General features: G+C 37.3%; 46 protein-coding genes, 1 long non-coding RNA gene, 1 other non-coding gene and 1 pseudogene across 66 annotated transcripts; 37 read left to right on the forward strand and 12 right to left on the reverse strand.

The window, feature by feature from the left end:
* LOC18766942 lies at positions 489–4,815 on the reverse strand (annotated as a pseudogene). The gene is made up of 7 exons (XR_002269501.1): positions 4,631–4,815; positions 4,471–4,547; positions 3,955–4,044; positions 3,196–3,288; positions 1,405–2,328; positions 1,177–1,320; positions 489–935 (listed from the first exon to the last, which is right to left on the reverse strand). The product of XR_002269501.1 is annotated as an FBD-associated F-box protein At2g26860 (transcript).
* On the forward strand, positions 10,137–13,077 carry LOC18768830 (COBRA-like protein 1; the record flags this gene model as incomplete). The annotated part of the gene is made up of 5 exons (XM_020553570.1): positions 10,137–10,232; positions 10,756–11,212; positions 11,535–11,697; positions 11,821–12,107; positions 12,491–13,077. Coding segments are annotated over 5 exons (1,308 nt in total), but the record flags the coding sequence as incomplete, so codon positions are not given.
* LOC18767211 (5'-methylthioadenosine/S-adenosylhomocysteine nucleosidase 1) lies at positions 13,704–16,944 on the forward strand. Its single transcript, XM_007201274.2, has 8 exons — positions 13,704–13,941; positions 14,052–14,115; positions 14,522–14,613; positions 15,052–15,158; positions 15,503–15,577; positions 15,833–15,907; positions 16,175–16,267; positions 16,490–16,944. Exons 1-8 carry the CDS (start codon positions 13,848–13,850, stop codon positions 16,685–16,687), a joined length of 798 nt encoding a protein of 265 aa, XP_007201336.1. The 5' UTR covers positions 13,704–13,847; the 3' UTR covers positions 16,688–16,944.
* LOC18767338 (5'-methylthioadenosine/S-adenosylhomocysteine nucleosidase 2) lies at positions 17,044–20,501 on the forward strand. The gene is made up of 9 exons (XM_007199334.2): positions 17,044–17,606; positions 17,751–17,892; positions 18,017–18,080; positions 18,342–18,433; positions 18,636–18,742; positions 19,035–19,109; positions 19,546–19,620; positions 19,865–19,957; positions 20,103–20,501. Exons 2-9 carry the CDS (start codon positions 17,799–17,801, stop codon positions 20,286–20,288), a joined length of 786 nt encoding a protein of 261 aa, XP_007199396.1. The 5' UTR covers positions 17,044–17,606; positions 17,751–17,798; the 3' UTR covers positions 20,289–20,501.
* LOC18768390 (type III polyketide synthase B) lies at positions 20,769–23,142 on the forward strand. Its single transcript, XM_007199852.2, has 2 exons — positions 20,769–21,576; positions 21,908–23,142. Exons 1-2 carry the CDS (start codon positions 21,393–21,395, stop codon positions 22,903–22,905), a joined length of 1,182 nt encoding a protein of 393 aa, XP_007199914.1. The 5' UTR covers positions 20,769–21,392; the 3' UTR covers positions 22,906–23,142.
* LOC18767124 (putative ER lumen protein-retaining receptor C28H8.4) lies at positions 23,638–26,258 on the reverse strand. The gene is made up of 6 exons (XM_007201240.2): positions 25,851–26,258; positions 25,177–25,376; positions 24,697–24,837; positions 24,512–24,592; positions 24,045–24,169; positions 23,638–23,926 (listed from the first exon to the last, which is right to left on the reverse strand). Exons 1-6 carry the CDS (start codon positions 26,071–26,073, stop codon positions 23,878–23,880), a joined length of 819 nt encoding a protein of 272 aa, XP_007201302.1. The 5' UTR covers positions 26,074–26,258; the 3' UTR covers positions 23,638–23,877.
* On the reverse strand, positions 27,579–32,655 carry LOC18767304 (probable alkaline/neutral invertase B). 2 transcript variants are annotated; one of them, XM_007201657.2, is made up of 5 exons: positions 32,338–32,655; positions 31,180–31,664; positions 30,074–30,505; positions 28,785–29,343; positions 27,579–28,063 (listed from the first exon to the last, which is right to left on the reverse strand). In XM_007201657.2, exons 2-5 carry the CDS (start codon positions 31,606–31,608, stop codon positions 27,768–27,770), a joined length of 1,716 nt encoding a protein of 571 aa, XP_007201719.1. In that variant the 5' UTR covers positions 31,609–31,664; positions 32,338–32,655; the 3' UTR covers positions 27,579–27,767. The 2 variants fall into 2 exon arrangements, with proteins under 2 accessions (XP_007201719.1, XP_020409264.1); XM_020553675.1 differs by having other exon boundaries at positions 31,180–31,700.
* Positions 36,701–48,213, forward strand: LOC18766781. 2 transcript variants are annotated; one of them, XR_002272873.1, is made up of 11 exons: positions 36,701–37,123; positions 37,738–39,403; positions 39,635–41,089; positions 41,316–41,701; positions 42,230–43,965; positions 44,263–44,704; positions 45,010–45,172; positions 46,154–46,257; positions 46,684–46,775; positions 46,862–47,009; positions 47,141–48,213. XR_002272873.1 is itself a non-coding variant. In XM_007200886.2 (10 exons), exons 1-10 carry the CDS (start codon positions 36,858–36,860, stop codon positions 46,936–46,938), a joined length of 6,387 nt encoding a protein of 2,128 aa, XP_007200948.1. In that variant the 5' UTR covers positions 36,701–36,857; the 3' UTR covers positions 46,939–48,213. The 2 variants fall into 2 exon arrangements, 1 of the variants encoding a protein (XP_007200948.1); XM_007200886.2 differs by having other exon boundaries at positions 46,862–48,213.
* LOC18767016 lies at positions 49,793–56,176 on the forward strand. Its single transcript, XM_007201849.2, has 2 exons — positions 49,793–50,547; positions 56,015–56,176. The coding sequence occupies exons 1-2, from the start codon at positions 50,180–50,182 to the stop codon at positions 56,031–56,033; spliced, it is 387 nt and encodes a 128-aa protein (XP_007201911.2). The 5' UTR covers positions 49,793–50,179; the 3' UTR covers positions 56,034–56,176.
* On the forward strand, positions 55,589–56,322 carry LOC18768125. The gene has a single exon (XM_007201472.2). The coding sequence runs from the start codon at positions 55,647–55,649 to the stop codon at positions 56,031–56,033; it is 387 nt and encodes a 128-aa protein (XP_007201534.1). The 5' UTR covers positions 55,589–55,646; the 3' UTR covers positions 56,034–56,322.
* Positions 56,429–58,583, forward strand: LOC18766439. Of its 2 annotated transcripts, XM_020570696.1 has the most exons (2): positions 56,429–57,432; positions 57,622–58,583. In XM_020570696.1, the coding sequence occupies exons 1-2, from the start codon at positions 57,394–57,396 to the stop codon at positions 58,552–58,554; spliced, it is 972 nt and encodes a 323-aa protein (XP_020426285.1). In that variant the 5' UTR covers positions 56,429–57,393; the 3' UTR covers positions 58,555–58,583. The 2 variants fall into 2 exon arrangements, with proteins under 2 accessions (XP_020426285.1, XP_007201489.2); XM_007201427.2 differs by having other exon boundaries at positions 56,429–58,583.
* Positions 60,581–68,364, reverse strand: LOC18767286 (triosephosphate isomerase, chloroplastic). 2 transcript variants are annotated; one of them, XM_020570165.1, is made up of 9 exons: positions 68,146–68,364; positions 63,624–63,650; positions 63,099–63,168; positions 62,563–62,686; positions 62,017–62,101; positions 61,769–61,901; positions 61,482–61,655; positions 61,074–61,156; positions 60,581–60,960 (listed from the first exon to the last, which is right to left on the reverse strand). In XM_020570165.1, exons 1-9 carry the CDS (start codon positions 68,347–68,349, stop codon positions 60,904–60,906), a joined length of 957 nt encoding a protein of 318 aa, XP_020425754.1. In that variant the 5' UTR covers positions 68,350–68,364; the 3' UTR covers positions 60,581–60,903. The 2 variants fall into 2 exon arrangements, with proteins under 2 accessions (XP_020425754.1, XP_020425753.1); XM_020570164.1 differs by lacking the exon at positions 68,146–68,364 and adding an exon at positions 63,924–64,272.
* LOC18767376 (4-coumarate--CoA ligase-like 6) lies at positions 65,751–68,146 on the forward strand. The gene is given in 2 exon segments (XM_020570163.1): positions 65,751–67,910; positions 67,912–68,146. Coding segments are annotated over 2 exon segments (1,704 nt in total). The 5' UTR covers positions 65,751–66,327; the 3' UTR covers positions 68,033–68,146.
* Positions 70,135–73,597, reverse strand: LOC18768884 (transcription factor bHLH121). Its single transcript, XM_007200315.2, has 6 exons — positions 72,784–73,597; positions 72,262–72,383; positions 71,663–71,790; positions 71,078–71,557; positions 70,764–70,928; positions 70,135–70,567 (listed from the first exon to the last, which is right to left on the reverse strand). Exons 1-5 carry the CDS (start codon positions 72,909–72,911, stop codon positions 70,776–70,778), a joined length of 1,011 nt encoding a protein of 336 aa, XP_007200377.1. The 5' UTR covers positions 72,912–73,597; the 3' UTR covers positions 70,135–70,567; positions 70,764–70,775.
* LOC18766607 (translocon-associated protein subunit alpha) lies at positions 75,095–79,111 on the forward strand. The gene is made up of 8 exons (XM_007201306.2): positions 75,095–75,322; positions 75,962–76,126; positions 76,214–76,264; positions 76,486–76,574; positions 77,498–77,575; positions 77,730–77,933; positions 78,168–78,239; positions 78,700–79,111. The coding sequence occupies exons 1-8, from the start codon at positions 75,256–75,258 to the stop codon at positions 78,748–78,750; spliced, it is 777 nt and encodes a 258-aa protein (XP_007201368.1). The 5' UTR covers positions 75,095–75,255; the 3' UTR covers positions 78,751–79,111.
* On the forward strand, positions 81,014–83,213 carry LOC18767369 (proline-rich protein 4). The gene is given in 4 exon segments (XM_020553667.1): positions 81,014–81,251; positions 81,738–82,321; positions 82,323–82,478; positions 82,480–83,213. Coding segments are annotated over 4 exon segments (1,407 nt in total). The 5' UTR covers positions 81,014–81,082; the 3' UTR covers positions 82,978–83,213.
* On the forward strand, positions 85,383–104,028 carry LOC18766158. 2 transcript variants are annotated; one of them, XM_020570490.1, is made up of 32 exons: positions 85,383–85,647; positions 85,794–85,967; positions 86,474–86,569; positions 86,816–86,885; positions 86,984–87,117; positions 87,821–87,961; positions 88,043–88,200; positions 89,075–89,243; positions 89,334–89,432; positions 89,681–89,758; positions 89,844–89,903; positions 90,044–90,201; positions 90,975–91,176; positions 91,692–91,811; positions 92,045–92,130; positions 92,228–92,332; positions 92,828–92,905; positions 93,759–93,847; positions 94,131–94,279; positions 95,560–95,703; positions 95,794–95,895; positions 96,140–96,250; positions 96,810–96,914; positions 97,022–97,132; positions 98,239–98,417; positions 98,540–99,002; positions 99,416–99,523; positions 99,714–99,772; positions 100,550–100,934; positions 101,663–103,219; positions 103,403–103,610; positions 103,713–104,028. In XM_020570490.1, exons 1-32 carry the CDS (start codon positions 85,540–85,542, stop codon positions 103,811–103,813), a joined length of 5,907 nt encoding a protein of 1,968 aa, XP_020426079.1. In that variant the 5' UTR covers positions 85,383–85,539; the 3' UTR covers positions 103,814–104,028. The 2 variants fall into 2 exon arrangements, with proteins under 2 accessions (XP_020426079.1, XP_020426080.1); XM_020570491.1 differs by lacking the exons at positions 101,663–103,219; positions 103,403–103,610; positions 103,713–104,028 and having other exon boundaries at positions 100,555–100,685.
* On the forward strand, positions 105,104–106,164 carry LOC18767091 (peptidyl-prolyl cis-trans isomerase). Its single transcript, XM_020570492.1, has one exon. The coding sequence runs from the start codon at positions 105,371–105,373 to the stop codon at positions 105,890–105,892; it is 522 nt and encodes a 173-aa protein (XP_020426081.1). The 5' UTR covers positions 105,104–105,370; the 3' UTR covers positions 105,893–106,164.
* LOC18767752 (probable magnesium transporter NIPA6) lies at positions 108,425–113,057 on the forward strand. 4 transcript variants are annotated; one of them, XR_002272824.1, is made up of 10 exons: positions 108,425–109,483; positions 109,796–109,852; positions 109,955–110,045; positions 110,153–110,313; positions 110,432–110,559; positions 110,671–110,808; positions 111,323–111,415; positions 111,532–111,646; positions 111,961–112,128; positions 112,349–113,057. XR_002272824.1 is itself a non-coding variant. In XM_020569824.1 (9 exons), the coding sequence occupies exons 1-9, from the start codon at positions 109,360–109,362 to the stop codon at positions 112,053–112,055; spliced, it is 999 nt and encodes a 332-aa protein (XP_020425413.1). In that variant the 5' UTR covers positions 108,425–109,359; the 3' UTR covers positions 112,056–113,057. The 4 variants fall into 4 exon arrangements, 1 of the variants encoding a protein (XP_020425413.1); XR_002272825.1 differs by having other exon boundaries at positions 112,355–113,057; XR_002272826.1 differs by having other exon boundaries at positions 111,964–112,128; positions 112,349–113,043.
* LOC18766614 (eukaryotic translation initiation factor 4B3) lies at positions 113,562–116,416 on the forward strand. Its single transcript, XM_020569823.1, has 2 exons — positions 113,562–115,078; positions 116,028–116,416. Exons 1-2 carry the CDS (start codon positions 113,895–113,897, stop codon positions 116,080–116,082), a joined length of 1,239 nt encoding a protein of 412 aa, XP_020425412.1. The 5' UTR covers positions 113,562–113,894; the 3' UTR covers positions 116,083–116,416.
* On the forward strand, positions 117,932–119,612 carry LOC18767101. The gene is made up of 3 exons (XM_007201203.2): positions 117,932–118,192; positions 118,283–118,772; positions 119,034–119,612. Exons 1-3 carry the CDS (start codon positions 118,036–118,038, stop codon positions 119,383–119,385), a joined length of 999 nt encoding a protein of 332 aa, XP_007201265.2. The 5' UTR covers positions 117,932–118,035; the 3' UTR covers positions 119,386–119,612.
* On the forward strand, positions 126,113–128,510 carry LOC18766342 (putative amidase C869.01). Its single transcript, XM_007201637.2, has 5 exons — positions 126,113–126,822; positions 126,997–127,211; positions 127,309–127,545; positions 127,642–127,837; positions 127,928–128,510. The coding sequence occupies exons 1-5, from the start codon at positions 126,277–126,279 to the stop codon at positions 128,291–128,293; spliced, it is 1,560 nt and encodes a 519-aa protein (XP_007201699.1). The 5' UTR covers positions 126,113–126,276; the 3' UTR covers positions 128,294–128,510.
* LOC18766761 (putative amidase C869.01) lies at positions 131,818–134,241 on the forward strand. The gene is made up of 5 exons (XM_007200235.2): positions 131,818–132,534; positions 132,780–132,994; positions 133,092–133,328; positions 133,421–133,616; positions 133,705–134,241. The coding sequence occupies exons 1-5, from the start codon at positions 131,989–131,991 to the stop codon at positions 134,116–134,118; spliced, it is 1,608 nt and encodes a 535-aa protein (XP_007200297.1). The 5' UTR covers positions 131,818–131,988; the 3' UTR covers positions 134,119–134,241.
* LOC18768316 (putative amidase C869.01) lies at positions 136,084–139,110 on the forward strand. The gene is made up of 6 exons (XM_020570436.1): positions 136,084–136,387; positions 136,477–137,127; positions 137,344–137,558; positions 137,640–137,876; positions 137,974–138,172; positions 138,380–139,110. The coding sequence occupies exons 2-6, from the start codon at positions 136,585–136,587 to the stop codon at positions 138,737–138,739; spliced, it is 1,554 nt and encodes a 517-aa protein (XP_020426025.1). The 5' UTR covers positions 136,084–136,387; positions 136,477–136,584; the 3' UTR covers positions 138,740–139,110.
* On the forward strand, positions 139,243–141,686 carry LOC18766845 (putative amidase C869.01). The gene is made up of 5 exons (XM_007201095.2): positions 139,243–140,087; positions 140,184–140,398; positions 140,587–140,826; positions 140,923–141,121; positions 141,204–141,686. Exons 1-5 carry the CDS (start codon positions 139,539–139,541, stop codon positions 141,558–141,560), a joined length of 1,560 nt encoding a protein of 519 aa, XP_007201157.1. The 5' UTR covers positions 139,243–139,538; the 3' UTR covers positions 141,561–141,686.
* On the forward strand, positions 142,129–143,003 carry LOC18767670 (dirigent protein 15). The gene has a single exon (XM_007199349.2). It carries the CDS (start codon positions 142,409–142,411, stop codon positions 142,976–142,978), a length of 570 nt encoding a protein of 189 aa, XP_007199411.1. The 5' UTR covers positions 142,129–142,408; the 3' UTR covers positions 142,979–143,003.
* Positions 144,049–144,976, forward strand: LOC18767082 (dirigent protein 23). Its single transcript, XM_007201595.2, has one exon. The coding sequence runs from the start codon at positions 144,178–144,180 to the stop codon at positions 144,754–144,756; it is 579 nt and encodes a 192-aa protein (XP_007201657.2). The 5' UTR covers positions 144,049–144,177; the 3' UTR covers positions 144,757–144,976.
* On the forward strand, positions 148,114–149,099 carry LOC18766719 (dirigent protein 21). Its single transcript, XM_007200746.2, has one exon. The coding sequence runs from the start codon at positions 148,391–148,393 to the stop codon at positions 148,982–148,984; it is 594 nt and encodes a 197-aa protein (XP_007200808.2). The 5' UTR covers positions 148,114–148,390; the 3' UTR covers positions 148,985–149,099.
* LOC18766878 (translocase of chloroplast 120, chloroplastic) lies at positions 150,367–155,249 on the reverse strand. Its single transcript, XM_020570877.1, has 2 exons — positions 155,107–155,249; positions 150,367–154,747 (listed from the first exon to the last, which is right to left on the reverse strand). Exon 2 carries the CDS (start codon positions 154,715–154,717, stop codon positions 150,758–150,760), a length of 3,960 nt encoding a protein of 1,319 aa, XP_020426466.1. The 5' UTR covers positions 154,718–154,747; positions 155,107–155,249; the 3' UTR covers positions 150,367–150,757.
* Positions 158,872–161,209, forward strand: LOC18766826 (pentatricopeptide repeat-containing protein At2g21090). Its single transcript, XM_007201529.2, has one exon. The coding sequence runs from the start codon at positions 159,180–159,182 to the stop codon at positions 161,010–161,012; it is 1,833 nt and encodes a 610-aa protein (XP_007201591.1). The 5' UTR covers positions 158,872–159,179; the 3' UTR covers positions 161,013–161,209.
* Positions 162,338–163,756, forward strand: LOC18766496 (PI-PLC X-box domain-containing protein DDB_G0293730). The gene has a single exon (XM_020570805.1). It carries the CDS (start codon positions 162,644–162,646, stop codon positions 163,598–163,600), a length of 957 nt encoding a protein of 318 aa, XP_020426394.1. The 5' UTR covers positions 162,338–162,643; the 3' UTR covers positions 163,601–163,756.
* LOC18767317 (methyltransferase-like protein 16 homolog) lies at positions 164,936–168,493 on the reverse strand. The gene is made up of 8 exons (XM_020553817.1): positions 167,910–168,493; positions 167,246–167,454; positions 166,677–167,142; positions 166,375–166,582; positions 165,638–165,745; positions 165,402–165,551; positions 165,249–165,318; positions 164,936–165,062 (listed from the first exon to the last, which is right to left on the reverse strand). Exons 1-8 carry the CDS (start codon positions 168,329–168,331, stop codon positions 164,995–164,997), a joined length of 1,701 nt encoding a protein of 566 aa, XP_020409406.1. The 5' UTR covers positions 168,332–168,493; the 3' UTR covers positions 164,936–164,994.
* On the forward strand, positions 171,733–172,086 carry LOC18767602 (chaperone protein dnaJ 11, chloroplastic). The gene has a single exon (XM_007200150.1). The coding sequence runs from the start codon at positions 171,733–171,735 to the stop codon at positions 172,084–172,086; it is 354 nt and encodes a 117-aa protein (XP_007200212.1).
* LOC18768231 lies at positions 183,115–185,759 on the forward strand. 4 transcript variants are annotated; one of them, XM_020570779.1, is made up of 2 exons: positions 183,115–184,319; positions 184,404–185,759. In XM_020570779.1, the coding sequence occupies exons 1-2, from the start codon at positions 183,152–183,154 to the stop codon at positions 185,192–185,194; spliced, it is 1,959 nt and encodes a 652-aa protein (XP_020426368.1). In that variant the 5' UTR covers positions 183,115–183,151; the 3' UTR covers positions 185,195–185,759. The 4 variants fall into 4 exon arrangements, with proteins under 4 accessions (XP_020426368.1, XP_020426369.1, XP_020426367.1 ...); XM_020570780.1 differs by having other exon boundaries at positions 183,115–184,217; positions 184,344–185,759; XM_020570778.1 differs by having other exon boundaries at positions 183,115–184,204; positions 184,277–185,759.
* Positions 190,821–191,856, forward strand: LOC109950727 (glycine-rich protein 2). Its single transcript, XM_020570702.1, has one exon. It carries the CDS (start codon positions 190,923–190,925, stop codon positions 191,541–191,543), a length of 621 nt encoding a protein of 206 aa, XP_020426291.1. The 5' UTR covers positions 190,821–190,922; the 3' UTR covers positions 191,544–191,856.
* On the reverse strand, positions 195,889–199,956 carry LOC18768192 (auxin transporter-like protein 2). Its single transcript, XM_007200924.2, has 8 exons — positions 199,599–199,956; positions 199,315–199,500; positions 199,078–199,190; positions 198,768–198,951; positions 198,464–198,561; positions 197,631–197,838; positions 197,245–197,502; positions 195,889–196,481 (listed from the first exon to the last, which is right to left on the reverse strand). The coding sequence occupies exons 1-8, from the start codon at positions 199,758–199,760 to the stop codon at positions 196,224–196,226; spliced, it is 1,467 nt and encodes a 488-aa protein (XP_007200986.1). The 5' UTR covers positions 199,761–199,956; the 3' UTR covers positions 195,889–196,223.
* LOC18767476 (thaumatin-like protein 1b) lies at positions 205,839–209,597 on the forward strand. 4 transcript variants are annotated; one of them, XR_002272989.1, is made up of 4 exons: positions 205,839–206,483; positions 206,644–207,337; positions 208,470–208,600; positions 209,164–209,597. XR_002272989.1 is itself a non-coding variant. In XM_007200508.2 (3 exons), the coding sequence occupies exons 1-3, from the start codon at positions 206,423–206,425 to the stop codon at positions 208,540–208,542; spliced, it is 828 nt and encodes a 275-aa protein (XP_007200570.1). In that variant the 5' UTR covers positions 205,839–206,422; the 3' UTR covers positions 208,543–209,154. The 4 variants fall into 4 exon arrangements, 1 of the variants encoding a protein (XP_007200570.1); XR_002272988.1 differs by lacking the exon at positions 209,164–209,597 and adding an exon at positions 208,676–209,154; XR_002272990.1 differs by lacking the exon at positions 209,164–209,597 and having other exon boundaries at positions 206,644–208,272; positions 208,470–208,637.
* LOC18768579 (thaumatin-like protein 1b) lies at positions 213,811–216,187 on the forward strand. The gene is made up of 3 exons (XM_007201345.2): positions 213,811–214,296; positions 214,519–215,188; positions 215,502–216,187. Exons 1-3 carry the CDS (start codon positions 214,224–214,226, stop codon positions 215,803–215,805), a joined length of 1,047 nt encoding a protein of 348 aa, XP_007201407.1. The 5' UTR covers positions 213,811–214,223; the 3' UTR covers positions 215,806–216,187.
* LOC18767405 (anti-sigma-I factor RsgI6) lies at positions 217,687–220,747 on the reverse strand. Its single transcript, XM_007201098.2, has 8 exons — positions 220,531–220,747; positions 220,415–220,449; positions 220,149–220,314; positions 219,534–219,706; positions 219,317–219,418; positions 219,041–219,187; positions 218,323–218,961; positions 217,687–218,088 (listed from the first exon to the last, which is right to left on the reverse strand). Exons 1-8 carry the CDS (start codon positions 220,601–220,603, stop codon positions 217,753–217,755), a joined length of 1,671 nt encoding a protein of 556 aa, XP_007201160.2. The 5' UTR covers positions 220,604–220,747; the 3' UTR covers positions 217,687–217,752.
* TRNAE-CUC lies at positions 219,947–220,019 on the forward strand. The gene has a single exon. It is a non-coding gene; the product is annotated as a tRNA-Glu (tRNA).
* On the reverse strand, positions 224,241–226,455 carry LOC109950676. Of its 2 annotated transcripts, XR_002272962.1 has the most exons (6): positions 226,009–226,455; positions 225,439–225,548; positions 225,248–225,342; positions 225,083–225,168; positions 224,871–224,985; positions 224,241–224,708 (listed from the first exon to the last, which is right to left on the reverse strand). It is a non-coding gene; the product is annotated as an uncharacterized LOC109950676 (long non-coding RNA). The 2 variants fall into 2 exon arrangements; XR_002272960.1 differs by having other exon boundaries at positions 224,241–224,985; positions 226,009–226,452.
* On the reverse strand, positions 227,870–231,810 carry LOC18767673 (protein NUCLEAR FUSION DEFECTIVE 4). The gene is made up of 3 exons (XM_007199713.2): positions 231,121–231,810; positions 230,179–231,032; positions 227,870–228,678 (listed from the first exon to the last, which is right to left on the reverse strand). Exons 1-3 carry the CDS (start codon positions 231,460–231,462, stop codon positions 228,207–228,209), a joined length of 1,668 nt encoding a protein of 555 aa, XP_007199775.1. The 5' UTR covers positions 231,463–231,810; the 3' UTR covers positions 227,870–228,206.
* Positions 240,822–244,628, forward strand: LOC18766337 (peptidyl-prolyl cis-trans isomerase CYP21-1). The gene is made up of 7 exons (XM_007201235.2): positions 240,822–241,187; positions 242,104–242,182; positions 242,284–242,331; positions 242,716–242,739; positions 242,825–243,007; positions 243,143–243,218; positions 243,944–244,628. The coding sequence occupies exons 1-7, from the start codon at positions 241,086–241,088 to the stop codon at positions 244,104–244,106; spliced, it is 675 nt and encodes a 224-aa protein (XP_007201297.1). The 5' UTR covers positions 240,822–241,085; the 3' UTR covers positions 244,107–244,628.
* LOC18767299 (CTL-like protein DDB_G0288717) lies at positions 245,069–248,046 on the forward strand. Its single transcript, XM_020570461.1, has 3 exons — positions 245,069–246,312; positions 247,022–247,367; positions 247,680–248,046. Exons 1-3 carry the CDS (start codon positions 245,243–245,245, stop codon positions 247,941–247,943), a joined length of 1,680 nt encoding a protein of 559 aa, XP_020426050.1. The 5' UTR covers positions 245,069–245,242; the 3' UTR covers positions 247,944–248,046.
* LOC18767667 (26S proteasome non-ATPase regulatory subunit 4 homolog) lies at positions 248,691–252,732 on the forward strand. 3 transcript variants are annotated; one of them, XM_007200995.2, is made up of 11 exons: positions 248,691–248,827; positions 248,918–249,031; positions 249,120–249,225; positions 249,663–249,777; positions 249,866–250,075; positions 250,479–250,800; positions 250,927–251,050; positions 251,786–251,889; positions 251,972–252,040; positions 252,203–252,280; positions 252,381–252,732. In XM_007200995.2, exons 1-10 carry the CDS (start codon positions 248,816–248,818, stop codon positions 252,245–252,247), a joined length of 1,221 nt encoding a protein of 406 aa, XP_007201057.1. In that variant the 5' UTR covers positions 248,691–248,815; the 3' UTR covers positions 252,248–252,280; positions 252,381–252,732. The 3 variants fall into 3 exon arrangements, with proteins under 3 accessions (XP_007201057.1, XP_020426439.1, XP_007201058.1); XM_020570850.1 differs by having other exon boundaries at positions 248,703–248,827; positions 252,357–252,732; XM_007200996.2 differs by having other exon boundaries at positions 248,703–248,827; positions 252,360–252,732.
* On the forward strand, positions 254,802–256,094 carry LOC18767544 (actin-depolymerizing factor 5). The gene is made up of 3 exons (XM_007200511.2): positions 254,802–254,928; positions 255,048–255,307; positions 255,592–256,094. Exons 1-3 carry the CDS (start codon positions 254,908–254,910, stop codon positions 255,740–255,742), a joined length of 432 nt encoding a protein of 143 aa, XP_007200573.1. The 5' UTR covers positions 254,802–254,907; the 3' UTR covers positions 255,743–256,094.
* Positions 260,759–263,586, forward strand: LOC18768581 (subtilisin-like protease SBT1.6). The gene has a single exon (XM_007199567.2). It carries the CDS (start codon positions 261,014–261,016, stop codon positions 263,324–263,326), a length of 2,313 nt encoding a protein of 770 aa, XP_007199629.1. The 5' UTR covers positions 260,759–261,013; the 3' UTR covers positions 263,327–263,586.
* On the forward strand, positions 267,718–271,053 carry LOC18768661 (protein EARLY-RESPONSIVE TO DEHYDRATION 7, chloroplastic). The gene is made up of 4 exons (XM_007200971.2): positions 267,718–268,908; positions 269,406–269,572; positions 270,055–270,139; positions 270,558–271,053. The coding sequence occupies exons 1-4, from the start codon at positions 268,088–268,090 to the stop codon at positions 270,742–270,744; spliced, it is 1,260 nt and encodes a 419-aa protein (XP_007201033.1). The 5' UTR covers positions 267,718–268,087; the 3' UTR covers positions 270,745–271,053.
* LOC18767521 (amino acid permease 3) lies at positions 271,051–274,498 on the reverse strand. The gene is made up of 8 exons (XM_007198924.2): positions 274,369–274,498; positions 274,139–274,271; positions 273,459–273,692; positions 273,279–273,372; positions 272,962–273,176; positions 272,637–272,794; positions 272,304–272,531; positions 271,051–271,815 (listed from the first exon to the last, which is right to left on the reverse strand). Exons 1-8 carry the CDS (start codon positions 274,414–274,416, stop codon positions 271,390–271,392), a joined length of 1,536 nt encoding a protein of 511 aa, XP_007198986.1. The 5' UTR covers positions 274,417–274,498; the 3' UTR covers positions 271,051–271,389.

The following is a 276,395-nucleotide window of genomic DNA, read 5'->3' on the forward strand; positions in this document are numbered from 1 at the left end:
ATTGCTGATATTTGTTGTCAATGATTATTTTCTGTTGTTTCATGATCTCCCTTGCAGGTTTGATATGCTGGAAATTAGAATTCTTTGATGAAATGTTGATGTTTTGAAAGTTTTAAATTGATAGGAATGCTTAGTACAATGGGTTAAGCTAGAAAATGAAGAAAAACTTGTAATTTAGTATCTAGAGATCTTAGTGATTCAACGAAAATCTATAAACAAAGGCTAATTAAGCCTCAAGCAATGTATGTTCTTCTGGTTTCCTGCCAAAATGGTAATGAAAGAATCATGGTTTCTTTGAAAGTATAGAACAAGGAAGACAATATTACAATGTCAGTGTCACAGTCAGTGCCATGAATTACATGTCACTATTAGTTAATGACATGATCATTACACGTCATTGTTAATCTGTAACAAGAATTATATATGTTGAATTACACATCACTGCCTGGTAGTGACATGAATTATACATATTGAATTGCACGTGTTAGTGACATGTGAATTACGTAGTGTAGTTATATATAGAATTATGTTTGAACCAGGTGTAAACAAAATGATATATAGAGTTTGCAATGCAATAGCAACTAGAAAGGAATTAAACATATTCTATATCATGCACAAGGCCCATGTAACTACAGACGTACAAATTCAACAGTTGAAGGCAATTTTGTTTTGATGAGTTGCACAGCGTGCTCTCTTGCCTCTGCCTCATCAGCGAGTTCTTCACTACCCGGTTCATAGGGATACGCCCAACGTCGGAGAGGATCAATAACAATTTTCTCTAATGCAGTAGCACTCTTTATTAAGAACAAGATATGATCAACAGCAAATGCACGCACACGATACCCGACTATTTCTACTACCTTGAGGTAATGATGGGGGCATTTCGCAGCCTTCTTTATTTTTTCTATGCCCTCCAGGGATACAATGAAATCCAACTGCGCCAAGAAAAAATAAATAAAGTGTAAGACAAAACAAGAACCAGAAGGAATGTGAAATCTATTAGCATGTTTCATCACCCAGCATAATTTAACCTTTTTTGTTTTTGTTGTACTTTTCATTCTTCAGAATTGTTAATGGAACCAAAAGAAGATGAACAAAATCACCAAAACTGCCCATACAAAGACTTACATATAGTTTTAACTTTTACTATGTAATCTATTGAGTACAAGCATATACCTTCAACACAAGTCTTTGCAAGAAAGGAGATGCTTTTAGAAGAGAAGTTAAATGATGAAGAGCCAGACGGTAATCCGCATGAACTATTAATTCCAAATGCTTGAGATTTGCCAGCATAGGAAACACATGTTTCGGATTATAATCCTGAAAACCAAACAAGGAACAATGAGCTACATAATCCATAAAAGAAGAAAAGAAAACCAACACACCATAATTACATATACTAACCGCTCTAGTGATTTTCAGCATGAGAATCTCCAGTTGCGAAAGACAGCATGAAAGTTTGCTAGAGAAAAGCTCTATGAATGCATGGGGGTTGGAAATATAGGAAATGGACACCTCTACAAGCAATGGTACATTAGTGAGAAGCAGGTTTATCACATTTCCATTATATTTAAATGAAACAAGGTTTGCCTCACAAATCTCTATGCCTTGAAGGCCAAGACAAGCTCCTATAGCTAAATGCTTCAATGCAGCCGATGGACGAACAACTCTTAAATTAACTAGACTTTTTGTTCCGTACACGGTTACTCGTTCAAGAACTGCACAGTTGGAAAAGAAGTATTCAAGAACTTCATCAGTCACATCAACCCATTGGAAATGAAGAACTTTGAGGAACTGAAATCCAACTTTGTATCCACAGGGGCGTAGACTTGGAATGTAAGAATACAAGCATAGAAATTTATGAAGCACTGTCCTATTGGTAAAAAAACTTCAACACGAATGTTGTAACTCCCTTTTCAATTGCAAACTGAATCCATTTGTAAACCGATCATTTAGTTGAAAGCAAGCCCTGAATTCCTCGATGTTTGGGCCTCTATGTTGTTCCACCACACGATTCACCCAATTGACATATCTACCACTTTCCAGGTCTCTTAATTTTCGTTTGAGGGCTCCAAAGTGGCAGATATTGCTACCAACATCAAAGTTAGCATCAAAGTTGAGAACCATAGTGGACATCCACACATACTGCCAACGTCTAGAAAGTATACTAGTAGCTGCGGCTTCCTTTAGCGGCAAGAGAGCCAATATACTGACAAGAATTTCATCTGGCAATGCACTAATTCTGTCCAACAAGTTGTACACACCTTTTTTTCCCTCATTGTTTCCTTCACAACATCTGCGTTGATTTCCCAAGTTGCACTCAAACTTCTAATTTCATGATTCAATCACATTGTTATATTCAATTTACATAAAGAATAATAAACAAAACAATAATAATAACAATAATACCCACCAAAACACACCTATATACAAGAGAAAGAACAACGCATTAAAATTATATGGAGAAATAAAAAAGGATCCTACTTTTAAACCATTTAGATACCAGCGTAACTGGAAGGAGAAAAGAAAAACGGGTTCCAATTTATACAAGTTTAATATCTGGGAAATGAAAAGGATCAAACTTTCAAACCAATTAGATATTCCAGATGTAGAGAATGTGCAAGGATTGGATTAGTTCGGTTTTTCCCCAAAACCACAGCTCAACCGATTACATTGGTTTGGTTTGGTTTTGACTAGCACCTCAAGGGTAACCAAACCAAACAAAACCATTGTCGGTGGGTTTGATTTTGCAGGTTTGGGCCTAACCCAAATCCATTGTTTCCACCTCCTGTTACATTTACAGACCCTGCTACTGACTTTCAAAACCTAAAAAGTCCAGTCAAACCCAACCTGCTTACAAGCACTAAGCACTCTATAAATTTAAAACTTTCAAAACATCAACATTTCATCAAACAATCCTAATTTCCAGCATATCAAACCTTCAATGACTCATCTAAGTTCACAAATTTCCAACACATTAAACATTCACCAAGCATATCCAGCATATTCACAATTCAGCAAGCAGGAAACAGAAAATTAATTAAGAGTGTGAGAGAGTATTAAAGCATGAAACAGCATAAATAAAGACAAAATCTATAAGAGAGATAATGAAACAACAGAAAATAATCATTGACAACAAATATCATCAATTTTATGAGACTAATGCTAACGATACCCCAAGTTATCAGAACTCACCCCCAAGTTGTATACACCCTTTTCCCCCTCATTCTTCTCCAAGTTCTTTCCTTCACTACGTTTGCATTGCTTTCCCAAGTTGCGATTGTACTTCTAATGGAAGAATCAGACCAGAAAAACAAACAAATTTTAAATTAAAAAAAACATGAAAAGAGTAAAGACAGGAATTTTACCGGTTGATCATCTCTCTTTAATTTCATGGTTTCATCACATTGTTAAATTTAACTTACATAAAGAATAATGAAAAGAAAACAAGGATAACAACAATAAAACCAACCAACACGCACCCATATACAAGAGAGAGAACAAAGTATGGAAATTTTCTACAAGATAGATACGGAGAAATAAAAAGGATGTAACTTTTAAACCATTTAGAAATCTGGGTAACCAAAAAAAACAGGTGCCAACTTTATACCGGTTTAATATCTTGGAAATCAAAAGGATGCAACCTTCAAACCAATTAGATATCCAAGATATACAGAATGTGCAATTTCTGGGTCATCTAAGTTCACTGATTTCCAACACATTAAAGATTCAGCAAGCATAGCCAGCGTATTCACTTTTGACAATTCAGTGAGCATGAAACAGCAAATTAATTAGAGTATGAGAGAAAATTAAAGCATGAAACAGGAGAAATAAAGACATAGTCTATAAGAGAGATCATGAAACAACAAAAAAAAAATCATTGACAACAAAGATCGGCAATTTTATGAGACTAAATGCTAACAGATACACAAGTCATCAGTCAGAACTCACTACCGAGTTGCATACTCCCTTTTCCCTTTCATTCTTTCCCAAGTACTTTCCTTCACTACGCCTGTGTCGCTTTCCCAAGTTGCGTTCATACTTCTAATAGAAGAATCAGCCCAGAAAAACAAACAAATTACAAATTTTTATTTTAAAAAAAATGAAAAAAGCAAGGACAGGAATTTTACTGGTTAATCATCTCTCTTCAACTTCATGGTTTCATCACATTGTTAAATTTAACTTACACATAGAATAATCAAAATAAAACAATCATAATAACTACAATAAAACCAACCATAACGCACCTATATACAAGAGAAAGAACAAAGGATGAAAATTTTCTACAAGTTAGATACGGAGAAATAAAAATGATGTAAATTTTAAACCATTTAGAAATCTGGGTAATTAAAAAAAAAAAAGGTGCCAACTTTATACCGGTTTAATATCTGGGACATCAAAAGCATTTCAAACCAATTAGCAATTTTATGAGACTAAATGCTAACAAATACCCAAGTTATAAGAACTCACCACCATTGGGACTGAGTCAGATTGATCCAAAATCACCACGAAAGCAGCAAGCACACCACCGGTTAGCAATTCGAGGCCTAGTTAAATTCAAATATAAATTTTAAAACAAATTATGTGAAGAAAGATTAAAATTAATTTAAAAATTGTTGAACAGGCTTACGAAATTTCTGAGACTGAGACACTGATCAATTAGAGTGTGAGGGAGAGGACTGAGAAGATCGGCTGACTTGGTTCGGAAGGGTTAGGCGAGGGACTGAGAGTGAGGCATCGCGGCAGAAAGAAGAGAGAGAGAGAGAGAGAGAGAGAGAGAGAGAGCCTGGGATGCTGACTGAGGAAGAGGATTCGAATGAGTTATCGGAAATATCGATAATTTAAAAATACGAAAATTTCAATGGAAATATCTGGATATCAATATCGATAAAAATTAAATAAAAATTACGGAAATTGTAAGAAAAACTTGGAAATTTTTATTGAAACTTTGGAGGATGTTTATTTAGTCAATTATCTATTAGTTTGTCACAAAAAATTGGAATGAAATGCATTGCATAATGGATTTAATTTAAGTTGATTATATAGCGAGCTGACAAACACTATGAGTGTAGAAAATATGTAGTAATTAATGAAAGAAGATTAAACACACCACAATCATTTATATATAATGATTTACTACATTATTTTACATTTTATACATTTTATACATTGCATGGTAAGATACATAAGTGACTTAATACCACATAGGGTTCCTATAAGGTTCAAATTTTTCACTATCTTCATCATCTAGAATAAGTGTATTGTGAAGAGTAGTCATCAAATGATAAATTCCCAAAATAGTTTTGCATGTAATTGTTAACATGTCACCCATATGGATCCGAGATTGGTTGACGTAGTCCATGAGCAAAATCATTTAAAGATTGAGTCAGATTCTTTTCATGAGCTGCTCAATTCCTTCCCAAAAGGAATGGGATATGAAGGGTAGGGAAATGATTGGTTATGAGTATAATCATAATTACTACTTCCCATTCCAACAGAGTCCGAAGTTATAGATAACGAATCATCTTCTTGACTTGACAAAATTGCCTCGCCTCTTTCTCTACGAGTATAGTCCTTCCCTATGGCACCAATTCCTGGTCATTCCCGCCTACTCTCATGGTCCTCATCTTGTGAACTTTGTTAAAGTAAGAAATGTAAGGTCCATCATTCCTTATCTGTCCATGTCTCAATATTTAGAAGAAAAAAGAACTTACCACTTGGACGCCACAATACAAAGCAAACCAAGGATGACTAATTTTACAAGAGGAAACACCTTGAATCCCCTTTGTGTTTTTTTCCCTTTTTTTTTTCTTCATCACATCGATATTTTTGATATTTTCAATATTATAGCGATATTGTAACAAAATATTGCTAAAGTGTGAGCGAAATTATCGACGTCGATATTTTTTGATATTATTGTCGATATTCTCGATATTTATATGATATGTGCATGGATACGTTTCGAAATATCCGTGATTCGAAAAAACGATAATATCCTCGATATTTCATCGATATTATCGATATTTTAGACTATGGATAGGAGGGACAAACCTCAAAAAGAAAACAACTAACTAAAACAGATCAAGCGAGGCCTAACAACTCTTAAAAAATCATCTTCTAAAAAAGAGTTAACTCAAAACAGGGCCTTATCCAAATAACTAACCCCCAAATCCAAGTTAAAGTTCCAATTAGCTATACGATCAGCAACAACATTCATTTCTCTGTAAACATGAACAAAATGACAGTTGCCAATACACCTCATAAAAACACAACAGCTCTGAATTAATGCAGCAAGAAGATGACAACACAAAATACCAACATGCTGAACAAGGAAACGGTCCACTCTTCTACCACTTCCAATCCAAATACGGTAGAATTATGGGTTATGTGGAAAAATAGGGTTGGACCTACAGGAGAACTGAGGTGTGCTTCCCATCTAAAATATATATATACTTTTTTTTTAGTTGTTCACATATTAGGGAACAGTTAAAATGTAGCACGATACTATGTCTTGTAAAATTATTTATTAGAGGTCTAAATATAGACCTCTCCACCTACAGATAGTCTAAACATAGTCCATCATAAAATTTAGCCCACCATTTATATTTTTAACTTCATGGGTCTCAAGGTCATGTGCAAGGCATGTGATCACTTTTAATTATGATTATAATACATATGGATATGTCCTTACTAAAACACACCACTTGTAATAATGGTCAAAGTTCATGGACCATCGGCATAAAAATTTTCAAAATTAAAATTAAAGAAACCATCACCATTTTTTTTCCCCCTAAAAAAAATTGGTTTTATAGTGTTGTTAAATTGTTTAATTGATCTCCAACTAAATCTCTTTGTCTTTCCCAATCTTTCACTATTTTCCTACTATATCTCAAATTATCTCCTCGTCTTTGCACGTGCCCCAACCTGTCTCAAATGGAAACCAGAGTTTTAGAATTGTTGAGACTTGACGAGCACATCTCATGTCTGATGGCTTGCTTGCGCCAGGCGAACAAGGTAAAGTGAGATCAATATCGCGAAATCAACAACGACATCGCCATTACCATTACCTGTCACTTGGACCTAGAAACTGTGATTTTTCTCAAGAAATCGAAGGGGGATTGGAATCCAAAATAGTTTTTGGTTCGATCTGAAGAACCTGACCATGCTGATCGTGCTCTGAAACGAACAAAGGAAAAGAGGGAGGAGATAGCTCGATTCTGGTTATCCTCCAACATCCCTTCACCACAACCATCCACATCCCCAAAACCATCCACATATAATAGAGGGAAGAACTATGGCAATAGTACTTAAAAAATTGAAATAGACGATGGTTGCAGGTTGAACTATATATATATATATATATATATATATATATTATATCTGTTATCTTTGCTTATGGCACCAGATAAGCGTGACTTACAAACTAACATGCGATATACATTTTGTACAAGACTAAAAATCCCACTGTTCGTCGACCACGATGTTGCATTGGTTATCACCAGTGTTGCTGATTCTGGTGGACTGGAGGTCGTTGAGTAAGTCCATTTGCTTGGGCCTTTTTTTTGGTGGAATTGCAGTCCAACTAGTGAGTGAGACAAACCGAAAATGTTCAAGAATTCAATTGCAGTTGATCAAGAATTACTTAATGTGTTTGTGATTAGACTTGTTTTGGGGTTTAGGGTTTAGAGGGGTCAATAGATTGTGTAAAAGAAAAGGAAATACTTGTTTTGGGGTCATTAAGATTGTGCAGTTCATGCAAAAGACAACCGAAAGTTACTTGTGTTTTGTTAAGCGTTCCTATTATATGTAAATGATCCCACTGGAAATTCAGCAATGTGAAGTGTACCCAGATGTACTTGAATTGTATTTCTTGCAATATGTTACAGTATGCAGTCCAACAAAATCATCAGCACAAGTGCAACCTAATTACAAGAATAGGTTTTTAACTTTTGTTATCCAGTAAAAATGATCACCTGCCTTGGAGATAATATTAAGCTAAGGACAATTCCATCTCTCAAGATCATAAGAAATTCTTACAGTCGATTTGGGGAAGTAATTCAAAGCCCAATCAAACACTTGGAGAGCTGGTGACAAAATGGAGGGAAGGATCGGGGTTTAATTGGCTAATTTAGTGGTGATGTGCAAGGCAGGTGATCATTTTTAATTATGATTTTAATACATGGATATGTCCTGCTACTAAGAAAACTAATGGACCCATACGTGTGTGAGTAATCTCCTCCCTTATAGTTTAAATTATCGCTTGTATTAAAAATAAAAAGAACCAAACCAAGGGACCCAAATGTAAAAACAACTTTTATGGTGGTTTATCTAAAAAACCTCAAACCCCTCTCTCTCAAGAAACACTTCTAAAGCTGTTTTCACTTTGAGGGGGGGAGGAAGTCACTGTTCTTCCTCCCTTCTCCCCTCTTCTTTTCCTCCCTTCTCCTCTTCCCCCACTTTTAGAGACAAAAGATTTCCCCTATTTTGTCTTTTTTGTCTTCGTTTTGTTATGATTTTCCTCCAACCATCACAGCCAGCTACATCTCGACGTCGAATCTCCACATGGGTTTCGGCATCGAATCTCTACCACCATCTATATTACAGTTTCTTTATGTTTGGAATAAGTCACAAAGACTCGTTGGGTTCTTTGTGTGGTTTTCACCTCTCCTTTTGTGAGAGCTTTTCACCTCTCATTTGTGAGAGCTTTTCATCTCTCCTTTGTAAGAGTTTTATTTGTATTGTTATAGCTTGGTTTTTTCAAGCTTTATCTCTTTTTTATTATTCTTAGTTTACAATCTTAGTTGGGATGCTTATGGCAGAGTTTCTTCGATCCTGCGTGATCATTAGTAGAGCCACATCAGATTGTCTTAATTTTGATGTTAGATTGCTCCGTTATTGTAATGCCCTTTTGTGGCTAGTTTATAATGGTATTTTGTGGCTAATGACTTTATTGACTGAATTATAAATGCAATCCTAAAATTTCTCAACAACAAAAAAAGGACCCAAATGTAACAATGGTCTGCTTTGTCCATCGGCATAAATTTTTTCAAAATTAAAAGACTATTTTTATGAAGGAAGCTAAGATTGGGCCATTAATTTTTTCTTTACCAGAAAAAATAAGACCTTGTTTGTTCTTTTGACCTCTTTACCCTTTCCACTATGTTGTGGAGGTATTATGATGGGTTGAAAAAGTATTTTGGTTTCTTCATTATATGAGGTTGGGTTGAAAACTTGGCATGGATGCTGCAATATGTGAATAATTTTTGTTTTTCAAGTAACTATGAACAATCGAATACAAACCAGGGCACTCATGTGGGAATTTGGAAATAACATATGAAATCTTGACCCCATCCTTATTATAAATAAAAAACCATGCCTCTGCATCATATATGACGACAGCACCTTTGGCATCTATCCATATATCATAAGTTTCCCTTCATAGTTACATGAATTTAATATTGGTGTGCAATATATGATTGTTTAAGCAAATAGTAGAAGAAGAGAATGAGAAAATGCGTTTCAACATTCAAGAACAGAAAGCTTTCTCGGCCACATACATGGATATCCATTAAAAGGTCACCATTGCTTCAATTAATTATATGATTAACAGAAACAGTTTGAGCTTTTTTTCATTAATTAAATGGGAATTTGAATGTGACAAGAGGAATGTGTTCTGTAGCATAGGATAAATGTGTCAGCATGGGATCTTCTGTTTTCATCTCCAAGGAACCAGGTCATTTGGATTTGTCTGCTCATATCCAGTTGATATTTCCAATGTTTCTTGTTTGATTCGAGCAACTGAAAGACTGAATGAGCAGAAATTTGGGTTTTTTGCCTTTTTTTTCCGAGATTGATTCTGAGCATTTCTTTCTTGTTTATAAAGTCGAGTTTGGGGAACAGGTTTGTCTCATTGCACTATAACAAGCTCTATCTATCTATGCCTTGCTTCTCATTCCCAAACCCTAAAATGACTTGCATCTATTCTTGTTTGTGGCCTTTTGCACTGGTGTCCATGTTGTTAGTTGCTATGTGCAGTTTCTCAGGCATGAACATGAGCCATCATCGTATTGATAGTCATATGTTGCTTCTTGTTTCTGGTTTTGGGAGAGAATGTTTGTTGCTAAATTGGATGCTGCTTTCTTTGCTTTGCAGATTGCTATGATCCTTTGGACCCAAATGGAAACTTTACGATTATTTTCGACACTTATGGTTGGACAGATGACGGCTATTTGGTTAGCATGCTGTGATTCTGCTCAAACCTTGATGTTGTTTGGTTCAATTATATCACCAGGAACAGATTTTTAAAAACAACTAGAAATTTTTTTGAAGCTGCACTTTTAACATCCACAACTTTATGACTGCCAAATATTCTGAGGCAATTGGAATCCTGTGAAGCTCATACTTTCATCATTTTAGTGTACATTTGTGTAAACTGTTATCTCCAAAACCCCTATTTTCTTAGTACAAGGCCTTTATAAACTCTGTTTTTTTTATTACAGAAACACAATTTTTTTTGGGACTTCTAAAAAACTTGCACCTTCAACATCCCATTGAAGATTTCATCATTTTAATCTTCTTAGTTAGACTTTGTTTGCACACTCCTGCCTGTCCAACGACATTTATAGTTGTTCTGCACAAGGCTGAATGTGTGAACAAACTTTGGAGTGTCACTTGTATGTTTTTTATTATGAAATCTTGAAATATTTGTGAGCAAGCCTATACACAATATGCAACTACTAACAGAAACTTTTGCAGGCAAAAGTAACCATCCAAAATTTATTTCAGTATCGTCACGTGGACAAGCCTGGTTGGCAGATTGGGTGGATATGGCAGCAGAATGAAGTCATTTGGTCAATGAATGGTGCCTTTGCCACAGAACAAGGAAACTGCTCAAACTACAAGACTGATATACCACACTCCTGCAAGAAAGATCCTGAAATACTTGATCTCATGCCTGATGCTTCTTCAGATAACAAATCCGAAGACTGCTGCCGCAGTGGTGTTCTTGATGCCCTGGCTATCAATCCCTCCAAGTCTTTCTCTTCCTTTGGAATTAAAGTTGGCAACTTGGGAGGAGCTCCTTTTTCAGGACATCCACCTCTGAATCTTACTCTGAATGCACCAGGTCCTGGTTACACTTGTGGGCCACTTAAGAGTGTTGATCCCACAGTTTCTTTAGATTTTGGGGGTAGAAGACAGCGCCAAGTTTTCAGTAAGCACTTTAACCAATTCATATATGCGGAAATGTTCTCTTGTCATACCATTTGGTAACATAAAACCATTTTTTCAGACCACAAGCAACAGAAGTCTGTTAACAAAACATTACCCTACGTATGCATACGTATAAAATTGAGATTTTCTCCTAACAGTTTGTGAATCATAACCATTGATTATATACAGTTATGTATGAATGTGGTTCAGATTCACAGTTCTGACATACAATTAACGTATGCTACTTCGGGATTCTTTTTCTTACTTTGTTGGATGATAGGAAAACCTTTGATGTTAGCATTTCATCATTTACTTGTTTGCAGGAACATGGAAAGCAATATGCACTTATTCCAGTTATTTAGCTAGTGAGACTCCAGTCTGTTGCGTTTCACTCTCTTCATTTTACAATCCTGAGATCACATCATGCCCCAAGTGTAGCTGTGGATGCAGAGAAGTAACAGACAAAAACTTCGGTACATGTTTAAGGTTGGGTTGCTTTTTTTTTTTTTTGCTGCATCCATAACAGTGAGAGCTGCTGCTTATGCAAGTTAATTTGAACTCAGCTAATCCTCTCTTTCTTTCTCTGTCTCTTCCTCTTTGTGATAACAGGCCAGCTTACCCCTTCCCAGCAATGTCACTAACAGGGGATAATTCAGGAGCTAATTTTATGGGTGCTCAAGACCCGGTGAAATGCACAGATCATATGTGCCCTATTCGAGTTCATTGGCATGTCAAGACCAGCTATGTGGATCACTGGAGAATTAAACTTACAATTACTAACTACAACTATCAGAGGAACTTCTCAAACTGGAATGTACTGGTCCAGCACCCTGGTCTCTCCATGAATCCAATAACGTATAGTTTCAACAGCAAATTGCTTCAGCCTAGCTTTAGAGGTACTTACTCTATTTCGTATCTGTTGTTCAATAACGTGGGAAGTACATAGAATAAATGTTGAACATAATCAACTTGGTTGTGTAGATTAATCTGTAGTAGAAAGGATAATGTAACTTTAACTGTTACAATCCAGTGACGTGACCCAATAAACCCTTACAACTCTTTGTACGTACAAAACTAGATTGTCTGGTGACATAAGCTCGTGAATTCATACGTACCATTAGGTTAATTGTATATGTGATTGTGATTCACAGTATGACAACATAAACACACATGTCCGGGTAGTCTAGCAACACGAGTCTGAAATGGAACAATACCCTTTATTCTATTACCACTGTGATTAAATAAGTTCTAGTTTCTCAAACATTGGAAACTGTTGCAGACGCAGTTGCCCTCTTCTGGGGTATAGCCTTTGTTAATGAAGAGCTGATTGCTACTGATGAGGATGGAGTGGGTTCAGTGTCAACAGAGATACTTTTGGAAAAAGACTCAGAATCATTCACATTCAAAAATGGATGGGCTTTTCCAAGAAGGGTATATTTCAATGGAGAAAACTGTGAGATGCCCTTACCAGACACTTTCCCAATGTTACCAAATGGCACCTCCAAAACACAACCACCAACACATTGGCTCTTCCATCTTCTCATCTTTTTGATTTCCCATCTTCTCATCTTACATGCCCTTTGAATTTGAAATCTGATAAACTCACCCCACAAGCTTGCTTTGAGTGTTTTCCCCACAATTTTTAAGCCATTTTATTCCCCTGTGGTCTTGAACTTGATGGTTCTTATTGAGTACAAATTCTTAACTTTCTATATACATTGTTTGCAGAGTATATACATGAATTGTAATGTATTTGCAAAATTTGATTTTGTTTTTGTTTTTTGGGCAGATGTACAATAATTATGTAACTGTTTGATGCGAATTGGTGTTGATAATTACAATGTTGATCATACAAATTTGTCATAATCTGTTGAAAGTCTTCATTAAGATGATATTGATTTGATAAACTTGGTCTTTATTTTACTCCATATGATCTAATTAGTGTCTACCTCAACTAGTCTTTCCCCTTCATTATCAAAGACCCGTATCGTATCAAATTTGTTTGTGTGTAAGTTATCATAATATCTTTTGACAAAAAATTTGACAATGCCAAATTTATGTTAACAATTGAGGCATCACTTTGGGGACTTCTCATACAAAATTTTTGTGACATCGACACTCTTGAAAATCATTTGCCACTCAAACCGTCGGCAATTTAGATTGCCACGCAAACTATATATGATATTATAGTTGACTTGTAAATCCAATGTTCTACATTGTAAAGTAGTATTTGATTCCATCATGAAACATGGCTTGTCTTAATTTGTTTGATCTACAAACCAAGCAGACAATAATAATAATTATTATTATTATTACTTTGTTTATTTTAACAACAACAGAAGAACCCCACAAAGAAATATCCCTGAAAAGTTGAAACCGTGCTGATTAGAACACGTGGACCAATGCTCTCTAATCATAGATCAGCGTCACCAATCAACGGTCAGCGATCCAATTCGATGCAATGCCTTCTAACTCATTAATTACGGAATTGTCCTCACCCTCTGCCTCGTCTTCTCTGGTCTCTCAGCTGTAAAACAAAGTCACACTCTGTTTGATTCAGAACTTAAATTCTGTTTGGTTGACAAGAAAGAAAATCGGAGAGAAAACAAAGGAAAATAATCCAAAAAGAAAAAATTATGTCTCCTCACGGCGACAAATCGGACGCTGCAGAGGAAGCCTTGGTTGCTGAAACTGAGAAGCGCCCCATTTCCACCATCCTCATCGTCATCGGTACTTTTTCTCTTTTTCTTTTCCAATTTTGATATTTCCACTCTCTATTTTTCAGATATTATTACGATGTTTTTGAATAAAAATAGTGATATTTCCAAGTAACTTAACAGCTATGCAGACTGAAGCTCTTCCTGTGGTGAACAAGTTCAACCTCACAGAGGACCCTGACTCCGTGTGAGTTCATCTTCTTCTTTCATCCTCAAGCTTGAATCTTTTTATGGGCTACTTTCAATTTTTGGAAAATGGTTCCTTTTTTTGGTTTTGTTTGTGAACTGCCCCCATTACCAAACACGACCTTGGTTCAAAGTTCAAAGTTCTTGCTTTGCAAACTATATTCTACGTCTTAACTGTGGCTGGACATGGCCTTGTTGTGCCTAATACACATGTTTTGTTGTGGCATGCTCTTTGTGATTGTTACATTTTTTTGTTTCCTTCCATAGGCTATCATCTTGTGTGCAAATATGGTTTATTTCTTTGAAATGTGGAGATCATCGTTTAGAATTTTGAGCATTATATATCGGTTCAAAGATTTTAATCAGTTGGTTTCAATTTTTGATATGTCAATGTATGAATGATGCAGGTTCCCAAAAGGGGTCCCTTGGGTCCGGTATCATGGGTTTTACAAAGATCTTCATATTAATTTAGTTTGGCCTGGAAAAGATTCATCTTTAGGTGAGTTTTTGACTCTCACGGGTTTTGGTTTCTCTTGTCAGGAGAGATAGAAATAATTTGTTATTATACTTCCCTTCATTGTCTATGACCTTGTCATATCTCACCAGGACATTATTGAAAGGGTTTACATGGTTATCAGACTTAAATGTGATATAGGATCTTTAAGATTCTAGAACTAGGCTGCATGAACTTAAGGATATTTGTGGCTGGTTTAGTGTAAAAGGTTTGAACTTTTCTGTTTCAACGGGTATATAAAAGAATAGGCTTTCAGTATATGCTAGGGATGGAAAACTGCTTGTGTTTGAATTGCCGCTCCTCCTTCAAAAGCCTCATATGTTATGGTTGTTTCTTCTTTTTGGTCACTATTGTTTAATTAGAGCACAAAAAAAGTGGTTTTTGTTTCATGGTCGTGTACCTCATCCTCAAATTTTCTTTCAGGAGTTGATTGTGTAGGCACAGTTTCTGCGTCTCTTGTGGCCTATGCTGCCATTCAAGCGTTACAGCCAGACCTAATTATCAATGCAGGCACTGCTGGTGGCTTTAAGGTATTACCAACTTTTCTCTTGTTCTTGTACAAGAAGAGTTCAGCTCCGTTTTCATTTTTCTCTCTCATTTGAATATTAATTGGAGAAGTTGTTAGTATAAGGAAAATGTGGAATCCTCTTCTTACAAAGGACAGTGAAAAGTTTGAGGATTGAACTATTTGCGTTGCAGGGACCATGATATTAATAAGGAACTATTTATGTACACATGCGAACTATTATTTATGTATGCATTCTTGTGCACGCTCACACACACACACGAACTAATTGAGTATGAAGTATGTGGACGTGCAGGTGTGTGAAGCATCTTGACATATTGCGTATAACTAATTAATGTATATTTTCAGGCCAAAGGAGCAGGCATCGGTGATGTGTATCTCGCATGTGATGTTGCTTACCATGATAGAAGGATACCCATTCCTGTGAGTGTTCCTTTGTCTTTCCATTAAGTACGTTTCATGCTTGGTCTACAATTTATTGGAAGATCTTAACAGTTTAGCCATACCCCTTCTGATACTTCAAACATAGAATTGAAAGTTGACGCCACTAGAATTGAAGATACAATATATTTTGCTAGCTGATGGAAATAATGTTTCTTTAACAACCACTTTCCTGCTTCCTGCTTCCGCTTAGAAAATTTCTAATCAATTATTCTCTATCTTGTATGCCTTCTACAGGTGTTTGATCTATATGGAGTTGGTTTACGACAAGCCTGTGTATCACCCAATCTTCAAAAGGAACTTAACCTAAAGGTAATTATCATGCAGCAAAAAGCTTGGACTTATTTAAACACTTAAACCCTTCTTAAATTGAATAGCGTCCGAACCATTTGATATAATGTTGGTCACTTTTAAGTTTTGAAATTGGAGTTCTCCATTATCTAGACCAATGCACTTAGGCATGAGTGTGTAACCTATGGTACGGATGTGCATTACTATGATACTTGGGTTTCCTTTTCTTTGTATTTGATAGCTTCACAAGTATTGGCAATGTCATTTATGGTTTCCCTCATGCTTCAGGTTGGTAAACTGTCTACCGGCAACTCTCTAGATATGTCCCCGCAGGATGAAGCATCGATCATTGCAAATGATGCTACAATTAAAGACATGGAGGTAACCTTAGCATTCTTCTTAGCATTGATCAGAGTATCCCTGCTTTTTCCTGCAAAGAGTATTGAACCTATTTGCATCTCTTAGACCTAATATTGGATAGCTGCAAATTTGGACGACTTTATACATTGCCCAACAGTCATTTTTACTTTTATCCAATAGTCAATTTTACTTTTTACTTCTATTAAAGCAAATTTCTTTTGCTGAATTTTTTTTGGCTTTCAGGGTGCTGCTGTTGCCTATGTGGCAGATCTGTTGAAAGTCCCAATCATATTTGTTAAAGCTGTGACTGATGTAGTAGATGGTGAAAAACCAACTGCAGAAGAATTCTTGCAAAATTTGTCTGCAGTAACTGCTGCTCTTGAAGAGAAGATCACCCAAGTTATCGAGTTTATTAACGGAAAGTGCCTCTCTGATCTTTGAAGCATTGCATCCAAACTTAATGAAACATTTATGTGATATTAGCATGTCCCTGGACCGCGGTTGATTAGATATCTACAGATTTTGGTAATACCTTATTTGAAAGGTCCAACAGCAACAGTTCATAGTTTGTGTAACTATATTTAAACAGTATATTCGGTGGTTTAATCACGTGTTCTCTTTTTTAATTTAAAAATATTTCGTGATAATGTGTCGATAACATTCTCGCCAATTAAATATACCTACATGTTATCAATACATTTTCGAAGATGCGCATTCGCTCTTTAAAGAACGCATCTTGCACAGAGAATTTCTAGTTTGTTACCTTTCAAAAACTCAATGCAAGGAATAACGGAATAATTTTCTCATATGCTTTTTTCAGTATCCTAGCTGCATGCTTGCTATTATACAATTATATTAGAGAGTATGAGTAGAATATTGCTATGGATCATATTGAAAGACATCATGTCAACCTTTAGTGCATACTCCATACTCCATACGTACTCAATGACCTTAATGAGCATGTGAGTGACCCCAAGGAGAGCAAAGAGAATAGACCAAAATTAAAGAAAAAATTTTAGATTAAAAGAGAATAGATTTGGTTGTCAAAGAAAAATTTTTAAGGTGAAAGTGAGGATGTATGAATTGATATATGAAATTTTAAGCAGAAATAACTTGTTAAAAATACAAAAATCAAAACTATAACTATTCAAAAATCAAAAAATAAAAATATATACATGAATCAAACTCTTATTTATTTACAAGAAGGAACTTAATATAAACAAAAATGATTGGCACCAAACAATATGATGTGGCATTTGGCTGATGTGTAGTACTACGGACTTGCCATGTGGCACTGAAGAGTTCAGTGAAGGACACGTGGCAAGGGTAGAGTAAGAAGGGATTGACACATAAGCTCCAGGTACACTTGGCTGCTTGCCACCAAACCAAAGGCCTCTTCTTCTCTCTCTATCCTCTCAGCAGTAAAACAAAGTCACAGACTCACGCGCTTCTCTCTTGGTTTGATTGCGAGGGGGAGCATAACATTTTGTGTTTGGTTGGCAAGAAAACAGAAAACCCAGAGAGAAATCAAAAGGAAAACAATAAAATAAAAATGGCTCCTCATGGCGACAAATCGGACGCTGCAGACGAAACCATGGTTGCTAAAGCTGAGAAGCGCCCCATTTCCACCATCCTCATCGTATTGGGTACGTTTTTTATCTTTCCCATTTTGATATTTCCACTGTCTCTGGTTTATAAATTGCACTCTTCTTCAGCTACTATAACTAGTTTTCTTGGATAAAGTAATGATCTTTGCAAGTAACTTAACAGCTATGCAGAGTGAAGCTCTTCCTGTGGTGAACAAGCTTAACCTCTCAGAGGATCTTCAGTCTGTGTGAGTTCATCTTCATTCATTTTCAGTTTATAATCACTTTATCTGACTTCGATTAGCAAAGTAACACATCAAATAGGAAATGCCCTCATGAATTACCAAACACAATCTTCAGCTGAAAGTACTTGCATTGCAAACTATACACCACATGTTTAATTTAATTTTTAGAATTATAGGAGGAGTGTATGATCTGCTTAAAAAAATTTAATTAATTTACTTGGGTGGTTTTCATTTGTTTGATATGTCAATACGTTAACAATGCAGATTCCCAAAAGGGGTGCCTTGGGTCCGGTATCGCGGTTTTTACAAGGATCTTAACATTAATCTAGTTTGGCCTGGAAAAGATTCATCTTTAGGTGAGTTTTTGAGTCTTCTGAGTTGGGAGTTTTCTTATCAGTACAGTATATTTTGAAATAATTGATTATTTGTTTCGGCTATTGCAAAATCACTCCTTCAAAAGCATAATATGTTATGGTTGTTTTTTTCCCTTTTGGTCTATTTTAATCAGACATAAAAAATGTAGTTGCTTCGTTTCAATGTCATCAATTTTTCTTTCAGGGGTTGATTGTGTAGGCACGGTTCCTGCATCTCTTGTGACCTATGCTTCCATTCAAGCATTGCAGCCAGACCTAATTATCAATGCAGGCACTGCTGGTGGCTTTAAGGTATTTTGTTTTTCTACCAACTTTGCTCTTCTTCTTATAATAAAATTTCATTTCTGTCCCTTTGTGAGATGTTAATAGGAGAATCTGCATTACTGAAAAATTAGGATCCTCTTCTTAGAATGGATATTGAAAAGATTGAAGATTCAAATAGTGAATTGTATATAAATGAAACAAATGCACAAGGGGACTTGCACACAAAACATTTATGTATAAAGTATGTTGAGATGTAAAGATATTGTGTGAAGCATCTGGCATTAATTATTATGTATGACTGATTAATGGATGTTTTCAGGCCAAAGGAGCATGCATTGGTGATGTGTATGTCGCATCTGATGTTGCTTTCTGTGATAGAAGGATACCTATTCCTGTGAGTGCTCCTTAGTTTCTTCATTCAAACACTTGTCAATGTTTTCACGCTTGATTAATTGGATATATAGCCTACGGAACTTGTTTTCTTAACTGGAAAATAGGAATTCCTGTTCGCAATATTGCTGATAATGACCAATCTTTTATCAAATATGTTACGGCAGAGGTTCCAAAACAATTGCATCTTTTTCCAGTGTCTTTAGTCATTGTTTCTGGTAGGGAGAATTGAACGTTTGTTGCTATTATGTGGCCTAGAATGGTTAAAAACATCAAACGTTGGAATGGAATGGATTAAAATACTCATTATTCATTAGAAGATAAACACTTGCCAATACCCCTTCATTCTTTTGATATCTACTTTTCTGATACTCAAACATATGTGATTACTTTGAAATTTTCTACTCAATATTTATCTGTGGCATGTATGTCTTCTACAGGTTTTTGATCTATATGGACTTGGCTTGCGACAAGCCCTCTCAACACCCAATCTTCAAAAGGAACTTAACCTAAAGGTAATTACCATGCAGCAAAATTCTTGGACTCAGAAGCTTCCAAATCATTTGATAAATTCTGGTCAGTAAATTTTTTTAATTTGGAGTTGTCCATTATCTAGAGCAAATGCAGTTAGGCATCTGTCTGTAATTTATGGTAGAGATTTGCATTATCATGATTCATGATACTTGGCTTTCATTTTCTTTCTATTTTATAGCATCACAAATATCCACAACGGGATTTATAGTTTCCTGCATGCTACAGGTTGGCAAACTGTCGACTGGTGACTCTCTACATATGTCCACACAGGATGAAGCATCAATGGTTGCGAATGACGCTGTAGTTAAAGACATGGAGGTAACCTTGTAAATAAATCATAGCTTTCTTCATAGCATATAAGATAAGGGTATCCCTACTTAGTTCTGTTGTATTCCAGAGTCATTTTTACATTGCATTAAAGCTTTTTTTTTTTCTTTCCGAAAAAACAAAAATTGGGTTTCAGGCTGCAGCTGTTGCCTACGTGGCAGATCTGTTGAAAGTACCCTCAGTATTTCTTAAAGTTGTGATTGATATAAAAGATGGTGAGGAAACAACTGCAGAAGAATCTTCGCAACGCTTCGCAGCTCTTGAACGTGCGGTCACCCAAGTTACTGATTTTATTAATGGAAAGTGCCTCTCAGATCTTTGACACATTTCATTGAAACCTATTGTAGTGATGAAATTTGACATGAAAAAAATGTCCCCTGGACTGCAATTATTAGATATCTGCAGATTTTGGTAAGTTGTTATTCTAAGTCCAACAGAAACAGTTCGTAGTTGTGTCTCTATATATTATAAACTCTATTGTGCTGACTTAATAACAAGTAATCTTCTGCTTTTTTATAAGTTGGCATATTCTTGGTGAACCGTCTGTTACCTGCTCGGAAGCAGTTTGAAGGTTTAATCCTTGTTTAGATGGTCATTTTCTGAGTTCTGGTTGTCTGAGGCTGTTCTTCCACGGTACAATGTGACTTGAAATGTGACTTGAATAAGCTCTATTTTCTTAACAATGCCTGGCTTCTGAAAATTAAAAATCAAAACTAACTTCAAATGGATTTTTAGTTTTAAGAACAAAAGTATCAAAATTTAACAGTAAATATTGACCTGAAATATTCTGCTCAACCAAATTGGTCATTGGTCCTTGAGGCCGGTCGATGTTTTTCAGCTTCACACTACGCTACATGTGTGGTGACCAAAAACAAAATGTTAAATATATAGGTTTTGTATTTGTAACATCAATTGCAGACATTCACACATTGAGGGGTCATGCAGATTCAATTTTAATTACTTCTCTCAGCCAGGACATGCCAAACCAGTGGGTTTTAGTTTTATGATTCTGTGAACAGAATAGAAGTGATCTCGGGACCAAAAGTATATATAGAGAAAATAAATATTTGATTTCAAATGTAAAACACCACCAGTGCAACAAATCTACATGAACAACTTGCTTCTCAACCTCAGACCAACCCTTTATCTGCACCCTGAAACATAATCTACATGAACACCTTACTTCTCAACTAAACCACTAACCTATGTATAAGAATTGCACACCGCATGATGTTTCTCCCTATATGAAAATGTTTAACACCATATGTCCCTTGAGTTTAATCTAATGTCATAAGTATGCGGTGGAACTGTATATATATTAGCAGCCCAATAGTTGTTTTACTGCAAGGTTCAGAAGTTACAAGACCTCTTATGCTAGAGACATATCACCAAGTGTTTTGAAAGACAGACAAGCGAACTACGAGACATGGGGAGTGAGCATGTTGGGCAGGGAGGTTCCATAATGAAGGCCAACGGCGGCAGAGCGACGATTTTGGCTCTTGGCAAGGCCTTCCCTCATCAGCTTGTCATGCAGGATTTTCTGGTTGATGGGTATTTCAGAGATACCAACTGTGATGATCCTGAACTTAAGCAGAAGCTGGCTCGACTCTGTAAGTCCATCAACTAAAGTTCTTTTTATTTTTCTATTTACAACATTGACACACCAATAATTGCGCACAGCCATTAACCAAAATATGATCATACATTGTAAAATCAAGCTACTACACATATAGACTGCGCATGTGGATCTTGTGAAGGGAAATATTCTCTTGCCAAACCTTTTATCTGTATCATTAATCAGGTGAATTTTTTTTGGAACGTATGATCTATAGTAACAATCTAACAACATAACATACTAGATATCTTGATAGAGCATAGTGTCCTATGTAATTTAAAGGCAACATTATATGGTTTTAGTAATTCTTATATGGCAATTCACAGGCAAGACAACAACAGTCAAAACTAGGTATGTTGTCATGTCAGATGAGATTCTAGAGAAGTACCCAGAGCTTACAACTGAAGGCACACCCACTATAAAGCAAAGACTGCATATTTGTAACGAAGCTGTAACACAGATGGCAATTGAAGCTTCAGGAGCTTGCATCAAGAACTGGGGGAGACCTATTTCAGATATAACACACTTGGTCTATGTCTCATCCAGTGAAGCTCGACTACCCGGTGGTGACATTTACCTAGCAAAAGGACTTGGCCTCCGTCCCGAGACTCAAAGGGTCTTGCTTTACTTCTCAGGCTGCTCGGGTGGTGTGGCTGGCCTTCGTGTTGCCAAGGACATTGCTGAGAACAATCCAGGAAGCAGAGTACTACTTGCTACTTCTGAAACCACTATTATTGGCTACAAACCACCAAGTGCACATAGACCGTATGATCTGGTTGGTGTTGCACTATTTGGGGATGGTGCTGGAGCCATGTTGATTGGCTCAGACCCTGACTTAATCTCTGAAAAGCCTCTGTTTGAGCTTCACACTGCCATACAAGAGTTCCTGCCAGACACCGAGAAGACCATTGATGGAAGGGTCACAGAAGAGGGGATTAGTTTCAAGCTAGGAAGAGAGCTTCCTCAGATAATTGAAGATCACATTGAAGGGTTCTGTGGGAGGTTGATGGGAGTTCTTGGATATGATAACAAGGAGTACAATAAGATGTTTTGGGCTGTTCATCCAGGAGGTCCTGCAATCTTGAACCGGTTGGAGAAGCGTCTTGATTTGTTCCCAGAGAAGTTAAATGCCAGCCGACGAGCTCTGACAGATTATGGCAATGCTAGCAGTAATACCATAGTGTATGTGCTGGAGTACATGATAGAAGAGAGCAAGAAGATCAAGAAGGAACAGCAAGAAGGAGATGGTGAATGGGGATTGATACTGGCTTTTGGACCTGGAATTACTTTTGAGGGAATTCTAGCAAGGAACCTTGCTGTCTAAGCATAAAGCCAAATCTTAGATAGCTCACTAGAACTTTTATATCTGCTGTCATTAGGCCACATGAGGTGCGCTTATGTTTATGTAATTGTCTTTCCATTGATTTCAATTGAATATATAAGACTGAAGTTCTTAAAGTCTAACAATCCTTAAAATCAGTCCAAGTTTATTATTTTGTTTTCGTTCCAACCAAATGACCCAAAATCAATTTGTGATAATTGTTGTTTACCCTATAATCTAGAAATTCTTGCTTACAACAAGGTTGTTATACACGTGAGGTTAGATGCGAGGGTGTTGTATTCAAACCGTCCTACGCAGGAATTTTCCCCTACAATCCTTGATAGATACGAATTTTCTTGGGATTATTAGCTGAAGTGTCACAGGACAAGTGGGATTAGTAACCTTAATTTAAGGTAGGACCAAGAAAAAAGACCCAAAAGTCGGACATAAAAAATGCAACAAAGACCTAAAAATTGTGGTGGAGCCGGTGAAGTAGGCACTTGGTAGAAACAGGAAAGCAGTTTGTGGTTTGATAGTGCTGTAGGAAATTGAATATTGAACCAATGAAATGAAGCAATGTGAATCCACTCAAGTTGGTGGGCAGATGGCAGACAAGTGCTTTACACTTTGTCCTGCATCCATTGTTAAATATATGCTTGAACAAATTAACTGGATGTAGAAAGAAACGATTCTGTAGTAGTGAACTTTAGCAAATGTTAGCACCTAGTAAGAAAAGATGAAGCAATTCAGAAAAGTCATGTCTAAATTATAAATATAAATTAAATTCACTCCATCTCCAACTTTACAAACAACCCACTTCATCCCCAGTCATGATTTTTTTTTCATTAAAAAAGCGAACTAGAACCTTGTGGAGAGCAAAAAGGGAAACTTAAACAACAATGACCAGCCACATGCCTAGCTAAGTTAAGTCTTGATGGCAGTGCGCTTGCAAATCACAGCAGAACTGGAGTGAACTCATACAACTCCAGAAGGGAGACGGAGGACTAGCTGCCCTCCAAAAACACTGCCAAACAAAAACATCCATAATAGGTAAGGGTTGAATGAAATAAAATATACATTTGGGGGAAGATAATTGCGATGCAAGTAAACTTGGCAAAGAATATAATGGATTGAGGCCCAACCTTTTGACATAGTAGTAACAGAAGTCTGCTAATATGAAAGTCTGAACAATTTCTGAAATAAGAACCATAGAAGGCCATAACCCGTAGCCCAAGGCTACAAGCAAGTGTCCGCGAGTATCTAATACCTGTCGGAGCAATAGATAAAAATTTATTAGCAGCAGAATGCAAAGAACTCATACCCTTTAACAAAACTAAAATAATCGCAGCAACATACTCGTCTAAGATTTTGACCATTTAAGCGCCCATATACAGTACTACATAATTAGTACAAGTGCCAAAGCTTGGACAGATGGACTACAAAAATCAAAATATGAAAATTTGTTCTATACTGTTCATCTCATCATCAAGATGCCACTTCCAAATATGACACTAAAGCAACTCATCTTGAAACATGCAGAATGACCATTTTTTAAAATGCCACAAATAAATCAATCTAAAATAAAAGCAAACATATACAAAAATCAAACCTGGAGAACCCAATGGGCACAACTGAGGAACCTTGCGACACCCAGTGCAAACACATAATGAGCTGTGAATGGCTCAACAATCTGAAAAGTACAAAAAGAAGATGAATCATAGGGGAAACTAGTAGTATGCAGTCAAATTCGTCAAACCCATAAAAATACAAGTTTTTCATTCTATGAAATTAGACCTTTGTGTTCTGCATGACACGCAACTGGGGCAGTACAGAAACAGCTTCCAGATACACACAAAATGCCCAGGAAATCCTGTTCAATAAATGATGAGACGTCGATGGATGAATGAACAAAGCTAAAAGAGCACATGGTACCACCTGCATCAAATAAAATAAAAAGTAAGGATATTACTACTAGAAAGAAAGCAACTTCATTAATAGCAATAGCAAGCAACAATATAACTTCGGTCCAGAATAAACTTCACAATGCATCATGACTGAAAGAGGAAGTCAATCAATTTGCCCCCAATAATTGTTCAAGATGTAATAATGCAAACTGACAAGATCGCACACCCCAATAAGCATTAATTTTTCCTTATCACTTTGATCAGAGACTCGAGCAACGAAAAAAGATAATGCTTTTATAATCTGTGAGAATTCTCCTTCACATACACACTCTTATTTGAAAAGAAAACAGTGATGAAGAGAGAAACTCACGACATAGTATATTGCAAAATTGTCTTTGTCCTCCATGTAACTAGACTTTAAGTTGAAGCGGATCATATAAATAACCCAGAGGGTCGTCACCAGCGTAGCTAAATCAAGCAGGGTGTGTATATCATATTCCATCACAAAACTGCAATACAATCTCACAGCTAAAAACATAGCTGTTAACTCCTGGGATTTGAGTGATAACCCTGCAAACAATTCCAGTATTTCCCAATCAAAACATGAGTTTCATAGCATAGAACATATTCAACAGGTTGGTGAAAATAAAGGGAGGAAAATTTAAAACAGAAAAGAAAAACATACCGGAGATAAAACATGTAAAAATTAAAAATAAAACTAAAACTTTAGCCTTATTAATCTTCTTTTTTTTGAAGGATAAGCTTATGAATTTCTGTTCTAACAATTATATTGTCAAGCCAATAAATCCCAGATTTTTCCACCGTTCATAACAATTTCTCATCAAACAAACAAAACCCAATAAAGGATTTGCATGTGAAATTCCAGTCATCCTAATATTGAAGAACCCCCATTCGCCGCAATAGAAAAGTTTGTACCAAAATCGAATCAACACTTTCCAGCATTCCTAAAAATTGTTGGGAAAGCCAAACAAAACCAACAAAGGGAAAACAAACAAAAAAACCCTAAAAAGGTCAATACTTTACCAGCACAAGTCTTCTCCTTCGTGAGCTTGTAGATTAGGACCATGATTCCAATTGAGTGCACAGCCTCAGCTGCAACAAAGAGGTTATCGTGATCGTGAACGATAAATCGGAGCACGACCAGAGCCGCCATGCCCGTTACGACGGCCAGAAAGGCCTTCACTTTCGGCGGCTGGCGTCGAACCCATGTCGATACGGTGTGGATCGGCCTCTTCGGAGCCCTCATGAGGTTTTCCGTTGTTTTTCTTTCACTTTTTTTCCTTCTCTGATTTTCTCGGGCTCTTGATTTTCCCGGAAAGTGTGATGAGGGGGAGAGAAAGTGAGGTAACTTAGTCGTTGTGGTGCGGAACAGCCTCTGTTGAGAGAGAGAGAGAGAGAGAGAGATTAGGACTGTTTTGCAAGGGAAAAAAGGATTTTGCGAAGGCAAACATTTTCTTCTGTGATTTCGGGTGGGTTATCCGGGCACCCGAATTAGATATCCGGACCCAAGTTTAATAAAAGAAGACGTACTACACCCGTTGCATGTCGTTTTTAGCATGCTTCTGAATTCTGATGTGTCGTTTGCACTGAACGTGAGAATGTGGCGTGTGGATTGGATGACAAGGCAAGGCACCGTTCTATATTTTTTTATTTTTTTTAGAAACAACTTTTACGTTTCGTTGCTTACCACAGACCATTGCGTACGTATATACATAATCTATATATATAAAGTAAAAGATAGGGGATGGTGAAACATTCAAAATACCAGAAAATATTTTTGGTTAATTCAAACATTAATAATTGAAATTATTAATTAAATTAGGATAATATGGTAAATTCATATTTTTTATACTAAAAACATTTAAATTAAAAACAAAATCAAATAATATGTACTATTTTTATGGAACATAACTACCTATATTATCTTTTCTTAATTTTAAAAATAAATTTTTTTTTTTTTAAACAATTGGCACATGCTAGGACTACTATAATAAATAATTATAAAACTATAAGTGAAAAAAATTTCCGTATCCAACACAAGTTGGAATTTGGAAATTCTATTTCTTGTGTTGTTTTGTCCAGAATCATATTTCAAAAAGAATTCTGCATGTCCAATAATTATAAATAAATAATAAAGAATTCTATATGTACAACATTTTATCACAGAGGTAATTGGTTTAAGCCATTTATGATTGAAAAAGTATCAACTCTCTCGTTCACTCATATTATAATACGTTGATAATATATCTGATAAATACATATATTATAAGTATATTATTAATGAATAAATACATGTATCATAAGGGGACTGTAACACCACTTTTTTAAAATTTATAATTATAATGAGGATTTCTAGATTGACAACCAGAATTACCAAATAGGCAACAACCGATGATATATCACACACCAATCAGAATATGACACCTTGACCTTGTGGAAGGTTATCTTCCCAAAATTTGGTGAACTAAATTCTTACTTTCCCAGCAGTTCTGAATGAAGGCTTTTTGGGGCTGACTAGTGCTCAAAAGTCTTCCAATGAACAATAACAACTCCAACACAAAAACAGGCAGCAAACAAATTGCTCTTTTTCATTAGTGTTTTAACCAAAATATGACTTTGGGCTTAAGTCTTTGTTAAGGGAAAGTCCCTGCATCAATCTCATCTCTTCAAGGTGGTATGACATAATATGGTTTTCACCACAAACACGCACAGATTTTTTTGGGGGGGGAGGGGGAGAGATAGAGAGATAGAGAGAGAGAGCTATAAAAAAAGGGTTTTGTACTAGGAAAAGACATATTACAAGCATACTACAAACAAGTAGCTTATTTAAAATGAAGAAGCAAGAAGCTAATACTTCATTGTAGTTGGTCCCCTTCAACTCCACCTAACCACTAAACCGACAACCCTTGTGCTGAGTAGGTCATAGGTTGACCAATCGAATTAGCAAGTCCACGAATTTGATCTCTTCATTGCCGGCTTCATCTGTTTGTCTTCCTCGAGCGCTATCATACCCAAATGAGACGGGTCTTCCAACAACATCTTTGCTACCAAGTACCCCGCTACTGACCAGGTCTGGAATTTACGGGCCTGCTTCCCAATGTAACGGCCAAGTTTCCCATCATAGTATTCAGGCCAATTGTCTTTCAGCAATCTGCTCTCAGCAAGTTCAATGGCACGTCGAGCAATCTGGGGCCGCCCAGTCTTGATGCATGCAGCAGTGAGAAGCCATAACAGCACTGTATCAACCACAATGACAACATGTAATTGGCAGGAAAATAAGGGAACACACTAAAAATAATTTATCATTACCGCAAAATTTAATTATCATGGCACGAAGTATAGGCAGGTATATATGTAGAGTAATCAAGCTTTAGGCAGGGTAAAAAGACTAACACTTTTTATTTCAATCCATCGCTAATAACTCATGATCAAAACCTTCAAAACCTTTCTAGTGAGAAAAATGATAACTTCTCAAAAAATTTATGGAGTAAAATAGTTATGAAACTTCCTACTGTACTTGCATCTGTTGCTCTGTCCTATTAAACTCCCATATTCTCTCATCTTGTCTGCAATTAATTTGCAGACATTCAGTCCATGCCGAGATAGCGTTGATGCAGTCTTGAAAATTTTCAAGCACTGAATTATAGGGAAAAAGAAATTTGCACCATGGATAGAGAAATGCGGACAAAGGAGGATGAAAGGGAAATCTACAAAGTAGTGCATAATAAGGGTAGGTTGACTAAGGCTTCAATATGCTTTTATGGACTTGCAGAATGGCCATGGCACTGGCCTAGGCCAAAGGAGGGGTGGAGGAGGCGGCATGGGAGGAGAATGGGGAGCAGGGGAGGCATTCTCCTTTTCCAATCTTTTTCTACTGATCGATTGTGCAGTTTCCATAACGCCATCAGTAGTTACGGTATAATTTTGTGCAGAGAAGGCTAAAGTGAGCAAGCATACCTGGCCAAGACCCTCCGTTGTGGTAGCTCCATCTCGTATTTTTCGGGTCGCAGCCTGTTACAATCCTCCATTCATGACTTTCTATAGCTGGATAACAAACCTTTAGTGGCATTTCTCCTGCCAATTCCTCCCATCGTGATTCTATGAGATCCATTATTGCCATGGATTGTTCTGGGGTTGCCAAGGATGAAAGAATTGCTATACAATTACCCAAGCAAAACCAACGGAAATCCATTCTGGCGGGACTGATATTCCCAATAAAGTAACCACCACGAGTTGGCATAAAATCAAAGACCCATTCTGGAAGAGAATCTGGTATCACATTGAACTTGTTGACTGCTGTATGTGAGTACTCTTCAGTTTTATATCGATATATGTCATTTAACTGCTTGAAGTCTAGCCAAAAGTAACTTCTCATGTGATAGCTCAAGGCATGAAGGCGTTTTACTATGCGCTCTACAAACTCCTTCCCCTCATCATCATGCTTAAGCAAAAGCAAAGCACATCTTAAAGCCATGAAAAAAAGAGCCTGAATTTCGATGGGGTACCCATAGACACCCTAAAAACACAAATCCAATACAAAAGTGAGCTTAAGGAATTGAAAAGATAGGCAACACATAACCAAAATATTAAAAAGCAGCATATCTATCTTAAAACGCAAAATTGAAAGCAGCTAGTAGTGATGACTGATGAAGATCAATAAATGCTCTAACAAGAGAGTGCCCACGGTGCCTCATATTACATAAAAAGTTCTCAACAGTCTCTGCACCAAAACATCACCATGGGTTTAGTTGCATGAATTGACCTCTGCCAGGGTCATAAGAACCTAAAACAATCCTTCAGGTAGAGATATCTTGGGGTTAACATGGCAAGTAAGTGACTTAGCTCATAAGCCTTTACAACAAACCTGAGTTACAATATAATTTCGAATGCTGCACTCAGATCATGAGGAAGAAGGCACTAACTGGGAGATTCTTTTGTTTTGGCAGGCAAGAAAATATCGACTCAAATTAGAATATGTTAGATCCAAGTTCCATCCTCTTTGATAATTAAACAAATGAGAAGGCTGACCAGGTTGACAGGAAATTCAATATTAGAGTTACTCACAGAAGGATAATTTGAGTTTTCTGAATGTCGTAGACTTAAATTACTAGCTCCAAAACTAACAACTTATGCATATGCTAGTATTTCAAGGGCTTTGACAGTGGATTCGTGATATCAGGCATATATGGCCTGCTTCATACCAGACGATAAAAAAACAGAAGTCAACATAATTATGAAAAGCTTACCATTCTACGATCAATCATGCAGCATCCATCAGCACAAAGAAGTGTTGGAAATGTGTCGAACCCTTCCGATAGACATAAACTTAGAATAAGCCGCATACCCTTCTGGCATTCAGGAAGTTCCGCCAATGAAGAGTCTCCAGTGGATTTTGTGTATGCCCGAAGCAATATGATCCACCAAAATCCAGAATCAACAGGAGCAACTCTTCCTATCGCACTCTCGCCAAAATCTGCTATTAAAGTCTCACTGTTCCTGACTGGATCATGGAGTACTTTGAAACTAGCTGGCATTACTCCTTCTCCAAGCTGGAACCTATCAATCTTTTTCTCCCATGACTGAAGACGAAGAGTCTTCAAGATAAAATTTTTAACTATTTCAGGTTCACCATTCATCAGAAAAGCCAATCCACTGGGGACAAAGTCTCTGACAAACACCTTCACAGATTCATAAGAAGAAAAAAAAAAGGATAAAATTTGTGATTGCCAACTTCATGGAACAGAACTCTGTCTAGTAAAACTGAGTTAAAGAAAAGCACAAATGGAGAAATGGATAAGTTGAATCTATATAGTTTGTTCAACATATACAAAAATACGTCCTGCATAAAGAATATTCAAGGCAGCGCAGCACTTTAGACAGCACATATCCCACAGATTGAAACATAGTATTGGAACATTAAATCAGCAACTTAATTGTAAAGCTTGGAAACTCGGGTGCCCTGCCCCCGGGCAGACAATGTGCCAAAAGCCTGTTTGTATGCATGTATCAAAAGTCCTAAGACATGTATGCATATAAACATGGTGGTCATCAGAAACGGAACATGTGGCTCCCCAATACGACTAAGGGATTGATAAGAAGGATAACACAATGCCTTTGAAATTTGTTTACTATATGGATGTATCGCAGTACATCTTGCCTTCGTTGCAAAGCATCATAAATGTTCCTCATGTGTGTGAGTATTTGTAGGGTGATACTATAACCAAAAGACTGAAAACAAAAACAAAATGGAGATGTACAAACAATGAAGTTTTAGGTTCTCTCTATTATTACAGATGCAAAATTCCAAGAATATGTACATCTAATAGGACGAACAAGGACAGAAGGTCTCTACCTGATCATAGTTAAGTTTTTCTTCAGAGGTATCTGTTGCAGCAATTGTCCCAACTGGCTGACCACGGAAAAACACCAACGAACGCCTCAAAGTTTCCCAAGCTTCAGCAACCATTGGATGTGGCTCAAAGCCAGTCAGTGACCTAGGGGTGCCAATGAGTGACCTTCTACTGGGCGAAAATACATATTCAGGATGGTCAAAAAATTTGAAAGAATTATCAGCATTTCTTGATGAGTGACGTGGGGACAATGCAACAGATAGTTCACTGAGTGACCTCTCATCAAATGATCGTTTTCTCTCCATATTCAGAAGGCTTGGTCTGTCTAATAACTTTGAAAAATCAATTTCTTCAATTTCTGCCACACTACATAAGGAATCAACATGCCTTATATTTCCATTCTGAGACATGTCTGAATTGGGTATTGACATTTCCACAGATTTCAGCACTTGACACTGACCCAATGGTTAGTTTAGTGCTCAACACCCTGCAATTCAACCACCAGATCTGAACCATTCATCATCTGCAAAAAGGCAGTAATCATCTATTTCCACCTCTCCCGGGTGACCAATAACAGATAAGAAGAACCCATTTACTTTACTACTCTATCCAATGAAACCAAATAGAAATATTCCAACCACCCAAATAAAGAACTGTAAATGAGGTCAACTTACAGAATGATAATTGACAATTAAGAAGTGGTTTAAAAATCAAGTTTGTTGTATACAGTTTCCCAATTACAATTAATAATACATATCATTATAACAATGCTCCAAAGAATATAGTAAACCAAATATATTACTATGTTTCCAATCCTTCAAAATTCAGCAGTTGGGTATCTCAATAATTTACCAAACAAAATGAAAGGTGGATTTTCGATTTCTGAAAGGCAAATAAAAAGTAATATTCAATGTATTCAATTTGATTCTCATTCCCACTTCTTTCTTCAGCAACCAAACAGATGTGAGACTAGCATGTAAGAAAATACTCGAATCTGTTCGCCGCAAGAAGAGCAATTCCCGGAAAACAAATCCAAGAACTGACGGAGGATGCTTCAAGATCCAATCAAGTTGAATTTTTTGATAATCCAAACCCATCAAAACATGCATGCATTATGGAATGGACATTAATTAATTGGTTTTCAAGAACAGAGAACTAACCTCAAAGGAGTCACCAAAGGCCAAGCTTGAGATATAAAATCAGTTGAAAGAAAGAAAGAAAGAACCAAGCTCACTACTGAGAGTGTATTCTTATAAAATCTTTGTTGGGTACCATGAGGCAGTGGTGGGCCATTCAGTACTCAACCGGGCAAGCCGGTGAAGGCTTCCTGTGAAATGGTAGAGATGACTGGCAGATGGGTTTGGGGTTGGAATGCCTAAACATCACTGCTACATCATATAAATGAGATGAGACCTCTTCAGCTTAACATATGAGGCTCTGTAATGTACGGAAGATGTTGACGCTTTGGTGCAACGTGGATGATTTTGATTGACTGTGATGGACAACTTGGTATGCGTTACATGCCGAAATAGTGTTACCAATGCGTATTAATATTATACCATAAAAGTATAAATCAGTTGCATATTGAGATGATTTTCACGAAAGTTTGAATTTTTCTCCTTATTAATAAAAATTATTATATTTAAACATGTCACGAGATATTACTGGAAGAAAGCATGATATGGTTTCTTTGGAGAGTGATGTCTGAGAACATGATTGCATGGCATGAAATGTGAATGTGTTGATATTATGATGTGGGGGGCTTTGGGACTTGGACCTTATAAAACAACAAGAACATGCCAACTGGGTCTTGGCCTGTGCAGCAATTGAAAATAATGCGATGGCAAATGCAGAGAAGATGTCTTTCAGTCTTTGTCTTTGAGCGGTAGATCCAAAGTGGCTGGTGAATGCTGAAACGGTGATCCTTTGTTGATCCTGTTCCTCCTTTTGGCAGCAAGTCAAAAAGTGGGCACTTTACCAACGACAAAGAGAAAAACACACTTTTCGACCAAAAAAAAGAGAGAAAAGCACACTCACAAATTCACATGAGGAACCCTGGACATCTTGTGATTGTGTACAATCAAAACAAAATTGCAAAAGCTCAGCCAAACTTTTGACATTTCTAAGATTAATCAGAAAATTGACATCATAAAACCTTGTGTGACGTTGACCTAATTGTTGTACGTGTGTGGATTGATCACCACGTGCAAGCTACTTGGCATGGTTAAGTAGTGCATGCCTACCTCATGCACAAATGCTGTATGTGTGACTTCAAATAAAATGAAAGCATGGATACCTAAGGCTAGTGTGTGTCGGTCGAAGATCTTCCGACTGATATATATTTGGTATTGGTTTGGTGGGATATTTATAGTAAGTATGTTCTTCCTTTTTCTGCGCACATTTGGTGAGGTCGTATGATGTGAGTTTGGACTAGAAAGGTGGTCTCCAATGCAACTACCCAAATTCTATAGGGAGACTTTGGAAAAGCCTAAAGGAGAGAGAAAATTTTTAAAAGAAGCCAAAATGGACAAAATTGCCCTTATTTATTTTTTGATTTCCTAAGGAATCCTTTACATTTGCATGTCTTTTGTTTGAAAGTTGAGAGGTTTTTCTGTCTTTTTTGAAAAAGCTTTGGCTTTTTTCAAAAGTGAAAGTTTTTTTATGGGTAAAAAGTATAGGCCTTGCAAAGGAAAATTTAAATCCAAAACTACACCTATAATTGAGTTTGGTGTAACTCAAAACTCAAATTGTGGGCCTCAAAGGGAAGAGAAGAAAGAGAGAGTGTGAGTTACTATATGAAAATAGTGTTAAACCCATATTTGAGTTTGGGTCCAACCATATTTAATTAGGGATCTAGACTCAAAACTAAAACTAAATTATTTATATTTGGGGTAAGAATTCGGGTCTCACATTTGGACTCAAATATAAGAAATTGAATATAGAATTTGTATCTTTCCATTTAAAGATGTATGAGAAATATATATATATATATATATATATATATAGTCCCCTTTGAATGAGAGATTTTTTAAATAATTTTATTTGAGGGACACCATTTAAGGTACTCAATGATTTTTTTTTTTTTCAACTATCCAAACCATCTAATTTTTAGGTCTTCATTCATAGTTCATCCTTGCAAAAAATTAGATAGATCGAAAGTCGTTTAGACATCTAATTGTGTCTTACAAAATCAATAGACATAGTGCTTCAAGAAAGTACTAAAATTTAATTGAGTGGTCAACTGATATCGGATTTAAGTGATATTTTACAGAGATGATCTTTGAATTAATATCTACAAAATAGAGGATTTGCATTAATGAAATACAAGTGATGATCCAAATTACAATGGGAAGCATGATTTCACACACACACACACACACACTAATAAGGTGTCATAGAGTTTCGAACATGAAACCACTGACTTGTAGTCAAAGGGGTCTAAATTACAATGAAAATGAGACTCAGAGTTTTTCATACACACACATTAATAAAGTACCCTGGAGGTTCAAAATAAAGTTTAATAAATTAAAATAATAATAATTATAATATGTAGAGGCGTCGGGTAGTTGAGGTAGGCCGCTGTGCTATTTTGATGCATTAGTCCATCGTATTGATTTATTGCACTGGGCTTTGCCCAAAACTTTTGGAGGTAAGGCCCAACAGTGCCTTTGAGGTTTCGCCCCATGAATGAAACACAAAGTCAAAATTATTTGGCCTACGTCATTTTTGTGAGCCCTAAAATAAAACGTTAATTATACGACGACGTTCCGCCCTTTTGTTATTTTGCTGGTATCAAGGGAGCCGAAGTTCAGAAAAAAATACATAAACAAACTTCTGGGTCAAGCAACTCCACTCAAATCATCCAATAGATAATGTCCAAACCCTTCAGGCACATCCTTTCAAAAACTACATCAAAAATCTAGTTTTGAGCTAAGAGCTGCCAATTTATCCGCAAAACAATTCCCTTCTCTATATTTATGAGAAAGGCAATTTCCGCCATTTCTTCATCCCTCCGTCCTGCACTACATTGCATCTACTAAACCCTACAATTTACAATAAAAAATTTAAGAGGAGCGGATCCGCTTTCCCCAAATTATGTGTCCCTCATGTCCCCCCAATAGTTTTTAAATTGCTAAATAAAATGTTAACAGTGTTAACCCTTTGTTAAGTTAGTTGAATGTAGTAATACAACCGAGTATAGCCGCGCGGCTATACTATTTTTAAGTATAACCGATCCGCTATACTCTTCATATATATATATTGGGATCCTTTTTATCTTTTAAATTTTTTCCCCGATTTTCTTTTATCGATAAGAGTAGTTTAGAGCATTATCTATTACTATTAGGCCATTACCCGAGTCTCTGTTGTCCCCTTTTTATTTTTTTACTTATTACCCGTATAAAGAATTTACCACTTTCAAGTTTAATACACGTAATTTTTATAAAATTTTCAATAATACCCAGAAAAATCACGTATTATACACATAATTTTCACATATTATTGAATAAAAATAATATATATTTAAATATTTAAATATATTATATTAAAATATTTAAATATATTATATTAAAATATTATATAGTGACCAAACTTTTCAATTGTAATTTTCCAAAATTGTTAATGATTACTAAACAATTTAGTACGCAACTACTTTTTACTAGTTTGTAGAGTTGAAATAGCAAATTAATATCCATAAAGTATAAACTAATGCAACTAGGAGGTCCTTTTATATATATATATATATATATATTAAATAGTCTCGCCGCGAGACAATACTTATTTTGACACGTGGGAGCCTAATTGACTAGGTCCTCTCTTTAAAACATAAAATAAACTAGTATAGCAGTACGGCTATACTCAGTTTTTTAATTTCTTTTAAAAATAGTATAGTCGGGCGGTTTTACTTATTTGGACACATGGGCTCCAAATCGCGAGGCAGGTCCTTTTTTTTATAATATAAATACTAATAGCATAGCCGGCCGGCTATACTCGCTTTTTTATATTTTTTTTAAATAGTATAGCCAGGCGACTATACATATTTCACACGGGGGCGCCTAACCGTTGGGGTGCTCTCCTTTTTTTTTTTAATTATAAATCGGGCGGCTATACTTTGGTTTTACATTTTTTTTATAAATAGTATAGCCGATAGGCTATACTCTGTTTTTCTTATTTTTTATAAAAAATAGTATAGCCGTCTGGCTATACGCCGTTTTATTAATATTTCTTCAAAAATAGTACAGTACCCGCCCGGCTATACTCGGTTTTCCGCTTTTTTTTAATAAATAGTATAGCCGTGCGGGTATACCCAGTTTTTAATTTTTTTTGTTTGCATAGTATAGCCGCGCAGCTATACACTGGTTTTCTCTTTTTTATAAATAGTATCTCGGTTTTTAAATATTTTAAAAATAATATACCCGATCAGCTATACTTATTTTTGGACACGTGGACGTCTAATCACAAGGCAGTCCTTTTTTTAATATAAATAGTATAGCCGCTGATTTTAACACGTCGGCAGCAGCGTACGCAAGAGAAGAGAGCGTACCTGCGTCTTCTCCCTTTCTCAACCCTTCCTCAAACTCAAAAACCCTTGCAAAACCCAGCCATACAACTACAAGAACTCCAAATCCCAGAAACCATTTTTCCCAAACAAAAACGAGACAGGGACTGAAGGAGTTCAACAATGGCCGGCTCCGAAGCTACGCCTAAAGAGAAGCGGACGAAGAAGAACAAAAAGAGAAAGCAAAGGAGCCTTGGAGAATCTGAAAGGCCTTCCAAAACGCACCGGCTTAGGGTCTCGGAGAAAGAGAGTGAACCACAAGAAGTGGAAGTAAAACGAGCTGAAAAGCCCCAGCTCAGAGAACCCAATCAGGAGCTCGAACAAGGTGGTCCATGGAGGAACCTGGAGTTAGTTTTGTCCATTCAGAACAAAGAACTTGATCTTCAGAAGTGAGTGCCTTCCTCTTCTTTCTCCCTGTTTTCTACTTTTTCGTTGTTTTCATTTGCTTAAGTTTGTTTGGCTTCCGAGAAAGTTATTCAATCAATTGATTATTCCGAAGGAAGATTAGAGAGCTCAATAGGCTTGAAGGCGCAAAAAGTTGATTACATTGAGCTTAATAAATTTGATATTTTTTTCCCATACATGTTTCTCAGAACCCAAAATGGAGCATTTAGTTTTAAATTTTTGTAAATGAAGTGAGTTTAATTCAAAATGTTGTGATCAAAGGCTGGTTCCTGGCTAAAATATTTCGATATTTACAAGTTGATAAAAAAAATAATGAAATGGAAAGGTGACAAGGTTAGAGTCTTTGTCTTTCAAAGGAAACCAAGGGACTATAACCCCATTTAAGCCAAATTGGTTGAGTTAGACTCAATGTATTAGATTTGATTTTGTACTTGAGTTCTTGTGTGTCTGTTTCTGTAAAAACAAAGATTCAAAATTTCATCTTGTCTTCATTTCCTCATTAAGTGATCAAAAGGAGGGTTAAGCTTTAATTCTGATGAATGTAATTTCTAATCTAAAAGAAGATTTAATTCTGATGAACGAGGGAATGCAAATGCAGGAAGGTGGAACTAGCTTATGGCTTTGTCATATTGAGAGTGAAAGAAGAAGGCAGCAAGAGTGATCAGGATAATCAAGCAGTGAATATGTCACGTTTAATAATTTTTGTTAATGATTGGATCCAGTCATTATTGATTTCTTCAGGAAAGAAAATTCAGAGTGGCGGAGAGATGCATCAAGCTGAAGTGATTGAGACATATTTGGATTTTAGATGCTGGGAGATTTTCAAATTCTGTTTGGAGGAGTCTTTGAAATTGAATGTTTCTCTAAGTTTCTCCCGGAACCTTTTACGCTCTATTTGTTTGATTGCAAGAAATGCACTGTCCTTACTGAACAAAACATCTTCACATCAAACAGATTTATTTTCCATTGGCGAAGGGTTACCATTGTACAATACCATGCTTGATTGCATTTCTTTGGTATTTTCATCCCATGGAGGCTTGTCGAATGAAAATTTAGACCTGTGGGTTTCAACTGTAGGTGCAGTGCTTGATCTTGTACACACATTTTACATGGAAAATCTTGTTAGTGGCAATGAGGGTGACTTTGTTTTCCGGTTTTTGTGCTTGGTTCTTGAGCCATTTGCCAAGTTTTTTAGGGCCCACCCAGCTCGGAAGAATGGATTTCGTGATTTCATCGATAAACTCCTTGAGCCTCTGTTGCATCTCTTAGGTCTCTTGCATCTTCAGATTGATGTAAGTAATCCTGGTAGAGCAAGAAACTTACTGAAGCTAGTTGAAGAAGTACTATCTCATGGGCTGTATCACCCAGTCCACATTGATGGATTTTTGAACTTATGCAGCAGTGAAAGATATTCCACCTTCAATTATGGGAAGTCAAAAGACTCAAAAACAATGCTGAAGAGTTATCACAGACATTTATTTGATAAGCTGGAAAAAATTTTGGCTGCAAAGAATGCTTTGGCAGTGGAAAGCATGGGAGAACTTTTTCACTTGCTTATTGATCAAGTTCAAAAGCTAAAAAGGGCTTCAGTGCCGGCCGAAAATACAAAAATGATGGGGAAGACTGAAGCTTCAAAGCAAATAGAACATAGTTTAATGGGTCATACTTCAAAGATGTCTTCTGGGAGTAGTACTGCACTAGTTGAAAATAATTACTGCTCAACTAGTTTCAGTGCAGAAACACGAAAGTCACTTCTTGATTTTTTTGTACTGATTATGGAGCCTCTTCTGCTTGAGATTAATGGCTATCTTGAAAGTAAGCTGGAAGTGGGACCCATGTTGTCGGATGTTCATTGCACACTTAAATCTATTAATAATTTACTTTCTGGCTTTATGCATGAAAAGGTTTATGTGAGAACAGAGGACACGTCAGAGGGAGCTTGCCTTAATTTCTTGAAGAAGGTCTATAATATGATTATATCATTGTCCTCCAATTTAATTCAGTCGTCAAAATATGGTGTAGTTAACAGGACACACATGGATACGTTAACTTTAATAGCCAATGAGGTACTTTCTGCTGTAGGGTATCTTTTGGAAATTGAATATGAGGTTATAGAGAATGATTTGGTAACCTTGTGGCTTCTGATGCTTTCTTACTTAGCCATTGGTCTTTCCCTGATGGAAGTTCCGGATCGGTGCTCATTATCTTTGAAGATAACAGATATTGGATGCCAATTAGTTATTCTCTATAGTCAACTTCGCCAGGTTAGCATAATGCTCTTTGATCAAGCATTTGGCTGCGTTTTCACTTCTGCATGCATATAAATATGCATGATTATATATGTGTAAGCTGTTTCCAAAATCAACTCTTTTACTAATTCCACTCATGAGTTTTAAGGTGCAGGTAGTGAATTGCATCATTTCTAGAAATGATATTCTGCTTTGTTCTTTACTTGTGGTTTTAATCCCATCGTTTTTACTTTTGCACAAATGCAGGTGAATAATACTATTTTTGCATTGTGTAAAGCAATAAGGCTTCTAAATTCACGTAATGGTGCTGGTGAACTGAAATATACTAGATTTGTGATTTCTTTACATGGTGAAGCTTATGCAAGATCAGTGGAAATGCTATTATGTACGCAAGAGTTTAAGATTGCAATACAACAAGCTATTAAGTCCATACCAGAAGGACAAGCAAGTGGGTGTATTGGGCAGTTAACATTGGATATATCAGAATCTCTAGAGTGGCTGAAAATTAGTTGTTTGAAAGCTGATGAAAAAGAATTTGGCAAACGGGATGGACGAAGTAGCTTGCAGAACTTTAATCTAGAAGCTGAACTTTTGGGGAGAGGGTTGTCTGAAGGGTATGCACTAGTGCTAGACTCGTTGTTTGTTACACCTGGAAACTGTAACCTCCTTGGAGTTTCTGTAAAGGATCTTATAGCAGTAATTTGTGCTTGCATGAGTAGTCTGGTAGGACTACAGCCAGATGCTGTAAATGAGTTCCTCTTTACTGTCACAGGAAAAGGATTTGACAATGAGACAGACGAAAACAAAAATAATCTTCAGATATTTGGATTGTCCACTCATTGGGTGTTTGTGTTCTTCTTTCGATTGTATATGTCCTGCCGAAGCTTATATAGGTCAGCAACGAGCCTTATGCCTCCAGATTTATCAAGAAAGATGTCAGCAGCAATGGGAGATTCATTCACATCATACTCTGGTAGCGATTGGATTGATATGACTGACTGGATCAATGGGGAATATTTTTCTTGGATCGTTCAACCTTCAGCTTCTCTTCCTGTTGTTATTCAATCCATTTCAAACATCTATTGTAAGGACAGTGCAGCCGATTCTTCTCCTTTGACTTATGTGATGCATGCTATGGCTGTTAGACGGCTTGTCGATTTGAATAGGCATATAAAGTCTTTTGAATATTTGATGCAAAATAATGAAAATCTGGTGCAAGTCAGGTTGCTTGAGGATGCTGGCTTGTCAAGGTGTCGTAAAAGAAGCAAAAAGTTGGAAAGGCACATCTCTGTTTTGAGGGAAGAGGCTTCAGGTCTTGCTGGTTTTATGATGGAGCACCTATCATTAGTGCCCGAAGATCAACAGCCAATGTCCATTTCTGGTGATACAACTTGTAATAAGATGATTTCCCATGAAAGTGATGAATGGGATTTCAGTGTTTGTGCTTTGAACAAGAAGTCATTGCCAACTGCAATATGGTGGATTCTTTGCCAGAATATTGATACTTGGTGCACTCATGCCACTAAAAAGAATTTGAAGAAATTCCTTTCTCTTTTAATCCATACTTCCCTTTCCCGTGTAAGAAGCAGCTTTGGGGTGGTTAGAGAGTACAATAACCATGCAGCTGACAGGCTGAAGAAAGTAACCTTGCATCAAATCTCATCACAATGCTTCATTGACTCCATTCTGTATGAGCAAAGAGTAAGATGCTATCAAACATAACATGGTGCTTCCCCCCATCCTCACATGCACACGTAACACACATAGACACAACTCATACCCCTGCTCACTATTTGACTTTGTCTGAGTGGTTGTGTTAGTTCTTGTTCGTTACAATTTTTCTTCTCTTATTGATGTCAATAAACTGTTCTTAGAGCCTTTATAGAGACTGTTTCAACCCAGGTATTTATTCTATCTCTTCTATTAGTTTTTCTGCAGGTATTTTGCATCAACGTTTTGCCGTGCATTGGAGAAATCTACATTACCATTGATCAGTGACTTTTCATCTGGCAATTTTGATTTCAAATCATCACCTGATTGGCCGAAGGTTTTAAATTCCCTGGAGAACTCATCAGTGGTTGTTTCATGTAAGAATCACTACATATTTGATTGTTCCTCAGCAGCAAGCCCGGTCACTCATTCTTCTGATGAGCTGCGTAAAGGAAGTTTCAAGGAACAAAAAGATCTCCAATCGACCATCATGAAATTTATAGCTTGCCAGAGTTTACTTAATCTTTTGTGTTGTATGCCAAAAAGTCATTTCAACTCAAGAGCATTTTCACTTTATGTCACTTCTATTCTCAACCTTGAAAGGTACGAGCTTTGTTCTTTCAACATTTGATTTTATGGTGTGATGTAGTAGCATAGTTCTTGTTGCTTTCTATTTTTTCAATAAAATAAAAAAACAACATACAAATTCTTCTGGTGAGCAATTAGGTTCTCAAATTTGAATATTCAATAAGATGAGATTAATTGAGTTGAGCTCTAAGGTGAAAAGCTATCTCAGATAGTATATTATGGTTGTTGTCCTGTTTTTTCTTGCACATAAAATTTAGAGTGAAGTGTCTGAAGTCTTGTTCGTTGTAGAATTGTTTAAGAAAGTGTTGTGCGCAGAACTATTTATCATTGACAAACTAGTTTTGCTTCAGAACTTTCTTTCTGTCTGACAATAATGGTAACTCATTACTTCTGTTTGCACCTGAGGTTCCCAGCAGCCTCAAGAATTCATATCTCATTATGAAAAAATTATTGTGTGCATAATAATTGAAGTTCTCTGATTATGCGTAATCTTTGAAGCCTTTTAATCAAGTTTATTAATATTATCCGTTCTGCGTTTTTCAGGCTTGTTGTTGGCGGCTTATTAGATTATCAGAATGCATTATACTCGCATCACTATCACGAGCTCTTCAGATTGTTTGTGTCTTGTCGGAAGGCCTTGAAATATATAATTCTGGCTTGTGAGGGGAAGACAGCAGATAGTCAAACCTCACATACTTTAGTGTTCTTTGAGGATTCGTTTCCTATTTTATGGCTTTACAAGTCAGTGTATGCGGTTGTTGGGCTTGAAGAGTCATTGCCAAAAGATAATTGCCGTCCAGTCAGTGATATGATCTTGTCCTTGATGGATCACACATTTTATGTGTTTCTCACATTAAGTAAATATCAGTCTAATCATGCTGTTCATTTCTCTAAAGTTGCTGAACTGAATGCCGGACTTGTCCATGAACATAGTAGTTTAAGTGAATCTGATATGTGCTTGGATTCTTCCGACTATATTGAAGCTTGGAAAAGTGTAACCATTATTGCTAAGAGTTTGAAGGAACAGATGCAAAGCTTACTGGTAAATTTGAAGGATGCCCTTTGTAATGGAAAAGTGGGGATTGGTGTTGATGGTTTAAATTTGAACAAGTTCTCATCCTTAATTTCTTGCATTAGTGGGTTTTTATGGGGCCTAGCATGTTTTGTGAACCATACAGATTCGAGAAGTAGTGATCATAAAGTAAACTCATCAAGGCAGAAACTTGAACCCATCTCTGAACTTCACCTCTGTATAGATGTTTTTGCAGAATTCTGTAGTCTGCTCTTACCAATGTTAGTTTGTGACAGTAGTCAACAGTCCAGAACTCTATGTGACTCTCAAAATCTTCAAAAGTCAGACTTCAATGCAGATTTGTTGGGTGTGCCTGAAGGCACTGATGTTGAGACTGATATTGCAGGTGTTGAACTGCATGATGAATCTGGTGCTGCAATGACAGCATCATCTGACATCCATGCTTACTCTGGGTCTGGTAGTGTTCGTAGAAGAAGGTTGCACTTGGAAGGTGCAAATTGTGCTGCCAGTGCACTGAATGACATTGATTCATTTATATTGCAGTCTTTGAATAGGCCTTTGTTGAGACGCCTGCTAAATGGTGATTACCCTGGTGCAGCATTTTTGCTCAGGCAGTTGTTAATTGCATCTTCAGCTATTTTAAGGCTAAGTTTGCATATGAATAGTCCTCCCCTGTCTTCAAGCTTGGTGCATACTTTTACTAGCATTACACAAGTCTTGTTATTGGAATCAACGGACATGAATCATGTGCCATGCTTTTTTTATTTTGTGTGTTTAGATGGTGTTCTGAAGTATTTGGAAGAAATAGCGAATCATTTTCCTCTGACAAATCCTACCTTATCCAGAAGTTTGTATGACAAGATGGTTCAGCTACAGTTAAGGGCTTTAGGAAAATGCATAACTTTACAGGGGAAACGAGCCACCCTAGTATCTCATGAGACAGAGTCAAGCACCAAAATGCTCCATTCTCCTATGGAATTTTCTGAAGCATCTCTGTCTGGCCGGCCATACTTATTGGATGAACTTAAAGCTAGGTTGAGGTCATCGTTCACGGTGTTTATAAAGAAACCATCAGAGTTGCATCTTTTATCTGCTGTACAAGCTATAGAGAGAGCACTAGTTGGTGTGCGGGATGGGTGCACCATGAGTTATGACATACATACTGGAAGCGTAGATGGGGGAAAAGTTTCTTCAGTTGTTGCAGCTGGCATTGATTGCTTGGATTTGATTCTAGAACATGTTTCAGGTAATATTGTGATAATTTTGGATGAAATGGTTCTACTGCATTCTCGATAGTGTCTATAGTGATTGAAAACTTCACCAGCTTTTAGAAACTTTTGTGCAATAGGAAGATACTTCTCTCAAAAGGTTCAGCTACTGCATGCATACTGTATGTTTTTAGGAATTTTTTCACATAATTGATCGATGTTATCTTACTCGTCTTATAACGTATTATTATCCACTTCAGCTATTACATGGATTCAAGTGCATATGATTGAAGTTTGTTAGAACTTGCTTTTCTGACCATTTATTTGCCTTTCAGGACGCAAACGTTTGAATGTGGTTAAAAGACACATTCAGAGCTTTATTTCTAGCTTGTTCAATGTTATTCTGAACTTGCAGAGTCCAGTAATCTTTTATGAGAGATCGATCCAGAATAAAGGGGATACTGATCCAGATCCAGGAACAATCATTCTTATGTGTGTTGACGTACTGGCAAGAATTTCCGGCAAGCATGCTCTGTACCAAATGGAGGCCTGGCATGTAGCACAATCTTTACGTATACCGTCAGCACTTTTTCAAGACTTCCATCTTTTAAAACTTTCTGAAGCTCCTGTTCCCGATGATTCTTCAACAGTTCCAAATAACCAAATCTCTAATTCAGTAGCAAGTAAACATTTCTCTGGCGTAGATAGGCAATACTCAATCGACCTATTTGCTGCTTGCTGCCGGTTATTGCATAATGTTCTGAAGCATCACAAAACGTGAGTGTATTCTTTTTGTATGAAAATCCTCATAATAAGTATATGTAAGGTGTTTCAACCAAAAAAAAGAAGAAAAGATTTTTAGTGTGCACTTAACCTTGGGCCAAAGTTGAAAACATAACAGTAAAAAGGTATAGATATGGTATGAAGAGGAGGTTTAATATTTTTATGTTCAGTTTTTGCGAAATTGATTGAAGAGGCTTCAGATGCTTATATTCCTCTGAGTTATTTTTCGCTTTTCAGCTTTCCTTCCTCATTAAGTAGACTCCACATATGATTGCAACTTCTTTTTTTCGTAATTCTAGTGAATGTGAACGGTGCATTGCCGTACTTCAAGCTTCTGTTGGTGTTCTTCTTCATTGTTTGGAGACAGTGGATGCTAATGCAGTCGTCAGGAAAGGTTTCTTTTCATGGGAAGTGGAAGAGGGAGTCAAATGTGCAGGTTGTCTCCGAAGAATTTATGAAGAGGTAGGTGACTTTTCGTAAATATGCCTCATTAAAATATCATTATTATCTTAGATTTTGGGTATCTTCCATTATATCCAAAGTCTTATATTTTAATTTTCTGTAGGCCTTTTATTTTTACTGGTAGGACCAAAGGCCCCCAACTATTTCTCCTCCTTAGAGCATCCACAATGATGCTCTCTATTTCTTAGCTAAAATTTAGCTAAAAATATAAGAAAGCTATTTTAAGAGCTCTCTAAAAAATTTCAACTCCAACAATACTCCCTAATTTGGAGAGTCATAAATGCTATAACTCTTTTTTGATTGGTCCATCTCTATTAAAAAAATAAAATAAAAAATAATTAGCATTAACTAAAGGTTTGAAATACTCATTAAATAAAGCAGCATTAAATTATAGGGAGCCACTAGGAGTCCTTTCTCTCTCCTCAGATTTAGGAGCTCCTAGAGGACTCCCTATTTTAGGAGGTGGATAGGGAGCATGGTTGGAGTTGCATTTTTATGATTCCTCCCTAAAAATTGTCTAAGGAGGTGGTTTAGAGAGCCCATTGTGGATGCTCTTAAACAATCAAGTTTCAGCATGATATGTATAATATATAAATGTATATATTTATATGTATTCCTTTGACAATGATAGAGCTCACCTGAACCCAGTTACCATAGAGAACATATCGTTAATATTTATATATATACTTCATGTTTATTTTTTTCTCTTGGCCAAGGAACTGATTTTAAATATCTTCTTGGGAATGGGAGTTATTTAAGGCTTCTTTTCAAATTTAATGAAGGGTTGGTGCTTAGTGCATGGGCACCTTTTGGCTCACCAGATCAGCTTTCATGTTAAAGAAAATCATTGCATTTAGAAAACGTATTTGTAGGATAATTGATACATCATCTGCTTACAATTTTTGGCTTGTCCATTGCTGAAAACCAAAAGGAGAAAAAAAGAGATCTTTCTCACCTGGTTTTATCATATCTATTTTGCAGATAAGACATCAAAAAGATGTCTTTGGTCCGCACTGTTCCCAATTTTTATCCAATTACATATGGGTTTATTCAGGACATGGGCCCCGTAAAACAGGCATCAAAAGGTAATTTCTGGTACCTTGGACTATTTGTTGTTATGATGTTCATGAGTTTCCTAGTGAACTCAAATAGGCAACAGATTAATGAACAATGGTGCATCAATTGTATTTGTTAGAAATAATACAATCCAAATTACTTTGGTACATCAATTCCCGCTGGCCTTTAGTTAAGATGGAAAAGGGGCGAGGTTGGTGTAGATCCTATGTTCATAAGTCACTTTCTCCTTCTCATTTTCTCCCCTTAAAAAGTTTTCTGGAAACCTTGAATTTGTAATTATGCCATCACCTTCCAATTTTTATACAATAAGAGGGTAATATTACATATAAAAAAGTACCTATTACAATCTCCAAAAGTGTTACCTTTTGGCATGGACAATCTTGGGGTGACAGAAATGCATTGGTTAGCTGAATTATTGTATGTTTAATTTTCAGGGAAATAGACGAAGCTCTAAGACCAGGTGTATATGCTTTAATAGATACTTGCTCAGCAGATGATCTTCAACGCCTTCATACCTTATTTGGAGGTAAATAATATTGACTTTGTCAGGGCTACAAGGTGTGGCTGGAAGGAATTTCGACTCAGTCTCACATTTTCTTCTTGTTTGTGCAGAGGGTCCTTGCAGAAACACTCTAGCCACATTGAAACATGATTACGAACTAAATTTCCAATACCAGGGAAAAGTCTAAGGGAAGCTTATTCCTATGTGGGCTGTACCGGCATCGTCATTTTGATGCGACTTATACAACTCTTCTAACATGTAAGTTGTAACAAATATTACATGTAATGTATGTGATAATAAATTTTGTAGTCATATCTTTCCCATTTTCGAAGCTACAAATGGTAGCATCCTCATGGAATGGAAGTAACAAAGCTGTCTGTTGGTAATAGGGACTCGGGTCTAACAGAACAGATGTGATGTGAAGCGGGTAATTTTTGTGTAGCTCTATTTTGAGTGACTTGAGCCTAACGTACGTACCTTCCTTGGTTTTGCATTGTTCCGTGTTAATTTATGCATTCAAATGTAAATGGATTTACATTACTTATAAAGTGCAAGTTCTAATGTTTCTTATCAAACAGGTTAATTCTTTTTTTTTTTCTTCTTTTTAATGTGCATTATATCTAATTGTGGGCTATTAAATAAGGTCTCCAAAGATGACCATGATAGATTTTCAAGTAAAATGCCCTATCCACCCACCACCTTATTCGGCTGGTCCCATGTAATTTGGACCATTTTGTGGTGTTATATTCTAAACGGAATAATTAGGCTGGTATGACAAAGATTGATAGAACTACCAAAAGCCGAGTCCAAAAGCAAACACCAATACTTGTGCGGTTGAGATTAGACTAGGATATATAGAAGTCTTCGTTCATACGTCAACTGGATTTTCAGTTTCCATCTACATTTTTTCCCTGTAAAACAACTACTCCCATTGACAAAGCCCCTTGAATCGTGATGGGCTGTCACTGTTGTAGAAGAGAAGCCCCCTCATCCTACCCAGTTCTGCTTTTCTTGGCGGTGGTCGCTCTACTTCTTCTTCTGTCATCTTTGATCTCTTTCGAGATCGAAGCCCCCAGTTTGAAGATAAATTGGGGGCTTATTGCAGTGCCGTTGCTTTTGTTAGCGGTTGTGCATTGGTTGTCATCAATGGAACCTCCCAAGAGGCCCTGTATGATGCCTCGGCCGTGTTGCAAGTGTCCGTATGCTTGCAAGTGTGCCTACTTCTGAACTGATTGTGCTGGTGTTATTCACCATGGTTGGTGCTGTTATATTGTCAGACTGAAAATCTGGTTTGTCTAACACCTCTTTAAGATACGAGGATCAGTGTGTTTCTTGGTTTATTTATTGTATGTAATGAGTTGAAGTTGTTCTTACAACATCAAATATGGGCAATCCAAGAAATAATATGATTGTTGTAACATGATCGACAATATCATTGTAAATATTGTGTGTTTTTGTCTCTTGTATTCTTCTCTATCCTTAGTAGCACAACCCAATCAACATACCAATTTTTCTGTCTTTATGAGAGCCCAGGAGAGTTCAGAACCTCATAAAAACTACCCTATGATTTTCTAATGAACCCACATTTTTTTTAGTTAGGGATTTAGGTGGGATGACTCTGATTAAATATCAAATTGATAAGAAGGAAAGAGAGATTGCTCAAAGTTGCAGAGCTTCAATGCAGAAAAGTATTTATCGGCTGCAAACTTTCCATTCGATTTCTAAAAAGGATTACTAATCCTTAACTTTTTGAGGAATTCTTCATCTCCACTGAAGATTTGTTTTTTTGTTTTTTTTCCCTTATAACAAGCGATATACAAGAGAGGGAAAATTTAAATACAAGACCTCGAGTACAGAGATAACTGCTCTTAAACTACAAGCTCTCACTTCTGAAGTTTAATAAAACATTGTAAAACTTTTATATTGGAGACAAATAGTTTAATCGAAATTGTTTCCTATTAGGAATTTTTTATCTTCCATTACCGACAAATCACACAGGCTCAGTTAATGTCGACACCACACCACGTTGTTTTTCAATATTAAAATTTCACGTCGGGTGGAGGGTTGGGATTGTAATTATTATTTTGGCTGAGTGGATGATGCTTTAAAGTTGCACTACTGACAGTTGTTAAGGCTATAAGTGTACGGACCGCCCACCTCTGATGTGGATGCATGCCCCAATAGAAAAGTGACCATTCGCGCTTTGGTCGACATACAAAACCAAAGGGATGTCGATGCAAATATCTTTAACATAAAACGAATGTTTTTCTACTTAGCCCTAATTACACTAGTGCATCTGAAAATTCTGGTCAAATATCACATGATATATCACCCTTGCAAATGGCATAGATTGAGTGGATTAGGCAGATTGCATTGAATCTTCAACATCCCTACGTGGTATACATTTCAATAAACTTGTTTAAATCGTTCGTGCCACATCAACGATTTTAACAAAACAACAAACTTAATGAGAGACAAAACGTAAAAAGTCAATTAAGGGGGCAATGTGATCATTGTAACTTCATGGGGTATTGTCAGATTTGATTCAAGTGACACTAAATAATAGTTATATAAATTATTTAAAAAGGATTTTTACCAAAGCTATTCTTATTGATTCACTATTGTTTTAAAATATGCAGAGTCTTATATCTTTTCTTACATTTGATTGTCAAAGAAAATTTGAAGTGAGTGAAACTACAAATCCTCCTTTATATAACAATTAAAAACTAGACCAACCTTAGTGTTGAACATGTGGTTTCGATTCTATTTTAAATCTTAAATAAAATCTTTAGTATTAAAAATACCACGTAGTTTCCATAGATGAATCCATTAAACAAAGTTATTTAAAGGGACAGTTCACTCTACACTATAGTTCAATGATTCGAACACTATAATTTTGTTCAATAAAAATCTATTAGGAAATAATAATTCAAATGGTAAAAGCTTAAAAGTAAGTACATAAATAAATGGATCAGTCGTTGGGTTTTTATCTTAGAATAGTCTAAACTACAAGGGTAAGGGGGTTTCTCACACATACACTACCAAGATATCATGGAAGTTCGAACCTGAGACCACTTATCAGCAAATTAAACTCTTTTTCATTGGACTAGATGCACAAATATCCTTGTTTTTGGATAATTACAAGTACAATTCTTTTTGGCCGGTGTAGATATCTTATCAAAGTACCTGATCAAACACATATGCATAAGTTAAGAGCTCTTCTTCTTATCTTATGTGCCTTGATTTTTTCTTGTACTTGGCCGCATGCATCACCCTTCAGTGCATAGATGAAACTCCACAAAGCAGACACTTACCTGTTTCTTGGCTATAAAACACAAGCCCTTCAATTCCGAACCACCTCTTGAACTTGTCCATTTGAACACTAGAACTTCTCTTCATAATCAAGAAAAACCATCCAACCAATATCCATGGCCTATGGACGAAGCCCAACCAGCTCTTTCATAGAAGGGTTCTCTCTAAGTCCTCTGCCATATCCAGTTCTGCTAATTCTTGCAGTAATCTCAATCTTTTTTGGCATATCCTGGTACTCATCCCATGACTCAGTTGTGGAAGAAGCTGAAACGCAATTCAGTTGGCTGCTTTTGTTTACAGCAATAGCACTTCTGCTTCTTGTTAAGTTGCTGTCTTTTCTGGATCCTGATTGGTTCTTCTCCTTGTTTCCATGGGGAAGCCGCAGGATAGCCTACCATGAACCTTCAGAGGGAAGCTCACCATGGGGTGTTGCTGCTTTCATTGTGCTCCTGCTAGTTTTGCTGCAATACCAGTCTATTTTCCGGGACAGCTGGCTCATTAAAAAATAAAAAATAAAAAATAAAAAAAGGTTGTGTGTATATGTAGTAGTTGTTGTATATAATGGAATATGATCTTCTACTTTATAATTTCTGTACTGATATTGTGAAATAGATTATACTCGTGTTTTATTTTCATATCAAGAGCCATATGTTGAGTTGAAATTGAATCTTCAATGATTTTCCATGTGGGTTTTGAATCCTCTATTTGATGTTTCTTTTTTCCTAGTGGTTTCATTAGGCTAATTTGATTGCTTGGAAGTAATAATTCTATTATGGAGTTACAATAGTATTTCAGTTACAATAGTTAATCCTACTAATGATAGGAAATGGTCAGTTGTCAGTTACGTTGTTATTGGGCCATAACTCCATATTTATGTTTGTGATAATGACTTGTTGTAATTGTAGATTATTCTCTACAGACTTTATATATATTGTATAATAATCATATGAATAATATTTATGGAAAATCAGTTTCTTCATGGTATCAGAGCTAATGGCTAACGCTGACTAGCGATCCTCCAGTTGCCAACATTGAGAGTCGTTGGCGCTCCTCACTCTTCACCCATAAGGGTGTTTGTATGTATAGTGTTTTTTCCTTTCTTCTTCTCAAAGATGAATATGTTTTTTCTTTCCACCTTAGCTGTAGCCGCACCTTTATTTTACCACTACAACCCTTTCTTCTGTTAGCTCGTTATTTTTGTGTCTTCGCTGCGCCGTCTTCATTGTGGACCGTCTCCTCCATTGAGCTCTCTCGTGGCAACCCATGGCAGCTCCATTTATGTCCCTTGGCCATGATGGCGAGATTTCTGTTTCCTCTGCTAGCCTTGTCACCGCTCACCGAGTCTTCTCCTCGCCGGCTTTTATCTCTCTCATGTCATGCTATCCTGCCGTTGTTGTTCTCTTACACAGCCACTGCCTGTCCCTCTTTTGGCTCGCTAGCCCCTTGTTATCCATCAATGTTGGGCCACTGCTCTCTGTTGAAACCGAGCAAAAAAAAAAAAACTTTTCCTTTCCCTCAAAGATCACACCTCTCTATCGTTGGTTTCTCCACTTGAAATCTCTCTCCACTTCTTCGTCTCTCTCGCCGAGCTATCTCTCTTCCCTCCACGAGCCTTATCCTAGTCTGCAATCGTGGGTTCTCTCTCTCATGTATTTCTGATGGTTTCTCTATCGTGGTTTCCATACTTTCCCTTTGTTTGTTGATGCTGCCTGTCATCGCTCATCGAGTAGTCTCTTTTTCTCCGCGAGCCTCGTCAACGCTTGCCGAGCCTTAATGTCCAAAGCTACAAGTTACACAAACTTGAGATTCAAGCTAAGTGGTCATTGTAACTTCTAGATATATAAATTCTTTAAAAATGTTTTTATTACCAAAGCTATTCTTATTGATTCACTATTGTTTTAACATTTGTAAAGTCTTAAAGATTTATTTGTTTCTTTTCTTACTTTTGATTGCCAAAGAAAATTCGTAGTCTCCGATCAAAAGTAATATATACCAAGGTATATCGAGAGGTCTAAGAAGAAAAAGATAACTCTTTGTAAACCCTAGCATCTCCCTTCTCTCTCAACCCTTTTTGCGATGTGTGTTCTTGGAGGGAGGAAGAAGGCCACTCCTCCTCTCTCCCTCTCTCCCCCCTTAGAGCATCACTAGTGGTTGGGTGTATAATGGGGTATATAGCACATTTACACCTCATTTGACCATAATCAACTGCAATGCAAGGATGTATCCCGCTGCAAATATAGCAAGCCACTGTGAGATGAGAAAATAGATGGAAGTGTCCATCTTTTTTTTTATATATAGAAATTTAGTTATATACCCAATCTTAGACATAGTCTTATAAAGAAACCCTATATCATTTAAAAACTATAGCTATCAAATTTTTTAATTTAATAGTTACTTTTTAGTTTATTTTTGTGTGTTAAATACCTATATTGTCCTTGTACTATGGATTTGAGAGAGGAATATCAAATCTGCCAAAAAACTAAATTTTCCATAAAACCAAATATGCCCAGATCTGCCAAAAAAACCAAATTTGCCAAAAAAACCAAATTAGATTTATTTTCTCCTTTCTTGCTGGTGTTGGAGCAAAATGAGCTTCCATTGAAGCTCAGTCTCAGGTCCAACTATATTCTTCATCTTTAATATACAATTTTCAATATTTCCCCTTCGATTTTTTGTTCTAAAATTGTGCTTCTATAGATTTTTTTTTTCCGGATTGTTCAAGACCTCAAACAAACCTTGATCAGATGCTCTTAGCTCTACTCCTCATCTTCGAGCTCTACTCCTCTTTCGCCACATCATCGTTGTCGTTGTCGTTGTCGTCGTCGTCGTCGTCGTCGTTTGGTTTGGACTTGAGATTTTTGATCTTTTGCTTCAATTATGTGTTTCTCTTCGGGTTTTAGTTGATTTTCGAAATGTATTTTAAGCTTTGATGATCGATTTATCTTTTGTTACTATTTCAGTTATGAATCTCATTTTTGTTTAACAATGTAATTCTATGACAGAGTATTAACAATATACTTCTATGACATAATATTATTAACAATCTGGGCTCGGCTTGTTTTGAGTTGGTCTGGTTTGTTCTTTCTTCATCTTTTCTTTGGTGGACATGTATTAAAAATAGCAACAATCAACATGACAGTAAACTAGCAGTGTTATTACCCTAAACTGGAACATTACAGGGGTAAACATGCATTATAAATAGGATGTCATAGGAAATAGCAGTGTTATTACCTTAGACTAGAACATTACAATGGTAGATATGCATTAGAAATAGAATGTCATAGGAAACTAGCAGTGTTATTACCCTATACTGGAACATTACAAGAGTACACATGCATTAGAAATAGGATGTCATCTGAAACTAGTATTGTTATTACCCTAAACTGGAACATTACAACCATTAATCAACATGACAGTAAACTAGCAATGTCATTACCCTAGATTGGAACATTACAGCAATTAATTAACATGACAGTAAACTAGCAATGTTATTACCCTAGACTGGATCATTACAGGGGTAGACATACATTAGAAATAAGATATCATAGGAAACTAGCAGTGTTATTACCCTAGACTAGAACATTACAGGGTAAACATGCATTAGAAATAGGATGTCATAGGAAATTAGCAGTGTTATTACCCTAGACTGAAACATTACAACCATTAATCAACATGATAGAATAGTGAACATTACAACAATTAATCAACATGACAATAAAGGTGTGGAACATTACAGTCATTAATTAACATGACACGTTAATGAAGCTACGATTTTCAAGACGTTTTGTTTGTAATAAATTATTTGGGTGTTTTTTTTATAAAATTGGGCTGGGCTTGTTTTGGGTGCTATTTAAGTTTTTTGTGTTGGGTTTCTTTTTAAGTTGATCAATGACAGTCATGTAATTTATAAGAACTTAAACACTAATTTCTTATGTAGTAAATGAGTTTTGGGTGTGTTTCTAAAGTGCATTTCATGTGAGTTTTTTTATTTATAATTTCAGCCCCTATTTTGGGTATATTAGTGAAGCTCCTTTTTTTTTTTTTTTTTTTTATATATATCCAGCTAAATGGGCCCCGTTGTTGAAAAAGCATGAGAGAGAATAAGCTTTCAGCGTGGAAAAATGGGAGAAGCAGAAGAAAATGTGATGTGACATCAATGCACTAATGGGGGTTGTATGATCCAACGGTGCTGGTGCTTCCATATTTGATTCTAACGGTGCTGATGCTTCCATCTTCTGATTTGCATCTCCACCCAATGGAGTAAAAAACACATTCACACGTCCCGAATGTGTAAAGGGGATGTAAAGGTAACTTTATACCTTCGAAAATTCACCATTTCACAGGTGATGCTCTTATCTCTCTATTTATTTTTCCCATTCCCCATATATTGGATTTGAGGTTTTAATTGTGGGGAGATTATTTGTGCCTAGATCTATTTTGGATCTTGGTTTTTTACCCAGATCTACTTGGATCTGTAGTTTTGTTGGTTGGTTTTTCGTTGTACGGTGAGTGACTGCTATCTAGGTGGTGTTCTCTGTCTCAAAGGCGGTAATGATGGTTATGGTGGCGAAGGCAACAACGGTGGTGGTGGCTCAATTAGTTTTTGGTTATTGTTTTCTTATATTTTGTAATAATTGCATAAACTCTTTGTGAGTTGGGTGTTTGATTGTTTTCTAGTATCTACTTGTGTTTTGTACTTGTGAGAATTTAAAAGTTGTAGTTGTATTAAAAGATTTGGGCAATGTAATTCATGTCTGATTTGTTCAGGCATGCGATTTTTATGTCGAAATTTCTTTGCCCTTTTGTGGTTACTATGCTTCCATATTTGTATTATCCCCTTGCGCATATTTGCCCTTATAATTGATGATATTTATCCCTAATTTATAAATACAATTATCACTTTTCTCTATTTAAAAAAAAAAAACTATAACCTAGTGTTGGAACATGTGGTTTCGATTCAGCTTTAAAACTTAAATAAAATCTTTCAGTATTGAAAATAAAACCTTGTTTCCATAAATGGATCCATTAAACAAAGTTATTTAAAGGGATGTACATTATAGAGTTCAATATTTCAAACACATATGTTAAATAAAAAGCTACTAAGAAATTCCTAGTTATGAAAAACAAAAACAAAACAATTTAAATGGTCAAAAGTTTTTGTTTTTCCAATTTTGCAGAAGAGATGGTAAAACTTAAAATATTTTTTGCCAATCACTGGATTTTTATCTTAGAATCTTAAAAGTATCCTCCGTTTTTTTATTTTTTATTTATTTTAAAGAACTAAGTTACATTTCTTTTTGGCCGGTGTAGATATCTTATTAAGAGCTCTTCTTCGAAAATCTTATCTTCTGTGCCTTCTTTTTCTTGTGGCCCCACCCATGCATCACACCTCCTCCATTCCATTGCATAAATGAAACCCCACAAAGACATTAAGCAATAAAAATCCAAGCAAATAAGATTAATTTATTAGTTGGCTTGTAAAAAGTAAAGCAGACACTTCCTGTTTTTTGGCTATAAAAACACAAGCCCTTCAATGCCTAACAACCTCTTGAGCTTGTCCATTTGAGCACTAAACCTCTCTTCATGGCCTATGGAAGAAGCCAAACCAGCTCTTTCCTAGAAGGGTTCTCTCTAAGTCCTCTGCCATATCCAGTTCTGCTAATTCTTGCAGTAATCTCAATCTTTCTTGGCATATCCTGGTACTCATCCTATGACTCAGTTGTGGAAGAAGCTGAAACGCAATTCAATTGGTTGCTTTTTGTTACACCAATAGCACTTCTGCTTCTTGTTAAGTTGCTGTCTTCTATGGATCCTGATTGGCTCTTCTCCATGTCTCCACTGGGAAACCGCAGGAGAACCTACTATCCACCTTCGGAGGGAAGCTCACCATGGGGTGTTGCTGCTTTCATTGTGCTCCTGCTAGTTTTGCTGCAATACCAGTCTATTTTCAGGGACAGCTGGCTCATATAGTATGTTCAGTATTCTGTTTAAAAATTTAAAAAAATTATGTAAAAAAAGTTGTGTGTTTATGCAGTAGTTGTTGTATGTAATGGAATATGATCTTCTACTCATATTGTGAAAATAGATTATGGTCTGTTTATGTTGAGTTGAAACTGAATCTTCAATGGTTTTCCATGTGATTTTTGTTTTTGTTTTTATGTCTAATGGTTTCATTAGGCTAATTTGATTGCTGTTGTAACTTGTAAGTGAACATATTTAGTGAAATTAATATGAAGTAGGTAAGCATGAATTGCTCTGATCAGAAGTAACTCCTTCCTTGAAGGTTTACTTAGAGAGTTTCAAATATATATAAGTTATATTATATATGAAAAGGTGGAGCTGCCCAGTCTGTTTGTACTTCATACATATAGACAGGAACATCCCGGTAATCAGGGGATTTACAATCTCCAAATTGTATTTTAGCTGATTGTCTGTGTCTGGTTTCTTGCACAACTGTAATCAAAGTTTGACAACACCCCTCACCATATCCAAACCTACCACCTGCCCTTTTGACCCAGTGCTAACTAAGCATGTCAAGCAAGTTCGATAGGGCTCGTTTGGTGCGTATGATATCTTACCATTTTGCGAGGATTAGATGGGATAAGTTTTCTTCATGAGTAATCCATCTTCTACCTTCAACATAGTAAAAAAAAAAATTCATTTCTTCATTTAACATGCTAATGTAGGAAGTTATCTTATTCAATTCAATTCTAATCACGAAAAGAACTTATAATTTATTTTAGATTGAGATTACAAGAATTCAGGTGGCATTATTTTCATGGTAGGCCCTACCAATGAAACTTCGTGGTCTGAAGTCAGTGACAATTTTCATGCGTTTCTTGTTGATTAGGTTATATGACATCCAATGTGTACCATTGAATTGTTCAAATGACTCAATTCTCAGCCATACAACTTTCATTTCTCCAAACTTCTGAAAGCACTTAATGGAACAATAGAGAAACTACTTGGTCTTTTGGGGGGCAGGAAAAGTTCAACATGTCATCACTAGTTTTGGTAGCATCTCTGGTGGTAGGTAGTCTGTATTGATCAGATGAGGAAAAAAATCACTGTTAAAAATTCTACTGTCAATTTCATTCATGTGCAAATCCATAATTTCTGTCACTCAAACCATGTAATTTCAGCATGAATTTTGGAAATATTATGAAGAGAAAAAAATTAATTTAAAAAGATATCAAAACCAACAAGTCATATAAGTGTGGAGAGCCACACAAGTGGACCAATCAGAAGAATGAATACAAGTGGATCAACTACAGAGAAGCATCGATTGTAGCTCTCCACCAATTATTGCATCAAATGGCGACCTACCAAGATGAAAAACACATTTGAAGATAATTATAACTTATTGACAGTAAGTCTTGCCACAATAGAATCTATTGTCTAAAACGTTACAATGCTTCCTTTTATATCTTATAAACATAACATTTCTCTGCACAGCCTACTCCATTTGCATCCAGACAAGGAAGTAGAGGAAGAGGAAAGAACCAACTCTTCTTCTTCTTCCTTCTTATTAACAATGGGTTCCTGTTTCCCTAAACAGATAGAACGCCGTAAGGCGATCTCAACGGAGAGGAAAACAATGCGTGATCTTCATCAAAGCTGTGGTGAGGACTTTCCAGCTTGTGCCCTTAGGCCTACAGATAGAAAAAATTGGATGGCAGGCCTCAACCCTGAGAAGATTCACATACACAAGATTTTATGGCCAGGAACACATGACTCTGCAACCAACAAGATTGGATTTCCATGCATAACTAGGCCTTTTGCACAATGCCAAACTCTGTCCATCTACCAACAGCTTGTCATAGGCACCAGAGTGCTTGACATTCGGGTTCAAAAGGATCGTCGCGTCTGCCATGGAATTCTTGTCACATACAGCATTGATGTTGTGATCAGAGACATCAAGAAGTTTCTGTCTGAAACAAAGTCAGAGATCATACTCCTTGAAATCAGGACTGAATATGGTCATGATGACCCTCCTGATTTTGAGCAGTATTTGGTGCATCAATTTGGGGAGGTTCTCATCCACCAGGATGACAATGTGTTCAACAAGACCATTGCAGAATTGTTTCCGAAGCGAATAATATGCGTGTGGAAGCCAAGGAATTCACCTCCGCCTAAGGCAGGGGGCGTTCTATGGAGTTCTGGGCACTTGAAGGATGACTGGATCAACACGGATTTGCCATCGACAAAATTCGAAAGCAACTTGAAGTGTTTGAGTGAGCAGCCTCCAATTTCAACAAGAACATTCTTTTACAGGGTGGAGAACACAGTGACACCTCAGCCTGATTACCCTATTGTGTGTGTGAAACCAGTGACCGGTCGGATTCATGAGTATGCAAGGCTGTTTATAACTCAGTGCTTCTCTAGAGGTATTGAAAATAGGTTGCAAATCTTCTCTACTGATTTTATAGATGAGGATTTTGTTGATGCATGTGTTGCTGTTACATATTCAAGAATTGAACGGAAAGCCTGAATTTCCATTTTTGAGTAATGTCTTGTTCGTCTTCTTGGTTTTCTTGTGGATTTGCTAGAGAAACATAATGCAACAGAAACAAAATATTGGGATGAATTTGAATTAAAAACTTACAAAAAATGGTTTTCATACTAAATATGTGATAAAAAAATTTATCATTAATAGCACCGAAACCCGGCACACTTCGTTAAACACTATTTGTATGATGTTCCATATCACGAAAACAAATTTAAGACATTTGCATGATTTCAGAATTTAAATGCGCCTCATTTTTCTTATTTTAATGATTATTGATTGAAACTTATAAGCTTCTCTGAGGGTTTTTAGCATTTTTTTTTTTTCCACTCTTTTTGTTTGATAAAAACACACAAATAATTAGGTGTTACAACTTTAATAATATGATTGAACTTTCAGGTGTGATTCTCATGAAAAGAAGGAAAAAAAACTCACATTTTATAAACAAAATAACGAGATATTGGAGGAAACTTGTGTGTGTCCTATTAGAAAAGTTCAAGGATTTGTGCTTGAATATTCTAGAGGAATCCGATTTTGTTTTGGATCTGAGAGTGTGAAATTTGGAAAATTAGGCTTATTATGTGAGAGTTATCAGTGAGGTTGGGTTTATCTGCGGACCCAAAAAATTCAAAAGTTGTGAAATTTTCAAAAAGAACTAGAATTATTGGATTTGATAGGAAGGCAAACGCACAAACAGATGCGTAAACAATGGCTGCAACCATATCGAATTCTTCATTATGATTCATTGATTGTCTAACCTGGTTAGAGTGTACGTAGTCTGTGATTGCTAATACTCCCTACACATATTTGAAATGTAAGCTGGACTTGATATTTATTTTATCTTTTTTTTGAAATAGAATATATATTATGTGCAGGGTGTGATAAAACAAATATGCATGTGAATTAATAACCAAAACACACAAGAATCATGAGTTTATTTACAAATAATTAAGCCGGTCGGAACTTAGATCTAAAATAATTAACCCAGCTCGAGCTTGATAGTAAGCACAATCATCAGAGTTGGCTCAATCTTGTAGTAGCAAGTCTACTGTGATTGATGACATTGCATGGTTAAAGCCAAATGGAGAGACATTCGTTTATCCAATCCACTACATCTTAACAAAGCACAATTCTCTCAACAACAAAAAAAACAAAACAAAACAAAGCACAATTAATCTGACATCCCAAGAGGTCCAAGCCACTTGGAATGAAAGGATGATTGGTAAGATAGCAAGACCAAAATCAGCACCAACAAGAAGGCAACACCCCACGGTGAGCCTGAGCCACCACCGCCCCTGGCCGGGTGAGCTGGCACACGCTGTGGATGTTGGGACCAAAAGCTGAACCATCCACTAGAAGGGACTGAAGAACATGAAGCTACCACAAAAATCAACAAAACAGGCAACACCATTAGGAAGAGCTGGAAATTAAAGGCTGTGTGTTGCATTTGGGCCTTGTACTCTGTGTATTGAGAAAGCCATAGCAAGCCAATGACAATGGCAAAGATGGTGAGCAAATGCAGAGGTGGTGCAGAGATGGAGGCCAAGGTCTGGCAAGTCCACCCTTGTTTCCACTCTGGACCCCTCCTCCTCTTAGGGTAGAACCACTCCATCTTTGTCCTCTTAATTCTCCTTACAACAACAAGGTTTATATAAATAAGAATGAAAGGTGATTAGGGTTTGGCTTGCTCTTCACAGTAGGTTAGGCTGGCTTTGGCATATATGCTTTGAGTGTAGGCTTTGCCTGCCTCACAAACTTTTTACTTTGTACTAATATGCTCTCATCAAACTTTTTACTTTGTACTCATATGCTCTCATTCATGTGATTGATAGCAAATTAGCTTCTTAATTAAGGATGAGTCCATGGAATTCTTTTTTATCTTCCTTTATTCTTCAATTTTAGTTTTTAGCTTTCCATTTGCCAAAGATATAATTTATTTATTCAATTATTTTCGAGTATTATGGCGAAGGCAGTTATTTTCAATTACCAAATTCACTATGAGATATGAGAATTGAGAAAATGAGAGGACCCCTTGATGTTGATTTCATTATGAGAGAGGACCCTTTTGTTCAAAATGTTTTAAGCTTAAAATGACTCGTATTGCTCTAGCGTCCACCAGACAATAAGTGGCCCATGGAAAATGGATAGAAGATATTTCCTATCTTTATGAGGGGAGGAAAACCTCAAAAATGACCACACAAAAAGAAGGAAAAATAAAGAAGAGGAAAAAAATCCGTATGATAGGCTGGCTCATACATTTGTTACAACAAAGCTTCAAACTCAAAGTACCTTCGCATGGCCCTTTATTTGATCCTGGTGCCAAAACAACCATAATCAAGCTGCAACTTTCTTGGCTGTTACGGAATTGATGATGGTAGCGAATTCAGGACCCTAGGTGATGAAAACTCAACTTGTTAGTGTCATTTGCAAAAAAATTACAAACGGAAAACAAAAAGGATCTAAACCACATAGTACTCTCAAGGCAAATATTTGCAGTACTATACCTTTAAGGAAGCACCACCAACAAGAAAACCATCAATATCTTCCTTCTTTGCAAGCTCAGCAGAATTGCCTCCATTTACAGACCCTGAAATTGGATCCCAATTTAGTTACAACACTACCGGAAGTCGGATATTCACTGAGAGCTAAGACTAGAATATCCCAACTAGCTGAGCACTGAGCAGAATCATTATGTTCAAATGATTCTACGACAAGGGTCCAGGTTGGATGTTTCTAAAGTTGTCTACATCTTACAGTATAGATGATACCATTATTGCCAATATATTAACATGAATTGGTCTCCCTTGACCTATTTTAAGAACATGCATAAGTGCTTTCTATTGCTTAATCACAGAGGTGAAAGTTGTAAGAAACTGACGACCAATCAAAAAGAGTTGAAGGAAACAAGCTACCTCCATAAATAATTCTTGTTTTGGATGCAACTTCTGGTGACACATTCTTTTTGAGCCAATCACGAACAGCTACATGTACTTCCTGAGCTTGTTCTGGACTGGCCACCTTACCAGTTCCAATGGCCCATACAGGCTCATAAGCAATAACTATATTATCCCAGCTGGGTACTGCATCTGCACATAATAGACAAATTAGTGTTATACACAACGGACAAGCTATTCATTTTGAAACAGGACTCCAAAATTGGCTGCACAATCATGAAAAAGAAAAAGCATTTAGAAGTTACCTGCAAAAGCCTTCAGTTGCTGAAAGCAGATGTCAAAAGTTTTCCCTGCTTCCCTTTCTTCTAGCTTCTCACCAATGCAAGCAATAACTCCAAGACCCTCGTTCAAGGCATAGGCAGCTTTCTTTCCTATAAACTGCAATTAATAAATTTCAGTTACATTTTGAAAACTTATCATAGATCAGAATATACACTAATCATTTTCTCTAGAGACCTTCATAAAAATTTAAAGAAATATTTGGAACATTCACCTGATCGTCTTCCCCAATTACATGCCTCCGTTCCGAGTGTCCAAGAATAACCCATGTGGCCCCAATATCCTTCAATTGTTCAACGCTGCAAAATGGAAATGGTAATTGTAGTAATTATATGAGTTCATTAAGCTGAAAATGCAACCATAATAGAACTATGAGAGGCATATGTCAACTCAGAGCTTATATATACTACTATTACAAGATCTGTTTCAGATGTTTAAGCCAGAATCTTAAAAGGACCACTCATTGTCCTTGCAGTACAATGAACAAATAACCTTTTTGAAATTGATGCCAAATTCAAACAGGATTCTTACAATGTTTAGAAACAGTTTTCAAGATATAATTCTAGAGGAGCTTCAAAAGGGAGGGGGGAGCACAGAAATATAAACTATGAACCTACTACCCAGCAAGTTTAAGATAAGTCGTGATGCGAATAGTCTCCAATCAAGACAACCAAAGATAAATTTGTAATAGCAAGATGAAAATGTATGTCTCTGTGAAGGACAAACTACTAAGAAATTTAACAGGGCAGAGTAAACTAACCTGATTTCTCCCGTGAAAGCGCCACCTTTTCCAACCCAAGAATTTTGACCAGATATTTCAATACGATCTGTTAATGAGTTCTTCACCTGATCGATGTAAAGAAATGGTGGTGCAACAATAACATCTGTACATATCATAAGAAAATCAAAAGTTAAAACCACTACAAATTCATATTCTTAAATGATATATAAATGAGATCAATACAAACTGACTTTTACACAAATGACTCTATTCTGTACCTACAAAGTAACGTAGTGGACGTGCCACCCTTAACCACCTATGCCCAACACCTTTTCGCACGTTGCATACAGTTCCAAGTTTCTTCCCTAGCTACAATTATATCACTGCCTTATTTTCTAAATAAGACACATACACTCAAACTTATTGATCATCAATTCCAGTCACGCAGAGTTTCCTTCTCACTAGATTTTGGTCATTCATCATGTATAATGTACTGGCAAGACTAAAGCAATCTAGTAAACCTACTGCAAATTGAAAAAGGCATATACTGAAGATCAAACGTAACATTATCTCACCAACATCTGCTTCCAATTTGGCACTGTTCAAGTCAGAGACTAGCTTGCTGATAGAGTCTTTTGTGCCATTCTGAATGAAACAGCAAAGATGAAAACGTCACAAGAAGAACTGAGCCATCTTAAGAGTTCGAATGCGTATAAATCTTCAATATCCAACAAAAGCAGGCTAAGAAAATACATTAGAGAAAACAGACTCTACAGAGTTTAAAATACTTACTTGTAAATTATGTACCATTGGAAGTAACACTAGATTAACAACAAATTTGAAATTCGAAATAGAATTGAAATTTCAAGGGCAGTGGTGCGCTGGATTTATGTTTGAAAAAAAAAAAAATTGGTTGAAAGGTGGTAGCTTTCGAAAGATGATATAATGAAACTTCAAAATTGAGAATGTGTTTGAGTGGAAATGTTCTGAGCATTTCAGCCCCTTTGCTCTATGAAGGAAGCATAAAAATTCTTTCAACACAAAGAGAACAATTTACTAGAGGTAGTGCAAACAGACATTGCAGTCAAAAGAGTACTTACACACTTCCAGTTTCCACCAACAAAGAACTGCAAACACAACAAAAGATACAATTAATTACAAATATATATATATATATATATCCAAAGAGGAGAGAATCTATAAGAGTAGAGAATCCAAAAATATCCAGAAATTTCTAGTGAAGAACAATCGCATTCTGAAACTAAGGATAATTTCACCATTTTCTTAATACCTTTAATCAATTGAGATCCAAGATTTTTCCTTTCATTTCCACATTTTCTCGGGAAACCAAACAAAAACAAGGAGAGATAAAAACAAGGAAGTTCGAATAAATAACAGACCTTTCCAGTGCCGGCCATGGCGACGATGCCTCTGGAGGCTTTGCGGGAGGAGGAAGAGAGGCGGAGCTGGGAGTGAAGATGTTGGAAGAGGGAGAGAGACTGGGTGTGGTCCAACTTGGAGCACGATCGTCGCAGACCGGAGTAAGAGGAGACGGATTTAGGGCCAGAGAGTTGGGAAGCGAGAGATGTGGAGGCCACCGACATGCCTAACTCAGTGAGTTGGAGCTTTCGAGTTTGGGTTTGCTTCCTCTGTGTTTTTACTTGTATTTCACGAGTGAGAGAGTGAGTCACTGAGAGAAAGAGGGTGGTTGGGTTTTATGGTAACCAGAAGGATTGTTAGGATAGGAGGGATGGATGGTTCACGCTGTTATTTAGAACGTCAAATGCACGCGATTTTTTCCCCTTTTTTTTCTTTTTTCTTTTTTAAAAACTTTACCAACCAACAATCTAGGGTTTGGTTTTTTTACTGGTTGTTTGTTTGTCAGGTACCAACCAAACGATCACCTACCCTATTCCTACCAAAAATTTGCCAACGGCTACGATTCCCTCATTGTTGGTTGCCCTCGTGGCTTTTCCTTGTAATTTTTACTTTAATACAAAAAATATACATAATTCTATTCAAATTTACTTGATACATGAAATTTATAAACCGAAACGTATCTAAAACTAATCTTGAAACATTCTACTCAAATTATTTCCTCAACAAGTGAGTGAGACATGATATTTTCCTTCGTTGTCAATAAATAAATAATTTTATTCTTATGTGTAAGAAAATTATTGTGAAAACCTACCGCCTTGTATAAAAACCAAGAATTAACATAGGTTTCATCCGAAAAGAACATAGGTCTCATCTATGATGACATTCTTTGGCTGTTCAAACCTATATAGGAACAGTCCACCATTAGTGAATTATTATAATAATAAGTAGAGCAACTGTTGCCCATTCATTTTCTATGTTTTTACTTCAGAAATGATGACACAAAATAATAAGATAATATTATATTAAGGGTCGATGAAAATTGATTTCTGTCTTTATTAGAAACATCCCTTGTTGAAGTTGATTCATTAGAAACATAATTAACCAATTCCTACAACTGAACTCTTTGGCTCACTAGAACGCAAAGACAAACGTTTATTTTGATTTTAAAACCTAGTAAGAATGGCTGGGAGAGTCTTGAGGTTTCAGTACAAACTAAGAAACGGTTAAGAAAACAGTTGAGATAATAAGGTCAAGTTAGCCGCTTTATTTTGTCTTTCATTAAGCATTTGTTGGTCAAGCATGCCAAAGAGACAAAAAAGCATATTCATTTTGGATCAATTTCGGTATGGTTGCATCATATTAGACATGCACTCAAAATACACATACATGTATATACACGAGCTTTGGTTCAATGACGAACAACATATGGTCTCCACTCTTCCGAAGTCCATCTTGAGTTCGAATCTTATAAACGAGAACGACAGTAGTTGAATTAGTAAAGATTCCGCTTAATGAAGCAACTGCAATTATATTGAGAAATCTACGGCATAGAAGGCTCTCTGGCCAATTTTCATCATTCACTCCTAGTGTCGGGTTGGATGCTAATCATTTTATCCGTTTATCTAATTTGTGGCTTTCATTGGACATTTCCTTTCTATTCATGCCCATGAAATGAAAGCAACCCCCACTCAAAATCCCTTTCCAGCAATTTAGTCCAAAAGTTTTCACCAATCACAGCCCGTGACATCATCACGTATTGGCCTTTTTGGACCTTCAGGATTATGACATGGTTCGTTTTTATACGAAAAGATCTTCAGATTCGTCTGGAGAAAATGCCACACTTTTTAACTACAGACGGTCATCTGGCTTCTATGCCAAGAGATCTCACAGACTCTCACCTTACTAAGACGTGGTAAGTCTTAATCTCTTATACACCATACAGTCTACAATTTCATGTCCGTGTACAGTCGGACGTATTTTTATACTCAGATCAGATGCACTTTCAGTGAAGAATTGATTGGTGAGAAGGAACAGAAATGAACATTGTATTATTTCATCTGAGTCATCTCCATGACTCATGTGTAGCCCAACATTTCCCCTTATGCACCTTCTCCCTCAATACAAAAGAATCCCTAAAAATCCTAGTCAGCAAATGCCATTGAACTAAGTATCGCGGGTTCCACACCAAAGGTTGAGGCCCGGGTCACACAAAATTTCAAAGGATTTGGAATTGGCAAGCATGTTTTCTCATGGTAACCTTTTCGAACCCTAGTCAGCACTTCTGATCTCTTGCTCACTTACTATTGACCGTTGAAATTTGTGGCCACCAACTGTTTGATCAAATGAGCCTTAGACTCCTATGGGATACAAAACAACAGAAACCTACCTGATCCAATCTTTTCTAGCACTCTCTAGCTAGCTACAATGGCCCCACCCTCAAACACCAACTTTAACTCCCATATATCAGGAAAACAGAGCATTAACCAGAAAGCTTTAGCTGCAGAACAGTTTCCTTGGTGGTTTTCACCAGAAACAGGAATTTACCAGAGCAAACACCTTTCCATTGACCTCCCATCAGACCCTTTTCTTGATATTGTCTCCTTCATTTTCTCACACCAGCATGATGGGGTTTCCTCAGCTCTCATTGGTTCCTCTTGTGGGTCTGCAATATCTTACTCACAGCTCTACTCTTCTGTCAAGTCCATGGCCTCTGGCCTCCAGCAAATGGGAATCTCACAAGGTGATGTTGTTTTGCTTCTTTTGCCAAATTCCATTTACTATCCCATTGCTTTCTTGGGTGTTATGTACCTTGGTGCTATTGTCACAACCATGAATCCCCTCAGCAGTGTAGCAGAAATCAAGAAACAGATTGCTGATACCAAAGCATGTCATGCTTTTACTGGACCTGAGAATGCCGATAAATTACAAGCATTGGGCATTCCTGCAATTCTGGTTCCAGAAAATGCACTTCCGGGTTCTTCGAAGGACATTTTTTCGGTTTTTTATAAGCTTATTTATAGTAGGTGTTATTTGGCTCTAAGGCCAGTGATTAAGCAGCAAGACACTGCTGCAATAATGTATTCGTCCGGGACTACTGGTGTAAGCAAAGGTGTTATGATAACACATAGGAATTTCATAGCTACAGTTGCCCATTTTGTGCGTTTTGAGGCTTCACAGTACGAGGGTTCAAGCTTGGATAATGTGTATTTAGCTGTTCTGCCATTGTTTCATATCTACGGGTTGTCGCTTTTCATGATGGGTTTGTTGTCTTTAGGATCCAGAGTTGTTGTGATGAAGAGATTTGATGTCAATGAGGTGATCAGGGCAATTGATAGGTATAAAGTTACCCACTTCCCAGTTGTTCCACCAGTATTGACAGCATTGACAAAAAGAGCCAATGATGGCTTGGCCCCTCATAGCCTCAAGAGTTTAAAGCAGGTTTCTTGTGGTGCAGCTCTGTTGAGCATGAAAACCATAGAGAACTTTGTTCAAACCTTTCCTCACATTGATCTCATTCAGGGCTACGGCATGACTGAGACCACCGCGGTAGGAACTCGTGGTTTCAACACCCAAAAACTTAGGAAACCTTCTTCAATAGGGCTTTTAGCTCCAAACATGCAAGCTAAAGTGGTGGACTGGAACACTAGATCCCCTCTGCCTCCAACAAGTACCGGTGAGCTATGGCTACACGGACCGGGGATTATGAAGGGCTACTTGAACAATGCCAAGGCAACATTGTCAACAATTGATGAAGGGGGCTGGCTACACACTGGAGACATTGTGTTTTTTGATGAAGATGGATACTTACATCTACAAGACCGCTTAAAAGACGCGATCAAATACAAGGGCTTTCAGATTGCTCCTGCAGATTTAGAATGTGTGCTGATCAACCATGCTGAGATACTTGATGTTGCTGTGGCAGGTGCCATGGATGAAGAAAGTGGAGAGGTGCCTGTGGCTTTTGTGGTGAGGAAGCACAGAAGTGAACTAAACCATGATGCTGTCATGGACACAAGTTGCTCCATACAAGAAGGTCAGGAAGGTGGTGTTTGTAGATTCAATTCCAAAGTCTCCAGCTGGGAAGATCCTAAGAAGGGAGCTTAGGAAGTTTTTGAATTCTAGACTCTAGGACAAGTTTAGATTGTCTTCAGGTTTTTGGAGTGGGGTTTTATCACATTTTCTCGGGAAACCAAAAAAAAACAAGGAGAGATAAAAACAAGGAAGTTCGAATAAATAACAGACCTTTCCAGTGCCGGCCATGGCGACGATGCCTCTGGAGGCTTTGCGGGAGGAGGAAGAGAGGCGGAGCTGGGAGTGAAGGTGTTGGAAGAGGGAGAGGGACTGGGTGTGGTCCAACTTGGGTCCCGATCGTCGCAGACCGGAGTAAGAGGAGACGGATTTAGGGCCAGAGAGTTGGGAAGCGAGAGATGAGGAGGCCACCGCCATGACTGACTCAGTGAGTTGGAGCTTCCGAGTTTGGGTTTGCTTGCTCTGTGTTTTTACTCGTTTTTCACGAGTGAGAGAGTGAGAGAGTGAGTCAGAGAGAGAGAGAGGGTGGCGGGTTGGGTTTTACGGTAACCAGAAGGGTTGTTAGGATAGGAGGGATGGATCACGTTGTTATTTAGGACGTCAGATGCACCCGATTTTTTCCTCTTTTTTTTTCTTTTTTTTTTTAAAAAAAATTTTACAAACCAACAATCTAGGGTTTTGTTTTTTCACTGGTTGTACCAAACGATCACCTACCCTACTCCTACCAAAAATTTGCCAACGGCTAGGATTCCCTCATTGTTGGTTGCCCTCGTTGTTTTTCTTTGTAATTTTTGCTTTACCCCAAAAATATATATATCATTATGTTCAAATTTACTTGACATATGAGGTTTATAAATCGAAACGCATCTAAAACTAATCTCGAAACAGTATATTCAATTTTTTTCCTCAACAAGTGAGTAAGATATGATATTTTCCTTCGTTGCCAATAAATAAATAATTTTATTCTTGTGTAAAAACCAAGAATTAACATAGGTTTCATCTTAAAAGAACATAGGTCTCATCTATGATGTCAATCTTTGGCTATTCAAACCTATATAGGAATCCGCCATTAGTGAATTATTAATAACAAGTAGAGCAACTGTTGCCCATCATTTTCTATGTTTTTACTTCAGAAATGATGACACAAAATAATAAGATAATATTGAAAATTGATTTCCGACTTTATGCACCACCAAATACGTACGTAGAATTGGGGTAAATGAAAAACCCCTAGTTGAAGTTGATTAATTAGAAACATAATTAACCAATTCCTACAACTGAACTCTTTGGCTCACTAGAACACAAAGACAAAAGTTTATTTTGATTTGAAAGTGGTTTAAAACCTAGTAAGAAAGGGCTGGGAAAGTCTTGAGATTTCAGTACAAACTAAGAAACAGTTGAGATAATAGTTAGCCGCTTTAATTTGTCTTTCATTAAGCATTTTTTGATCAAGCATGCCAAACAAACAAAAAAGCATATTCATTTTGGATAAATTTCAGTATGGTTGCATCATATCATGCATCCAATAGACACATACATGTATATACACGAGCTTCGGTTGAATGGTGAATGACATATGGTCTCCTCCTTTTTGAAGTCCATCCTGAGTTCAAATCTCATAAATGAGAACGACAGTAGTTGAATCAGTAAGGATACCGCTTAATGAAGCAACTGTAATTATATTGAGAAATATAAGGCATAGAAGGCTCTCTGGCCAATTTTCACCGTTAATTCCTAGTCTTGGGTTGGATGCTAATCATTTTATCCGTTTATCGAATTTGTGGCTTTCATTGGACATTTCTCATGCCTATGAAATGAAAGCACCCCACTCAAAATCCCCTTCAGCAATTAAGTCCTTCAAATGTTTTCACCAATCACAGCCCGTGCCATCACGTATTGGCCTTTTTGGACCTCAACTCAAAGATTCAGGATTATGACATAGTTCGTTTTTATACGAAAAGATCTTCAGATTCGTCTGGAGAAAATGCAACACTTTTAACTACAGCAGCTCATCTGGCTTCTATGCCAAGAGATCTCACAGGCTCTCACTTTACTAAGACGTGATAAGTCTTAGTCTCTTACACTATACAGTCTAAAATTTCGTGCTTAAAAATTATGTCCGAAGTCATATCCGTGTACAGTCGGACGTATTTTTATACTCGGATCAGATGCACTGTCAGTGAAAAATTGATTGGTGAGAAGGAACAGAAATGAACATTGTATTATTTCATCCGAGTCATCTCCATGACTCATGAGTAGATTTCCCCTTATTCACCTTATTCATGACAATATTTCCCCTTATTCACCTTCACCCTCAATACAAAAGAATCCCTAAAAATCCCTGCAGCTTCTCCTATCCGCTACAGCTAGATGCAAAAGCCACAATAAACCACATACACTGTTGTTTTCACATTTTCACTGAATAAAATAATGTCTTTCTTGAATATCAAGACTGCTATTTACAACAAAAAATACATATTCCTGTGGACTAGATAACCCTATCTTGTACATTTCCCTGCTGCAATATCAGTGTCTAAACATGCTAACAAAGAGAATATGGAGATCCATTCAACGCCCCATACCTTGCTAATGAAAACCAACCAACATCCTTTGCCACCTTCATGCAAGAAGACACCTGCAGAAAACAAAATCTTTATATTTAGTACTAACACCATAAGCATTCTGCCACAGTATATACAATAGTTTAGTTCAGAGCTATGTCGCATGTTCAAGCAACCTTAAAAAACAGTTCACTAAAATCAAACAAATGGAGCACTTTGTTGACGTTATTGAAGAACAAAATGACCCTGCCTTGTTCTGTTCTTTGTTACCTTTTCTCTTTTTCAGTCATCAGCTTTTGTGCCACCAACTACGCTATTAGATGAGCTATCCTGTACACTACGAGAAGAAGAACATCTGCTTGAAGAACTCCCTTCTGTAACCTTGATTTCCTTCCTCGCTGACTTCTGAGATTTTCTTCGTACTGATGATAAATCCTACAAAACAATCAAATTACGTCAATGAGGACTGAACTGTCATAGCCCCAAAAGGTAAGATATAGCCAATAAGCTCCATTATAATTTTCTTAAACATGGTTGAAAAGCTTTATATCATTCTTTAAACAACTTAGAAGGCTACAACTGACCTGATCAGTCATAGATCCAGGAGTTTTCAATTCTAGTTCTGTCGTAACATCATTTGAATCCTCACTTCTGTCAATTTTACTCTCCCCGGATAATTTGTTTCTGGAATCTTGTTTGCCTGAAACATGAGACCGACTTCCTGGATGCACTACTGGCGACACATATTGGGTGGACTGCTGTTCAACCAGAGTATTAGGAGTAACATATGGAACAAAAGTTGAACAGGGGTTAGGAATGACCCCAGGATTCTGATTTGGGAAATAATGGTATGGCTGCATATGTGGATGCATGGGAATTGGACCTGGAGGCATTGGCATTGGCATTGGATATGGATATGAAGGTGGGGCCATTACAACTGAGTGATCCATAGCACCCCAAGGGAACATAGCCCTGAGTCTCTGCTGATACTGAGCATTAAGGTTCTCAATGTCAGATTTAAGAGATGCCTTCTCTTCTCTGAGATCATTTTTCTCATGTGTCAACTGTTTATAAACAAAATAGTGATTAGATGCCCTATAAAAGAATCCAGCATTGGGCATAGTTCACCAGGATATAAAAATAAATAAATAAATAAAACACTAAATCACCTCACGAGACTCTTCGGTTAGTGAAGCACAATCAGCTTTAAGTTTGTCTACTTCCGATGTCAAATCCTTCAGCACTTGAATTGTATCAGCTAAAATGGTTGCTTTATCATTTTTGGGTCTGTCTGGATCTGCGTTTTACCGTAACAAATGTAAATCAATACAAAAGTGTGGGATATTCATGCATCCAGCAGTAATACAGGAAAATCCATAAACGTGCACCATAATGAAAGTTGCAAGCAGTTATACAGGAAGAATACTACACATTAGTAAGTTGAAGTAAGTCCCATAAACCAAAAGAAGGAACTTGTGCAAATATGCAGTGGCGCAATGAATTTTCAAATGCAACTCTATATAACGTAGTGGCAGATAAATCGTGTCATATGGCACTCAGTTCCATAAGGACATTCAAACATAAACAATCTACTCATGCACAGTACTATAATGAAATGATACAAACATAAGACAATAGAAATAGTTGTAGATGCCAACATCTCTATCTATGATATCTATGCCAAAGAGGTAGCCAAAGCCCATATGATAAATGGAGTACCTAAAAGATATAAAATCCAAAAAGAATAGAGTATAAACAATAATTGTACCTAAAACATTCCCCAACTCAAGAAACTGCTCGTTCAGTCGATCCCTCCTCAACTTCTCCCGGTCAGCCTTCTGAATCTTTCTAGCCGTTAGACAATCCTTAGTTTCCCCTTCAGGCCTTTGGCTGCAAACAGTAATCCATCACAGATTGACTAGAGGGTAACCACCAATTCGGTGTGCAAGAAAGTCAACTATTGAAAAGGCATTGTGCACACATTGATTCTGATTGTGCACACAACAAAACATACAATGTCCCATTAAACCATTCTCTAAATTAAACTTTTAAATGTGTTTAGCCACAGTTCTCAATTTGATTGTAAGCCCATTTACACTGAAAAATGCATATGAACCTTGAGACAAAACAAAAATTATTCATAATTAGCTCAATCAGAAACAAACCCAGAAAAGATAACACCATAAATCCAAGACTCAATCGTTTTAATTGGACCCCCAGGTGATAAAATGCCAAAATATACAAAATTTAACAAACAAAAAAAACCAGAGATAGAAAGAGCACAACGAACCTTGAATTGGGTTGGGAGCGGCCGGAGGGAGCGCGGGAATCAGGAGGGGGCTGAGGAAATTCTATGGCGGAAGGAAATGGAGGTGGCGCAGATTGGATGAAGCCTTCGTGTTTGAACTGCTGATCCATGAGAGCCTACACGAATTATCTGGTGGAAGAAGATGAACATGTAGCCATCTACGACCTGCGAATTGCACCAGCGATGGGTTTCTCAAGTGTCGTAGAAGTGGTTACGAAGCGCGAATCTTATCTGCGCTTACAACCAGAGGGCGTCGTTTTGTGTTTCCTTGGTGACGGACTCGCTGTCGTTCGGAGTTAGAGTTGCCGGTATTTTGACCCTTTTTCGCTTTTTTGTTTTTGTTTTTGTCCAAATGTATTTTATTTTGACTATTGGATGATGGTAGGTATTTTATTTTGACTGATTTATAGGTATTTTTATATACAATCATCCTTTTTTTTGTCCAAAAAAAAACTTTATTTCAGTGATTTTTTTACTTTTTGTTTCTTTTTATAAGCATATTTCATTTTATGAATTGTAATGCAGACAGTGTAATGTACCTAATTTGATACCATAAACGTATTTAATTAGTATTTAACAAGAGTTATTTTTTTCTGTAGCTAATATCGATGGAAGTACGCTCAAAAGTAGGGATTCTTGATATGTCGATTGCTTAATTAAAAAAACTTAAAATAACAAAAAACGTTTGTTTATGGAAATAACTAGGTATGTTTGGGATTGCCACCAAAATATTAAATTATATTTTTTAATAATAAAAGTGTTTTTAAAGAGTATAGTTGTGTGGTTATACTTTAAAAAAAAAAAAAAAGAGCCTAGTCGCTAGGTGGGACCTTTCTTTTTTTTTAATAAATATTTTCATGTATTATACACTTATTTTTTTAATAAATAATAAATATAATATATTTAAAGAGTATAGTCGTACAAATATACTATAGTGGTTTTTTAAACAATAATATAGTCGCGCGGATATACTCTTAAAAAAAATCAGCCACGTAGTGCTAGGCGAGTCGTTTTAAATTTTTTTAAAAAATAGTATAGCCGCTCTACTATTTTGGGGCCCTTTTTAATTTTTATTTATTTTCAAATAGTATAGCTATGCATGTACATATAATATTTATAAAAAAAATTATGTATTCTAGACATTATTAGGTGGGTCCCTTTTTTTAATAAATAGAACAGCTGTGCGGCTATACTGGGCTCTTTTTTTCTTAATTTTTTTTTTATAATAGTAAATATAATATATTTAAATAATATACTCTTCATGTAAAGTGTTGTTTGAAAAGCGAAGTAATTACCAAGAACACTCCAACTCAACATACAATTATGGACGACAAATAATATGTATAGTAACATCTATAATAATGTTGTTTGGCTATTCAAACATATAGGTCTCATAGACTTTCTAACAACCAACAGTGTTTTCAAGAAGCACATGGTACCTTAATAAAAATTTGAATACATTTGATACTTGTTTTGTTCATGAATTGACTTCCTCGTATAGTTAGATTTCACTAAGTTATATTTTTTTTATTAGAGCAATAATTTAAAATATTTAAAATTAATCTAATTTACAGTATTAGGGTTCAAACTTGAGTACAAGAAAGTTTACTCATTGCTCTGATTAATTGGCTTAACCCATTTATGTAGCTAGCTACTATCTCTAATATTCTATTTTGGGATAGGTAGATAAATTAAAATGTTATGTATCAAAACTAAATAATTAAGATCTAGTTACCTCACACAATTAATTAAGATACTAGCCTCTCTGCACGCGCTTCTGCGCCTGCGAGAGGTTTTTTTTTTAAAAATTTAAATTTATTTTAGAATTAAAAAAGATAATGGATAGTTGTGTTCCATAAAAATAGGATCCTTATCTAAATTTTCTTTTAATTTTAATTTTTTTAATATGAAAAATTGTGAATTTACCATATTATCCTCATTTAATTAATAATTTGAATTCTTAATGTTTGCATTAACCAAGGGCATTTTCTGGTATTTTGAATGTTTCACCGTTCTCTGCCTTTTGCTATAGATTAAAAAAAAAAACAATTGAGTATATCAAATTTAATTTAATTATTTTTGTTGGTCAAATAATTTAATTAGTATTCAATAAAAAAAACCAATTAACACGATCCGAAACTCCGAATACATCTCACAGACAATTCCATACTCACTTTTTATACGAGACTTGTCGTCCTAAGATTAACGCGAAAGAAAATCAAAACGACGACGTCACGTCAATTTGTGTCCTAAACACAATTTCCAGTATTTTTATTTATTTATTATTCCTATTAATTAATTTAGAACCACGATAAATACTGAATATCGTCGTCATTTTTGACCCATAAACAGAAGCTTAATAAGTCCCTGCTTTGGCACTGTGTCGAAACCCACGCGTTCCTCACTACAAACAATCCACACCAACTCCACCTAAAATAACCAAAGCTCGCACCCATGGAGACCAAGGCGATTAGGGTTTTTCTCTTCGCTCTCCTCCTCATCGCAGCGCCTTTCCTCCAAGGTATCTTTCTCAATTCCCAGATCTAGATCTATTTTCTTTTTGTATTGTCTCATTCATTTCGTCTGCTGAAATATGATTTTATACATCGAAACAATTTACTGGCTAGTCTATGGTCGTTGCATGCTGGGTTTGACTTTGTTGATCCATGCAAATGAGATCTGATTCGATTGCCTTTCGTTTTGATTGATAATGCGCGTTCAATTCGATGTTACATTGTTTTATTGGTTTATGCTCGAATTTAAAATTTATTATTGATGTGCAGCTTTGGGATGGCTTAGTTGAGTTTATTGTTAACAATTTAATTAGTTGAAAGCGAAAAATCACTTTAAGTCGCCTTTTCAGCTAACATGCAATCGCTTTCGTGAGTTTTCTGAAAGCAACTTTATATTTGTTAATGAACTTTTTTTTCCCATGCCTTTTCTGCCAAAACATATGTAATGCGTGCATGCTGGGTTAGATAAGCATACGTTGGGTCTTGAGTTCAATTGGCAGTTTTGAAGCGTGATTTACGTGTTTGATGAGGCCTTGCTGATTAAGATTAAGGATATTGGTAATGGTGGAATGCATGATGGTATTTACATGTATTTGATGTGAATTCGAAGCTGGTTGTACTGAATTTATGGTTCTTCCTCTTTATAGTCGCCAGGGGTCAGTCTGATTCGGAAGTGGATACTTCTGAAACCGTAGAAGAAAGCAGTGATCTTGGGATTGTTGGTGAGGATGTCCAAGATTTTGGAGATGGAAATTTTAGCCCAGCTCCCGGTGTTGATACGATCTGTGTCTTCCCCAAAAACAGCGCTAAATGTGAGAATCTCATCAATATTGTACATAGAAAATTTGCCCCTTTTGTTTGGTTTTGAGAAGTGTTTTACTTTGATCTCGTTTTTGCAGCGGTGAATGCAGGGGAAGAGACTGAACTACTGGTTGGACTGAAAAATGATGGTAATAAACATAAATTTTCTTATGTGATTGGACTCTATCATTCTCTGAGTGCAATGCAATGCTTTGTTCAAAATGTCTTTGTACCTTTATGGTGGGTTCTGTGTTGCCGCATCCCTTTGAAAGAGCAAATTCTTGTTTGTGGTTGTGTTAGTGTACTTTTTTACTTAATTTTTCACAAATGTTTAGAGCATAGCTTAGTTGCTGTTTTGATGAAAAACCAGGGGAGTCAAGCTTGAATGTGATTGCAATCAAAGCCAGTGTCCATCTCCCTTTTGATCACAATCTACTGGTTCAGAATCTTACTGCACAGGTAATTTTTGTTGTGCTTAGTTTACATATCATTATATAATGATCTCTGGATTTGCTTTTGTATAGGTGTGCTTCATTAGGATTTTTTGTTTGCTTTTTAAACATGTTTTTAGAATGTAGCAACATTTTATGACGATTTGTCTTTTCTATTAACTATTGAAGATAATTTGATTTCCATATTGCAGTATAATATCTTTTTATTGGCTTGCTTCTTGAAATATTGCTCTCTAGTTACATGTAATTTATTTTACAAGTGAAGGATGTGTATGTTTAGCAAATAATAGTTTGTTAGTGTCACTATTTTCAACATTGGCTGGATATGCATGTGCAGCATAAGTTTGTTATACGAATATCTTATGGATCTTAATGAAATATCTTTTCATAACTGACTTGATAAAGATCATACCCGTCAATGCCTATTTTTTAGCACCTGACATCGGGCCTGAGATGTGGCGTCCATTCATCTAATTTTATAAAAATTCTTATCCTTCATTTGAATCTTAAGCGGATGAGGGCTGATGATCAGATTGAATAGATGTTCAATATTGCAAATATATTTTGAAGCTCAATCAAGAACATTGTGAGTGATGAGAGGGCAGTTTTGGTCTTTAAGTAGAAGATTCATGTTTTGCCCTATATGAGGCGTTGAACTGATTCATTTGAAAGTATGGGTGCTTTATTACTTTGAGTTGTTTCGACATGTTTCATAACCAAAAGTTTATTCATTCATTTGTTTGTAAAGGGCATTACAATTGGGTTGGTTTTGTATTTTTCCTGCACCATTCTATGCTTTCTAGGTTGTAAACCCCGTCTCTTTAGTTTCATCTTGTGAATTTTGTGTTATGCTTTGCATTAAAATTGCTTCTTGCTAATTATTTTTGGTTATTTGGTCAGTTGTATTTAACAGTGTTGGTTTAATTGTAGACTTTTAACAATGGGTCAGTTCCAGCTTCGGCTCAGGCTACTTTCCCATACATATTTGCTGTCAGCAAGTTCTTGCAGGTACTTGCGTTCCTATGGAAGTTCTATGCATTGCTATTTATTAACATCTGAAATTGCTCGCATTTGCAGTCATCTTTACTTTCAAACGCATTTAAATATATGGAGAGGTTTAAAAGTTATGGTTGGCCTGAAGCAATTTATTTGTATTGTGCAGCCTGGAACTTTTGATCTTGTGGGTACCGTATATTATGAGATAGACCAGCAACCATACCAGAGCACCTTCTACAATGGTACCATTGAAGTTGTTGAGGCTGGTGCTTTCCTGAGCATTGAGTCTGTTTTTCTTGTCACACTTGGATTTGCCCTTCTTGTCCTGCTGGGTCTATGGATTCATGGCCAAATACAACACCTTTCCAAGGTATTGAAACTTATTTGTGAGATAGTTTTATTGCTAACACACTCTTGAGATAAATATAAGAATACACGTATAATATCCCATGGGTATATATGCAATGATGAGAAAAGACAGGAAAGCTCGTCAAATTTTATCCTTTCATCTCCTCATGGCCCTTAGTTCTCATAGTTATGTGTTTATTATAAACTTTGTTTGTTTTTCTCATAGTTCTGTTTTTTTTTGTGTGTTTATGTTTAGAAAACTAAGAGGGCTCCCAAGGTGGAAGTTGGAACCAGGGCTACAGATGCCTCAATGGATGAATGGCTTCAGGTATGCAGTTGATGCTGAATCATTGTACTAAAAAGTTTCCCACAATTTCTTTTCTGTTCACTTGTTTCACTAATTTTCGGATTTTGTGTTTCCAACTGTTCAAACGTGGGCTCTTACAATTCAAAACATTTTTTTTTATAAAGATTTAGATCTCTCATTGACCAAGCAATGCCCTCATATAAACTTTAAAAGTTGTTATTCAAAACAAAAATATGCGTGTTTTAAATGAGTTGCTTCTTGGAGAGCTTCAAACATGTGTTTATAACCTTAGTCTACATTTTGAATGGGGGGATTCGACTAAATTTTTTCATGTTGAGCTACAAGCATCTGTTCTTGTAATTTAGTATATGTTTAGAGCAAGTGGTTCAGCTGAGTGGCTTTAAGTTTACCTTCTATCTTGCTCATTATAAATCCAAGAATCAATCCTGATATGTTTCTCTTTGCTGCTTTTGATGGTCAGGGAACTGCATATACTCAGTCACTCAACAAATCATCAAAGAAGAAGAAATAGATTACAGAATTTGGCGCAGTTCATCTGCACAAGACATTACAGTGAAGTGCAGACTCTTGTAACTCATGCTAGGGATGTGGAGATATTTAAGAGAGGCGGAAAACTCGAGCTAGTTATGGAAATTAGACCAGAAAAAACGGAGAAAAAAAAAACCATGCCTTGGTGTTGTAGACTTGAAAGGATTTTTTACATTTCATTTTTAGAGATGAAGTTGAGAAGTAAAACTAACGCAGATTTTATGTTAGGAATCATACAATTTTGTTGAAGCTATACAATTTTCTTTGAGATCTCTCATTTTGTTCCAAAATTTGCATGGATTTGGCTTACTTGTGGATGAAATTAAAGTTGGTTTTCTGCTTCATATATCTTTGATGATATGTAAGACCGAATGAGGTTTTCTGGTGAGACTGCTGCAGCATGGAAGCTGAAATACGTGCAGCTACCTTCTGTTTTTCAACTATGGAATTTATGCAATGGTGGCAATACTTTGTCGTGAGAAATTTTATTCAATTTTTCTTTTTACAAAGCGGTATTCAACATGATCGAGATTTTATAGATGATTTTTATAAAATTAGCGTCAGATTATGCCAGCTGTGTTTTAAGACAACATCCGATACATTGTCTGAAGTGGTGGTAAATTAGATCAATTAACGTTAGTTGGCCTGCCAAATATTAGGAACAATTGAGTTGAGTTGTCCTGACTGATGTATCAGGATCATGATTTTATGTTGCTCACCTATCTTGTCCTGACTGAACGAATGAACATTTTATTGCATTAGTACTGAGGACTGTAAAAAAATTTCACGTTTCAAACTTCAGGGCATAAAATGATGATGTAGGTTTAGGATTTAGGTTTACTTGATACGTGTGGTTTACAAATGATCACAGGCGAATAGGGTTCAACAGTCTTGTCACCTATTAAATTGTTCTAGCAACCAATTTGTTGTATTTTTTGGGGCCTTAAAAAAATTAAGGTGGGGACGTTCCTTTGAGAACTTCTTCCATCTTGTTTTCACAAAGTAAAATTTATGGATCTGCCACTCCCGATAATTGTAGGAATTCGAATTTGATCTTAAAAGCTGTGTTTGTGTAAAACTTTGTTATATCAGTTATGATATAACTTTTTGGCAAGTTTTCTGGTGGTGGTCCTTTACCTTCTGTAACCTCATAATTGGCAAGTTTTCTGTTTTTGACCTTCGAAGTTAATGACTTAATATTGTAAGATACCCACCAACTTACCTTTCCCACTGGTCTGATTGCTCTACTTTGAGCAGCCCCCTACTTTTTCCCCATCTGCCCTATGCTTCCACAGTTTTGGAACCCCACCATCATGCACATATGCAGTAAGTAACCTAATTTTTTTTTATAAAAAAAGACAAGCGATATTGGGGATAGGAAATTGTACCTAGTACGACCTCAGGTACAAGGGTGAATGTTCTTAACCACATGAGCTACAAGTCCCTCTACAGTAACCAATTTTAAATTCGACAAAGAGAAAAATGGGGTAGGCCGCAGGCTTCAATTCCAATTTCCAACTGCACCAGTCTCCCATTTTAATTCATTTTAATAGGCATATGACGAATGTGTGCACATTTAATAAACATGGACTTGTGATATGATGAACTCGGCTGGTTTTTGTAGTTTGAAATGATCACGTGAAGTAGATATGTGCCTCAGATCAATTATGCAAATGCCACAATTTTTTTCTCCTTTTAGGCTTCCCAACTGCGAGAAATTAAAGCAACCCAATAAAACAAAATATGGGAGCAACAATCATATACACGAAATACTTGTCTTTCTTCTTTCGAAAATAGAAACTCATACTTTCTTATCAATTATAGTTTGACGCGTGTGCCGAAATCTTTTTTAATGTGTTTTTTATAAACTACTTTTGCATATATGTGACTTGTACTACCGTGGCCAAATTATCAGGGGCAGTAAAGGGTACGGATTATTTTGGTAATTTAAACATCGGTTTGTGTAAAAAGGAGGGTATTAATGTGAGCTGAATGAGTAGGTTTAGACAGATAAGAACACAAAACTCATTGAGCTTTGCAGTTGGGAGGTCATTGAATGAAAGATAATGGCATATTGGGGGATGAAGCCGCTCTGCACGTTACTGTCATTTTCTTCTCCCTTAAACGTAAGGTCATCTAAAAAGGGAGGGTCCCTAACCTCATGTGAAGCCCTTAACTTCAGTGTCGGTGTGCCTTTAAATCAAAACCTTAAGGACACTATATATAATAATGCTTGTAAGCTTTGTAATACCACAAGCTTATAGAATTAAGCTGTTTTCTTTTCCTTCCTATTCTTTGTTGGGGTGTGGTTCCCAATGAAGATTTTTCCTCTCAGTCAAGAAGCACTTCTGCAGAAGTGCTTCTTGTTGTCTTTGCTTTTTGTGAGCTTTTGTTATGCTGAACATAAGACAGTTGAGGTAGTTGGGGTTGGAGAATGTAGTGACTGTGCTAAGAATAGTATTAAGACTAGCCAGGCCTTTTCAGGTACTATAATTTCTGGTTGCATTTTTCTGTCTAAGTTGCTTAATACTCTGATGAATTTTTCATTTGCCATGCATTTCAAAATTTGATAGTGTTAAAAATTAACATGTATTAAATTGCTGTGTCTGTGTGAAACTTGCAAAAGGGTCAAACAAGGTGACTGGTCCAGCTGGTTTGATACTGGGGAACAATTTTCCTTTTTATTAGGGATTTCTTGGGGTTACTTGTTTGGCTCAGATGGTCCCTGATCATCAAGAGTTTGATCCCAAGTAACACAATTCTTGTAGCATCAAGGTTTTATTTCTGCAGGACATATCATGCGGTAGAACACTTACACTAAACTCTCGTCTTCTCTCTTGAATAAAGAAAACAATAACTGTTTATTCACAATTAGCATTGTTATTAACTTATTTATAATCAAAAGCACCTCTTTCAAAAATCTTTTGATGAAGAAATACAATAAGTGACCTTTGTTAATTTCTTTTGCAGGTCTTCATGTGACAATTGACTGCAAGCCAGCAAATGGGCACTTCAAAACAAGAGGGTTTGGGGAGCTCAATGAAGAGGGAAAGTTCAAAGTGTCCCTTCCCAAGGAGATTGTAAAAGAAGGAGATGATGAACTAAAAGAGGAATGTTATGCCCAACTTCACAGTGCATTGGCTGCACCTTGTACTGCCCATGATGGCCTAGAATCTTCCAAGATAGTCTTCAAGTCCAAGACCAGTGAAGGAAAACAAACCTTTGGAGTGGCTGGTGGCAAACTTAAATTCTCACCAGTAACATGCACTTCTGCCTTCCTTTGGCCTCACCCACTTCCCAAATTGCCACCTTTAAATTTGCCTCCATTTCCCAAATCACACCCACTCTTTGGTCACCCATTCCCTCCATTCCCACACAAGGTCTTCCCTCCTTTCCCACCTAAAGTCTTCCCTCCAAAAGTACCAATCTTTAAGAAGCCTCTTCCCCCACCAGTCCCAATTTACAAGCCTCTTCCCCCACCAGTCCCAATTTACAAGCCTCTTCCTCCACCAGTCCCAATTTACAAGAAACCTCTTCCTCCACCAGTTCCAGTTTTACAAGAAGCCTCTTCCTCCACCAGTTCCAGTTTACAAGAAGCCTTTGCCTCCTCCAGTGCCAATCTACAAGAAACCACTTCCACCAAAGCCACCGAAAAAAGTTTGTCCACCAGTTCCTGTGTTCAAAAAGCCACTTCCACCACCAGTCCCCACTATACAAGAAGCCACTTCCACCACCAGTTCCCATATACAAGAAGCCACTTCCACCACCTGTCCCCATATACAAGAAGCCACTTCCACCACCAGTTCCCATATACAAAAAGCCACTTCCACCACCTGTCCCCATATACAAGAAGCCACTTCCACCACCAGTCCCCATATACAAAAAGCCACTTCCACCACCAGTCCCAACTTTCCAAAAGCCACTTCCACCTCCCATCCCATTTTACAAGCCAAAGCCACATCCATTCTTTAAGCCTCACCCTCCATTGCCAAAGATTCCTCCATTCTTCAAGAAACCACCACTCCCACCATTCATTCCAAAACACCCTCTTCTTCCCAAGCTTCCTCCTATCACCAAAATCCACCCAAAATATTACCCCCACCCAAAGCCCAAGTTTCCTCATATTCCAAAAACCCACCCAAAATACTTCCCCCACCCAAAGATTGGCAAGTTACCACACCTGCCACCTTTGGTTCCTCAATATCCTTAGGCTGTTGCAGACTTGCAGTACTATTTTTTTCAGTTGTAAGTAGGATCATGGATGTTGTGTGGTGAAAATAAGTTAAACCTTCAAGCCTTATAGAGAAGCCAAGACCAGAGAGGGAACTCAGAGAGTGGAACTGAAACATTGTTTCCCTTATTCTATTTATTTACGAAATCGACTTGTGTGGTAATCCCAGTGTTAATAAATTTTCAGATGCTAATTAATCGTGTCATTTGGGTTCATATCGAATGCTAGTTAATCATGAGCTGACATGATTAATCACTCATAATTAACACTAAATCGAAGTTTGTTTACTAATCGGGGTCATTATCGATGTAATGTCTCATAAATTAGAAACTTCATACTCAAATTTGTGTCAAGTAAGATGAATTCTAGTCTCATGCTATTGCACGTGCCTTCTAACTAAATCACCATGCACCTACATAAACAAACACATAATTATATATAAGTGATTTTGCATCTCCATTAGCTTGTGCTAGTAACTGGTAACCAAGAACCCTCATGTGCATCATTGCATGCATAGTTAAGAAACCAACAACCTCAAAAGGATCTGCCTCTCTCTGACAAAATGAAGCACAGTTCTCATTTATTGAAGATGTTCTCTTTCCTACGAAGGAAGTACATTTGTTTTCAAAGAAACCCCTCAAGCAATTGTGAAAACTTTTATGATATGTCCGCATAGTATTACAAATTCACTCAAATTATAATATATACTGTTAAAACCCTAAAACTATAAATCCTATAATAAAAGCATCCTGTATATGCTAATTAATCTACCTTTCATTTTCATTTGCTCTTAAGTTTCTTCTCCATTGACGAACAATGCACAAGATCCAAATATCAGATATTGTGGTCGTTTTCAAAGAGGCTCATTTTGCGGAGCTTTATTTGTAGCCGACATGTTGCGTGTCTCAACTCAAACCAATTATTTATGGGTCGTTTTCCATACTCCATAAAGAAGTAGCTAGATAGGATAGTGACCATGCAACATAATTTATATTTGTAGACTATCAATTATGGAACCATCGAATGACATAAGTTAACCATCTCTGCGCACATGGGGTGGTACCACACTGAAAAAGTGAGCGAAACTCTCTTCCTAGCTTTAAGTGCATCCAATTCAATTCACGTATGAGACAATTTTGAGGCAATCCTATATAAAACTCTCCCCCCTCTACCTCCCTAATGAATGACAAAAAAACCCATCTCTTGCCATATTTTTTTTCCCTTAATGAGAATACATATAGACAATTAATCAGCACTGTAATATACAAAGAAGTTGTTATCGGCAATTCAAAAATGTTTACTCCTCTCATGAAAACAAGTAGTAAACATTGATTACAATGAAAAAATGTATCTTTTAAAGAGTTATTTACACGAACACACCCTCAAGTTTTCGGCTTTTTCACAAAACCCCCTGAGGTTTCGAAAATTACACGAACACCCCCCGAGGTTTTAAATTGTTTCCACAAAACCAATTTTCATTGATTTTTCGTCCACAGATTGATGATTTTTTATTAAAATTTTTATATCCAAAAGACAGAATTAACCTTTGAGATTAGATTGCACATACATTCACTAAGGTTGTTTTTTTTCATTTGCACATATTTAAAAAAAAATGAAATCATCAAGTTTAGGAAGAACAATCAACGAAAAGGGGTTTTGTGAAAACAATTTGAAACTTCAGTGGGTGTTCGTGTAATTATGAAACCTTAAAGGATTTTGTAAAAAAGTCGAAAACCTGAGGGGGTGTTAGTTCAAATAACTCTCTTTTAAAATGTTTTGTAATAAATTTTGTGCATCATGTACGACTGTGCTTTTATACATGATAATAAAATGATTTTATAGTAAAACTACAAATGATAACATTTTTACACACCCACACAAAGAAACACGAAAATAACAAATTTATTTCTATAATACTTCAATCAACAAAATTTTATTATTAAAGATCATTCTCCTAAAAATTGACATGGTTGTCAAGAAAAAAAAAATTTTGACAGATAGAAAAATATGTAACGTTACTGGTATATTTCTTGATATGTTAAAAAAAACAGTTATTGAACATTATCAACTAGCTATTAGTCTGTATTTCTCTTCCGAATATTGTAATATGTCTCAAATTCGAATTATCTTCTCACATTGATTTGAAAAAAAAAAACTCAACACTTTCCAAATTATATTAAAAAGTTCAAAAAGCAACGAAAAACATTAGAAAATTATAGTTTAACTCGGGCTAGTTAGACTAACCCAAACTCAACCCAACAGAGCCCAACAGACTTGGACTGAACCGAAGGCTAGTCAAGTTCGAGCCCAAATGAAAATCTGCAGTTCTTCTTCTTCTGACCCCAAAAAAATAAAGTCCAAATTATTGCCAAATTCAGGTATATTTTTAATTTTATTTCTTCAATCGCAGGAAGCGCGAAAAGAATCAAAATTCGTAAAGTAAAAAACCCATAATTTCTGTGTTTCTGCTTCTGAAACTAAAAAACTGAAAAACCCTCTTCTAGGGTTTAAGTTCAACGGTCAGAGCTTTCAGGCTCTTCAATGGCCAGCCCTAAGTCCGTCGACGCCTCTCTGTGGTGGGACCCTTTCTCTGTTTTACTCACTGAGCTCGAAAATGCGTCTCTCTCGTCCGACCTCCCTCCCAATTTGGTAAGCTCTCCTTCTCTCTCTCTCTCTCTCTCTCTCTCTCTCTCTCTATATATATATATATATATGTATATCTCTATCCCTCTATTCATGCATGCATTTGTGCGAAAGTAAGTAAGTGTTTGGAATTTGGTTGGTGTTTTGTTTAGGTAAAGAAATTGAAGGACAATCATGCTTGGTTTGTGGACACATTGTCTCACTTCAAGCCGCCCAATGAGAATTCAAGAGAGGCTTTGAATTCACAGCAAGTGAAAATCGGGTCTCACCAGTTGGATATAAAACCTGAATTGAAAGATAAGGCTTTGAAAATCAGCTCTTATTTGGTGAGTTTGTACTACTGCTTTCATGCCATTTTCACAATTGAAATATGCATGCGTGTAGTGTTTATATATGTACGGATATTGGATTTTTTATATTGTAAATATTATTTTCAGAAATTGTGTGAATCTATAAATTTGTGGCAATTTTTGTTTCTTGCTTTTGGGCTCTCTGTGAACTTTTATTTGGTTTTGGATTCTCAATTAGTGACTTGTAAAACTAATCATATGAATTATAAAGTTGATTCTGAAGAAACTTATTATGGGTTTGGCAAGTTCCGCATGCAAATTTTCAACCGAAGTTACTGCTTGGTTGATTTAATAGTATGTTATTTTCTTCATGTTATGTGAAACAGATAGATAATGATGTTCCCCATAACATAAAGCAGATGCTACTGATGGTCTTATTGATTGCCCTAGATAATGATGTTCTCTATAACATAAAGCAGATGCTACTGATGGTCTTATTGATTGCCCATTTGCTACAAAACTTACTTTTTTGTTTGTTTCAGTGTCTAGATGAGGTGCAATCGTACATTCTTGTTGAGAGGTCTTTCAAGAACAACAACGTAGCTCTTGACTCTATAGTTCACGAGTATTTTCACGCGGTTAGTTTCTCACTCATATTGTCTGACTGGTACGTATGTTGAATGCTATAGTTCTTATGTTAACGTACCTGGTGTAAGGGGTGGATGAGTTGAGTGTAAATGTCAAATTTTTGCTGCTTGCAGAAAGTGGACATTTTTCGATCAAACAGAAAAAGAAATTGGACATTTACTTTGTTGCATTTAGTGTTAGTGTATCATTCTCAGTTTTTTCTTCTGTTTTTCCCACTTCCCTTCCCTCTTATGCAGGTATGTATTGACTATTACATTGAGCGACAGTACCTGCTGAAATGTACCAGGAGAATTCTCGCACATGCTTGTAAGTCAATCATGAGTCCCTCCCTCCTTCTGTTGGCATCATGTTTTTTTCGCTAAGGCTGAACTTCAACAACGTTTGAGAATTGATCATTAATGCAGTGTCTTTAGGAAGTGTCTCTGGAGAAGGTAATGCTATGAAGGAGGAGGCGCTAAAGTTGATTTCTGATGGATTGGAGAGGAAGCTGTTATCCGTGCTGCAAGACCTTTTATCCTCTAATCACCCTGAACAAATGGTATGTTCAAATGCCAATTAGGCGTAATAATTACCCCTTTAAGTTTATAGATCCTTGCTCCGTAGTAGACCAATTAGGTTATTTTTGTCCTCTTCAGGCGTCCTTTTGCATTCTTATGGGTTGTGCTGTGCTAAATTATGAAGTTAATTGATGTTGAAATTACATCTCACTGCATGCTTGACCATCTTTGGCTACAATGTGGATACTGGGGATTTGGAAGCTGACGAAAAACTCTTTAGTATATTATCATTTACCAGGTTGCGTATTTATATTTGATAGTGTGTTGAAGGAGGTAATGTTAAGCAAAATTGAGGTAGTAGTGGCCTAGTGAGAGTGGTTGCTATAACAACTGCTGGAGGAAGTTTTAAACCAGTTATTGACAAATAACAAGTCCCTGCGGCTGTGCGATGTGCTATTAAGAAACATGTATTTGGGTGTGGAATATCTATTTGGCCGTCCCTGTATTACATTCATATGATGCTTTAGGACAGAATAGGTGAAATTATCATCGTTTATTCTGCTGAATTGCAATCTTATGTTTCCTTAATTACATTTGAGATTGTATGTCGATGCCCATGTAAAGGGATGTTATTGACATAGGTGTACGCATCTCCATGCATGCTTTTATTTGAAGAATATAGAATTGAATCATTTTGTATTTGTTACAACGCCCTAATGTTAACTTGTCTGGGTACTTTATTAGGATATTGACCTTTTCACTTTGTGGGCTGAGGAGACACTAGTTGAAGACAATTTAGTTTTGGACATTCTTTTCCTTGTTTATAATGAGTCAGTTTGTACTTGTAATGGTGAAAGGTGGAAAACATTGTGCTGGCTATATAAGGTATTTTGTTATCTTTCTTGCAGAATTTGTTTATAAAGTACTATCTTATCCTATTCCAAGCTCAAAAGCTTTCTCCTGCAGGGAATTCTATCTGGGTCTTATAACTTTGGAAAGTTGGCAGTATCAACTGAAGCACTACGTTCTGCTTATCAAGCCAAAGTTCAGCTGCTTCTAATCCTTATAGAAACCTTGGACCTGGAAAATATTCTCCAAATGGTTCACGATGAAATCCCTTTCAGGTTTTTATCTAGTTAGGATGCATCTGCATATTTATTCTGCAATTCATAAACTATCAAGAGCAAGCATCTTAGGCCATATCAATGATTTATGCATTTAAATTTCCAGATCATGAAGTTCACATTTGTTGCGCAATACAGTGCAGCATTTCTTATGTCATTACTCAATGAAGATGCCTTTTGGTGTATGCTAAGGGACGAACTGCCTTTAGGTGGAATCCACTTGAGAGGCAGATATGGCGTGCCTTTAGTTAGGATATGTGTTGTAAATTAGACAAGACAAAATTAAAATAACAAAATTGAACTTAAGTATTGGTTTCTATTGGATCAGAAAATTCTACTAACTATGAAAAGCAAGAGAAACTGCGATTGCTTTTTTTCTTTCTTCTTATTTATTATTATTTAATTAATGTGAATGCAGTACGATCAATACTCTTATATAAATGAAAACCACTCAGACTCATTACAAGCAGGCCTAGAGATCTTGAAATAATATGGGCGTTTAGGTCTAACATTTCCACACCCAGAAAACTGCAGATTCCCAATTCGCTCGAAGCTTGAGTACTATCTCTAAGCATGCTGTTAGCCAAGCTATTTATCTGCGAATTTAGGACCTTAAGATAATTTGATTTGCAATTTTAAAATGCCGTGATTGCAACTATGGATATAATATGCTTGTTAATGCTATGGTAACTTCCCTTTTATATATTTAAATGAAAAGTGTTAAGCTTCATCAGTATAATTCTAATCAATGATTGATTCCTTAAGGTTAATATGGTGTTGTTGGTTCTGTTCTTTGTGTCCATTGTTAAAATTTTCCATGGTTATATATCCTTACCTCCATCATCTTTATTTGCCTTTTTCTGCTATTCCTTAGGGAAGGCAAATCCGTTTTTACTTTGGCTGATGTCCAAGAGATGGAAGCAATAATTTCAACTTTCAATGTTTTTGAAACAAAAGAAGCAGGCCCATTAATTCTAGGATGGGCTGTGTTTCTTTGTCTGATTTCATCACTTCCAGGCAAAGAAGAAAACAATGTAGTAATGGTAGGTGGTTCCGTGCAGATGTTATCTCCCATCCAGGCTGTATGAATGATACGAATGATTATTGTGCTCAGTTTTTCTCTCATTTTCCAGGAAATTGACCATGGTGGTTATGTTCGTCAAGCCTTCGAGGCTGCATCTTTGACTTATCTTGTAGAATTCCTTCAAAGTGATGTATTGAAGGAATCTGATGTAAGTTATTCACAGTTTATAAGTGTATGTGTTTAGAGAAAGTAGTTTCTCGTGTTGCCCAATATGCTCAAATTTGCCGATTGGTTTCCCCTCTTTACTCATTAGAAGGCTTGGGGTCCATCCCGAGGTTTTAACAAGTTTTTATTTACATTGCTTTGGCCATTTAAAGTCTTTTTTTTGTTGTCTTTTTTCCCCCAAATTATTTTCATTTTCAAACGGGTGACCTTTTTTTCTTTCTTTTTCTTTAGGGGCCTGTTGCTGGTTATCGAAGTGTGTTGAGAACCTTTATTTCTACATTTATTGCATCTTATGAGATTGGTCCTCAGGTAAATGCATAATGGATCTCTGCAAATTCCTTATTGGCATTTGTTGGATGCATTTCTCATTTCTTCTGCTCCTTATACTGTGCAGCTGGAAGATAGTGCTCTTAAGTTAATAGTGGATATTCTTTGCAAAATTTATCAGGGAGAGGTTTGGACACTCTTGTTATCTTTCAGCATCTGTTGCTATGAGAAAAATATTTTATAATTATAAATATGAAATTGCTATTATCATTTTTATTAGTGTATTTGTTACTCATTTTTAAAGGGAAGTTCCGCTGAATTTTGCAGGAGTCACTTTGTATCCAGTTTTGGGATCGTGAAAGTTTTATTGATGAGCCTATCCGGTGTCTTCTTCGCAGCTTAGAGGGTGAATTTCCTTTCAGGACTGTGGAACTAGTTCGCCTTTTATCATCTTTTTGTGAAGGAACTTGGCCTGCAGAATGTGTGTGAGTATACTTATTTGGCAAGGCTGTTTCTTATTCTGGTTTTTGATAAGCCGAATGAGTTGTAGACCTGATCAGTATGTGGGTGTTGGGTTCAACTTTAATTTGGTTATGGAAATTCTCAGGCCAGACTTGTTTGCTGTATTAGTTGATAATAAGAAGAGTCTTTGTAAAATTGTATTTATAAGCGGGTAGAAAGCCTAACAACAATTAATCATAAAAGCTTATGTAAACTTTGTCTCAGTTATCCTTTTCAATTTGTGCAACATAACTGTCCTCAAAATCCTATATTAAAAGGGCTACAGTACTTTTACTGTTTTTATACAGTAAGCCAAAACTTTTTATTTTTATTTCGCCTGGTCCTCTGCATCAAATACTTACAGTCTTGGTGCTGTGATTAAAGCTAATGTATATATTTGTGGTAAATAAGTAAAGCAAAGTTTGTGCTAAGTAAATGTGTGTGAAAAGATATGATCAACTCCATCTACTTGGTTAAGCATGCTTATATCTAGTTGTAAACATGTGTGAATTTTTTCCTATATATATTTATATAGTTAGTGTAGCTATTGGTTGTAATTTTTGTATATTTTCTGGTGTTTCTCAAGCTTCTTTTTGTAAGATGATATTGATTCATTATTTCTTTTCTATATTCCCTCTGCCCAAGGGAATGCTCAAAATAAGTTATATTATCTTTTAATTGGTTCCCATGCAAAACATGCTGCTTATTCAATTATTATGTTGTTCTCTCATTTGTCGTGTGTTCATCCTGTCAACAGGTTTAACTTTCTAGATAAGTCTGTTAAGATATCATCCTTGGTTGAGATTAATCATAGTTCCTCTGTGGATGACATCTCCACAATTGTTGAGACGCACGTCCCATTGCATGTTCCTGGATTTGAAGGTTTAGTCATTCCCAGTAGAACTTGTGGACATGTTTTAAGATCAGTAGGTGGAAATGCTGCTGTTGTCCAATGGGAGGTAAGCGAATTACTTTTAACTATATTGGTAATTGGTTTGTATTGATGAATTTTACATATTCCTGACAAAGATCACTAGAGTTTCAACTGCTTATAAGGGCACGGGTATTTGGTGATACTTTAAAAAGCATGTTCCAATGTTACTGCATTTGTCTCTGTGTGCTGTTTGTGAATACTCTATCCTTCTCGTGTATTTTGAAATTTGAATACGCATTTTTAGAGATTACCATGTGACAAATTATTACCTCAATTATACGTGAGGCATTAAAATGCAAAAACATGTATTATTTAATATTATCTTGTCTTACTTTCGTTTTTGATGCCATCTTCCTTTACGCTCTACATTATTAACAAAGCCATGATTTTTTCTGCTATAATTCAAGTGACATGTCTAGTATCATTTAGTGCATTGTGAACAATATATTCGAGGAGAGTAATATAAGAAATCCAATTTAATATTCAATTTAATTTTTTATTGGTTGCTGTTTTGTGCTAATTCATGCTTCTTTTGTACAGTACACACAATCTGAGGTGCTAGTATTGCTCATGCGCCTGGCTGAGGAGCTGTATTTTGAGAGAAATGATGAAGTTCTTCTTATCCTTGATCTGATTAGCCGGATGGTTACCTTTAACACGGTATTTTTTTTTCATCATTCATTGCTAGAGTCTTTATGGATTTAGAAAAGTATTTGACAATTTATTGTAGTCGTTGGGTTGTTGCTAAGAAACTTGGTGGCCAGGCCTTCATGCTCTATTTGAATAATCTTGATTAAGCTGTTAAATGCTTATGGGTGCAATTCATGATTTCTTACCATTTCTGTAACTATCTCTTTTTTACCAACATTTTCATACTGGTGTTTTATGTTTAGGCTGTATGTTTTGCTTTGATGGACATTGGGAGCTCATTGCATTTCCAATCAACTGGCATGAGTTGGCAGATAGGAAGTAATATGTGGTATATAGCAACCTTTTGTTTGTGCTTATGTGTTTTGTTTCCTCTTTCTCGCCTGTCTCAGTGTGTCTTGTAATTTGCACTTTTGTTATTCGTTCAGGTTGGTTGAGATCATTTGCACTTTAATCAGAAAATCATCTCCTACTTCTGATGGTGCCACTCTGATGTCATTGGGTATAAATATTTTGGCAAAAATGTTAAAATGGTAACTTCATCCTTTATCCTCTTGAGTTCTCTATGTCTTGCGTACATATCTTTGTCTTTTCAATTGTGGGTGGTCTAATATTCTTATTATTAAGATGATGTCAATTGGAAAGCTGTTCTTAGCCAGGGATTCGGTCTGAGTTTTGTTCGCTTTATTGTGGAATTGTTATTACGATCTGATGTTTGGTGGCGCATTGTTGTAGGTTTGTTTTGCTTTGGCAGATACTTGTCTGCTGTGTTTGTAGTTTGCCTTTATATCAATATAGTTCTGTTTCCACATTAAAAAATATGGTGTCAATGAGAATGACTTCCCTCACAATGACAGCAGTCGTAGTTGTACATGATATAATTCTTTAAATTAATAGTGCAGTCCTGAATGTGATGTATCTTGAACTTCAGAGTGTTATATTAGCCTATAATTTTTGCTTTAAATTGATTTCGGCATATGCCAGACCTGAGCAAAACCTCTGTGTTTAACATGCATTTATTGTGGCAGTTACCCTTCTCATGTTGCTGAGGTGGCTTTAAAGGCAAATATATTTGATTTCAGCAATGGTCACGATGATTCATCAAGGTGAATCCTTTGAGAAAAGACTTATTTTCTTCGTTCTGCTGTTATCGTGCATACATATAAGTGTGCGGTTTATATTCTTGCCTGAAGTTAGTTGAAGTATATCTGAAGTGGAGCTGTATGTCACTTCCTCTTTTTTGTTTTTTTGTTTTTTTGTTTTTCTTTCTCGGGCTTATGTCTGGATCCTTTCTTTATAAGACCTTTTTTTCCCCACTGTATATTGTTGGCCACATTAATTTCCTGTTATTCTTGTTCATCTCATACATATTTCCTCCTGAGGGTGCTCTACTTGTTACACAGTTGTCTTGTAGAAGATTAATTTCTCTTTATGGCTTTGTTCTCCTCTTTCTTCGGTTTTGCAATTTCCTTTAACTAATTGTTAAAATGAATTTGTTACTGATAAAGTGAAGCATTGGTTGGGTGGAAGAGTGCATTATGAGTATGTGGGAGGTTGTGGGTTCAACCCCCCACAACAACATTTCATTTCCCTTTTTTTCGTTTAAAAAAAAAAAGAAATTGTTACTGACCCAGAAAGGCCTTGTGTTGAAATTGATGAGGGTAGAAATAAAACATGTTCATCAACATGCCTCAATGCTACATTTCTAGACAGAAATGAAGTTCTACATACCGTGATGCTCCAATGAAGTCCATTCTTGTATTGTGCTGCACATGAGGCAAGCCTTATACTGTATTTTTTTTGGTGGGGGGCACAGTGGAAGTTGGTTATAAATAATAATCTAACATTTATCTTGGCTTTCTTGTTTGTGTTGGCAATGTTGATGCCTCATGTGAGGCTGGGGGAGTTTTTGGTCTAATCCTTGATATTACTTTTTGGCTTTTTTTTTTCTTTTTCTAGTGGATCATGGTTGCTTTCTGGAAAAATGGCAAAGATGCTATTAATTGACTGTGAGCAGAATGATGGTGACTGCTCATTGACTATATCAGGTATATTTTGTTGTATGATTCTTTTTGCTTTCTTACGTTCTCTTTGTAATTTTGTTTTAAAGTCTTACAATTTGTTAATGTACTTTTGCTGGTATAACATCATCTAGTTTGTTGGGCTTTTTTTACTTTGTACTAAATTATGTCTATATACACAATAATATAGGAAACACTGATGTTTCGTTGTTTTTCATTTTTTTATCTTAGTTTTCTGCCTAGTTGTGTTTCAAAATTTCAAAATTTCTGTGATCTATTCCATGACATGGATGGTTTTAAAACCTTGCAGTGCTGGACTTCACTGTACATCTCATGGACACAGGACTGAAAAATGATGCTGTCTTGGCTTTAATTGTTTTCTGTATTCAGTATGTTCTTGTTAACCATGAATACTGGAAATACAAGGTGAAACATACTCGTTGGAGAGTAACATTGAAGGTACATCCTTTGGTTTCTCTTATGCTGCTATTGTGACAAAAGTTGGTTCTATTTTTGTTTTACTTTAAGTTTACAACAAACTTGATTCCTGTTGGGGGGTAAGCTTTTTGTTTTTTGTATAACTAGCTTAAATTCTGAGCTGGTCCTAATTAATAGGATTGCCCTATAAACCATCAGAAACAGAGAAAAGTTGATAGTTCCATACAAGGTACATACAGGAGAGTAACTTTATATTTTCTTGGCAAATTATATTTTCTTAGCAATTATTATACTACCATATGAGATCAAGTCCTTTTGCTCTGCATGCAGTTGCTGTCTTATGTGCTGTGTCCTATTGGGATGACGAGTCTGGATATGAGTCATGTGTCTTTTAAATATCTTTCTGAAAATTATGAATGAGAGCACAGTTAAATAGGAACTCGGCTTTGTTAGGGAAGTTGTTGTGGAGCTTTCCTTTGGAAAGAGAATCTCTTTGGTATGTTGTCATTCAAGTTAGGTTTGGCATTGATGCCAATGTGTGAGGCTTTAATGTGGTGGCTGGAGGTTCCAATTGAAGTCCTTGGAATGACATTTCATTGGGAATTAGGTATTTTCTTCATAATCTTCAGTTATTTGTGGGAAAGGGAGAAAATTAGTTCTTAGGGAGATAATTAGGTTGGGGTTCTTCCTTTGTGCTTTTTATATCTGTGTCTACTACATGATGTGCAAATTACCAATCTTCGGCCTCCTATATTCCAATGAGCTGGAATTTCAATTACTGGAGAAATTTGAATGATTTTCAAATGGGTAAGCTTTGTTCATTAGTATCTGCGGTAGAGATTATCTCCTTGTGTCCGTTCTGATAAAAGGTCTTTGGCCAATTGAATCTTCCAGAACTGTTGAGTAGATAGCAAGCTGATATAGAATTTTTGTACCTTCAGTGGATTACTTGTTTGCTGTAACTGTAGTACTAGTTTCACGTCATTTTAATAGTGTTATTCTGTTTCTTATCAAAGAAAGGAAAAGAAAAGAAGTTTAATTGAAAGCATCATTTTCAAGACTATTTCTAGGATGATACAACAAATGAGCCCAAATAGGCAAGCTTGTAAAGAATTCATATCCAAAATTTTGTCTGCTTCAGTGCTTGGTAGGGAATCAAAATGTGTGCATGTTTGGCTTCTTGTGGCTAGTTAATATTCTCTATTAATTGGTTGTCTAATTTATTATATACTTGGCCTAACTGGTATTGTAAATGTAGATTATGCTGGGAAGGTGAATTTTAATATCCTTTACTGTGTCAGGTGCTTGAAGTGATGAAAAAATGTATTACATCAATATCATGCTCTGAAAAGTTGGATGAAGTCATCTTGGATAGGTTACTGTCTGATTCTTCCATCCATAGTACTCTCTTTCGGATTGTTTGTACAACTACAGAAGCATTAGAGGTGGGCTATGCTGTGTATCTTATGATCTTGTTTAGTCACAACCTGTTGTGATTTTGTTCTAATCACTAATTTGGGGACATTTTTCTGCAGAGACTTTATATCAGCTGGCATCCGACAGAGATTGAAGGTTTTGAGATGGCTATATGTTCTGTTTTAGATATTCTTTTCATAATCCTCTCCAAATTTTCTAAGGTATGCTTGGAAGTAAGCATGTGGAATTGGCATTTTGATTGGCATGGTATATGTTACAATTTTTTTATAATGCTAAATGTAGTGATCTACTTCTGTTTAAAAGTGAGTTTTCTGGAGTCTGTGTAGAGACCAACTTTATGTATCTGTGATGGATATTTTCCTTTATTTGTAATATGGTGGTTGGTTTTAAGCGTTGTATTTTTATTTAATACAAAAGTTGATGTTCAGCTTTGTGTATTTCCAGGATATATCTTCCAGCCCTCCATTTTTTCACCAAGCAGTCTTCTCATCTGCAACAAAACCAATTCCTGTAGTTGCAGCACTTGTCTCCTTGATATCTTACTTTCGCAATCCTGTATGGCCTTTCTCCATTCTCAATTGTTATTGACTTTATTCTTTGCTTTACATTTGTAAACAGTACAGTTACAGGGTTCTCCCTTTTTGGTTATTGTGTATCTACATGTATATCATCAAAGTATTATTGGGATAGTTCCTCATTGCTTGCCTCAATTGTCTAATTGTCCATATAATTATTGTTTTTTGGTGAATTGCAATGCCAATTTGTTTCTTTTTTTATACTTATTACAACACTTCGATTCATAAGAAACTTATAGTTGCATTCAATGGTTTTTAAGCCTTACTCTAAGCTTTGGGCATGATAGGCGTAATGTTATTTCGTTTAACCGTCGAACTAGCATGCCCTACAGGATAGAATATGGCATTGTGCACATCTTATGTACATTTAATTACACAGAATTGTATAGACACTAAATAAGTCGGGAATGTTAATCCTTTGTCACTACCAAATAATTCTAAGTGGTATTCTTTTTGTCTTGGTTTTATTGACGGTATGTCGGATAATATTTCCATAATTGTTGAGTATCTTTATTAAGGTTCTTGAGTTTTCTGTGCAGGGAATACAAGTTGGTGCTGCTAGGGTTTTATCAGCGTTCTTGATGATGGCAGATTTAATGCAACCATATTTGTTTGGTAGCAGCTTCGGTCTGGATGATAAGCAGGTTTGGTGTGTTTACATTTATTTTTTAGTTCCGTGTTAATTTCTTGTAATTTCAGTTGAATAAATCAACTGCTTCTAAATCTGTTTGTTGCTGCTACACTGTTGTAGATTGGAGATCTGAGGCAGTGTGTTAGTTACATACTACTTGAGCAGTCGGAATGGAATGAAGATCTCTTTGTTGCTGTAGTCAATCTCCTCACTTCTGCTGCTCGTTATCAGGTTTGTTATTGTATGGTATCAAGTTCTGTATTTTATTGTTTGAGTTTCACTCACAAAGTTAGGAAGTAATGTTTGAATGCTAGTGGTGTTCAGTTCCAAAAAAGAAAAAGAAAAGAAAGAATGCTAATGGTCCATTTCTTCCAATTTTAATTTAAGCCATCTTGACAATTGTTTGATTAACGGCTCCAAATTTTTTTCCTTTTTCATTTTCTTGGAAATGAAACACTTTTAAATTCTGTAATTAGGTGCTTATATTTCACAGATATTTGGTTAGATTGGCGAGCACAATGTATTTGTTGTGTTTTCTGTTGGGTCTGTTTTAGCACTAGATTGTCCACATATTTTTGTTCTGTTTCTATGAAGTGAATGTCTTGTCCATTATACTTGTACTTTTGTCATTTAATCCTTAAAAATCTCTCTTTTAAAAAAAGAAAACATTGTATGTGTGTGTGTGTATACATATGGTGGCAATTTTAGTGCCTTTCATTCTCAAGGCAAACTTTGTGTGGTTATATTGCTAGTCTTTCATTGGAGTTTTGTGATCTATACAGATAACATTTCCTCCACTTATTAAAGCGTTTGACTTCAAAGTAGTAGAACTAGTAGCGTTATTAGCTGTTGAAAAAGCCAAGTTTAGCTGGGTACTTCCACAGACCTGTTACTCATTGTTAAGCCAAGGGTTAGGTTTTGGTCTTCTATGTAGGCATCTGTGTCATCTGAGTTCAGGGGTATTTCTCTGTCTGATATTCTTCTAGATAGAAGGGCAGTTGTTAATAACTCAGCTGTTAGATTTGTCTGGATCAGTGGTACTGTAGTTTCTTATGTTGTTTGAGGTGGACACCTTCACAGTAATGTATTGTTGATTCTGATAAGTCGAAGTATCTTCTTAAAAATTAGCACTTTGGGCATCTAGTACAAATATACTTTTTGATGCAGTCAAGGCAACTGAGCCTAAGCTACTCCTTAATGAAAACAGGAACAAAGCTCTGGCATTCAAGCCAAAGTTGTCTGGTTTACTAGATCTTAGGTCGTCAGTGACCTGGTTATGGCCTTTTTGAAAATGATTTGGTTTAGCTTTTTCTGATTGATTGTTTATTCATATACAGCCTGCTTTTCTTGTTGCTGTATTATCCACCGAAGTGAAAAGGGATGTTCAACAGAGTAATGCTGGTCATGTGAAGCTGCCAACAAATGATGTTACCTTCAGGTCATCTGAGTGTGAAAAAACAAGTATTGTGGATGCAGTTCTGTATCAAATTGAAAGATCTAATGATCTTATCAACAGGTATTTTGTGCTCAATGGATCCTTAATTTGGTTTCTTAGTTAGTTCTTTCATCATTATCCTGCAGTCTTGAAATTTATGCCTTTTTCTCTCATTTTCTTAGTTCCTTTTTTTAAATCTGCAGCAATCCCCGAATACTGCTGAATGTTCTTAACTTTCTAAGGGCACTGTGGCAAGGTGCTGCTCAGTACACTAATATTTTGGAATGCCTGAAAAGCTCCGAAAATTTCTGGAAAAAATTGTCCAGTTTTATTTCAGTAATTTCTAGTGTAGAAGCTCCTTCACCTGAAAATATAACTGAGACAGAAGCTCAAGATTTGGCTTTCAGATATCAGTGTCAATCTGCCATATTGGAAATAATGGCACATGACATGTTTCTGCACAAAAAGCTATTACATTTGGAGACACTTGCAAAAGAAGTGCCTGAATCACAAGACAGGATACAAAATACAGTAAGATTAGAAAAATCAAAAGCTTCAGATCTGGTGGATATTTTATCAGCCTGGTGTAGGAGCTCTGTTTTGGATAATCTTACCAAGTCACTTTCTTATTGTGAATATGACCTCAAGTTGTATTTACGGGCAAAGGTGACTTCTATTCTGGAAATTTTTACTTCCTCTTACATGTGGATTATGTCTGTTGTTTCGGTCGCTGGTTTTTTCTTCAATTTGGTTGGTTAGTTGTCACGTATCATCTCATCTTCACTCATTCTTTGATTTTTGTTGGTTGTTTAATGTTATGTAAGTTCACTGCTCAATTTGGTTGGTTTCATCTCATTTAGTTTCTGCTTAAGTTCACTGTTCAAAGAAACAATCATCCTCTGTATAAGAACGTTTCTCACCTATACGTTACTCTGTTCAATCTGTGCTTTATGACATACATTAGTATTAAACTATTAATAAAGCGGTTCCTTGATAGGATGTGTACTGTAGACCTTTCCCAATAGTTTCTTAATTTTTAGAATTTTTAGAATGCAATAATCGTAGCTGTAACTTCACAGGTTGCTGCGAGTGTAATCACTGCCCATGTGATGGTGAACTTAGCAAATGGTGATGCAGGAAGTGTGTCTGTGTCATTACTTGAGAAGTCCAGCATCCTGTCAAATAAGGTTTGATCCTTTCTTGATTGTATTACTTAATTCGTAACTAAATATGATTGTATGCTGATAAACCCATTAAGAGCTCAGTTTAATTTCTAATTTCATCAATTCTCTAATTTAATACTTTCCTTATAGTATTGAGATTGTAAAGTTTGCATCATATCTGATTGTTATCTTTTTTCTTTCCCTTCATTGGCAGTTCAGAAGTCTTCCTGCTTTTTCTGAATTGTTAGCTCAATACTCACAGCATGGTTACAGGTAATATGTGTGTTATTGTTAATTTCTGTTGGAATTTCTATGTTTAACTGTGCACTTCTTGTGCGAAGCATTTGTATGTCTGGAAACTGATATTATACCCTTCCCTGAAGATTCTGGATTTTTACAAGTGCTCCTTCCAGTAAATGTATTCTTATAGTGAGAAAACAGTTCTTCCTATGATATGATTGATATGTGAAACTTTAGTTTCGAGTCCTGGAAGTTACCAGAGTATAAAGTAAGGATTTAAATACAGAACCTTGGAAGAGGTATCTGATGCTTTGGTCAAGCAGTACTCTTGTCTCTTGCCTGTGTTCATATTCCCTGTATGTCGGTTGACTACTGATTACCAGTCCATTTTCTGGTTTCAAGAGTCATGTTTGGCTCTTTTTGTGTGTGTGTGGTCACCTCCGTCCATGTGCATGTAAGTTGTAACAGTGATTCTTCATGTTGTTATCACCTTATATGATGGGCATCCCCCATGACGTGCTGTTGCTTGCCTTATTTCCATTGACCTTGAAGTTGATCTGTTTTCTAGCCTTTGACAGACCATCTAAGTGGTGACATGTAACCATTAGTTTGGGTGGATTCAATTTGCATAGGGTTTAACAGATAATTTGATCTGTAGTTTATTCTGTTTCACATATTGATCTTTTAATTACATATGTTATCTCTCATATGAATTTGTTGAGAGTTTTATCCCACATCGGGAAATGGAAGCAATAAATGACACATGTTGTGCATTTGGCTGCATATGAAGAATTTATTATCTTTTTCCAGTGCAGGGAAGGAGCCAAACTATTTGATTCTCAGTGATCTTTATTATCATCTACAAGGAGAGCTTGAAGGCCGTGAAGTCAGTGCTGGACCATTCAAAGAACTCTCTCTGTTCCTTATAGAATCAAATGTTTTTCAGATTTACCAACATAAATATGATGCTGATCTTTTTGTAACCGGAAAAGATGCATACTTGTTTGATCTTAAACGTGTACGAGCTGATTTGGGGTTAGATCTTTGGGATTATTCAAAGTGGAAGGCATCAAAGGCGACTGCAGAAACAATGTTGAATCACATGAAGGCTGCAAACTCAATGGCGTTGCTTACAAGTTCAAAGCTTTCTGCACTAAGAGCATTAAGAAGTGTCTTGACTGTGTACGCGGATGATGTGAGTTCTCTCTTAGACTTTGTAATTGCTTTAAGTTGCGTTTTCATAGTTAGAAATTCGATATCTGTAGCTGCTTTTTATGGTTCAAGATATTTTAAGGATCATGTAGATGTATATAATGGTTTAAAATACTTTAAATTTAATGTTAGTTATAAAAAAAAAAAAGTTGATGTCTAATATTTCAAATATCTGATTTCTCATTTCAAAGTTTTTGAAAGTTAAGCAGTATTAGTGATAGCTCAGTTGATGAACACTGTGCTGCACCTATGCCATGTCTAATTAGGGTGCCGAAGAATGAAGTAAAAACACTAGGACCTAGAGCTAGAGGTTCAACCCTCATGATATATCAAGTTTCCTATTGTCAAAACCGGGTATGAATGGTAAAAGCATTTAATTGTACCTGAGGAATACTGATTTTATTTTGAAATACTCCGGTAACTTCTATCCATTTTCTAATGAGTGACGAAGTCATTGCATTCCATCTAATCAAGAATACGATACGAAAAACTGAGTTGTTGAGATTTTTACATATAGTGAAGGCCCCAATATTGTGTTGGAAGAAATCACATGATCTAAGCATCCTGCTTTCAGCAGTGGGCATCTAAATGCTGATTAGTGTGGTTTGTGGGCTGTTGTATGGCTTTATTTATCATGGTTTTTTTTTTTTCTTGCTTTAGAAAATGCCTTATTCTTTTTTGAAATTAATTCACGTGTACCTGCTACTGCAGTCACTGGAGACGAAAAGTACAGCGAAAGAGATCTCTGATCAACTTGTTTTCTCATGCATCAATCACATATGCCAGAGCTTCCATGACACAGTAGAATCATTGGCTTCATTACCTGGTGCTCCTGAAGATATCTTTCACTACCTTTCAGCTCAAGCAGAGTTGCTTCTCTATCTTATGATGTATGCACATAAAAGCCTGCCTTTGTCTGTTTGCATTCTTGTACTAAAAACATCAGGTTCTGGCCTTAAAGTGTTGAGTGATTTCAGAGCATTAGTTACCGGGCCAGCAGTTATGGGGGTTAACACTACCGTAAAGCTCTTGCTTATGTTGCTTCTCTCGGCGGTGGAGTTTAGTTGTCGTAAGTCACATTTGGTTGGGGCAAGAGATATAATATCTGTTGAAGAACTGGCTAAAATATCTAACGTGAGTCTTGGTCTACTACCAATTCTCTGTAACTGTATGGCTATTGTTGAGCATGGCACCCTCTCCCTAACTACTATGGACTTGATACTGAGAAATTTCTTAACTCCCAACACTTGGTTCCCCATTATACAAAATCACCTCCAGCTTCAGCATCTTATTCTGAAGCTTCAAGATAAGAACTCACTTGACTCTGTGCCCATTATAATTAAGTTCTTTTTGACTGTTGCCCGTGTGAGGCAGGGTGCAGAAATGCTTATTAATTATGGGTTTCTTTCGTCTCTGAGACTCTTGTTCGCTGAGTACTTGGAAGGTAGGTCTTCTTCCGTTAGTACTAATAAGAGAAATCCCAACTCAACTGAAAAAACTGAGAAGCCTCAGCAAATTTGGGGACTTGGTTTGGCAGTCATCACAGCTATGGTTCAGTCTTTAGGAGACAGTTCTGCTTGTTCTGATGTTGTGGAGAATGTAATACCCTACATCTTTTCAGAGAAAGCCTATATGATTTCTTACTATCTCAGTGCTCCAGACTTCCCATCTGATGGTCATGACAAGAAAAGACCTCGGGCTCAGCAGAGACAAACTTCTCTTACTGATCTTAAAGAAACTGAGCACACTCTCATGCTGATGTGCGTGCTAGCAAAACATTGGAATTCATGGGTTAAGGCCATGAAAGAAATGGACTCCCAGCTGAGAGAGAAAAGTATCCATCTTTTGGCCTTTGTCAGCCGGGGAACTCAACGCCTTGGAGAATCTTCGAGTCTTAGTGCTCCTCTTGTATGCCCTCCTATCCTTAAAGAGGAATTCGATGGCTGCAAGAAACCCTCATTTGTTAACAGTAGAAGCGGATGGTTTGCTCTTTCACCGCTCAGTTGTGTGTCAAAACCAAAATTTTCAGCCGTCTCTACCACAACTGCGCTGGCTATTAAAACTCAATCAACTGAAAATAGTGATCACGTATCTCAGTCATACTTCTCCGACACTATTGCCCTTCAGATATACAGAATTACTTTTCTTCTTTTGAAGTTCCTCTGTTTACAAGCTGAGGGTGCTGCTAGAAGGGCAGAGGAGGTTGGGTTTGTTGATCTTGACCATTTTCCTGAGCTTCCAATGCCCGAAATCTTGCATGGCTTACAAGTAAGATGACAATTTTTATTATTTAATTAGTTTTTATTTTGCTAATCTTTTAAGATCTTGAGATGTCTCAAGGTGTGGCTTTGATTTGTTTAATTATGCAAAAAATATCTGGTCTTCCAAATACTTAAAATTAAGTTTCGAGGCGACTTTCGTTTTGAGTTGGATATGTTATTTCTGATGTAGGATCAAGCAATTACCATTGTTACAGAGCTGTGTGGGGATAAAAGATCAAATGAGATTCAAATTGAAGTGCAGAGTATCTGTTGCTTATTGCTACAAATAATGGAGATGGCCTTGCACTTGGAACTTTGTGTTCTACAAATATGCGGCATAAGACCTGTGTTAGGGCGTGTGGAAGATTTTTCAAAGGAAGTTAAACTGTTAATAAAAGGTGAACTCCATTCATTCTGCATACATGTTTTGTCACCTTTTTTTTAAATGGTAGTTCTTCAACATTTAACGAATGGTTTTTTCCTTATAATGTACTTTGTAGCGATGGAGAGACATGCTTTCCTCAAATCATCTGTGAAGTCCTTGAAACAAATAACGTCGGTTATCTATCCCGGATTGTTACAGGCCGAAGAGTTTTTGTGAGATAAATTCTTGTGCATATAGGTGAAAACTGAAAACTGTAGGCTTTGGAAGAAAAATGTAAAAACTAGTGTGTATTGCTTACATCAATGGCTTTAGAAATATTCCGCAGGCTTATAAAATTATCCCATTCCTTTCAGCCATTCCTTTTGTATATATTTTCTTTTGAGAAAAGGTTGTGGCTCTATGATTGAGAAGATTTCTAAAATCCGTGGCAATTCATGATTGTCGCGTGAGAATTCCCTTTCCTTCACTTTCCCAAGCAAAAGGTCCCTTATAGGTATTAGATATCTATCATTGCTTTTATGCATTAGTGGGACCTATGATTTCTTCATAGTGAAATGCATGTAATTTTCAGATCCAATTCGAATTTAATAAATTACTTTAGTGTTTAGGGTAGTCGCTCTCGTGGGTGACTCTCGGTTGTTGATGCATGTGCATTAGCGGGATGTGATCACCCGTAAGTTCGTAAGCAACTGTCCGTAGCATTTCATAAGTCTACTTTCTCTCCATGTTGTTGCATCCCTATTCTCGACCCAAAGAAGAAAGAAAAATTGATGGCACCAACGAAAAGAATTTTTCCGGTCCCTACAAAAAATGGCATATGATCACAAGTTCTGAGCTCCAAGCTCCATAACCCATATACCCATTGTTTTGCTTATGAATGATGATCTGTCAATTGGAAGATAATCAGAAGGTGAATCCCCACAACTTTACTAAAGTAAGTGTGCTTCCTCTTTTAGAGAATAATGATCCTCCAGGACTATATGATTTCACTGATTTGTTGATTTTTATTTCATAATTAAGAAAATTTTATATTATTTTCCGCATGGAATAAAGAGCAAATTAAATTAATTAATCCAATGGTTGTCATTCGTCCTTCAATCCACATTTCCTAAGTTGGACCAAGTGAACGGGTCCAATTCATGGATCGATGGACCGGGCATCCATCCATGATCCATGGATACATATATATTTATTAATTTATTTTTCCTTCGGAAAAATAAATAATATAAAAATTAGTCCTCATGATCCGTAATTTAAGATCTTTTTGGCTTTATGTGTATGTCGGCATCTGAATCCTTGCGAAATCCAGACCGTTGGATCTGCGTCAGAGGGTAAGTAAAAATCAGTAAAATTGTCAGTGTTTCACCTTTTATTTAATACCATGTGTGCCATCCAAGTGTTTACCAAATCCACAACGTGGTCCAAACGGTGTCGTTTATTTCCCCCAAAAAGTCCACGAACCCTAATACCCTATCCGAATAATGACAAGCATATACCAGTACACAACCACTTCACTCAGCCTCGGATCCCAAAACCTAACCCTGGTTAAAACCCGACCCAACCACGGTTAACTCATACCCCGTCAGATTCAACCCACGTGCCTTCATCCAACGGCTGAAAACAACTTGCCATAGATATTCACCTCAGAGGCCCTTTTATAAACCCCTTGTCCTCGTGACCTCGTCCACGCATCGCAAACCCTAAGCATCATCACTCTCGTTTTCCTCAAATCTCTTCGTGAACGATCCAAACAAAACCTCGAAATTCTCATCAATGGCTTCAAACCCTAAGGTCTTCTTCGACATGACGATCGGAGGCCAGCCTGCCGGCCGCATCGTCATGGAGCTCTTCGCCGACACCACCCCCCGCACCGCCGAGAACTTCAGGGCTCTCTGCACCGGAGAGAAGGGCGCTGGCCGCAGCGGCAAGCCCCTGCACTACAAGGGCTCCTCCTTCCACCGAGTGATCCCAGGGTTCATGTGCCAGGGAGGTGACTTCACCGCCGGAAACGGCACCGGAGGCGAGTCGATCTACGGCGCCAAGTTCGCCGATGAGAACTTCATCAAGAAGCACACCGGACCTGGAATTCTGTCCATGGCCAACGCTGGTCCCGGGACCAACGGATCTCAGTTCTTCGTCTGCACGGCCAAGACCGAGTGGCTCGACGGCAAGCACGTCGTGTTCGGTCAAGTGACCGAGGGGCTCGATGTTGTGAAGAACATCGAGAAGGTTGGGTCGAGCTCCGGCAGGACCTCCAGGCCAGTGGTGGTTGCTGACTGCGGCCAGCTCTCCTAGACGAGTCCGTTTACTCGGTGCTCTGACGATGATGGAAACGTCATCGTTTATCTCTCTGTTATTATGAGTCGGTCTGCCTTTACTTTTTCGAATTTCGGTTTTTAGTAGGCTGGGGTCTGATTAGGGTTTGGTTTATGGACCTTATTATTATCACTATGGTCGTCTTCCTTTTTTTTTTGGATGTCTAATTGCTCTGCTGTTTCTGATCTGAGACTCTTATTTTGTGATAAACTGAGCTGTTATCCTTAAATAAAATAGGTTTTATTCTCCAATTGTTTATCTTATTTTCTTTATTTTTCATTTCAATTTTTTATTCTATAATTGCCTAATGCCTCTAAGTATTATTGTGCTCGTGTTTCATCTTAAGTGATTAAAAGTATATTTATTTATTTATTTCGTATTCAATTTATTGTTGTGCCCGCATTTGATTTAAGTCAAGTGTGATTAAGAGCGTTTATCTTATATTATTGATTAAAAATTATATAAATATCAAATGTAAAAGAAAAGGTCAATAAATGGGAATGGTCAAAGTTATACCTATTTATCCGAATATTTCCTGCCAAGTCGTTTTGGGATATTTTGGGCCACTTGGGATTTTAGGCCCCGTTGATGCACCCTTGGGTTTGGACTGATCGGCTTGTTGCTACTTTTTGTAAACGTGTAATTTGTTGTTTGCTATCTTTTTACGCTTGTGTTTTCAAGAGAGAGAAAATTTGGATTTGTATAGTGATGGATAAAGCCTTTGTGATTCTTGAGCCACCACCACTTGCCGCGTATGTGGCATTGTACAAGGGAATTTTGTGTGCATGCGTTTTCTGTTTTCTTTGCATGAGGATATGCTCTTCTCATTCCAAAATTTTATATTTTTGTGGTTCTAGAAAGAAAAGAATTTTGTTTAGTCATCGTATGTGTTTTGCGTTCCTATAAATCTTTGGTCACGTCGCCTCATCATCCAGTTTGTTTGATGCCCGGCTAACCTCACAAAAGTTTTATCTTTGGTTATGTCAACTCATAAAACAAAGATATTCCCGTTTCACATAAGTTTTTCTCACACTCAACGTCCTCGTTGGATTTGCTTAGTCGCTTTAGTGGGCCAATGAAGTAGTGACTTAAAAAAGTATTTAACTTTGGTTAGCGTAACAAACTCCCTTAACATTAGAACCATTTACTCACATCACAGCCAAATTATCTAGACAAAGAGGCAAAATCTTCCAACTATCTCCAGGATTCATAAACAAAGCATCTCCTACATTATAGGTTCGCTTAACGCAGTCCCCAAGGCCCAATGGGATGATCTTCATTCCACAACTTGAAAAGGTTTTTTCATTCCAATGGGGGAACTGTTCTTTCCTTGATCGAAAGAAAAAGGTTCAGCAAACCTTATTAAGAAAACACTGACTACAAAACTCATCAGCCTTGGCAGGCTAAGAGAGATGAAGATATTGGGTATGAGGTAGTAGAAGAATTTGTCACGTGAGGAGAGAGATATAGATTATTGTATAAGAAGTTCCTTCCTCCAACGTTGTATCGGCAAAACCTATGTTTTAGGATGCATCTTAATTAACCTTCCTCTAACATTGTACAATTAGGAAGCTTCCTTCTCCTTGGCTTTGCCCCCCTTAGCTTTCTGCCGATGATTTACACTTGATTCATTGTCTTATTGTCCTTAATGGAATTCTTCATAAGGTTAAAATTGTCAAACAGTAAAGTACATCTACAAATTATATGGATAGTTTCCATTCAATACCTGCAGATTTTTTCTTTTTGTAATAAATGAAATAGGGGAAAAAACCAAATAATTTTGGGATGATGCGCATATATCTAAATTTGTTAATATTTTTTTCTTCTCAGCTTTTCATAAAATCAAATATATGATTTGTGCTATTTGTTTTACTATTTTCAAGAAAAAAAAGAGGGAGACAGAAAAAAGAGACATTTCTCTCTCTTTCTCCCACATCCCAACCCCACCCGCCCCAAAACACATCGCATAGGACCCCACTCTCCCCACTTATCTCTATATCTGTTTCTCTCTCACAACAAATTTTCAATATACAAATGGAAAAATACCAAAAAGAAAAAATAATAAGAAAAAGGCAGAGTCGGATTGGGTAGGCTGATGAAATTTGTGTGTGAAGGGTTGGTGTTCCATGGTTGAGAAAGAAGGAGGAAGGGACTGCGAAGAGGGAAGGGGGAATGGATTTCAAGGTGGTTGGAGCCGGGCCACATATGGGATGGGGGAAGGTGAGAATTTTTTTTAAATACAATTTTTTTATATAATCATTTTTCCATTTTTAAAATACTCTTGAAAATGGAAAGACTGAAATACCCTTTAAAATAGCTGAAAAATTGAATGGTGTTAAACCTAGATGACAAATAATGGATTTTGAAAAATTAAAGTGATATTTTTCTTAAATTTTTCTTTAATGTGACAAATTAAAATTGAGGTATAAATTCAGGTGACATTTCTAAAAAATAATACACCTCCATCGATAATGTGAGAATTACAAGAGCGCATGAGTAACGCTTTTTATAAATGATCAACTACCTAATGCAAATGTAAAATAAAATTCTTTAGATTGAAAATTGTGCCTTGTTTTAAATGTTTTTCTTTAAAATTTTGGTTTAGTATATAAACCAAATTACTATCCATAGCAGAGTATATTTGCAAATCCCATAATACTAATTTCTTACATTTGACGCAGATAAGGTCATCCATCATTCTTTTTTTTTTTTTGGGGTGAAATTAGCTAAAATAGTTATTTTTCATAAATTCTAATATTCTATACTAAAATAGCCTATTTTGCATTAAAGAGGTTACTATATAAACAATAAAGAAGAAACTATACGGATAACAAAAAGACACTATATAAATCAAAGCTATTATAGAATAAAAGTCATGAAAAATGACTATTTTTTTTTTAGCACAAACGCCTTGATTTTTCCAGACATGACGTGGTGCCAATTTTATATTTTATATTTTTTTAAACTTTCCCACTTCCAATTTTCCTAATGTCCAAACAGCAACAGAAAGAGTTACAGAGAAAAGTAAAAGTCCAAACTCCAGGGCAATCTTGGCGCATAAGCTGTCATCCCGCTGATTCACGTGACTCAACTTTAACAACAGAAAAATCCAATCTACCCTGTTGCCCACGTGGCACTCTCCAGATGAGCTGAGGGTACTATCGTCATTTCAAGAAAAGTAGAAAACCATAGCCAATAGAATCAGATCCCGCACATTGGTGTAGCGAGCGCGCGAAGCACTGGATTGTTACCTCCGTCCGTACTGCCACGGGAAGCTTCCGACTAGACGACGGGCTCAAGCGTGTTTCTTCGTGTTGAGAGAGAGAAACGAGATCTCTCTCTCTCTCTCTGAAAGCTTCAGAGGGTGTATTGCAATTTACAGAGAGGGAGAGAGGTACAACTTGTTCAACTCTGGTTGGCGGGAATTCGAAATTCTAGAGAGAGAGATGGGGGTGTCAGAGAATACGAAGGGGCTGATACTAGCGATGGCGTCGAGCGCCTTCATAGGCGCGAGCTTCATCTTGAAGAAGAAGGGTCTCAAGCGCGCTGGAGCTGCCGGTACTCGAGCAGGTCATTTTTACTCTTACATGAATTCTGGGTTCTATTCTTTTAGTTTATTTTCAATGTCAATGCCATTGGCACATTAGCATTTCCCTTTTTTGGATGGTTGAGGTTGGAAATTGGAGTAAATTACAAAGATTTAACCAAAAGATTCAATTTTTGAAATTAATTATGTGTTTGATGATTGATAGGTTCCAGAATCCAAACTGCTAATTCATGGTTTTGATTGTTTTTTGATTATTTAATAAGTTGCCATGTGATTGATTTGTTGTACATCTTTGATTTGGGTAATTGAAAATCTGTGTCTTTTGAGTTGTGCAGGAGTTGGTGGTTATACTTACTTACTAGAGCCACTTTGGTGGGCGGGCATGATCACCAGTAAGTACAGCTCTCTCTTTCTCTACAGAAAATGTATGTGACTGAAACGATAAGTACACGTGAGTTATTGATATTTGGTTTTGAATTTTTTCAACTGGGTAGTGATTGGTGGAGAGGTTGCCAATTTTGTGGCTTATGTATATGCTCCAGCAGTTCTTGTAACCCCACTTGGTGCACTGAGTATAATAGTCAGGTAAATGCTCTTCTGTCTGAGTTCATTTCGTTGCTGATTTCTGATAAAAAGAAGGTATTGTTTAAAAGCTTTTGTTACCAACTTGCATGTTTGTTGGATTTGTCTAGTGCTGTTTTGGCTCACTTCTTGTTGAAGGAACGAATACAGAAAATGGGTATTGTGGGATGTGTTACCTGCATCGTGGGATCAGTGGTAATTGTGATCCATGCACCTCAAGAGCATATTCTAAATTCTGTACAGGAAATCTGGGTTCTGGCGACCCAACCAGGTTCATGACTTTAAACCTCATATTTCTTCTTCTTCTTCTTCTTCTTCAATGCTACTTGTCTTAGAACCTTCATTGTGTTGTCCTGAAAAATTACTTTTTTTTTTTTTTTTTCCCACAGCTTTTCTGGTTTACGTTGCTGCTACACTTTCCCTAGTGTTAACTTTGGTTTTGCATTTTGAACCTCACTATGGGCAAACAAATATACTAGTCTACTTGGGAATCTGTTCCTTGATGGGTTCACTTACGGTAACTATGCTTTTCTAGTTTGCCAAGTACAAATAGGCACTTTGTTCCTCTATGTCTTATGTGTTCAAATTGTTAGGTGTTTAGCTGTGTACCTCTGCTGTGCTACTTCAGGTTGTAAGCATAAAGGCCATTGGAATTGCAATAAAGCTAACTCTTGAGGGAGTAAGTCAGATAGCCTATCCTCAGACTTGGTTTTTTCTGACTGTTGCAGTAATCTGCGTAGTTACACAGTTGAATTACCTCAACAAGGTCAGTATTGCGCTATTAATTTTGGTCTCTTTCTCCGAGACTATCATCATTGGCGTTTTATGTGCTGACTAGCCGTTTTGTGCTAAAAATCTGTGCCCCACCTGCACTGCCTATTCAGCATTTGGTTTCTCAGATTCTGATTTGCCCATTTGTTACATATTGACTCCAATGAGTTCCTAGCCTATAAAGGAGGGGACAGTAATGCATTCTGCCTCTGTCATATAACTTGTAAATATAATAACACTGGATCAAATCTCAAGCACACAGTATTTCCATTGTAATAAGTTTGGAAATTTCTCAAAATCTGAAAATTTAGTTATTGAAATTGGAAAGTAAGTTTAAGTTGGTCTACTTTATTTAAAAATTGAACTTTAAGTATCACGTGCTGCTTAGACAGTAATCTTGTTAGTACTTCAATTCAGCCATCTTTTAACTCAGACTTTCATGGACTTCAAATTATAATAATTACCTGCTGAATCTCACATCATTCAAGTTCATGGCCGCTTTGTTTCAGGCTTTGGATACATTCAATGCAGCAATTGTTGCCCCAGTATATTATGTGATGTTCACAACTCTGACCATTATTGCTAGTGTAATAATGTTCAAGGTAGATTGCTTGATCTATATACTGTGGTTTTCTTCTGATGCCTTTATTGGTTGTTTTCATGCAATTACAAAGACTTGGGATTCTGAATTTCCCGTTGTTTTCTATGTTCAATGCAGGATTGGTCTGGTCAGGATGTAAGCAGCATAGCCTCTGAAATATGTGGATTCATCACTGTTCTGTCAGGAACTATCATACTCCATGCAACCAAAAATGAGGAAACATCTACACAAGGTATACATGGACTTTGCATCCTTCTATTATCTGGGATTTGGGGTTTTTATTATCTCCTTTAAATTCAGATCAACATGACAATTGAAAATTCTTATAAGATGATTGAGAATAAAACAGATGCATGTTAAATTTGATCCCAAGAGACCTTCATTTTCCTCTTGATCAGGATACTAATTTACAATGTTCCATGCCTACTCAGTTGCAATCCCATCATTAAGTATTGGTTAGACTGAGGGGCATATTTACACTTATGGTTGGCTGTAACATTTACTATCTTTGCTTATGGCTGCTTACAGTAGTTTTTCTTTTCATAGCAGGAACTGTAACATGGTACATTAGAGATTCAATGAAGGGCTCTGAAGATGAACGTTTGCTCACCTTACACAATTCAGATTATCCTGAACCGTAACCCTGCAACAATCATCTTGGAGAATGAAATCCCCAGCAATGAAGCTGCACTGCAACAATCATTTTGAGTAGGGGTGAGTCTTTGGGTATCTAGCACATTGCTCATTACACCTTCCAAATACCCGTTTACTCCTATTCATTTAAAAGAAATTGGCCTCCCCTCCCCTCCCCCAGTTGGACATTTCCATGGCCTAAGACCAGCCATAGCTAGTCTTTTTTTTTATATAAATTCTTTCTTCTTTTTGGATATGAAATGATTTGGGATATAATGAAAAAGTAAATGAATTTTTTTAGGGACAGGTTGCAGCAATGTGTTGGGTGCCATTAGCCTCACTTTGAGTAGTGTTTGTAGTGTTGGGTGCTCCCGGTTTCTTCTAGACAGACCTTGGGGCTTTTAGCAGATTGCAAAAGTTACTTTTTATGTGCCTTTCTTCACCAGCCAGCAGATGCGACCCTCAACCGGATGCTCAAATTAAATTGAAGTGCGAGGTGTGGCACCACTCTCAATGCTAAGTTCTGAATCACCCTCAGCTCGGGAATGGTGCTGCAGTTCTGTATCAATACCAGTGCATAGAGATATTTGTTGTGATTTTGGCAATGCTGAGTCTCTCCATGGCTGCTGATGGCATCTGTACATATCGATGCTCGGCTTCTCATTCACTAGTTTTCGTGCATGATTCTTCTTGATATCTGATTCAGTTTGATTCTCTCTTTTTCTTTCTAGTTTGTATATATTTTTTCTTATAGATGTCTTTCTAGTTTGTATTAGTCCTTTTTTCCTTGGTTAAGAAAATCTACAGTTCATATTGGGATTGATAGATCATAGAACACACAGCTGAGAGGTATATTTGCCAATTAATGGGCAAATACTGCTTGGGAATTGTATATCTTGTATTTAACTCTTGAGTTTTTGCTTTTGCTGTCAATGAATTCGGTTGGTATAATGGCAAATAAACTGTACACTTTATTACACAGTAAACCATAAATTATATGATTCATAGAATCTTTCTTCAATGATCAAAATTTAACCTTCTTTTTTTTGCCGGGATGTTCCAAATTTAACTCGAATGTTGAGATTGTGCAATATTTTACTATTTAAGCAATGAAATCTTCCAAATTGCTTAGCCAGAAAAGAAATAATAAATAGTTTAATTACAAGATAATTTCAAAATTAAAAAACGTGAAATTCCTTTTATTGGGAAAATAAGATTCTAGTCATGAGTTCATAACGTAATATGATCTGATGATGCTATAAAATAAAGCCGGTTTAAGATTGAGAGATTTATTAATAATTTGGTTTGGATGGATGATTACTGAAAGCTAACCTTTTTCTTCTTGTTTTTGTTTTTGTTTTTATGGATATAAAGTCGTCTAAAAGTTGTTTTCGTATCATAATTCTAATTCATTTCTTAAGTTCTCTTATCACTAAACTAATTCGAAGTTACATCGAAATTCCCAGCTTAATTCTAACACATTTTTTACTATTCAAAATTGCCTAGTCTAATTCTAACTCATTTCTTACTGCAATTATAACTCCTCTATAACTGATTTACTATTGGTAATTAGTAAGGTTTTAGAGTTCCTCAAAATCATTATTGAAAAAAAAAAAACAAAGTCAGATTCCCTCTCCAGATCAAAAAAGAGAAGAGAGAGATTCTCTCTCTGATAAGGAAAATCATAAACTTCAATCTCCACCGTCGGATCAAATTCTCTTCCCTACCCTATATATTCGTAACCCCCTCTTCGCTTCTCAACAACGCAACGCTTCGCCAAAAAATCCATCCTTTGCGCAAAAACAAAAGGAGAGACCTTTTCATCGCAGCACACAGTAACCACAACCATGGCGGCAACAGTGTCTCCTTGGGCCAAACCTGGCGCTTGGGCCCTCGCCGCCGAAGAGCAGGACGCCGAGCTCGAACAAGAAACCCAAAACGCACGACACGTCGTTGAGCCGCCCTCCGCCGACTACCCATCTTTGTCTGTAGCCGCCACCGCCAAGCCCAAGAAGAAGAACAAGGGCCAGAAAATCTCCCTCGCCGAGTTCACGGCCTTCGGCGCGCCCAAGCCCGTGGCCCAGCCCGAGGGCCTCACCCATCAGGACCGCATGCATCTCCCGACCGGTCCGCGCGAGCGAACCGCCGAGGAGCTCGACAGGAATCGGCTCGGCGGCGGGTTCAGGTCCTATGGGTCTGATCGGGGAAACAGCAGGTTTTCCAACGGCGAAGAGTCGTCGGATTCGAAGTGGGGTTCGGGACAGAGGAGGGAAGGTGGATTTGGGAAGGAATCGAACCGCGATGGGCCTTCCAGGGCCGACGAGATTGATGATTGGGGCGCTGCGAAGAAATCGACTGTGGGAAATGGGTTTGAGAGGAGGGAGAGAGGAGCAGGAGGTAGTTTCTTTGGTGGGTCACAGTCGAAGGCTGATGAATCGGACAGTTGGGTATCCAATAAGAGCTCTGTGTCGTCGGAGGGACGGAGATTCGGTGCTTCCGGTGGTGGGTTCGATCGGGAGAGGAAAGTGGGGTTCACATCTGATGGAGGTGCTGATTCTGATAATTGGGGGAGGAAGAAGGAGGAGAGTAATGGTGGGTCTGGTTTTGATCGAGAAAGAAGAGTTGGGTTCGTGTCCAATGGTGGTGGTGCTGATTCTGAGGTTTGGGGGAAGAAGAAGGAGGAGAGTAATGGTGGTCTGAGTGAGAGTACTGGAAGGCCGAGGCTCAATTTGCAGCCGAGGACACTGCCTGTGAGCAACGAGACCTCACCTGGGTCGACGACAGTACCGAAGTCCAAGGGCTCAAACCCGTTTGGTGAGGCGAGGCCAAGAGAGGAGGTGTTGGCAGAGAAGGGGAAGGACTGGAAAAAGATTGATGAGGAGCTCGAGTCGGTGAAGATTAAGGAGGTGGCTGAGAGAGACCACTCGCCCTCGTTTGGGAAGAGGAGTTTTGGGATAGGAAATGGGCGTGCCGGTGATCGAACTGAGAGAGCTTGGAGGAAGCCTGATGTGGCAGATGCTCGTCCCCAGAGGTTTGTTGTTTCAGTCATATGATTGATTGATTGGGTATATCAATCGCTAGTAATTAGAATGCTTAGTTGTAAAGTCTGATGCCTTTGATATTTCTACGTTGAACTTGATTGCATGGATTTTCTTAGCTATGTTAATTGGAAAGATGCATTGTTGATAGAATTGGTTTCAGTTAGTTATAGGAAAGTTTGCTTGATGGAACAGTGAATTAGCATATTGGTTGTATGTATGTGTGTGTGTGTCTTTCAGTTTTAACCTTTTCATAAGGGGTTTGTCAACCTTGTGGGGGAGATGCTGAGCATTGATGGTTTACATTTGTGTCCAAAAGGAAGCTTCTTGAGGTTTCTGTATTAAAAAGAAATTCACTTTGCCGAGCATTACTTGTTATCTTATTGATAGGTCGAGTTTTACGAAATACTTGGTGCTCTGATGAATTGCAATTCACTTTTGAGGATTCTTTATGCCGTGTCTTTGTTTTGCCCTCTTATCTTCTCATGTGAATACATAGACAAGTTTAAATTGGTGGCACTGCTATCTCTTTATTTTTGCCCTTGGGTAATATATTTCTAATTTGTTTGATAAAACACCCTCCTTTTTCATTTTCAACCTTAACCTTGGGATATTCTGAAGGCTGCACGTTCATCTTTAGATGTTTTTGCAATTTTCCCTTCTGCTGTTTGACACATACTACTAACCCTAACCCTGGCTGCTGCACAAGGAAAAAAAGTTGTTTTATGTATGTATGTGTTAAATATGAATATTGGACTAGAAGGATCTACCTGACTTGAATGGAGCCATTTAAAGTTAAAGGTTCATGTAACCATGGATTTCTCTTTTAGTTTTTAGGGGTTAGTAACTTGTAATGTGTGTGATTAGACGTGCTTTCAACTATTTGTTGCTATTTTCAGGGTTTGTTAAAACTCTGAAACTAATAGTTTTCGTTCGGTGCAGTGCTGAGGAAAATGAGAGTAGGAGCAGTTCTTTGGAACCAGAGAATGTATGTTGATGAGCTTGTTGACAGTCATGTTGACGGGCATGCTGATGAGCATGCTGATGAGAATTGAAGAGGCGTTTTACAAGTTTGGTGTAAGCCATGGGAAAAGATTTTAAGTTGAGCTGTTGGATCCATGAGGCTGTTGAATTTTCAGTTTCAATGATTTGTGTTCTCGTCTGCGACTGTAATACATTGAACTTGAGACAATTTTTGTAGGATTTTAAATAGCTATACTAGTTTTGCCCGTAAGGCTTTGTTTGTATGTTGTATTTAAGATTGAGAAATACTTTAACTCTAATTATTATTTTTGATCCTTAAATTCTGGTTCACACATTTCATGGTTGAAGATTTTGGTGTGTTGTGCGTTTGATGCTTCATGGTTTTGCCTATGTTCTCTGGATAATTTATTTTGATGCTTCATGGTTTGCCTATGTTCTTAGGGTAAGGGTCAGAATTGGCTGAACTGGAATTAAAGTTGCCTGTAGTTTCAAGTTACTGATTTATAGAATGAATCATATTTGTAAGCAAGTAGACTTTTGATTGAATCATTTTTAGCATGCATTATTCTGCTGTAGGTTCAAAATTTCGTTGTGAGTAATTGATGTTGTAATTGTTTTGGTAAAAAAAAGAGACGAGAAAACATATTGCGAAGGCTTAGTTTTCGGTTTTATGAGCAAAGAAACTATACAGAAGTTACAATTCTGATGACTCGGGAGATTCTTGAATGTCTTCAGTCGTATAATAGTAATAGGGTAGATTTTCTCCCACAAAATAACGAAAATGGCACACAGTTGACTGATTAGATGTCACCAGTTGTACAGATTTTATCCACAGGACGGCAAGGGCATTGGCTGTGAGCCAACCAAAACTAGGGTTGTTAGGGCGTGCTTCTGTAACTGCTACAGAGCCACTGTCATAATTGCTTCTAGTGCCAAGCACTGCTACAGTTGCTCTGCTATGCTACAACAACAATGCAGGTCCATGTTACACTGGTACGGAGTTTGGTTCATCATCATGGGCCAATATTTTAAGTCCACTCTCTTAATCCGAGTTTGAATCTTCCTCTCTTAATTAGTTTAAATTAGAATACCAACTTGTTAAAAAGAGAAAAAACTAGACTCAAGGCTGGCCCTAGGCCATGTTCAAAGAGTTACACTACAGAAAACAAAAGTTCACCTTCTGCGTGTGCCTAGCCTAGCAATATGTCATTAGACAAATACATCAATTTTTGAGTAAGTATGGGCACGAGAAAGAGGTTTGCAGACTTGTGTGAGGTGTAGTTGAAGAGCATTAAAGAGAAGCCATTACTTACTTCTCTGTCATTGCACATTATGAAGCTCTATCTCCTTATAGGCCTTCCTCATCAATGCCTTTGCTACTTTGACGGCCAACAAATACCCCCCCACCAGCAAAACCTTGGAGCCTTGAAGTCATGTTTTTGGCTACAAACCGACCCACGTCTGCAATAATGGCAACATATGGGCTTCTTGCCTTCAAAATCTTGGGATAGGCACTACTCATGTCCACAGTCTCTGTTTGCGTGGCAAAATTATTCTAAACTAAAAACTCCTGCCCTGCAGCTGCAGTTAAAGCTACGGCCGTAGACGAAATAACATGTTACGGTGTGTATACACTATTGTCTTATCTCTCTAATCACATGATACGCCTTGCGTATGCATCAACTTCAAACAATTAATTGTTGGATCATGACTTGTGATTTCAACATTAGTTCTAATGAAACCAAGAATATTAGTCTATTAGCACCAGCCTTAAATGCACCTCTGGTTTGAAAATAGTGTTTCCCACACACCATAAAGGCAGGCAGTTGAGAGTTGAATGTAAGCATTACTTTACCATACTCTGTATTAATTTGCTTCCTCTGGGTGTTCATCACATTCTTATTTTTACACCAAACCCTCTTCTTTATTCTTTACTCTCTCTTTCTTTGCATTTTCGTTTAGTCCAATGCTCATGGATTGGCTAGAAAAGTTCATTTTGGCAGCACTTCTCATTTTGGCTGCAGCCATTGATGGAGCTCAGGCAGATACCATGGTCAGTGGCACAGTATTCTGTGACCAATGCAAAGATGGTGAAAGATCCCTCTTTGATTATCCCATCAATGGTGAGATCCATAATCTCTAATTAATTAGTACTAATCACATTCTCCATTAACACTCTTAATTGTAAATTCATATGCTTTTGTATTTTGCAGGTGTTAAAGTACAAGTGGCTTGCAGTGACAGCAATGGGCAAATCACAATGTCAAGGGAAGAAACAACAAATTGGTTTGGAAACTATGCTGTCAAGTTTGATGGCACGCCAGATTTGAGTGGCTGTTTTGCTCAGGTTTCAAGCACAGGGCAAGGCTCAAATGGCTGTGGGGTTAGTGCTGGCCCTGCTCAAAGCCTTAGGCTTATGTTTAGGATGTTTAATATGGCGATGTATGCTGTGGACTCTTTGCTCACTCAGCCTGCTCAGCCTATGTCATTTTGCCCAAGGTCAGCTAATCCGGTGGCTCCTGCACCGCCGACACCAGCTAGGCCTCTGCCTAACCCGGTAACGCCGGCCAGCCCTCCGCCTTTTTGGCTTCCGCCTCTTCCAAAATTGCCACCATTGCCTCCATTGCCTCCATTGCCTCCACTGCCCTCATTGCCTCCAATGCCACCAGTGCCCTTCTTGGAAGCTACAGCATGCCCTCATCAGTAAGTTATTTACTGTGGTTTGCTTTGCAGTGTCTTAAGTTGTTGGTTACCTACTTTGAGTGTGGTGAGTAAAAATTGTTTTCTCCATAAAACTACCATAGAGTCTAGTATGATCTATTATGGTGTACCCCAAACTGTTTTTCTACTTACCAACTAACTCTTGGTTTAGCAATATTTCAATTTTCAGTGTTAAAAGAGGTTCCAAGTTTGAATTCAACGATTTTTCTTCTCTGACCATTTGATGGGGTTGTGTTTTTTCAGGCAGTGGACATTGCCAGAGCACAAATGCTACTGGAGGGCAGTGAGCCCGGACACAAAGGTAGCCGTTGTTTTCGGATTGGCGGCGGCTAGGAGATACGGGACTGACCTGACATTATTGCAAGGCCTACAAGGAAGAGGAGAACCTTACAGGACTCTCCTGAGGGAAGGGATCACTGCATTTCTCAACTCCTACAATAGTCTTCAATTCCCTTACAATTCAATTGCTGTGGTCCAGCATTTGAATTATGGCTTGATTGGCTCCAACAGAAACGTCCTCTTCACAGCCTTGCGCTTCATCAGGGCCAATTCAGGTTATGGGAGAGTCCCTTGCAAATTTACTGCTTGCAAATGATTTGTCTATTTTAAATCTAAATTGTATTAGACTGTGTTAAGTTTGGTTCTATGTTTAGCTTAAACTATGATTATGTATTTTTGATTCTAAAGAGAGAGGGAGGCCTACAGTCGAACTTTAGTTATGAGTGCGTGGTTATAAGTGCTCTACTACTAAAGCTATAAGGTCTTCCAAGTTACGATTAAACAATTACATTCTTGTATTTCTTATATGAATTTGTAGTTTATCTATATTTTTCTTTTTTATTTAACTAATTAACATAATTTATGATTTATAAGGTTTGTCCACCATCAATCAAATCTTCAATTGATTAAGGTTTGTTCGTCATCATTTTCAAATCTTCAATTGATTAAGGTTTGTTCGTCATCAATATCAAATCTTCAATTGATTATCATATCTGCCGACAGAAACCAGATTTCGTCTGGTAAGGTTATATATGAATGGTCACACAAATCCCACAAGAGAATTTATGACGGTAAACTATGTCATCTCTAAAATAGGGGAAAATAAATCATGTCGTCCACTCATATTATAACACGTGTATAAGATGTATCACGTGACCATATTATCTGGTATTTTATAATTTCTCCATCTTATGAACTTCTGTTGAGAATTGATTGGGCTTCTGTCCATTTCAATCAAATAATATTGAATGGCATTTCTACATACTGATCAAAACTAAGGTTGTTTAGTCAACACCATGCGTATAAAAAGAAAAACCCACGGTTCTCTTGCCAAGGCCACAAAATTAAAGCAGAGCAAAATGAAGCTCACGGTCAAGCAGGTACAAGTTCTTTGCTTTTGGGCTCTAATTGTGCGCATGCTTACAATGCCCTTGCTTTTTCATAACCACTTAGCAAAATTCCTTAACACACATACATATTTGAGAAGGAGACTGTCTGTTGTTCTCCATTTTTTCTTGCTGGCACTCCTGGGGGCATCAACCGTAGCGCGATCTGTGTAGTCCGACCCAATGGCACCCAATAACACCTTGCACACCCCGTTTGGCACGGTTTGGGTTGTGGATGACCCCATTGACAGAGGGATGTGACCTGAAATCAAGGGTCATTGGCAACTCTAGAGGTGTATATGTGTCCGCAGGTAAGCATGAGCTAATGCTTGTGGCTTACCTTGACTTTGGATTTACTAGTGGCAAGTTCAATGGCAGCTCCATCTGTGCTTTTGAGGAACCCGGTAAGGGACGTTGATCGGGAGTTCACTGTGGTTAGTGGCCGGGGGAAGTTTAGGATGGCCAGAGGGTTTTGCAAGCTTAAGTGCATTTTCTTCAATGAGACTAATGGTTCTATTGTAGAGTACACTGTGGTAGTGAGGCATTATTGAGCTTGGTCTGTATCTTAATATAATAAAAATAAAAAAACTCATCAAACATTTCCTAAGGTGCAGTGAAATTAGAACTAATTCAGATTATGGGACAATCCCTTGCAAATTTATCGCTTGCAAGTGATATGTTTGTCTTCCATGTGTTATGCTTGCTTCTATGTTTAGCTTAAACTATAACTATGTTTTAATTTTTTTCAAAATTCTAGAGACATATTGACTTGATTGAGGCCGAGATTCGAACTTTGGTATAAGATTAAGTACTCAGCTACTAAAATTATAAGCCCTTGCAAATTATGATATGTAAACACATTTCCTGTAATGTTCTTCGAAATACTAGTTACTGGCTAAAAAATTTATCAAGCTAATGACCATCATATCTTACATATGGCCGAATTAAACATCATCAATAAGCTGTGCAGTTGGGCGTTTGATGGAAAGAAAGCACAGTTGGGACTTTATTCCAAGGAAAATCAGTTGTGCTTCAATTTAAGGAACTCTGTTTACACTCCAATCTCGTCTTTGGACACCCATTAATGTTGTTTTAAAAATATAATAACAATTATAACCCATTAATAAGATTACTATAATGGGCTTTGTTACGTTTATATTAAAATTTCAATTTCTCGGGCACTCACAAAATATAATTAAACCTCACCCTTCCACTCTCACTAATACTATACCTATTATTAGGCCTAATCATTTGGCCCGTGGGCTTGTGAGCCGATGGGGGTCCGTCCGGCCCGGTCCGTTATGGGCTTTGAGATGGCCCGGCCCGCCTTAGGCCATGCTAGGTTTGGGCTTGGCTCACATACATATATAATTATGTATAAATAAGAGTTTAGGATTATGATTATATCACTTAAATCACATATATAATTTGTTTCATTTCATTTACTTTTCTTTACTCATTCCTAGTTTATAATTGGATGATTAGCACATTAATTTGTGTCAATTATTAATACAAAAATTATATATATAAATAAGATGAATAACATATCATATCACCAAATATAATCATATCACGAAACATAATCGTACCACAAAATATAATCATGTTTTTCTTGAACACATCACCAAACATTTACATATTTATTTATACCATCCTTTAAAAAAAAATATCTTTTTGATACTTATTATTTTTTAAAATTATTTCTTAAAACGTATTATGGTCTAATTATGTAATAACCTCAAAAATAATACTTGGTTTTATTATTTTTGTGGAAAATCTTATTAAGTTGTGTGACTTTATTGGGTATTTTATGAATTTGGTTTGATGTGAAAATATTGAAATTAAGTGAGTTTAATCTCAAATTTAGACTAAAATGCCCTTATGATTAAGTTTATGATTTTTTTCGAACGAAGTAGGCCTGTTTTAGCCCGGCCTGGCCTAATGGGCTTTCTCAAGCCCGGCCTATGGGTCGGGCTTGGGCTTTGAATTGTCTAAAAAAACCCGACCCGGTTTTTTCTCTCTCCTCTTTAAAGCCTGGGCCGGCCTGGTCCAAGCTCGTTAAATTTGGGTCGGACTAACCCGGCCCGGCCCATTGACGAGCCCTATGTATTATTTCTCTAACTTCTTAACCACAACCCATAAATCACTAATTCTTATGTGAAATAAATGTAACTAAATTATGTGGAAAGAGGTGGACCAAAAAAAAAATTATGTGGAAAGACTACAATGTACAAACAACTTGTCGTCTATGATAACTCTAATAAGGAAAAAGTATGATTTGGTGTGTCTTGGGACACTTTTTTTTCTTCCGGTTTTGACATTGAAAAATTTTGAGCTGCGACACATGCAGTGACCAGAAACCACACAACTCATAAATCTGTAGTTAGGAAACCATACATCATCAAGATGTATGGCCAACACCAACCACAATTTTTTATTTTGGAGATACATCAACCACATATTTATGAGTAAGTAATAATAATCTTGGAAATATCAAATTTTTTAAATCTCAACTGATGTAACAATGTTTCATTTATTTATATTTCAACTCATCGCGAATATCATTTATTTAGATTGCCATATTATGTGTCACCCTAAAAAAAACTGATCTTGTAGCATATTAGTTTATATTAGAAAGTTGCAATAGTAGAACTTGGTTTAACAAGGTGGCCTTTGAGTGAGGTCAGATCAAATAGAAGAACAAAAATTTCATTGAATGGAACTTTACTTTTGGACCTTAGGGTTAGGTTACATCCTAGGTGTATTCGTATGACCACTAGAAACAATCACGAGATTCTTGTTTTAAAATAAGGTGGTCCAATCTTAAGTTGTCATAAACATTGCCTTGTTCTAGAAATAGTTGGTCCAATCTTTGTGATCATATTATTAGTATTTACAATCAATATATGTAGTAACTTGTCATACAAACTTCTATTCTTTAAAACAAGACTTGCGCGACAAGGTACTTGGCTTTTAGTCATGACTCGTTAAATATTTAGACCAATTGTCCATGCTGTTTTTTTGATCAAAAATTGTCCATGATAATGTTGAGGCAAGTAGACGTGGGTTTTGTTTCTATTGTTTTCTATGCTTCTGGATATAGTTCTTTGGTAGCGTGCGATTAAAGCGTTTCTCAGTGAATAACTTTTTTGGGCAAAACATTAGCTTTGAAAAACTCTTCTTCTGAGCATTCAATCAATCAATGAGTGTAAGTATACAAGATCATCATGTGCAAGTAAGGATTTCAGAGGTCACGATACTTGAGCAATTCCAAATACGAACATACTGTTCTCATAAGCAAGAAAGATATAATAACCGTGCTATTTCAAATATTGACATTTCTACAAAGGCATAGATGACCCCAACCCACGCCCACCGTGTGCCATCATAAGCATATCTCCTAATACAACTATATGGATTACCTAGCAAGTCCAGTGCAACTTTGTGAAACGCATATAAGTTCGTTACTCACATGCCTTAAAATCAATTATGTGGCGTAGTCCATGAAACAATTCTCACAATGAAATTGTGTGGTTTCTCCAATGCAGTGTAGTAAATCACATAAAATTGATTATTTTCATGGACCACCTGTGGGATCAGCTGAGAAACTGAAAGTGCTTGGGTCTAGGAGGTCAGCTCAAGCGCATTGGAGTCCGGAAGGTTCGCTCAAGCGCAAGCACACTTGAAGAAAAGAAAAAAAAAAAGAAAAAAAAGAAAAAAAAAGGGGTCATGGACCACCTAGGATTAGCTAAGAAACCAAAGGCGCTGGAGTCCAGGAGGTCAGGTCAAGCGCATTGGGGTCCGGAAGGTCCGCTCAAGCGCAAGCACACCCAAAAAAAAAAAAAATCATGGACCACCTGGGATCAGCTAAGAAACCGAAGGCACTAGGGTCCAGGAGGTCAGCTCAAATGCATTGGGGTCCAAAAGGTCCCCTCAAGCGCAAGCACACACCGAAAAATAAAATAAAAAAGTCATGGACCACTTGGGATCAGCTGAGAAACCGAAGGCGCTGGGGTCAGGTTAGCTCAAGCGCATTAAAGATCCGCTTAAGCGCAAGCACACCCAAAAGAAAAAAAAAATGTCATGGACCATCTGGAACGTGGGTTGGGTGGGTGGGGTCCGACTGTAAGTGCATAAAGGTGGAGATGGCTGGGTTAGGTGCGGCTACAGATGGCTGGGGTTGGGTGGGCGTGGGGAAAATTGGTGGGTTGTGGGCTGCTGGGTTGGGGAGGACGGTGGGGAGTCTAAGGAAGATGGGGTAGCAGAGAGACAAATGAAAATCAAAGTAGAATGAGAATAAAGAAGGCTGGTTTTCAATTTCTAAAAATATGGTTATGGAGAAAACAAAGGGTGGAGAAGGATTTTTAATAGCATACTAGCCTCTCTGCACGCGCTTCCGCGCTTGCGAGAGGTTTTTTTAAAAAAATAAGTAAATTTCTTTTAGAATTAAAAAAGATAATGGTAGTTGTGTTCCATAAAAATAGGATCTATTATCTGCTTTTTCTTTTTCTTTTAATTTTTTTAAATATGAAAAAGTGTGAATTTATCATATTATCCTCATTTAATTAATAATTTGAATTCTTAATGTTTGCATTAACCAAGGGCATTTTCTGGTATTTTGAATGTTTCACCATTCTCTGCCTTTTGCTTTATATATATAGATATATACTAGCCTCTCTGCACGCGCTTTTGCACATGCGAGAGGTTTTTTTAAAAAAAATTTAAATTTATTTTAGAATTAAAAAAGATAATGGATAGTTGTGTTCCATAAAAATAGGATTCATTATCTGAATTTTCTTTTAATTTTAATTTTTTTAATATGAAAAATTATGAATTTACCATATTATCCTCATTTAATTAATAATTTCAATTCTTAATGTTTGCATTAACCAAGGGTATTTTCTGGTATTTTGAATGTTTCACCATTCTCTGCCTTTTGCTTTATATATATAGATAAACCTTAAACGGCACAAAAATACTTTTCGTGCCCTATGAAAAGCACAATTAATCGTGCTTTCAAATTGTAATAATAATTTCATAGCCTCACTTATTACTCACAGTGAAGTGACATAGTAAAAGGTAGTATTGACATGGATATTAGGCACAAATCTCGTGTCCAAATTTCAATGGGCACAAATAGATTCTTTTTGTACTCGTCTTAGACACAAACCTACAGTGTTTTATGTGTAATGAAGTTGAAAAAGACACGATCCTTCTTTTGTGCTCTATAAAATGCGTCTTTAGAGCAGTTTTGTAGTAGTAAAATAAACTGTACATGCCTAATTATGTAGCATGCGATCATGTTGTTATACTAGAATTGCTTAAAACTTTCATGTGAACACGAAATGACAAGAATCGTAAGATAAAGTTGCTCCAACCAATAATCAAATACTCGAAACAAAGAAAAATTGCAGTCTACTAACAAAGAGAAATATGGGGGTCATATTAAAAGAATAAACGATAGTAGGACTCAACATATAAAAAGATTTTAAAATAACTCATCAAAAGAGCTTCGAGTGTGAATTGCATTGCTCTCGATCCACCATGTACACACGTTGGTACGTTGGTAGTTGGTTTCTGGTAATCTGAACAGACATATATACCCTTGATTTGGGACCAGACCAGCTGTAATCAACTTTGAAGGAAAATGTGTGCCTCATACAAGTACGGAAAAAGATAAAAAAGAAAGAGAATATAATTTCAATCCCACTTCGGGGCTGCAAGGGTTTTCATTCACACAACCTGAAATATGGGAAGGTTCTGTTTACATATATATATTCTCTCTATTTCTAAAGCAAGCATGAAAGAATGATCAAATCAACTATCCAAGTGTGTCAGCTGGCAGATTGCAATTGGTGCTAGCTGGTTCTTCTTGTGGTCACAGACTCACCATACAACACTAATTTTATCTTATCTTATCTTTTGGTGGGAAACATGAGCCTTGAATTGTCCCCTCAATCAAATTCAAATCAAACTCAAGTGCTTGAGTGAGTGTTCATGGTGGGGGGCAATGTAGATTAAGTTATGGGACCAGAGAAACTTTTGGGATCCTATATTTCTAAGTTTGAAGTTGTAAATTAAGTTATAGTGATCATGCTCCAATGGCACAACCAAGCCTCTCTCACTTCTCATCCTTCCTTTTGATTCTTCTTCTCTTTGCATTGTCACTTGGGCAACAAACAGCTGCAGGACATGGACTCTCAATCAAGGAAGCCACCATAGACGATCTCCAACTAGCTTTCAAGCACAACAAGCTCACCTCAAGGCAACTTGTCCAGTTTTACCTTGGGGAAATCAGCAAGCTCAACCCTTTCCTCAAGGGGGTCATAGAAGTGAACCCGGATGCGCTTTACCTTGCCGAAAAGGCTGACTACAAGCGCAAGACTAAGGCACCATCTGTGTCACTCTCTAAGTTACATGGCATTCCCATTCTGGTCAAGGACAACATTGCAACCAAGGACAAGTTGAACACCACAGCTGGCTCTTATGCTCTGCTTGGCTCTGTTGTGCCCCGGGACGCCGGCGTGGTGACCAAGTTGAGGAAGGCTGGGGCTGTCATACTGGGAAAGGCCAGCTTGAGTGAGTGGTCCTATTGGAGGTCCAATGATGCACCTTCTGGTTGGAGTGGCAGAGGTGGCCAAGGGGTGGTGAGTTGAGGATCATTAATTGCCTTATGTTATGCTGTGAAACTGTCAATTTAAAACATACATTCAACTAAAAGTTCACATAACTAATGTTCGAGATTGACTGTCAGTCTGATAATATAAGAGAACAGACATTCTGAGATTTAACCCACTGAGATATAGTTCGGTTGAGTGCAGAACCCTTACAATTTTAGCACGACGCCAAGCGGCTCAAGTAGCGGGCCGGCAATATCAGCGGCAGCAAATCTGGCAACAGTGACACTGGGGAGTGAAACAGACGGGTCGATTTTAAGTCCATCCAGTTGGAACTCAGTGGTGGGCATCAAACCAACAATTGGCCTTACAAGTCGAGCAGGGGTTGTTCCAATCTCTCCAAGACAGGACACAGTCGGGTAAGTGGTGATCAATCAATGTAAATTATTTTCACATTAATTTAGATGGCTGGCTTTTTCTGTCTCATTGTTTGTTGGGGGGTGTTGGATTGAACAGGCCAATTACTAGGACAGTATCAGATGCCGCATATGTTCTTGATGTCATTGCAGGCATTGACAGCAATGACCTTGCAACAAGTGAGGCATCGAGGTACATTCCCAAGGGCGGCTATGCACAATTTCTCAGACCTGATGGACTTAGAGGTAAGAGAATAGGGATAGTGAGAGCCTTGTTCAACTTTGGCAGTGACGCTTCGTTGACTCAAACTTTCGAACAGCATTTCAACACTCTGAGGTAACCAAAAAAATGTATTAGTCTCTCCAATTCGAGACATAATACGTTCTGTTTTGATGACATAATAAGTTGTTGGAATTTGGAAATTTAATGTAGGAAAAGAGGTGCTGTTTTGGTAGACAATTTGGAAATAGCACATTTTGATGAAATCTACTATAATTCAAGTAGTGAAGACATTGCATTGTCTGCTGAGTTCAAAATTTACTTGAACACATACCTCAAGAACTTGGTGGCTTCACCGGTTCGATCCTTGGCAGACGTGATAGTCTTCAACAATAAAAACTCAAAACTGGTGAGTAAATAGGAGCAAGGGTTTATGTAACTTTCAAATCATATGCTCAGAATTTGTCCTAAGTAATTGGTTGAGCTACCGGCAATGCAGGAGAAAGTGAAGGAGTATGGCCAAGGCCTACTCTTGAAATCTGAAGCAACAAATGGGATTGGCAATGCAGAGAAGGCAGCGCTGGTAAACTTGGCAAAGCTATCCAAAAATGGTTTCGAGAAGCTCGTGACGAAGAAGAGGCTAGACGCAGTGGTGGCTCCATCTGCAACCGTGTCGACGTTGCTCGCCATAGCAGGCTCCCCAGGAGTGGTTGTCCCAGCAGGATATACTAAAGATGGGGTACCGTTTGGCATCTCCTTTGGCGGGCTGAGGGGTTCGGAGCCAAAGCTAATTGAGATAGCATACGGCTTTGAGCAAGCCACTAAGATTAGGAAGCCTCCTTCACTTAAAAACTTCAAGATTTAGAGCCCCATTTTATTGGTATTGAAGCTAATGGGCGTGCTATTGTAGTCTTACCACAATATCAATAGCATTAAGAGTACAAGTGATAGTCTAAACTATAAGAGAGTTGATGAAAGGTATGAAAGATTTTTTTTTTTTTTTTAATGTTTACAAGTCAGGGTTTTTTTTTTTCACTGTGCTAGACCCGGTTGGCAACAAAATATGTATGATTTAAACATTATAAACATGATCCACAACCATAGGAAACATAATATAACTAAGTAAATAATAAGCCAAAGTGAAACTCCTATCCCGTGAGAATTAACCAATTAAATATCATCTAATCAAATTGCTCTCACCATCAGGGGCGGATGCACAGAGGGACAATAGGGGTCAAGTGCCTTATGGCAACTGAAAAGGTAGCTGTAGAGGTCTCAAACGACCCCATGGCTGGCTGGTGTGCGACCTCGAAGGTGCACACTAGATGTTTGATGAAAGGTTTGAAAGACCTAGTGATGCTGCTGTTGCGCGCAGCACAGCGAGGTAATTTTTTTTTTTCAAAATCACATGGCCAAAACAACGTTGTTTTGGTCCAAGCGTATTCAAATTTTTTTTAATGACCTGACTTCAAAACGACGTCGCTTTAAGCCAGCTTTTATAAAATTTAAATTTATAAAAATAAAAATAAAAGAACAGAACCCACCCTTTTTTTTCACATTTACACCAGGTCTTAAATATGTTGATCTTTAGAGCACTTCCAGCGCGCGTTTTCAACCCGGGCAAGAGGGGCCCAAAGGCCACAATCCAACTCCACCGCGCCAAGTCCAGCCAGGGCAAGGTTTGGGTCTCACGAGCCTCGTAAGCCCACAAGCAAATTCAGCTTGAGCTGCTACCTAGGCAAAATGACACAATGCTGACGTCATAATGATGTCATCAATCAAGAAAGATTTTGAAAAAAAATACCAAAATTTCAGAATTATATATATAAATATCTAGTCATATTCTTTACTTCCTACATCAAAAACTTCTTTCAAATTCATCTCCTCATATCTCATGTGAATAGTAATTGCCCTTGTCATGGCCCATAGGGGTGGAAACAAAATTGCAAGGGTTGCCATTATTCATGTGAATAGTGACAGCCCTTGCCTTGCCCTTGCCTTGCCCTTGCCCTTGCCTTGCCTTTGCCCATAGGGGTGAAAGTGCTCTTATATCAATTTCTTCATATATTACAACTGTACTAGTACAAACACCCCTTTTACTTGCCCAGCTAGACTCACCCCCCCAAATGAATATTTCTTCCTCCTCTCATCAACAATTGATTAAGGGGTTATTGATAGTGTTTTGATTAATTGATTAATGCTTGTGTTTTGATTAATTGATTAGGGCTTTGTGTTTTGATTAGTTTATTAGGGCTTTTTTTTAATATTTGATTAGGGTCTTGTGCTCAGGTTTTTTTTACATGTTTTGTGTTTTGATTAGTTGATTAGGAATGAAAATGCTATTGTTTAATTTTTCAATGTTTATTTTGTTTTGAAGAAAAATTTCGAAATCTTTACACTATGACCCCATATTCTAAGAATCCTAAATCTGCCACTGCTCACTATACCTATTTTTTCTCTAACTTCTTAACCACAACCCATAAATCACTAATTCTTATGTGAAATAAATCTACTAAATTATGTTGAAAGAGTTTGACCAAAAAAAAAAATTATGTGGGAAGACTACAATGTACAAACAACTTGTCGTCCATGATAACTCTAATAAGGAAAAAGTATGATTTTGTGTGTCTTCGGATACTTTTTTTTATTCCAGTTTTGACATTGAAATTTTTTGAGTCGCGACACATGCAATGACCAGGAACGACACAACTCATAAATCTGCAATTAGGAAACCACACATCATCAAATTGTGTGGCCAACACCAACCACATATTTTATTTTTATTTTTGAGATATTGAGTAATAATAATCCTAGAAGTATCAAAAAATTTCAATATCAACTAATGTGGTAATTCTTCATTTATTTATAGTTCAATTCACCGTGAACATCATTTATTTAGATTGACATATTATGTGTCACCCTAAAAAAAAAAACTGATCTTGCCCCACATTAATTGATATTAGAAAGTTGCAATAGTAGAACTTGGTTTAACAAGGTGGCCTTTGAGTGAGGTTAGATCAAATAGAAGAACAAAAATTTCATTGAATGGAACTTTACTTTTGGACCTTAGGGTTAGGTTACATCCTAGGTGTATTCGTATGACCACTAGAAACAATCACGAGATTCTTGTTTTAAAATAAGATGGTCCAATCTTAAGTTGTCATAAACATTGCCTTGTTCTAGAAATAGTTGGTCCAATCTTTGTGATCATATTATTAGTATTTACAATCAATATATGTAGTAACTTGTCATACAAACTTCTATTCTTTAAAACAAGACTTGCGCGACAAGGTACTTGGCTTTTAGTCATGACTCGTTAAATAATATCAACTCATATTTAGAACCAATTGTCCATGATGTTTTTTTGATCAAAAATTGTTCATGATAATGTTGAAGCAAGTAGACGTGGGTTTTGTTTTCTATTCTTGTTCCTTCTATAGGAAATAAACTGTACATGCCTAATTATGCAGCATGCGATCATGTTGTTATACTAGAATTGCTTAAAACTTCCATGTGGATAATGACAAAAAATCGTAGGAGAAAGTTGCCCCAAACAATAATCAAATCCTACATGAATGTTAAAGCAACAAAGGGGTTATTAAAAATTTATTAAGTGTCAAATTGCCGTATAGGTCATCAAGAGATGATATTGTGATGAACTATTACTTTTGGCCTTCTATCTATGCCACCAAAAATTATCCAATTTGTGAACGGTTATCTATGATATAAGGCTTTATAATTCTTTTTTTTAGTTCCCAACAGAATCATGGACTGTATATGAAGTTTTAAGTATTATTGTCACATACCCGACATGGTAATGATTATAATATTATGTACACTATTATAGGTTAATACTTTTTATGGAGGATTGAGATACAAAGGCGGCAAAGGTTTTCATTCACACACTTCTCTCTTCTCCTCGTACGCATCAAATAAGGTAGCTTCTTTTTTTTTTTTTTCAAATTTACCCTTATTAATTATTTATTGTTAATTAAAACACATTAACCAGTTGGGAATTTTCCTCTTCTCCCAACTCCCTAACCCAGCTCAAGAGAAGAAGACGTCAGAGCCTAATTTGGATCCCACCATCGCATTCATTGATACCAACCTCATATCAGAAAGCTCCATGTTTTTTTTTTTTTTTTTGGGTTGCCTGCCCTATTTCATATATTCTCTCCGTTTCTGAAATAAGAAAAAAAGAATAATAAAATCAACTTTCCAATTGTGTCAGCTGACAGATTGCAATTGGTGCTAGCTGGTTCTTCTTGTGGTCACAAACTAATCATGCAACACTGATTTTCTATTCTTTTAGGTGGGAATATTAGCTACCAACTAGTCTAGTCACCTTAATCAAACTCAATTGCTTCACGGAAGTGGCCAATGGGACCAGAGAACTTCTCATTCCAAACAACCAAAAACTCATAAAATGATCATGAAGTCAATCAAATTGCAAATTATTAAGAAGTGAATTGAGGGGTACTTTTCGCTTTTGGGACCCTATATCCATGGCACAATTTCTAAGTTGAAGTTGTAAATCAAGTTCTAGTGTTCACTCCTCCAATGGCACAAGCAAGCCCCTCTCACTTCTCATCCTTCCTTCTGATTCTTCTTCTCTTTGCACTGTCACTTGGGCAACAAACAACTGCAGGACATGGACCCTCAATCAAGGAAGCCACCATAGACGATCTCCAACTAGCTTTCAAGCACAAGCAGCTCACCTCAAGGCAACTAGTCCAGTTTTACCTTGGGGAAATCAGCAGGCTCAACCCTTTCCTCAAAGGGGTCATAGAAGTGAACCCGGATGCGCTTTATCTTGCGGACAAGGCTGACTACGAGCGCAAGACTAAAGCACCATCTGTGTCACTCTCTAAGTTACATGGCATTCCCATTCTGGTCAAGGACAGCATTGCAACCGAGGACAAGTTGAACACCACAGCTGGCTCTTATGCTCTGCTTGGCTCTGTTGTGCCCCGGGACGCCGGTGTGGTGACCAAATTGAGGAAGGCTGGGGCAATCATACTGGGAAAGGCCAGCTTGAGTGAGTGGGTCTATGGGAGGTCCAATGAGACACCTCCTGGTTGGAGTGGCAGAGGTGGCCAAGGGGTGGTGAGTTGAGGATCATTAATTGCCTCCTGTATACCTTGTTTGATTAATTTAAACGGTTAAGTTCTCTTGATAGAAACTTGGTATGTTATGTTGTGAAACTTTCAATTTGAAACATACATTCAACTAAAAGTTCACATAACTAATGTTTGAGATTGACTGACAGTTTGATAATATAAGGTAACAGACATTCTGAGATTTAACCCACTGAGATAACAGACAGTCTGATAATGTTCGGTTCAGTGCAGAACCCTTACAATTTCAACGCGACGCCAAGCGGCTCAAGTAGCGGGTCGGCAATATCAGCGGCAGCAAATCTGGCAGCAGTGACACTGGGGACTGAAACAGACGGTTCAATTTTAAGTCCATCCAGTTGGAACTCAGTGGTGGGCATCAAACCAACAATTGGCCTTACAAGTCGAGCAGGGGTTGTACCAATCTCTCCAAGACAGGACACGGTCGGGTAAGTGGTGATCAATCAATGTAAATTATTTTTACATTAATTTAGATGGCTACCTTTTTCAGTCTCATTGTTTGTTGGGGGGTGTTGGATTGAACAGGCCAATTGCTAGGACAGTATCAGATGCCGCATATGTTCTTGATGTCATTGCAGGCATTGACAGCAATGACCCTGCAACAATTGAGGCATCGAGGTACATTCCCAAGGGCGGCTATGCACAATTTCTCAGACCTGATGGACTTAGAGGTAAGAGAATAGGGATAGTGAGAGCCTTGTTCAACTTCGGCGGTGACGCTTCGTTGACTCGAACTTTTGAACAGCATTTCAACACTTTGAGGTAACAAAACCATGTATTAGTCTCTCCAATTCGAGACATACGTTCTGTTTTGATGACATAATAAGTTGTTGGAATTTGGAAATTTAATGTAGGAAAAGAGGTGCTGTTTTGGTAGACAATTTGGAAATAGCACATTTTGATGAAATCTACTATAATTCAAGTAGTGAAACCATTGCATTGGCTGCTGAGTTCAAAATTTACTTGAACACATACCTCAAGAACTTGGTGGCTTCGCCAGTTCGATCCTTGGCAGACGTGATAGCCTTCAACAATAAAAACTCAAAACTGGTGAGTAAATAGGAGCAAAGGTTTATGTTACTTCCAAATTATGCTCAGAATTTGTCCTAAGTAATTGGTTGAGCTACCGGCAATGCAGGAGAAAGTGAAGGAGTATGGCCAAGGCCGACTCTTGGAAGCTGAAGCAACAAATGGGATTGGCAATGCAGAGAAGGCAGCGCTGGTAAACTTGGCAAAGCTATCCAAAAATGGTTTCGAGAAGCTCGTGACGAAGAAGAGGCTAGACGCAGTGGTGGCTCCATCTGCAACCGTGTCGACGTTGCTCGCCATAGCAGGTTCCCCAGGTGTGGTTGTCCCAGCAGGATATACTAAAGATGGGGTACCGTTTGGCATCTCTTTTGGAGGGCTGAGGGGTTCGGAGCCAAAGCTAATTGAGATAGCATACGGCTTTGAGCAAGCCACTAAGATTAGGAAGCCGCCTCCACTTAAAAAACTTCAAGATTTAGAGCCCCATTTTATTTGGGTGTTGAAGCTAATGGGTGTACTATTGTAGTCTTATGATCAACAAAATGCTAAGGATAATAATGACGGGTCTTGATCATTTAGATTTTATTACAACTGTTCTCTTGGTCTAATACATTTCTCTTTCAAATGCTGTAAGAGATTCAAGTTCAAATGGCTCTCCCAAATAATTTAAATTTAAAAAAAAAATCAGAAATTCTATTAAAATTGAAAACTATTAATTACTTGTTTTCTATGATAACCTTTTCATGCGTTTAATAACTGGAATGCATCATGATTTGACCGCAATACCAATACATTTAGCATTAAGAGTACAAGTGAGAGTCTAAACTACAAGAGAGTTGATGAAAGATATGAAATTATTTTATTTTATTTTTTAATATTTACAAGTCAAAGTTCTTTTTCACCGTGCTAGACTTGGTTGGCAAAAAATATGTATGATTCACCGTGCACGGCTATATTATTATTATTTTTAAATAAATAAATATATATATATACTTGCCCAATGCATAAGCGCCACGTGCCAAACAGGAAAAGTAGGGCAGCTATACTTTCTTTTTTTTAAATTTCGAAAAAACGAGTATAGCCGCTCGGCTATACTAAGTCTCGAAACAAAAACATAGCTTTCAAACTTATCCGAACTTGTTCCAAAACTGTTCGCAAGCCTCGAACCCTAACTGTAAACCTATTGTAGGGCACTTAGGACTCGATTAGGGTTAGATAATCACATAACTCGACCCAGGGCTTTACGATTTAGGTTTTGCTCTCAATCTTGAGCTTTGGGGAGTTTTAATTAAGGGCCAGTTTGGCATTGATGTGCTGTGAAACTAATCATTGTCAGATTTGCTGTGAGAGAAATCAACTGTGAGATAAAACAGTTTGGCTTTTGGTAAACTTTTTGTTAAAAGTGTTGTTGGTATTGATTTCTGCATAATCAGAAAATGATTGCCGCATAATCATTAAACCCAGTGCATCTTCGAAACTGAATTCTGCATAATCAGAAAATGAAAGCATCTCATTAGCTATTTTCCCTTATAGCTTTCTCTCAGAACAATTTTTAACAATAAGTGATTTTCTCATAGTTAACCAAACGGGCTGGGCTTCCCAAAATTTTTTTAAAATCACTTATCACCTCAAATAAGCAATAACAAACGGGCACTAAGACATCTAAACGAAAATAAGTAATTTATTTTTTCGTTTTTGCACAACATAATTAAATCAGTAACATATTTAAATATTCACTAAATAAATAATAATTAATACGTAATTACTAATCAAAGTGATTCAAGAAGGCTAATCACATATATTAAGTTAAAGAAGTTGGCCCAAAAAAAAAGTAAAGAAACTAATTTTATATTTTTAAAATTCAAAATTCAAAAAAAAAAACTCTCCCGACGAAATTTCATTGGCAGAGGAAACATTCGTCGGGAGAAGTTTAATCCAACAAATATTTACCGGCATAGACCTGTACCGACGAACATTCGTCAGGAGATGTATTTTCTTAGTTTGCTATTACAGGGTATAGCCGGTCAGCTATACTTTAAAATATTCTTTTTTACGGGTATAGCGGTCCGGCTATACTGTTAAGGTATTATATTTTTTAGAGTATAGCTACGCGGCTATACTATTTATATATTAAAAAAAGAAGCGACCAGCGCATAGGTGCCACGTGTCAACACAGTTTTTTTTAAAACGGGTATAGCCGCACGACTATACTATTTCTTTAAAAAAATTCAAGAAGAATATAGTATAGCCAACGGCTATACTATTTATATATGTATATAAAGACACGCCCACCTATGTGCCACGTGTCAAACAAGTACAGCCGTCCGGCTATACTATTTTGTTTTTAAAATTTAGAAAAAAAAGGAGTATAGCCGTGTGGCCGATAAATCCCTTTCTCAGAGTATAGCCGCGCGGCGTTTTTCTCTTTCATTAAAAAAACGAAAGGGAAAGGAAGGAAACAGCGCAACCAGCTGTTGCACAACCAAACAAAAAGGGAAACCAGAGTAACAACCGAAACACCCCCTGGGCAACACGACAAGAAGTCCAAACACACAAAGCACACCAAACAAAACAACTAAAGACAACAACAAAAACACCAGCTAGGACAAGAACAATCTAGGACGCCGCCCCTGAAGGCGTGCGTCAGAGCCTAACTGGACGAAAAACCTTACACCTGTGGAGGACAGGGAAGCCCATCACTTTGGAGAAGGAACACCAGGGAGGATGGGGGTAGCTGGGCTTTAGTGTGTAAATGGCAACTGGTGGTGGTGGTGGCTCTCCGTTGATGAATAGAGGTAAGTCAGATTTTGTAGGTTTGATTTGATTTAAATTAATTTAATTTTTGCTTGATTAGTACATGGGTACTCAATTATGGCTTAATTAGTTTGGGAGAAGAAATGGCTTCCCCAGTTTCAGTTTCGGTACTCTGAGAAAGGGATTTATCGGCCGATATCTCATACCTCAGCCCAGTTGTGTTTCAAAGTTTGAAGTTATGAACTCTGTGAGTCTGCAGCTAGTCCACTGCTTACTTGTGATTCTTCTGCTTACATTGTCATCTGGGCCACAAACAATTACAGGGCAAGGGTTCTCAATCAGGGAAGCCACCATAGATGATCTCCAACTTGCTTTCAAGCACAACCAGCTCACCTCAAGGCAACTTGTCCAATTTTACCTTGGAGAAATCACCAGACTCAACCCTTTCCTCAAGGGGGTCATAGAAGTGAACCTGGATGCTCTTGACCTTGCCGAAAAGGCTGACTACGAGCGCAAGACCAAGCCACCATCTGTGCCACTCTCTAAGTTGCATGGCATTCCCATTCTGATCAAGGACAACACTGCAACCAAGGACAAGTTGAACACCACAGCTGGCTCTTATGCTCTGCTTGGCTCTGTTGTGCCCCGGGACGCCGGCGTGGTGACCAAGTTGAGGGAGGCTGGGGCCATCATACTGGGAAAGGCCAGCTTGAGTGAGTGGTCCAATTGGAGGTCCAATAGTGCACCTTCCGGTTGGAATGCCAGAGGTGGCCAAGGAGTGGTGAGTTGATATATATCATACAATTATCACTTGTTTGATTAATTTAAAGGGTTAAGTTCTCTTATGATATTTGGTATGGTTGTGAAACTGTCAATCTCAAACAGACAGTCAAACAAGAGTCCGCATGTTGATCTGTATGGTATGAGACCATTTTTATAATTTAAACTGTACATGGAAAAAAAGATCAGTAGACTAAGCCAGTTTGGTGGAGTGCAGAACCCGTACAATTTTGAGGAGACGCCTAGCGGCTCAAGCAGTGGGTCAGCAATATCAGTGGCAGCAAGTCTGGTAGCAGTGGCACTGGGGACTGAGACAGATGGATCAATTTTAAGTCCATGCAGTTATAACTCAGTAGTTGGCATCAAACCAACAGTTGGTCTTACTAGTCGAGCAGGAGTTGTCCCGATCTCCCCGAGACAGGACACAGTTGGGTATGTAGCATTAATTTTGGATACCTTTAATAGTCAGATGACTAGTTTTTTCTCATTGTTTTTTGGTGTTGGATTGAGCAGGCCCATCTGTAGGACAGTATCAGATGCTGCTTATGTTCTTGACGTCATTGCAGGCGCTGACAACATTGATATTGCAACAATTGAGACATCGAAGTACATTCCCGAGGGTGGCTATGCACAATTTCTCAAATGCGATGGACTTGGAGGAAAGAGATTAGGGATATTGAGAGCCTTCTATGACTTGGAGGATGACCCTTTCTTGACTCAAATTTTTGAAAAACATCTCAACACACTGAGGTAAGCAGGTTTCCATCCTCTAGTATTAGTCTCAACTGGAGATATATATCCTCCATCTATTCTGATTACGTAATAAGTTCTGGTATGTTTAATTTAGGAATGGAGGTGCTATTTTGGTAGACCATTTGGAAATAGCCAATTTGGACAAAATCGTGTTCGATATTGGAAGTGATGAACAGACTGCATTGTCTGCTGAGTTCAAAATATCCTTAAACACATACCTTAAGGATTTGGTGGCTTCCCCAGTGCGATCCTTGGCAGATGTGATAGCCTACAACAATAAAAACTCGAAATTGGTGAGTAAATAGGATCAATTTGATGTACTTTTCAATTTATAGCCTCTTACTGTCTGTTCTCAAAGGCTTGCTTTACATGCTTGAGTAGTTGAGTGTGTTATATATATATATCTGGGCTAATGCATTCATACACATACATTTTGCACATATTTGGTAATCCCTAGATAAGTTCATGTACTAAAGATCATGCTTAATGATCATTCACAGGAAAAGATCAATGAATATGGACAAGATCTCTTAGAAGAGTCTGAGAAGACTAATGGAATAGGACCAAAAGAGCTGGAAGTGTTATCAAATTTAGAAAGACTGTCTAGAGATGGATTTGAGAAGCTAATGACAGATAAGAGCCTAGATGCCTTGGTGACTTATTCTAGCACTGCTTCTTCTATCCTTGCAATTGGTGGGTTTCCGGGCATTATTGTGCCGGCAGGATTCCATGACACTGAAAAGTACCCTTTTGGAATCTGCTTTGGGGGGCTAAAGGGTTCAGAGCCAAAGCTGATTGAGATTGCATACGCGTTTGAGCAAGCAACTAAGATCAGGAAGCCTCCACCTGTTGGTTCTTAAGACCACCTTATCTCTAGCACAGCCACTCTCACTCCTGAAGTTTAGTCCTCAATCCCCACCATAGCTCCAGCCACTGAAAGACCCAGCCTAGACGCTCAAGAGCGCCTCCAAGGAAATCACTAGCATTTCCATTGAGTTAAAAGAGTAAAGTTCAGTTATGCTGCTAATGGCCCATGATGGGCTGCATCTCAAGTCAATTGACATTGCGGTAGGATTTCAAACAAAACAAAATCATACTGCTCATGAATAATCTGTGTGCCATTTGTTTTGATGTGGGCTAAATGTCCAAGGTTATGTAATAAGTCACTAATTCCACCTACTTACTATGGCTGATGTATTATAACCCTGATAAGCATCTTCCCAAATCCAAATAGACGAGACAAGATCGATTAAATCTCAAATACAAGCAATTAAGCAGTAGAAGCTATATTTACTAGAAGAGAGACGGCCAAGGCTATGAATTGGTCATAGGCAAGGCAACTTTTTATAACCAAGTAAAATGCTAAAAATCGTTTCTGCATATATCTGGACTATCTTCTTCCTGAATATTCGTAAAATGCTGCGGAGTTTAGCCGATTATGGATTCATTGCCATATGCTCTTAGCCTTGTTATTGTTGTATTTTATTGCACAATGGCATGCATTTAACTAAAGCATCTTGTAAAAACTTGAACTAGGCTACAAAGAGACCATGCCCGATTAAGATTAAGAAACTGTCAGTGGTCCAAAGATTTTGTTTATATAAATTGTAGCTGGTGGAACTCCTCTGAGCAAATCAAATCAGCCACTACATTACTTCAATGGCTGCAAAATCACCATCATGCTTTCCTCTCTTCCCATCTTTGCTTCTCATTCTTCTGTCCTTGGCTTCATTTGGGTCCCAAACTTTTTCTGTCCATGGGCTCTATATTAGAGAAGCTACAATCTCTGATCTCCAACTAGCTTTCAAACAGAACCAACTGACTTCAAGAAAACTTGTTGAGTTCTACCTTCAAGAAATCCGCAGGCTCAACCCGGTCCTTAATGCAGTCATAGAGGTGAACCCAGATGCCCTTTACCAAGCTGATAAGGCAGACTATCAGCGAAAGGCAAAGGGCCCCGGTTACTATTCTGGGTTACATGGCATTCCTATCTTGCTCAAGGACAACATTGGAACCAAAGATAAGCTTAACACCACTGCTGGCTCGTTGGCTCTGCTTGGGTCAGTTGTGCCTCATGATGCCGGTGTGGTGAGCAAGTTGAGGAGCGCGGGAGCCATCATATTGGGCAAGGCTAGCTTAAGTGAGTGGGCTCAGTTTAGGTCTCTCGCAGCACCCAGTGGTTGGAGTGCCAGAGGTGGCCAAGGAAAGGTGAGCTTTGAAGTTCTTTTCAAATGCTTGTGAATTAGTATGGATTTTGCGCGTAACTTGTAATTACAATTTCAATCCTCTAATGGTTGTGTGCAGAACCCTTATGTGCTATCAGCAACTCCCTGTGGATCAAGCAGTGGCCCAGCAATTTCAGCTGCAGCAAATTTGGTAGCAGTATCTCTGGGGACTGAGACTGATGGCTCCATATTATGTCCAGCAAGTTTCAACTCAGTTGTGGGCATCAAACCAACAGTTGGCCTCACCAGCCGTGCAGGGGTGATTCCGGTAACTCCCAGACAGGACACCGTTGGGTACATGCTCTTAATCGAAACCGAACATTTCATTGTCTGGATTTTTCTACTCTCTTCCTCTATCTCAGTTAGCAAACTTAGCCCAAGAAAATACTATTTGTGTTATGATGTTCATTGCTTGTTTCAACAACAACATATACTTCCGCAACCTTAGCTAATGTAGTATTATACTGTGTTGATTGTAATAGGCCCATCACCAGGACAGTTTCAGATGCCGTTCATGTTCTTGATGCCATTGTAGGCTATGATTACAATGATCAAGCAACCAGAGAAGCCTCCAAGTACATTCCAAGCGGTGGCTACAAACAATTTCTTCAGGCGTACGGGCTCAAAGGAAAGAGACTTGGAATAGTGAGGGATCCCTTCTTCACTTCCAGCAGCGGATCTCTCCAGCTTCAAGCGTTTGAGAAACATTTCCAGACTCTAAGGTAACACTATACGCACTTTCGAGCTCATTACTAGTCCAATTAAACCAATTAAATGTAGCGTTTAACATGATACAATGTTCTTTCTGCAAATTGCAGGCAAGGAGGTGCTGTTTTGGTAGACCATTTACAAATAGCCAACATTGATGTTATCTTGAACTTCAATTTGAGTGGGGAAGCAACAGCATCACTGGCTGAGTTCAAGCTAGCATTGAATGCATATCTAAAAGACCTGGTGGTATCTCCGGTTCGATCATTGGCAGATGTAATCGCCTTCAACCTCAAGTTCTCGGGTGTGGTAAGTAAATTATACACATGCACAATGAGTTCCCTATAAACCATGTTCAATGATGACCAATAAACTTGATTTTGCTGTGAAGGAATTGATCAAGGAATTTGGACAAGACATTTTTCTTGCTGCCCAAGCAACAAATGGGATAGGCAACAAAGAAAAGGCAGCATTGTTGAATCTAGCAAAGCTGACAAAATATGGGTTTGAAAAATTGTTGACAGACAACAGACTAGATGCATTGGTGACTCCTGGTTCAGATGTTTCCCCTGCGCTTGCAATTGGGGGTTTCCCAGGAATTAGTGTCCCTGCTGGATATGACAAGAAGGGTGTGCCCTTTGGCATAACCTTTGGGGGACTGAAGGGTTCTGAGCCAAAGCTGATCCAGATTGCCTACGGCTTTGAGCAAGCTACTAAAGTTAGGAAGGCTCCTACATTTTTGCCTTGATAATGATTTAGAATAGCCTTCAACCGAAGTTTACTTCTTTTTTTTTGCAATCATGAACCAAGTGGTTGTAATGTCATCTATAAATTACATGATACATCTTAGTTGGACAAAATTTTGATAATTTCATGTTTACTTGAATTAGAGTGGGAGAAGTCAAGAACTGAAGAAGTTTGGAATATGGTAGAGAATGAATAGTAACTCATCTAAATCCTGATTTTCCACGTATTACGGATTTTAATGTGTAACCCTCATATAATTTTTGATTCATGAATCAGAATAGTTATAATCTCCAATCCAGATTCCACCAAAGTAAGGAAAAATAAGCAACATATCATATATTGTCGTTCATATATGGTAACCTGAATTAAACAACAAAGAAAATATCCATCTTTTGACTTATTAAGAAGAAAATAAATTGGTAAAAAAGTTGGTGTCCCTAACAATACCCTTTTTTTATTCCTTATAAGTTACTAAATATCAGAGAATTTATGAATTGAAATAGTTCTTGGTTCTTAATCTCCATTCCAGACAAGTACAGAAAATTAAGCAAAATATATGTCATATCTGATCTCCCCATTCATATATGGTAACTGAAATTATAAAACAACAGAGAGAAATCTTCCTCTTTAGGACTGATTAAGCAGAAAATATAGTTTTGCCTTAATAGTTATTATCATATAAGACTAATTACCACAAAATGAATCACAATGAACATGAGACAATGTAACGGCTAGGATCATCCAACTCCAAACCAATCACAAATTTTGATCTGCTATATAAGACAACACCTCAATCCCAACTGTCCCCACACACAAACAAACAAATACCGACAAACCAAAAAAATAAAAATGGAAGGCAGTCGATTCGTCCTCGTTTTGGCTTTGACTCTCACCGCGATCACACCAACACTCTCTACCTACCACTCCGCCACGCTCCTCAACGTCCGCCACAGAGAAAAAGTCACGCGCCTCCACTTCTACCTCTTCGACATCATCAGCGGCACCAAACCCAGCGCAGTAGAAGTCGCACGTCCGAAGGGCGCAAAATACGACAAGTCGGCGACGCCATTCGGCAGCGTGTGGGCCATCGACGACGCGCTCCGTGAGGGCCCCGAGTTCACTTCAAAAGTGGTCGGGAATGCGCAGGGGCTCTACTTGTCATCCGTCCAGGACGAGAACAGCTTAGGGCTAGTGATGTACGCTGATTTCGGTTTTACGACGGGTAAGTTTAACGGGAGCTCCTTCAGCGTGTTCTCGAGGAACCCGATCATGGAGCCGGGGGAGCGTGAGCTGGCAGTCGTGGGAGGGAGAGGGAGGTTTAGAATGGCGAAAGGTTTTGTCAAGGTGAAAACACAATTTTTGAATGTTACCAACGGTGACGCCATTCTTGAGTACAGGGTTACTCTAGTTCATTATTGAATTGAGCAATGTTAATCATGGAAATAATTTTTGGTTTACTGGAATTATTAAATTAAATAAACCAGCCATTATAACATGAACTTTGTGTTAATTACTAATTCCCACAAATTACAATTGGTGATTGGATTTATATGAAAGAAAAATATAACAAGTGTTGTTAATTAATCGATCAAAAGGAATACTTGAGACGGTCGCTCATTCTCATGTACTGTATATTTAAAACAGTTGTTCATGCTCGCATGTATACTTTAGACAATTGCTAAAAATAGAAACTTAGGTAAACAAACATGCATTTAAAGATAGCATCCCATTTGAATTTCGGGTTCCTTAGTTACGCAACAGCCATGCATGTATGTTTTTATTCCAAACAAAGTAAAAAAAGAAAAATAATTTCTGGATTTGTTTGGGTCGGCAAGAAATAATATAGGCCAACAAACTTTTTCGTGCAATTATGAAACTTTGATTTATATGATGGTGACAAGGCCACCGCCACTCCTTCCTTACCCATTAATTTTTTTCGTTGTGCTTTTCTATATTTTCAATTTAAGGTTTAAACCCTGTTTAGTAATTGTAGAAAATTTTGTCTCTTCAATTCTGGATAGGAAAACTATGATATCATCCATGTATCGTAATTACGGACCTATTTTCTAAAAAAATTTTATGGATATTTTTTATATATTGAGAGGAGCGATAATATACTAAACTCACACACATTACACGAATGTTAGGACCAAAATCCAAGAACATTTGTTCCAAATCACTACACTAATAGGTCCTTTGCGATCCATTTTCTCTTTTAGTTTCTGTTTTTGTTTTGCTTGCTTCACATTTGAAATTAAAATTTTAGGAACAAAATTTATGGGTCCCCCACTAAAAAAATGCCCTAATCTGTCTTACTTTTATTATTTTCGTTAATGAAAGATCAGAAGTTTTATTTTTTTATCTTTTTTCGAAAATATTAAAAGAAATTTAGACACTCTAAATTGAAAACCCTAGCTGTGTTTTTGACTTTTTTTTTTCTTTGTGGAAAGTTGAGACACAATCCTGGTGAAGAAGAGAGTTGGCCACTTATAACTAGTGGGCCCCAATTGAAATCTTCTTCTAGTTGATGGGTAGCTTAACGGCGTTTGAACTCTCTCCCACTATTTAACCCAGTTCGCAAACCCAAACCCAGCAAACACCCTCCAAAACTACACCCAATGGCAAACTCAGCAACCCCTCTGATTTTGCTCATGCTCATCTCTCTACTGGCAGCCATTGAAGGAGCTCAAAACTCCACAGAGCTGAAGTGGGCCAAGAAGCTCAAGACCAGAAAGAAGACGACGTCGTCGGAGACAGTGACCAACCTCCAGTTCTACTTCCACGACACTCTCAGCGGGAAGACCCCAAGCGCCGTGCGTGTAGCCCAAGCCACAGACACCGAGAAGTCCCCCACCCTTTTCGGAGCTTTGCTTATGGCGGATGACCCGCTTACTGAAACACCCGACCCGAACTCCAAGCTCGTGGGTCGGGCCCAAGGACTGTACGGGTCATCTTGCCAGCAAGAGCTTGGGCTGATTATGGCCATGAACTTTGGGTTCACGGATGGCATGTACAACGGTAGCTCTATTAGTATTCTCGGTAAGAACTCGGCTATGAACCCGGTTCGGGAGATGCCGGTCGTGGCTGGAACCGGGGTTTTCCGGTTGGGCCGGGGGTATGCGATTGCCAAGACACATTGGATTGATTTTACCACGGGTGATGCAATTGTTGGGTACAATGTTACTGTAATTCACTAGGGTGAGTTACTTTATCTTTTGATATTTCATCCGTCTACTACTTGTTTTATATACTTTTATAGTCGAATAATGTCATTTATGTCATCTTCCATTTCTTGATGAGTCTTACCTTTTTTAGTGCAAATAGTTAGGAATATGTACGTCTCAGTGATAGTTTGCTTTCTTTTTTTGGTTCAATTTGATATTTGCTTAATGTTGAGCCGTGATACCTATTTTTTTAGAGTCTCTCATTCTCTCTTATACGTTGCACAACATGAATCAACGGTCAAAGAGTCTCTCATTCTCTCTCATACGTTGCACAACATGAATCAACGGTCAAAAATCACTAATAACTAAAATTGCTATTTTTTATACTCATCATCTTATTTTCTTTAGGTTGGTGAACTAAATTCTATATCAGAAAATTGACATCAAAAGCATATTGAAATAGCTTTTTGATGACTGGTCAATATAAAGCTTTTCTATGCCTTGATAATTTTATGTGATCCAAGAAGTTGGTAGCATTAAAAGGTCTATCAAATTATGGAACGATTTTCTATCCGTATTTCAGCCCTGCGGTTTGGATTCCTATCAATTCTCTTCCACATCTTTTCATGTAATATAGGGTATAAAAACCCACCACTTGCAATGTGACTCTTCCCTTTGTTTTGGTCCTTTGGAGATTCGACACCTGTCCAAACATCTCAAACCTTCTTCTTGTGACATTTAATTGCATCTGAAAAAAGTAATTTGCATGGTTAATGAACATAGATATGTTGAAGCAAAGAATCATTTTTGATAATAAATCATATTAGGCAGGCAGATGTAATTGGTTAGCTTTATTGTCTGATTTGCCATCACAAAAAAATAAAGGAAATGAAAGTGATTTGGCCATGCAAAAACAAACACCTTTTTTGGCCTCCATTTTTCATGACAATGAGTGATTCTTCTCCACGATATGTTATCCTTGTCATGACAATTTAATTTCACTTCAATAAATTTGTCTAAAGTAAATCTTGCCGGGTCCGCCACTATGCATTGTGATGATGAATATGTTTGGACTTTACACTACTTTTTTATTCTTTAAATTTGAAGATATTTATAGGGTAATTTTTAACTTACTACGTTAAAGTTTATCGACTTTTAGAGTTCGATATATCAAATTTTTTCCATCTCAATTGCATACACAAAGTTGATTTTCTTACCAGTTTCAACTTTCATGCATGTCGTCAATCTTTTTTTGTTAACAAGTATGTTAACTGATGACGTTGCAATAAATGTGTCACGTAGACTCACTCATATTATGTCATATGGACCACATATATTATTAATTAATTAAAATCTTAAAATTAAATATAAATAAATAAATTCCTCACTCCCCCTGGGCCCCCATTAAACCCACATCCCCAAAGCCCAACGCCACCATCAGACACAGACCCATGACTTGTACAACCTGGGCTATAGCCCAGGTGAGTTTTTTTATTTATTTCTTATAGTTAGTGTTAATGTTAATCCCATTTATAGCAGAAATATTAATTCGAACTAATTGGATAATTGTAGTGTTACCTCTAGTTGTCGTCTGTCTATCTAACTCTATCTATGTGATGATAAATTTTCATTTTTGAAATTTCTTATGAATTTTCTTTTCTCTTAATTCATTTTTGTTCGTCATAGTAGACCTTACCTGGCATTGTTGGTATAAAAAATGCCTTTTAAATAAATAAAATAAAAATGATATGTTCTTAAATTAAATTTATATATATCTATATATATGATCAATTCCATAAGCCTAAAATAAAACAGTTCAATAAGGTAAATCTAACCCACCCTATTTTGAAATCTTGGGTCTGTCCCTGGCCACAATACAACCAGCCAAGATCCACCCCCAGCCCTACCCGAGACCCATCCAAATTCTCTCTCTCTGCAAATTCAAAAATTGAAAAATTAATTAATTAATTAAAACACTATTCATCTGGGGGGTTGCGGGTGGGTTCTGGGTTTTGTGGGGGTGAGTTGCGGGCTAGGTTCAGGTCTGGGTTTTGAAGAGGTAGGAGGAGGAGGAGGAGGATGAGGTCTTGTGGGTGGTCATGGGGAAAGAGAAGTTTTTTGGGTGTCTTGAGAAGGGTTGACTGGGGTTCTGGGTTTGATGGGAGAACAAGGAGAGCGAGAGTTTGCTCGGGCACATTTGTTGCCACGTCAACAGTCAACAGACTTGGTAACAGAAAGATTGACGATATGTATGAAAGTGGTAAGAAAATCAACTTTATGTACGCGACTGAGACGGAAAAAAATTTGATGTATCGAACTCTAAAAGTCGGTAAACTTTACCATAGTAAAATGAAAATTACGTATATTTATATTAACCCAAAAACAAACAAACATTTGAACAATGGCAACTTATATGGAGCGAAAAGATTGTTTTCATGATGATTATAAGTCTAGAGTATTGTGTAGGCGATTGACCGTAACATTCTTGTTATAACTTATATTAAATGAGACTACCAGAGAAATTTGTATGTCACATGAGGTGGAAGATAGACAAAAAATAATAATAAAGGACATGTACTCTTATGACAAGAAAGTTTTAGTTTATATATTAATTTGAGAAGATTAAGCAGAAATTATCTCTTCTTTTTTATGTTTTTTTTCTTACCAAAGTTAGGAAGGAGAAGGGGGAAAAACTCACACGGGTACCACATGAGCTTAAACTCAGGATCACTTTAGAAGCACACCAAAAATTTGGGTCAATCTAACTAACACCCAATTGGTAAGAAGAAATTATCACATAGAAATGTTGTGTATAATCCCTCACAAAGTTGATCGCTAATCGCATTAACTAGCATAAGGAAGTTGAATCTGAGGAGTTGAATGTGAGAAAGTTCTAGTCTATATATTTGGATGTAAAGTTTGCCAATTTGAGTCATCAACTGGAGTTGCTCCTCTTTGTCACGGATATGCTCAACCAAACAATAAAATGTCAGGATTTTAAAACCCGAACCTCTTAAATAAGATATTATCTCTAATGTCTTATTAATCTCCAATGGTCATATAAAGTACAAAAAGGTGAGAGGATTTGAGCATGAATTAGTCCAGATACAGTAAAGATCCTCCCTTTATATTGCCGGCTACAACGTGGAATTGTTTATGCTATCCCACTCCATTCAAACTCAAGCTTTATTTAAAATATATATATATATATATTAACAAGTGTCGTAAATGAGATTTGAACTTAGATCTTCTTTAACAAAGTGCTTCGTTAGGTCAAATAATCATTAGCACCCATGCTTAGGTTTAGATCAAAGGAACTTACCCTACAACTCCTTTAATGATAATCCAATGCCTACTAAGACCCACTAAAGTGTCTTTGGTTTGGTGTGTTGAACTTTGTTTGTCATGTAAAACATTGGATTATGATAAGCCAAAGTATTGCATCCACCATCATTGTTTCCTCTAGTCCAATTGCTTTTTCTCCTCTCTTTTTTTTTTTCTTGAATTTTTATGACTTTACCTCCCGCCATGAAATAAGGACCACATCAGTGCATTTGATTATGCGAATTGAAATTAAAATTCACGTTAAGGAGAGAATAAGGTTGGATGCTTCCACAGTTCCACTATAAAATCCCTCCTTGCCCTTCAAAGTTTTCTCAATCGAGAGATGCATACACAGAGAGACACAAAAATGGGAAAGGTTGGTCCAATATTTCTAAACCTTTTGCTCTCACTATGCCTAGCCATGCCAATGGTACAAAGCACCATTGAAGGACCTGAGATTGAGCAATGGTTTCAAAACCTTCATCTAGCAAAACAGAAGCTGACCCGTCTGCACTTCTACTTCCACGACGTCGTTTTGGGCCCAAGCCAGACCTCAGTGGGGGTAGCCCGTGCACCCAACACCTTCAAATCACCCACCTTGTTCGGGCTAGTCAACATCTTTGACAACCCGCTAACCACAGGACCCGAACCCACATCTGAACTCTTGGGTCGAGCTCAAGGGCTCTACGGGTTCGCCTCCCAAGAGGAAGTGAGTCTTCTTATGTCTGTGAACTTTGTTTTCACAAGTGGCAAGCACAATGGGAGCAGCCTCACCGTTTTGGGTCGTAACCCAGTTGTGCATTCAGTCAGGGAGTTGCCAATAATCGGTGGAACTGGTGTTTTCCGATTGGCACGTGGGTTTGCGTTGGCCAAGACTTATTTTATTAATACTACTCTTGCCATTGTTGAATACAATGTTGTAGCTCTGCATTATTGACTGAGAAGAGTGGTGGAAATCGTGGGTTGGTTTGCTATTTGTTTAACAGTTTTTTCGTGCTTTGCTGCATTTAAATATGTTATACAAAGTTGGGACTTCCTGGAGATATTTGTATTCTCTATTGGGTTTCTTTATGTCACCACACACACCGCATGGTATGAAAATAATAATATTAAAGACGCAAAAGAATTTCTTGTATTTCAGTCGCCAAATAATATGGCGAATGACATAAACAAGTATAACATTAGCACGTGCATAAGTTTAAAACCCTAACTTTTGAGATAGGTTCTGAAGCCCCTTAACATTACTCGTTTGAAATATTCTTATGGAAGGATAAAGTATGAAGCCAACCCACCTTACAAGTCCTTTTACTGGTTTCTTTTTTCTTTTTTCTTTTCTAAAATAGAATTATTCACCCACAACAAATTTCAACTACATATCGAACTAACCAATCAAGCGAAGACAAGCGGACACAACAAGTAGCAGACGACCATAATAGACTAGTTGGTTTTTTTTTTTTTTTTTTTTTTTTTTTTTGGCAGTATCTTTGATCAATGATAATTGCAGTAGGGGAACGAAACAAGGTAATACCATTTAAACCCGCCAACTGCTCCAAACCCTAACCTTGTCTCCAATGATTTATACAAAACTGCATCAATACCCTAAACTAAAAACATCTGAAAGGATATGCGACTTTCATGGGCTTGTTAAACCTTGGCACCTTGCTGGCAGAATGTTAGCAATTGGCCCTTTCTAAGACCCCATTGTGAAGTGACGACACATGACTCATAAATTATGTTCTTTTTCATTTTTTCTATCGGTTGGTATACAGGCATTTTTGGACTAGATATACTGACCACATTGTTGACCACATTTATCGTAGAGGTAAGACCCACTTCCATAGGTAGGTCTCAAAAGAAAATATAGAGGCGGATCTCAGCTCAAGTAAAGTTTAATTCTTATTAAACATCTGTTCTACCACTGTTTCTTAGAGGATCTAGCTGCTGGCATGATGAAAATTATGATCTTCAACTAACAGATAACAGAAATGAAAACTAAGTGTCACTCAGATCTCGGCAGATTCCAAGACTAGAGTTGGAAAAGTCTAATTGATGCACAATTCATAAATCTGCATCAAAAAGGCACACGCTGTCAAGAATAAGATTGCATTCCAAATGCACCGAAGAGGAAAACGGCAAACACCACCTCTCAAGCAAAAGATGACCTCCTCATTTGTCAATTGTCATCCTGGTGATGGCTTACTAGACAAAGAAACTAGGGGAACCTATTGGTGCTGCTCTACCTTTCCCCAAAAAAACTTCGAAAAAGACTAAAAAGTTGATTGTTTACAGAGCCCTCTGCCACGTACAAAGAACATCAAGTAAAGAAAGTAAAACACTCAATTTTATATTCAAAGCCCTTAACCATGCACAACCAATACCAAATGACTGGAGAGAATGGAGGAGAGGCCAAGCAATCAACAACTTTGGCAATATAAATGAATTTCCACACACAATTAAGACAAAGGCCTGACTGAAAAAGAAGCAACTGTGAGTCCAGTACCTTAAGAGAACAAAATTCACCAACTGCCAGTATCTAGTTAAGAAGCTAAAATCACTATGATCAATGAAATACTAGATTGAAATGAGTTGAAACGAGCAGCTCAGAATCACTCACTAGTGGTGATGACCATCACAAGATGACCTCCTCACCCACTCTTGATGATGACCCATACCGCAAGGCTGCTGCAGCACAAATATTACTCTAATTTCATCACTGTCCATACTGCAACTGTTGAGGATACGTGAAGAACTTTCTGAGCAGAGGAATGAGGCCGAACAAAGCTATTTGAAGCTGTTCTGAGCTATTCAAGCGCACGCTGATTTGTCCAGCCCCCCTATTATTTACATTGGCACGAGCAATCAGGTTTGTATGTCGTCCAACTGGAATCTGAGACTGTATATTGCCTCCAATGGCAAGATCTCCATGCCAATCCATTACGGACAGCGAAAGAGTTGATAGCGAACGACCCAAAGGATAATCTTTGTCTCTCAACTGGGCCTCCAAAGTACAACCATAAGCAATATCACCACGAGCAGTCATTGCACCACCAGTCATAACCATCTGGCACCGTTTATTAGCAATAAATTTGTCTTCGACTTTCATCCCAGCTGATAAAGCATCACCCAAGAGAGTAACTGAGAGACCAGCCGTTGCCTTATTCTTCTTAAAATTACTGAACCTCGTGTCACTTCGCAGAGTATAAGCCAAGTCCTTCCCAACAGTCTGCATATCAAATCCTAATGAAGTCGCTTTCCCTTCCCCATACTTTATTGAACTAGCTACTTCCATTTGGACATTGGCATCCTTTTTATCCTTGGTAACCTGGCCAGAAAAAGACAAGGGTATTTTGTCTTTAACAACAAACAATCTTTCTGCATTTATGCCCTCATAACCAACATCATGATCCCAACCATGAGTTTCTAGAACAGGTCTTACGATCCACTGGTTGGAGGAATCTAGATATCGATAACGGTGACTTGGATTATCAGAATCAAAGGAAGCAGGCAAGGCCAAATCTGGCATGGGAACAGGAACAGATGCTGCCCCAGAACTTTCCTCTTCAACATTTTCACCATAATCATTTGGCAGTTCCATTGCTGAAGCTGCCAACTTTTTCATCAACTTCCGTCGCTTTTTCTCTTCCTTCAACTGTTTCTTCATGAAAAGCTTTTCCCTATACTCTAACTCATCAAAATATGCCTTCTTCTGAGCTTTAGAGAGTTTCTCCACCTGGGCCTTTGTCAAACGTTTAAATGGTGGCAATTCATCATATTCTGATTCATCATCAGAATCTGAAGATTCATCCAGTTCATCATCTAGACTGTCATCATCACCAAACTGCTCCTCAGGCAGCTTCAACTGTGGTCTTGATTGAAGGAGGGATGAGAGAAGGAAAGGTAAAGGAGGTGCCCTAGACCGAGTTGCAAAAGGTTTTCCAGGTGGACTATCTTGCAACTTCAATAGGGCATTTGCTTCAGCCAGAATCTTGGATGCAAATGACAGCAATAACAGATGAGGCTTCCAAACCTGACCATTTGGCAAAACTCTCTGTCCAGCCCTATTAGTTCTGCAAGCAGAGTGGTTCTCTACTAATGAAACAGGATTCATGAGCCGCATATCCCCGGCAGCCTGACGAATGGCTTGCTGGACAACATGAGATCGTTGAGTGACAAACATGTCATAACTAGAAGCTGTGCCATTTGGGCCATCAGGTGGAGCTGACGCAGCATGAGTCAGAACCACAATCGCATTGAACCATATAGATGCCCCAAAAATGTCTGTGATGGTGCGCAAGAGTGGCATATCACTGAAATCCCTGCTCTGCATGTCCAACCTATCAAGATACAACACAATATCTGGAGGAGTTTTCTTGATAAAGCGGTTCACAGCCAGGAGAATCTTCTCATTTTGACGCTGGTCAGACCAGGAAGGTAAAAGGCCAGGTGTGTCAATGACTCGAACTCTAATCCCTTGCACGGTCCCCACAACATCCTGTACTTTCTTAGTCCCCATCTGAAAAGCATCAGTGTTGAACTTCACTTCATCAAATATAGAATTGATGGTTGCACTTTTACCAACTCCTGTCTTTCCAAGAACCATAATTGTGCAAGCAAAATCAAGGGGTTCATTCCCTGATGCCTCAAGCTGCTCTGCCATGGCACTTGCACGGTCAAAACTAAAAGCACCAACACGGCCCCCATTTCTACCACGCAGCTGCTCAGCTAGTCCCAGTCTGTACAAAACCTGAGCCACAACAACATTATGTGGAGTCTGCCCAAGCCTATGTGCAAGACGCAAAAATTTCACTCTTATCATTTGAAGCTTTTCACGAGTCTCATCAGACTCCTCTGCCTCTCCATTAGCAGGGTCCTCAATTTGCTGGTTTTGCACATGAGATACTGTACCATTTACTCGAGGATGCTGTACCACCCTAGGTGCAGGTTCCAATAGTGGGGCAGCACGGCCAAGACCAGCTGGACGAGTAGGAGGGGTAGTGGGGTTTGTAGAATTTCCAGATGAAGAAGAATGCACTGATGCTGGCTGAATCTCTTGTTCTCTGTTCACTTTATTGATTCCCTTCTCTGCCTGAATGCTTTCTTTCTTTTCAGGCTCTTCAGGGGCAGCAACATTGTTGCAAACTTCACGAGCGATTTCATCAGCTTGCAGAGGTTGATCACCTTTGTTACTCTCTACTCTCAAATCAGCATCACCATCCTGAATCTTCTCTGTCTGCCCAGTTGCAGATGTTTCAGGAAAAGCTGAGCTCTCTGATGTCACAGCTCTTTCCTTCCCATCCTCCCCAGACATTTGTTTAACAGATGAAATTCCTTTTAGTTCAGATTTTTCCCCATGATGCTCTGGACCCAGCAAAGTGGAAGAGTCTTTCACTTCTCCATTCCTGTAATCTTGATATTCTGCATCTGTACAAGTCAAAGTCTCTCTTAGTTCTTCAATTTTATTATCCTCTTGCCTTGCTTCAATGCAGGGCATAGCATCTTTTGATTCAGCACTATCACCTTCTTTATGTACTGTATTTTGTGACTCCGCAACATTATCATCTTGGACCTTCAAAGGATGGCCATCTAACGCACTTAGCAGTCCCACATCCTTTTCAAGCTGAATCTTTAAGCTCGAGGAATTCTCCTCTAATTCCTGACCATTACCAGCTTCCTTCGAAATCTCCTTGTTAAATTCAGTTACTTGAGGAGAATCAAGATCAGCAGCTTCATTATCTAACTTTTCATCTGTAGGCACTGTCTCTGAAATTGAATTATCAAAATTGTCCTTCTCAGGTTTCTTATTTTCAACAACTACATCGGGCTTTACATCAACATCATCCCCATCTGTCAAAACTGCTGTACCAGCACCAATATCAGAAACCTCTTCCACCCCAACTTCTTGGCTACCCACCAATCCATCAGGCTTTAGATCAACCTCATCTGCATCCGTCAAAACTCCTTTTTCCCCACCAGCACCAATCTCAGAAACCTCTTTCACCCCAACTTCTTGGCTACCCACCAATCCATCATCCGTCAATCCATTTGATTCAACATTGTCTGTTTCAGACTTCACATTCTCAGGAACTACAGACTTTACATGAACCTCATCCCCACCTGTCAAACCTGCTATTCCTTCACCAGCCCCAATCTGAGAAACCTCTTTTACTCCATCTTCTCTGCTACCCACCAACCCATCGTCTGTCAATCCATTTGTTTCATCGGTCACTGCCTCCTTTACAGTTTGTCCATCATCAATTGCGCCTGCCACTGCAGCCTCATCAACACTGTTCCCACCCACAAAACTTCCCTTCTTCTCTTCACCATTCACGATTGCCTCCTCCTCCTCCTCATCCTCATCATCATCAGGAACCCCAATTGCTTCTTCAAAATTCTCTATACTAGGACTCTTAACAAGAACGGCCAAACCTAAACCACCAACTGTCTCAGCCTTTCTTTCTCCATCAACAGCAGCAGCATCCTCCAGATCACGTTTGGTCCCCTGCTCCTGCAAGTGTTCTTGTATCTCTATTGCCTCCTCAAAAACATCATCTTCTAAATCATCCTTGAGTCCATTAGACCCCTCTGCAACCCTCTCCTCAAAAACCTCAAGTTCAACACTCTTGTTTTCTCCCACGTTAGACCCGCCAGCAATCTTATCACCATTTTCCATCCCAAATCCTCAAAATGCAGCTACAAAACCCTAGATTCACCAAAACACAGAAAACCCCAATTCTCAATAAGCACGATGATGAACAGATAATAATCATTTCAGGATCATATTATTCACCGCAAACCCCAAAGAAACCAATCATAACAAAACTCCATTGACAATACAATTTTCACTACAAAATTCTAAATTTCCGAAGCAAACAACACCATTAACATTTCCACTGTGTATATATCAATTATTAACCAATACAACAATTTAAACGAAACCCCCCAGATCCTACCATGGATTGTTATTAGGGTTTTGTGCGGAAAACAAAACACAAAAACTAAAACCGATACAAGAGAGTTGAACTGAGATAAAATAAATAACAAATAAAAGAAAAGGCTTACCAGGTTTTCTGGGTTACAGAGATAAAGGCTCTGCCTTTGGTCTCGCTTCGATTGAGAGAGAGAGAGAGAGAGAGAGAGAGACTGAGGTTCGAGGATTTTCTACTTTTAAGCGGACTTCGTGTTTTCGATATCTCTACACACTCAGTACTTGGCTTAACCAGCAGAGTAATTAAGGATAAGAGTCCAATTAACGGTCCAGAATGATCCTAAGTTTTTAATCCGACGGTCCAGAGTTTTGCATCGATATCATCGTGAAAGACGCCAATCAAGCTGACGTGGACTGAAACTGATAAAAGGGTTTCCTGTTTGCCTTTTGGAATTTCACACGTGTGGATCAGCGGGTTTGGTGGCTCTCCAAGAGTCACGTGACCTGCACCGACCGTCCGATTTTGATGATGACGAATGTGGGAGGGTTTTTGTTTGCTTTGCCTGTACATCTTTGGTAAATGATGTTCACGTGACTATCACGTGATGAATTTAGGGCACCATTTCCAAGCATGCTGCACGAGTCTCACTCTCTCACATCGATTTTCTTGGTGAAAACGATGCTTGGGTGGTTGGATCTTTTCAATTAAAAAAATGTGCTCGAAGGAGGAGGAAATGATTTCTCCACTTACCAAAGACATATAAAATGTGCTTGAATGTATATATTTTTTAAGAATTCCATTTTAAAAATATATTGTTGTAAATGCATGATCAATTCCATTTTATCATGCAATTGTGATGTTACAATGTCACATATAAATTGTCGACACAGTTTTTATACTATTATATATGGATATCTACTTGACATAAATAAATTTAAGAAGTTTACCCAATATGAATGCTATAAAATCATTGTTTAAATAAATTAATTACTTGAGATATTGGGGAAAATTAAACTATTTTGATCAAATTTCATTTTATGATACGGCCAACAACTTTGTAATAAAACGCCCACTAGAAATTCTTTATTGTGCTTGGTAAAATTGTTACATTAGAAACTGAATTATTGTATGATAATGCTAATTTGAGGAGGATGAGAAGAATGCTTTTATTATTGAAGTGCTTCAAATAATATATGATCTAGCTATTGTATAAGTGTGGGGTTCTACTGAAATTTGCAGAGCACTTTTCTTTTTGTATGATGATGAAGAAGATGATTACTGCGATGGTAATGGGTGGGTGCAATGAGAGTTGGTGAGTTTTAATTTTGGAGAGAGAGATGTGAGAGAACAAGAGAGAGGTATCAAGAGCGATAGAGCAAAAGAAAGGTTGACAGGAGATTGGGGTGGATTTTGCAGAGAGAAACTGTGAAAGAGAAGATGGGGGAAATATTGTTTTTTCTTTTCTTTTCTTTTTCTAAGTGGGATGTGTGGGTTGATGTTATTTCATTTTAAATTTTTTTAAATGATAATTTTAGTCTCTATATATTATAATTTTATTCTTTAAAAAAAAACTAGTTATAAAAATGATTTTCTTTTTTAGATGAGACATTAACAAAAGTGCCTAAAACTATTGAAAAAAAAAATTTATATTCATTTTTTTTAATTAAAGAAAGTTATATTCTTTTTTAGATGAGATATTAACAAAAATTATATTACATTGAAAAAAAAACTAACATATTGATTACATAATGCATTTTTAGTTAAAGTTACACATTTTTTGTTTTTACTATTTTCAATTTGTACTACTAAATACATATTAACTGTTTTCAGTTTTCCAATTAAGTTACTAGACACATTCTTGAACCTTGAAAATGCAAATTCTTTATCTTGTTTTCATTTTTTGAAAATATTATCTGAAAACATTATCCAAAAACTTTATCAAACAAGCTCAAAAGGTTCATCTTGGGTCCCATAATTTTAGGGTCAAGCGTTGATCAGACAAAATTAGATTATCGCCCATTATTTTATATAAAATGAAATTTTAAAAAAAAAAGTAATTAATATCAAAATAATACAATTGATACTGTAAATTAATCTAATATACAAGGTGGGAATTTAAACTTGAGTGTAAGGGTGTGATCTCACTAACTAACTTCTAACCCACATCTACTAACCTAGTTTCTTTTAAGATTAAGATAAATTAAGATTACATAAACCAGTTGCTATGTATTGATTGAGTCATTGACATGTGGGAAGGTTGTAAGAGTTGTGACTCATCATCATTCACCACTCATGTTTTGTACAAACACGAAATTGCTAGCATAATATGATGGATAATACCTTTTTTTTTTAATTATTTTTTATTTACCTGAAAAGTCAAAATCAATATTCTAGGGCAACGGGCATGATGAAATGAAACAATGAATATGGATAATAAGTAATATGTTAATAAAATGGATGTCAGTTGTTAATACTTAATTCAGTTATTAATATGGGATTTGGTACAAGAAGTCAAATGTCCCGATTAAAAATTGACATGATCTAACCTTCTATTCAACGGTTAAAACGTTAATGGTTCTGGAATATATATATATATATATATATATATCAAAATGTAGAGAATGGTGAAATATTTTAAAACTATGAATATGCTATTAATCAAAGACAAATTTAAAAGCACACAATTTTAATTAAAATATGGTGAAATAGTAAAATACCACTGATTTTTTTTTTAAAAAAAAAAAAGGAAAAATGCTAGATGATCAGTTTGGATTGTTATAGGTTTAAATGCTTGATTAATTCTAAAATATAATGAGGAATGAAAATGCGAGTGGGATTCACGCAAAGAATTCAATTTTTGATTTTGGAGGTTGAATTTTTTGGTGGAGGTGGTATTCTAATTCCTGAATAACTAACCCATTATGAATTCATATTTTTTTTACCCATTATATCCTCGCCCAATTTTTAAAATTTAAAATTTGTTATTTACTTTAACCCAACAATGAGGGCATTTTAGCAATCAATTTGGTTTCAATTCCAATTCATCAGAATTTAGTAAACAACTTATAAGAAATCAATACCATCCTTACCCCAATTCCATATATTTTAGTAAACAACTTTAACAAGAAATAAATACAATGTAATAAGTTTCTTTTTAAATGTGGGAGCCCAAATTAATCCACAATATAGTAGGCACTTTCTATATACCATAAACCTAAGGAAGTAAAGTTATAATGAAACAAAGAGGTCCACCTCGCTTTATGATCGAGAGCTAAGGGTGGGCATCAAAACTGTGCCAAACCGTGTCAATCTCGTGTCGTCCTATTTAGTGTTGAAGTATAAACCGGATGATACTGTGTCATCCAGTTACTGTTTGGCATGACACCGGTTCTAAATTTATGATCTCGTTTGGTTACTGTTTGGCATGACACCGGTCATCCAGTTACTGTTTGGCATGACACCGGTTCTAAATAATACCGTATCGAACAGTACCAAGAAAATATTAAACCCCAATTTCATATTCCTCCTCTCCCTCGACCATTTCGACTCCAGCTTTCTTTCATCCGTCTCCCTTCTCCTTTCATTCCCTCTATTCTATATGTTCTTCTCCCTTATCTTCTCATTTTCCTTCCCTCTATTCTTCTCTCTCTCTCTCTCTCTCCTTCTCCAAAGTGTATAAACAAACTCTTGAATCTTGATTGTTTGTAAACTTTGTATCATGATTGATTTATAAAAATTGCAAGATTTTTGAATTTTTGCAGGATTTTTACGGTTTGAACGTGTTCTAAAAAACTCTCATCCCGTGTCATTCCATCCCGATTCCCCTATTCGAAATTGACACCGAGATGACCTCCATCTTGTGTCATCCCGTACCGTGCCCACTCCTACTGAGAGCTATATGACCCCGACATCCGAAGTCCTAAATTTAATTCCCCTCTCCTCTAAAATATCCAAAGAATAAATTAAAAACATATATATTATTGAGAAAAACAAAGCGGGTTAAGGCCCACCCGAGTTACATGGTACGCATCAAAACATCGGATCAGTATGTGTACGAGCCCACATTGTCACTGTCAATTCAATCATTACTACCGGCAATGCTCGCCGTCGCCGGAGCAAAACCCTCAAGGCCCATAACCACCGCCACCGCCAACCCACCGTAGATGAAGAGACTTCAGCACAAACCTCTCATGGTTTCACTCTGCAATGCCCTCTTTCTCTTCCCCAACTCTCACTCTCACCAAGCCTAACAAACGCCTCACCGCCAAGCCTCCCTGCGTCGTCCAATCTCTCCTCAAACTCTGCTCTCAAGGCCACCTCTCGCAAGCCCTCTCGTCCCTCGACCTGTTAGTTCAAAAGGGCATCCGCTTACCCACCAAGACTCTCGCTTTCCTCATTCAACAGTGTGGAGCCACTGGGTCTCTCAGAGAAGGCAAATGGGTTCACATCCATTTAAGGCTCACTGGTTTCAAACACCCCCCACCGTTTCTAGCCAACCATTTGATTAATATGTACTTTAAATGCGCAGATGACGTTGAGGCCCGCAGGGTGTTCGATAAAATGTCTGTTAGGAATTTGTATTCTTGGAACAATATGCTTTCTGGGTATGCTAAAATGAGGAATCTGAAGGAGGCGAGGAGTTTGTTTGATAAAATGCCGGAGAAGGACGTGGTGTCGTGGAACACCATGGTGATTGGTTATGCCCAGAGTGGAGTTTGTGATGAGGCTTTGAGGTATTATAGAGAGTTAAGGAGATTGTCAATTGGTTACAATGAGTTTAGTTTTGCTGGTGTTTTGACTGTATGTGTGAAATTGAAGGAATTGGAGCTTACTAGGCAAGTTCATGGGCAGGTTTTGGTTGCTGGATTTTTGTCAAATGTTGTGCTTTCTAGTTCGCTTGTTGATGCTTATACCAAGTGCGGGGAGATGGGAGATGCTAGGAGATTGTTCGATAACATGCCAGTGAGGGATGTTCTTGCTTGGACCACACTAGTTTCGGGGTATGCCAAATGGGGTGATATGGAATCAGGTAGTGAATTGTTCAGTCAGATGCCCGAGAAGAACCCTGTATCATGGACAGCTTTGATTTCCGGCTATGCTAGAAATGGTCTGGGGTATGAAGCCCTTGCATTGTTTACGGAGATGATGTTGTATCAAGTTAGACCTGATCAGTTTACCTTTAGTAGTTGCCTTTGTGCTTCTGCTAGTATAGCTTCACTTAAGCATGGTAAACAAGTACATGCGTCTTTAATCCGAAGTAATTTTAGACCCAACACAATTGTTGTGAGCTCTCTTATAGATATGTATTCAAAATGTGGGGATTTAGGGGCTGGAAAGAGAGTTTTCAAGCTCATGGGTGATAAGCAAGATACTGTATTATGGAACACATTGATATCTGCCTTAGCACAGCATGGTAACGGTATAGAGGCAATGCAGATGTTTGAGGACATGATCAGATCAGGAGTCAAACCGGATAGGACAACTGTTGTCGTCATTCTCAATGCGTGTAGTCATTCTGGTCTAGTGCAGGAAGGGCTTAGTTTTTTCAAGTCCATGATTGGTGATCATGGCATTGTTCCTGATCAAGAACATTATGCATGCTTGATTGATCTCTTGGGTCGAGCTGGATGTTTTGATGAATTAATCAACCAGCTCAAGAATATGCCATGTAAAGCTGGCGATCAAGTTTGGAATGCGTTACTTGGTGTCTGTAGAATTCATGGAAACACAGAGCTGGGAAGAAAAGTGGCTGAACACCTTATTGAATTGGAGCCTCAATCTTCTGCTGCTTATGTACTACTTTCAAGTATATATGCTGAACATGGTAAATGGGAGTTGGTAGAGAAGGTGAGACAACTTATGGATGAGAGACATGTGAGGAAAGAGCGAGCCCTTAGTTGGATAGAAGTAGAAAATAGAGTGAATGCTTTCACCGTATCAGATCGGTTGCATCCTCTGAAGGAAGAAATATACTCGGTTTTGGAACAGTTAGCTGGCCAGATGGAAGAAGATGCTTCAGTACCTAATTCTGTGAGGTAAAAATTTGATGTTTTGTTACTTTGCGGGGCGGTAAGATGGAGAAGAAGTGATATACCATATCCATTCAATTTTTTTTATAATTTGTAACATGTTTTGAAGCTACTGTTTTTAGATTCGTTAGATTTAAATCTCCACAATGACATACTTGCGAGATTTTTCAATAAAAATCTAAGTTTCTAATCCCGTGGAGGGTATTATGCTTTGTTTTGCATAGTTCTTTTCTGTCATTATCTGTACAAGACAAGCTTTATCCTCAGGCCTGTTATACTACACTTGAGTGACTTTTCCACTTAAGCTACATGGAGTTTTCAACTTTCAATTGGTATGCAGATAACTGCAAAGTATGCTCATTTCTCATTTAGACCACAACAAGCTCAGGCTCTAAGTTTGGGCGTGCTGTACATACTTGACCCAACTTGAATGTTGAAACTTATATTAGGCATGGGCTTCCATTTGGCTTTAGTTTGGTTGGAACTTGGATTGAACTATGGCTGAATTTTGTGCTAAGCCTCTGTAGAAAGTCTCATAATCTTTTTAACCATTTGCTCATTAATTCTGCACTGTTGCCAAGTGATCTATTCCTGAACTATAAACTTACTCTGTAGGGTACAGATTCTGTGGGGCAATATTTGCACATGGTAGACCCCATGAAACTTCATGGTGTGAGCTTCTTGACAATTTTCTTGCTTGTCTAATTAAGGAGAGTGGGTTTTTTTCCAGGATTGTGGCCCTTATCAACCATAATGAATTTTTGTTTCTCAGAAGTTTTCATATCGTCTATTGAAACAGTAGAGAAAACCATCTTGACATTTGGACAGGAAGACAAAGCTTTACGGATGATTATACATGTCATCACAAATTATGTTATTATTATTTTTTTTTTTATAGAAATGATATTCTACTTTAATTTAATCTAAATTACAGGGAGGGGGATTCGAACTCGGGTGCAGAGTGAAGAGCACATCCGCTCTAACTAACTTGGCTAAGCCCATGTCTGCATCACAAGTAGTGTTATGGTCTGCTATTGATAGTAAATGTTTCTGTAATGAGCATCTCTGGTAAATTCTATTGACCAGATGAGTAGACAGTAATGCTACACCAGGGTTAAAACTTAAAAAAAGTGAGGAACAAAATTATTCTTCTAGATACTACGGTTTCTTGTTATGGGAAACAATATAGAAAAGATAATCAAAACCAACAGCCAACAGCTCACATAGCTTTGGACAACCATACAAGTGGAACAACCAAAGAAGAAGACTAAATAAAATCGATGAATGCAATTGGACCAGCAAGACAAGATGATCAATTATGACTCTCCACCAATAATTCAATCAAATGGGCGACCCACCAAGATAAAGGTAATACATCCAAATCCAGTCCTAATCAAACTCTTGTCAATAATTATTAAAAATTTATGCACTGATGAACAATAATCAGTTTTTGTACGCATCAATGGGTGCTGCCACAATAAAAATCTGTTGTCTGACGTTACAATGCTTCCTATTATGCGCCACAAAAACCTTTTACTTTTCTCTGCATAGCTTGCTCCTATTTACAGCCAGAAAAAGGCAGAAGAGGAGGAAGAAGAAGAAGATAGAATCCGTTCTGCTTCTTCGTTTTTCATATTGGAGATGGGTTCTCATGTCTCTAAGCAGGTAGAACGGCGAAAGGCGATTTCGACGGAGAAGAAAACTCTATGTGCTCTTCATCAAAACTGTGGTGAGGAGTTTCCAGGCTGTGACTACAAGCCTTCAGACAGGAAAAACTGGATGGCTGGCATCAACCCTGAGAAAGTTCATATAAACAAGATCGTATGGCCAGGAACACATGACTCTGCAACCAACAAGATTGGATTTCCAGCCATCACTAGGCCTTTTGCTCAATGCCAATCTTTGTCCATCTACCAGCAGCTTGTGAAAGGCACCAGAGTTCTTGATATTCGAATTCAGGAGGATCGCCGCGTCTGCCACGGGATTCTCCTCACTTACAGCATAGATGTTGTGATCAATGATGTCAAGAAGTTTCTATCCGAAACACAGTCTGAGATCATAATCCTTGAAATCAGGACTGAGTTTGGACATGAAGACCCTCCGGACTTTGACAAGTACTTGGTGGATCAACTTGGAGAGTTTTTGATCCATCAGGATGAGCATGTCTTTAACAAGACAATCGCGGAATTGCTGCCAAGGAGAGTGATATGTGTGTGGAAGCCGAGGAAGTCACCTCAGGCCAAGGCAGGGAGCCCTCTGTGGAATGCAGGGCACTTGAAGGATAACTGGATCGACACGGATTTGCCATCCACGAAGTTCGAAAGCAATCTGAAGTATTTGAGTGAGCAGCCACCAGTTTCAACAAGGAAATTCTTTTACAGGGTGGAGAACACAGTGACACCTCAGGCTGATAACCCGGTTTTATGTGTGAAACCTGTGACCGGTCGGATTCATGGATTCGCAAGGTTGTTCATAACTCAGTGCTTCTCTAAAGGTGTTGCAGACAGACTGCAAATCATCTCCACGGATTTTATAGACGAAGATTTCGTCGATGCATGTGTTGCAGCTACATATGCAAGAATTGAAGGAAAAGCCTGAAGAAGCTGAACTTGCTCCTTGTTTGTGTGCAGTGTGTAGTTTTTTTTTCTCGTGTTGATAAAATCTTCCTTCCCACTATGTAATTTAATTCAATCCATGGAATTTGTACTGTTATTGCAGATTGATAAGGAAAAGAAACATTTTCTACGAGCAAAAGACCTTGAAATTGAAAGTTAGAATTTCAAAAACCTTAAAGAATCATATGATTTGGTTTGCAACATGGAGTGGTTGAGTGGATAATTGGCCTTTGGATGTGTATTGCTCAACTGCTTTTTGGATTTTCAGTAACCAGACGTATTTTCTTGGTTAAGGCCGAAATTCTTTTTGTCGGCAGGAAGAAAAAACAGGAAAACTAGTGTCATTTTCCGACGAGGAAAGAATTATATGCAAGGTACAATTTTTAACTGATTATTTTCCAGTTCTCTATAGCAACGGTATAGCCGTGCGGCTATACTATTTTTAAAAATAATTTATTAAAAAGACCCCAGTACAGCCAGGCGGCTATACTATTTATTACAAATAAATAAATAAATAAAACCTTACATACCTAAACCCACGTTCATTCAGAACACCATTCCTAATTACTTCAACAATTCAGAACCACAGAACCCAGCCACCGCCATTTTCATTCAAAAGTCGCACTACCACTCATTTCTTCTCGGGGACGATGAATTTCGGCGAGCAAAACACATTTCGGGAGTCGTTTGGCCTCCTCGACCAAGCTTTCCTGGCCGGCATCAATTTCTTCGACTCTGCAGAAATGTATCCAGTGGTTCAGCGAGCCCAGACTCAGGGGAGGAGCGAGGAGCGTCGTTTTGGCAACCAAGCTTGCTTGATTTGTGCGTGCCAATTTCTTGATGAAGTTGACTTATGTTAGTTTTCCTATCCTGTCCTAAGCAGTTCTTGGAGAAATTCAATTGAATATTCTGGGCTAATTAGTAGCTTGAATAATATAAAATTAGCTTGAAAAGTAGATATATTATATTTAAATAGTATAGCCGCGCGGCTGTACTATTTAGCAAGAAAATTTTGAACCCCAAGTATAGCCGGGCGGCTATACTATTTATTATATTATATTTAAAAGTATAGCCAGCCGGCTATACTATTTATTAAAAAAATTACATTAAAAATGTAAGAACAACAACAAAATTAAGAGTACGGCTGGCAAAACAACAAAGCCAAAGCTGTGTTCAATTCAGTACATTCAACCAATGGGGATTGGGATATCAACAAAGAGAGAGTTCCTCAAGAGTTGAGAAAACTGGATCCAAGATTGCAAGGAAGAAAATCAGGACACACAGAAGAAAGCATTTCCTACTTAGTGCCTATATCATATGAAAGAATTTCTGTTATATTGCTGGAATTATATTAGACAAGGAAACGTCTACTACAGTCTACTTCCTTCTACAGAATTTCTGTTTCAGATCTTCCTCCAAGCGTTGGAATATCGATGAGAATGATCCTGCAATTAACATAAGGAAGGTTATATTGAATCGATGTTGCCTACAAGAAGTCACAATGTTACTAGAGTGTCAGCAATGCCAAAACCATGCAACGCATATTTATATAGTTTTGAAGCGGAAATATTAATAGCAGATTGAAAGCAATAAAAGAAGTATTAGAACTTAAAAAATAGGTGGGTGAAAACCTGAAACTTGACTCTCTCTCTGCTGTAGAGAGCCTTTCACCAGAAGTGTGCCTGGGATTTGCTGAAAAACCTATAAAGAAAAATTTGTAAAAATCAAGCGCAACTTTAAAGACAATGTCACCAAATACAAGCCCAGCAATGACATAATCGTACCGAAACACGGAAACTTAGGTTATTGGGAGGCAAGTTCAAACAGCTTGAGCTTATAGTCGCCTCTTGCACATCTTCACAACTAGCAACTCTACCACAATGTTGTGACTCACTTTTCAAGACTGCGTCTAAGTGATCTTTTGTTGTAGTCACCTATTAAAATTAAATAATGCTGCATGTAAGTACACACCATATCATTTGATAAATAAACAGAATAACAAATTAACAGATGAGCATACATCAACTGTAAATGAGGATGTGTTCAGGTTACACAATGCACCACTACTGCAGAAAAAGGATTCGACTGATTGCAATACATTTATGGCACTGAATTTTCGGTCGAGGCCCTACAAAGTAGACAAGGTGTGGGATTAGACATCACATTAGTAGGAACAAGACGATAACAAAACGCAAGAGATGATGAGAATTATGATATGAAGTGATGTAACTGAATAATCATTGATACCCATTGTATGCCTACATAAACACATATTTGCTTATTACAGAAACAAAAGATATCTGCTAGTGCATACTTTGACATAAAAAATGGAAGGTAAAATAAAACCTTCTCAGCTCACTGCTCTAGGCATTCAAATTTAAGGAAGCCATAATGCTATACGAACTATTCAGCAAGTTACATGCACAGGGAAGGACTAAGAACTATTCATCTTTCAATAATTTGACATGCTCATAAAAAGCTCAATAAAATCAATCTTGGAGGTCGCCCGTTAACATTAGAATAATGGTATAATTGCCACCAGCCCTCATACCAAGCTAGTTCCTCCTCTTCTCTAAAAGCAGGTTGGTCATTCAAACAATCAAATGGGTGGGTGTTTGTTGGGTCATGGGGTTTGGGGGAATCCTTAACCTCATGTTAAGAACTCATAGCTTCAGATTTGCAACATTCAGAATATCAGGTAGATGCATTTCTGATATTGGAAAAAATTGAAACACCAGAAAAGTAGGACAAAGAAACCTCAAGCATGAAAGAGAGGTTGTTCTTCACAGCCACATGAGATGATGCAATCTTCTTGGCAGGGGACAAAAAGGACCAGGCCAGCCCCCATCGACATGTTTGGCCTTGAACAAATTCAGTTGTCTTTACCACAGTAGCTCCAACTTCCCAAAGCTTTGATGTTAGGATTTTGAGGTTGAATTTCCTCCCAACCATTGATGTGTACCACCTGCAAGTCAAGGGTGAGACATAAGCGCTCTAAGAAAACTACCTTGGGACAGAGGAGATTTGGGAAGAGCATAATGCATAAAAAATAATTTTACCGAAAAGTATGCTTCAACGTGACACTATCTTCAATAATGCGAGTGATGAAAGCCTTTTCTCCACCAGGACAAATCATCTCCATTGGGGTCCCACCACATGAAGTTTTTGGATTTAGTCCTGCTTCCTCCATGGTCTCAAAAAATGGAGGGTTACACATGCAGAAGTCAAACTCCTCACCCTCCCTAACCACACCAAGAAGAATAGGTGGCCCACAATACCTCTTATTTGCATTATGATTCAGATTGGAGGAATTGGATGAAGAGGAAGGTGAAAGAGCTGTTTCCCTTCCCATATTTTCAGTCAAATCTATTTTGCTTGAAGTACTAACCAACATCTCTTTGTGTGATCCTTCCAGTGGAAGGGTCTCTTTGCCATTTTCAACCTTTCTAATTTCAATTAGTTCCGAGATATGTGGATTATCTCTAACATTTTTCTCTGCCCACTCGAGTGCTACATCAGTCACATCTGCAACCAAAGTCAGTTAATATGAATTTTTGTTAGGTTCTAAGCAGACATTAATATATTCAAAAATCCAAGCATGTACTAACTAAAACAACTAATGAACAACCTGACCCAACAAAACTCCACCCCAGAAGAGATGCACCAAGAAGTGGATATATGCAGTTTGCTCCAGTTCCGATATCAAAGCCCCTCACTTTATCACCACCATTGCTTGTAGTCTTCACAATGATGTCAGACGAGAGAAGATCTTCAATCCAATGAATGTAATTCGATCTATTGGGCACTGTAGGGCATAGCTGCCCATCAGGAATCCACCTGGGAAATCAAATGCACAATCAACGTACTGCATATACGGACCGCCATGACAATTCAACTTCATTAACTGAATAGACTTCAAGTATTCAAGTAAAACTAAGATGATACTACAACCGGGGGTATCTTTAAGTTGATCAAACAAGTAAAACTCAAAGGCTGCAATACTTCATGTCTAACTTTTGAACCTAAACAAGGTGGCAATGGTTTTGAATTCAGTGATAGAACTAAAAGCATTGGATAAAGCAGACACACAAAATCTGTAGAACGAAAGCATATTCAGCTAGAAGAGGAAATTGGGCAGCCTCAAAGTCAAAACAATTAAGAAAACGAAAAAGATACAAGCTTTCAAATAAAAAAACAGAAACAAACCAGAGCACCCACATTCACAACTCTGTATTCTAAATTCCAACAATTACCCAAGTAACCAAACTAAGATTTTGAATAAGAGAAGTTACCAATTGAGGTGGTGGTCGTGGAGGAGCAGGACCCGGGTGAGTTCCCGGGTGGCGTTGAAGTCGGTCCAGTCGATTCTGGGTCGACCATCTCGGGAAAAGAAGACGAAGGGCTTGAAAGAGGGGTAGAGAGAAGCCAAGTGAGCGAAGTCGGGTGGGTTCTCGGAGTATTTGTTTCTCGGGTGGGTCATGGGTCGTTCCTCCCTTCTCTTCCTCTTCTTCTTCTTATTCTTGTTCGTCAGCATTTCACATTTGGCTCTGTGAGACTTAGCCCATGAGCTAAATAAGCCAACCATCAATTTATGGCCTTCTATGTCTGAGTCGCTATCATCATCCCCACGCAAAATGGCATCATTGAACTCCTTCACTTGTTCATCCAGCTTTTCCACCTGTTCGTCCAGCTCATCCAGTTCACTGTTTTTCATGGGGTTTAAGAGATGAAAAGAAAATTGAGATTGAATGAGAGGTATGCTGAGAAGGGTGTTACTTGGGGTCTTGCAGATGGCTTGGGACAAAAGGGTATTTGACTACCTGCTGAAGGAGGGAGGAGGGAGGAGGAGAATTCTGGTGTTTTAAGTTGGCAATTTCATCTCTCCCTCCCACATTCATAGAGACCGCAATGTGGCCGTTAATGGGCCAACCAGCTTCAATTTCGGCTTAGCTCTTTCTAATGTAAATAATGGGCTTAGTTTTGGGCTTACACAAGTTGGATCTCATCTCTCCCCAAATTTCTTTTGTGGAGGGTTAGTTAAGGGTGATCCATTTTGTATGGATACAAATACGAGATACGAAATACGATGCCGCACAATACGAGTATACCTTAAAGTTTGAGTCAATGAACGGGTATTTATTGGCTCAGCCTCATAGGGTACATGTATTGTATTATATATTGTAAGATCCACTTGCCTAGACAACTGACAACTATTTAAAGCTGAACTAATGGATTTTTTTCTTCTTTTTCCAAATATGGATAAACTCGGGATTTCAAAATGAGGTAGACTATATTTACTTTATAGGTGAGCTGTTAGATTTTAGGTCAGGTTAAACTTTATAGTAATTTTGGCTTACCCCATTCAAATTCAATTTTCCTTACCTGCAACTCTTCACTTTTTGTCTTTATAAATAATACCCAATTTTTATAAGTAAAAACCTATGACTAGGATCCAACTCATCAAATTACCTTATCAAGCTCAAGATCTGATTTTTTATCCATTTTAATCTCCCAAAATACCCCTATTTAAAATTCAACGTTTAATGTAATGGTGTTTTAAATTTAGTTCCCCAATTTATTGTGGTGATTCCCTCCAAAATTTTGATCTTTAAATCAATCATCATTAATTGTCCGTTTATTATGGGTATAATATAGAAATAATGAAAAATAGGTACGTTATTTTGTAAATATGTTTTTAATTCATAAAAAGTGTTAAAAAAAAATTCTATTACAAAGTAACATACCTATTTTTGTATAGAAATAATGTACCTATTTTCTTACATAGTCGGTACAAAAAAATTCATTCATTCAAGCTATATATTGTTTTACCTTTTTTCTATTATTTTTTTTTATACATAGAATCATCTAATTAACGTACCTATTTTTTCTACAAGTATTGTACCTATTAATGTACCTTTTTTTCTACGAGTATTGTACTTATTAACGTACCATTTTTTCTATGAATATTGTACATAATATTAGAATATATATTATACATCTATATTATTGGAGGATATTAGGTCATGTTTAAATATAATTGAAGAATGTATAATAAAATTCATTTACTCGACATATAGGAGGTTTTCTTCTTTTTTTGGGTCAAACATATAGGAGGTTAGAGCATCTACAATCATGCTTCCTATTTTTTAATTAAAATTTAGCTAAAAACACACAAAAGTTATTTTAGGAGCTCACTATAAAATTTGAACTTCAATCAAACTCCCTAGTTTCATGAGTCATAAATACTATAGTTATTTTTTAATTCAATATGATTGGTTCATCTCTTTTAAAAATAATATAAAAATATAGTTAACATTAATCAAAAGTTTAAACTATGCATAAAACAAAGCAACATTAAATAATATGGAGCCACTAGGAGTCTTTTCTCTCTTCGCATATTTAGAAGCTCCTAGAGGTCTCCCTATTTTAGGAGGTGGCTAGGGAGAATGGTTGGAGTTGTATTTTTCAAATTCCTTCCTAAAATTTATCTAAGGATGTGGTTTAGGGAGTCCATTGTGGATGCTCTTAGGAAGGAATATTTGAAGTAATTTGATTGTAGCCCATTATTTATGGGAGTGGAAACATGAATGTGCAATGAGCTATTATTCATTTGCCTTAATTAGGTGATTGGAAAACGGTTAGCAACCAAATAAATATCTAGTGACATGATTTGTAAATAAATCAACCTACATGGACACATTTTATCCCAATTTAAAATTAAATCTTACTTAAATATTGTATTATTGTTAGGTTATTGTCTAGAATTTTTAAATTATAAGAGCCTATTTTAGTATGACCCTAAATTTTAAAACCTATATACTAACTCGTATGCGTTCCTCACCACCGTCATGCACATGAAGCAAGGATCTAGACAACTGTTGAACATCCGTTTCTACTACATTACAAGACTTTGTTCTCAATCTAAACCCAACAAAAATTCAAGATAAAGGAGGGAAAAAATCAAATGCAAAAACATATGAATTCAAATTACACTGTAACTATGAAACCCTTCAAGAAATTCTCGACTCCACTACCAGAACAAGACAAACTCATAGTGCAATTCCTAAAGTTCAACAATAACACAATCACCAATTAAATTAAGCCACCGAATACCTTGCCCATATAGGGTACATGCCTTTACTTTACTTTTCCTTTCATTTTCTGTCCTCCCACCTAGGGAGGCATACAAGTTGTGGACCCAAAAAGACCCCTAATTTATCGGTTCTTTTTAAATAAAGTGGACTTCTGCACTTTATAAAAGGAGGAAATACTTTCTTCATTGCTTTAATTTAAGGTGTATATTTATTATTATTTTTAATATTTTATATTTATTTATAGGTTTAATTATAGTTAGTTTTTTACTTTATATTTATAAAATTATGATTATATTTGTGAACTTGTATCAAATATTAAGAAATATAATAAAATTACACTTTAAATTAAAGTGATGAGTAAAAATACTCTCAAAAAATAGAATGAACAAGTCCAAGAGACCAAATGGCAGGTGAGGTGGGGCCAATGAAAAATACATATGCCAAGGAACAACTCAAGTGGATAGTCATATTATTACAATGCCAAAAGGAGTGGGCCGAGCTTTATCAGTATATACAGTAAGGAAAAGTGGGACCCGTGAAGAAACGAGATGTTTATCCATATCACCTGAGTCAGCACAGTGCTTCATCCCTATATGGATAAGCCCTTTGCATGGTTGTAAGTTGTAACTTACAAGAACACCACAATTTTGTGTACAATCCGTGTTATTAATTATCTTTGCATCGAAGAAAAATGTAGATCATATGAGAGAAAAGGAAATGATATTTAATAATGCAGATAGAAGTTAGTTTGTGAATCATTTATATGTAGGAATATGTAATTCAAAAAATTATAAGTAAATCTCGTATATGTGCAATCATCGACAACAAATACCAATATTGCATTATAGGAATCAATTTAAGTGTACTAGGTTTTCCAGCTCTATATAAACCAACACACACCTCTCTCATATTCAATTCCTCAAGCCCTTAAACACTACCTTAACATTTGCCTCAATCCTCTCACCTCAATTTCCTGCCTCAAAACCCAGCACTTAACCAACAAGGTTTCAAAACTCCATCCATGGCTGCAGTCAGCTCAACTTCCACACTGTACGAGGTTCTTGGGCTCACAATGGGTGCAAGTGGGCATGAGATCAAGGCAGCCTACAGGAGGCTAGCCAGAAGCTGCCACCCAGATGTTGTGGCCACGAACCAAAAACAAACGTCCGCTAATGAGTTCATGAAAATCCATGCAGCTTATGCAATCCTGTCAGACCCTGATAAAAGAGCAAACTATGATAGGGATTTCTACAGGTGTCCACAGCCTTTTCGCTCTTCTTCCTATTCGTCTGCGAGCATGGCGGCAGCCGCCTCGGCAATGGCGGGGTCTTCGAGACGGACTTACCGGAATTGGGAGACCGATCAGTGTTGGTAGCTCAAAACAGAGAAAACAGGGGAACGCCCTTTTAAGTACTTATATATATATATATATTTTTTTTATATTTTTTTTAATTTTTTTTTTTATGATACAATATTGCTGCTTCTTTTCTTTATGATTTTTTTGGTGGACAAATGTTGTCTGAAATGAACAGAACATCAAACATGACACACCAAAACCAATTAATAATTAACAGATCCCACTAGCATTATTTATTTGTTTTATGGATTTTTTCAGATTAAACTAAGGGAAGACACATGCAGCAACAGCACCAAGAACATTTAATAATGGTGAAAAACAAAATTAAAAATGAAAAAAAAAAAACAAGAAAAAAGTTATTCATCTTTGGCCACAAATCAGTCTGTTATCAACTATATAAGTCACCATCAGGCATGAATTCACATGGAGCACCTCCGTTTGGTGTCATTGTTTCATTTTTCTTTCCTTGCTTGGACCAGAACAATCCAAATCCAACCTTATCTGGTTTCAATCTAAGTGCTTTCTATTCTTTGATGGATAATTTGATTGGTAATTTCAAGAGATATTAAAATATTGGTGTGGAAGATTACATTGGGGGTTTCTTTTACTACTGTATTCAATATCCAACCCAACAAGTTAAACTATTAGATGGAGAATTCCAAATTAGTATTTGAAGCTCTTGAGATCTGTCTTGTGAATATTTTTAGAGTTATCTGATCTTGAATTATGGACTCATTCTATATAGTGAGGATTTTATTTAAGGTCATATGTTTTAATCGTTGAATCAAACTAACTAATTTAATTTAACTACTAACTGATTTGATCAAACGATCAAAAGATAAAGTCTTATTTAAGGACTTTATAGAATTCTGCTAAATTATGTCTAAACCTATTTTCATTTTGGGCTTGTTCTCAAATTAGGACCAGCTTCAGTCATGGGCTTATGTTGTCTCCAGGCAGGCCCCTGTTGAGACTTGAGAATCAATGAAGGCCTCCCTTCATCAAGCCTTGCTTATCATCACAAGTCACAAATTTTCATGGAGACTGGCCATATGGTAAGTGACCCTGCCATAATTGGTCTATTTACGAGAGGGGCGCTACTTCCCTTGGCGGCACTCGAAATAGGAAATGACAAAAAGGAACCCTTTAGTCAATTGATGAAAAGAGTCACTTCGATGATGGTGGCGAATCAGAGTTGCAGTAGCAGCAATCATGTCTCTTTAGAGCAACTCCACCCATTTGCCCTTAGCCATGGCAAGGGTGGAGCTAGGGCAAGCACTATTCACGTGAATAGTGGTTGCCCTTGCAAATAGTAAATCGTTTCTCCACCCGTTGCCCTTAGCCATGGCAATTACTATTCACTTTTTTGTTTTTTCCTCCTATTTTTTAATGAAAATAATTAATTTGGGTAATATTTTCAGATAAGATTTTCGGATTCCTACGTGTCAAGACTATTCATAATCAGATAAAATTTTCGGATAAGATATTTGGATTCAAATTTCGGATTAATTTCAAAGTTCAAATTTCAGATAAATTTTTGGGTTCAAATTTCGAATGAATTTCAAAATTCAAATTTCAGATAAATTTGGGTTCAAATTTCAGATAAATTTGGGTTCAAATTTCGGATGAATTTCAAATTTCAGATATGATTTTCATCCAATAAAATCAAGCCACATGGCATGTCTATCTTGCCAAATTTTTCTATAAAACCAGAGTCTCAGCTCATACCTCTCACACCACATCTTTCTATATTTTCATTTCTGAGAGTTTATAATTCATACTTCATTCATTCTGAATGGAAGAATTTAGGAGATGCTTGGAGAGACAAGAGAGAGAAAGAAGAGAGAGAAACCGTAGAGCAGATGAAGTCAATGAGTTGCAGAGACAAGTCGATGAGCAAGTTCTCATAACAGTGGCTTTGGAAGAAGAAGAGAACCAAGGTCGCCGCCATAGTTCACAAGCCGGCCGCCGCCGGAATGTGGAAAGACATAGGCATTCTAGGGGTAAGAATCTTTTGGAAGATTATTTTATCCCAACTTCTTTGTACTCTGATGTTGATTTTCGAAGGCGATTTAGAATGCAACCTCATTTGTTCAATAAAGTCATGCATGATATTTGCAATTATGATGCATACTTTGTTCAAAAGTGTGATGCTGCTGGGGTTTTGGGGCTTCTTCCGGAGCAAAAGCTTACAGCTGTTATACGAATGTTGGCGTATGGAGCATCTGCTGATCAGGTGGATGAGATTGCCCGGATGGGGAAGTCCACTACGTTGGAGGCTTTGGTAAGATTTTGTCAAGCTGTTGAAACTCTGTACACTAGGGACTACCTGCGTAGACCTACTCCCAGGGACCTCCAAAGGCTTCTGCAAAAAGCCGAAGCTCGAGGATTCCCTGGAATGATTGGTAGCATCGACTGCATGCATTGACAATGGAAGAATTGCCCAACTGCCTGGCAAGGTGATTATGGAAATCGAAAAGGCCAAAAAAGTATCATCCTTGAAGCGGTTGCTGGTTTCGACACATGGGTTTGGCATGCCTTCTTCGGAGTTGCAGGATCACAAAATGACCTCAACGTGCTGGGTCAATCCCCCGTCTTCAACGATGTATTGAGAGGTCAGGGCCCCAATGTCACCTATGAAGTCAACAATACAGTATACCAGACAGGATACTACCTAGCTGATGGAATCTACCCGAGGTGGACGACTTTTGTCAAAACCATTCCAAATCCCCGATCCCAGAAGCAAAAATTATTTGCTACATATCAAGAGGGATACAGGAAAGATGTCGAAAGGTGTTTTGGCATCCTTCAAGCCAGGTGGTTGATTATTCGAGGTGCGGCCCGCATGTTTGATGAGGAGATCCTCAGAAGCATTATGATGACTTGCATCATCCTCCATAATATGATTGTGGAGGATGAGTACGATTATGATGCTTTAGAGGTCTACGAACCGGATCCAATGAACACGGCTTTGACACGGATTTATGAAAGGCCCATGGGGCCAAATGGAGAACCGTTTGAGCCGGAACCGTTGGTGAGGGATGGTCATTTGATGACCCGAATGATAGATCGATATACGGAGATGCAATCTTCGTATATTCATGAAATGCGTCAATTTCACTTGATGGAGCATCTATGGGCGGTGAAAGGCAATGAAGATTAATAATGGAGAATAGATGCTTTGCTTATGTTTTATTTAGTATGGTTTGGTTGTGTTTTTATTTTTATTGTGCCTTGTTTGTACTTTTATTTTTATTATTGTGCCTTGTTTGTACTTTTAATTTTAATTTTATTATGTTTTGTTTGAAGTATGGAATATGTTGAATAAAAAGGTAATTTATTGAATGCTTTGTTTATTAAATAATGAAATGTAATACAAGTCATTATGAATTACTAATAAAATAAAATACATGAATTATAACAACTTTAATAGAAAACAACTAAAATACAAATACATAAAAGATATGCTAACTAATTTAATGGTTTCCATCATTTAACCAATCCGTGTTGCTAGGCCCATCATCCCGGAAAAGTCTTCTTCTCATAACATCCCTTCGTTCTAGCTTCCAAAATTGTTTTGTTTCAGGGGACATATGACTTGTATTCATCGCCATGGTTTCCCGATCTGTCTTGTCCATATCTTTTTTGCGCAAATACTCCCTTTCACGTGCAAACTCAGCATCAAGGGCCAACTCGTGCTCTTGGCGTTTTTGCTCCATTTCTATCTTATGCCGTTTGCTTGCAATTTCCTCCAAAAATTGTGAATTTTGATTGCTTGAATTACCCTTCTTCTTTGCCTTCGCGGCCTTTCGGCCAATGGGCCTCGGCTCCTTTTCGATGGGTGAGTCTTGACTCATAGGAGAATCAAGAGGTGAATCCGATGTCATTGAATCACGGAGTGGCGTCTCGTTTAACACAACCTCCGGACCCGTTGGAATAATTACGAAGCGTTTGCAAAATTTCACCACCTCCCAACATTCATGATGGGTGAAATTTTTTTTGCCACCCCCGGTTGCACCGAACCACATTTGTGCTTGAATCATCTATTGAACAAAAAAATGGAAATGCAATAAATATTTAAAATATATTGGATATGCAAGAAATATTAACAACATATTAAAAATACAAGCAATATTAACAAAATATTGAAAATGCAAGAAATATTAACAACATATTGAAAATGCAAGCAATATTAACAAAATATTGAAAATGCAAGCAATATTAACAAAATATATACAACATATTGAAAATGCAAGAAATATTAACAAAATATTGAAAATGCAAGCAATATTAACAAAATATATACAACATATTGAAAATGCAAGCAATATTAACAAAATATTGAAAATGCAAGCAATATTAACAAAATATATACAACATATTGAAAATGTAAGCAATATTAACAAAATATATATATTAGGAGATTAAACTTAATAACACAAAAATTATAAAATACTTACCTCGTTAGTACGATTTTGCCCACTTCTATAGTTGTCCATCGCTTTTGCTAGGGCATTTCTCCATTTTCCCAACTCTTTATTGAGAATTTTCCACCTACTGGATAATGCCATCTCCGTACGAGTAGACCCCGGAATTTTTTCACAAAATTCGGCATGAATTTTTTTCCACATATGAAAAAATTTCATTTCATTGCCGGACACGGGACAATGACAAATTTGGAGCCAAGCCTCACACAAAGAAACATCTTCCATTGTGCTCCAAGCCCCTCCGGTTTCGATAGAAGAAGCCATAAAAATATGAAATCAAAATGCTAGATGAAAAAGAGGAAAATGTTGTGTAAAAAGAGTGAATATTAGTAGAAGTATAATGAAATGTAAGAGTATTGGTGTTGAAAGTGAAGGGTATTGATAGGTATTTATAGAAAAAAATACCAGAATTTTTTAGAATTTTTTAGAATTTTTTTTCATATTTTTTTCACCCAAAAAAGCCTCAGCCGTTGGATTAGAAAGGAGAAGCAGATCGGAAGGCACTGAGCGCGACACGTGGCAGCCTACCGTTGGCGCTGGCGTCAGCGCTGACGTCAGCGCGCGCTGATTCAAAATTTTTTTACCGTTGGCGCGTGCATTGCACGCGCCAACGGTAAAAATTTTTTGACAGCCCTAGCTGACGTCAGCGTGACGCCAGCGCTGACGTCAGCACCCGCGTTTTGGACCTGGGGCTGGTTTGGCCTTCGGGCTGGCCCGAGTTGGTGGGTCCCACACCAAACCCGGGCCTGGGCTGCACGCTGGAGCGAAATTTTTTTTTTTTTCTGCCCTTGCCTCGGGCTGGGCTCCTTCGCTGGAGCCACTCTTAATGGTGGAAAAGTTTGGAGTTTTTAACATACAAGAGAGTCCAAAAGAGAAGTTATTTGTAGGTTTGTTATGGATCAAGCATGTATAATGTTTGTTATGCTTGTTAAATTTCCATGTCGAGGTATTGTGAAAATCATGAAATTCTAACTTCCAAGTTTTTAGATTATGGCTTGTGTCTAATTATGAACCTACTCAATATACTTTTCACTTTGTGTTTGGATGAGAGAAATAACTTAGAATTTAGTTAAAAGTATAGAATTTAAGCGGAGAAATTAATAATTTCATTGTTTGGCAACTTAAGCGCAAAATTTATTAAATGACGTGTGGAAAAAATCATAGAAATTGAAGCATCATATTCCTAAGTTTAATTTCCACCAAAATATATGCCATTTCATAATTTTCATAGTGCCATTCAGGACGAACCCATTCTCAGGCTAACCTATAGCCCAGGTGTCTTGATTTATTTTAGCCCATAGTAATACTCCCAGACCACTCAAGCAAACCCCACACACCCTCTTGCGCAGAAAACATCCCTTAGCCAATGCACGCACACACAAAAATGAAGAAAGAGCCGATCATCTCTTCTACACGCCAATTAACCATGCCCTTCAATGCTTAATTAAAGCAATCCAAATTAATCTTCAATTATTAATCTTCTTTTATTGTCTTAATTTGTTGATGTTGAAATTTAGGGACTTTTTAGAGTTTATGAAGTATATCAATTAGGGATTTACAATTTTTTATTTAAAAAAATTATATGTTATTTTATTTTATTTTTTGGCTTGGGCAAAACATTTGATTGTACAGGTTTTGTAATTAAAAATAAACAAATGAAAGTAGGTCAGCCCCTTGTAGTACCCCTAAAATTCCAATATATTTTTAAAAACCCTTAATAATTTTTACATTTTTGGAAAGAAAAAAATAGCTTCTACATTTATAATCGTTTAATTAGTATGAGTTTATTTCTTTTGTTGGTTAGTGTGAGTTTTTGTTATTGTTAATTAATATAGGTTTTGTGTTTTTAAAAAAATTGGAAATCTATACACGTCCACCCCATTGATTATGTTCCTCCCTTCAAGGCTTGTACGTAAAGTAAATCTAGTCCACCCTAATTTGAAATCCTAGGTCCATCCCTGGTGCCATTTACAAAATTCAACATACATAAATCCAAACACTGAAATCTTCAAATGCTAGAAATTGAAATGATGGAAATCTAAATTATGTTATTTTCAATTCCTTCATCCAAACGGAAGGTTGGGATATCGATGATAATTCCTCCCTCATTACTACTAGAGCAATTCCAAAATTGGTGTACACTATCAGCCTAAACAAGAAATTATTCAGCTAAGCGTCATGTACTAGAAAAAATACGTACAGACAGAATTAGAAATCTCTTGAGTCATGAGCAATTCTTTCGTTACACAGTTTAGGAACATAAGTGAATTGAACTCCATATGGCCAATAGGAAAATAAAACAAAACCATCTTATGTCATATTCATAATGAATTACATTGCGAAATATCCACACACATATTATTAAACTGGTTGGAGAAGAAGAAGGACAACATCAATTAACTAAAATTAGCAAGTGACATAGGTTTCTAATGTCCCTATCTAGATAGCAACTAATTAGCACATGTAAATTGGATTGATTGAACATTTACCCTAATATATTATATGCCACGTACCCTAACCCACTATCTTAACCCAGTTCATGAAGCAAGCCAGTCACAAACTTTGGTATCTTGTAAATTCCACAGAAAAGCATCCAATGTTTTCATCACCGATTGGTCTAGCAGTTTTCATACAGCCCGACAAGCAAGGATGAAGAGGAAAGTTCCAAGTCTGTGTAACTTTCAAGCACTCATTTCTGTAAAAAAAATATATTCATGCATTGTCAGCATCACTCATTTAATTTCTATTTTACAGTACGAATTAACATGTGTGGATAGTTTGTTGGTGTACAATATCAATTGCTCAACCACCTAGGTCCAATACTTGGGTTAAATTAAGTTGAATGGAACTCTAAGCGTGTGGCTTTAATTTAAAAGATCGTGGACTATCTATATTTGAATTATAGATTATTATTGTATTTCATAGTTGTATAATATATTTTTGTTATTGAATTAGACAAAGAAAAATAATGATGATGCTGACCAAATTCAAACCTATTTTATCTTTAGGGATTTGACAGAAAAGCCAACTCTAGATTCATTGTTAAAATATTTTCCGACATTATAAAATAAGTAAATAGTAAATTGAGCTTGGACCCATAAAATTCATTTTAAATCACCTACAATCCTTCTTTTTATTATTTTTATTTAAAATGTCCAATTTTTTTAAATAATACCTGATGACTAGGATCCAACTAAGCAAGTTACCTAATATAACTTAAAATCTAATTTATTGTATTTTTTGGATTTCAAAACTACACGTATTTATGAATTATACGACTAATAATCTATTTTATTATAGTTTTATGAATAATAGTGTACATTCTAATTATGTTGAAAATAATTTGATAATCTATTTATTATTTTTTTAAATGAACCTATTCTTTCTCTAAATAATGCACCTATTTTTTTTTCTCTAAATAATGTACATTTTCTTCTCTAACTAAAGCACCTATTACTTGTTTTATGAAAATAATTTGATCATCTATTTATTTTTTTCTTTTTATGAAAATAATTTTTTTAAATGAACCTATTTTTTCCTCTAATAATATACGTAGTAAAACAATTTACCTAGTATAATGAACCTCTTTTTTGGATTAATTTTGTACCTATTTTTTCTTTAAATAATGTACCTATTACTTGTTTTATGAAAAATAATTTGATGATCTATTTATTTTTTGTTTCATGAATCTTTTTTTAAATGAACTTATTTTTTTCTCTAAATAATGTACCTATTTTTTCCTCTAATAATGTATGCCTAGTAAAACAATTTACCTAGTATAATGAACTTATTTTTTTTTCTTCTAAATAATGTACCTATTTTTAGTTTATAAAAACATGTTCATAAATTTCAATTATACAATGTACCTATTTGCTATAAATTCTGGTGTACCTAATTTTAATGTATGAAAAATGTACGGAAATTTCAATTACAAAGTAACTACCCTAGTTTTTTTTTTTTTTAAAATTTTGGTAAATAATATACCTATATTTTTATACATATATATTTATATTTATATTTTTCATATGTACATTATTGAAATGTAATTTTTTTTTTATTTGCAATTTTAGAGAGCGATATGTTTGAGAAAATGACAACCGAAAGAAATAGGTGTGATTGATATGTTATTAATATGACCTACATTTGACAAGCCATAATAATAAAATTGACAAGTCTGGTGAGTACATGTAGATTGTCTACATGGGGGCCCTTACCCCGCCTGGACAGGTTCGAGAAGAACAGAGGAAAATCCAGAGAGCATTCCAGCAGAGGGATCAACCTCGCCTTGGCTTGGCCTTTCTGGAATCTTCACTGCGCTTTCCGTAGATAAAGCGCTGATTGATTGCCTCGTCAAATCTCTCCCATCGTACATGGCGGAGATAGAAGCTAATATGTGGGGGGCCATTAAAGATTATATTACATACGATACTTAAAAAATAATGGAGTTTTCATGGAATTTTGAGGGGCCAACGCCATAGCAGGCTGCATGTGGCTCCACCCCTATGCCCATTTTCAACCGGTGCTAGTGCTACCCTGTAGCCTGCCCCCACACAGCTATATAAACTTGCTTGCTGACATGGATGTTTTGAAAAAGGTTTCTTGAGAGTTTGGCTTTGCTTGTCATTCCAATATGATACGTTTTGCCTCAATATGAGATTGTGCTAATACCACATCTACATGTGGCTCTTTCAAAGTTTTTAACCGGTTGGAGAAAATGACTATAAAATTAAAGCTATGAGTATTCTTAAGTTAGACGCCCTATCGGTTACTGATTATTGATGTATGTAAGGTTTATAATACGTTTACGGTCAAATTTAGTCTTTGTGTGAGTGCGACCTATCTTTGCATTATTTTTAAAGCTATACATATATCTAATCCTATGTTGTTTTAAGGCTATATATCAGTTCAATTAGGGTTCTTATTAAGGGCATGGCAGTTATAAATTAATTAAAAATCCTAATAGTTATTTACACTAACACTTATGAGGTTTTTGAATTTTTCACAAAATTCATTGAGAAATTACACGAACACCTCTTGAGGTTTTAAATTGTTTTTACAAAACTCCATTTCATTGATTTTTCATCCCAAGATGGATGATTTTATACAAAAACAATTTCTTTAAATGAGAAAGTTGACCTTTGAGATTAGATTGCATATACTTCATCGAGGTTAATTTTGTCATTTGCATAATTTTTTTTTTTCAATAAAATCATCAATTTTTTGACAAACAATCAACGAAAAGGGGTTTTGTAAAAACAAACTGAAATCTCAAAGGATATTTGTATAATTTTTAAGACCTAAAAGAGTTTTATGAAAACACAGAAAATCTTAGGAAGTATTAATGTAAATACGGCCTCTACGCAAACCAAAATGATAAGTAATTCAGCTTTCAAATCACTCGAGAAAGACCAAAAATTTGCCGATGGTAATTTCGGATAATATATGTGCAATATTACTATCAAACTAACCACTAGAGAATATTTGAGAGAAAAAATCAATCAAGCAAATGTGGGTTCTTCTCTGACAAGTGCCAACCACCACAATCACGTAAGAACTATAAATGAGCGAAATTATGTTGTCTGGTTGAAATCGATCCCCAGTGAAAAATCCAAAAGATGAAAAAGTTTTTGCTACATGGATATATGCATGTGACATAAGAAAGGTATAAGTAAGGATACGTATAGCAAATGTTAAGCATAATTTCATGTTTACGAAAAGGTTAAAAGTAGAAGTAGAACACCCCACTTTGTTGTTGGTCCAGTAGGATTTGATTACTTATAAGAAACTACATTTACTTGACTGACTATATACGTTGGATTGTTGAGTTTTTTAACAAGCGATATCAGAGTTGAGGAAAATCGAACCTAATACTTCGGATGCAGAGAATATTTCTATTGAAAATACTTATTATGATAAATGCTTTTGATAGAAGCATTTTTATTTTAATTATTTTTTTTAAAAAATATATATTTTTTTACAAGCGATAATGGAAGAGTGAGATTCGACCCGCATTGCAAAAACCAAAAAGTATAATAATGTCTTCAAACGTAAATAATGACAGAAAATTTGGACCCATCTTCATTAACGTTATTCCCAAATGCATTTGAAACTCCAAGGCAGGTTTTTTTTTTGGCACAAAAAAATTTCAAGGGAGAGTTGAGACCAATCAATTGGCATGCTATATATAACGTGAAAGAAGAAATGCCAGTTTCTTCACATGAAAGTTGGAGAAAAACCCGTTTCACCATAGCCAATAGCTCCTCTTCCGCCTCCCTCTCCTACCGGCGGCGCCACCCTCCGCCTCAACCACACAACCACCGAAACCCAGATGGGAATGCAGACCCTTCCCTAACCATCGCCAACCCAAAAAAACGAAGAAACTCCATCTGCCATAGAAATTCATATGATACCATTGTTACGTTAGAATTGCACTAGATTAAATTGTGCATGAACATGTAACAACAGGGGTCACATTGCATCGTTCACATTGTTTGGCGAAAAACCCATTTCGAATTTGGGATTTCCCGATGTGGGTTTCTTCTTTTTAAAGGTGTTTGATCTGGTTTTGAAGGTTTTGTATTTTTAGGGGCGCGGCCATGGCGGCAATTGTGAAGGAGATCCTGGCAAGGCCAATCCAATTGGCGGACCAGGTGACCAAGGCCGCCGACGAGGCACACTCATTCAAGCAAGACTGCGCCGAGATCAAATCCAAGACGGAGAAGCTCGCCGGCCTCCTCCGACAGGCGGCGCGTGCGAGCAACGAGCTCTACGAGCGCCCCACGCGCCGCATCATTGACGAGACGGAGCAAAACCTTGACAAGGCCCTCACCCTCGTCATCAAGTGCCGAGCCAACGGCCTCATGAAGCGCGTCTTCACCATCATACCCGCCGCCGCGTTCCGCAAGACCGCGCAGCAGCTCGAGAACTCCATCGGCGACATGTCGTGGCTCCTCCGAGTCTCCGCGCCCTCCGGCGACCGCGACGACGTGTACCTCGGCCTCCCTCCTATTGCCTCCAACGAGCCCATCTTGTGTTTGATATGGGAACAGGTCGCGATTCTCTACACTGGGTCTGGGGAGGACCGAGCGGATGCGGCAGCTTCTTTGGTGTCGTTGGCCAAAGACAACAATAGGTACGTTAAGCTCATCATCGAAGAAGGTGGCGTGCCTCCGCTGCTGAAGATGGCCAAGGAAGGAGGACAGGAAGGTCAAGAGAACGCCGCGAAGGCAATCGGGTTGTTGGGTCAGGACCCGGAAAGCGTCGAGCAGATTGTGAACGCTGGTGTGTGCCCGGTGTTTGCGAAAATACTCAAAGAAGGGCACATGAAAGTGCAGACCGAGGTTGCATTGGCTGTGTCTGAATTTGCCGATAGGCATCCGAAATGCCAAGACCCTTTTGCTCAGAACAATGTGATCCGATTGCTCGTCAGCCATCTCGCTTTCGAGACGATCCAGGAGCATAGCAAGTACGTAATCCCCAACAAGCAGCAATTGTCGATACATTCGATTGTGATGGCGAACAACAATCCGAATAGAAATGAATATGACCATAATAAACACCCTGGTGGTAGTACGGCTCACGTTTCACACCCGATTACGGGGAATCACAACCCAATTAATCAAATGCAGAGCGTTGTTAATAGCACTCTGGCTTCGAAGAAAAGCCCTAGCCCTAGCCCTGGCCACGGCCACGATCAAAGCCCTGGCCCTGGCCATGGCCAGGGGATGAAGCAGCCAGGACTTCATAATCAGAATCAAAACCAGAATCAGAATTACAATGTCAGTCCCCATCATCATCATCCTCATCCTAACCACAACAATGCAAAGCCACACCACCCCAATGCGCTATCGGGGGCTAGCATCAAGGGCAGGGAGTATGAGGACCCTGAAACCAAAGCAAAAATGAAGGCTATGGCAGCTAGAGCGCTTTGGAAGCTTGCCAAGGGGAATGTCGCCGTGTGCCGTAGCATCACGGAGTCAAGAGCGCTTTTGTGTTTTGCAGTTTTGCTAGAAAAGGGTTCTGAGATAGTTCAGGAGTATTCTGCCAAAGCGTTGATGGAGATCACGGCGGTGGCAGAGCAAAATGTAGACTTGAGGCGCAATGCCTTCAAGCCCACATCCCCTGCCTGCAAAGCTGTGGTTGAGCAATTGCTGAAAATTATAGAAGAGGGAAACTCACACCTCCTCGAGCCCTGCATCCAAGCTGTTGGCAACTTGGCAAGGACTTTTCGAGCAACGGAAACAAGGCTAATCGAGCCATTGGTGAAGCTGCTCGACGAAAGAGAGACAGACATTTCCGCCGCGGCTGTGATTGCACTTAACAAATTTGCCTGCACTGAAAATTTTCTCCATCTCAACCACTGCAAAGCCATTATAGATGCAGGTGGTGCCAAGCACCTAATTCAGCTGGTTTACTTTGGGGAACAAATGGTTCAGATTCCTTCCCTAATTCTCCTCTGTTACATTTCATTGCATATTCCAGACAGCGAAACACTTGCTCAGGAGGAGGTGCTTATTGTGCTTGAATGGTCATCAAAGCAGGCTCATCTGGTTAATGAACCCTCAGTTGAAACATTATTACCAGAAGCCAAAAGTAGGCTGGAACTTTATCAGTCCAGAGGGACAAGAGGGTTTTACTGATGTAATCTTAAGTTGTACAATATTAATTTCTTTAGGGAAATATAAAACAGAAATTCCAGTGTTACATGTATGTCTTCTTGTCCTCATTTTTGTTAAGGTGTGCAAATATATATATATATATGTGAATTAGTATTGCTGCATTTTAATTTAATTTCTACTTCTTTTTTCTTTTTCCATTGTCCTAACTGTTCAAGCTCAACTTACAACCTGTTTGTAGTCTTCTTCTTTCTTTTTTTTTTCTGAATTTTTCTGCAGGGATTGGCAGGGGTTGCAGCAGCTTTTCATCATTCTGGTGGCAGGGGATTGTATTACAAAAAATGGAGTGGAAATGTGAGAGAAATTGATATGATAGGATTTGGAAATATGGAAATGTTAAGTTGAGTTAGACGATCTCTGTAAACTTCAGTTGAAAAGCTGTAGTCATTTTGTATAACGAGTGCTGCAAAAGAGATGATCGTTCAAGTGTTTGTCTAAGTAAGTACCCACAAAAAATGATTAAAATACGAATAAGAACTCAATGGGGCAAGAGGAATGCAACCCAAGTGATTAAAAGGTTTAACCCTCCATCGAGTTCTTGTGTTCGAGTCACTCTCTTTCAAAATCTCTTATTCAACTCATGTTATCACATTATATGATTGGCCTCATCAACCTTCATGCAAAAACAAATTTGTTTCCCGGTCACATTGCTATTTGCTTATGTTTATATATAGCTTGTGCAACAGTAATACACAAAATTATTGTATGTGTCGTCGGTTATATATAGTATTAACATTTCTCCTCACAATATATATGTAAATATAAATTACATAAAAATCATGCAAAACAAATCTTCTTCAAAGTTTAGGCATCCTTAATGAATGCATGCTGGCCAAATGCCATTAATGTTCTCTTCTCCTACGCATTTCATGCCTATACCTCCAAAAGGCATCATTCCTGAAAGACAGATTTAACATTTCTTTGGAGCCCACAAGTACATCTGTTTCTGCTGTTCCAGAATTGCCCAGATGTAAGACTAGTCCATATGTCCCATGACAAAACAACAAGTGGTAGTCTTTTCATTTCGGGTGTAAAATTCAAAATATTGACGCACACACCCTGGCTGGGCGGCTGGCTACCATGCTCAAGCTAATAACATGCATTCACACACTGCACTGCACTCGTATGGTTTTCATATCTCTCTGCTATTTGTGCACTTCACACAAATTGTTATGTTCATATCGGAGAGCCGAAAAGACGACACACCGCATACATTTCATGTGGCGTATGTGATCTTGAATTTTTTTCTTTTTAAATCTTAGTATTGTTGTGTGTCCTAACTTTTTGAAATTTTGTTATGTCATGGTTATTGTGTCGTATCGTAGATGTATTGCAGATTTATAAGTAGAATAAAAGAGGTGTCTCCAAAGGGAAAACAACGTAGGCTAAAAAGATGTGGCAATAAGTGTGTTTAATGTTCTGATCTAAGAGCAACTCCAGCGGCATGACAGAGCCTCGTGTTAGGGGAAAAAAATGCCAAAATCTGTTTCCAGCGAGGAGCTCAAGCCCAGGCGCAAGGTGGGACCCAACAACCTGGGTTGGCCTGAGCTCCAGCCTTCATTTTGGTGCTGACGTCAGCGCTGCAGTGCTCACATGCTCCAGTGCCGCTAAAGTCCACGTGTCGCGCTCTGGGCTCTCCGATCAGATTTTTTTTCTCCAATCCAACGGCAGACAATTTTTGTGCAATAAAAAAATGAAAAAAAATCGAATTTTTTAAAAAAAAATACCAAAAAAATAATGATTTTTTTATTTATAAATACCAAAATTTTATCCGATTGAGATATGAATTTTATAATAAATATTGACACGTACAAACCCAAAAATATTATCCAAATTAATTGCTTAGGTAAACAAATTTGTGAAAAAAACAAAAAAATGAATAGTAATTGCCCTTTGCCATGGCAATGGGTGGAAACACACAATACTATTTGCAATGGCAACCACTATTCACGTGAATAGTGGCTGCCCTAGCTCCCCCTTTGCCATAGCAAGAGGCAAATTGGTGGAGTTGCTCTAAAAGCATGTTTGGTAAGTCGAAGTCGAACTAGACTGGACTATTTCAATTAAATTAGACAGTTGTTCTGATCGTTGTTTAATGAACTTATAAATGGTGAGACCATATTTATTATATTCTACAACAGTCAAACATATTATGTTTTACAAATCATATCCAAAGAGATGAGAAACACAACAAGGACATACTTGAATTTAACTTTAACTCAGTCTAAGTGCAGCCAATAAACGAGCCCTATATTGTATAATTATAATAAGTCATTCTATAGTGAGGGTCTAATTATGACCATTAGGCTTCTAATTATTAGATTACACTAACTAAATTGATCCAAAAATTAAAAAATAGGGCATCACTTAAAAGTTATGTATTAGGCCCTCACCGTATAATTCTTGTAACTATAAAATCTTACATCTCTTGTATGAGGCATGACAACCTTGCTCTCTCATCAATCTCTATGGGCCTCAGAATAACAGAGTTTGACAAAGTCAAACCTTTGCTTAAGCATTGCAAATATATGGGCCTCAAAATACAGACCAAGACAAAATAAAAATGGGCTATATAAATTAGAAGTGACAATTTCGAACACGACTCGTTACACGACTTAAAATCCGCACGATAATTTAACAAGTTCAACTCCCACGATGTTGACCCAATGTTAAAAGGGAAAGCACGCGAACAAATGCAAACTCTCTATGTTCAAATCTTCACAGCAGTCAAAAATTCTAGTTTACACAAAACACATGGCTTGCAAGTTACTGTGAGAACAAACAAAAATAATAATAATTAATTACTCTGCAAAATTATAATTTGCACTACTCTGTATGAGTTCAAGAATCAAGTGAGTGGTAGTAGAAAAAAAATTCAATAATATTTGACTGACAAAAGAAAACCAAAAGTAAAAAACTTTACCGGAAATTGGTCCAATAATCTCCAGAGAAAAGTCGAAGTTTTCTCTTTGAATCATTTATCATTTCTTTTCCCCTTCTACGATGAAACTTCAAAGATGGAGAAGAAAATCTGACAAAGATGACAGAAAACATTACCAAGGCAAAAAAAATTCATGGTGATTGTTTTTTTTAATTATAATTATTTATAACTTTATCTTTCTGCAATTTCTTAAAGGAACATGCATCATGCATGGCAGATACTTTTAAGCTTTTTTAGTACGGTCGTATCTCCATCCCTGCAAAGTATGTTTGACCCCTGGTTAATTTTCCAAAATTGACCCCAAAATTTAATATCAAATATTTGTACATCTCTCCAAATTGGAAAATAGTGTTTGTAAATTTGATCCAAATATTGAAAAATTACATCTAAAGTAAATGTATTATGTATGAACTTAGAATCAGGTGGCTCATGAGATTTATCTTAAATATTGATGATTAACTAACTTATTTTACATCTACATAATCATATGATTTATTTAATAAAGTTCATAAATTTTATGAGTTGTTTGTGTTGTTTTTTTTTCTTTCACAATTTCGAAAACTTTGTCGAGTTTGTTTGGTTTCGTAGTATCTTTAAGAGAGTCGTGCCGGTTAGTTGTTGGTTTTGTCATTGATGTAGTTGGACTATATTCGAGGCAACTATGGTGGTAGATAGGAGTTTTATAAAAGTTATTTTTTGGAAATCTCATATCCACTGTTCTACTATTGAGATGACTCCATTTATAGTTCTTTTCCTTTGTTTTCTTTTTTTATCCGTTTGATCTAATAAACTTTTGTCATTTTTTTATATATAAAAAATCATATAATTTATACAATAAGATTTTGTATTAATGATAACTTTAGCGGATAATACTCCCATTCACATAACAATTATCTGGTGTATCCGCTAGACCTGTAAATGGGTCGGATTTGTATCGGATATACCTCAATCCAAATCTGAATCCATTTATAATCGGATTATAGAATTCGGGTCGTATTTGGATTATCGGATTGCACCTATTAATCCATATCCGTTACGCATTGGATCCAGATCGGATGAGATTATTATCGTATTTATTTTATGATGTACAAAAAATCAAAGTTTCATTTGTAGTCTCATTCTTTTATTGTATTCATCTACTTCTTATATCAATTTTTGATATTTTATCATAAAAATAAATTGTAAGTGTATTCTTAGTGCATATAAAACTAAAATGACTCATTTACACACATATAATATTAATATAAAGCATAGAAAAACTAAATTATACTTCATACTAAGTCAGATCGTATTATTATCAAATCATATCAATTATAATCCATATTCGGATCTATTCATAATCGGATTATCGGATTGAGAAGTCCAATCCATCTCCTATTAATTACACTGAATTCGAATCGAATTCGGATCCATTGACATGTCTAGTACCTACTTACACCACATTAATACTACATCATTCCACTTAGGATATGTAACATATATTTTTATTGAAATTTTAAATAAAATAAAAATTATATATGGACTTGAAAACTCAAGTTGTGCTTTATAAATGTATAAATTAAAGGACTTAAGACATTAAAATTTAGGGAGATTCATTATTATACATAATATAGGGCCCGAAATTATAAAAAACCTATATGAAATGAGCTTTAGAAACACACCAAAAGTCCATTTACAATACAACAAAGAAGCTTCGAACTTCTTATAAATTACAAAGTTACCATCGATTTTTTAAAATAAGCCCAACCCGAAAAACTCATAAAAAAATTCAATACACTCAATAGCGCATCAAAGCGCTAAAAATAAGTATATAACTAAATATCTCTAATATTTAATGCTTATCACCTAATCCCTCTCTAATTTGTCTCATGCGTTGTCACAAGTAAATATGATTGGAAGTTTTCGGCGAGTTTTTAGTATTTCGTAATGAGACCCACACAGAACAGAAGCAGATTATTTGTCAAACAAACAAATTTTGGACACATTCATTGTATCCAAATCAATTTCATACTTGATTTAGATGGCTACACTTTTATTTTATTTGTTTGTAAATCCAATGTACTTATCAATTATTCTTTTTTGAGAAAAATAATTAAATTAATTTACTGTGACAAGCACAAGCTCTATTCGTTGGAAAGACAAGAGTCACAAGACCCACCGATAAGACTCGACCTGCAGATGCTTTGACCGTCAAATTGACCATTTGACCAGTCCCCTCTCCAAACCTAAAAAGGGAAAGGCTTTTTTTTTTATGTGCGGTCTCGGGGACTAAATAGTAATTTCATCATCGGATTTCCCACCAACATTACCTTAATTGGATATTCAGCATGTACACGCTGGCCTCTTTTGTTCCACATTTCCCAAAATACCCTTTTGGGCAAAAAGGTAATAACAGGAAGAACCTGGAAAAAAAGAGAGAGGGAAGATATTTTGAGGGTACCAATGAAACGGACTACTCGAATTCCATCCTATCCATCTCCAGGGACCAATCCAACGGCCCAAATAAACAAGAAAAAATAACGAATATCCCCAGCCGTCGGTTTGGTTATGCAAAGGAAGCCGTCGCTTTGGCTCTCGCGGGGCCCACTAAAAGCTAACGTGGCAATCAAGCCCTCTCTCTCGATTTGGATGTATAAGTAGCTGTCAATCCCTCAGCCCCAAAGACCATTTTGTGCTAGAGTGAGAGAGCCGTGTGGGTTTGTTAGGGTTAGGGTTTCAAGGGTTTGAGAGAGAAATTTCAGAGAGTCCAAGATGGGTGAGAGACTGAGTGGTACCGTCAAGTGGTTCAATGACCAGAAGGGGTTCGGCTTCATCACCCCCAACGATGGCGGCGACGATCTGTTCGTCCACCAGTCCTCGATCCGAACGGAGGGGTTTAGGACCCTCGGCGATGGCGAGTCCGTGGAGTTCCAGATCGAATCTGACAGCGATGGCCGCACCAAGGCGGTTGATGTGACAGGACCCGCCGAGGGTCCCGTTCAGGGAAGCCGTGGTGGCGGCGGTGGTGGTGGTGGTAGAGGCCGAGGTGGCGGCGGTGGGGGGTATGGGTTTAACGGTGGAGGTGGAAGAGGCGGAGGGGGTAGAGGTGGGAGAGGAGGCGGTGGCTATGGAGGTGGTGGATACGGCGGTGGCGCTGGTGGATATGGCGGCGGCGGTGGATATGGCGGAGGAGGCGGTGGTGGCGCCTGTTTCAAGTGCGGTGAGTCTGGGCATATGGCTAGGGACTGCGACCAGGGCGGATCTGGCGGCGGTTATGGCGGTGGAGGTGGCTATTCAGGTGGTGGTCGCGGAGGCGGTGGTGGTTCTTCCGGTGGCTGCTACGGATGCGGTGAGTCTGGCCATTTCGCAAGGGAGTGCCCTAACAGGTCTTAGATCTGTCATTTCATCCTTAGTGTCTCTGCTGCTGCCGTTTCTGGGTTTTTTCGTTTAATTAAGTCGGGTTTTTTTCTAAGAAATGTTGACTCATTTTCAGTATGAGGATTGTCGGTTTTGTGGGTCATCTGGTTCTTTCATTCCATGGAAACATGAATTGATGGCTTTTGATGTAGTAATTTTTTTTCTTTCTTATTTTTAAGATTTTAGTAGTGAGGATTTGGTATTTTGGCAGAATATGTGGCTTTATGTTTAGTGGTTGGACTATGATTCATACACATTAATATACTCTGCTCCTCTGTTTATTGTGTTCTGTTTTTGGTATGGTTTCCCTGGCGGTACAGGCGGCCCTCATCACAGCATTAGGGTTAGGGTTTATGAATTTGAATTGCTGCTATTTTATTTGGGAAATTGAAATAGACCCATTGATGCAAAAAGCACAACAATAATGCAATTCTCATTCAATTTTACAACCCTACTGTTTTTGGTTTGTGGCCCTCTTCTTGTTTCATATGTGCTTTGTCTGGTCGTTCATGCCCTTTTCTTCACACTTTTTCTTGTAGTCGGTACATTTACTTTTGCTTTTTTTTTTTTTGGGATAACCTAAGTAGGTAGGTGGAGGGGAGATTCTACTATAAGTATTTTATTTTATGTTTGGTTACACATATTGACCGTTGGATTGCATGTAAATATGTAACCAAATTCTTGGAGAAGGAGAATGATTCTTTGTGAGTTGTTTTTCTTGACCCAACTAAATTGCAAAGAAAAAGGTTAATCTTGGAATTTGAGGTTTTGAATGAGTGATTTGTAAATCCTACACAGGTTCAATCCATTGTTAGTCATGTGAGTGATTTCTCATGGAATTTACCCTGCCACTTTTTGGTTTGTTAGTTTCTTTTGGGGTAAATGCCAAAAGAGTGAGCTTCTCGTTTTGATATAATAAATCTGTCTAATTAAAGACATCATAATGGAGATGGAAAATAGTGGGCTTTTGGTTTTGCAAGCATTTGTAATTAACTCAACTTTTATGGTACAAAATTTCCATGAGGGGTAGGCGGTGTGATGGTGTTGGTTTATAGTTAGGAAGCTTTTTGGTTGAGTTTATGATTTGGATAGATACGATTGGATTTGTCGTCCGTAAAAAAGAAGACACGATTGGCTTTGTCAATTCTCATGTGGACCAGGTTGAACTGATCCAGTTATCTGGACTCTCTATTCATCGATGGGCTTGGTTGGAAGTGAGGCCCTAGTAATCATGGCTGGTTTTCCTTTGTGTTTTGACCCATTGTTGTTCCCCTTTTGTAGATTATACAGACCCATTATAAGATAAGTGGGGGGTTTTTTTTTTTTCTCCGATTTGGTATCGAGGATAAACGTCCTCTCCTACTCCGTCCGTGCTCTCGAGCAACTTCGAAGTTGGTGTACAACGGAAAAAAGAAGGCAAATTCCGGTCAGACGAACCGGCTTCACAACTCGTGCACCGGTTAAACCAAAGGTGGCAGAACTGAGAGAGTCAAATTGATGGCTTGGGAGGCTTCTTCTATCAAATGAATTGTTTGGCAGCTCTTGAACGTGAATTTTCATTTTATTGGGGCTTTACTGTAAATCTCATTGATAATTATTTCCCTGCTGGACTTGGCTTTGTGGACTGTTTTGAATGGGGATGGCCTTTTCGAAGCTCAATGGTTTGGGTTCATACTCCCCTGTGCATTATGCGTATGCCAATTTCGACCAATTTCGAAAAAACCCCTTCTTCACAGTTGTCCAACAAGAATTGATACATATTCATCATCTGTAATGGGGAAAAAATAGACTTTAGTGGTCCTAAAAGAACAACATGAATTCATGTATGAAAAAGAAAATTTACCTAAATGTAACAATGTTGCTAGTATAAAACGAATAAAAATTGTAAGGGGCTTGTAATTAAAGTGGTTAACTCTTGCATCCGAGGGCCTAGGACAAATTTGTTAGATGAGTGGTGGCAAGTCACAAAAGGAAAAACAACTTTTGGGCCAAATTTTGTTCTCTTCCCCTTAAATCTTAAATTATTCAATCTCTCTTTGGAAAATAAGTAAAATATCTGATGTTCTTCAAAACAAGAGAGCATGTATGGAGTTGTATTATTAAAGTGGCTTGGCTAGAAGAACTGGCGAACCTACATAGGCGCTGCACCTCCCCTCATCGAAGAAAGAGTTTTAAGTGCCTTAAAGTTGCCCCTTCGCTTAGTTTGGCTGTGTACTCCATCTGTTCAACAAAAGGCCTAATAAACTTCATTTCCTTATCTGTGCAACGCAGCGTACCAATATGTTTATTTTCTTTTTTTAAAAATAGTTGTTACTAGTTTATTATTATTATTATTATTATTATTATTATTATTATTATAGATGGAGAGAACTCCAAGTCTTTTATAAAAACTGATTTATTGATCAAGTTTTGTGCCAAGAAAGAAAATATTGTATTGATCAAACTTCCAAATAAGTTCGAATGTAATTCATAGTTAATCGACAAAAAAAAAAGGATGAAACATACTACGGATTTTTTTCTTCTTCATCAACCTTCGCGCCAATTTCATTTTTGGCATATGAATGACATTGTTATTGTTTAAATTATAAGGCTATTTGGTTGCAGTGGCGGAGCTAGAAATTTTTTCAAGGAAGGTCAACCTTAAATAGCGGGAGTGAGAATTTTGTCTAATTGATTGGCTCATTCGATTAAAGAAATCGCGAGAAATCTTATGAATTATGAGGTTTGTTTATGTGATGTTGTGTAAGAAAAAAGATACTACTAGAGCCAAGAGGGATTTTGTAGCGTACTTGGTTAATTGTTATAGTCTAGAGATTTAAATAGTAAACAAGGAAAATAAGAAAATGAGAAAGTGAGTAAACTCAAAAGATGATAAGGGTCCACCATGTAATATAGAAAGCAATTGAGTTAAATGCAACAAATACAAAAATAAATTATCAAAGGATAAGAAGGGTCAAATTTTTATTTAAAACTTTTAGCCTTTCAAAATTGCACTTCCGCCGAAAAATTCCTCTATCCGTCAATGGCTACAAGTAGCTCTTGTGTCATTTGAGGTCTCAAATTTAACCAAATATCGACTAGCGTTGCTCGAGATGCTAACCATATATAAAAAACGAATGGAATTTGAACACATGCATATTATTTCTTGGTGAAAGCAGAACCAAAAGCAAAGCAAGAACAGTCATGACATTAGAAAGAAAAAAAGAGAGCGTATTTCAACAAAATTCCACCTCTGAAATCACAGGCTTGTCTTCCAAATTGAAATCATTGTCTTGTTCTCTAGCTATCGATTAAAGCAAGAACATTATTATATAATATAGCCATGTAAGAGACAAAAATAAAATGGGGCTTTAACTGAAAAGGCACAAGGCTTTTGTTATTTTCTTGGGGTCGCATGCTAAATCTAAAGTGAACTGTGAACAACTTTGTGGCTTTTACTCCGACACTTCTGTGATGCGAGATGGTAGATTATTAGATTCCCACCCACATCACCAGAATTTTATCTCCACACCCAACCAAAACAGACTTTTATCATACACCCCTTACGTCAGGCACACTTGTTTTCCCTTGTTCTTTAATTTTTTTTTAGGTTATTTTTCTTGGGGAGCTCTCATAATCATGGAACTCGAGCTGGGGTTTCAGAGAAGGTGTAGAGAAAGAGAGATGCTTTCAGTTTCAGCAAATATTCTGTGCCTGCTGGATAGCCTGCATGCAATGCCTTTTACTTGATGAATTTTCGTTTTCAAGGACTGAGTAAAGTGGGAAGCACTCGATACATTATATATCATTGGAAACCAGAAAATTTTAAAATCTAAAAGTGATGTATATCATATGGGTACTGTCAAAAGAATCCAGTTTGTTAATTTCGTAAAGCTCAAGATGGGCAATCTAACATATGTAAGTGCTCAAAATGTTGAGCCCAACATTTTTTTTCTAGTGTACAACCTCTCTATATGTTTGGAGGGAGACAAACACATAGGTGCACCTTGTTTATTTTGTGTTCGCTTACGTTATAGCACATAATAGCGGAGGTAGAAATTTGTCACGACAAGGGCGTGATAATAAGCTTGTGAAATTGAACTTTGAATCAAATTGCATATTTTTCTCAAAGCAATTGAAGTACATGTACATCCTGAGATAGTTTGAATTATTTGCCTTAATTTATTATGGAGTTTTTATTTCTTTATTATAGACTGATCTTCTGTTGAAATGTCAAATCCATTGCTTGCCTAAATATGCAGTAGGGCAGGACAGTGTATTTCGCTTTTATAGTTGCCATCCAGCATTTTGTGACATTAAAAATTGAATTCTTGAAACTTCAAAAAAAATAAACTCATCCAAACCTTATGGGATTCAAAATTTTCAAGAGAAATGGAGATACAAAACCCTAGGGCAAGCATTTGGCATGGTATAACAAAGATTACAAGTCTGATTTTCAAATATTTCATTCATTTTCTGCCCCTTTTTTTTTTTTTTTTTTGGACTCATGGCAGTGACCCTAAAAGCTAAAACCGACGCAGAAAATTTAACAGAGAAAAATAGGGTTGTGTACTTCGAAGGGGGTGAAAATGCTCATTTGGGCACCACATACATTTTTTTATATATATTGTGCCCGTGGCACTAGGCGTGGAATAATAGAAAGTGAGAGTGGACAAATCAAGGCCGGTGAGGGTGAGGGTGGTGGATCGGAGCAGGAGCTGAAGTTGTGTTGAAGACCATGGGTGGTGGTGGTGGAGGGCACTGGTAGCACTTGGTGAAGAGCCCAAATGTGTCAATCTGGTGCACAAAGTTTGTGATGCTCGCCCACCCACCGAATCCAAAACCTACCACAAACACCCACACCACCACAAACACATTGATTGTATACGAACCAATCCACCCTCCCAGAAATCTTGGTGGCCTCTCCACTGCATTCTGCAATCACAAACCGTTCATCACAACCCATCAGTCAAATTGTAATCAAATTAACAACAAACTCATAGCTAAAATTGGTTATCGTGAGAGAAACATTGTATATAGAGGCGATTAAAAACGGATATTTCTATGCTTTAACACAAGGGGGACCACACATACAGTGTTTCGAGCATCTGGGTGTGTCCGGCACATATAATGCATCAACTATCAATAAAAGGCAAAACCCACAGTTGGAGATTTTAAGAGGGCTCCCCAGATAAAGGAGTATCAGTATGTATCACTGTATCAGTACCAACATGTTCGATATTCTGACCTATTGGTGCAGCAAGAATCTCGTGCTTTTTCTGCACTGTTTGATATTTAATGCTTTTTCTTTTTTCATTTCTGATGGATTGAAGTGGGAGCAAACAGAAAAATGTTCAAGTCCCAGTCATCAAAATGGATCATTACAGGTTAAAAAAATGAGGAGAGAGATAGCCGGGTCTGGTCTGCTAGACTGTGACCACACGCTACCACTCTGTTTTTTTTTTATATGTTCATAATATTTATTTAATTTTATATGTTTAATGATGATCAAATTGATTAAAGAATGCAATTTCTGTTTTGTTTGGTCAAATTTATTACTCAAACACTAAGGCTGACCAAAAGGTAGGTGATTCAGAATTTCCCATCTGGCATTGCAGATTTAAAGACATATGCTGTTGCTGTGCAGCTAAATTGGCAGTTTTGTGAATTCAAGCATGTTTAGGGTTAGAGTGGGTACCTCTCTTGCAGCAGCGGATTTGTACGTAAAGATGTGGGCCAGAGCTGGGATGATGTAGACTGTGAAGCTGACAAGGAGTGATCCTACGGTGGAGTTGATGGGGCCAAAGAATGGGAAGATGATGGCCAAGAACCAGATGGGGATGACCACAGGCAATCTTGCTGCTGCTCTCTTGCACAAGCTCTTGCACTCATGCATGCCAATGGCCTTCTCCCACACAAAGTACAGTGGTGTGCATGCAAACCCAAATGTTATAAACTGCAAATAGAAAAACACATACATTTTAGATCGAGAAATATTTTCTTGTCACACAGTCTGAGACTTTGAGTCTCCATTGATGATTAGGTTAATTCGTATAGTCTTAAGAGTTGTGTATGTGTGCATGCCTGGTGGATGAGCATCAAAATGACAGCCATGTCTCTGAAGGGAGATTTTGGGAGGAGAGAGAAGGCGTTGGAGTGGTTAAGAAGCATGTCGCCAAATGCCCAATACACTGCCGATGCAGAGGGAAGCGTCAGTGTCAGCACATACAGGGTGGCATATAAATATATGGCCTTGAACTTCTGAGGTTTCCACATCGCATGCATGATCTCCCTGCAAATTCCATTGCCCACGCCAAATTAAATAAACTCATTATCTTCAACAATAATTAATATATAACATGGGTTATTATTACTGATATTTTTTCATGATTTAAAAACAAAAACAAAAAACAAAAGCAACTTGGAGGAAAGAGTACTGGCTTTCTACATGAAAAAGGAAATGGGTATGTTCCCAAGAAATAAGGCCATTTTGCCTCCCACGCCTAATAAGGGTATCATGGGAATTTTCCTAAAACTTAAAATTAAATAAATAAATAAAAGAGTTGTAATTTTCTTTAATTTTTGTTGATAAAGATTTGGTCATTTTCGATCGCCTGGTTTAGATCATGTCCCCAAGAGGAGAAGGTTTAGTCACTTTCAAAATGACGTTAAAGTCCTTGTTCTGTGCTTATTTTTGTCCCATTTAGACAAGGACATGGGTTTCTTCTCTGCATTTTAAAATTGTGTTATTTTACTGCATCGATTCAAGTTTGTCGCCATCTAGAACGTTAATGTTGAACACTAGATTTGATATTCAATGTCTAAAATAATTATATCAAATGCTGTATTATAAAAAAAAAATAGCAGAAAAAAAGAATCCAATATTATAAATCTGAGCTGAGGGTTTCATATCTTACACAGTAACAGCATGTCCCCCAAAAGTGTAGAGAATGTTTGTGGCCCCAGTGAAGTATAGCACCAACTTGGTTGGACCAGAGTGCTTCACTCCCTCAACCTATGATCAAAATCAACACATAAATTATCAGCACACGATATGAGAAATCAAAGTTTTTAGGTTTCGAGGGGAGCGTACAAGGTCGAAACTTAAAGGAATTGACGGAAGAGCACCACCAGAAGTGGAGTCATTTAAGTATAATTTAGTTGGATACTAATTATTTTTAATTAAGAAAAAGAAAAAGGAAAAAAGCCAAATATATATACCTGGCCATGGAGGAAAGAGGCAATGGTGAGGTACCAAGCAGTGTAAGTTGTCATAACAAGGCCCAAAAAGGACCAGACTCTGTAGTTGTGAAATGAAGGGATGAAGACTGTGGTTGCACAACATGCTCCAAAGATGTAAGTCCAAGTTCTCTTGTCCAGATTGTCATTTATATAATATATATTGCTGCAACAAAACATTAGAAATTAGAAAGATACCCAACAAACAATACATTCTTTTTGTTTATTGGAAAAATTGTAGTTAAAAAATGAAGATAGAGTTGATGCTAGGGGTCAGAAGATGCATAGGTACCTTGCACAAGCTATGAGTTGAATGACAGATCCAAACAGAAGAAATGTGCAGTTAAATGCCAAGCCCACGTTCCTCCAGTGTTTTCCAAGCAGCCCATCAAGAACTTCAAACCACTGATTTCCATTTTTTATGAAAAACCCATGTCAGATTTCTGGCTAAACAAAGATAATTGAGAGAGAGAGAGAGAGAGAGAGAGAGAGAGAGAGAGAGAGAGAGAATTTGGTTAAAATTAACCACCTGGATGACATGGTTTCTGAAATCAACTTTTTCTCTTTCTTTTCTGGTTCTGTATTCAACATAGAGGGAGCTTATAAGGTAAGCTGTCCAGCTGCCCAGCAAGCCATAGAAGAGCTGGAAGAGAATGCCGGATAACATCCCCAGCTGTGAGAATGAGTATGGCAAAGTAAGCAGAACTTGAGCCACCTGAAAGTTTTTGCAAAAACCCAACACAAATTAATTAACAGAAAACATATTTATGAACAAAAGATCACATCACTGACAGAAGCAGCAAAGTAATTAACCTGATTAGAAGCACAGCTGAACCAAGCATCATAAGCAGAGCCACCATCCCAAAAGAACTTGGAGAGCTTGCTCTTGACGCTCTTGGGCTTCCCTTCAGTCTCCATCTCCACATAACTTCCTACAATCACTGTGTCCACCACCTTATCTGCAGAAGCAGCCATGACTTCAATTTCTTCCTTTCACTCCAAACAATGCTTTTGAAGTTCTATGAAGAAACCTGAACAGAACACTATAGATAGCTAGTATTTGACTGAATGCAGGGGTGAGTGAGGTGGGTTTGATTTGAGGATGGGGGTATATGAAGTGAAGAGAGGGGTATATATACACAAGACATGAGGTGGGTTCTGGTTCTCGAAGCCTGAGAAAGCCTCTCTCTCTCTCTCTCTCTCTCTGTTCTTGAAAGGTCATTTTGAGAGGGGTTTTGGGAAGCGAGTTAATTCCTTTTTGGGCTTTGTGGCTTTGACGAAATCTGCTGGTTCTCGGGCCCTTTTTGGTAATTAGATTTTTTTGTTGTTTAGCTCATAATATTTAATTAGTGTAAATAAGATTTTATTTATTAAACTAATTATTTTGTGGAGCGTGAGTGGCTTGTCCGCACGAGTGGGTCTACACGCTTCCCGAGCTGGCCAGATGATTATTACACTTGTTTACTTACTTAATCACCTTACTGATTACACTTGTTTACTTACCCTTAGGTATTTGAAAGGTGTATTTTAACCGGCTATTTGTTTAGTTGTATTTTTCTTTCTAATGTTATGAAAGAAAATGTCTCAAGTCCGAATCACACGTCTCTCGTTGATTGTGAGTGACAACACTAATTCGACAGAAAGACAAGTCTCAAATGCCTTTTTGTAAAGAAATGTTGATTGCAAGTGTCTTGCAAATGAACTTCACATTACAATCCTAATTAGACATGAGGTGTTTATTGGATACTCTTTCAGTCCACAATGAGTTGGCATTGTTATTGCGCTGTTAAGTAAACTTCTTTCCATTCTCTAGATGAATATTGCAAATAACACTTTCTATGATGATTTTATTTGCACTTACAAACAAGTCTTTTGAGAGTGTGAATAGTGTTTCTCTTAATAAATACGAGAATTTTCCCCATACAAAACCTATTCCCTTTACAAAGTAATAGTTGCAGCCAAGTCAAGAATTAGATACCCTATATCAACATGAAACTATGCATATACCATTCTCTTATGCGTCTAATATGCATGATATCTTAGAATTCATTGATGACATTAAAATTAGAGGATAGAGTTTGGTAAAGGGTAAGATGGTAAGAACCCAAAAGCCAAGGAATGTTATTAACATTTCATAATGTTGTAGAAGAACAAGGTACTTAGGGAGGGGGGCAATGGGGGCAAGGGGGGATAAAAAAAAGACATAAGCAAGGGAAAGAGTGACGGGGAAAAAATTATAACATAGTAGACCACATGATTGCAGCCAAACGGGCGTGGTCGCTTTACAAGAAGAAGAAAGCTGCTTTTTTCACATGGCCTCCATCTATGGCTTGCTTGCTTGCTGCTATCTCAATGCTTTGTGGACTCGAGAACCTCTCCACCGCTCCAAAGGCCCAAACCCCAATTCCCAAATTTCTCAATTGAAATAAAACTCACTCAAACTTTCTTACTTTTTTAAACCTAAATTTACCCCACAATCACAATATGAACAATATAAAAACCTATCTCTTTTTACATTCCTATATATCAATCTAAATTACCTAAAAAGAAACCAACCCGCGATTTATAATATTTCGTCTAATCCTCTTGACCTTAATCCGGAACTTTGGATGTACTTGCAAGAAGAACTACCAACTAGGTCTTCTCTACTAGCTAAATCCTTTTTTAATTAGTTATTCTCTTTAATCTATTCATTTAAAACAACAAAAACTTGGCATTGCAACCCGTGAGGTATCAAAATAGGGTTGCAGCAAAAGATTTTATCAAATGAAACGTATAAGATTCTGATACCTCAGTGTGCTTCTTTGACCGTTCTTTGATTTCCCCATTAACACAAACATGTGAATTGAATTTGAAATAAACAGCCTTCCTAAACCAAACCAGAATAACTCTTCAACCCAAAAAAGAAAAAAAAAAAATACAAAAAGGAACAAGAATAAGGTTGAGTCCGACGTTTTAACTGAGTGAACACATAATTTCCTCCTCCTTTTCTCTTCTTTCGATGCTGCGAAGATTTTTATGCCCAGCTCCTTTAGAATTCGAACATAGTGATCACCTGGAGAGATTGATTATCTTCCACCTAATGATGATGAACCATAATGAGTTTGTCTTTATTTAAATAATTAGGGCAAACCATTTATGCAGAAGCAGTTCAGGTGATGATATTATTAACATATTACCACGTTATTCAGGTCTAAAAAGAGTTGTGTTTGGGTGCAGGGTAACATATTCATGGGTTTTGTTGGGCCACCCTCACCCAATTCCTTGTTTGGTTATGCTTTCTAGTCTCTAGGACCAGAAACATTCCCTGTGGCTTGTGTCTCTTTGACTGAAAATCTGGTGCAGCCCTGACCACCCTATCATTTTGCATATATGGTTGCTCTTGTAACATCTTATCGTTTGGAGCCTTTGATGGTGTATTCATCGTATGAATGAGAGAGATCAGATTGACTGAGTTTGAATTTCCTGTCAGATCACCTAGGAGGACCACTACTAGTTGATAGAACGTTTGAAAGTAACATAAGAGCAAAATGATGTTCTAACATGGAGAAAAACTATTAGAAAATTTTAGGTGTAATAGTTGTATGTAATTATGTGTCTATTTCTCATCGCGTTACTAGTCATATGATAAGAGAGATGTATATAATCGATTGCTTTAAACAGTTTCAATCTAACAATTAGAAGATCCAATGGTCGATCTATATGAGGGTTCGTAGAACCCGCAAACATAAACGGCTGGCAATTGCTCACGTGGATGTCATTAATTAGGCAATTTCTTATATCCATAAGGTGTTAATTAATTGGCTCTTAATCACACCAACATTGCAAACGAAGACAGGGGAGTTCTATATTCATAACCTAGTACAATGGCCAAAGTTAAAACCTAGACAAGGGCACAAAGCATGTTTGATGGCTTGAAATTTTGTCTCATCAAATTCTGAAATCTAGAAAGGGATGGCACATGTGTGACAAATCTAGACAAAGCATGTTAACTGCCATGAATATTTTGTTTCCGAACCAAATTTGAAGGCCTATAAGGTGGGGGGACCAAAACACAACGGCCATATGATTGAGATTAAACCAAAATCTTTGACAATGTTGAGGAACACCAAAATTAGCAACCAACTAATAATCCTCAGCGTGATAAAGGTTCTTAGCACGCGAGCTGGTCCATTGGATATAAGTCAGCCTATGATGAACAATAATTTCTTGACCCTCTTTGATCCATACAAGTATGCAAGAAGTTGACGTATCAAATGACTCATCATATAGCTCATCAATCCTCTTTCAACATTTTCATCATATTTATTAGATTAATTTTAGTTAACTCAAATCACGAGTTTAGATATGATGTAAGTATACGTATTCAAATACTGTATAACGCTCTATTGTCAGAATTCTACCAACCACGTGTTTATATTATCTGTGAATGTGTGAAGTACGATGAAAATTAACCTAATTTCAAAACATTCTTTTTCTTCTTCCTAGATTTGGGGCTTATCCTAAACTCTCATATATAAGGGCTTATCCTTGGCAATGATTAAAGCTCTATAATTGGTCAAACTGTTGATCTTCTTTTATTCTTGTTAACAGTTTCTAAGGGTGTCTTTTGATGCTGATCGGAGAAGCACCAATTTGGCTTTTTGGAAGCCCTACATTGACCTGAAATTCAACTAACAGCAAGTGGGTCCTTTCGTTTTGTGCTAAGAATTTATTCAACTTCGGTCAACCCCATTAACAAAAAACTGTCTGCCTGCCTTATATTATTGGTGCAAAATAATTGAATTGAAGAAATATACCAGCAAACACAATAATGCTAGATTGCCTTTATGGCCCTCCTTTCTGAGAACAATCTTTTAAGACCAAAAGAATCCTATCTTTAAAGAAAATGTGTACAACTTTAGTGTCCATTGGGCTTTGGGTAACACATTAAAGCTGCACTTTGACACTGCACAACTCACAAAAGGGAATAAAAGTATAATGGTGGTGTATGTTCGGAATTGGATCTAAATATTTGAAATGCAATCAACTCATTATATTATTTTGCCCATAAGCAAGTAATGAACTTCTAAGCACACTACCAAGGTGTCATGGGAATTCGAAAATCAGACTATATACTGATATATAAATCAATACCCTTTTAGACTAAGTTAGACCCCGCCGGTGGACTGAGATTGTTTTTACTTTGCTTTATTACTGAACAAATTAATGATTCAAATAAAACTACCCAAAATTACACTTACACTACAAAATGATATATTAAAGCCCAAAGTAAAAGGAATTTTCTACACAATCATACATTTGGTATGATTCTGCTTGTGGTTTGACATGGATACAAAAGGTTTATTAAAGGGGCATTATGAACATTGGATAAAATTAGCTTGCAGCCTTCAATTTTGAACTCTCCCAAAACATAATTATGAGATCAATAAGAAAAAATTTAAAGGGAAAGACAGGATTAAGGAGGCATAATTAGCATCATAATTGAAATTACACAAGTTTTAGCATTTTGTAAGTTAATTTTTTTCTTAATTTCCTATAATATCTTGCCATGAAATTAAATAACTTAAAACCCATAAACAAAAAAAATATAGTCGGGCCCAAGGCCCAAGTTTACATAGGCCATTCTTTTGAAGCCCAAAAAAATTCACCCATAATGGGCCAGCCCAGAAAAATGAAATTCCATGGACGGCTGAGATCATCTACTTATTAATAGTCCAAGATATGACGTGGCAACAAATTATTCCAGCCCAATTTATAACGGTACTCGCGCGGAATATTTCGCTCATTGTACTGCGCAGTTACACCAACCCCGCGCACGTTTGCGAATGGAGCTTCGCAATTTTCGAGTCGCCGGAGCTCCGATCTCCGATCAAATCCGCCGTCAGACTTAAAAGCAATCATCTTTAGCTGAAATCTTAGTTTGCGAGGTGAGTAGTGTTCGTCCCTTCTCTGTAAATTCATTGTTGGGGCTACGTTTGGTTGCTGAGAAGATGTGGCAAAGTGATTGAAAGAAAATGAGCATTTCGAGTGTCAAAAGTTTCCAACTTTGAAGGTTAGCAATGATGTATTTACCAATTTGGACCAAATTGAAGAACTTGTGTTTTGAATGATTTCAGTTTGATCTTAAATCTCCAGTCTTTATTGGAAATTTGTGTTTCTCCACATCATGCCTTTTGAACAAAATCATATAATCAAATCCAGAGTTAGGAACAAAATCTCATTGAAGCTTTCAAATTTTAGCACTAGTCCATACAAATCCAAAAGATGGGTTTAGTCAAACCAGTTTCCAAACAGCCTTCATCTTCATGGGCTCCCCAAAAGCTCAACCATTCAATAATATCATTGAATCAAATTGACCTGAAACCACTTCCTGAAAGTGACTCTCAATTTATTACTTGGGCAGTGATGAATGTGGTGGATAATGATTTATCTCCAGATATTTGTGGTATTATTTATTAGGGGTGGGCACTCAAACCGGCGAACCGGAAATCCAAACCAAACCGCACCGAACCAAACCGGAAAAAAACCGAGTTGACCAAAAAGTCAAAAACCGGTCAAAAACCGAACCGGACCGGTTTGGACCGGTTCCGGATCCGGTTCCATGTCTTCAAAAACCGAACCGGGCCGAACCGAACCGGTGAAACTAAAAAAATATATAATTTCAATATATATATTTATATTTAATGCTATATTTTTAATTTCACTAAAAAAAACATAATATTTATCCAAGTTCAATGTCAAAATATCTCTATTTTCTCACTTTAATATTTATTTTTTATATGAAATTGAATAATTTGTTAATTTTCAAGTAAAAAAATAATATTTCAGTTGAGAATTGTATTAAAAAGTAATTTTAAAAAATAATTTTTATAATCCGGTTCAAAACCGAACCGAACCGGAACCGGACCGAAACCGGTTCAAACCGAACCGGACAGTTTTTGAAATTTTTTTTATTAAAACCGAACCGAACCAAACCGGATGAATAGTATTGGATCGGTTCTAATTTGAGGCAAAAACCGGTCCAAACCGAACCGTGCCCACCCCTATTATTTATTATATATTGTACTTCACGAGTCCAGAATCTTCTCCTACCATCATACCATGTGCACTTTGCCTTCCCTTTTTTCTGGGTCCCAAAACAAGTTCACCCCTAGCTGCCAAATGTTCACGGCCTTGTTGAAACATGTACAACTAAGATTTCAGGTCTCATTAGCTTTGCTTTTGTAGAAGCACTTCTATTAAAAGTGCTTTCTGATTTATAACCTAGAAGCATTCTCTACCATACTGTGTTACACTTGCTTTTAGTTGTTTGTAGTTATTTGAAAACGCCTTTTGCCGGTTTAAAAACAGTCCAAATCCCCTCTCAATTTTTCGATGAAAAGATGGTAGACAGATCCTTCTAGTGCTTGAAAAAGGTCATTAAAAAAAAGGATAAATCATAGAACTTCAACATAGACACCAAATTTTCAAGTCATAATCCCATTTCTGAGTATAAAATTTATAAAAATCACAAACCCAAAAAGCAAAAGAAAAAACAAAAATTGAAACACACCCTTCTCTCTTCGCAAGAAAAGTAAAGTTCTTTGGCGTCCTCCAACCTCAACTATACAGCTGCACATACTTCTTCTTCTTCAATGGATCGTCTGCTACCCTCTGCCTCTGTACTCACACTTCTCATCCTCTCTTTCTTCTCAGGTAACTCTAAACGAATTTTCCCTCAAACCCAGTTCTTAGTTTTTCATCAAAATCAAAACCCAATCCTTAATTTTTCATCAGAAACAAAACCCAATTCTTAATTTTTCATCAGGAACAAAACCCATTTCTTGAATTTTTTTTAAAATTTTGGTCCATGCAGAAGTGAACTCTGCCTCTTTCAAGCTAGTGAACAAGTGTCGGTACGAAGTATGGCCTGGCGTGCTTTCCGGCGCGAACACGGCTCCACTCTCCCCAACCGGCTTCGCGCTCAAGCCCGGCAAGTCCCGGACCCTATCCGTGCCCAAAGCCTGGTCGGGTCGGATCTGGGCGCGGACCCTCTGCACCGAGTACTCACCCACCAACTTCTCCTGCGTCACAGGCGACTGTGGCTCCGGAAAAATCGAGTGTGCCGGCAGCGGCGCGAAGCCGCCAGCTACTTTAGCCGAGTTCACTCTCAACGGCGCCGACGGCTTGGATTTTTATGACGTCAGCCTGGTGGACGGATACAACCTGCCGATGCTTGTGGTGCCACGTGGAGGTACAAGAGGGGGATGCAGCGCCACGGGGTGTCTTGTGGACTTGAACGGCAAGTGTCCGAGGGCGTTGAGGGTCGCGCGCGAGGGTGGAGTGGGAAGAGTGGCGTGTAGGAGCGCGTGCGAAGCGTTTGGGGATCCGCAGTTTTGTTGTAGTGAGGCGTACGCTACGCCCGACACGTGTCAGCCCTCTGTGTTCTCGCTGTTTTTTAAGCATGCTTGCCCACGCGCGTATAGCTACGCGTATGATGACAAGACTAGTACTTACACATGCGCCTCTGCGGACTACATTATAATCTTCTGCCCTTTGCCTTATACAAGGTACAATCATGTTACACATATATTGTGATGTCTTATTTAGTTTTTCTGGTACAAAATTTTACATGGGATAATATAATAGGTTGTTAATTAATCATGCTATCACATTATAACATAACGTGTCAAACTGTTTGTCAAATACGATTATAATTTATACGATTTGAATCGTGCAAGAAATGGACACGTTGAATTTTTTTGTTAGGAATTATTTGAGCTATGAATGTGATGGCCATGTTGTAGGTGTGGGGTACAACTTACAAGCCCCTAATTTGTGGCTTTCCACGATTGCTTACAGCTAATGGCGACGATTTTCAGCTGCCTAGAAAAGTTTGCTATTTTAGTGGCACAAAGAAAACATAACGTGAGATAAAAGACAAAGAACAAGTTGAATTTTCAAGTGGGGTTGTTTCTGAATGACTAAACTAATTAGTTCATTCAAGGTTCAGCTATAAGTCTTATGATCACAATGTGGTCAATATATAGCAGAAACTGTGATATGGTTAGACTTTGGGAGTTGAAGGTTGACATCTCTGCACATCATACAGTGCATCATTTTGTTTGTTAGTATCTATCTGGTTTGTCACTGGTTGATATAATTTAAATTGGCTTTGGGACATCTGTGGTTAAAGATAATCATATTGTATGCATTTATATATTAACAATATATACGTATTTGTCCCGGCTCTTGTTTACCAGTGATTTGGGAAAGTTGCATTAGTTGTTCATGAGGAAGATGTCAAGACCTATCCCCCTTGAAAACCAGAATTGTTGAACCTGTACAACAATTCAACTGCATCACTTGTTGTCTGTGATTTAATGCTGTCTCATATTCAAATTCACTTTGTCGCATTATTACCTCAGGATCATGAACAGACCAAATGTTTTTCTCTTCTCGTGAAGGCATGTTTGCTCTGTTTTTTGTGGGAATAATCTGGAAGGTTTTGTTCGTATGCTTATATTTATTTCCTCTTAAACCTGCAACTTGCTGCATTTTACTTCAGGCAGTTAAATGGGCTCTGTTTGTTTGTTTCATCTATTATAATGCATAAAGCATAATTAATATGTTGAGTTCAGCACGTTACACAATCGAGTAAAACCTCATGAGCATAATTGGTGCCTTTTATGGAACTTGCAGTCTAAAGGTGCTGGGAATACGAAAAGATGGGGCGGTGCTACCGCTGGTTAACAAGACCATGATGTACTTTTAAGGAGCCATAGTGCTAGCAGTGTTTCCTCAGCTATGATTCGGATGCCTCTAGTGCAGCAGTACGTTCTGTTTTCCAGTTTCGGTCACTTCTAGCACATGCTTTATATGACTAATATTGGTCCTCACGTTTCCAGGAAGAAAGTGTTACAATCTCGGTTGAATAGCAGGTGGCATGGCTAATACTAGCTACCCACCCATCACTCCTCACTGCATTTGCTATTAGTTCATCGGAAATGGTTGTGGGGAAAAATAAAATCCTTAAGAAATCTTGTAGTTTAGTATTTGTTCACTCCTATTCAGTCATAAATACGTAGGACTGTTGGAATTTTGCCTCTGGTGACTTTTTTCTTACAAAATATCTGTAATATTAGGAGAAAATCCGAAGTCCCATCATTTTTGAGAAACTGCATGTTCTTATGAAGTAGTTATGCAGATGCTAGGTTAGGATGGAAGCGTATATGTAAAGATGCAGATATGGCATCTTATGTGTTTGTGGATATAAAGTTCATCCCACTTATGTGTTCTTTGTTGCCCCTCTAGTGCAGCAGTACGTTCGGTTTTCCAGTTTCGGTCACTTCTAGTACATGCTTTATATGACTAATATTGGTCCTCACGTTTCCAGGAAGAAAGTATTACAATCCCGGCTGAATAGCAGGTACCGTGGCTGATCCTGGCTATCCACCCATCACTCCTCACTGCATTTGCTATTAGTTCATCGGAAATGGTTGTGGGGAAACATAAAATTCTTAAGAAATCTTGTAGACAAGTATTTGTTCACTCCTATTCAGTCATAAATACGTAAGACTGTTGGAATTTTGCCTCATGATTTTTTTCTTCAAAAGATCTGTAATATTAGGAGAAACTCCGAATTCCCATAATTTTGGAGAAACTGCATGTTCTTATAAAGTAGTTATGCAGATGCTAGGTTAGGATGGAGGTGTATATGTAAAGATGCAGTATGGCATCTTATGTGTTTGTGGATATAAAGTTCATCCCACTAATGTGTTCTTTGTTTCCCCTTTGGTGGGCAAGGGAAGGACCCAAGTTACATGTGTTTGGGCTCACTATTCACAGCTCAAATTGGCTAAGAACATGTGAAAGCTTCTAATTTCAACCAAATGACTAATTCGAAGTAAAGATTGTTTCTGTTTACATCTATATATCCTTAAAAGAGACATGTCTCAAGCCAACACCATGTCAATTATTGTATTTAAAGGTTGGAAAACGTTACAAGCTGCTTGTATTTCAAGTGGTTAATTAAGTGCATTTACTTATATACTTGAGTTTATGTGTTCAAATTCCTCATTTCTCAATTTCGCTTGTATCGGAAAAACAAAGAAGGGAAAAACTTCTCAAATTTAAACATCAGAATGAAAATGAATAGACATGACATTGATTTGTCAATGTAGGGTTTAACATTTAGAAAGCAAACTTTACTATGATCACTGAGCTCTCATTTGTCATATAATCTGTTGAAAATCACTACAGAGTTTACCCTAATCATATAACAAATTAAAATCAAACTAGAGGAAGACAGAGAAAAGAAAGGACCCTCTCTTGGGCTACTTTGTACACAAAAGAGAAGGAAAAGTTAAAAGAATAAAGGGAAGATAAGAAGTTCACTTTTACATAAGGTAGAAATGAGAAACAAGATCACTTAACTTTATATATTCGCCCCCCCTGCACTATAGGCACTCGAAGACAAATTCTCTCTTACAGAAAGTGGGTTCAATGGTCTCTGCAATCGTGCGGTTTGGACCCCAAATGATGCTTGCCCTAGAAAAATATTATGATAAAACAAAACAATCACATGCAAAACATTTATCCTTCCTTTTGATGAGAGAAAATAACTCGAAATTTAGTTAAAAGTCAAGAATTTAAGAGGAGAAATTGACAATTCCCTTGTTTGGGAACTTAAGAGTAGAATTTATTAAATGACACGCGGAAAAAATTATGAAAATTGGGGCATTAAATTTCCGAGTTTAATTTCCACCAAAATAGGTGTCATTTCATAATTTCTATTGTGCCATTTACAAAATTCGACATACATAAATTCAAACACTGAAATCTTCAATTGCTAGAAATTGAAATGATGGAAAATCTAGATTCCGTCATTTTTAGAATTCTATGTAATTTTCAATTACTTCATCCAAACGAAAGGTTAATTACTTGAATCCATGTATTGAAAATGAGTCAAATAATTGATGTTACGCTTTCCTTCTTTGGGAATTATTTATGTATTGGGGTTTATTTGGTGTAAGTTGAGGCATCCATATGTGACTAGAGAATTTTGCCCATAAATTTTACATGAGAAATGTGCTTGGATTACATCAAGCACCTAAAATAACACTCTTTATGGGAATGACACATGTAGTGCATTCATAGCAAAATCGGGCATCGGCTATGATTTTGTCCAACTTGTGTTAGAAAATCGCTTAAGTCATTTTCAAATTTTCAATATTTACGAAGCATTGCTCTTGCAATGTCTTTTGAAGGATGTGGGGTGTTTCGTGTTTTTAGGAAAATCGGATAGATTTGTATGGTATGACTACAAAACACTTGCAATGTCTTTTGAACGAAAATAGCCATAGTCAATTAATTGAGGGCCATTAGTTGATAAGTTTATGAACTTACACGTAGCTTTTTAGGTTTCATACAAAATTCAAACAAGTTTATGGGATTTATTGAAGTCACATCGACTTCAGGTCTATGTGGCTCTGCTTGTGTTTTGTACCAATTTCTTCTTCCTATTCTTTCTCAATCCGCAAGCTACATGATGATTAAAAATAGGCTTAAATACAGTTTTGTCCTCTGAACTAACCCTAACTCAGAAATGGATGAAATCATTCAAAATCTGAGGGCATGCACCTAATTGGCTATTTTTAACAAATTCGTATCCTTAATTCACCGAAAAAATCATGAAGGATGCAAATTGACAATTATGAATTAGTTCATGGGACAAAAACGCATTTAAGTCTTAAAAATATGAAGGAGAAAAAATGATTTAAAATCGATAAGTTTCTCCCATTTTTTAACATTGAAACATAATCAAAGTAAAATTTGATAGCATCGATAATAGCGGACAAATGATGTCACGAGGATTGTTCAATCCATGTGTCATACAATTTTTATTTCTTTTTTAGATAAAGATGATATGTTGCATTTATAATTTGGGTAATTACAAATATGTGGGAACAAATATTTCTGCTTTCAATCACAAGGTGCCACGTGGATAAGAAGAATATCTCCTAGGTCAATTAATTGAGCCCAAATATTTGACAAATTAATTAATTACTAAAAATAGGGATATTATCTGAAATTTGAAATATTAACTTTATTTAAAAAGATAATATCATCAATTAACTTTATTCCTTCTAAATATGGATTATTCTTTGAAAAACCGTAGATGCCTAGAGCCCAACCGTAGCTGAGTTGTGGGGTTTATTTTTTGGGTTGAATTTGGCTGTTGAGAAAAAAGTAGATGATATGGTTATTGATATAGATTCTGATACTGCTGTGCTTCTTATTCAGAGTAAGGTTTTGAATGCTTGTCATCCTAATGCTGGGTTGGTCAGTAGCTGTAAAAGGCTTATGAATCTGCTTCGAATGATCAAGCTTCAACATATCTATAGAGAGAGAGAGGAATGATGTAGCTGATGGGTTGGCTACTTGGAGTCACAATCTGGACCTGAGCTATTACTATTATGAGGAGAGTCCTGCTTGACTTGGTTGTTTATTGCTTAATGATTCTTTGGGAGCTGTTGAGGCTCGTCTAATTAGTACTAGTTGGTTGTTGTGTTGGTGTTTGGGGGTTTTCCCCCTTTTTCTTCATCCAAAAATAAAAAATAAAAAATACATGGCTACATTCAACATCCAAAGTAATTCAAAATTCCTCTAAAATACCATAAACACTCGAAATCCCTATCTAGACGCCAGCTCATCCCAAATTAATCTCTCCCACACGGCTAAGTGTCATCACATACACGGCTCCGGACACTCGATTCTTCCCATAGAGGAAACTCTGTACCCTTTTTAGCTATTATTTCTCAAGGATTCAATTGAACTAACTCAGACATCAGAAGGCCTTTCGCCAACACCCCCGAGTGTGGTCTTTTACTCATGTTTGATTTTACAGGTACTGAAGAAGAGAGAGAAGGAAGTTAAAAAGGCAAATGATCTTCAAGTAAATATTCTTCCGTGACATATTTGCACAAACAAAATACATATAACCACACAAGATGCATCGTACAATTTTTTGTACACTTAAATACCTGAAAGCGACTAAAATACTATCACTCGATCTTTGTACTAATTACTCATTTTTCTTCAATAAAATACTATTGCTTTTTCCAAAAAAAAAATTAAAAAAAAAAACCAGAAAGTGACTAAAAGATAACTTTTCAAGATCAATGTAACATTTAAGAGGGATTTAGTTATTGCATTAATACATAAATTTGATATAATTTTGAAAGTTTAGAAGGGTCAAAATTTTCAGCCTCAAAATAGGGAAAAACATGAAAAGAAGAGAGGTGTAGGGAATCCAATGCTTCTCAAATAATTTGCACTAGCAGCAGAACTAGAACACACCGAACCCCACTGGCCCATGTGGAGCTTATCAACGGTCACTAAATCTGACGTGTCAACAGATTAAATGTTCTCTCATAGACCCCACCTTCCAAACAGTGACGTGGTGATTGAATATCATTATTTTCTTCTCTGTAGACTGTAAATGGGTGATGATGTGACAGCTCAGCCAAGAAAAAAGGCCTTTAGCGGGCCCCATTGTTCCCAAAGCTTCGACTCTTTGTTGACTTTATTCGTCTGAATAAATCATGCACAGTCCTACCATATGAAGCTACAGGAACTCGCGTACGGGAACAGCGTAGCTCCCGCGTAAATTTGTGTGTTTTTTTTTTCCGGTGGTAAATAAACATGCGTTAAATCTTTTACTGAAAAAAAACATGTGTTTTTTTTATTTTTTTGAATCAAAAGAAGAAAAAAAAAGTGTTAATTGACCGTTAATCATATACAGTTTTTTTTTAAAAACACTAAAGTTAAAATTTATAAATTAAAAAAAAACTAAAGTTGAAATAAATTCTTGATGGTATAAAAACTAACATAAGTTATAAATTATATATCACAATGAGAAGATAATTTTGAATTACTGGTTAATTGAGTGCGTAATATTTTGTTCTAAAGAGACTCTGTAAGAGTAATATTGAGAAAACTTGGTTAGATTGGGGTATTTAAATATATATTATTTTTATATAAGTAATATTTAATGTAAGAGAAATTCCAAATTTTAAAGAATGTTAATGTTATATAGATAAAATTTGCAGATTCGGTCTCCCATTAAAAAAAAGAGATAAAAAAAAAGAGAGGGAACCATAATAAAACGAGAGAGATCATGAGAGAGACTGACAGAGCTATTATTTTATGATTTGTATCTCTCAAGCTCAGTCTCCAAGTGTTCCCACACAGACCAAAATTGTCGTTTTTAGCTGTCATTGAAACCCCATACCTTCTCTCCCATTCTCCATTCGTCATTCTTCACTGCTCTCCACTGATTCTCTGCCCCTAAACCCCTGCATTGTCATCACTCCCAACCCTCCCACGCCACCACCACCAACCTCATCCTCATAGGCCAGCTGCTCCACAAAAAGACCCATTAACCTCATACGCATGGATCCTTTCTCTTCAAGCTCACATAACCTCATTCTGAGCCTCGTTCTTTTACTATTCTTCACTTTCAGAGGTAAAGCTTCAATCTTTGATTCTCTCTCGCTCAATCTTCCTCATGGGTTTGCCTTAACTTCTTCTGGGTCGCTCTCAAAATATTTTCACTAACAACCTACAACTTTCGCTCTCTAGCTTCATTGGTTTGCCTTCATTTCTTTTGGGTCGCTCTCAAAACTTAAAATTTCACTAACAAGTTTACACTTTGGTTCTCTCTCACTCTCTCCGTATATTCTTGCAGGCGTTTCAGGCACTACGTTCACATTCGTCAACAGATGCGACTACACAGTTTGGCCAGGCATTCTCGCAAATGCCAACAGTCCTAGGCTCGACTCCACCGGATTCGAGCTCCCGAAGCAAACCGCCCGCACATTCCAAGCCCCAACCGGCTGGTCGGGCCGTTTCTGGGCCCGAACAGGCTGCAGTTTCGACGGATCCGGGTCCGGGTCCTGCACCACCGGCGACTGCGGCTCCGGCCAAGTCGAGTGCAACGGCGCCGGAGCCGCGCCGCCGGCGACCTTAGCTGAGTTCACTCTCGGCACCGGCGGTCAGGACTTCTATGACGTCAGCCTCGTTGACGGGTACAACTTGCCCGTTTTCGTCGAAGGTACTGGCGGGTCGGGTCAATGCGCCTCCACCGGGTGCTCCACGGATCTGAACCGAATGTGCCCAACCGAGTTGAGGGTCGGCGACGGCGACGCGTGTAAGAGCGCCTGCGAGGCGTTTGGGACCCCCGAGTACTGCTGCAGCGGCGCGTATGCCACACCCGCCACCTGTAGCCCGTCGGTTTACTCGCAGATGTTTAAGGCGGCGTGCCCCAAGTCGTATAGCTACGCGTACGATGATGCTACGAGTACGTTTACGTGTACCGGTGCCGATTATACGGTGACGTTTTGCCCCTCGTCTCCAAGGTAAACAAAATTAAAGCCATATGAGCGCTTTGCTTTCTTGTTTCAAAGGCTAAAGATTATTCTCTTCTGGAAAAAAAAAGAAGCTTTGCTTTATTGTTTGACAAGCATTTCTAATAGTTGATTAAATTCTCTAGTATTTTATTCAGAATATCTGTTTATTTTTTTGGTTAATTTTGTAATTCAGGTTGTTTGTTGGGTTGCTTTCCATGTGAATATGTATTTGAAGTTGTCACTCTGGACTGTCACACCAAAGTATCTGATCACTTGTTTTTGTATGATTTTTTCTAACATTTGATCATGTGGGTGCATGCAGTCTAAAGTCCACACCAATGACAGCAACACCATCACAAGGGGCTGCTACTGCCGGGTCAACTCCCGGGTTCGCTTATTCGGATTCAGGTGCCGGTTCTGGGTCCGGGTCAGCCACGGGTACAGGCACAGGCACGGGCACGGGCACGGGGACAGTTCCTGGATCAGGGTCTGGATCTGGTGAGGCCATGCTGGCAGATGATGGGTCATGGTTAGCTGGTTTGGCCATGGGAGACTCAAATAGGGCAGGGCCCCTCTCCATAACCTCAGCAGCTTTGTGTATCATCTTGTCCTATCTTTTCTTGTAGTCTCCAACTCTGTGTTTCCCTTGGCAGTTTGCTCTTTAATGTGAATTATTCAGAGGTTTGAGTGTTCTAGTGGTCACTCTGAGTTTTGCCTTTGGTAGAAAAAAAAGCTGACAGATTCATCAAAGATTGTAAACCCACCAAACCCTTCCAAGATTCCCTCACCTCAAAATCATTGTAAGATACACGTAAAAAATGTTCATTTTTCCTTTTTGTTTTTTGTTTAATTTCTGTATGAGAGTAGTGGTAGGAAGTAGGGTTCCTTTTTCTTTTGCCCTCAAGCTTTTTGAAGGTTCTGCCGCAATATGTACTTATTAAAGCAGCAAATGAGGATTCAGAACCCTTCTTTTGATCTCGGGCTGGCTTTCTTTTGGGTTTTGTTTTTCCCTTGATTCTTGATCAAAAGAAAGAGAATTGTGTGGCTTGTGAATGTTTTCTCATAAAAGGGAGTGTATAATGTGAATGCGTGAGCAAAATGGTGGCTTCACTTTGCGGGCAATTCAAGTTTTTGTTAGCTTTTCCTTTATCTGCTGCATGTTTTTTCAGTTCCATGTGGTGTGTCCATTAGGGTTTTTGAATTTAGAATGTATGACCTTACAACTTGTTTCTTAGATAATCCGTGATGTTATCAATTCATAAACCACGTTCATCAGTTAAATTCGGAAGTTTGCGTATAAAAGAGTTTAAATTTAGAACGTTCGAGTTTACAATCCGTTATTATGAATTCGTTTGGTGAGATATGGGATGGTGTTGAAGTCGTTAGTTGAAGTTTCAGAGGGAAATAAGCTAATCGTCAGTGGGAGTTGGGGACCAGAGAACAAAATGCAAATCAAATCTTCGCAATTAAAAAAGAAGAAGGAATACAGTGGAAAAGTGGTTCATTTGTGCACAAGACATTATTAGCTGCTTCTACTTGTTGATCTAATGATCAGGCCTTCCAACTTTTCTTCAGAAATTTTGCATAAAAGTAACATGATGTTGACATTGTTGAGCTGCGAATGTATGCTCTAATGGCCCACCTTGAAAATATGCATTCAACAAAACCACTTTTTGGACAAATCCAGCAAAATTTACGCCCTAATTATGTCAAATGATGTAAGCCGAGAGCTTATTTAGTCTTCCGGAATGTGTTTCTACTTAGACCATGTAATTTAGCCAAAATACTTTAGACTAATAAACGAGTATTCTATTGTATACACCCTCACAAGAAAAAGGAGACACAAAAGGGTGTATACAACGGATTGCGATGCGAGAAATTCTCTCGACTGCAACGGGTGTGTGTTCAAGTTTCTTACGTGAGGGAGAATTCATTTACTTTGCCAGTACAATAATGAATTATGATGGCTTATATTGATCTGCTAGAGTGATGCAGATTGTAGCCATCAAATTTAAAAGAGCAGGACTCATAATGCTACAGCTTATGCAGTTGCTCCAATTAATTATCATGTGGGTCCTTCTCACAAGAATCATATCTTGAAATTATATTCTAACTGATTAGAAGAAGAAAATCCAAGCAACTTCTTCCAAGTCTCTAATGACCAGTCAATTATTTCCTAACATTTGTTTAAGTAAGATGCACTAATTATTAGATTATTTCATCAAAACAGAGTTGCAAATGTAAGTGAAACACGTGTTAAAAGTTGAGTCTGCTGGATAGCATGGCATCATAAAAAAAGAACTCAAGTTGGTGTGGTGGCTTAAATGTGAGATGCAAGCTACATAGCTAGGGGACATTTTCTGCAAAATCAAGCAACTTTTGCCAATGGAATTTAAGAGGTGAAGCATCAATGGGATATAATTATTGATATCTTTGGCCGAAAAAATAGATCAACTTTTTAAATGAAGAAACTAATTTTTCGTCAATCGGGTCTAACTCAATGAAAAAGAGTCTAAATTAACTAACTTTCCTCATTAATGCAACAATATTCTAATAATTATGTTAAAATTGTATTACAACTGAATGCTAACGTGTCTAGTTTCTTCACCTTGACACAGTGAGAATGTTGAGCTTGAAGTCTTATTGCCATACTTGACACTTACCTTGTATTCACCCAAGAAACCAAAAAAGCTATATGATCCATGGTCATCTGTCTCCCCTTCTATCTCCCCAGTTTGCCATTCTTTCAAGAGCTTGTCCACCACATCTCCAGCTGGTAGGTTCTGAAGATTGTTATCTGTCAGGCACATTTGGTAGCACCCATTAGGATGCAGAGCAGTCCAAAGCATTATCCCATTCACAGATGGATGTGAGAAGCCTTCCCTTAAAACTTGTTCTAGATAAATGGCCTATACATGGAACAAAAAAATATTTGGTCAGTTGGGGATGAGAAGAACTTATGTGAGGATGTTTGTGTCACGTGATAATGCAAAAGGGCAATGTAATTAAGTTCAAAAATGACATATGTTAACAAATGGTCATTAGATTTGAACACGTCATCTTCCAACTGGACTACACAATTATTCTGCATTTCGTGGAGATCCGATTTAATTTTTTGAACTATATATGCAACACTTATTTACCTGTGCTTCTTTGCCTAGAGTGCTGCTAATATCAACTTCTGTGAGCCAAATAGGAAGGCTTAATGTGGCCAACTTGTCTAGGATAGCTCTGATTAGAGGAGGGTTTGGTACTATAAAATGACCCTCTAGTCCAATTCCATCCATTAATGCTCCACCATATCTAAGCTCTCTCAACCTTGAAATGTAGGCATCAACAGTTGAATTTACATCACTGCAAGTCTCCACCACATTAAAGTCATTCATGAAAAGGGTTGCCAAAGGGTCAAATTTGTGTGCTGTTTCAAAGAAATGCAATGTGGCATTGGGCCCAAGCTTCTGCTCATAGAAATCAAAGTGAAGCATTTCATTGCTGACATCCCAATGGATGAACTCTTCTCTGTATTTGCTCATTAGGCTTTCAATTCTTGAGTTGACAGCTGAATGTAGCTCATTGCCTGTAAGGTTACGAACCCATGCCGGTGTGTACTTGGGATCTTCCCAAAATATATTGTGCCCTCTCGCAGTAATCTGGTTAGCACGAACAAATTGCAGCATCTGATCTGCTATGGTGTAGTTGGTCTTGCCTTGTTCAGGCTCTGTTGCATACCATTTAAGTTCGTTTTCAAAAACCGCAGCATTGAATCGCTTAACAAACCAATTCTGGATTTAAACATGATGCATATAAGATTAGTTTTTACTTAAAAGATTGTTCTAAACCAAGCTCATCAAATTTCCTAACCTGATATGGAAGATTTCCCAGAATGGTCTTTGCAATTGCAGATCCAAATGGGAAATCTTTGGAGACTTGCTCTATGTTAATTGTCACTCCTTGCAGCCTCTTTCCTTGTTCATTTGAGACATGGACTGTCACAGCACGTTTCCTTTTCTATTGATAAAGAAAATAAAACAAGGACACAAATTAACAACTTTCATTTTAATCAAGTTCATATTACTCTTAAACAAGTATTTAGCTAGTTAGAGCAAAATTTGGTTAAGCATTTGCTGAGATGCTTACAGTGTTGATTATATATTGCTGATATGTCCTCCATTGCTGAACACTGAATGGCTGCAGAGAAGAGCTTGCAATTTCTATGTTGACATCTCTGTCATCTGTGTTCTATGTAACCAGAACAAAAGATTAGTCCACATGAAAGTTGAAACTTTTTGGGGAGGAACAAAAAAAGAGTTGAAATAAATAAAATGTACCAATGTGTTGGGAAAAAAAAATTTACCTGAAAGAATAGCATAGATAATTGAGATGGTGAGTTTAGCACAAACCCACCCTTGAGAAATGACCAGCATCCATGCTTAGCCAAAACAGTTCCTATGCAGTCATAGGTTTCTTTTTCTGTCTTTAAGCTTGCCCTTATGAGAGCTGAGCCTGCACCCTCTATCTTCACCCAACCTGTTGATTAAGCACAATGCAAGATGAAAGTAAATTTTACAGTCACCATAAATCCCTAATGAGAATTCGACTAGTGATAGTCGTACACATGCGTGAGTCACTATTAGTCGTTAATTAATTTGAAATTAACATCAATCAAACGTTGAAATCATCGCTCGGGCTATTTTTAGTAGTTTTATTTACATGCAATGTTTGAACCCACAAGGATAAATATTTTAGAGTAGTAAACTATATCAAGAATCCGTTGTAGTCTAGTTGGTCAGGATACTCGGCTCTCACCCGAGAGACCCGGGTTCAAGTCCCGGCAACGGAATTTGTTTTTGCTTCATGCTGATTTTTAAATGTAATTTTTGTTTTTCCACAACAACAAAAAGTAATTTTACACTAAATTGCCACTATCCGCTGAAAAAAAAAAAAAGGATAAGGAAAGAGAGAACCCAACTGGAGAAACAGTAAATGGTGCCTTGACTGAGATTGTGGAGTATGAAAGATGGTGAATAAACACCACTGCTTGTAGTTGCAGAATTACCCAAGCTGCCTTCAGCCCCTGAAGCTTGATCATTGATGATTCCTCCACCGTACAGAGCTGCCCCAGGCTGCATTTTACACTGCCAAAAACAAAACCAATTAATTCAATGAGTTGACAGTCTGAATCAAACGAACAAATTCATCTGGGACATAATAATTTTGTCCACATTTTATGTTCACCTCAGTGTAAGCAGTAGAATCATACAGTGGACCATCTGCAATGTGTATAAACTCATAAAATCAGTAAAATAAACTGAACAAAAGAGACAGAGAACAGAGGGAAGAGAGAGAAGGACCAAAGGAAGCAACAGAGGAGCCCATGAGGAGGAGAAAGAACATGAGGAGGCAAAAGCTGAAAGTGTCTTCCATTCTTGCTTACAGTTTGCAGTGCTGAAAATGGTGAAAAGGGTTTTTATAATACAATATAATTCTGCGTTTGAATGTTGAGGTTATGGGTTGTAAACTAAATATAAGAAAAGTATGGCCCCTTAAAATTCTTTTTTCAAGTAAACCTAACCCGACAATGAGATGTAGCTTATTGAAAAAAGACATTGACTTGCAGACAAGAGGTTTCACATTCGAATCCCATGGTATCTTAGTTGTGTGTGTGTGAGAAACCACCCCCCCCTCCCCTTTAATTTAGACTATCCCTTATGCTAAAAATGATAATAAACCGTACCCCAAAATAATGGAGCGGTTAAATAAGAAAGAGGCTATGAGGTGAGAGATCACAAGGGCACAGTGGCAGCAGGCAGCAGGTCTATTGAGAAGCCCGTGGCCTGGTCACGTTATATGTGAATGTGACTGTGTGAGAGCTTTGTCACGTGACCATGAATTGATGAAGGTCAGCAGCAGCAACATTCCAACCGTGAGTTCATTCTTGTCTCTGTCTCTGTGTGTGTCTCTCTCCTTAATTCCATACTAATCTCTACTAAATGTTTGATTTTCATGATTAATTTAACAGCTTATTAAGATGATTAGATTCCTCGGTTCAGCATTTTCGATCTTTACCTAATTCTTAGTCTCTGCAGTGCTTGATTGGAATTAGTAGCAGCTAATTACAATTTAGCAATCAACCAGGGATAATAATAATAAAGGTAATTGTGTTACAACACGAAATTAATGGTGTCCTCTTTAGGAGCTCGGCCTATTTGAAAAATACAAAAGAAGGGTTTGGTTTGATAATTTAACACAGCTGGGTAAAGCAAATGTTACTTTACACCTGTGTAAGGCAATCTAGAACCTTGGTCAGATTGGGAGGGGAGGGGATTGGGGGTTCATGGGAAGACTTAGTGGTGGCGATCAGAGTTCCATTTATGGCACGACGCTTTGGCTGCAAGTCTTCTAAAAGCCTCTTTCTGTGTTTGCTTTCCAAAGCTTTCATGGCTCATGGGTTTTGAATTTTCACGCGTGCACCATTACAAGGAGCCACGGCATTCATCTACATGCTGTATTGATGGTAAATGATGTCAATAATTTCACCAAGTCACTAAGGTGGTCCTTTTGGGGATAGATTATGGGGTGTCTCTTGTCGTGTACATTTATATGTCTATCTCTCTCATCACGTGACTAACTAACGAATAGCAAGAAAATAAGTTAAATCTTGTAGAATTTTCAAAAAAATCTTCGATTTCTCCCGAAATTATATGTTGATTCATCTACTTCTCAAGCATAGCCAAAATATTTGGAAATAACCTAAAAGGCAATTAGGGAATCGATCCATCACTCTTCATTCTATTTGGAGAAAAGAATAATCCGAAAACATGGATTATGTCTTTTAAGAGTTGAATATCTCTTTGATAGCTGAATACAACATATCCACGTAATGACATATCTGTCTTTCAGGTTTTGAATTTCTCTTTTGATTGCTCAATATGAATATTCACGTAATGAGAGAGATAGATTCATATCCTATGATATCTCTCGGGGTCTATAGAAAGAAAAAGAATGATCTTTTATGAGCTTTTGAGTTATGGGCTTGCCTACATTTTTTTATTGTGTATATTTGTCAGTTGATTGTGAGGGCCAAACCCAGGTGGCTAGGCCTTCCTTTGTCATTTCCTTTGTTGGGCCTCTGATTCATGTTCACTTCACTTCAGAAGATGATGATCCGCATATATTTCTATCCCAGAAAGAGAAACTGACCCATCAATGTTTCTAGACCAGTAAAGCCAAAAGAGAGAGGGAGACCAAGAATACACTAGTCTTAACTGTTTAATGAATAAATAGAGCCTACCAATTAAGAAAATAATGGTTAATCGTTTTATTAGTCCCTGAATTTAGACCCGATTTGTATTTGAGTACCTTAATTTTCAAAATAGTTCCCGTGGTCCTTTAACATTACCAACAAATTACACACCAATTCCACCAAGAATTAATCAATACAAATAAACAACTTACCCACATCATTTTTATAATGATGTGATATTTTTTTTTCCTTTCAAGTGTGATCTTATGGATGATAAGCAACATAACGCCCTCATAAAAAAAAATTGATAAACAAGCTTAATTCCAAATGGGGGACATTACTGGGCAAAATTTTAAGCCCATCGATTCTCAGATTTCTTGTCCTCCCAAGTCCAACCTTAGGTTAACTATTGTGTGCCATTAGTCACTCTCTTTGATTTCTTGCCAGCATATCTTGGGATCGGCTCCGCCGTATCACGATATTGTCCGTTTTGGGTCTCCCTCTCTGCCCCACGGTTTTGTTTATGGGAACTCACAAGCAACTTCCTAGTGGGCCACTCATCTTGAGATTGCTCTAGCCCCAACTCGCTAAACTTTGGAGTTCCCATCACTTCGAAGCCAGTGAGCTCCCAAAAAGCCTCGTGCTAGATGGAGGTGGCCATGTACATATAAGGCACATCACCCCATCTCCGTTGGTCGATGTGGGATGTTATAATATTCTACTAATTATTTACTGTATCTATTTCCTTGTAAAACACTCATGTAAACTCCTATTTATATCTCATTATGGAGAAGAATACAATTAACCTAAAGTATTCAAACCAAATTCATATTTTAGCATGTTTTAAAGGAAGGCTGATAAAGATCTTCATATTTGTAATGTCATTGGGATGCTAAACTACAATGTTGCCTTCATCTATTATATCCAATAAGGAGTTCACCAGATGTTTGTACAATTTATTCCAAGTATCAACATTTGTGAAATTGTTATGCATTTGTGGAATTCGTATAGCTCTCGAAGCTTCATAGAACACATACGTAGTTCCCTGGTTGTCCGATATTTGTTTGTCTCTTTGGTGACACACTTCGGGGACGATGGAACAATGAACTGAGTTATTTTCCCAAGTTGTAGATGAGAAATTGCTAACGAATGAGGAAGAATTGAAAAGAAGAACAAGAATCGAGAAACTAGAGAGAGAATTATCTGAAAGTTTGTTTGTGATTACTGAATATTACAGTACCCCAGAGCCATTTATACTTTGAGCTTTGCTTAGTAATTAAGCTAGCTCTTCCTAACTAACAGAGAGATACACGTGACTATTACAACACTACTACAATTTTACCTTGTCCTAGCAACCCTTTTTGGCCAGTAGAAACCCCATTAGTGGCGGAAATTCGTCAGTAATAGCTGCAGCGGCGAAAATGAGGATTGTCGGTAAAAGTCCTGTCAGTATTAGTAATACTGACCAACTTTTGCAACTTATTCGTCAGTAAAGGTCTTTCTCTGATACAAGCAATAAAGTAACTCCGGATTATTACTGATAAAAGAAATAGTCAGTATTAAACAAGCTTTTGTCAGGATTATTGTTTTAGGATTGGATACTAGTGGCCAAACATTTGTCAAATTGTTTTTAACCAAAACAAAATAAAAATAAAAATAGCCAGGATTGTTTGTCAATTTCTTTGTGAGCTGATGCTCCATTAAATATTTTTCTTTCAAATGCCTTTTATTTTGTAATATAATCTGGACATTTTTCTTTCTTAAAAAAATTAATTGATACTGAAAATGTAATAACAATTACAAGTACACTATTATAAATACTCCAAGATTGAACCATATAACAACCATTCTTATAAACTATAAAGTATCATGTCAATTACAATAGCCAAATATTACAAAGGTCTGCCTACATCAGTAGAGTTCAAAACTATAGTTGCCCAACCTATTCAAAACTATGCCATGTTAAATATTCAACCAGTACACTACAAAAGTATGCATACATTATTTGGGTCCAAAATACAGTCGGCCACCATACCAAAAGCTTTTGTACCTTTCCTGTAACTCTACATACTGTGACTCAAGGTGAACGTAGTTGTGTCCTCACAATCTCTTGAATGACCTTGCCTTTGTCTGAATCCAAGGCACCTGATGTGGTTTCACCACAAGTCCTTCACCAAATGACTCAACAAATGTCATGCGAAAGGGTATGGACTATTCCAAGAAAAGAAAGGTCATCCTTCCCGAGCTTTAAAGTGCTTTTATTCTCGAACTCAACCAATAACTTTCCTACATGTCGCATTGATATGTAGATCACAGACCAGAACATAAGAATATGGTCTTATCAAAGAGTCGCATAAAAAGAAATATTGCCCTGCTTGCCATTTAGAAGATAATTGAAAGAAACAATGGACTAAGATAAAGAAAGCATATACAAAATAGGTGGTTGACCTTGTTATTTCTAGCAATTGCTAATGATGCTACCACCTCTGCTGACAGAACATATATAGGACCATAAGCATATCGAAAATATTCATTCCCAATTAGATGTCCTGATTTCTCATACCTGAATAATAAATTAATGGATAGATTATCAGATAAAAAAAAGACTAAAATCAATCACAAAGGTAAAAGCTCTTATAACAAATTTAATACCCATATACCATTTCCTTTTAGGGTCCTTTCTTCATGCATCCAATGTAGGTTTGTGAATGTGTTCTCTCCTTGTCTAGAAGTGTTGCTAGTCGATCTAACAAATTATGAAAATATCAGTAAATTCCAATATACTCATATTCACAGCTTAATGAAAGCATATAGTCTGGCATTACAATGTATATACATGGACGCAAATAAATGTCATCATCTGCTTTGACATAATAATCTGCTTCAAAAAGTTGAAATTCTGCTCTGAAAAATTCCAAACCTACAAAATAGCGTGAGAAACCAATATGACATAAACTTCCAAGACCGCAAAGCCATCAACATGACAAAAAGTTCAATATAAATCGATGACTCTTACATTTTCACATAATCTTCATTGACATCAATAACCAGAAAGTCTCTGTACTTATCTATCTCTTTCTGAACCCTTCCATCTTCTTTGCATCTTTAGACAGCCCAATAACAAACCTAAAAATAAAGATCAACCTCAGCAGCCGATCATGGTAAGCAAACCCAAAAGTGATATCAAACAAGTGCATTATATAACAATATAAAAAGACAATCTGATCAAAACCAACATTAGAAAGAGGACAAAAAGCCCCCAGCAAACCACAACAACCCCAACAAAAAATGAAAACAGAGCCACAACCCAAACAAAACAATACAAAACCAAAATCAAACAAGCAAGCCCTAGACTACAAGAAAATCTTATTCAATAATAATCAAAGAACAACAATATAACAGAAAAAGGTGAAGGGAAACACAAAAGATATAATCAGGCTTCACATATACAACTCAACTAGTACATCGTCCATGTCTGCATCATAAAATTTGTATTCTAATTTTTATAACTAATCAGAAGGATTCATGGGTAATTACCTATGCTCAAATACTTTAAAAATAAAAGAAATAGAAACAGCAATCTCACCAGAACAAGGGCCCTCTTTAAAGACCCCAACTGAAAAGAGCAAAGAAAACCCACAAATTTGATCTCCCTGTCAATCTGAACCAGCAGATACGAAAATCATAACCAAACAATTCCTTGAACTCCAATAGCTCTAAGGAAGAAAACAATTTCTTCTTCAATGAAAAAAAAAGACAGAGAGGAAGAGGGAGGAGGGGAGAGTGAGTGACACAGAGCAAAACCCAAAAATGAAAGAAAAAAAGAGAGAAGAGATGGTCTTTTTTGGTCAATGAGAGAGAGTCGGTTTGGAGAAAGTTGAGAGAGTTTAAGTAAAAAAATAATATATTTAAGTCTAATATTGGCAAACCAACTCGTCAGTGACAAAATTTGGCTTCCAGATGTCTACAAATATGGGCGCTTAATATTTTGGCTTCCCGCCCTTCAACGGGCTGGCGCTGTGTCTTCGCTAGTAAAACTATTACTGACGAAAGGCTTTGCCAATATTATTTAATAGTGACAAATCACTTTACTTAGTTAGTAATGAGTCCTAGTACTAGCTTAACTGCCCTTTCGCCAGTAATAAGTTGTCGGTATAAGCTAAAATTGTAGTAGTGACAACTAATACAAACTAACACTCATGATTAATGCAACCGTTGTGACACCTGTCCACCATTGCTATTAGCCAAACAGGAATCTCCCTAACCTTTGGCTTTAAATCTGAAGGAAAAAACAATTAGCTATTGAAATAAAATTTACACAATATGGCTATAATTACTACATTTGTTCACCTGACGGTTCTCTGTTTTTCATGGTAGATGCATACACTTAGTACCTGGATAGCGAGTTGAAAACAGTGATATGATTCAAAGAAAACATGGAGAAATGAATTGATATATTTTTTGTTATGGATGGTGGAATGGAAACATTTAAACTTTGATAAGTTACAAAATTATAAACTCCCTAAAATATAATTACATATTAAAAATTATTCTACAAAGAAAAAGATTTATGGCGAATACCTAATTTTAATTTTTTATGTGCGTTGCCTTCCTCCTCGTAGATAATTACCACTTTGGTTACCTCCAACATCTCAAGATGAACAGGCCGAACTCGGAGCATGAAACGCTATGTATAACACCACGATGAAAGGAATAGCCTTTCATCACAAAAGAGATATAGAAAAAAAAAAAAATCATCTCAGGAGCATGATGACTCACTAGAATGAGATTGGCATGCAATCTGAGCTCCTGCTGCCTCGTTGCAATGAGAGTGGCATGAAATCAACAACAACATGATAATAGGGAATGATACAAACTACATTCCTCAGATATTTAATCACACTCTTTCGCTGCATTCATTTCAATCCATTAAATTCTAACAACCAAAACTACCGTGAGCCAGCAGCCCACACCTCAATACCGACGACCCGTCACCTCAATATTATTCTTTCCAAGCAACAATATTATTTTTGCCCTTTTTTTTGTTACACAAAATCATTAGGTTGGTACTAGCAACATTATTATTTTTTTGTTCAAGTACAAAATCCAGATCATACTAAAGATCCCCCCGCATACTAGTTTAGTTTGATGAGATTACACTGTTGGGCCCTCTGGCCCTTTCCCAAAAAGCAATAGGCCTCTAAATAAAGCACTTTTGCTCGTCTGTGCTTTTTTCAGAAGCACGGTGTTCAAATTTTTAGGAAACACTGAAGTGCTTTTACAAAAAAGAGGGCACAACATAAAGCCCAACTTTCTGCTACTATAATTGTTCTGTGGCCCAATTGTTGTATAGCCCAGCAATAGAAACTGACCCATCAATGTTTCTAGACCAGTAAAGCCAAGAGAGACCCCGAACGCAGAAAAAAAAAATTACTAAAGAAGAACTGTTTAATGAATAAAAATAGCCTACCAATTAAGAAAATAATTACACAGATTACCAAAAAAATTACACACCAATTCCACCAAGAATTAATCAATACAAATTTCATAATGGGCCGGATTAGGGATGCCCATCAAACAACTTACCCACATCATTTTTGTAATGATATGATTTTTTTTGTTTTTTTTCTTTCCAAGTGTGATCATATGGATGATAAGCAACATAATGCCCGCATAAAAAATTGATAAAACAAGCTTAATTCCAAATGGAGGACATCACTGGGCAAAATTTTAAGCCCATCAATCCTCAGATTTCTTGGCCTCCCAAGTCTAACCTTAGGTTAACTATTCTGTGCCATTAGCCACTCTCTTTGATTTCTTGCCAGTTTGAATCTTCTTGTAAAGATTCTTAGTTCTAATGGATAATAAAATGTCCAAACCAAACCCAACAACACAGGCAATGGCCATGATTATAAACACAAGCCTGTAACAATGGGCACCAACACAGGTGTTGCCGCCTTCGGACGTGGTTGTGGCCTGCATATCGTATAATATCCCGGCAAGTAGGCCGGAGAAGAGGAAGGAGCCGAGTGGAAGATTGAGGATCAGAATGTTATAGATGAGTCCATAGTATTTGAGACCAAATAGCTCGGATGCAGTTGGGACTGTAATGGCAAGCCGAATTCCATAACATATTCCAACGACGATTGAACCAATGTAGAGAGAACCGGGCATGGCAATGGCCATGAGGATGTAGCCAACGGCCATTAGAATCTGAGAAGCAGCATTCCAAAGGGGTCTTGGTGTTCCAGCTTTCCTGTCAATATTTCAAAAAAAAAAAAAAGGGGGCCAGAGAGAGTTGCATGTTAGTTGATTTTTCAAGCCAAAAATGTATGGCCACCAGAAAAGTTAGTTGGCAAAGAATTGCAGACAATGAATGCTTCTATCAAGTTATAATTTGCACATAAATTATAGAATTATCAAGACATGAAAACAAATTCTAAAGCTACATAAATTGGTCCAATTCACAGAATTCGTAAACTGTTAGGTGAGCAATTAAAAGCTTAGGTTTTTGGACCCCATCATTAAACTAGGGATGGCCTTCTGATGCAAAGCAAGCGCAAAACATAAAACTAAAAAATAACTACAAGTATATATAAATGTTATTATCGTGTGGACGCCATGTATTTTCTATTATCACTTTCTCATTTCCTTTATGTTTACAATAGCGTCCGCACGATAAATAACGTAAGGATGTCTGGATGAGAGAATATGGCCCTGATGAGAAGCAAGTGGTATGTTCAAATAAAAAAATAAATAAAAGGTGGGTGGAAAAAGAAACAAGCAAGCTTGAAAGTTGGACCAAACTTATGTTGATTTCAAAGCAACTTGCCACAGAAAATTTGCATCCACTGACTTTAGAAGTGACGGTAATGGAAAAGTCTTAATCCCAAAACCATGTTGCCTTTAATATTGAAAAATCACCTCAAAACCAATGCAAAAGTAATTGGAAATGGTAAAGGAACGGCCAGAAAGAATTTACAACAACAAAAGAGGAGTGGAGGGGGGATGAACATGGGAGACAATATTTATTTTATAGAATTTATGAATAAATTAATAAGGGGGCGTTTGAAAAGAGACTAGGAAGTCACCCAATTACACAAACAATATATTCTCAATGGAAAGTAAAAAGCAACCCAAAAGTAAAGAGAAAAAACAACAAGCACTCAATATGATTCCTCCCAAGCGACGCCAGCAGTTCCACATCGAAAAAATCACACAAAGTGCCGCCCACAGTTTATAACTTTATTTGTATAGAAGATTAATTTCTAAATGAAAAATCGAACTTTCTTCGAAGGTGATTATAATAGTAAATTAGTAATCTATTTTGGGGGGTTGTTGGAAGATTAGTAATAATAATTGTTATTATGAATTCATTATTATAATTGTGGAATCTTCTTTCTATAACAAAAAAATAACATTAGCAAAAAGCCAAGCATGGTACAAACACTTCCTAGAAAGGAATTAATTCATGGATCTTCTTCTTAATATGCTTCTCCAATTTCTATTATTATCAAACAAATTGCAAGTGGCCAAGTAATTGAATCTAAGTATCATGGTTAGTACTAACTGAAACACCCACAAAATTAATTTATTTTTAAAGTCCGGTTTGACTTGACCTTTGCAAAAATAATTTTAAAAAATTAGGTGAAGAAAAAAGAACATAACAATACAACTTTTACGCTACTAAAAAATTATTCTTAATTTTGATATGACATTAATGAATATAATTAGTAGTGGGTTTAAGTTAACCAACCTGATGAAGTACTCCGAAACCATTCCCGAGACGATCCGACCGAAAAACCCCCAAATACTGGTGAGCGAAACGAAGATCGAAACGTCGACGTATCCAAGCGCCAACCCAATCTGCCCCATATTGTTCATAACCGCCAACCCCGTCCCCACCCCACACAAAAACGACACAAACAACACCCAGAAATCCAAACTCGTCATCGCTTCGAAAATTGTGTGGTCCTCTCCAATTACCGGCCTCCTCCTCACCACCGCCACCACGTCACCATCCGCCACCTCTGCCTTCTGTTGCGCGTCGTCCGCCGCTGCCGCCTGACTCAGAAGCGGCTCCACTGTTCGAGTCTCAGGATCCGCACCCGACTCCGACACGACCCGATCAGACTTCGAAGCCCACGTGTTGAAGAACGCGTACGCTGGAATCATCAGCGGCGCGGCCAGGAGGATCAGGAGGATGACGGTGAAGATATGAGAGAAGAGCTTCGAAGGGTCCGGGACGAAGTCGTAGGCGAGGAGGTAGAGAGCGACGAAGACGGCGACGCCATTGAATACCCAGAAGTACTTCGACTCCTGGTGGTCTTCGGAGGAGGAAGACGAAGGAGGAACCTCGCGTAGGAAGACCATGGCGGTCAAGCAAACGGCGAAGGGGGCTATGGAGAGCATGAGGAGAAAGCTAGCAGGGTCATTGTTAAACAGAGCCGCGCAGATGTCAGTGAAAATGGCGGTGCTCAGACCCACATAACCTTTCAAAATCCCCGAAACGGGTCCCCGGTTTCGCCTGAAGTTTCTGATGCACGTCACCAGAATCGCCGTGTTCATCCACGTCGTGCTGTTGCCTCCCATGCACAAAAAAATACACATCTGAAAATAGAAATCGAATCAATTGTCAGTTGGGTTGCACTCAAAATGTTCGACGAAAGTCCCAAAGGAAGTTTTCGAGTAACTTTACCTGCCAGTAAGAGAGGGGTTTGATTCTTTCACTGACGACCAGCCACTGGGCGCCGTAACCGACGAGGCCCTCGACGGAGCCGATGAGGAGGATGAGCCAGGTGGGGAGCTTGTCGGAGGCGAGGCCGGCGAGGAGGCCGAAGGCTTTGCCGATGTCTTTGGCGACGGAGAGGCTGTTGAGCTCGAGTTGGTTAAGGTTCATGAGGGTTTTGAGGGCGTCGGAGTAGTTGGAGAAGGTGTAGTTGTTGCCTGAAATGCATTGCACCCAGACGGCCGTGACGAAGCCGAGCCATTTGATGGCCGAGCCCGAGGCAACGGAAGAACGCTTGGAAGCAAACCCCATTGTGTTGTCAGTCTGAAAAGCACAGAAAGAAGAGGGTAAAGCTGAGCTGAGCAGAGCTGCTGATGTGCTACTGGTGAAGGACCGGTATTTAAAGAGATATTTTGAGAATAAAATAAAGATAACGAAATAAATATTCAAAACATTTTTTCGAAAAAGAAAATTAGGGTTTGAACTCTTTTTTTAGGCGGCCACTGATGATGAACTTTATTTTAAAGCGACGCTTGGCTTGCGGAGGTTTTGTTGTCGTCCCCCTAGTGCCTCAAGTATTCCTAGTCGCTCAAGTCCCCCATGTCTGTTCATTATTTTCCTATGCCACCCATAAATATTTATTTTGTTAATTACTTGGAGTGATTTCTTATGACGTTTTTATTACGCTCAAAGCCTTATTTTCTACTTTCTTTTTTCCACGGTGAATAATGAGAAGGAGGAAATGTATAATCAAAATTGTATAAAAGTAATAGGGAGAATATTGACTGCCGACTAGCATGTGTCTTCACTTTAGTTGGTGGATATTTTAGATTCGACTTATATGTATTGCGAGAATAACATTTATGATAAATTCTCGCAATACATATTTGTAATAAGTTCGATACATATTTATACAAGTAATATAGGTAATAATAGTTTTAAATGGGCTAAAATTGATTTAATTTTGAGAGCTTCGAGAAAGAAGTCATATTTTGGTGTCAAAATAATACTCTAATTTATTCATATTGTAACACGTATTTATTAATAAACATGTAATCTCAAGTTTTATTTAAAAACGCATTTAGTCCAATGAGATTTAGCTTAGTGAAAAAAGATTTTGACTTATAAAATTTTGTATTTTATAATATATATATATAATTAAATATATTTGTATCATAGTCCGTATTGATTTGACAGAAGTTCCGTGAAGGAAACAGTGTCTGAATATGGAATGGGACCGATGAGGAAAGAAATGGGAAAGGCAGCATTTAAAATTCTTGACTTTCTTTCCTATGTATGGTACCCTTTTTTGGGGACGAAATGTATGGTACCTTAACGGCATCCGATGTAATGGATTATGGATGGTACTACAGGCAATTTCCAAGAAAGCTGTTTCCGGGAAAGGCTACGAAATGAATTTATTTAAAATTTGTAGTCACGAAAGGAAATTGAGATGTAAAGGGAAAATGGAAGACGTAGTGTGACTTGGTCGCGTGATGTACCGTACAAGCGAGTTCGTTGCCAACCTCCATGCCACGTGACGTGTACCCCATTCCCTCCCATTGCTAACTATTTTTATTGCATTTTAGTCAAGCGTGTGCATTCTCATCATTAATGTTAACATTTTATTGATTATAATTTTATAAATACGAATATGTGTCGAGTGTTGAAAATAGTGGTTACACTTTAGGTTAAAATGATGAGCAAAGAAACTTCTAAAGAATAGAATTCTACCGTGTAATCGAACAAATAATTTAATTTTCACGACTCTCGATATAAAAGACTTTAAAAAAAAATTAAAAGCACCATTAGGAACATAAAATTAAAATGAGAGATTACCTCTTTTGAAGATGTGATTCCATGATATCCAGCTGCATTTTCCTGAGGGGTTTTCTTTGGAAATTCTACGTTAAAAGCTGATGGACGAACAAGAACCTCCTTAACTTCCTCATCTCCGCTTTCAATTGTTTCATCCTCTAACAAAGGATCAGAATCATCATCTGCCATAGCTTTCATATCTTAAATGACCGCCGCACCACCAAAACCGTTGTAAATATATAAGACGTCTATATTTTTCAAACTAAAATCAAGCAAACAATGCAGACTTGTGGGTGTTTTCAGATCGATTTTTTCACGTTTCATGTCACCAAATTTTCTTTTCAATATTAGAATCTCATGCACTTGGCTGTTCATTTTGAAATGAGTTTTTGGTTTTTGAGTTTTACGAGTCATTTGGGTCTCTGAAAAAAAAAAAGTGAGTAAAATGTAAGCCAATCAAACCAAGCCAATGTTTATAAAAAGAAAGTCCGCAATTCAAGCGTTGCGTATAAGAATTCTTGTGGGCAACAACATACAAAGCTCTTGAACATTGAAAATAAAATATAATGAACACAAATTCAGGTAAATTTTGGCGGATTTGAAAGTACGAAAAATGTATAAAGTGAATCAAAACTAAATTACTTGTAAGGACAAAACAGAAGCCTTGGTCTAAATTCGTTAAAAGTGTATATGTGAGTTAGGTAAGTTGACGGTGGCGCGCAACTTATTTAAAAATAAATGTGGTAAACAGTTAATGTGTGTGTGTGTGAATAATTGATAAGTGGGTGGTCGGGTATGTGGTGGAGTGATAAGTAGTGGGAACAAAATATGTTTAGATTCCTTAAAACGAGTTTTAAATTACTAATAACTATTTTGATAGCCCTAATTGTATTAAAATAATTCAATCCCATGATGTATACGTAATAGCCCTAGTTGTCATAATTTTTTAATTTGCTGTTTGACAAGGTTGTATTTTTGACGGTCTGTAATGTGCTGAAATCCCCATAGTCACTTCAAAATCAGACCTGTTTTTGTTATTTTTTTGTACATTAATAAATTTAATCACTAATCAAATTTGTCCAGTGATTATAAAATAATAATAATAATGGGGTCGTTCATAAACTTTTGTTTTGTCTTTGTCCTATCACTTTGATTTTCTTTTTCCATAATGCAAGTGGAAAATTTTATTAAATTGTTAAAAGTTATAGGCTCAACTTAACGTGAACTCATTAAAACTTCGCTCAGTAAAATTCAGAGGATAAAACATAATTAAATTATCCTAATTAAAGTCAATTTAACAGAGTTTTCTCATCACATATAAATTTAATTTTTAAGTTAGTTCCAAATTAATTATTGATTTGGGAATAACATAAGCTCATGTTAATTTTTCTTTGTGTTTTTGGGGGTGATAAGAACTATTCCATGTGCATGTTAGGTGACATTGGCTTATCAAGCAGATAAGAACAAAACTATTTCATTCGGAAAAAACAAAAGAGATAAGTTCCTAAAAACAATTTGTGAGAGGACGGTGATTGCACAACTTGTTTTTCTGTTTCTCAAATGCTATTGTGAAGGAACTTAAAATAGATGCATTTTATCAACCAAAACAAAAACAAAAAGATGCATTTTTTTTTTAATACAAGCGCTATATTAAATTAATCTAAGTTAATCTAATTTATAGAGAGAGACTCAAATTTAGATGCAAATGAGCAAACTCACTGTTCTGACCGACTAACCTAACTTACTTATGTTCTTTCTTTTATCCATACTAAAAAGTATGTATATTATCTTGTGCCTCACTTTTCTCAATTTATTTTATTTTATATTATCTACTTTTATTTTCATCTCCATCAGAAAATGCTTTTTATTTTTTAGTAGAAAAGTATAATTTTTTTAATTTTTATTATTAATTTTAAATAAAGAACATCTCTTTCATGACAGGCTGTTCGATTTTGGCACTGCCTGCACGTGGGATGGACCACTCTTTTTCCAGTGGGCCGCTTATCTGGTTTATTTGTAATTTCACTCAGTGGTCGCCAATTTTTTTATCGGAAAAGCATAAAAGCACGAGCACGTATCAGAACGTTTGTAGCTAAATAACAAACACAATGACAAATGACTTGTCTCCCTTGCCTGCAAAGCCTTCATCTCAGTGTATATATTTTTATTTCTGAATACAAAAATTATATTTTGTTGTTTTTTTATACATAAATTCCTAAATTCAAAGGGTTGCTTAAACAGTACTTTTAGAATAATCACATATCTATAACTTTGACCCAAAATTATTATGTTGAATAATGAAGTTGGTCGTGAATATCAACTAGTCATGATATTGCCTTAATTTAGTTGGTAAGTTCGACTCACATGGGTGTTGATGAAGATAGTGATGTAGCCTTGTTGTGGAAATTTTAATTCGTTGTAAAAGTAAATTATAAATATCATATCGTTTGTTCAAGAAAAAAACAAAATCAGTTAGTTGATTCCAACTATCAAATGATTTTGATGTATTCGGAATTTCAGAATCTTTGATGTTTATAGAGTGATTATTTTTACCAGTAAAATTCTTCATACACTGAATCAGGCACTAATCAATCTTAATTATTAGATCCGACAAGATAAGGTTTCAATGGAAGGAAATTTTTTTTTTGCTTAAGTCATGTAATTTTGGCTGATCGATCATATTCATGATATTATTATTTCCTTTCAAGTAGAAGCAAACATGATGGCCTTGAAGATAAGGAAAACTCCTTATAGCAATTTCAACTTTCAATATCATAAACACTACCAATATTCATCATTATTATTGCATGCAAGTCGAGCTACCAAACAATGGAAATTGGGAGTAATTCTATTTTCCACAGTCATATCATCTTTACCCCTTTCGGCAGGCAACCATCATTTTCAAGCATAAAGCTCAAAATTTTAATGGAAAAACATTGATAAAATCACAAATTGTACAGATTTCAGAAATAGTAATTAAGATAAGGGGACGTCAAGTTAGACCACATCTCTTGTTTGATGATCATGAGTGATTTGAATTTTCTACTTTTTCCAATAATGATCATGACTGATCAATGACCATGAGAATAATCCAAATGGATAAACAGTTAAAATTAAATATACAATTAAAACGACATTGGAAAATAGAACATGCCATGCCCCCCATACAATTAAAACAGGCTTGCAAACTAGCATGAGAAAATTTAAGCATCAAACTTATCACAAATATATATTTATATATATCGTGATCGACATTCAGTGAGTCGAACATGAGACATCTTTCAATTAAATGAAGACAAATATCACTAAATTAACGACTAATTTATTTTTATTTTTATACTTACTCAACTTTTCTCTAAAATTTCGAAAGCAGAAAATTAAATTAAGAGCAAAATATAACAACTGTCGTTCAACTCATCTCGAATGTTTAAAGAGAGTGGGCAGCTAGGTTAGGTACAGCAACAAGAAGAAGAAGAAAAAAAAAAATCAAAGAATGAGAATGAAATGTGGTTGAATTCAACGGACATTTTCAGACGGAGAAAAAAAAGAAGATGATGAAATCTATATCTAAAGCCAAATCTGTAGGGTCCCCAATTGATTTTTCAAATGAAAAGAGAGTTAATGGCATGTAAAAGTCACAAGAATCGTCCAAACTCTGCTGTGCGGTCGACGGTCGACATATCGGTACGGATGCCACACAACTTACGTGAGAAATTGCAAGTTGATGACATGACATGGCCAATATATTTGACAATTAGGTAGGCTCCTCCTCAGTCCTCACCGTACAAATTGGATAATTAGCAGTGATTATGACACATAAAGAACGGCTTAAAAAAAAGTTTGTGTTTCTTAACTGTTAAGTGTAAAAAATGATGTCATAATTTGTTTACCAAGACTGATAAAGAAATACTTGGGAAAAAATAGTTTGCTTATGTTTGGGTAATATGACAAAATGAGAGAAAATTAACGTTACTTGGGAGAGTAGTTTTCTTATGTTTGGATAATATAACAGAGTGTTAAGAACGTCTACCTCATGGGAAGATCAAAACGTAAGATTAGCAACATGACTTTAGTCTAAAAAAATCTCAGCCCTCTTTCTCTCAAAAAACACTTCTAGAGCCGTTTTCACTTTGAGAGGGAGAAAGTCATTGTTCTTCCTCTTCTCTTCATCATTTCCCCCATTTTCAGAGACAAATAATTTGCCCCACTTGTCTTTGTTTTGTTATGATTTTCATCCAACCATCAAAGACGGTTGCATCTCAGGGTCGGATCTCCACACCATCCTTTTTGCTTTTTCTTTATGTTTGGAATAAGTTGCAGAGTCTCTTTGGGTTCTCTATGTATTTTTCATTTTGCCTTTTATGAAAGCTTTTCACCTCTCATTTGTGAGTTCTATTTGTATTGTTATGATTTGGTTTTTTCAAGCTTTATCTCATTTTGATTATTCTAAGTTTGCAATCTTAGATCATGCATGATTATTAGTGGATGCACACCAGATTATCTTAATTTTAATATTAGACTGCTATGTTATTGTAATTACTCTTTGTGGCTAGTGTTTTTTTTTTTGTTGAATTATGAATGCAATCCTAGAATTTCTCCACACAAAAAAAGAAAAAAAAGAAAAAGAAGTCTACCTCATGTTTGTGTTGGATGATTCAATGTTATTTATTGTGCACTTAAGACTTATTTAGGAGTGATTTTAGATATGCCTAAATTAATTTACTTATTAAAAAAATCACATCCTACATACTTTTTCATAAAATCACTTAGAAATAATTGAAAGTTCCTACTTTTCTTATCTTGTTTATCTTGAGTTTTAATTATGAGGCCTCAAAGCCCAAGTTGCAAACAAAGGACGGTTTCAAAACGAGCAACAATCAGACTCAGGCTTTCATGTCATTTGGTTAATAACTTACTTTCAGGTATTCAAACAACATTTCTTCGACTAAATTGGCTCATGATGTACTTGGAAAAGCGACAGCCACAAAATATAATATGCTATGCTTGTCAGCGGCAGTGGGGCTTGGCTTGTGCAAGGGATTAAACATAGGGAACAAGAAAATGAACCACGCCTTTCATAAATATCAATGCCCTTTCAATTATTTATTCCCAACTTTTTCTTTACCTATATTATATTGACCCAAGAGCGACCGACATGACATACATATTAGCTGATCATTCATGCACATATTGCCAATCAACATATGCTAGAAATACACATAGCAGTCATACTAGTCACACAAATTTTTTGTTATATTAATTCATGTGACAATTTTTTATTTGTTGAGAATAAATAAGAATGCGGCTATATAATTGGTATCTTAAAATGGATCTATTTGAGGGCGAGTGAAGGCTATTTCTCGTACTCGCCCTTTTTGCTAATTCATGAAGCTCCATTGACGCTCTTTAGGGCAAGGTATGCAATGGGAGCAAACTGTTTGATAAAAGTCCTATGAGAGGGAGTCTCTGGACTGCAATCTTATAAATATCTCGTACTCAAATTTTTGGACTTATGTCGGATTACCTTTTCTTAATGCAAATTTACTTTACATCTAGTTGTCTTTTAAAATTTTTTTTGAATCCGCCGCTCAAAGTTGGTTTAATAATTTAATTTCCTCTCGTCCTACCCTACCATGATAAAACTTTACCAGTAAAAAAAACAGCTGCCAAAAGTTTCATGGGAATGATTCTTGATCAACTTGAACAAATTGAATGAAGAGGGCCGGCCGGCACTGTATATATATGTCCTCTTGTATGTGTCAAAGGGCATTCTTGAATGTAGAGACAAATTGAAATAGGCGGCCTTTGCCATGCATGTTGCAACTTGCCAGCCATGTTTTATTCTGTATATACTTTTAAAAAAAAAATTGTATATATGTATGATGTTATTATCAAATTTTGGGTGACATATATAGATCTGATTTTGTTTTTGGAATTTTCATACATTTTTCATATGCTTTTTGTAATGGTTCAGTTAGCAAATTGTCATTTTCTATTTCTGTTTTGCATATTAATATATATAATTATTCTTTTATTTGAATATCTGCACGTATATATTTCTTGTTGGTGATTCACGTATCAATATTTTGCCCTAAGTTATGTTCAATCCAATAAAATATTAAACGTGTGGACTTTTGAGTGATTGGGAAGTTGGAATCTTACCTCATCCCTAGAAGGGTTCCTTCCACGGAATATGAGCAAAGACAGGGAAAAGAAAAACAAGATGTGCTGCGAGAATCATGCACAGATAGCTGCAATTTGTATTTATCTTCAAATCATTTTTATTTTTTGGGTAAGACCATGCGAGAGTGATTTAAATTCACACAAATTATAATATGGTGATATGTCACACATTGAAGAATTTTTTTCCAAGACAACGCACATAATCTGTCTATTACTAAAGATATTTAGCATAAATTTCTAAATCTCTTTTACCTGCAGGTTGCTAATTAAATACGCACAAATCGACAATCTCAATAAATTAAAATAGGAGTTTGGTTAGACGTTACATCATGGTGTGGATAATGAATTAGGTTATGCAGTACAGTCAGTACTTTGTCTGTTTAAAATATTCTACAAAAATCTAGCCTACATCTGTACTTGATTGATCAAGACCTACTATTGAATAAATGGTACTGTAGAACTTGGATTCGCATATCAAAATCAAATTCATTGTTAACGATGTCTAACTTAGTGAAAAAAGGGCATTAACTGATTTCACGTTTGAACTCTCATCGCGTTTTGGTAGCGTGTGTAAGAAATCTTCCTCTCTTTGTATTTAGATTATCGCTTATATACAACAACAAAAAATCATTAGTTTTTTTTCCTTTTTTTTTTGTCTACACAAAATGATTAGGTTTGTAATAGCAACATTGTCACATAATATATTAGTGTATTTTGATGAGACTACACTGTTGGGCCTTCTGGCCTTTTCCCAAAAGAAAGAGGCCTCTATTTAGGTTGGGTTCTGGTCAGAGACAAAAGTTTGTTCAATCCAGTAAGTTCATTTTTCTTTAGGGCCCTTTTTTGAAGCGTATATAAATAAAGCACTTTTGCTCATCTTTGCTTTTTTCAGAAGCATTCTGTTGAAATTTTTATGAAACACAAGTGCTTTTATGAAAAAAAAGGGCACAACGAAAAGCTCAACTTTCTGCCACCATAATTGTTGTATGGCCCAATTTTGCAAGTGCTTGTATGAACAAGATTTTCATAAGAGTCCCTGGAGATAAAAGGTTGGACAGCCCAAAGTTTGATTCAATAAGTGAGCCACCAAAGTCAGTTTTATGTATCCCTTTTTGAGGGCCCAAGGGATGCCATATACACTACTGTGGGGGGTTTTTCTAGGGTCATTGAAAATTATTTGAAGTCATTTGGATCGGTGAGCCACAAAACTGGTTTTGCTGTACTGATGCAGTTCAAAATATGCATAGATATGACTTAATTTCTTAAATTTTGACCAATTATACGCGTGGCTGTTCGGTCCAACACATAGATAATTTCTTCGCTAATTTTTTAAATAAAATGAGAATATCTAACACAAAATGAATTTTAATAAAATAAGAAATGCCCAACATCTGTACATTGCGGAGTGGTTTTACCCAGAAAGATGATTTAATTTCATCCTTGCCTCTATGTTAAGCTGAGACACATTTTTTTATTAAAAAAAAATTCAATAATACAATGCCCTCAACAATATTTTTTTTAAAATTTAAAATTACTAAATGCCCTCAACAAATAATCATAAATCATTTGTACTTGTTTAATAAAATAAGATTAATCATTCTAGAAAAAGAAAAAAGATTAAAAAAGATTATTAGAAGGGAATAGCGTCTTTACCCAAAAAAATAAAATGTAAAGTAAGATTAGAGCACCTAAACTTTCTCCTTGTGTCTGTTGGACCGGAAATTCCAGGCCTTTGTTCTCTGCCTCTCTCTCATCAGTCTTTCTGTCTGAGTTCAGAGGTCACTGGCAGCACCGTATTTTTGGTCTTTCCATTAAGGAGAGAGAGAGAGAGAGAGAGAGAGAGAGAGAGAAAGCAACATGGAAGATCAAGCAGGTGGTAGATATAAGCCTACTTCTTAATTCAGATAAACAAAGCGAGAGAGAGGATTGAAACGATGGGTCGAGAAATCTCCGCTCTGCTCCAACCACGATCCCTCCTCATCTTCCTCGTTCTCGCCATTTTCCTCATATTCGTCTTCTCTTCCACCCATAAAAAGGTAAGCTTTTTAGCTTTCATGGATCTGAGTGCCAATTTGTAGCTCTTTGTGCTGAAACCTGGGATTTACAATGTGGGTTTGATGTGTTTTGTTGAAATTTTGGTGCTTTATGACCTGGTTGCTTTGTGTGGGTTGCTTTCTCATATGGGTTTGGTTGGAGTGTCTTGCTTGTGGCATCTGGGAATCAGAATTTGCGACATATTAGTCACAGATACTCTATTTAATGAATGCTTAATTGGGTACTAATAAATTGGAATCTGTTAAATGGTGAATGGTTAAGAGTGGTTAGATGGGGATGCTGTTCTAAATGTTGAACAACTGCTTATGAATGGAGCCTTGTATGTTGGTCAAACTGTGTAAATGCCATTGTTATGTTATATATCCAGAGTGCTTGCCTATGTAGCTCATGTCTATAAGTCTAGCTATTTTCATTGTCATAATATATTCCAGATTCAGGCATTTTGTTTCTTGAAACATAGTTACTAGTTGTGGGTTCTGTTCTCTAGCCCCATGTGGGATCTGTAATGTCCAGAGACTCTGCCGGTTTGCTTAAAACAGATACCAGAATGTAAGTGTAGGTGGGTGTGGGTAGTGGGGGATCTTTGGTTCTTGACATCTGGTTTCTATTTATATCACCCCAACAAAAGAAAACATTACGGGTGTGTCAATTAATGCTTCGTTGAGGATATATATAAGGATGATAAAACATGGCTACATGTTATTCATGCCTTGTTGGTGTACCAGATCCTGTGAAGTCTTGGTGGGCTGCAAAACTTTTCTGAATAGATGGGTGTAGTTTGAAGTGGTTTATTCTTTGAGTAATGATGTTTTCAGCTTCTGTAAGAGTACAGTGGCCTGCATCTAAAATCAGTATCTACAAAAAAAAATTGATTAGAGTCTCTAACTTGATTTGTAGGAGGAAGAGAAAGTAGAAGAGGTGCCTGAAATTACCCACAGAGTATACCTGGATGTTGATATTGAGGGACAGCACTTAGGTACAGCTTCATGTCAATACTATTGCATGAACTACCTTCCGCCAATTTCATATTGGTTTCCTATCCACTGATAACTTCTATTTTCTCCTTTACATTTGCAGGTAGAATTGTGATTGGATTATATGGTCAGGTTGTACCAAAAACTGTTGGTACGTGTTCATTTCATGTTTTAATGCCTTTACGTTAGAATTTTAGAAACCTAATTTGTTTCAATTTGTCACAATTTGGTATTTAGTTCACAAATAGGTTGACAATAATCCACCTTATTTTACATATCCAAAAATAGGTTGACAATAATCCACCTTATTTTACATATCCAAAGGTGGGAATATAGACAGCAGTTCATGGTGATAAGCTGTAATCCTTCTCAAGCAGTGGCCTTTTCTTGCTGATTTTGATTGCTATATTAGAAATGGATGTGCCCACTTGCTTCCTCTTTTGCACCATGCTTATTACATTAGCACTTTCTTGTGAATTGATTATGTTTACCTCATACCACTTAATTGCCTAATACTTGAATCTTTGGTTTGCAGAAAATTTTAGGGCGTTGTGCACAGGTACATGGACCTACTTCAATATTTTATCACTGAAAGAAGCTGTTCTTACTGTCATTATGCTGATTGAAACTTTCTTTAAATTTAGGGGAAAAAGGCAAAGGTGCTAAGGGAAAACCGCTCCACTATAAGAGAACACCATTTCATCGTATTGTATCTGGGTTCATGATTCAAGGTGGAGATATTGTTTATCGTGATGGGAGGGGATATGAATCTATATATGGTGGCACATTTGCTGACGAGAATTTCAGATTGAAACATTCACATGCAGGTGTTTAATTTAAAAAAGTTTATGGTTGTCACTTTTGTTTTGTTAATGATCTATGGATTTCTAAAGCTCCAAGTTCTCTAATTCTTTCTAGTTCATTTATATTGTTATTCCTCTGAAACTGCAGTTTATGTGCAGGTGTTGTTTCTATGGTGAATTCAGGACCTGATTCCAATGGCTCACAGTTCTTTATCACCACAATCAAAGCTAGTTGGTAAGCTATTCTTTAGGTTGGAATTCTGAATATTAGGGCATGATCCGAAATAATTGGCTCTGTACAAAGTTTCAGAGTGTACAGCCAGACAAACGCATAATTGCTCTTTTCAGAACTTTCCAATAGTATACTTTTTCTTCTTCTTTGAGATAGGTCCAACTGTCCAAGATTGTGTACTTATATTATACAATCTGCTCCTAAATTCCTAATGACTATTTAACTGCTACTAGACAGCTTCTCCTGTGGTGCTTCGATAAGAGTAGTGAGACTTGACCATGCTTAGTCAAGAATTTTATGCATATGACAGAAGATAAGATCAAAGCTATTATTATCAAATGGAGTTGACAGAACATGTGTAGCAGGCCAAAATTAAAAAATTTAAATAAAAAAACAAGAAAGAAAATGTCTGTATTTGTGTGCACGCATCCACATGCTTGCATGTGTGCTTACACACACATCGCAAACAGGAGGTATTGAAAACTTTCTCATGCATCTATGATGCTGATTTTTGAAATCTTACCTTTCAGAATAACACTGAAGTTTCTGAAGATCATCAACTTACATCATTCTAGAGATACGAAATTACCTTCAGAGTGTTTGTAATTGTAGCCATTATAAGAGGAGGAGAAAAAAGTTATATTGCATGCTATATAGGTATGAGGCTATGATGCACATCTCACCTGAAGCTAGTTATATAATGGCAATGTGTGGTATGCGTTCTACAGGTTGGATGGGGAGCATGTTGTCTTTGGCAAGGTAATTCAGGGCATGGACACTGTGTATGCAATTGAAGGCGGGGCTGGAACCTACAGTGGAAAACCCAGAAAGAAGGTTACTATTGCTGAATCTGGAGAGATACCCCAGAGCCAGTGGGATGAGGAAAGTTGACACTTTTTACAAAGAATTTTTTACTTTGAGCTTACTAGATTGATTCTTAGATGACTGATACACTTTTGCCCCCTTTTACCAAAGTTTCACTAGTCTTGGGCTTTTCTCCTGGATATATTACAGTCTCTCCTTTTGTAATTGGCAGCAGTTGTTAATACAAAACATGTCTGTTGTAGAGGAAGTGAGGAACCGAATAGAAACCACCGTTCTTTTTTACGTTTGCCTCCAATTTTCCCAGGCTTGTATATTTGACTTTCATTCTGAAGTTTGCTTTTGAAGGCATTGAAGTAGCTTCAAAGGACAAGCATTTATTGTTGTCAATATGACTTCCCATTTGTTGTTGCCTGCTTATGAAACCATGTAAACGCTGATATTATGTGAGAAAGTTTAGATAAGATTTGGTGCATGTAATATTACTCATGTGTAACACATTGGACAGCGACATGTTTACATAGTTTCTTGAATTCTGTGTGTAAATCGACACTCGAGACCGATCACAAGAATAAATTTTTTCTTCTCTTTTTTCCTCTCATCTAATTTGCAGCTAAATCATACTTGATACTAGGTCCTACGACTAATCACAACAGAATAATGAAGATTTTTGAAAATAACATATGAATACGACCATTAAGTTGTACTCGTATCTAAACATAAACCATGTCATTATCAAGATGTTGAGTTAAAATTTGTTGGATGCATGTTATTAAACGAATGCATATATTTATAGGACAATCAGATCAGACATAGACTCATCAAAGTTGAAAACTTGAAACCAATTCATGTCTGGCAGTTATGCCTCCCAGGGATATCAAGGACAGAAGCTCAAATGTTTCAGAAAACACACTTGACTTTTTAATTAAATTTCGATGTTTTTTTTTTAATAACGTTTTTAACGAGCAAATTTAAAAAAAGAATGTGTAAAAGTAAGAGCCTCTCAGTCCACTGTTCCGAACCGACCAAAATTTGTATTTGGGAATTGCCAACTCATTCTCTCTGTGCGGCTTATCATCCTCATCATCATCTACTACTCCACGCACTCTCAGCTTAACAGTCAACGAAACCAAAATGATCCTCCTTCTCCACCTTCCCTAAACCCAAACCCCAACCACCATCTCCTTCTCTCTCTCTGAGCTCCGATGGGCAGCTCTGAAGAACCCAACAGGCCCATCTCCTTCTACGACTCGTCGTCTCCCTCCGCACCCCTCCTCTCCAAGCCCCCCAACCCAATCGACGACCCACCGCCGCCACCGCCATCCTCACCCCCGTCTTACACCGACCAACCCGATTCAGAATCCGACCCGACGCAGTATCTCCAGATCTCCTACAACCACGGCCCACGCCCTTTCAAAGACCTACCCTTTCTAATCATCTTCGTCCTTTTCGTCCTCGCCACCTTCGCCTTCGGAATCTTCTCCATCTTTCACCGGAACACAAGTTACTCCAACCTTTCCTCCTTCGTCTACGACTCTGACTCCACCTCTTGCGTCGAAAACGACACTTTGACCCATCACCCCAACTGGATCCTCCTCACTTTCTCTTCTTCCTCTTCGTCTTTTCTCAAAGATTTAACATGGACCCTCGTAATTACGTTGATTTTGAGCTTGCCCATTTGCATCAGCTTGCTGTTGCTTCTCAAGCACTACGCTAAGCAAGTTGTCTATGTCTTTCTCCCCTTCTTCATTGTGTTCCCAATTTTCTTCAACGTGTATTGGTTCGTTGCTTGTACTCTCAGCTCAACTTGCAGCGATGCATTGCCTTTACTTTACAGAATTTTGATTTTGATATTTGTGTTTTTGGTAATTGGGGTCCTTGTGTGGATACTTGTGGTCAATTGGCATCGAATTGAGCTCACTGTGAGTATAATTGGGGTGGCCTCCGATGCGCTTTCGAGGAACTTGGGTTTGTTTGGGGTCTTGCCATGTTTGACTTTGGCATTGGTGGTTTACTATGCTCCCATTGTTGTGTTCTTGGTGTTTGCGAGGTTGAATGGGAAGATTGTTCCCCGAGAATCAAACGATGTGTATACCTGTGTGTGGAAGCAAGATAGTTGGGTGCCTGCTTATTATGCATTGGCAATTCTCACTATGTTGTGGTCTCTAACGACTATGGTGGAAGCTCAGGTGTATGTGATTAGTGGGACTGTTGCTCAGTGGTACTTCACTAAGGAGGATTCAACTCCAAGGCGGATTATTAGAAGTTCTTTAAGGTGAACTATTTATTGCTACTTTCTTTTGTCTTTCTTCTATGTTTAGAGTGATTTATATAAGTTCATATATATCTTTGTTATTCTTGAAGGTAGTTGAAACTTGCAATTGAAACGTACACTGCTCCAAACTAGATGAAAAAGAGTAGTAGAGCTTTGTAAAGTTGGTGATTCACTCTGTTGAATTTCAATAGGCTAGGAAAACACAGTCAATTTACTTGCAAACAATGTATATATGTATATTAATCCCTTGTAGGGAAGGTAATCTGTATACATTTTTGTCCGGGAGGCCGGTGGGCCACCAATTTGTTTTCTAAGTTCCACCTATTCTGAACCAGCCCGTTAGAATGACTATATTGTCTCTAATGTAAATATTTTCCAATTGTGATATAGATACTAGGCAATCTTTTATTAGCTTGTCTTCATTGAGTCAGATGGGTACCTGCTTCTTGTTTTTTTTTACAAATTTGTTTTCTTGATACAATTATTCTTATTTTTCAATCATGTTCTTTATTCTTTGTTTTGTCCGTGAATCAAATCATATGCTTGTGAGAATAGTAATCTGGTCAATATGATGTTCTTTTTATCTTCTTTTTTTTTCTGGGGGAATTGGTTGACATATGAATCACAGCCAAGATTTATGCATTACTGTACATGTCATTTGTGTTCATGATAAGATCTTCCCTTCTCATGTTCCTGTAAACACTTGCAGAAATGCCTTTGGCCCCTCCTTTGGCACAGTATGTGTATCTGGATTGCTTTTAGCTGTTGTTCGAGTGGTGCGTGCCGTGGTTGATGGTGCAAGACGAGAGGGTGCACCTGGAATGGTGAATTTTGTATTACGCTGCTGTGTTAATGCCTTATTCTCAGCGATTGACTTCCTCAACAAGTTTACAATCAACTTTGCAGCAATAACTGGTGAAGCTTACTGTTCTTCTGCAAGGATGACATATGAGCTTCTAAAACGTAATCTTCTCTCTGCGGTGTTCGTAGAAACCATCTCCACTCGTCTATTGGCTGGAATTGTTTTTGTACTCTCAGCAATATATGCAATTGCGGTATGTTGTCTTTTCAAATCTCAATCATTCAGCATTCCATTGATTAGTGCATTATGTGTGGTATGTGAGGAACCCGTCTATATATTGAACATTTGAAATTCTTGCAAGTTAGTAAAGGGACTAAAGGCTCTCCTTAGATCTCCTAGTGCAATTAATGACATGTGACATTCTTACCTTTTAGTCCTACTCCGCTGCACTTTTCGGTGTGGCCTGACTGAGCAAAGAGAGTTGAGGGTTCTCTTTTAGTTGCATCATCTTTCTTTCATTTGCTTTTTTCCTTAATATCTCCTGATAATGGATTTGCATCAACAGGTGTGTGCTATCTTAAAGGGCGTAAGCAATCTCGGGGTTGATTCGTACTTTGTGGCTTTGCTGGCATGGGTGCTGCTGATCTTGGTACTGGGTTTCTTTGTCCATGTGCTGGACAATGTAATTGACACCGTGTACGTGTGCTATGCCATAGATAGGGACAGAGGTGAGGTTTGTAAACAGGAAGTTCATGAGGTTTACGTTCACTTACCGATTAGTCGAAACCATAGACCATCATCTATCATCTCCAGAACTCTGGGTGTATAAATTATCCTTGGATTTCAATCTTGTATTGTTGATTTGTTCCGTGTATCAAGTTAGAATTGCCTGCCCGCAAATTGTGTATACCTTTGAGTGTTGCCTTGTACAATTTCTGAGGTTTCATCAATAAAGAAAAAAATTCCAGGCCAGTTTGAGCATCAAGCCAACTATCAACCTGTCAACCTGGTTCTTGAATCAATTGCTCCTGTGTAGGATGTAGAATGCATTTGAACCCCGCATCTCCATGAAGACCATATTCCAATAAGTATAGGTTCCTTAGTAGGAAGCAGTTCCTATTTGATAATCTATAATGGCATTTCTGAGGCAGAGGGGCTTAATCTTACCCAAGTTAATTTAAGCACTGTGATCCCATTTGGTTGACATTTACCGGAGTTTGGTGGCTTGGTCTGGACTTTAGACTATTTCAATGAAATTGGTTTTGATTGAGCTTTGGTGAACTTATTTGAATGATAATTTACAGATTTAAACCCAGCTATGAAATTATGACCCCGTCGTAAATGATTTACAATTTTTTTTTTAAATTCTAAACCACCTTAAATTACGGGAAAGGAGATCGAACTCGAGTGCAAGGGGGCGACACACTGTCTTGACCAACCGGCCTAACTCAAATGTATATTTTGTATTTACAAATTTAAACCATGCTGTAAAATAAAGAACCCGTTAATTAGTTTTCGTATTGAAATATAAAATTGTACTATTTATGGAATGACTTCTTGATAAATAAAAGAAATAAATAAACGAAAAGAAGCATAACATACAAATCCAAATTGGGAGACACTGTAACTTTACGCATTTACAGAAAACACTGAGATACCTTCTTTGAGTTGTGAAGCCAACGTTCAACAAACTCTGCAATCATGGTTCTCGAGGTTAGCCATCTTCTTCTTCGAAAGTTCAGATCTTTAGGGTTTCTATACGATATTGTATGGTGATTATACTTAAATTTGATGAATTCTCAGGCTACTATGATCTGCGTCGACAATTCAGAATGGATGCGGAACGGCGATTACTCTCCGTCCAGATTACAAGCTCAAGCTGACGCTATTAATCTCATTTGTGGTGCCAAAACCCAGGTTCTTTTTCTCTTAATCAAGTTCTTTCCTTTACGAATTTTTGGTACCGGTTCAATTTTTTCAATAATGGTGTTTGTAATTGGAGTAGGCCAATCCGGAGAATACAGTCGGGGTATTAACAATGGCGGGCAAAGGGGTTCGCGTGTTGGCCACTCCAACCTCTGATCTTGGCAGGATTTTGGCTTGCATGCACGGTATTTTCATTCATTACTAATTTGCTTGTGTTATATGATTCTGATTGGAAAACTTTATATGTTTGCCTTGCTTATAGAGTCAAATAGCTGATAAAAATATATCTTTGAAGCAGTTAAGAATGGTTTTAGTTGAGTATAAGTGATCTTGCTCAAGGGGGGAATTGGTCTTTAGAAAAGCCATATGGGGAGCTCAAGATAATAATTGAATGTTGTTACTTTTGGTTTTAAAGAGAATGTTGAAAGGGCTTACTACTAAATAATATGTATGCATTTGAGATTGGGTCTTACTATATACACTGTGAGAAAGTAACAAGAGATGGTTAGGCCTCTGCTTGACTATGATTAATTTTCTTTTGGATGCTGGTTGTTAATATTTTAGTTTAATGGGTACTCTCTCCTCTCTTCTTATTTTTCTATCTCTAATTCCTTATATATAGGTCTGGAGATGGGAGGTGAGATGAACATAACAGCTGCGATCCAAGTAGCTCAGTTGGCTCTTAAGCATCGCCAAAACAAAAACCAACAGCAGCGGATTATAGTTTTTGCTGGGAGGTATAGATAGTGCTGACTTCTGACTTGCCCCTCTCCTTTTTTCTTTGTATTTTCTTGCTGACCTCTAACTTATTTGCTGCCTGTTCAGCCCTGTCAAATATGAGAAGAAGGTGTTGGAAACAATTGGAAAGAAACTGAAAAAGAACAGTGTTGCTCTTGATATTGTTGATTTCGGTGAAGAGGATGATGGGAAGCCAGAGAAGCTGGAGGCCCTTCTGTCTGCTGTTAATAACAATGACAGCAGTCATATAGTACATGTCCCTCCTGGTCCAAATGCTCTCTCTGATGTTCTTATAAGGTGCAGTTTTTTATTTTTGCCCATGTCTGTTTATATGTAAGCGTATAATCAATTTTAAAATCATGTGTCACTGGAACTAATTGGAATATATGTTTAGATTCATGATACTGTTTATAAAAACGATGCATGTTAAACGAAGGAAGAACAGAAAAGTGAGAATAAGAGGTATTGAAAAGACAAGAGGAGAATTTGTGGAAGAATATGCATATAAGCTCAAAGTATTATTTGCCAAATTACTTTTCAGAAATTAATAGGCATAAGTTTCTAATTTTCTTTCTATCTTCACATATGTTTTACGTGTCATGGCCAATTTTTGCTTGTTGAATAACACAGTAAACACATCACACCAGATCACTCTTATTATACGTCTCCAGTGATGATTTTTCCCCCTATTTTATGGCAGTACACCTGTATTCACTGGTGATGGAGAAGGAGGTAGTGGCTTTGCAGTGGCAGCAGCAGCAGCAACTGCGGCTGCTATTGGTGGTGGTTCTGGCTACGATTTTGGCGTAGATCCCAATATTGATCCTGAGCTCGCTCTTGCCCTTAGAGTTTCTATGGAGGAGGAAAGGGCTAGGCAAGAAGCTGCTGCCAAAAGAGCTGCTGAAGAAGCTGGTAGACAAGAAAAAGGAGAGGAACCATCATCCAAATCAGAGGATGTAACCATGACAGATCAAGCCAATGTTTCTTCTTCCAACGAGGATAAGAAACTTACTGATGATGCGGTTGGTTTCAATTTGCTTGTGTAGTTCTTAAAGTCTATATAATTGTTGGTTTTTATGTCATCATTAGTTATCATTTAAAGAACTGCTGTAATCCAAATTGGCCTTGTCTCGTGATTTGTGTGATAGGTTGATGAGAATGACTTGCTGAAGGAGGCTCTTGCAATGTCAATGAATATCTCTGGAACTGGTCATTCAGCAGGTGATACCGAAATTTCAGAGGCAACTAGTGGAGATCAGGAGTTGGCTTTAGGTGTGTTTTTCTATTTCGTATATCTCAAATTATTTAGTTGTGTGTGGTAACTTTAGTTTCTTGAACTTGATTACTTGTGGAAATTGATGTACAATGTGTTTGTGTTTATTCCATTCCATGCACAATTGAGGGAACCCTCAAGAAAGCTTAATTAAGGGACAGTGCCACTCCGTATTGTATTTCAATGACATTAAGTATTATTGTGCAATTATTCCTTTCATTTGTACAAGTATTCTTGTACGATTTTTGAAGGTCACAATCCCTTCATTTTAATAGATTCTAGTTTATCTCTACAACTATTTGACTTCATATTTCTCCTTTTTTTTCCTTTTGATAAGCAACTTGGTAGCAATACCATCAGATGAATAATCCATTCATAGGTTTATACTTGGCAGTTCTTTCTCTTTACATGTTGAGTGGTCTACTTTCTTCATGTGTTCCACTTTGGGCTGTTCTTACTAGTGGTATCCTTTACTGAATCACAAATCTATGAGTTATGAGTTCGTGTAATTCATAGTCATTGCCATGGACCGCTTAGCTGCCCCGAGACTAATTTGGTGAAGTTGGGCATCAGAATGTGATCACCTATGGTGTGGCTTTTTATTGATTGATTTTTATGTTTTACCTTGTGTCTGGTTAATATGGAATTTGATTTGCCAATATTCGGAACATTGACAGAGAAATGTGATAATATTTGTTATTTTTGCATGCTGATTATATCTTTGCTGCATGCAGCTCTTCAAATGTCCATGCAGGAAAGTGCCGGAGAGCCCTCATCCCAGTCCGATGTCAGCAAGGTGTTGGAGGACCAGTCTTTTCTTTCTTCTATCCTTGAATCAGTATGTCCAGTTGAACCTAGCCTGTGGTAATATATGTATAGCTATGTTTCTGTTTTTCTGATATGTTATTTTTTCCTTACAGCTTCCGGGAGTTGACCCCAATGATCCTTCAGTGAAAGATCTTCTTGCATCTCTGAAGAATCAGTCTGAGGTATGTTCACAAACCTTACACATAAAACTTCATGGGTAACGGGTTATGCCTCTGATTATTCTATGTCATAAAGTTCATCTTTTGACTTGGTGTTAAGATCTGTTATTGCGAGTTTCTAGATCTACCAACTAATGATAGTTTTTCCTTTCCTGTAATCGCTAGTCCCAACAAAAGGATGAAGAAGAACCATCAAACAAGGACAAATGACAATGTTACTAGAACGACTTTTGTATCTTCGAAGTAAGCATTCATATTCAGAATCCAATTCTAACTATGATGACGCCTTCTCTGTGTTGACCTAGATTGATTTTCTCAGAAGCATCTGTTTCCTGTGTCGCAGATCAATGAGTTATTCGTTCCAAGGGAAGGCTTATTTATGTTGTGGGAAGATGATACAGAAACAGATGCAGATTAGGATTTCTGAGATTATGTTACAAGTTAATCAAGTTATGCTGCATTTCAATTCATGTTTTTTGTAATGTAAGCAATGGGATGAACTGTGACAAACTTCATGGCGTCCTGTATGGTTGTTTTAATTGACAAAAAGGGGGAGAAGAAAAGAACAAATAGATTTCCAGATGCTTTAACTTTGCTCCATCATAATTTGGTTGTTCTCAATCATTCAGCTGTTCAATCAAATTTACGCCATCATATAACAGCTCATCGAAACCACACTCTTCTTGTTGGCTTCTAATAGAATGGCTACTTGGTATGGATGCCTTTTGGTTTGGAGCCTCCAATCTTTGCTTCTCATTGTTTAGATGTAATTTTTCGGTGCTTAGGCTCCCTTACCCGGGAGACGAACTTGGTCTCTGCAGGAGCTTTTAGAACCTTTCCAAGAACTTTCTAATGCATGGAGGCTTGCATTTGGTAACCGTTGTAAAACTCTTGATTACTTTTTCAATGCAAAGGTCTTAAAGAATTTTAAAAGCTGATCCAGCCACCATGCTTGACCTTCTTCTGTGGCCTTATCCCTGGTTTTCGCATAGATTTGCTGGCTAGCTGGTTTTGTATGAAAATTATATTTGCCTCCATAATTGCTAGATTTTTTAAAATATATAATATAAGCGACAGTTTAAATTATCATAAACTAATTTAATTTACGGCTTAACTCATGTCTGTTGATAGTTGGGTAGGCATTATGCCATCAGATCAATGTGAACCACCATTTAAGCACTTCCATTAAAAAGAAGCTGAGATTTGTTGAAATGGTATCAAATCCAGGTCATATTATTCCTAACTAAACCTTGCATTGAGCATGCGTACATATACATGAGGCCTATCAACTGAGACCCTAGAAAACAAATGAGCCACACCCACAAGTTGTGAGGCTGATGGAGCTTTTTGTCAAGGGGCAGGGTCTTTCACATGAAGGGGCATGTTCCCCCATACACGTCCATCCATGCATTTCCTCTTCTTGTATGCAAATTTTACTGGATTTTAGTGCTTGGTATTTTCTACCCTTTCTCTCTCTCAGATGTGTCATGTTTATCACAAATATTAGGTGTGGATTTTGCTCCATTATTTTATGCGATGAATGTTGGGTTGTTGCTCCTATCTTCAACAGTTTTTAAAGACAAATTCGTGGAAGAACTCAAGCTTTGCAATAATTATGAATATAAAAACAAGCAGAATATGATAAAACAATTGGGCACTGGGCAGGCAAGTGAACCTAAACAGAAAAACTCTGATTGGAGAGGCACATACATTGACTCATCTTCACCGGAGAAAATCTATTCTTTTTCATTTTTTATCTGTAGTCCCCCCCTTCCCTTCTTTTGCTGCATAAGGTGATGAATTCTCTTTTCGTTTTCTCCTTTGCTTTCACGCAAAGACTCATAGAAGAACACATAGATATTTAGATTGAATGGGAGATTGGGATGTGGGTGTGCGATCCAAGATGGGACCAGCATACCATCTCTTAAGAAAATTTATATATTTAGTTATAATTTGATCATATTGACCAGCTTGTATATAGGTCAGTATGTTATTTCAGTAATTGGGTTAATGAACCTTGCACTAATTTGCTATTGCAGTTTGTGCTCCGATCGTTTCTTTTGCTATTGTAATTTAGGGTGTGTTAATACGATCACACTGAGGAATTACTTGTTGGAAAAGGACCTTGTACCCTCAGTTTTCCATATACAATTATTAGCACCATAAATTACTGGAAATGGGGTAAGAATTCAAGTTTAACTGCATACAATGAGTATAGAGATGAGTGAGAAAGAGTTAAATTTCAACCAAGTCTGCTACTTTTTTCCCCTTAGCACCAACACAACAAATTCATTGGATAACGAAGACAATTAATGGTTGGGATAAAATTTATGCCTTCAAATAGACAGATATTAAAAGCTAAAGAAAATTTTGAAAAGTCATTAAGCTGCCTTAAGCTGCATGTACTACTACTTTCGTAACACCTTCCTTACTTTCTCTGTATCGTTCTAATTTTATCGGATGACATCTAACGATGGTCCTCATCGACTCTCAAATAAAACCCGGAAATCGAAAACTTGTGATTGGTTAAAATATGAAGTTACATACAGACATTTGGGTGTAAAATACCAACATGGTAAAAAAAAACTCACCTGGAAGGGGAGACAAGAGCCCGAGTGTTACCAACTCGACGACAAACGAAATCTACTAATTTAAGGGCAACTTGGTCATTGAAAATGAGTGTACACAGCATGGATTAGATCTAGCGTGGAGAAAGTTGTAATATAAGTGAACATTAATGGGCATTTGAGCAACCCTGTCTTTATATAAAGAGCAAAGCACAACTTTGAAGACTCAGCCTCAGAGTTTCAGCGGAGCAGCAGCAGCAGCAGCAGCAGAGCCCTTTCTTCAATTTCAAGTTTTCAACAACCATGGCAATGGCATTCAAGATGGTACAAAGTCAATTAATTTCTTTAAATATTTAATTCCTTTTTTTTTTTTTTATTTCAATAAATATAATTTGCTCTCAATTTCTAACTTGTGGGGTCTTAATCTGTTGTGGCAATTATAGGCTACAACTGGGATGTGGGTTACAGATGAGTGCAAGAGCTCATTCATGGAGATGAAATGGAAGAAGGTCCACAGGTACATAGTGTTCAAGATTGATGAAGGATCAAGGCTGGTCACTGTTGATAAGGTTGGAGGGCCTGGTGAGAGCTATGATGATCTGGCAGCCTCCTTGCCCAAAGATGATTGTAGATATGCTGTCTTTGACTTTGATTTTGTCACTGTTGATAATTGCAGGAAGAGCAAACTCTTCTTCATTGCCTGGTCAGTTTATTTTGTCATCATTTATAAATCTGTATAATAATGTTTTAATTTTGTCTGTCTTCTGGTAATCATTGAAATTGTACCTAATTAAGCCTACCCAATTGAGAGGCATCACACACCTAATTTTGGATTTCTGATAAAATATTTGCTTACATGGGGACATCAGAAACTAAACCCTTTTTTTATTTTGGAAAATGGGTTATTCTCAGAATGATGATTTATGCAGTTAAGCTTTTGTATTATGGGGGATTTAGAGGTGATGGGAATTTGGGTTTTTTTGGCAGGTCACCAAGTGCATCAAGAATTAGGGCAAAAATTCTGTATGCAACCTCCAAAGCTGGGCTGAGGAGAGTTCTGGATGGCATCAGCTATGAACTCCAGGCCACTGATCCAACTGAGATGGGGATGGATGTGATCAAGGACAGAGCCAAATAATTGTGATTAGAGCAGCTTAATTATGTTCTGGGAATCTTACTTTATATTTAATAACTCCAACCACATGGGTTTTTTTTTTCTTGTTGGTGGCATCTTTTAATTTTCACCTTCTCTAGATTTTTGGCACTAATGTAAGTTAATCCTCTAATTTTTGTAATAATTATAATAATTGTGTGCTGCTAATTAACCACAAAGTACTTGTTCATGTAATTACTTTGTCTTGGAGAAAAGGTGGATTGGATTGGATTGGTGTAACTTTCAAATGAATGTTAGATGTGCCTTTGTGATTTTGATGCCACAACACTTTATGTATGCATGCCCTTCTGAGAGAGTAAATGAGACCTTGGCAAAATGACCCTTTACTTTGTTAAGCAAAAGATGGTTTTGTGTGGTGTGGTAGGTCAAACTGACCTTTCACTTTGTTTTTCCTTTTTCTTTTAATACATATCTTTTCCAGAAAGTTGTAGCAAATCGTGTGGCATGATTCATTGGTTTCTATCACTTTTTTGGAACCCGTTTGCCCACAATGTTGACTACACACTCGCATTTTGATGGTTTGATCTTTGATGGGTAAGTCTAAACTTAATCGGATATGATTTGATCTTTCAGGTACGGGGGGACATAAGTACTTCCCCGCTCTTATCATCAACAGGGTGGACCCAAAATAACATGATAATCCCTGTATAGAAATGTTGCGGGCTGGGATAGTTGTCGTGAACGACGAGTCGTTCGCTCATGACTCACGGCTAGTTGTCATTTGCGAACGACACAGATAATTGTCATGAGTGACCGACCAATATATTTTGGTGTGATGTGAACACCACATATATCAACCGTTGTAGTTTCTCCGATTGAATGACTTATAAATATTGATACAAATGTATATTTACATCAACAGTTGTAGTCGGTCACTCGTGCGGGGACGAAAGAGGGTGTCTAGGAAAATATTCATAATACTCCGATGCAAAAAATATGAACAATAGTTGCCTCTTTAAATATTCATAAGACTGTTAAAAAAGCATGGATGCGAGGGTTGGGGAAGAAAGCAGGAAAGATAATGGGGATTTGATGTCATGGGCCACCGTTGAAAAAACTCAAATCATGTTTTGGCATCTTCTTGTTAACTTTATCCTCTGAAATTCTTATTACCACCTTCCGTTTTCGTTGTCATGATAATAATCTCTATTTGTTGATTACATTTGGGGCTGTTACAACCACCATCACATTGTAACATTGTTTTAATGGAGTTGCACAATTATTCCACATGATTTGAGTGGCATGCCTTGTGCTAACTCCTATGAAGAAAAAAAACATCGAATTTGGCGCTTTATCCGTCTTGTAACATCTTGATTGTATCGTTAAAATTTATTTAGTGAAAGTTGCTATTTAATTGAGACTGCTAATTTTGAGTTTGCTTCCGAAGGTATGCAATTATGGAGTACTAAAAAAAGAGTATACAATAATGAAACACTGCTAATATTTGCATATACATACTGAATTAGGAAACACTTGAAATGTGAATTAAAATTTTGAATTATTTCTGATAAAAGTGCTCCAACAAAAACGCATATAAACAAAAATGCTTCCTAAAAAAACAGAGTATGAGATGAGTTAGTACCTATATGTAGTACAATAAACGACAAAAGCCCAAAGTAAGAATTTGGATCAAAACCTCAAAGCAAGGATTGGATCAGAGCCCAAAACAAAAATGCAATCCAAAACTCAAATAGCCAACCCAAGAATACAAAACAGCGAAGCCCCGCTACCGCAACTGCCACCGCTGTAAACTAACCAGGACCACCACCAACATTGGGCACCCACCAAAAACAAAACCCTATCACAGACATCCCAAAAACATAAGTGAACTGAAAAACAACACATGAGTTAACATGCATTCTTTCAATAACACATGAGAATTTGTATTCCTCCAAAGTGTAAAATACTCTAAACAAAACGACCCATTTCATGAGTAAAACGGCACAGCCCAACCAAACATGGAAACTTCAGACTAGTTGGGCCTACTGTAGAAGCTTCAGTCCAGTTACAAAAAGCCGCGCCAATTACGCCTTTGACTGTGTTTCGGATCGTTGAGTCAAACCAAAACCCAAACTCGGATTTGTCGTCGAACGTACCTGGTCCGTCCAACCGCAGACAAAAACTTTCCAGCTAACAACAAAAAGGGTGTCCGCTGACGTCATCGCAGTCGACACTGAGCTCGCGGGACCCACTCCGTCTGTGGGCACATGACTGAAACGAAATGATCGAAAGCGTCCGCCACGCGACCCTTAACATGCGGCGTGTCTAGTCGCCGAACACTGGCCCAGTCAATGATCATCTCACGTTCCGAGACGCTATCATGACCGTTGGATCGAGCTGCAGTAACAGTGTCAGTGAAAAGGCAATGCTGCAGAAAGTACTGGACCACGCGCCTACAGAGTACGTCCTCAACTACCTCTGATCACTTTGACCTTTAATTAAGCCCGTAAAAAGGAGAAGTTGGTAATTTACTTTCATTAATGTGATAAATGTGTTATTGGTATAAAAGTTTGTTTGATTATCTTTTTCTAATAATTGTAATAATTGTTGAATTTTGCATGTGAATTTTACATGAGTCGCTGCACAATCCCAGCAGGTAAATCTCCCAATTAGCATGTATGAACGAAATTTATGAGAAGTATCATACAAATAATATGAGCCCTGTGCTTAATCATTTGCATGATCCAAGACCACAATTGTGCAAAAAAACCGAACAATAATCTAAGATTGAATTTGATAACCATTTTGGTTTTGGAGCTCTAAGATTTTATTTTTTTCAAAGGTGATCTCTAAGATAAAGCTTGCTATCATGTAAACTCTTACTGCAAAACTTATGCTTCGTTCTTTCGTATTTCCGAGGTCATTGCTGAAGCAATTGACAATCTTTTTGCTTTTATTTTGTGTAGTATAACTTGTACTAGAATTTGTGTTTCAATTGTTGCATAAGTTGAGTTCGATACGGCCAAACTAAAAGTAAGGAGGGGGCATGCTTCCAATGGCAATGCCATGAAAGAAGAAACATGCTCCCTCTTTTCTTTGGTACACTTTTTGTTCGCCCATACCTAACTCAAGTTACCCAACAACTTAAAAATGAATCAAAAAAAAAAAAAAGACAAAAATTGTCAATTTCTTCAACCATGTAGGTCCTCTGAAATCTGAAAGAAGGAAGCATAAGTTTCATAGTAACGAGTTTACCTGATAGCAAGCTTTAGCTTAGAGAAACACCCACCTAAATAAAAAGTTACCGAATTTCCATTCCAACATGAATATATATAGTGGATTTGTATTATGTTACTAGAACCTCTTGCATCTCTCATAGGTAATAACTACCCAAAATCCCAAATGATTACATAATTAAACTTTATTTTTCATATTTTGGTATCTTTAAACATTGAATCCTAGTTCCGTCTCTAGCTAAAATAAATCATGAATATTGATTGTCCTATCTGTTGTCACATATATATATATATATATATATTTTTATTTAGCTTTCAAATGACACTTATTTCATGACAAATTACATCTAAAGTTGAATGATCAATTCCCTACATCTAAAACTGAATGATCATCCACTTTACTTCAATACTCATAGTAGGTATATCTCTCAATTAGCATGTATGTACGAAATAGATGAAAATATCACACAAAATAGATGAACCCATACTTAATCATTTGCATGATACTAGAAAAATGAAGTGTACAAAAAAAAAAACAAAATCTAGCATAACATTAGAGGTGGGCACGATTTGGTTTGGACTAGTTTTTGCCTCAAATTAGAACCGATTCGATATTATTTATTCGGTTTAGTTCGGTTCGGTTTTAATAAAAAAAATTCAAAAACTGTCCGATTCGGTTTGAACCGGTTTCAGTTCGATTTCAATTTGATTTTGAACCAGATTATAAAAATTATTTTTTAATACAATTCTCAACTGAAATATTATTATTTTACTTGAAAATTAACAAGTTATTCAATTTCATATAAAAATAAATATTAAAGTTAGAAAAGATACATATTTTGAAATTGAACTTGGATAAATATTAGTTTTTTTTTTATAATGAAATTAAAAATATAGCATTAAATATAAATATATATATTTTTGAAGACATGGAACCGGATTCAAAACCGGTCCAAACCGGTCCGGTTCAATTTTTGACCGATTTTTGACTTTTTGGTCAACTCGATTTTTTTTTCAGTTTGATTCGGTGCAATTTGACTCGAATTTTCGATTCGCCGGTTTGAATGCCCATCTCTACATAACATATAGTATATGAGAATTTATTAATAGTATAAACGATTGATAATGGATATGGTATATATTTTGGTAGATACTGTTTGACTCATTCTTTATAAAAAGATATTATTTATTAATGTGAATTATAATTTGACACGTATATAAAAATAATTTATAAAAAATTAAAAACTTATACGTTCATGTCACATACTGCTATTGACGGGACTTATATGGTTGGATAATATTGTCAGTCAAGTTCTAATTAATTAACAAACAAATAGCCTCCAAAAGCAAATATCTACTTTAAATCAAAACGACTGAGATTCCGTTCTAAATGCGTCTGGTTGGGTCTCACATCAATCCACTTTAATACTTCTATCCAGCTAAAGAATAAAGATTTCCTGTGTCTGGACTTTAGGAGCAGTCAAATTTATTCCATCCCGGTTATTAATAATCAATTTGCCTATACTATATGCCAAGACTCGTGCATAGCTTGGACAACATCATGATCATCTCCACTAATCCAACGGTCATTATTAACCATCATTCATTCCCCCAAACTCACATTAATTTCCTCTTGAATTTTGTAAAGGGTAATTATTGTGCATCCGACATCCTGTATTCGAATCTAATTTTTCTACTATTTTTCATGCAATCGAGATTTTGTGTTCGAACTAGTGTAAATAAATTCCCACATTTTTCATTTTTGTTTATTTATGAATACCTCCCTCCCTTTGAGGAGTAAAGTAAGGGTGGTCTCCTTTTCTTAGGGCCCTCAGTAAAGGGCTGACTCATTAGGGTCCTTGTCACGACACAATTGTATCACTCACACTCCCCCGCTATTAAATACTCAAAACTCTGAACGTTTATATTGAAAACTAATTTTGATTAATTAAATTTTAAAAAAAAAAAAAACAATAATCTCTCTCTATTATATCATCAGTCCCTTCTCTGTCGGTCACTCACAGTCCATTCACTTCACCCTCACTGTCTGCTCTCTCCAATGGCCGCCACTTCTCTCCCCTTCCTCTTCTTCCTCTTCCTCTTCATATTCTTCAAATTTTCAGCTTCGCAAACCGCCGATCAAACACTCAAGACCTTCCTTTTCCGAGTAGACAGACACTCCAAGCCGTCGATTTTCCCGACCCATTATCACTGGTACGCATCGGAGTTCGTCGACCCACCTCAGATCCTCCACGTATACGACACCGTCTTCCATGGCTTCTCCGCATCTCTCACCCCTGACCAAGTCGCCTCCATCTCCAGCCACCCTTCAGTCCTCGCCGTGATCGAGGACCAGCGCAGACACCTCCACACCACTCGCTCCCCACAATTTTTGGGACTCAGAAACCAGCGCGGGCTCTGGTCCGAATCTGACTACGGCTCCGACGTCATCGTCGGAGTCTTCGACACCGGAGTCTGGCCAGAACGCCGGAGCTTCTCGGATAAGCATCTCGGTCCGATTCCCAGACGCTGGAGAGGGGTTTGCGAAACCGGAGTGAAATTCGCGAGAAGTAACTGCAACAGGAAGCTGATCGGAGCTCGGTTCTTCATCAAGGGACACGAGGCGGCGGCCAATGCCGGCGGTCCGATATCCGCCATCAACGACACCGTCGAGTACCGGTCCCCGCGAGACGCCGACGGCCATGGAACACACACCGCCTCCACGGCGGCCGGCAGGTACGCCTTCGAGGCCAGCATGTCTGGTTACGCCTCCGGCATCGCCAAAGGCGTCGCTCCGAAAGCTCGGTTGGCGGTTTACAAGGTCTGCTGGAAAGAATCTGGTTGCTTCGACTCCGATATATTGGCCGCCTTCGACGCCGCCGTTAACGACGGTGTGGATGTCATCTCCATTTCCATCGGAGGCGGCGACGGCATTTCGTCTCCGTATTATCTCGATCCGATCGCAATCGGCTCTTACGGCGCCGTTGCGCACGGTGTGTTCGTGTCGTCGTCGGCCGGCAACGATGGTCCAAACGGCATGTCAGTGACGAACCTCGCCCCGTGGCTTACGACGGTGGGTGCGGGAACCATCGATCGGAATTTCCCGGCGGTTGTGATTTTAGGCGACGGGCGGAGGCTAAACGGCGTATCGTTGTACGCTGGATCGCCTCTGAAAGGCAAGATGTACCCTGTCGTTTATCCCGGGAAATCCGGCATGCTCTCTGGTTCGCTGTGCATGGAGAATTCCCTGGACCCCCGCGAGGTCGGGGGCAAAATCGTAATTTGTGACCGCGGGAGCAGCCCCCGCGTGGCTAAAGGTTTGGTCGTGAAAAAAGCTGGCGGCGTGGGGATGATCCTGGCTAACGGAATCTCTAACGGCGAGGGTCTCGTCGGCGACGCTCATCTTATTCCCACTTGCGCTGTGGGTGCAGACGAGGGTGACGCAGTTAAGTCGTACGTGTCGTCCACTAAGACGCCCACGGCGACTCTCGATTTCGAAGGCACTGTGATCGGAATCAAACCGGCTCCAGTTGTGGCTTCGTTCTCCGGTCGTGGGCCGAATGGGTTGAACCCGGAGATTCTCAAGCCGGACCTGATTGCCCCTGGAGTTAACATTTTAGCTGCCTGGACAGACGCGGTGGGGCCCACTGGCCTGGAAACGGACAGTAGAAAAACGGAGTTCAATATATTGTCTGGGACTTCCATGGCGGCCCCACACGTGAGCGGAGCCGCGGCTTTGCTCAAGTCGGCACACCCGGATTGGAGCCCAGCCGCCATAAGATCGGCTATGATGACCACAGCGAGCGTGACAGATAATCGAAACCAAACCATGACTGATGAGGCCACTGGAAAGGCCTCCACGGCTTATGATTTGGGTGCGGGTCATTTGAATCTGGGTCGGGCCATGGATCCAGGGCTTGTTTATGATATCACCAACGACGATTATGTTCGGTTTCTATGTTCGGTCGGGTACGGGCCCCGAGTGATCCAGGTGATAACTCGGACCCCGCTCAATTGCCCGGCCAAGAAGCCCTCGCCAGAGAATCTCAATTACCCCTCAATCGCGGCGTTGTTTTCGACCGCGGGTAAGTCGAGCAAGACGTTTATCCGGACCGTGACAAATGTGGGCCAGCCCAACGCGGTGTACCGGCCTAGGATCGAGGCCCCGAGAGGGGTGACCGTAGCGGTGAAGCCGTCAAGACTGGTGTTTAACGAGGCCGTGAAGAAGCGGAGCTTTATAGTGACGGTTGGAGTAGATAGGAAGAATGTGGTGTTTGGTGAGGCGGGTGCTGTGTTCGGGTCGCTCTATTGGGGCGATGGGAAGCATGTGGTTCGGAGCCCCATTGTGGTGACCCAAATGGATCCCTTGTAAAATCGGAGGGAGGATCAAAACACGTCGTTTTGATCTTTCGTAAGGGTAGATGTACAAGTTGTGTGTTTACCTATAGGCCCAAGAGCTGGTTTTGGATGGTTGGTGTAGTGTGAAATTTTCCTTCTCTTTTTTTTTTTTTTTTTTCCTTTCTTTAAATTATAAAATCTCCAAGTTCGTTTATATCTGTAGGCTGTTAGCCGTCTATATATTACTGGACAATATAAACTTTATGTCGATGGCCAAACAATTTTTCTTTGAAATTAAAATCAGTCAATGCAATCGGAAACCATGAGGAAAATGTATATATATATTTCAGTTTGGAATTTTGTATAAATATATTAATATATAGAATGGTATTGATAAGATATTCAAAAGGGATTGAATTTCTTGGTTAATATTCCTACTCCCACTTGGTAATATTCCATCTCATGTTTTATAATGGCATGGTGGGAAGCTCTCAAGAATGTGGGAGCACTAAAGACCCATCAACAGTCGCTTTTTCCTTTTCAATTTATAAATTTAATTTTAAAATCTTATACGAGCAATAATCTTATACAAATTATCATAACGTTTGAACATAAGATAATTAATCTGCAAATCAAAACTAAACCTCGTTAGCACAATCTAATAACCTTACTCTTTCTTTATTGTTGACCGCACACTATTTTCCTTTGATTGATCCTTCCTAAATTCTAGGCTAATTTATGTCACGTGTACATATATGTCCTATATGTGACAAGTTGGTGACAGGAAGGACCTTACCGGCCCTGTATTAATCATGTTATGGTATACCTTAGTAATCTAGCATATAAATATCAGGGTGGGTCCCATGACGGGACCTCACTAATGAACAAAAGATTTGTACCCCACAATTCACCCATCTAGTAAAGAGACGAGCAATAACACAGAGAGAAACAAATACAAAAAGGTATTCACTTCATGATATGTAATTTCGTTTGAGGAGAGATGATGATATAAACTATAATTGGGTTAAACTTTAGGGTTTTTTTTCTTCTTCTTCTATTTTTTTGCCCAAGGGTTAAACTTTAAAGTCTAGTGTCACGGATTGAGCATTTTTGTTAGTCAATCCAATCAATTATTCTGCTAGATGTGATGTTTTTTACAATTGAACGTAGTCCTTTTAAATATGACTACCTGTAACAAAGAATTTGTAGTTTTGCTCTTTAAGAAAGATCATAGGTTTAAGTTATAATATTCGTTTAGTATGTGTGAGTTTTAGTGCGTTACTGCCCATCTCAATAGAAAAATTCTTTTATAAAAAATATCACGACTGACTCAAATTCATGTATTCGATTCTCCATTCTTTTTACCTGTTTTTATTAAAATATATATGTGAATATTTGTAACACCACTACTTCACCTGCTAAAGGCAAATCAGTTCGTTGAGCATGCTTTAAGTGAACAAGACGATTTATATAATCTTTTACAAAATTGTCTTTAAAGTTTTTTGATTGCTTGCGCTTTGAAGCATTATTTTAAGAACTAACTGGTACCAAAGTAGTGCACACAGGTGTGGAATCCAACTTTTTTTTATCTCAAGTGCAAGAAAGCGAGCACATACCATGCATAATTTAAGATATGTGGAGTAAAGAAATTTGTTGTTAAGATGAGATCGAAATTAAAGTATGCACAAACTGCTTGCAATTTACTCTTTCCTTTTTCTTTTTCTTTTTCTTATTTGGGCACAAAATTAAATACGATTTTGATTTGATTCCCGCTTTTCCCATGCATAATTTATCTACTTTGATGCCATCCAAAGTCATCTTTGAAGTGCGTTCCAAGTTCTGACCACAAAAGCCAGTTTTCAGTGATTAATAAAGTTAGAATACTATTGTCATTGTCAGTTTGTGCAGAAGATGGTAGAAATGGTGGGACTATAACTAGAATTTTTTTATTTTTTTAAAAATATCTATATATATGTATATATGATATATGTATATATACATACATGTAAGCTAAGTTTGTGTACCAAACGATTCCGTAACGTTTCAAACTTGTTACATTACATGTAGGATTTCGAACTTGAGATCACTGGTTTATAAGTTAATTTTATTTTTTACTGAGTTAAACCCCCGTTAGCGAAGTTTGTACATATTTGATTTTATCCTATTTTGTTCCAATAACTAAAATATTATCATATCATATACCCATCTACTGTATACACTAAGTGCACATATTCCTAAAGTGTATACGCTCGAATGACAACGTATTAGAGTTTTAACACGGAAAAAAGCTAGAGAGAAACATATTTCATCTACAATAACGACTTGTCTACTGGTGACTCCATGCACATATCAAGATATGTAATTTATGCTCATTAAATTCCTCCTTTTGCTATTCTATAAATCATCGAGTTCAACATCTTAGATCATATGGATCATGAATTCAGTCTTATTACTTTTCTCAATATTATATTTACAACATAAACTTACTAACAAAATAATTAACCCCACAAAAAGCTAAAAAGAGAAAAAGAAAAAGAAAACAAATTACTTAACTTCACCAAAAAGTAGAAATTTCATTGTATATTAGTACCCTTTAAATCCAGTTGAGTAGACAGGAAAGTTGGAAACGAGACCATAGCAAAAGCACAAAAACTAGGTAAGATCCACCCATTTTTTTGCTATTGTAGAATAACAGCTCCACCAAAACACAGACGGCATTTTTCTTGGCAAGAAATTATGCAGCATTGACCACATAAATTCGTTCAAGCACCGGTCACAACGAACCGGACAGGAAGGAAAACTTTGCCAACAGATTCCTCCATAGCAGAGCTTAAAGCTCACAAGTGTGGCATTGGAATTATGGAGCACGAACAATGCTGCTACCTCTATGAGAAGAGCACCAAATATAAGAATGAAGGAGAAGATGGCAGAAATCAGAACGAGAGCAACGTTCGAGAAGTTCAATTCTAAGAACTTGAGGGCCAAGAAGTTTAAACCCCAAATGTAGGTCCAGTTGGATGCAAGAGCATCTGAGGTCCTCATTTTTTTTTTTCCAAATGTAAAATAGGGTTAGAATTTAAATAGATAAGTGGGACTTGCTAGCACTTTATATATATAGAGGGAGCATTTTTAGGGTTTATCAGATCAAGTTGAAAGGAGAGTGAGAGTGGTTCAGCTGGAAATTGATTGAAAAATAATCTAGTTGTGGAGCTTGATGTTGATGGTTGTGGAGCTTGACGCTGATGGTTGTGGTGCAATGAGACTTTAAGTGGCTTTGGATTATTTTGAACATTTGATGCACATAAAACCAAGGCACAATATGTATTGGATTTGGACCCGACCTGAGTCAAGGCATAGCATAAGGGTAGAATTCTATAGTGAGGAACTTAGAGCACTTTCACCCATTTACTATTGCAAAAGGTAAGGGCAAGGCAATGGTTGTTACTATTCACGTGAATAGTGGCAGCCCTTGCAAAAGATTGTGGTGTTTCCATCCATTGCCATGGCAATCACTATTTACATGAGATATGAGAAGATGAATTTGTATAGAGTTTTAGTGTGGGAAGTGAAGAATATGACTAAGTATTTATTTTTTAAAAATTCTGAAATTTTTTGTATTGATTTTTTAAATATTTTTTTGGTTGCTGACGTTAGCAAACCAAGCTAGAGCACGGACTCATTTTGCCTGAGGGCTGGCCTGGTTTGGTGGGCCCCAACAGCTGCCCTAGCAGCTTCAGCCTGTTGAAAGACGAATTTGGGACTTGAGCCCCCTTCTGCCATGGCAAGGGCAATCCGCTGGAACTGCTCTTATCTGAGGCATTATATGGGGGCTCATCTAATTGCTATAACTATTGGAAGATCTTTATCTGAAAAAAAGAGGGGCAGCTTTTTTGCAATCTCTGGATCAAATCTTATCCCCAATTTTCTGAACAAGCAGGCATCTTATGCATGAGAGGTTTTGAGCATGGGAATATATTATAACCTACGAAGATGGCCAAACAGTCCTCCCTCATTCACCTTCAAGTCATATATAGAGCAGTGCAACACCCAACTACCTCATGTTCCTCCCATTGTCTACTAGTAAAAAGATATTTAGGAGAAATCAGTTTTTATTTTATTTTATATTATGTTTTATAATTAATAAAAAAAGAAATTCGAATATGAGACCCGTCAACATTCAGAACAGGAATACCAGTAGACCAAAAATTCATAAGTTATTATACTTGGGGGACAAAGAAATATTCATATTGAAGATGCTAAAAGGATGAACATATTACTATTTCCCGTCATTCTCCCCGACATCATTTAATCTGAGTCTTCTGCTACATGCCATTTAATTGATGCTTCTTCTTTTTCAAAATATTTAAAATATCGATAGATATTTTGATATTTAATCTCGAGTGCAAGGAGACGAGCACACACATAACCGACTAGTATAGAGAAAATCGATCTTTGGTGCAAGATGTCGGACACATTACAGAGGGAGTCTCGTCCAATTCAATCCAAAGTAGACTTCTTTTTTAATAGGCGAGACCCAAATTGACACGTGGCGAGAGCTCAAGCACCCCGAACTAACAAGCAGGTACTTCAGAGCATCGACCCCCACGGTTGTTACGCGGCAAATCCTAGTGTCGCCGCGTGTCTCGAGCCTCTGCATCGTCGTCGTCACTGACACGCTTCCTCCATTTTCTTAAGCCCCAAGATTAGTCCAACCCTAATAAAACCCCCAAAATCTCTCGCTGTGTCTTCGCCAACCAAACATTGACAAAACTCAGAGACCAACCAATCCAAAACCATGTCTGCTTCAAAACCCATTTCTCCTTCTTCTTCTTCGTCACCTTCGTCTCTGTACCCTTCAGCCGACATGAAAGACCTCGCTGAGAACCTCTTCCCGGAAGACGACTCCGTTTCTAACCGAAATACCCAATCATCCGAGGAACTCATGGTCAAAATTCCAGGGGCCATCGTCCACCTCATAGAGAAAGACTCAAGCATCGAACTTGCCACTGGAGAACTCACCATAGTTAGTCTCCGCCAAAATGGGAACATAGTCGCTGTACTTGCCCGCGTAGGCGACCAGATTCAATGGCCTCTGGCCAGAGACGAAGCCGCCGTGAAGCTGGACCAGGCCCACTACTTCTTCACTCTTCGGGTCCCTGCAAATGGGTCGCCGAAAAGAGACGAAATTGATGACCCGACCCATGAGAAAGGTCAGTTTGTTCTGCTGAATTATGGGTTAACTTTTGCTTCTTCGAAGGGGCAAGAGGGTTTGCTGAATGAGCTCGATCAGATTTTGGGGATTTACAGTTGTTTTTCGGAGGAGAGGGTGGAGGGGTTGGGGAATTGGGAGGTTCTGGATGGGTCAGTGGGGAGGGACACATCTCAGGAGGAGAGGGCCGCGGCCTACTGGACTACGCTGGCTCCGAATGTAGAGGATTACAGCGGGAAATGCGCGAGGTTGATTGCGGCGGGTTCGGGTCAGGTGATTAGGGGGATTTTGTGGTGTGGGGATGTGACTGTGGATAGGTTGAAGTGGGGGAATGAGTTTTTGAAGATGAGAATGGGGCCCACTTCAGAATCAGAGATTAGTCCAGAGACTTTGAAGAGGATACAAAGGTGTGTTATTTGATTATTCAGAATTTGTTTTTTAGTTGAGTAAATCATTGTTTATGGTTTTAAACTTCTGTTAGTTTTGTTTGTGCTAGCAAATCTGCCTATCTGGTCTTTTGCACATTTGAATATGGTTTTTTCTTTTGACTGCCATGACCAATCTCCACTTGGCAACAAAAAAAATAAAAAATTCCTCCAAAATATTTTTGTGTATGAATTGAAGAGTCCACCTTGCATCACGTTTTACTGCCCATATTCCATTAATGAACCAGTATAAGGGGAATACTTTTTCAATTTTCATCCTTAATCTACAAAAGCGTCACTTTTGCTGCCATAAATTTTCACCATGTTAGCAATTTTAGCATGTTTAAGGCACATGAGTTTTAGTTTCTTAATTTAAGATTGTCATATTTGTATACTACTAGACCAATGTCTTTTCCTTTGGGTTTGTACTTATTATGCAGTGAAGAGGGTGTATAACCTTTTATGGTGTAAATATTCAGGGTTAAGAAGTTGACAAAGATGTCAGAGGACGTGGCCACTGGAATCCTTTCTGGGGTTGTTAAAGTATCTGGATTCTTCACAAGTTCTATAGTTAACTCTAAAGTTGGCCAGAAATTTTTTAGCCTTCTGCCCGGAGAAATCGTCCTTGCTTCCTTGGATGGATTCAGTGAGTCTTTTATCTCAAACACTTTATTTATACATATTCTTATGTCATGCTACTTTAGATACTGTAGATTTTCTACCATAGGCTTCTACACTAGCTTTAGTTCTCATGCTATACACATTTATAGAAAGGAAAAGAAGAATTATGAATTCTTATTGAAATTATTGTTCAGGAACAAATTTTCTGGTAGGGATTCACTTCCCACAGTTGTTGTCTTGTATTGGTGAGAAATTGGAAGTGTTTTCAGCTTTCCTTTAGATGATCATATTTGAGATGTGGAGGAGCTGAAATCATGCATGTTGGGGTAGGAGTTTCAAACACAGAAGTAGGCTCTTAAAAGAACTAGAAACATGAGATAATATAGGACATTGGAATCTCTGTTTATTCTTTGCCTGTTTTTTTTCTCTTTTTTCTGCAATTGTATAAACTAGGAACTAGTGGCATTTTTCCTGTCCTCAATGTTTGTTGTTTGTGTGCAAACACAGACAAGGTCTGTGATGCTGTTGAAGTGGCGGGAAGGAATGTTATGTCAACCACATCAGTTGTCACCACTGGACTTGTTTCACAGAGGTAAGTCTAAATTTAACCATGAAAATTATTAATGCTTCAATTCAATCCTTATCCCCTTGATGATTTGTACAATAATCACTTTACATCACGAACACCACTTTTCCAATAGTTAGCATTAAATTTTGTGATGATGGTGCTCTGTTCTGTGGATTGTTCATATTTCTATTGAGTGGATGGCTGTTTTTTAATACAGATCTTATCCCACTAATATTGACAGCATCATTCTTGAGAACCATATCCTAATTGCACAACTATTGCAGCTGCATGCCTGTAGCTTGATTTTTAGAGCAAGTTCCATGGTTGGCTGAGACTTGGACTTAGTTCGTTGCCCTAATGTTTGAAACACTATTTTTTTTTCTTTGATATATGAGTGTTCACTGGGGAGAGCACATTACTGAACGTGATTTCTTCATTGCAGGTATGGAGAACCAGCGGCAAAGGTAACGAATGAAGGGCTTGATGCTGCCGGGCATGCTATAGGGACGGCTTGGGCTGTGTTCAAGGTGAGAAAGGCTATAAACCCGAAGAGCGTGCTCAAGCCTACAACCCTTGTTAAAGCTGCTGCTGAATCAAAGTCCTCCAAGCTGAAGTCTCAAACTAAGTGATGGATACTTGGGGTGGTGGGTTGCTCCTTTAGCTGGCCTCTTTTGGTTGCTGTTTGCGATTGCACTTATCCGTTATTTTGAAAATTAAGGGATTGTTCAGATTTTATTCTGTCCATTTTGCCATGATCTGAAAACGATGGGGTGTCTGCACCAAAAATGTAAATGTACTAATAGGCATGTGACCGATTGTGACAAGAGGCCATATCTTAATCTACAGTTAGATTTTTAACCTCGCGGGTTCATCGTCATGCCCATGATCTTCATAGATAAATATAAATACATATATATCATGAAAACCACTGTTTCAAAGTAGGCACTGAGTTTTGTTTTTCATATTATCATGTTGCTCTGGAATCTTAATAATGTTGCTATCAATTAAGATGCCAAAGTTGTGCTTCAGGCAATTACAAGTTGTCTGCTTCTGCAGCCAAGTTGGCCTGCATTTCACGAGCAGCGCATAAGATTTTACAACAATAAATAGTAAAAGAAGACATCTTATTCCTTTTTGTAACTCCTTGCAATGTTTTCTTTTTCTTGTTTTTAAACCCTCTATCACTCATACACAGCAGTCACTAGATATACACATGCTTTCATCAAATTCCTAGTCTGTAAAGCCTTCCATTTCATGAGCATCTTCTTCAGGCTTCAATAGCTAGTTTTAAAGGGTTTATAAGTCTTGAGATCCAGAACCACACCAGCCACAGAACCGACTGCAGCAGCTATGGTGACAAGGAGACAACTGATGCTAAGCATCTTAAGCCCAACCCATCTGCTGCTCCATTTCCCAATCTTCTGTTGAGCAATGTACATCTCAACTGGGAAGTAAACTGTCAATGGCCAGAACCCAAAGGCTCCAAGAATTCCAACCACATCATTGAAGAAAGGCAGCAGCATGGATATGAGGGTTGTTATCATGACAAATATGGTCCTCCATACTAAGCGAAACAGGTTGAGTTGGTAGACGCCATAGAAAGGGATTGGTATGTCATATTCTGCAGTTACAAAGTCCCTCTTTGGCCACCTCTGTGCGCTCCATTTCTCCACAAATGCAAATAAAGGCTGGCAGTAGACCTGCAGGCACGGGTTTAGAACTTTGAAATAGACAAATATTCCTTTTAATAAACGAGGGGATCTTGCAAAAGGACTCAACTTGATGGGGCTACTTAGAAAAGTAACATTTCTCTATAAATTTTGCAAAGTAATTCGTGTTAGAAAACAATGAGTCTCAAAAGCATAAGTTGTCAGGGAATGGGCCAACAATGTATATCAAGCTTATAACTCAATTGAAATTGAAAGGACTGAAACAACCTTACTTAAATTTGAGATACCGGAAAGAATCAAAGACAACAAAGACTGGTGACAATTGTAGAGTCGAGATTGTTAAGATTTTAGCAATTGGATGTATAAGTTGGAGTATTTCGGTCTTTTCAGTATAATATGAGTTTTTTTTTTCCTACTTAACGAATGCTGAGAAATTATAAAATATTCAATTTACATTGCAAGACGGGTTTACTATTAATTGCATTGCTCTAAACTCAACAAGCGGCTCGGAGGCATACCTGAAATGCACCAACAAGGTGGACAACAATAGCAACATTGGCAATATCTAGTAGCCAGTAAGGTTTGTAGAATCCAAAGCCAGTCAAGAGGTTGCCTGGGGCCAGGTCACCAAAGGCTGCATACCCAAAGCAACCACAGAATAGATAGAACACTGTGGTCAGAGCTATGCTGAATACAGTTGCCTTCTTCATGGTCTTATGTTCTGCAGGAGGAGATCTTATTGTATCCTGCAGTGCACATCAAATTTGCTAGCATTAACAATCAGATGCTACAATTAAAAAAAGAAGAGGATAATATAGTTGTTTCATTTGCTCAATATATTGCAGAAGTACCTGAATTTCAATGAGAACCAAAGAATAAGAGTAAGCAAAGGCAATAGCTCCAAGAGCTTGCATGCTCCTCCACATCTTTTGTGTAGGAGTAACTGTTCCTGCATGGGTTACTGTCCCTATGCTGATACCCAGTAGGCTTCCTTTAAATCCCCCATTTCCTGAAAAAATATAACAAAAATTGCAGCTGTTCATATATATACAATGAAAAAAAGGATATCATGAAGTTTATCGACTTTCAGACTTTACGATTTTTTTTGGTCTCACTTTCATAGCTGAAGTTTGCATATAACAGATTACAAGTATGTAATAAGAATATTAGTTGTACCTACAACTTTGCCAATGCCAAGTCCGAGGCCAACAGAGGAGTATGTGAAGGACATAATGGCAGCTACTATTGAGAGCCACCATACTTGATTAAAATCTGGGATCTGAGAAAATATCACCTCTATGATTCCAAATGTTATCATGTACCCATTGCTTGACATGTGGCATGGATCTTTCCCTCCACTTTTATGGTAACAGTTTGATCTCTTTATTGCCCTAATACACAAATCATATGCTAATAAATTACAGTTCATCTGCTGGTAAGTATTTTCTATGTTCAAACAGAACACAAGAATTTAGTTTACTCAGGCAACTTACATCATGCTGACAGATGAGGCAATGGTGTAACCAATTGCTACACCAAATAGATTGAAGTACTGGACCAACCCACATAACATGACCTTTCTTCCTCCTGCAACTCCAAATTGGCATCATCACAACCAAAACCAATCATTTCCATAGTTGAAAGGTAGCTAACGAGTAAAGACAATCCCTTACCTAAGTTGGCCTTGATAGCATCCATGTAGGTATAATTTCTCTGTCCTGTGACAGGGTCACCGGACCGGTAGCACATTGCTAGGAGATTGGAAGTGTAGAGATTAACAAGGGCAAAAAGCAGCAGGACAGATGGTCCTGCAACCCAACCAAGCTGAGCTATTGCCCATGCTAAGGAAAGGACACCAGATCCTATAACTGCTGTGATAATATGTGACGCTGAAGTCCAAAAATTTCCTGCACCAGCAACACCTTGTGATTCTTGAACTATGATTAAGGTACTAATTACTTGATAATTGATATCAACTTATCATAAACTCATAAGTTGGTCCTGCAGAAGAAAAAAAAAACTCTGCTTTTTGGAAAAGATCTTATGCATATATATTTTATACAACTGAATCTATTGAGACCATGCATGCAAATTATCACTTTATTGACCCAAATCAGGAAATAGAATATATATATAATAATGAGAGTTTTGCCTGAAATTCAACATGGGTTTTTAAGTTCAAAGTTAAGTTTATTAATTGAGTTCCATGTAGCTGAAAAATGAAGCATGGTTTTGAAGAAAACACATTACAACATGATTGTTTTTCCTTGAAAAGGAAAGTGGTAAAGCAAATTATTCAAAGATGGGTTCTTGAAGGTAAAACCTCAATGCTAAATTGGGTAAGTGTAGCTACCTGTTCTCTTCAGGCGACCATCATCATCAAAGCATTTGGAATAGCTGGACTGAGGGTTTATGGCTTCAGACTCAGTGACTTTGGGTTGGACTTCCACTTGCAAGTAGTGCCTGATGTCATGCCTCTCTTCCACCTGAGATTGAAATGCAAATAATTAAATACACCAATAAATATTATTCTAACCTGTAAAGAATAAATAAAGAAATAAGAACTGAGAGAGAGGCTCTCACAGCTCCATGGTGGATTCTGCTTGGAAGAGTTCTACTTCTTTGCAACATTGCTTCAAGGTAACAGAAATAGTATTCAGAATATCACAGAGAGAGAGAGAGAGAGAGAGAAAAGATGGATGTTTCAAACTTTGAAGTGGGTTTTTACAGATGAAGAAAATGAGTTGATTAGAAAGAAGTACAGTACATAAGGGATCGTGTAACACACACACCTTATAGTGCTTGTTCCAAAATTCTTGTCAACTTTGAATCAAATCAAGTTCAAAAACTAAGTATGGTGTTTAGGAAATGGGTCATGCTAGGGAGACCAACTTTAGATACCAACTTGTGTACCAACTCTCTAATAGAGGTGGAGCCCAATACAAGTAGTTTAAGGAATAGTTAAAAGTAACTTAATCAATAATTAGTACCAGAACTTCCGGAAAATTAAGCTCTTTTGTGGATGATTTTGTTTAAGACCAAAGAAACGTATGTCTGCTAACTTCCTGGAAACATGGCATCATAGCAAGATGCATATTTTAATTCCCAGCCCCATGATATGTTTAAGTACCCATTTTTCACATTTACCACAGTCCTCGTGATGAAGCTGCATCTTTGTACTTTATAAAAAAAATGGTGTAGAAAATCCCTATGTGAAAATGAAATGCAAATTTAATAAGAAAAGTTTGAAAGGAATGGGTTGTATATCCGACATTATAGAAGATAATGTTGAACTTTGGTAATCAATAGTCTTCATTAACTGTTATTTTCCCACACTTTCGACACTTGCTCATGATGACCGTCCCAAATGAAATGGACATATATATTTTTGTTTGTTTTTGTTAATAATGGTTATTTACTCTTACAAGCTACTTTGAGAGACGAGAAGTAAAACACAAAATTTCGACCGTATGATAAATTACTTCTAACTACTTCAACTACAAGTTGTAGTCATTTCGTACTTGTAATGGTTGTTAAGATTTAATTTCTACTGTATTGCATATGAAAATGGTAGCACGTCAATTTTCCACTTTGGGACATGAAGGCTAAACCATATATATACCTCTTTTTGCGACTGTTCTTACCCTTTTTGGGTTTTTAGGTTTTTGGTTTTTGGGAAAATGGAAAGTGGGCACGGCTCAGCTGGGTAATAGTGAGAAAAATATCTTCCTCTTCATGTGGATAAGTGGAGTCTCTTGGAGTCAACGACTAACATCTCAAAAGAAAGGTCTCATTTCTATAATTTATTCATGGAGCATTCTTGCCCCACTACACACTTTCTATATTATTATGCTTTGTGACTCACCCCTCCACAATCAACAGCTTCAAGAACCCTACTGATACCACATTACTATAGAATCCATGAGAGGGTGTGTTTCACAAAGTTATTGTTCATTTTGATTATTGTTGAGTGCTTCCCATTGATGTGAAAAGTAGTGGTGTTTTGAGGCACAAATACCATAGTATGCATTCACATTAAAAATAACTCAAGAAAATCTTATTTGATGATCAACTCACTAGAAACGAGTAATATTTTCTTTATTATATGAGTTGATTGCATAATATAACAGTTGTCGATTAATAATTGATGTAACACACAATGTAAGAAACAAAATTCGTATGAATACATGCTCAAAATCATGTAGGTTTGTAGCAACTAGGATTGTATATGCTTGTGAACACGTGAGGCACACACATATATAGCTAGGGTTTAGTGGTGAACAATAATAATTGTGAAGAATATCAGATTTTTAAAATTTTGTATGATTGGAATTGTTGATTATATAGGGGTGAATGAAAGGCGACAAGATAATGTAATCATTATTGTTTTGGCGAAAGGAAACGAACTCGTAATAATAGACTGAATCTTTTGTTTTCAATCCCCTGTCTGCATATCATCTGTGTTACCTGAGAAACCTAACCTAACCTAACCTAACCCTCTCAACACAAACTCCACTTGGAAGCTACACAAGTATTCATCGTCCCTACCTACCACTCATATTGCGATCACATGTTTAGTGGATGTACATGTAAAATAATAAATAATAAAA

The sequence above is a fragment of the Prunus persica genome, chromosome G8 (assembly GCF_000346465.2).
Source record: "Prunus persica cultivar Lovell chromosome G8, Prunus_persica_NCBIv2, whole genome shotgun sequence".
Classification (NCBI taxonomy): Eukaryota; Viridiplantae; Streptophyta; class Magnoliopsida; order Rosales; family Rosaceae; genus Prunus; species Prunus persica.

Bases quoted from the DNA above. Each gene is read 5' to 3' on its own strand.
- LOC18767091 (XM_020570492.1), top strand. From the start codon at position 105,371: ATGGCTTCAAACCCTAAGGTCTTCTTCGACATGACGATCGGAGGCCAG.
- LOC18766761 (XM_007200235.2), top strand. From the start codon at position 131,989: ATGGCACAAGCAAGCCCCTCTCACTTCTCATCCTTCCTTCTGATTCTT. The intron at 132,535-132,779 runs GTGAGTTGAGGA...GGTTCAGTGCAG, and splicing joins GCAGAGGTGGCCAAGGGGTG to AACCCTTACAATTTCAACGC. The intron at 133,329-133,420 runs GTAACAAAACCA...AATTTAATGTAG, and splicing joins CAGCATTTCAACACTTTGAG to GAAAAGAGGTGCTGTTTTGG.
- LOC18767670 (XM_007199349.2), top strand. From the start codon at position 142,409: ATGGAAGGCAGTCGATTCGTCCTCGTTTTGGCTTTGACTCTCACCGCG.
- LOC18768231 (XM_007201535.2), top strand. From the start codon at position 183,152: ATGGCGGCAATTGTGAAGGAGATCCTGGCAAGGCCAATCCAATTGGCG.
- LOC18767521 (XM_007198924.2), bottom strand. From the start codon at position 274,416: ATGTTGCAAAGAAGTAGAACTCTTCCAAGCAGAATCCACCATGGAGCT. The intron at 273,693-274,138 runs GTAGCTACACTT...TTGCTGGTGCAG, and splicing joins TGGTCGCCTGAAGAGAACAG to GAAATTTTTGGACTTCAGCG. The intron at 272,795-272,961 runs GTACAACTAATA...ATATTTTTTCAG, and splicing joins TGGCATTGGCAAAGTTGTAG to GAAATGGGGGATTTAAAGGA.
- LOC18767016 (XM_007201849.2), top strand. From the start codon at position 50,180: ATGGCCTATGGACGAAGCCCAACCAGCTCTTTCATAGAAGGGTTCTCT.
- LOC18766878 (XM_020570877.1), bottom strand. From the start codon at position 154,717: ATGGAAAATGGTGATAAGATTGCTGGCGGGTCTAACGTGGGAGAAAAC.
- LOC18767211 (XM_007201274.2), top strand. From the start codon at position 13,848: ATGTCTCCTCACGGCGACAAATCGGACGCTGCAGAGGAAGCCTTGGTT. The intron at 13,942-14,051 runs GTACTTTTTCTC...GTAACTTAACAG, and splicing joins CACCATCCTCATCGTCATCG to CTATGCAGACTGAAGCTCTT. The intron at 16,268-16,489 runs GTAACCTTAGCA...TTTGGCTTTCAG, and splicing joins CTACAATTAAAGACATGGAG to GGTGCTGCTGTTGCCTATGT.
- LOC18767304 (XM_007201657.2), bottom strand. From the start codon at position 31,608: ATGTCAATACCCAATTCAGACATGTCTCAGAATGGAAATATAAGGCAT. The intron at 30,506-31,179 runs GTAGAGACCTTC...GAATCTGTGAAG, and splicing joins AAAAACTTAACTATGATCAG to GTGTTTGTCAGAGACTTTGT. The intron at 28,064-28,784 runs GTATGCTTGCTC...TGGTTGATACAG, and splicing joins CAACGGAGGGTCTTGGCCAG to TGCTGTTATGGCTTCTCACT.
- LOC18767673 (XM_007199713.2), bottom strand. From the start codon at position 231,462: ATGGGGTTTGCTTCCAAGCGTTCTTCCGTTGCCTCGGGCTCGGCCATC. The intron at 231,033-231,120 runs GTAAAGTTACTC...TTCTATTTTCAG, and splicing joins AACCCCTCTCTTACTGGCAG to ATGTGTATTTTTTTGTGCAT. The intron at 228,679-230,178 runs GTTGGTTAACTT...AAATATTGACAG, and splicing joins GTTTCGGAGTACTTCATCAG to GAAAGCTGGAACACCAAGAC.
- LOC18766826 (XM_007201529.2), top strand. From the start codon at position 159,180: ATGCCCTCTTTCTCTTCCCCAACTCTCACTCTCACCAAGCCTAACAAA.
- LOC18766614 (XM_020569823.1), top strand. From the start codon at position 113,895: ATGGCGGCAACAGTGTCTCCTTGGGCCAAACCTGGCGCTTGGGCCCTC. The intron at 115,079-116,027 runs GTTTGTTGTTTC...CGTTCGGTGCAG, and splicing joins GCAGATGCTCGTCCCCAGAG to TGCTGAGGAAAATGAGAGTA.
- LOC18767405 (XM_007201098.2), bottom strand. From the start codon at position 220,603: ATGGAAGACACTTTCAGCTTTTGCCTCCTCATGTTCTTTCTCCTCCTC. The intron at 220,315-220,414 runs GTGAACATAAAA...TGTTTTTGGCAG, and splicing joins ATTCTACTGCTTACACTGAG to TGTAAAATGCAGCCTGGGGC. The intron at 218,089-218,322 runs GTAAATAAGTGT...TTCCATGTATAG, and splicing joins CTCTAGGCAAAGAAGCACAG to GCCATTTATCTAGAACAAGT.
- LOC18766439 (XM_007201427.2), top strand. From the start codon at position 57,475: ATGCTTCCTTTTATATCTTATAAACATAACATTTCTCTGCACAGCCTA.
- LOC18767317 (XM_020553817.1), bottom strand. From the start codon at position 168,331: ATGAAAAACAGTGAACTGGATGAGCTGGACGAACAGGTGGAAAAGCTG. The intron at 167,143-167,245 runs GTTGTTCATTAG...CTTTGGTTGCAG, and splicing joins GTGGAGTTTTGTTGGGTCAG to ATGTGACTGATGTAGCACTC. The intron at 165,746-166,374 runs GTTTCTTTGTCC...TCTACTTTGTAG, and splicing joins ACCTCTCTTTCATGCTTGAG to GGCCTCGACCGAAAATTCAG.
- LOC18768192 (XM_007200924.2), bottom strand. From the start codon at position 199,760: ATGGCTGCTTCTGCAGATAAGGTGGTGGACACAGTGATTGTAGGAAGT. The intron at 198,562-198,767 runs GTATATATATTT...TTTTGATCATAG, and splicing joins CCTCTTTCCTCCATGGCCAG to GTTGAGGGAGTGAAGCACTC. The intron at 197,839-198,463 runs GTAAGATATGAA...TGGAATTTGCAG, and splicing joins GGGGGACATGCTGTTACTGT to GGAGATCATGCATGCGATGT.
- LOC18767667 (XM_007200995.2), top strand. The intron at 249,226-249,662 runs GTATTTTCATTC...CCTTATATATAG, and splicing joins GATTTTGGCTTGCATGCACG to GTCTGGAGATGGGAGGTGAG. The intron at 251,051-251,785 runs GTGTGTTTTTCT...TGCTGCATGCAG, and splicing joins AGATCAGGAGTTGGCTTTAG to CTCTTCAAATGTCCATGCAG.
- LOC18767124 (XM_007201240.2), bottom strand. From the start codon at position 26,073: ATGAGGGCTCCGAAGAGGCCGATCCACACCGTATCGACATGGGTTCGA. The intron at 24,838-25,176 runs GTGAGTTTCTCT...TATTTGATGCAG, and splicing joins ATTTTGCAATATACTATGTC to GTGGTACCATGTGCTCTTTT. The intron at 24,170-24,511 runs GTTTGATTTTTG...TTGCTCCGACAG, and splicing joins GTGCCCATTGGGTTCTCCAG to GTATTAGATACTCGCGGACA.
- LOC18768125 (XM_007201472.2), top strand. From the start codon at position 55,647: ATGGCCTATGGAAGAAGCCAAACCAGCTCTTTCCTAGAAGGGTTCTCT.
- LOC18768390 (XM_007199852.2), top strand. From the start codon at position 21,393: ATGGGGAGTGAGCATGTTGGGCAGGGAGGTTCCATAATGAAGGCCAAC. The intron at 21,577-21,907 runs GTAAGTCCATCA...GGCAATTCACAG, and splicing joins GCAGAAGCTGGCTCGACTCT to GCAAGACAACAACAGTCAAA.
- LOC18766342 (XM_007201637.2), top strand. From the start codon at position 126,277: ATGGCACAACCAAGCCTCTCTCACTTCTCATCCTTCCTTTTGATTCTT. The intron at 126,823-126,996 runs GTGAGTTGAGGA...GGTTGAGTGCAG, and splicing joins GCAGAGGTGGCCAAGGGGTG to AACCCTTACAATTTTAGCAC. The intron at 127,838-127,927 runs GTGAGTAAATAG...CCGGCAATGCAG, and splicing joins ACAATAAAAACTCAAAACTG to GAGAAAGTGAAGGAGTATGG.
- LOC18768579 (XM_007201345.2), top strand. From the start codon at position 214,224: ATGGATCCTTTCTCTTCAAGCTCACATAACCTCATTCTGAGCCTCGTT. The intron at 214,297-214,518 runs GTAAAGCTTCAA...ATATTCTTGCAG, and splicing joins ACTATTCTTCACTTTCAGAG to GCGTTTCAGGCACTACGTTC. The intron at 215,189-215,501 runs GTAAACAAAATT...GGGTGCATGCAG, and splicing joins TTTTGCCCCTCGTCTCCAAG to TCTAAAGTCCACACCAATGA.
- LOC18767286 (XM_020570165.1), bottom strand. From the start codon at position 68,349: ATGGCGGTGGCCTCCTCATCTCTCGCTTCCCAACTCTCTGGCCCTAAA. The intron at 62,102-62,562 runs GTTAGTTTACTC...TCCATTTTGCAG, and splicing joins GCTTTCACGGGAGAAATCAG to CGTTGAACAATTGAAGGATA. The intron at 61,902-62,016 runs GTGAATGTTCCA...TATTAATTGCAG, and splicing joins TAATTGGGGAAGACGATCAG to TTTATAGGAAAGAAAGCTGC.
- LOC109950727 (XM_020570702.1), top strand. From the start codon at position 190,923: ATGGGTGAGAGACTGAGTGGTACCGTCAAGTGGTTCAATGACCAGAAG.
- LOC18766496 (XM_020570805.1), top strand. From the start codon at position 162,644: ATGGGTTCTCATGTCTCTAAGCAGGTAGAACGGCGAAAGGCGATTTCG.
- LOC18767338 (XM_007199334.2), top strand. From the start codon at position 17,799: ATGGCTCCTCATGGCGACAAATCGGACGCTGCAGACGAAACCATGGTT. The intron at 18,743-19,034 runs GTATTTTGTTTT...GGATGTTTTCAG, and splicing joins GCACTGCTGGTGGCTTTAAG to GCCAAAGGAGCATGCATTGG. The intron at 19,110-19,545 runs GTGAGTGCTCCT...TGTCTTCTACAG, and splicing joins ATAGAAGGATACCTATTCCT to GTTTTTGATCTATATGGACT.
- LOC18767544 (XM_007200511.2), top strand. From the start codon at position 254,908: ATGGCAATGGCATTCAAGATG. The intron at 254,929-255,047 runs GTACAAAGTCAA...TGGCAATTATAG, and splicing joins TGGCAATGGCATTCAAGATG to GCTACAACTGGGATGTGGGT. The intron at 255,308-255,591 runs GTCAGTTTATTT...TTTTTTTGGCAG, and splicing joins AAACTCTTCTTCATTGCCTG to GTCACCAAGTGCATCAAGAA.
- LOC18766719 (XM_007200746.2), top strand. From the start codon at position 148,391: ATGCATACACAGAGAGACACAAAAATGGGAAAGGTTGGTCCAATATTT.
- LOC18766158 (XM_020570490.1), top strand. From the start codon at position 85,540: ATGGCCAGCCCTAAGTCCGTCGACGCCTCTCTGTGGTGGGACCCTTTC. The intron at 89,904-90,043 runs GTTTGGACACTC...TGAATTTTGCAG, and splicing joins GCAAAATTTATCAGGGAGAG to GAGTCACTTTGTATCCAGTT. The intron at 99,003-99,415 runs GTGACTTCTATT...GTAACTTCACAG, and splicing joins AGTTGTATTTACGGGCAAAG to GTTGCTGCGAGTGTAATCAC.
- LOC18768316 (XM_020570436.1), top strand. From the start codon at position 136,585: ATGAACTCTGTGAGTCTGCAGCTAGTCCACTGCTTACTTGTGATTCTT. The intron at 137,128-137,343 runs GTGAGTTGATAT...GGTGGAGTGCAG, and splicing joins CCAGAGGTGGCCAAGGAGTG to AACCCGTACAATTTTGAGGA. The intron at 137,559-137,639 runs GTATGTAGCATT...TGGATTGAGCAG, and splicing joins CCGAGACAGGACACAGTTGG to GCCCATCTGTAGGACAGTAT.
- LOC18766845 (XM_007201095.2), top strand. From the start codon at position 139,539: ATGGCTGCAAAATCACCATCATGCTTTCCTCTCTTCCCATCTTTGCTT. The intron at 140,399-140,586 runs GTACATGCTCTT...TGATTGTAATAG, and splicing joins CCCAGACAGGACACCGTTGG to GCCCATCACCAGGACAGTTT. The intron at 140,827-140,922 runs GTAACACTATAC...TGCAAATTGCAG, and splicing joins AAACATTTCCAGACTCTAAG to GCAAGGAGGTGCTGTTTTGG.
- LOC18767299 (XM_020570461.1), top strand. From the start codon at position 245,243: ATGGGCAGCTCTGAAGAACCCAACAGGCCCATCTCCTTCTACGACTCG. The intron at 246,313-247,021 runs GTGAACTATTTA...AAACACTTGCAG, and splicing joins ATTATTAGAAGTTCTTTAAG to AAATGCCTTTGGCCCCTCCT. The intron at 247,368-247,679 runs GTATGTTGTCTT...TTGCATCAACAG, and splicing joins CAGCAATATATGCAATTGCG to GTGTGTGCTATCTTAAAGGG.
- LOC18767602 (XM_007200150.1), top strand. From the start codon at position 171,733: ATGGCTGCAGTCAGCTCAACTTCCACACTGTACGAGGTTCTTGGGCTC.
- LOC18768884 (XM_007200315.2), bottom strand. From the start codon at position 72,911: ATGGATCAGCAGTTCAAACACGAAGGCTTCATCCAATCTGCGCCACCT. The intron at 71,791-72,261 runs GTACAATTATTG...GGTAAAACGCAG, and splicing joins TGAGTTGGGGAATGTTTTAG to ATCCAGACAGACCCAAAAAT. The intron at 70,929-71,077 runs GTCAGTTGTAGC...ATTGTTTTGTAG, and splicing joins CTGGATCTATGACTGATCAG to GATTTATCATCAGTACGAAG.
- LOC18768661 (XM_007200971.2), top strand. From the start codon at position 268,088: ATGTCTGCTTCAAAACCCATTTCTCCTTCTTCTTCTTCGTCACCTTCG. The intron at 268,909-269,405 runs GTGTGTTATTTG...GTAAATATTCAG, and splicing joins ACTTTGAAGAGGATACAAAG to GGTTAAGAAGTTGACAAAGA. The intron at 269,573-270,054 runs GTGAGTCTTTTA...GTGCAAACACAG, and splicing joins TGCTTCCTTGGATGGATTCA to ACAAGGTCTGTGATGCTGTT.
- LOC18767752 (XM_020569824.1), top strand. From the start codon at position 109,360: ATGGGGGTGTCAGAGAATACGAAGGGGCTGATACTAGCGATGGCGTCG. The intron at 110,046-110,152 runs GTAAATGCTCTT...GGATTTGTCTAG, and splicing joins GCACTGAGTATAATAGTCAG to TGCTGTTTTGGCTCACTTCT. The intron at 111,647-111,963 runs GTATACATGGAC...TTTTCATAGCAG, and splicing joins TGAGGAAACATCTACACAAG to GAACTGTAACATGGTACATT.
- LOC18768581 (XM_007199567.2), top strand. From the start codon at position 261,014: ATGGCCGCCACTTCTCTCCCCTTCCTCTTCTTCCTCTTCCTCTTCATA.
- LOC18767476 (XM_007200508.2), top strand. From the start codon at position 206,423: ATGGATCGTCTGCTACCCTCTGCCTCTGTACTCACACTTCTCATCCTC. The intron at 206,484-206,643 runs GTAACTCTAAAC...TGGTCCATGCAG, and splicing joins CATCCTCTCTTTCTTCTCAG to AAGTGAACTCTGCCTCTTTC. The intron at 207,338-208,469 runs GTACAATCATGT...TGGAACTTGCAG, and splicing joins TGCCCTTTGCCTTATACAAG to TCTAAAGGTGCTGGGAATAC.
- LOC18767082 (XM_007201595.2), top strand. From the start codon at position 144,178: ATGGCAAACTCAGCAACCCCTCTGATTTTGCTCATGCTCATCTCTCTA.
- LOC18766781 (XM_007200886.2), top strand. From the start codon at position 36,858: ATGGCCGGCTCCGAAGCTACGCCTAAAGAGAAGCGGACGAAGAAGAAC. The intron at 39,404-39,634 runs GTTAGCATAATG...GCACAAATGCAG, and splicing joins TCTATAGTCAACTTCGCCAG to GTGAATAATACTATTTTTGC. The intron at 41,702-42,229 runs GTACGAGCTTTG...TGCGTTTTTCAG, and splicing joins TCTATTCTCAACCTTGAAAG to GCTTGTTGTTGGCGGCTTAT.
- LOC18767101 (XM_007201203.2), top strand. From the start codon at position 118,036: ATGCTCATGGATTGGCTAGAAAAGTTCATTTTGGCAGCACTTCTCATT. The intron at 118,193-118,282 runs GTGAGATCCATA...TGTATTTTGCAG, and splicing joins CTTTGATTATCCCATCAATG to GTGTTAAAGTACAAGTGGCT. The intron at 118,773-119,033 runs GTAAGTTATTTA...GTGTTTTTTCAG, and splicing joins GCTACAGCATGCCCTCATCA to GCAGTGGACATTGCCAGAGC.
- LOC18766607 (XM_007201306.2), top strand. From the start codon at position 75,256: ATGGAGACCAAGGCGATTAGGGTTTTTCTCTTCGCTCTCCTCCTCATC. The intron at 76,127-76,213 runs GTGAGAATCTCA...TCGTTTTTGCAG, and splicing joins CCCCAAAAACAGCGCTAAAT to CGGTGAATGCAGGGGAAGAG. The intron at 77,934-78,167 runs GTATTGAAACTT...GTTTATGTTTAG, and splicing joins AAATACAACACCTTTCCAAG to AAAACTAAGAGGGCTCCCAA.
- LOC18766337 (XM_007201235.2), top strand. From the start codon at position 241,086: ATGGGTCGAGAAATCTCCGCTCTGCTCCAACCACGATCCCTCCTCATC. The intron at 241,188-242,103 runs GTAAGCTTTTTA...CTTGATTTGTAG, and splicing joins TCTCTTCCACCCATAAAAAG to GAGGAAGAGAAAGTAGAAGA. The intron at 242,183-242,283 runs GTACAGCTTCAT...TTACATTTGCAG, and splicing joins TATTGAGGGACAGCACTTAG to GTAGAATTGTGATTGGATTA.